The 288,358-nt window shown below is 45.5% G+C and overlaps 1 protein-coding gene across 2 annotated transcripts; it reads right to left on the reverse strand.

Annotated features, from left to right (window-relative positions):
• Positions 1 to 6,406: 6,406 nt before the first annotated feature.
• On the reverse strand, positions 6,407 to 237,733 carry CFAP46 (cilia and flagella associated protein 46). 2 transcript variants are annotated; one of them, XM_073685200.1, is made up of 60 exons: positions 237,632 to 237,733; positions 236,172 to 236,298; positions 233,851 to 233,975; positions 232,671 to 232,802; positions 229,193 to 229,257; positions 220,223 to 220,387; positions 219,880 to 220,003; positions 215,996 to 216,090; positions 205,499 to 205,612; positions 204,310 to 204,409; positions 200,784 to 200,882; positions 199,046 to 199,236; positions 197,744 to 197,972; positions 196,013 to 196,133; positions 191,199 to 191,325; positions 189,681 to 189,808; positions 186,131 to 186,273; positions 184,040 to 184,173; positions 171,429 to 171,641; positions 170,086 to 170,299; positions 168,518 to 168,667; positions 163,676 to 163,783; positions 160,535 to 160,698; positions 156,496 to 156,627; positions 152,401 to 152,566; positions 150,457 to 150,544; positions 141,258 to 141,417; positions 133,375 to 133,558; positions 130,094 to 130,247; positions 129,751 to 130,019; positions 128,465 to 128,581; positions 126,669 to 126,815; positions 121,076 to 121,224; positions 119,651 to 119,749; positions 111,296 to 111,392; positions 108,578 to 108,721; positions 106,285 to 106,485; positions 101,874 to 101,980; positions 98,584 to 98,766; positions 95,882 to 96,014; positions 93,211 to 93,408; positions 88,495 to 88,683; positions 86,482 to 86,598; positions 74,715 to 74,894; positions 59,722 to 59,889; positions 53,349 to 53,446; positions 52,324 to 52,403; positions 52,057 to 52,214; positions 50,131 to 50,255; positions 48,049 to 48,131; positions 44,847 to 45,011; positions 37,156 to 37,235; positions 32,761 to 32,821; positions 31,450 to 31,485; positions 31,028 to 31,130; positions 28,433 to 28,545; positions 11,448 to 11,529; positions 9,989 to 10,125; positions 8,334 to 8,417; positions 6,407 to 6,748 (listed from the first exon to the last, which is right to left on the reverse strand). In XM_073685200.1, exons 2-60 carry the CDS (start codon positions 236,218 to 236,220, stop codon positions 6,624 to 6,626), a joined length of 7,902 nt encoding a protein of 2,633 aa, XP_073541301.1. In that variant the 5' UTR covers positions 236,221 to 236,298; positions 237,632 to 237,733; the 3' UTR covers positions 6,407 to 6,623. The 2 variants fall into 2 exon arrangements, with proteins under 2 accessions (XP_073541301.1, XP_073541302.1); XM_073685201.1 differs by lacking the exon at positions 59,722 to 59,889.
• Positions 237,734 to 288,358: the final 50,625 nt, after the last annotated feature.

Genomic DNA, 288,358 nt, shown 5'->3' on the forward strand with positions numbered 1-288,358 from the left:
CAATTAAATATTAATGGCAAGTGACAGGTCTTATTTTAAGGGGTTTTACCATGATAATAGGTTAACCCCTTTGCATAGGACAAGGGATGGCTTACTGGTTGCTGGGGGTCCAACCACTTAGGATAGACAACTATTCTAAGAACGAGGTTCTGAATGGCATGGAGGTCAAGGTGATAATTTAGTATCCTGGGAAAACCCAGCTCTTTGGTGTCATGCCACCTCCATAATGATAACATACAGTACAGACCAAAAGTTTGGACACACCTTCTCATTTAAAGATTTTTCTGTATTTTCATGACTATGAAAATTGTACATTCACACTGAAGGCATCAAAACTATGAATTAACACATGTGGAATTATATACTTAACAAAAAAGTGTGAAACAACTGAAAATATGTCTTATATTCTAGGTTCTTCAAAGTAGCCAACTTTTGCTTTGATGACTGCTTTGCACATTCTTGGCATTCTCTTGATGAGCTTCAAGAAGTAGTCACCGGAAATGGTCTAACAACAATCTTGAAGGAGTTCCCAGAGATGCTTAGCACTTGTTGGCCCTTTTGCCTTCACTCTGCGGTCCAGCTCACCCCAAACCATCTCAATTGGGTTCAGGTCTGGTGACTGTGGAGGCCAGGTCAACTGGCGTAGCACCCCATCACTCTCCTTCTTGGTCAAATAGCCCTTACACAGCCTGGAGGTGTTTGGGGTCATTGTCCTGTTGAAAAATAAATGATGGTCCAACTAAACGCAAATCGGATGGAATAGCATGCCGCTGCAAGATGCTGTGGAAGCCATGCTGGTTCAGTATGTCTTCAATTTTGAATAAATCCCCAACAGTGTCACCAGCAAAGCACCCCCACACCATCACACCTCCTCCTGCATGCTTCACGGTGGGAACCAGGCATGTAGAGTCCATCCATTCACCTTTTCTGCGTCGCACAAAGACACAGTGGTTGGAACCAAAGATCTCAAATTTGGACTCATCAGACCAAAGCACAGATTTCCACTGGTCTAATGTCCATTCCTTGTGTTCTTTAGCCCAAACAAGTCTCTTCTGCTTGTTGCCTGTCCTTAGCAGTGGTTTCCTAGCAGCTATTTTACCATGAAGGCCTGCTGCACAAAGTCTCCTCTTAACAGTTGTTGAAGAGATGTGTCTGCTGCTAGAACTCTGTGTGGCATTGACCTGGTCTCTAATCTGAGCTGCTGTTAGCCTGCGATTTCTGAGGCTGGTGACTCGGATAAACTTATCCTCAGAAGCAGAGGTGACTCTTGGTCTTCCTTTCCTGGGGCAGTCCTCATGTGAGCCAGTTTCTTTGTAGCGCTTGATGGTGTTTGCAACTGCACTTGGGGACACTTTCAAAGTTTTCCCAATTTTTCGCACTGACTGACCTTCATTTCTTCAAGTAATGATGGCCACTCGTTTTACTTTACTTAGCTGCTTTTTTCTTGCGATAATACAAATTCTAACAGTCTATTTAGTAGGACTATCAGCTGTGTATCCACCAGACTTCTGCACAACACAACTGATGGTCCCAACCCCATTTATAAAGCAAGAAATCCCACTTATTGAACCTGACAGGGCACACCTGTGAAGTGAAAACCATTTCTGGTGACTACCTCTTGAAGCTCATCAAGAGAATGCCAAGAGTGTGCAAAGCAGTCATCAAAGCAAAAGGTGGCTATTTTGAAGAACCTAGAATATAAGACATATTTTCAGTTGTTTCACACATTTTTGCTAAGTATATAATTCCACATGTGTTAATTCATAGCTTTGATGCCTTCAGTGTGAATGTACAATTTTCATAGTCATGAAAAAACAGAAAAACCTTTAAATGAGGTGTGTCCAAACTTTTGGTCTGTACTGTATGTGCTTGAATTCTGATTGGTGTTCACCCGTAAGGCTTATCTACTTGCTGGATTATATTCTCCAGAAGCAGTGCAAAAGAAAATTGCTCCATAATATGGCATCTCTATGTAATTCGACATTTGTATAGAACTGGAGATATTTGGAGGCAAATAGCTACTGAACCCTACTGAAATCTGCATTGCTCTTTCATGTCATCTGTAATGCTCTGCTGCTATTCATTGGTATATATATATTTCCTTCAGCTACGTTGTTTAATCTATGATACTTTAAGGTCACCACACTTACTTTAACAGTTTATGATCCAGATGTGCCAGTCTGTTTTTGTTTCTGCAGTTTTGTCTCCTGCTGTCTTAACCTAGCTGATTGATTGCTAACGAGTTAAATCTGTGTTATATCTAAGCACATACTTCTCTATATATTGAGACATAGCTAAGGGGCAGCATTTATGTGGGGTGCCTTTATGCATATTTTATCCAAGTCCCATATTTTTTTCAAAGTGCCTCGGCAGTTAGATATGGCAGTTGGTCAGGGCAGGAGACAGGTAAGACATGCAAGACAATTAAACAAACTTGCTTCCAGGTCATCCGATCTGCAAACAGTGTTCAGTTCACCATTTGTATTTCTGCCATTTACGTTCTGGCTGCTACAATCATCCACATTTACCGTTCTCCCACAAACTCTGCACATTTCATCCTTATTAACCCCGCTCTCCTCCTATGTACAGCTCTCATGCTCTCTTCACAATGTTATACTGCACAGACCCATTCATTCTCACCATACAATACAAGAAACGCTCTCACAAATCACTCAACCATCTGCTCACTCTCTATACCCTCCTTCTCTTAGTCGCAAGTGATATTTCTCCTAATCCAGGACCTTCTTGTAATAATAAGTCTAACCCTTTCCCTGCTATACTTAGAAACCATGCTAATCTCATTAATTTTTCCTGCATGCCTTCTGTCTCTTTCAATTGTGCCCTTTGGAATGTGAGCTCAGCATGTAATAAACTCTCTTACATCCATGACTTTGTCCTCTCAAATTCCCTCAACCTTCTGACTCTCACCGAAACATGGATCCAGCAGTCGGACACCACCACCGCTGCTGATCTCTCATATGGTGGCCTACACATCTCTCATACCCTGAGACCTGACAACAGATCAGATGGAGGTGTTGGTCTGCTCCTTTCAACAAAATGTACATTTCAGGTTATCCCCCCAGTACCCTCCCATATCTTCCCTTCTTTTGAGGCCCACACAGTCAGACTCTACCGGCCCTTCTCCCTGCGACTGGCAGTGGTGTATTGTACTCGGGGCCCCTCCTGTCAGTTCCTGGATCACTTTGCCGCCTGGCTTCCAAACTTTCTATCCTGCGACATCCCCATTCTCATCATGGGGGACTTTAACATCCAAATTGGCGATCCTCTTTCCCCATCTGCCACGCATCTTTTATCGCTTACTTCCTCCTTCAGCCTTTCACAAATTACTAATTCTCCTACACATGAGGACGGGAACACACTGGACCTGATCTTCTCCCGGCTCAGCTCAGTACATGACTTTACTAACTCTCCTCTTCCGCTCTCTGACCACAACCTTCTTTTATTCTCTGTCAAGAACTTACCACACTTATAGAAATATAAATGCCATTAACACCCAGAAATGTATGAAAATGTTGCAATCATCATTGGCCCCAATCTCCTCCCTCTCATGTCGCGACTCTGCATTGAAGCATTATAACGAAACATTGCAATGCGCCCTGGATGAAGCTGCATCTCCTACAGAAAGAACAACTCGGCATAGACGGCGACAACCTTGGCACACGCCTCAAACATGTTTTCTCCAACGGTGTTCCAGGTGTGCCGAACGGCTGTGGAGAAAATCTAATCTGCCCGAAGATTTCATCCATTATGTATTTATGCTTAAAACATAACTCTGCCCTTCACCTCTCCAAACAAATCTACTTTAACAACCTCATCATCTCACTGTCCAATAATCATAAACGTCTCTTTGACAGTTTTCACTCTCTCCTTAATCAAACAGCACAGGCCCCAACCACCGACCTCAGCGCTGACGATCTAGCTAATTATTTCAAAGAAAAAATTGACCATATTCGACAGGAAATTTTCTCCCAATCCCCAAATGTTATTCATGCTCCTCCCTCCCACATTGTATCCTGCTCACTTTCTGACTGTGAACCAGTCACGGAAGATGAAGTGATCAGGCTCCTTGCATCTTCTCGCCCTACCACCAGCACTAGTGACCCCATTCCCTCACATCTCCGTCAGTCCCTTTCTCCAGGCTGTCACCTAACTAAAATATTCAACCTCTTCCTCTCATCTGATATTTTTCCCTCCTCTTTTAAACACGCCAGCATACATTCATTACTTAAAAAACATCCCTTGACCAGAACTGCACTGCTAACTACAGACCTGTTTCCAATCTTCCCTTTATCTCTAAACTCCTGGAACACTTGGTCCACTCCCGTCTGATCCGCTATCTCTCAGATAACTCCCTTCTTGACCCTTTACAATCTGGTTACTGCTCTTTATATTCTACTTAAACTGCAGTCACTAAAGTCTCTAATGATCTACTAACAGCTAAATCTAATGGTCACTACTCCCTGCTGATTCTCCTGGATCTCTCTGCAGCATCTGACACTGTGGATCACCAGCTCCTGCTCACTATGCTCCGCTCTATTGGCCTCAAGGACACTGTTCTCCTCCTACCTCTCTGACAGCTCCTTCACTGTGTCTTTTGCCGACTCCTCTTCCTCTCCCCTTCCCCTTATTGTCGGGGTTCCTCAAGGATCAGTCATAGACCCCCTTCTTTTCTCCTTATACACCGCTCCTATTGGACAAACAATCAGCAGATTCGGTTTTCAGTACCATCTCTATGCTGATGACACCTAATTTTACACCCCTTCTCCGGACGTCACCCCTGCATTACTACAAAAGACCAGTGATTGTCTTTCTGCTGTGTCTAACATTATGTCCTCCCTCTACCTAAAACTGAATCTGTCAAAAACTGAACTACTCATATTTCCTTCCCCCACTAATCTACCTATGCCTAATATTGCCATCTCCATGTGTGGCTCCACCATACTAGATTCAGATCTTTCCTCCACTCCTCACATCAAATCACTCACTCGCTCGTGTCATCTACACCTCAAAAACATCTCTAGAATCAGAACTTTTCTTACCTTTGACTCAGCAAAAACTCTTATTGTAGCTCTTATTCATTCTCGTCTGGACTATTGCAACTCTCTACTTATCGGACTCCCTCTTACTAAACTCTCCCCTCTCAAATCCGTCCTGAACGCAGCAGCCCACATCATATTCCTCGCCAACCGCTACACCGATGCCTCTTCCCTGTGCCAGTCATTACACTGGTTGCCCATCCAATACAGAGTTCAATATAAACTTATCACTCTTACCCACGAACCACTCCATACTTCAGCACGCCCCTACATCTCCTTCCTCATCTCAGTCTACCACCCTATTTGTGACCTCCGTTCTGCTAATGACTTAAAACTAAAATCCTCCATAATCCGAACTTCCCACTCCCGTCTCCAAGATTTCTCACGTGCTGCGCCAATTCTTTGGAATGCACTACCCAGGACAATTTGATTAACTCCCAATACCCACAGTTTTAAACGTGCCCTAAAGACCCATTTCTTTAGACTGGCCTATCGCCTTAACATACTTATATAACTGGCCTAGTTTGGGCCATATTAAAATTTTCTTCAAAATCATATTCATACCATCCATGCACTTAATAGCCTCTGTTTGTACCGTACACATACTGGCTGGCGACCAGTTCATGTAGTGTTATATACAGACCCTATTTAGTATATTATGGCTGTATTATACAACATATGTACATGTTACCTTTTGTGTCCCCCCTATTTCCTCATAGACTGTAAGCTTGCGAGAAGGGCCCTCACTCCTTTTGATATCTGAGTTATGCTTATTCTGTAATGTCTGTGTTGTCCGTATAAGTCCCCCCTAAAATTGTACAGTGCTGCGGAATATGTTGGCGCTATAAAAATAAAAATTATTATTATATTATTACTACCTCATAGTCTCCCTTTGTGTCCTATCATAACGAAAGGCTCAATACACAAAAGCAACACAATTCCAAAATGCTAATTGACCACTGAAAGGGTTATTCCCATCAGAGAATTTTATGGAAAATCCATTTTTAAAAAGTAAATCTAGAAATCCATGCATTCTCAAAATAGGCGCAGGTCACAGAGGTGGGATGTGCCGCTAAGGTCTCAGATGGCTTTTCTGTAGTCCATTTAGGGCAGAAGCTCTTACACCAAGTACCAGAATACATGAAAGGGAAAGGGTTAACGTCCCATGCTTGTGAATTAATGACTGTGAATATTATGTAATGATGATATTATCCATTTGGCCATTTTTCTTTTCCCCTGCATACACACGTTGTGCAGTTTGTGGTCAATGTTTCTTCGACACTTGGGCGCAGAACACAGCATTCTGCTTCCATTATATCCCATACATGGTACTGAAGCAGCAAAAACAATTTATATTGCAGATGAATTTATTTGTTTGTTTTTTTCTATGCCCAATTTAGTACACTGCTATAAATAAAAGCAAATGTGCTAAGTGAATATTAAATTATTGGGTTAGAACTGCAGGAGTTCAGAGCAGCCCTGGGCTCATGGAATTCTCACACGGAATGTTCATTCACAAAAGTGATGACCTCTGACCCCAACAAAATATATCTCCGTGTGCAGACCTCACAGCACAATCATATTGGGTAGGCCGTACAATACATAGCTATAAGACCATGGGTCTTCCGAAAGAAGCCTTGAGACATTGGGGTTCTGTGCAGCTTCATCGTGTGTGTCCACAGAGACGTCTTCTAAAATAGAAAAGGTTACAACACATGAGATCATTTACTGAAACACAAAAACTGCCCCCTGATGGCCATGGAGAACAATTACAGTGAGGCTTTCATTGTTCCACAGCAGTTTAAGACATGAAAGCTTAGCTCTGATTGGGTGATATGAGCAGTGAGATCTTATTTGTGTAATCCTCATTTATTAAAGGGAATCTGTCAGTGGGTTTGTGCTATGTAATCTGAGGAGGTAGGGGTTTAAAACACTGTATTCAGAGATGTGTCACGTATCAGGCTGTGTGCTGTTGTTTACTTACAATGAAGGTTGTATCATCAGGAAATTATCGCTGCCGGACTAGGTCTCATGACTGCTAGTCTGACTCCGCCCCCTCCTCTGATAAGCAGCTCACTGTCTATAGACAGTGTACAAAGAAAGCGTGGCGTGGACAGGTCAGCTTTCTGAGCTCTGTCTAAATGATACATCTAAGAACTTGTGATTGTGTCACAACTGCTGCACACAGTAAACTAAGTGATACTTCATTGAAATCAGGGTCTCTTTTCATCATGCTGCCCTGGGATGAGGTAGCAAAAACCGGGTGTCAGATTCCCTTTAACAAAAGTGGACCATGTTGCCCATAAAACCCAATGAGAGCTCAAGTAGATGATGTTGATAAATGAGGTCTGTAGAAAAGCAATATAAATGCAGCGCTGATTTCTATATTGTGATTGGTTAACATATTTATTTCCTGAGTGTCTACGTGCCCCATAAAAAATTCCCTCCATATTACAACATTCACAGCAGTGAGGTCCTGGGTGGATATGCCCTAAGGTTATACGCACACAACATCTTTTTCAGGTTGATTTAGCCTGGAATTTGTCTGAAAAACCGCCACAAAAAAGAACCTCGTCTTTTGTTACTTCTTTTAACCACTTTAGGGTTCCGAAACCTTGAAGCGGTTAAAGCAGCACTCCAGGGTTTCTTTTTCCAGCGCTGGAGTGTCGCTTTAAACGTAAGTCCCCTGTCCCCATTCTTATACTCCCCTTCTGGTGGCTTCACCTTTTACTGATGCTGCTCTGGTCTCACGGCGCCATCTTGTGCCCGTAACATCTGACGTCCAGCCAGTCACAAGAGCTCAATGCAAGTCTATGAGAGCCAGAACAAGGCTGTCATAGAGGTGTATGGTAAAGTGACCTCCGGTTCGCTCCATGAAACACTGGACCGACTGGTGCGACGCTGGAAAAGGATGAAGGCGGCAGATGAGTATAAGACAGGGGGCAGAGGACTTACATTTAAAGTACCACTCCAGAGGTCTAATAAAAAAAAAAACATGGAGTGGTGCTTTAAAGAAGTAACACGTTCATTCTTTGGGCTGCTTTGTTTGGAAGCCGCCCGCTCTAGACAATTGAAAGTACAGAGCAAAGACTAAGGCAAAACCGCTGGCAAAGCAATTTCAGGAAAAAGACTGTCGGCTTTTTCTTTGCCTTGGGAAACTTGATGTGCTCTGGCATCTTAAAGAAACACCAAAAATCAGTAATGAAAAACCCACCACATTGATTTGAACAGACAGTGAGTTATTCAATAATCCTGTGCCGCAGCGGTTATACGTACCCCTCATTTTCAGGTCAGTGCTGCTCCCTAGTTTTCGTTGGTTATGTACTGTTTGTCCTGTTGTTTTGCCAAGAGCAAGCAGATCTGGGGAAGTGAATAAGTAACATTAACAGCAACAATAATCACATATACAGTACAGACCAAAAGTTTGGACACACATTCTCATTTAAAGATTTTTCTGCATTTTCATGACTTTGAAAATTGTACATTCACACTGAAGGCATCAAAACTATGAATTAACACATGTGGAATTATATACTTAACAAAAAAGTGTGAAACAACTGAAAATATGTCTTATATTCTAGGTTCTTCAAAGTAGCCACCTTTTGCTTTGATGACTGCTTTGCACACTCTTGGCATTCTCTTGATGAGCTTCAAGAGGTAGTCACCGGAAATGGTCTTCCAACAATCTTGAAGGAGTTCCCAGAGATGCTTAGCACTTGTTGGCCCTTTTGCCATGCTGGTTCAGTATGCCTTCAATTTTGAATAAATCCCCAACAGTGTCACCAGCAAAGCACCCCCACACCATCACACCTCGTCCTCCATGCTTCACGGTGGGAACCAGGCATGTAGAGTCCATCCGTTCACCTTTTCTGCGTCGCACAGACACGGTGGTTGGAACCAAAGATCTCAAATTTGGACTCATCGGACCAAAGCACAGATTTCCACTGGTCTAATGTCCATTCCTTGTGTTCTTTAGCCCAAACAAGTCTCTTCTGCTTGTTGCCTGTCCTTAGCAGTGGTTTCCTAGCAGCTATTTTGCCATGAAGGCCTGCTGCACAAAATCTCCTCTTAACAGTTGTTGAAGAGATGTGTCTGCTGCTAGAACTCTGTGTGGCATTGACCTGGTCTCTAATCTGAGCTGCTGTTAACCTGCGATTTCTGAGGCTGGTGACTCGGATAAACTTATCCTCAGAAGCAGAGGTGACTCTCGGTCTTCCTTTCCTGGGGCGGTCCTCATGTGAGCCAGTTTCTTTATAGTGCTTGATGGTTTTTGCAACTGCACTTGGGGACACTTTCAAAGTTTGCCCAATTTTTCGGACTGACTGACCTTCATTTCTTAAAGTAATGATGGCCACTCGTTTTTCTTTACTATGCTGCTTTTTTCTTGCCATAATACAAATTCTAACAGTCTATTCAGTAGGACTATCAGCTGTGTATCCACCAGACTTCTGCACACAACTGATGGTCCCAACCCCATTTATAAGGCAAGAAATCCCACTTATTAAACCTGACAGGGCACACCTGTGAAGTGAAAAACATTTCTGGTGACTACCTCTTGAAGCTCATCAAGAAAATGCCAAGAGTGTGCAAAGCAGTCATCAAAGCAAAAGGTGGCTACTTTGAAGATCCTAGAATATAAGACATATTTTCAGTTGTTTCACTCTTTTTTGTTAAGTATATAGTTCCACATGTGTTAATTCATAGTTTTGATGTCTTCAGTATGAATGTACAATTTTCAAAGTCATGAAAATACAGAAAAATCTTTAAATGAGAAGGTGTGTCCAAACTTTTGGTCTGTCCTGTATATATATATATATATATATATATATATATATATATATATATATATATATATATATATATATATATATATATATACACATATATATATATATACAGTGAAGGAGGTGGATATCTATACGATCACTTACATTCTGAAAGGAAGGACAGTCTTTTGGCATTGTGCTCTGGAGGTGTATGCCACTGGTTCAGCATCATGGAACGTACGCCCGCCACGCTTAGCATCACAGCTGTCTCTACAGGTCGCTCCAACAACAAGCGAGATTCGCTGGGCAACAGAATATTCGTTACTCACAAGAGTTCCATGGTTTTAAGGTTGGAAATAGACACAAGTCCATAATCTAATATATTGATCCAGATGGAAAGGCAAAAACCCCATGAAACAGATACTAATTATCCCATATTAGGGGAAAAATTCCTTCCCGATTACACATACGGCATCAGACTAATTTCCTCAATGTCCCATCACACAGTTTAGTACCCATAGCTAGTATTAAATTTATCATGAAAAACTTAAACTTGTTTAGTGAATTGACCATGACAACATCATGTGGCAGAGGGTTCCATAATCTCACTGCTTGTACAGTAAAGAATCCATAGTCTCACTGCTTGTACAGTAAAGAACTCCTAGTCTCACTGCTTGTACAGTAAAGAATCCATAGTATCACTGCTTGTACAGTAAAGAATCCATAGTCTCACTGCTTGTACGGGAAAGAACTCATAGTCTCACTGCTTGTACAGTAAAGAATCCATAGTCTCACTGCTTGTACAGTAAAGAATCCATAGTCTCACTGCTTGTACAGTAAAGAATCCATAGTCTCACTGTGTCTTACAGTAAAGAACCCATAGTCTCACTGCTCTTACAGTAAAGAACCCATAGTCTCACTGCTTGTACAGTAAAGAATCCATAGTCTCACTGCTCTTACAGTAAAGAATCCAGTCTCACTCCTTGTACAGTAAAGAACCCATAGTCTCACTGCTTGTACAGTAAAGAACCCATAGTCTCACTGCTCTTACAGTAAAGAACTCAGTCTCACTGCTTGTACAGTAAAGAATTCATAGTCTCACTGCTCTTACAGTAAAGAATCCAGTCTCACTCCTTGTACAGTAAAGAACCCATAGTCTCACTGTATGTACAGTAAAGAACCCATAGTCTCACTGCTCTTACAGTAAAGAACTCAGTCTCACTGCTTGTACAGTAAAGAATCCATAGTCTCACTGCTCTTACAGTAAAGAATCCATAGTCTCACTCCTTGTACAGTAAAGAACCCATAGTCTCACTGCTTGTACAGTAAAGAACCCATAGTCTCACTGCTTGTACAGTAAAGAACCAATAGTCTCACTGCTCTTACAGTAAAGAATCCATAGTCTCACTGCTTGTACAGTAAAGAACCCATAGTCTCACTGCTTGTACAGTAAAGAACCCATAGTCTCACTGCTCTTACAGTAAAGAACCCATAGTCTCACTGCTTGTACAGTAAAGAATCACAGTCTGTGATGATGATTAAAAGGGTCTTCTCATAAAAGAAAGTTAGGAAAATACATTCATGTAAAATCATGTTTATTATTTTTAATATATAATATTGTTACCTTTTCTGCACATCGAGCATTGATTGCCTTGAAAAGCTGTGACTTGTTCTCACTTGATCCAGAAGAATCATTAGCTGACAATCTAGAAAAGATAAGTCGCATCTTAATATTCAGTAAATCTAATCCCACAATGAGATGCTGAGCTCCTACAAGCAAGATGGTTGACATTTTATTACGGGGGACCATAGAACCTCCATACCGCACCACTATCTAATATATACTTACCTTGCAATGTCTTCACATCCTGTTCCGTCCAGATGTGTCCGGATCCCAGAATTCCAAGCGGCGGAAGTTCGCCGACCGCCGTATTGGGACACCCAAATGATGGGTGTCTCAATATGGAAACCGCTGGTGGTACCATCCTCTTGCGCGGTACCACCAGCGAAACACCGCCGCTTACACGCCGCTGCCGGGATCAGCCGAAAATTCACTGACCACCGTATCTAATGTCAGGGATTCCTCAGGCAGAATTGCAGCAGACAACCTTTGCACTATAAGATCTATGAGACAGGAGGATTCCCTGTCGTCTTATGCAGTAACGTCACAGAACCAAATGACAAACTCAGCTCTGCACCTGTACAATTCAGAGCTTACTACCGCACCAGATCCTGATACAACACAGCCTCATTATACTGAATGATGGGTCTGAGAAGACGTGATACAGGAACAGGGAAAAGGAGCAGGGCAGAGCGGTGTCAAAGCGCGGCATGAGCAGGCAGAGAACGGCATGAGCAGGCAGGGTGCGGTATCAGCAGGCAGAGCACGATATGAGCAGGCAGAGCGCGGTATGAGCAGGCAGAGCGTGGCATGAGCAAGCAGAGCGCAGCGTGAGCAGGCAGAGCACGGGAGAGCAGGCAGAGCGTGGCTTGAGCAGGCAGAGCACGGGAGAGCGCAGCGTGAGCAGGAAGAGCACGGGAGAGCGTGGCGTGAGCAGGCAGAGAGCGGCACCGCGGCGTGAGCAGGCAGAGTGCGGCGTGAGCAGGCAGAGCGTGGCTTGAGCAGGCAGAGCACGGGAGAGCGCAGCGTGAGCAGGAAGAGCACGGGAGAGCGTGGCGTGAGCAGGCAGAGAGCGGCACCGCGGCGTGAGCAGGCAGAGCGCAATAGCGCAGCGTGAGCAGGCAGAGCGCAGCAGCACGGTGTGACATTACCGTCCTCCCAATGCAATAGCATCGGGCCTCCATCTAGCGGCATGAATAAATGACTACGGCATTTCTACCTTCTTTGCATAATAATGGTAATAATATGGACACCATCGGGGGCATTTTTACTCAAATGCATGAATTTTGGGCTAAAAATAAATTTTGCAATTGGGCTTCATTAAAAATTTTGCACTGTTTTCTATAGCCTCTGTCTGGCATACTGCAGAATGAGTTAACTGAAAATCTGTTAGTGAGCTCGTTCAGACGGGAAGTTTACAACTTGTTTATCTGTCTTTTAGTCCAGATTCCTGAGGTCCATATATACAGACTGTGCTCAGATCACACCTGCTGCCAGGTTACCCAACCTGAGCCAACCGCATCATATATGCCCAAGTCGCAAGACCCGGTGATCAGGCTTAGTATATCAATGTAAGAAAGATCAGCGTTTCCACAGATGTACGAAACCGTCCTTACTGAGCTCCTCTCAGCCAATTCATCATCTCGTGAAAGCTCAGCTATCCTTTGATGTGGTCTGCGGTCATAAATCAGCTGAGAGGAGCTCAGTAAAAGACAGATAAGAGTAACAAACTCCCTATCAAACGAGTTCACTGACGGATTCATTGTTAATATCATTCCACAGCCAGCAATGAGCAGGAAATAAAGAGCCTTAGAAGCCAAACGATGCTAAATGTTTAATGAAACCCACTTGAGAAAATTGTATTTAAGTAGAAAAAAAATTGCCCCTGAAGGTGTCCATGTCCTTTAAGTTACTGGATGATCAATGACTATTTGGAGTTTTTTTTTAACCTCTTACAGATTATACTGTATAAATGTTTGTTTTTTATTGGCAGATCGCAAATATTTCTAATATTTTCATCCCTTTGATTGTAAATGGGTTCCATGGATTAAACACTCCCTACGAGTAAGAAGTGCTGCTTGACAATTCGCTAAATACAAACACTTCCCCTGCCGGGCCCCCCAGCGATCAGCTGTCACTTATGGGGAAAAAATGGTAGTAAGTTTTCAATTTTCCTGCAGTACCACCACAGGGATTATTCCCCAAATATTTATGACCACATCCGTCTACTAGGACCTAGACCGGTCATGAGAGTTTTGAGCCAGTGTGAAATGCAAGGGTTTCCACTATGCTTGTCTTAGGATAGGTCATCAATATAAGATTGGTAATGGTCTGACATATGGCACCCCCACGGATCAGCTGTTATCAGTTTTGGAAGACTGGATGTAAACGGTGCACAGAGCAGAACTCCACATCTCCGTACACTACACTCTCCGTGCCTGCTCCAGTGTCTTGCCGATTAGTCAGAGGTGGAAACAGCTGATTGATGAGGGTGCCGGGTATCGGACAAAGGATAGGTCATCAATATCATCATAGTGGAATTTGGATAATCCCTTTACTTTGTATGAGTTTGGGTGAGTGGTAGAACACCACTGCTCCCATAAAGAATTGAGTGATGGTCATCCATGAGTATTACCACTCCAATCATATGGGGGAAGCAGGACCCTCGCTCTCGGGATTAGTGGGGGTTCACCAATCAAATCTCAACTATCATACCTGTGGTTTGGTGCTCAATATTATTTGTGGGATAACCCCTTTACCAATTACACAGCGTCCATTCAATTCATTAGGCTGCCAGTGTAATGCAGGTCAGGACAGGTCCACCAGAGCGAGAGCTGCTCTTTGTAACCTCTCTCCACCAAGGCCAAGAGATGAGAATCTCTCTCTATTACCCCTTTAATATATACTACTATATATGAAGGATTTTGTTTTACACTGTGAAATGTGAATGATCAATGGAGAAAGTCTGATACAGCGATTCCTTCAGCTGCTGCATTGTGACTGAACGTCCAATCCAGGCTAATGGATCCCACCTCGCTGTTCGGTAAGGTCAGCTCATCCGAGATCAGGATAATACATCACTTTAATTCATCTTGAGTGTAATCGCTATCACACAGAAGTGTCTGGATATATGGATGCTACACAGGAACGTGTACAACATACTGTAAACAGCTGGCAGAACAGAAGTGGATTGAAATGAGCGCACTACCTGAGATACATTGCCAATCTCATCCTTGCCGACTACATAGGACCAGTATTAAAGGCACTAACACCCCTGGGTCCTTGTGATTCATTGTCCATGTATTGGTATTAATATAAGCTCTTTCTGTATAGCAACAATATATTACTCCTGGAATCAATGAAACCACTACAAATATATATATTAGAGTACAGACCAAAAGTTTGGACACACCTTCTCATTTAAAGATTTTTCTGTATTTTCATGATTATGAAAATTGTACATTCACACTGAAGGCATCAAAACTATGAATTAACACATGTGGAATTATATACTTAACAAAAAAGTGTGAAACAACTGAAAATATGTCTAATATTCTAGGCTCTTCAAAGTAGCCACCTTTTGCTTTGATGACTGCTTTGCACACTCTTGGCATTCTATTGATGAGCTTCAAGAGGTAGTCACCGGAAATGGTTTTCACTTCACAGGTGTGCCCTGTCAAGTTTAATAAGTGGGATTTCTTGCCTTATAAATGGGGTTGGGACCATCATTTGTGTTGTGCAGAAGTCAGGTGGATACACAGCTGATAGTCCTACTGAATAGACTGTTAGAATTTGTATTATGGCAGGAAAAAAGCAGCGAAGTAAAGAAAAACGAGTGGCCATCATTACTTTAAGAAATGAAGGTCAGTCAGTCCGAAAAATTGGGCAAACTTTGAATGTGTCCCCAAGTGCAGTTGCAAAAACTATCAAGCGCTACAAAGAAACTGGCTCACATGAGGACCGCCCCAGGAAAGGAAGACCAAGAGTCACCTCTGCTTCTGAGGATAAGTTTATCCGAGTCACCTGCCTCAGAAATCGCAGGTTAACAGCAGCTCAGATTAGAGACCAGGTCAATGCCACACAGAGTTCTAGCAGCAGACACATCTCTACAACAACTGTTAAGAGGAGACTTTGTGCAGCAGGCCTTCATGGTAAAATAGCTGCTAGGAAACCACTGCTAAGGACAGGCAACAAGCAGAAGAGACTTGTTTGGGCTAAAGAACACAAGGAATGGACATTAGACCAGTGGAAATCTGTGCTTTGGTCTGATGAGTCCAAATTTGAGATCTTTAGTTCCAACCACCGTGTCTTTGTGCGACGCAGAAAAGGTGAACGGATGGACTCTACATGGCTGGTTCCCACCGTGAAGCATGGAGGAGGAGGTGTGATGGTGTGGGGGTGCTGACACTGTTGGGGATTTATTCAAAATTGAAGGCATACTGGACCAGCATGGCTACCACAGCATCTTGCAGCGGCATGCTATTCCATCCGGTTTGCGTTTAGTTGGACCATCATTTATTTTTCAACAGGACAATGACCCCAAACACACCTCCAGGCTGTGTAAGGGCTATTTGACCAAGAAGGAGAGTGATGGGGTGCTACGCCTGATGACCTGGCCTCCACAGTCACCAGACCTTAACCCAATCGAGATGGTTTGGGGTGAGCTGGACCGCAGAGTGACGGCAAAAGGGCCAACAAGTGCTAAGCATCTCTGGGAACTCCTTCAAGATTGTTGGAAGACCATTTCCGGTGACTACCTCTTGAAGCTCATCAAGAGAATGCCAGGAGTGTGCAAAGCAGTCATCAAAGCAAAAGGTGGCTACTTTGAAGAACCTAGAATATAAGACATATAAGAAAAATCTTTAAATGAGAAGGCGTGTCCAAACTTTTGGTCTGTATCGTGTATATAGCTACACTCCCTGACAGAAGTTATGTCGCTTATCCATGTTATGTAAATAAAAGCTTATAACCTGACGTTAAATTCATCCATTGGTTTTATAAATTACTCTTTTGAAAGCTGAAACCCTCCCAAATTTGGTTTAGGTTAAGAAAATAATTTGGCATCAATGCTGAAATATTGATCATTTAATGAACACAGAATGGTCAGATTTTGGCAAGACAAAAGTTTTGTCGCCCACAGAAAGTAATGTGATATTCAAACAAATAATTATCTTAAAATACAAATATATGTTGCATAACATTGGTGAATTAAGTTGTGGTGCTATTAGAGTCATATTTAATATTTTGTGTGACTTCCATGAGCTTGAAGGACTGCATCCATGTGGTTAAACAATGATTCATACAATTTATTAATGAAGTCATCAGGAATAGCAGAGAATGCAGTCTTACAGGCCTCCCAGAGTTCATCTAGATTCTTTGGTTTTGTCTTCCAAGCTTCCTCTTTCATCCTACCCCAAACCTGCTCAATGATGTTCATGTCTGGTGACTGGGCCGGCCAGTCCTTGAGCACCTTGATCTTTTTTGCCTGGAGGAACTTTGTTGTAGAGATGGATGTATGAGATGGAGCACCATCCTGCTGCAGAATTCGACCCCTTTTATGATTTGGAATGTAAGAGGTAGCTAATACTTCTTGATATTTTATGCTATTGATATTGCCTTCCACCTTGCAAATGTTTCGCACACACCCCATACTGAATGTAACCCCAGACCATGATCTTTCCACCACCAAATGTAACTGTTTTCTGGGTGTATTTTGGATCCATAAGGGCTCCAGTAGGTCTCCTGCAGTATTTGTGGCGGCTGTGGTGTAATTCTACTGAAGATTCAACAGAGAAATCCACCTTCTGCCACTTTTCCAGCGTCCATCTGTTTAGCAGGCTGTGGGACTTTGCAAATGCCACACGGTTTTATATTTGCTGTTATGCACACGCCCGGGCTAAGCGGCGTGTGCGTGTGATTGGTAGTGATTCCACTGGACCGTGCCGGAGAGTGAATGCCTGGAGGGGCGTGACTAGGTATTCACCCGATCCGACCAGGGTCGCACGACGGCATACGACGCCAGTGCACCAAGGAGGAACCGAGCAGAGGGACCAGGTGCTACTCCAGGACAGACCCCGGACACGGCTGTTGACCCACACAGGGGAATACAGGAACAGGCTGGTAGGCTGGCACACAGACTGGTGGGTAAAGGCAGGCACGACTGGTATGCAGGCAGGCGGGTATGCAGGCAGGGGGGTAAAGGCAAGCACAGCTAGAGTGCAGACAGGGAGGCACTAGCAGGTAGGAACACAGGCGGGATAGGACCCAGTACACACCGGGACACAGGAACAATACAGGCAAAGGGGTACAGGCAAGCACGGCTAGAGTGCAGACAAGGCTGAGCAGGGAGGACAGGGCTCTGTTCACACGGAACAGACAGGAAGGGAAAGGCAGAGCCAGACACCCACAGGGTACTTGCAGTGAAGTAGCGAGTGGACCACAAACTCACAAACGGGAGTACAGAGACAACTGGCAGGAGTTAGGTACGAGTTCAGACTCTGCAGAAAAAGGAAGGGAACGGACATAGAGGCAAAAACAGGTAAAGGATAGGAGAGAGTTCAGACTGGAACTGAGTGTACGGAGGAGACCGACACTGCAGGGGGATACAGGAGCGGGTCTGGGAATACGGCCCCCAGAGAGGCAGGACGAACAGGCAAGGAGCGTGTTCAGACAGGACAGACAAGATACAGGAGCGGGTCTAGGTAATCGGCCCCTAGAAGGCGGGAGGAACAGGCTAGGAGCGTGTTCAGACAGGACAGACAAGAGAACACAGAAAGGACTCAGTTCAGACACGGGAACTAATACCGAAAAGCAGGAGACATACAGGACTCAGTTCAGACACGGGAGCTGAAACCGCAAAGCAGGAGACATACAGGACTCAGTTCAGACACGGGAGCTGATACCGCAAAGCAGGAGACATACAGGACTCAGTTCAGACACGGGAGCTGATACCGCAAAGCAGGAGACATACAGGACACAGTTCAGACACGGGAACTGATACAAAAAGCAGGAGACAAGAGACGGGACCTGGCACCTTCAGAGTGCAAGCACACACTGAAGGAAACACTATGCTCAGGCAGGGATAGAAGGGAGCTGCTGAGCTATATACCAAGTGACAGACAGCAATAGGCTGAGGACGCACAAGGGGTGTGACCCACAGCAGGTACAAAAGGCAGGAAGTGATCGGGCGCCGCCCTTAAGCAGCAGAAACAGACACAAACAGACAGCATGGAGGGAAGCCAGAGAGACATTCTGGACAGGAGATCAAGTGCGCCCTCTTGCACAGTGGGAGATGGACCACCATGCAAGGACGCCGCCAGGTATGTTACAGTACCTCCCCCCTTACGCCCCCTCTTCTTCAGGCCTGCCAGAATCTTCCGCAGGGAATTCGAGGACCAGTCGTTCACTGGGTTGGAGGGGGACAGAGACTTAAGGGTAATCTCTGCTTCGAGGTACATCTTGTCAAGCTCACAGGAAGAAATAGACGGGTTATCAGGTACATAATGAGGAAAAGTCACTGTCTCTTTGTTATCTGGTGGTATCCCGGAGGATTCAGGAAACAACTGGAGGTCCTCCGCCGGGTCAGAAGAGTGCAGAGGCTCAGAGAAAACAACTGCTTCAGAGTACACTAGGTCGGACTCACTGGAGGAAGCAGGCGAGGTATCGGGTACCGAGTATAGGAAAGTCTCTGTCCATTCACCACCAGGTGGCACCCCGAAGGGTTCTGGAGACAGCTGGCGGTCCTCCGCCTGGTCAGAGGGGTGTAGAGACTCACGGGTAACCTCTGCTTCAGAGTACACTAGGTCGGACTCACTGGAGGAAGCAGGCGAGGTATCGGGTACCGAGTATAGGAAAGTCTCTGTCCATTCACCACCAGGTGGCACCCCGAAGGGTTCTGGAGACAGCTGGCGGTCCTCCGCCTGGTCAGAGGGGTGTAGAGACTCACGGGTAACCTCTGCTTCAGAGTACTCTAGGTCGGACTCACTGGACGAAGCAAGCGAGGTATCAGATCCAGGATATAGGAAAGTCTCTGTCCATTCACCACCAGGTGGCACCCCGAAGGATTCTGAACACAACTGGAGGTCCTCCGCCTGGTCGGAGGGGTGTAGAGACTCAGGAGTAACCTCTGCTTCGGAGTACACTAGGTTGGACTCACTGGACGAAGCGAGCGAGGTATCAGGTACAGAGTATAGGAGAGTCTCTGTCCTTTCGCTACCAGGTAGCACCCCGAAGGGTTCAGGAGACAACTGGAGATCCTCCGCCTGGTCGGAGGGGTGTAGAGACTCGGAGGTAACTACCACTTTGGGGTACCCATTGTCAGGCTCACAGGACGAAGCAGACAAAGTATTGAGTACCGGGTGTAGAGAAGTCTCTCTCCATTTGTCATCGAGTGGTATCCCGGAGGGTTCAGGAGGCAACAGGGGATCCTCCGCCAGGTAGTAGAGGTGCACAGACTCTGAGGTAACCACAGCTTTGGAGCATCCTTGGACATGCACACCGGTTAAAGAGAAAGAAGCATCTGATGCCGGGTGCAGGAAGTTCTCCTGTGTGGAGTCTGGATGGGCAGAAGTCTCTTCAGCCAGGAGAACTGGTGCACTACCCACGCACATTACCCATTGGGGTTTCTCCGGGATACAGGGAGATGAAGCTTCAGTAGGGACTTCAAGGTTGGGGTCAGGAGGTCTCAGGGAGGACAGACCCTGGCGTGACGGCTTGCCTCTAAGTCTAGCACGTCTGGACTGCCTCTTGAGGTTGAGAGAAGTATTCCGGAAAGCGTAGTCACCCTGTGAGGATTCTGGGTGGGCAGTAGTCTCATTGGGCTGGAGGACTATTGCGCTACCCACACACATTACCCGTCGGGGCTGCTCCGGGATATTGGGGAGTGAAGCTTCAGCAGGGGCTTCAGAGTTAGGGTCCTCGAAGACCATATGAAAGGCCACCAGGAAGGCCTGCAGGTCAAGGATGACAGGATCCCATGCTTCCCATAGGGGGGTGACCCATTTCAAGGCATCACCCGCTAGGTAGTCAATCATAAAGGCCACTTTAGCCCAATCGGAAGGAAAATAGAGAGGGTAGGCCTTAAACTGTAGCATGCATTGCTCCACAAATGCACGACACTGTCTTGGATCCCCATAGTAACGTGGCGGATCCGCAGGAACGAGAGCTGATAGATCCATCTGGACGGGTGCGTAATTCGCCTGGAACTCAGCTAAAGGGGGGGAAAAAATTTATTTATTTATTTTAATGCATGTATTCGCTGGAAAAACTTCTCAAAGAGCGAAGGCCGTGGGGCTCAACGGGAACCATGGCCTGAGCATGCTGTTATGCACACGCCCGGGCTAAGCGGCGTGTGCGTGTGATTGGTAGTGATTCCACTGGACCGTGCCGGAGAGTGAATGCCTGGAGGGGCGTGACTAGGTATTCACCCGATCCGACCAGGGTCGCACGACGGCATACGACGCCAGTGCACCAAGGAGGAACCGAGCAGAGGGACCAGGTGCTACTCCAGGACAGACCCCGGACACGGCTGTTGACCCACACAGGGGAATACAGGAACAGGCTGGTAGGCTGGCACACAGACTGGTGGGTAAAGGCAGGCACGACTGGTATGCAGGCAGGCGGGTATGCAGGCAGGGGGGTAAAGGCAAGCACAGCTAGAGTGCAGACAGGGAGGCACTAGCAGGTAGGAACACAGGCGGGATAGGACCCAGTACACACCGGGACACAGGAACAATACAGGCAAAGGGGTACAGGCAAGCACGGCTAGAGTGCAGACAAGGCTGAGCAGGGAGGACAGGGCTCTGTTCACACGGAACAGACAGGAAGGGAAAGGCAGAGCCAGACACCCACAGGGTACTTGCAGTGAAGTAGCGAGTGGACCACAAACTCACAAACGGGAGTACAGAGACAACTGGCAGGAGTTAGGTACGAGTTCAGACTCTGCAGAAAAAGGAAGGGAACGGACATAGAGGCAAAAACAGGTAAAGGATAGGAGAGAGTTCAGACTGGAACTGAGTGTACGGAGGAGACCGACACTGCAGGGGGATACAGGAGCGGGTCTGGGAATACGGCCCCCAGAGAGGCAGGACGAACAGGCAAGGAGCGTGTTCAGACAGGACAGACAAGATACAGGAGCGGGTCTAGGTAATCGGCCCCTAGAAGGCGGGAGGAACAGGCTAGGAGCGTGTTCAGACAGGACAGACAAGAGAACACAGAAAGGACTCAGTTCAGACACGGGAACTAATACCGAAAAGCAGGAGACATACAGGACTCAGTTCAGACACAGGAGCTGAAACCGCAAAGCAGGAGACATACAGGACTCAGTTCAGACACGGGAGCTGATACCGCAAAGCAGGAGACATACAGGACTCAGTTCAGACACGGGAGCTGATACCGCAAAGCAGGAGACATACAGGACACAGTTCAGACACGGGAACTGATACAAAAAGCAGGAGACAAGAGACGGGACCTGGCACCTTCAGAGTGCAAGCACACACTGAAGGAAACACTATGCTCAGGCAGGGATAGAAGGGAGCTGCTGAGCTATATACCAAGTGACAGACAGCAATAGGCTGAGGACGCACAAGGGGTGTGACCCACAGCAGGTACAAAAGGCAGGAAGTGATCGGGCGCCGCCCTTAAGCAGCAGAAACAGACACAAACAGACAGCATGGAGGGAAGCCAGAGAGACATTCTGGACAGGAGATCAAGTGCGCCCTCTTGCACAGTGGGAGATGGACCACCATGCAAGGACGCCGCCAGGTATGTTACATTTGCCTTTTGTTTAGTGCTGGCTTCTGGGCACTGATTCAACCATGGAGGCCATTTCGAGACAGAATCCTACAAACTGTTCTAGTTGACACAGGGACTTGAGGTGACCAGGCCTGTTGGAGCTCTGCTGCAGTGGAAGATGGGCTTGCTTTGGATTTTCTAACCAACAAACGTTCCTCCTGAGCAGTTGTCTTGCGGGGTCTGCCGGACTTGGGCTTGTCAAACACATCTCCAGTCTCTTCAAATCTTTTTTTAATTCTTTGTACTCAACGCTGAGACGCTGTGTCTACATTAAAGGTACCAGCCACCTCTGCAGTGGATCTGGTCTTCAGCCTCTTGATAACCAAGGCTTTGGTCGCAGGGTGGATGTTTGGCATGTTGTCAGAGCTCAAGTTGCAGTTCAAGTGAAGGTCTGGGGTGCTGGGTTTCTTTTTATACACACCCACTAATTAACCAATCATTTACTGAGCACTGGTCAGGATGTAAACTAGGATTGGGTGCATTATATATTATATTATTAAAACTTTTGTCTTGCCAAAATCTGACCATTCTGTGTTCATTAAATGATCAATATTTCAGCATTGATGCCAATTTATTTTCTTTACCTAAACCAAATTTGGGAGGGTTTCAGCTTTCAAAAGAGTAATTTATGAAAACAATGGATGAATTTAACGTCAGGTTATAAGCTTTTATTTACATAACATGGATAAGCGACATAACTTCTGTCAGGGACTGTATATATATATATATATATATATATATATATATATATATATATATATATATATATATTTTTTTTTTTCTTCATTTTTTTTTGTCAGAAAGCATGCAGTAAGGTCCAGGTCAGTCAAGATGGTAGGTATGTGTCAGTAATGTAAGCTGTACCAGTAACACTAGGTTACTGAGAGGGTTTGATGTGACTGGATTTTGGGTCCGAATTTTTGAAGTAACCAAAAGAACCTAGCTGGGAAAAGTCGATCCTATGATCCAGTCCGGGGTTTACAGGCCTATAAGCAGCAGCTGGTTTGGCTCAGCAGTGTGGAGTGTGTTGAGACTGGAGAAAAGAAGAGCTGTTGGTTAGACTGTTCTTCAAAGAGAGGTGCTTGTTTGGTGAACACATTTAATACAAGTGTGAGCTGCTGCTGGGAATACCGAGGTTGGTGAGGCGGTTACATTTATGTGATTTCATTCCGACTGAAGAAAAGGACTATTTATGATATCCATTGATACTGAAAGAAGGCAGTTTTTCATTTTGAAGCTGTAAAGTTTGCGGTGGACAATAAACTACATTCCGTTTTGGTATAAAACCCTGTGCCACGTGTATCCAAGCTGCTGCCAGAGAGCTGAAACATATATAATACATTAACCGAATAACGCTATTACACACTGACCGTAAAACCACCACATTGTAGCATCGGAGTGTCTGCCTCCTGCTGGGCAGAGACGCCGTTCCCCTCACCGCCGCGGTCCTGGTCCGGCGTCTTCCTGCTCCCCTGCTGCTGTGGCGCGCACCGCGCGCAGCCTACCGTGCACTGTGCCTAGAGCGCGCGTGCAGGTTCCCTCCCTTCTTAAAGGGGCCGCGCGCGCTCTCCTATAGAGTCCCCAGCCAATGGCCAGAGGACTTCTCCTATATAAGGCACCGCCTCCAAAATGGAGGTGCCTGTGCAAGGTTGTTGTTCCGTGTGCTAACACTTGCTTCAGCCCTCAGGTCCTGCTGCCTGTCAGTCCTGCCCGCCAGTCTGTCTAACAGTCCAGCCCACCAGTCTGTCTAACAGTCCAGCCCGCCAACCTACCTGTAACCTGTCGTGCCTGCCAGCCAGCCTACCTGGAGCACCTGTCTGTTACCTGTCGTGCCCGCCAGCCAGCCTACCCGGAGCACCTGCCTGTAACCTGTCGTGCCCGCCAGCCTGCCAACCCGGACCACCCGTCTGCCTTCCTGCCGTGCTCATCCGTTCCTGTCATCTGACCTGTGGGAGTCACCTGCTCTCACACAAGGTCGGTCCCAGAGTGGCACCTGGTCCACCTGCCCGGTCCCTCCCTGGTTCATGGAGTCGACTAAGCCGCCGTGTGACCTTGGTCAGGCCGAGTAGGCACTTAGTTACGCCCCTTTGGTCCCTCCTTGCACCGAAGCACAGAGCTTCCACCACCCGGACCCGTAACACACATGACTGACTGAATAATACTGTCATACGGTGACGGAATTAAAAATCACCTTACAGAATCAAAATAATAACCTATATAGTCAGAAGATTGGAGCAGCGTGATCCATAAGAGGATGCAGTTGCATGGGGCAGCCCATGGTCCTATTTGCGGTCCTAGTTATGTCAATGGTTTAAAAAAATACAGATGCTGTAAATTGACCACAATGCTGTAGACAAAACTGTTGCAAAATAAGAATCGAGCAGTCGATCACAGCAACCAGATCAGATTCCAGATCTCAACATTCCAGAGATTGTTTACTTAGGTTGCTACGGGCAACAACTCCACTTTTACTTGGCAAAAGTTGTCATAAACTTTGAATATGTTGTGCTATCAGGATGTGATTTATAGTGTGTGGGGAAATGTACTTTATTAACTTAACGCTGTAAATTATAATGATGCACAAAAGGAAAAGTAGAGTGACAAATTCATTATGACTACAAATGAACGCCTCAGATAATTTACAGTCAGTTTTTGTTACTTGCTGGACCAATTTTCAGCGTTCTGCTCGTCACCGATTCTCTCTATACAAACATTTATGACAAGCCATAATATCTCATTCTGCAAAATATTGATCCTTGAACTGCAATAACTCAGAAATGAAGCTGTGCTTAGAGACAACATGTTGCCTTGTTTCATCAAAGCTGAGAGGTCTCTGTGGTCTCTTCTAAAAAAATAAGTGTCCCCCCGCACTTCATCAATAATAAACCGTCTCTTTCCATCTCAGGTTAAAAAAAAAAAAAAAAAATACGAATAGTCGGAATAGCAAGACTTACAATTCCATAATATATAACAATATTTGCAAATGGTCAATCTAAGAATGAGGCAATCCAGATTCAGGAAAAAGTACTTTCCTGCTGCCAGATGAGATGATGATCAGATTGCCATTGCTAGGGAATGGTGCCATAAAAGAACCCCCTCCTTACAGCACATAGAGCAATCAGTATTAAATACTCCCCCACCACCCTGGAAGTTTTCAGACTATAAGGCTAAGGCCTCATTCAGACGTTTGAAGTTCTTGCATGAGTGCTACCCGTGGTTTTCAGGGATGGCACTCGCACCTGTGATAGTCTATGGGGCCATTCATATGTATGATGAAGGAGTGGCGGATCAAAATCGGCAATACAAGTCTATGGGGCCGTGAAAAAATTGGACCACACGCCTATGACATCCAAATGTGGTCATATTTTCATGGACTGTCCGAATGGATAAGGGGGAGAAACTTTTTTTTTTTCTTCACGTACGAGAAAAACTGATGACACTCGGACCACATTCTGATCAGCTCTGATCAAAATAATTGGACTGCTTGTCTTGTATGTGGAAAATACCGACGCAACGTGTGGATGTAGTCTCGTGTATAAATCAATGATGTATACCTCAATTTTCTCCTATGAGAAAATTGGTCCGAATTTCATCAGTGTGTCATCAGAATTTCATAAATTTTTCTCTGATAAGGAAAAAAAATAGGTTTCTCCGCCTTCTCCTATCCATCAGTCAGTGAAAACCGAAAAGCACTTGGATGGCATCTAAGTGCGGTTCGATTTTTTCATAGACCCATAAACTTTCACTGCCGAGTGTGGTCTGACAATAGGATCGACATTGGACAACCATTAAATAATGAAAAAAATAATGTGCATACAAACTGAACATGAAAAAAACATTAAAAAACATTAGCTGGTCGTTGGGCAGTGAGAAAACAAAACAACAGCAAAAATATATAATATTCTGCAAGTAGTAAATAGCTGTATATAAGGATCTACAAATTTACCCGATTTAGTGTTTAACCCTGAGCTGAAAATGCAAAATGTTTTCATGCAAACTGCGTGCAGTGTAGGGAGCAAGTGGTTTAAGTGCAATTATAGGGTGACTGTAACCTTATAATTAATTTTTTATCCTCTTGAATTTGTTGGTGTGCTTGTTAGTTCAGGACTTTTCTTGTTCCTATTTTCTTCTAACTTCCCTGAAAACCTTGGTGCACTCAGTGATGAGCAAGGTGAAGAGTTGAAGGTCATGGAAGGACGGTATCAGGGTAGAATGGATGCAGTCCCGGATTGGCAATCTGCCAAATCGGGCAAATGCCCGCTGGGCTGCAGCATTAAACTAAAAATTGGGCCGGCGGCCCTTTAAATCTTCTACATACTCTCACTGTGGCCCTTTAAATCTTCTTAACACTCTCACTGCGCTGCACACAGTTCTGTCACTATGTCTGACGCATCATCACGTCTATGTATAATAGCACAGGCGATCGGAGAATCAAACCTTCAAGTCTCCTAAAGGGACTATTAAATAAAGTAAAGAAAAAACAAACAGTTTTTAAAAATATGAAAACAATAAAATAAAACAGAAAAGTTTAAATCACTCCCGATTTCCCCATTGAAAACAAAACAATTAAAAAAATAAAAATACACATATTTGGTATCGCTGTGTTCAGAAACGTCTGATCTATCAAAGTAAAAAATAAATTAATCAGGTCGCTAAACAGTATAACGAGAGAAAAATCAAAAAGCCAGAATTACGATTTATTAGCCGCTGCAACATTGCAATAAAATGCAGTTAAATAATAAAAAAAAATAAATAAAAAAAAACACGTTTGGTATCTGCGTACTCATACTGACCTGGAGAATCACATTGCCAGGTCAGTTTTACAATATAGTGAACATGGTAAATAAAAATCCCCAAAAACTATTTCACCGCACTTGGATTTTTTCCCCCTGTTTTCCAGTACACTATGTGGCCAAATCAATGGTGTCATTCAAAAGTACAACTCGTTCTGCAAAAAACAAGACCTCCTACGGCTATACTGACGGCAAAAAAAAAAAAAAAAGTTATTGCTCTTGTAAGAAGGGGAGGAAAAAACAAAACAAACAAGAAAAGGCCTGGGAGTGAAGGGGTTAATGGGCCCAGGGAGCGGAAGACACAGTGTGTCCTCTGTTCAGACGAAATGTGAAGACTGCAACCATTCAGCGCTCTCTCCACCATCAGATGCTGGTTCCAGATGACCGGCGGTAGACGCAAAATTTTGTACGGTGGAGCGGTGAATCTCTGGGAGGAGATAATCAATTTTTTAACATTTTTGTTCACCTCACTATGCCCATTAATAGGGGGTTGTACTGCAGTACAGGATATTTTTACAGGATGTTTTTTATGAGATCAAGTCCAGGATTATCTTCTTTTAATTAGGACATATCAGCACTTCTGTAAATGGCACACTTGCTGGAGGGGCCTTGGTATGAATTTAGGTTGGAGACCCAGGTGCTTCAGGCTATGCCTCTGGCAACAACGCTAATAATCAAGCCATTTAGTTAATAGGATAGATGGACCAAACAGTTGATGGGTTAAATTCTCCTAATCTTCTAAGTGTTATAAATGGGTTAGCCATTTTGGACAATCCCTTTTTATTCGAATCTAGCAGCAAGTGTTTAAAGGGGCATTCCCATCTCCAAGATCCGATCCAAATATGTAGTAGGTGTAATAATTACATTAGCAAATACCTACAATTAGAAATGTAGTATAGTTCTTCTCATTCGCTATGTCACTTACCCCATGTGCAGGGCATTGCAGTAGATTAGGTATCCATGGTTACGACCACTTATAGTGACAGTTAGTTAGTTGTTAATGGTAGTAACCATGGATATATAAGCTAATACAATGACCTGCACATGGGGTAAGCGACATAGTGTATCAGAAGAACTACAATACATTTCTAATTGGAGGTATTTGCTAATATTATTATTATTACACCTACTACATATTGGGATAGGATCTTTGGGATAGGATCTTGGAGATGGGAATACCCCTAAAAGTCTGCAGTAACCCCATGTCAAGAGAGGTGGAGTATTGGACAATCAGTGGGCTGTCTATGTTTTGGGTGGGTATTATGGGACCTCCACTGTTAAAGAACGCACTTCTTCAAAACTATACACATGCATACGATGGTCAGGCTATATGACAAGTCCCCATGGAGCCGCCATGGCTGGCAGCTCTGAACATACAGGACGAGAAGAATATTTCATCCTCACCTGTAAAATCCATTGCCAGAAACTTATCCAGTAAAACATGGGCTAAAAGCCTCTCTGTCCCATAGAAGATAAAAGCTCTGCAGCTCGTCATCAGGCTTTCCCACTCCGCATGGCTGAAAGACAAAGAATAAGAGGTAACGTGTGACATTCTCCTTGAGAACACATTTATAGGGATGGATTCCCAGTCCATATCAAAATTGCAACTCATCAAATGAAAGCAGAAAAAAACTTTTCCCTACAAATGGTCTGGTGAATAAAGGCTGTACAGGTCAATCTGCAGGTGAGTGCCCGATATGGCATAGTATTAGGAATATGGTGGGGACCGTCATGTAATCATTGAGTCCTTTAGGCTCCATATAACAGCATTATTACAAGTGTTGTCTCTGCTAGGACTATCTGAAGAAGGCGTCACAGCGGCTGCCGATACCAACGTCCACCAGAAGCTTTTTTCTTATTATTTTTGTATAGGTTGAAACAGGCGTTGCAATGTATACATTCTGTCTATACTGCTGTTATTTTCTTTTTTTTTTTGCACAGGATTATGGGGGCGGCCTGAGAAATGCTTTGCAACATGCAAACCTATACACATGTGAGCACTGAATACATGACGGCTATAGAGACTGTACTTATAGATAAACTTCTTGCACAGTTTGGCCAAATTGTGTGTGCCCATCTGCCAAAGACGAGACGATCTCTGCAGATCTGATTGTAGATGAGAACCTATGCTATCAGTCTATATTGGCATTGGCACATACAATTTGGCCAAACTGTGCACTTCGTGTCGAAATGTTATAAATATGGTGTATACAGGAGTAATTGAATATTCATGTATTCAATGGTGGTCACATAAACCATAGCTATGATATAGCAATGCAGGCACAGCAGCTGCGCCTGTACATTTATTTCCTTTTGTTGGTGGTGCTTTTCAGTTTTGTTCTGTTTTGGCGTATTCTTTACAGCAGCCACATAAACCAAAGCAAATATGAGAGACCCGGAGCAGTTTGCGAAAGATTGGTCCAAAATTCCAGTTGAGCGGTGTAAGAAACTTGTTGATGGTTATAGGAAGCAAATGATTATTCCAAAGGGTGTGCAACCAATAAGATGAGGGTGTCAACGGTGTCCGGCCCATGTTGGGGGGGGGGGTTTGTGTGAAATAATGTCCACGTTGCCTTTTTTCACTCGTTTTTTTTTTTTGTGTTGTTCCAATAAATACAAAGGAAATAAGCATGTGTATAACAAACCGTGTCATTGCAATAATTTTCTGGGAGAAATACTTCATTTTCTGGAACAATTTCAAGGGTGCCAACACTTTTGGCCATGACTGTATTTCACCATAATTAAGACCGTGCATAGCATTTGAAACGTGTTGGTGATCAGTATCCACTCATCACTCTTCTATGGATTTTAAATTTCTGAAATAAAGTGCTAATTTTACCCCATTTGGATTAAGCTGGGCAAACTCGCCACTTTTTTTCAATAGCCATATAGTGCCATCAGTCGCCCTTTAGCCTGTGTCTTGGCATGGCATAGCACCCACAGAAAAAAAAAAGTTTACTAATACAAACCACTCAAATGGAGGCAAAAAATACACTCCCTTGATCTCTGCTGAGTGAATGGAGACTTATAGGTAGGTTTGGTGCACAAGGCAAAAAGACACCGCAAAACGCAGTGAGAAAACGCCCATAATCATGTCACTGTGTCGACAGCTGCTGGTTTTAAAATTGGTAAGGATGCCCACCATGCTACTGGGACACACACCAACCTGTGGCTTAACCTGTATTATCTGACTACAGACGGCATTATGTGGTTGGCTGGTAATGCCCAGGCAATAATTATTACACATGCTGCATTAGGGACGTCTGCCATAAAAGGTTTGAGCCCACTGGTGATGTCAAAATTAACTGACGATGTCATAATTAACTGATGATGTCATAATTTACTGATGATGTCATAAATGGGTTGATGATGTCAATTAACTGATGATGTCATAATTACCTGATGATGTCATAAATGGGTTGACAATGTCATCATTATTTGATTATGTCATCATAATTCTTTGAGGATGTCATAATTATTTGATGATGTCATAATTAACTGATATATTAAAGTTTTCATGGCTGGAAAAAAACTGTGGCATGCTCCATATGACACAATAATATGGAGGTATTTTATAGCAATGCACAGTAATGCAATGCTATATGGTAGCCCAGAGCGTACGCCGCCATATAGCGTCCATATATATGACCTTAAATACAGGAGCTTTCCGGGCTGTTAACTGGAATGAGTGCGGCTGTTTATGGGCTTTCTGCCCGATATTGTACATTAGTTGGGCCGTCCACAATACTCCCAAATTCAGTCAAAACTAGTTTCTATAAGCTAACATTTTTGGAAAATATTCTGAAAGTTAAAATTGAAATAAACTCTCCTGTGACTTTTAATGTACCCTTACATTGAACATTGAGGTGCAAAATATCGACGGCTCAGATGTCAATAAAACAGTAGCCTAAAATCAATTAAAATCTAACAATAAACCGCATTGACTCTCTTGTATTGACACTAAAAAGCCAATTTTGGTATCCTCAGCTTAGCGCCGACCTGGGCACATGTGAACTGCCTGTAATTCCTTCCCAATTAGCGGCAAATTGCTGGCTGTATTTTACAAGGAGCTCATTCATTCTATAGACCGGGCTCAGCATTTCTGAAAAGAGACAAAAGGGAATAGAAAATTGAGTTTTTGAGCTCCTGGATACCAACCTCTTCATTCTGAATGGTCTAGCAGGCATAAAGTAAAATAGGGATCAGGGGTCTTATGTATTTACCAACATTAGGCGGTAATAAATCCATACGTAAATCAATGCAAGGAAATGTATAATTTTCTGGGCTTTTCAATGGGAGAGAGAAAGGCATTGTCTATAAAGCCGTCATTACTGCACAAACACACAAAGTATATAGACAAAGAAATATTACTCTATAAATATACTGGGCATAATGTTATAATGTTATTATATATCCCTCACCCGGTTCTCTTATGTCATTGTAAGGATCCACAATATCTAATAATTAAAGTTAAAGAAGAACGGTTCTAAAGAACAATACGGAGAGTTACATTCTTCTACAGGCTAAACCTGCCATTTATAAATATTATATGTACATCTACGAAGAGTCACCAAGCAAAAAAGTAACATGTATAGATTGAGGATCACAAATCCCGAAAATAAACAAAATGAGTTACTTTATTATAGAAAAAGATAACAAAGACCTGACAAATATTTAAAAAGACAGTATACATATGTGATACCAACAAACCCTCCCCAACATCATGGAAACTACCCATACCCTAACTCAAAAAGATGAATGCCAAAACCCAGGAGAATAATATAGATTCTGATAGAGCATCAACAATGGTCATCTCTCAAGAAAAACAATGATATCACATAAGATAAAATATCAAAGAGGAGAGCTGACAATTTACAGAAAATACAGAAGTGGAATAAATATAATGAACAATATGGCAGCTAAGCAGAAAGTGACCAGAAAACACATCAGGTCGTTTGCTCCCCAGGACACATCAGGTCGTTTGCTCCCCAGGACACATCAGGTCGTTTTCTCCCCAGGACACATCAGCTCGTTTTCTCCCTAGGACCCATCAGGTCGTTTTCTCCCCAGGACACATCAGGTCGTTTGCTCCCCAGGACACATCAGGTCGTTTGCTCCCCAGGACACATCAGGTCGTTTTCTCCCCAGGACACATCAGGTCATTTGCTCCCCAGGACACATCAGGTCGTTTGCTCCCCAGGACACATCAGGTCGTTTTCTCCCCAGGACACATCAGGTCATTTGCTCCCCAGGACACATCAGGTCGTTTGCTCCCCAGGACACATCAGGTCGTTTTCTCCCCAGGACACATCAGGTCGTTTTCTCCCCAGGACACATCAGGTCGTTTGCTCCCCAGGACCCATCAGGTTGTTTGCTCCCCAGGACACATCAGGTCGTTTGCTCCCCAGGACTCATCAGGTCGTTTGCTCCCCAGGACACATCAGGTAGTTTGCTCCCCAGGACACATCAGGTCGTTTGCTCCCCAGGACACATCAGGTCATTTGCTCCCCACGACACATAAGGTGTCATCTTCATTAGTACATTATAGAAAAAGACAACAAAGTAACTTATTGTGTTTATTTTCGGGATGTGCGGTCCTCCTTCTATGTACATTACTCTTTTTCCTTGATGGCTGTTATATTAGTGACTCTTTGCTTTGTTTATTGCCCCTTTGTTACTTGGTGACAGGAACTTGAACAGGACGCTGGGAAAAACTTCTTGCTAAAGGATACATTTAAAGCCATGAGTATCCACTGGCATACAGTTCACTGGTAGAACACGATTAATGGGCACCTACAAAATATGAGAAAAGATGGGTCACTGTTACTTAACACACACTTATAGGAAATCTGTCAGTAGGATAAACACTCCTAAGAAGTCTACATGGACACGAAGGTCATAGGAAGCTAAATAAAATGATACCTTGATATCTGTGATCCAATGTCATAATCTCAAGATATCCACCTTTTTCTTGTATGTAAATGAGCTGTTCCAGGCTATGGGAGGTACAAAGATCTCCCTGAGACTCTGCCTCCAGATCTTATTTTACATAAAGGGGGAGATACCAGTGTGATGTATAATGGCCACTCTCAGCTTTCCTGATCTCACTGCAGAGCTGTGTGTGGTTATAACTGACACATATGCAGGCTCCTATCAGCTTCAGCCAGTGCAGCAATATTGTTACAATACAGCAGAGCTGTGAGATCTGCAGCAAATGTGTTTGAAAGGAGACAAAGTTCAGTTCTACTGTTCTGTGTTAGTTACTTGTCTCACACTAGTAATGTCCGCTTTCATTTAAATAATCTCTGGAGGCAGATTCTCAGGGAGATCTATGTCCGGCCCATAGATCTTAACGGCTCATTTACTTAATAAGAAAAACATGGATTTCTCTGGAATAAGACATCGGATCACAGATATCAAAGTATCATTTTATTCAACCTTCTACACTGTGTGCAGAATTATTAGGCAAATGAGTATTTTGATCACATGATACTTTTTATACATGTTGTCCTACTCCAAGCTGCATAGGCTTGAGAGCCAACTACCAATTAAGTAAATCTGGGGATGTGCATCTCTGTAATGAGGAGGGGTGTTGTCTAATGACATCAACACCCTATATAAGGTGTGCTTAATTATTAGGCAACTTCCTTTCCTTTGGCAAAATGGGTCAGAAGAGAGATTTGACGGGCTCTGAAAAGTCCAAAATTGTGAGATGTCTTGCAGAGGGATGCAGCAGTCTTGAAATTTCCAAACTTTTGAAGCGTGATCACCGAACAATGAAGTGTTTCATGGCAAATGGCCAACAGGGTCGCAAGAAGCGTGTTGGCCAAAAAAGGCGCAAAATAACTGCCCATGAATTGAGGAAAATCAAGCGTGAAGCTGCCAAGATGCCATTCGCCACCAGTTTTGCCATATGTCAGAGCTGCAACGTTACTGGAGTATCAAAAAGAACAAGGTGTGCGATACTCAGGGGCATGGCCATGGTAAGGAAGGCTGAAAAACGACCACCTTTGAACAAGAAACATAAGATAAAACGTCAAGAATGGGCCAAGAAATATCTTAAGACTGATTTTTAAAAGGTTTTATGGACTGAGGAAATGAGAGTGACTCTTGATGGGCCAGATGGATGGGCCAGAGGCTGGATCAGTAAAGGGTAGAGAGCTCCACTCCGATGCCAGCAAGGTGGAGGTGGGGTACTGGTATGGGCTGGTATCATCAAAGATGAACTTGTGGGACCTTTTCGGGTTGAGGATGGAGTGAAGCTCAACTCCCAGACCCACTGCCAGTTTCTCGAAGACAACTTCTTCAAGCAGTGGTACAGGAAGAAGTCGGTATCGTTCAAGAAAAACATGATTTTCATGCAGGACAATGCTCCATCACATGCATCCAACTACTCCACAGCGTGGCTGGCCAGTAAAGGTCTTAAAGAAGAAAAAATAATGACATGGCCCCCTTGTTCACCTGATCTGAACCCCATAGAGAACCTGTCCATCATAAAATGTGTGATCTACAGGGAGGGAAAACAGTACACCTCTAGGAACAGTGTCTGGGAGGCTGTGGTGGCTGCTGCACGCAATGTTGATCGAAAACAGATCAAGCAACTGACAGAATCTATGGATGGAAGGCTGCTGAGTGTCATCATAAAGAAAGGTGGGTATATTGATCATCTATTTTTTTGTTTTTGCATGTCAGAAATGTTTATTTCTAAATTTTGTGCACTGATATTGGTTTACCTGGTGAAAATGAACAAGTCAGATGGGATTATATTTGGTTTTTATTAAGTTGCCTAATAATTCTGCACAGTAATAGTTTCGTGCACAAACAGATATCCTCCTAAGATAGCCAAATCTAAAAAAACCCCACTCCAACTTCCAAAAATATTAAGCTCGGATATTTATGAGTCTTTTGGGTTGATTGAGAACTTAGTTGTTGATCAATAATAAAAATAATCCTCTAAAATACAACTTGCCTAATAATTCTGCACACAGTGTATGATCTGCATGCTCGTATACACGGCTTAGGAGGGTTGATCCTACTGACAGATGACATTTAAAGGTACCAAAATACTATCATTTCTTTCTTACAATTGGCTTTCATTGTTCATAATTTTAGCTACCAGTGTGCATTTGGGCTGTGATAAGGTCCTACCTCAGTGTACCAATGCATGCCCCTGATGTACTAACCCAGACAAGACACTAACAAGACTGTCAAGTACACCCTGTGATCGGGGCGACCAGAGTCAGTAACAATGGCTGAACATTTCAGTTGTAGTAGAAAGAACAGCTCTAGATAAGCAACTGAAGCTTGGCCGTGTGTTGGCATGGGACTTATCTGATATGGAAAAGCTGTGGATTTCGTGAACATATTTCACCCTTATCACTGCAAACACTGAAATCTGCAGTATATATAGAGATACTATGGTTTTCCAAGCGAACATCATTCATGCTGCCGATTGTGACACTTGTCACTACTCAATGTGACGCTAGTCACTACTCATGGCCTTGCTGTGAGGCAGGATAGTCAGGAGGTCCAGGGTCAGTACCAAGAGGGCTCGGAATAGACAAAGGGAAAAGACAAAAGCGTAGTCAGGTCACAGTCCGAGGTCAGAGTATCAGGAAGGTAGCGGATCAAGACAAAGGGGTAAGTCAAACAGATGGTCAATGGTAAATCCAAGGTTGGCAACAGAGATCAGAATGCAACTCAGAGCACAGAGCAAACACACAACACTTGAGCAAAGCTACAATTGGCAATGGTCTGACCATTGTCAGAGTGCTAAATAGCCCTGTAATCACCCAGAATGGATGATACCTGGAGGAGACCCCACAGACCCAGCCAGATAGGATGGTTGAGCTGTCACTTAAAATCCTGACAGCTCAGCAAGCACTCGATCCCACAGGGCGGCAGATCTATCATTCACAGCATCCAAAGGACACCGTGAGTGCTGGAATCGAGACACCGATTTTCTCTGCAGCACATGGATAACAGTTCATAAAATCCACTGTAGTGGATCTATAATAAACAGTATATGGAAAATCTGTGGCAGATGCACTCCGTGTGCATATATCCTAAAGGGGGTTTCTCCATCTTATAAAGATATTATCAATCAGATATTATATTACTTTATGATCGTGGGGGGAAGTCTGATCTTTGGAAACCCCACCAACAGTGATAGTTTTCCCTTGGCACAACAGCACATTTGACCATGTGTGGGAGCTATGCTGGTCCCCGCACTTGTGTTCTCTGCACAATTTTTGCAATACTGACTGTTTAGGGATTATGTAGAAATTGCTGCAGACTAAGAAACACTGAGGACAATGACATGTCTTACTTGTGTAGTCTCATGTTCATCTTCAGAAACACACCGCTCCCTGACCCCCAGCTTACTGCTTGCCGGGGGGCGGTTTTCTCCACCCCCCGGCAGCATTAGGACAATGAAAATGGAAAGATCCAGTCAATTTCAGAGCAGTACTTACAAACTCTAATGGAAGGCAATTGCAAGCACTGCTCCTTTAATACTGCATATCCAAATGGCCTCTTCCCAAAAGAAGAGATTAGGGTCTCTGATGCCATCTATCTTAGAAATAGCGAACCGGAGTAACTGGCCATTATTCAGGCGTTTTGCACTCTGAAGACGCTCTAAACTTTATAACAGGAAGGATCAATAGACAATTGAGAATCTGTTTGAGCGTTTTTGTTTCGGCCTGAAAAGACGTTGTGTGCACACATCCTAAGATCCATTAATGTCATAACAAGCGGCATTAGGTGCAAATATGCCTTGAACGATCTCTACAGTACTTCCAATGATTTTCTTTAGGCATTTTTTTGACAATATTTCTGGTCATGCTTCCTTGCTACAATCTACTAGATGAAAAATGCTGCGAAGATGAAGATGAAGTTGGGTTACGTAAGTGAGCTAGTACTACACTCGACAGGACTAAAGCAGTAATCTGGGAAATGCTATAGTGGGTATTTATTAATGCACGGGGAGCCTCATCGCCGCTGAACATCCTAAACTCTATCAGGCAGGAACAAAGGCCGCGGATTCTCCATCAATCACTTTGGGGTCAGTTGTCAGCGGTTCTCACATCCACTACACTGTACACAATCATAGAAGGAGGTGCGCTCACAGTTTTCATGTTCTTCTTCTGATCCCCTCTCTGTTTGGATTCTTTTGCGCTCTTCACTTCTCTCTTTCCTTCTGCATCTTCTAAAGACGATTAACACAGAGAATAAGTCAGAAAATGGTTTCTTTATGTCAACACGTCAAATTTAGTCATTAATTGTTAATATCCATAGGAGAAATCATACAAACAAGCCTAAGCTGGCGAATAAAAGGATTGATCCGACACCGCTGTGCTTTTATCATGGAGACGCAACAACCTCCTATGTAGCTATACATGCCGGCTCCAATCAATACATCCGGTGTCAACTTACTGTGCTGTCATTAAAGATTTACAGCTACAGATACAAAGCAAATTCGTTCCCTATTGTGTCAAAATATGTCATGACGGACATATAGAGTCTAGTGACCGTCTAATAACAAACATAACTACTTAAAGAAGCGCTGCCACAAAACTTTTTATTATCTATACCTGTGTAAATGTATATGTAGTTTAGTGTAAGAGTGGGATTATACTCACCGATCACAGTCTTCCAGCACTCGGCGATGGTGATGAGCGTTGACATCACTACCCGGCGTCTGTGAATAGCAGTCACTTTACTGCTGATCACAGGCGCCAGAGCCGGATTCGAGGAATGTGGACCACGAGGAAGCTTCGTGGGAACATTTTTACAGATAAATTGGTGAACGAGGGAGTGTCTCTTGTTTTTATTTCTCTCGTTTTATGTTTTTCAGGTATCCATTTCTGGACTACATCGGATTAGGTGGATTACTGCGGACCTGCATGTGTTTTTTTTTTTTTTTTTCAATAAAGTGGTGAACCAGAGAAAGTGTGAGGGAGTCTTTAGTCAAATAAAATATTTTTTGTGTATTTGCTTTTATTTTTTATTACCGGTTTAGTAATGGGGGTGTCTGATAGACACCTCTCCATGACACATCACAGCTGTCATCAAACCCAACTACCAGTAACCCGATTGCCCTGCTGCGGTGGCAATCAGGGAAGAGTGAGGCAAAGCGCCTTAACTGGCGCATCTAATATGATGCACCAATTCTGGGACGGCTGCAGGCTTGTATTTTAAGGCTGGGAAGAGCCCAATAACCAGGGACCTTCCCAGCCTGATAATATCAGCCTACAGCTGTCTGCTTTACCTTTTCTGGTTATCAAAAATAGGGGGGACCTCACGTCGTTTTTTTCATTCATTTATTTATTAGCTAAATGCAAGTACAGTAGACTACACACGCACGGCACTAATTATATATCTCACGGATATCTTTCTATCTATCTACCTACCCCATATCTATCTATCTATCACCTAAACATCTGTCATTTCTATTCTGAATTATATTCCAGTGTCACACGGATGGCACACTTAAAGTCAGTCTGGAAACTGGAGAATATGGCGATGGTTGAGTACATTAGTGCACTTAATCTACACAACATATACGCTACATATACATTTACACAGGTACCGGCAATAAAAAGTTTAGTGGATGTGCTTCTTTAATGAGAAATTGTTGATAATCTGAATATATTTTCTCTTGCAAATCAGGATTACACTGTGGAAATCTAGTGCCATTCCACACATTTTATCTTTTGGATTGCAACGGGTGAAATCAGCAATGTAAGTTAACAAACATACAAACACTCTGCAATGCTTGAATACATGAATTCCATTATTGTTACACATATAAAAACAAGAGGTGCTTAGTTAACATTTTTTTTAACAGAAAACGTAAAAGCCATGCACCAATGACATCATTAGATGGCCACTAACTCTTTTGACTTGTTCTCTATTGATTCAATAGGTCTCAAATGAACTGGGGGAAACCAGGATCCAAGGTTTTGCTACCATTAAAACCTGTGTGGGAAAGATGGATGGATAAGAGTGCACAGCCCTAGGGGCGGCCACACCACAATGCAAAATAATATAGAACAAGGCCAGCACCCCTATAGTGTTAAATTAATGTGTTACTTTTTTCATGTGTGTAGTAATAGTGGAATTCATGTATTCATTAATTGCAGTGTGTGGTTACATAGTGTATGTCTATACGTCCGTATATTGCCCAAGTATACTTTAGTGTAATATGCAGTGAATTTTCTGTTCTGCAGGGGAAAATCTACATAGAAGGCACTTTAGATCGTAACCTTAAAGGGGTTGTCAAGGACTAAATTATTTTTTTTACTATGAGTCAAAAAACTAACTGGCAGGTAGTTAGCAGCAACTCTTTTTTTTTCCTGGCTGCTCTGTTGATGGGGCGTGACTGCTGATGTCATGGTGTTTGAAAATTGGCTTCCCGCAATAAGGCAGCGGGGAGCCGGCTATGAATCAGTATGACGTTGGCAGAGCAGAAGAGAAGCCGCTGCTGTGGACGTGACGTCAGTGGAACCCGCAGAATTGATGGCAGGAGTGGTCAGTGACCGAACTGTGCCGGCAGAGATCTGCGCTGGGCAGAACAAGCAGGTAGTAAGCAACGACTTCTTAGGCCCACAGTAAAAAATGAATATAGTACTGTAAAACCCCTTTAAAGTGCATCATTAACCTTCTTCTCACACTAGTAACGGTAAGATTAGTGTAGAAGGGGGAGCTAAAAGAGTGACTACCTTCTCTTGGCTCAATTTTACGGTACTAAAATGGACAGTTCGTTCCCTTTCTAAAAAAAAATCCCGCAACATCACCAAGGATGAGAATTTGTTAGTCAGAGGTTTGCAGAATTACATTATGGTACAAATTCTAACCCCGAATTTACAAGCATAACCAAAGCAGTTTTATTAGGTTTTAATTGTCACTCGATAAATGGGACACTCAAAGATAAATTCTGTAATAATAAATGACTTACACAGCAAATTTGAAGCTTTCCCCAAGATGAGCTGATCACAAGTCAGTGAGCAGCTCTTATCTATAGAGGAACCCAGTACCAAGTGGTCAATTCCTCAGCAGCACCCCCGAAGGAGAAATCAAGAATAACACTGAAATCAAAGTACTTTCAGTGTAACACACAGACATACTGGGATCTTCAGAATGATAGACGCTTGGTAGCCATTCTCAGCGCTCATCCTATTAAATCTGAACTCACTATTGGGTACTTGAAAGTTTAGAATGGACAACCCATTTAGGTGTGCTGCTACAAAAGTCCCAAAACACATGCCGCAAAATGATGTCCTTCTGAAAATCTATCAGTAAAGATAAATATAATCTGCTTCCTATAAGTACGGGAAGTGTCTCTAATGACTAAGGTCCTTGACTTATTTGTGGACCTTTCTATATATGATGCAGAAGAACCAAAGAGGCGCTGACTGTAACGCACAGAAGGGGGAAGGTTAAACCATCATGAATATCTATTGCTTTCAGAAACCTATGGAAGAGATGACGTAGAATACATTACACATGTATTGATCTTTGGAATGTTACGGATTGTACACTTCATTATTGGACAATGTCTCCATCTGCTTTCCTGAAAACTCGCACTGAGATACTGGTTTTATGTAGATAAGGTTCATTGTGTACTTTGAAAGCTTACGCAGTACAAGCAAAGCATGACCATAGCCCCCTAGTACCCGGCATATGCCACAAAGGTGTCCCTCCATTGGCATAGGAAGCTGTATATACTAAGTTTCACTAGGCAGAGGGGCACATTAAAGAAAACTGTGTATGGTGAATATGGTCACAATGGGATATAATGATGGATGTGGGCCTATACAGTGACATTTGCCGGTGATACACTGCATTTGGGAGGTAGACTGTGATATATACCTAAAACAGAAGCAAAGATGATGTGAATGGTGCCCAAGTCTGACATCATTGTGTTTATAAATCTACTCTGACTGTGACATCACTGTTTATTATCCCTTTGCTGTGATGTCACTTTTTGCATGATAATAGAGTATTTATGTGCATTATTTCAGTAGTGACATCACTGTATTCATTGTCTCATAATTCTGACATCATTGTGTGTATGATTACACTGCTGTGACACCACTGTAAGCATTATCTCCTCATTGTGACATCAATGTGTGTATTACCGTATAGCTGTGACACCACTGATGAGACGCCACTCTGGTTATCCCTGTATTGTGACAGAACCATGTGCACTATCGTTGCCTTGTGATATCATTACAGGAATTTTCTCTAAAGTATGACATCACTGTGTGTATTATCCCTATTTTGTGACATCACTGTGTGCACCATTCTTCCATTGTGATATAATTACACGCATTTTCTCTGTACTATGACATTATTGTGTTTTATCCCTTTATATTGTGGCATCACTGTGTATTACCCTTCTATATTGTGATATCAATATGTCTGCTATCCTTCAATGGTGATATGATTACAGTGTTTTCACTTTGTAATGACATCACTGTGTGCACTATTATTACTCCATATTATCTGTCTTCGCCTACAAACTCCTTGAACAGCATGTCCACACTGAACTTTCCTCCCACTTCTCATCTAACTCACTCTTTGACAACCTACAATCCGGCTTCTGTCTCCACCATTCCTCCAAAACTGCCCTGACCAAATTTAATAATGACTCAGAGCCAAAGCTAACAGATAATTCTCCGTACTCCTCCTTCTAGACCTGTCCTCTGCCTTCGACACAGTCGACCCCTCCTTCCTACTACAAATCCTCTCTTCCCTTGGCGTCAAAGACCTCGCCCTCTCCTGGATATCCTCTTACCTTTCCAACCACACATTTAGCGTCTCCCACTCCCACACTACCTCCTCATCCTGCCCTCTATGTCGGTGGCCCTCAAGGGTCTCTGTCCTGGGACCCCTACTCTTCTCCTGGGACCCCTCTTTGGCCTGGGGCAACTCAAAGTCCCATGGGCTTCCAGTACCATGTATACGCTGATGACACTCAGATCTACCTCTCCGGCCCGGACGTCATTTCTTTGCATCTAAAATCCCAGAGTGTCTATCAGCCATATCCTCCTCTCGCTTCCTAAAATGCAATGTGGACAAAACTGAACCCCATCATCTTTCCTCCATCTCAGCTAACCCCCTTCCATCTGATCTAACCATCACATTAAATAACAACACATGATTTCCCTGTACCATAAGTCCGCTGCTTCGGAGTGCCCATCGACTCTGCCTTGTCCTTCAAACCTCACACCCAAGCTCTCGCCACCTCTTGCCGACTCCTACTCAATAATATTTCCAGAATCCGTCCTTTCCTCAACCCTCAATCTACCAAACTGTTAGTGCACGCCCTCATCATCTCCCACCTCGACGACTGCAATATCCTCCTCTGTGGCCTCCCTGCTAACACTGTTGCCCGACTAATCCACCTCTCTCCTCTATTCTCTCCTCTGCAAATCCCTTCATTGGCTCACAATTCCCCAAGGTATACAGTTCAAACTACTACCATCCATAATCTGTTAATCTGTTTCCTCTGTATATCTCTGAACTAATCTCCCGATCTCTTCCAACACGAAATCTCTGGTCCTCCCAACATCTCCTTCTCTCTCTCCTGCACACTCATATGTTCCTCACCCAATGGCCTCCAATACTTCTCCCAAGTTTGCCCCAGCAAGTCCGATTATCCACCACATTCAGAACTTTCAGACGGAAATTGAAAATGCATCTCTTCAAGAAATCTTACAGCGCTGCCTCCTCCCTACCACCGGAGCTGCTGCCTCTCCACCACCGGAGCTGCTGCCTCCCTACCACCAGAGCTGCTGCCTCCCTACCACCAGAGCTGCTGCCTCCCTACCACCAGAGCTGCTGCCTCCTCACCACCGGAGCTGCTGCCTCCCCACCACCAGAGCTGCTGCCTCTCCACCACCGTAGCTGCTTCCTCCCCACCACCAGAGCTGCTGCCTCCCCACCACGGTAGCTGCTGCCTCCCCACCACTGGAGCTGCTGCAACCTCCCAACCTACTGTATCCCTCCCCATTATTCTGTAGAATGTAGGCCTAAAAGGCAGGGACCTCTCTTTTCTGCACCAGCCTGTCATTGTTAGTTTCTTGACTGTCATTTATATATGTATCTTTTATGTAACCCCTTCTCATGTATAGCACCATGGAATCAATAGTGCTCTAAAAATAAATAATAATTACTTGTATTTTCTCTGTACTGTGACATCCTGGTGTATTACCCTGCATTGTGACATCACTGTGTGCACTACCTTTCCACTATGTGATCATTATGTGGATTTTCTCAGCACTATGACATCACTCTGTGTATTACCCTGAACTATGGATTTCCTTTCAGTGGTTGCATGGACACATAGACTGACAACACTGCTGTGAAATCACCATTCGATTGTTACCTGTCGACACATAGATGGACAACACTACTATGACATCACCATTCCATTGTTACCTGTCGACAGACACATAGACTGACAACACTGCTGTGACATCACCATTCCATTGTTACCTGTCGACACATAGACTGACAACACTGCAGTGACATCACCATTCCATTGTTACCTGTCGACAGATACACAGACTGACAACACTGCTGTGACATCACCATTCCATTGTTACCTGTAGACAGACACATAGACTGACAACACTGCAGTGACATCACCATTTCATTGTTACCTGTCGAAAGACACATAGACTGACAACACTGCAGTGACATCACCATTCCATTGTTACCTGTCGACACATAGACTGACAACACTGCAGTGACATCACCATTTCATTGTTACCTGTCGAAAGACACATAGACTGACAACACTGCTGTAACATCACCATTCCATTGTTACCTGTCGACACATAGACTGACAACACTGCAGTGACATCACCATTTCATTATTATCTGTCGAAAGACACATAGACTGACAACACTGCTGTGACATCACCATTTCATTTTTACCTGTCGAAAGACACATAGACTGACAACACTGCAGTGACATCACCATTCCATTGTTACCTGTCGAAAGACACAGACTGACAACACTGCTGTGACATCACCATTTCATTGTTACCTGTCGAAAGACACATAGACTGACAACACTGCTGTAACATCACCATTCCATTGTTACCTGTCGACACATAGACTGACAACACTGCAGTGACATCACCATTTCATTATTATCTGTCGAAAGACACATAGACTGACAACACTGCAGTGACATCACCATTTCATTGTTACCTGTCGAAAGACACATAGACTGACAACACTGCAGTGACATCACCATTTCATTGTTATCTGTCGACACGTAGACTGACAACACTGCAGTGACATCACCATTTCATTGTTATCTGTCGACACATAGACTGACAACACTGCAGTGACATCACCATTTCATTGTTACCTGTCGACAGACACATAGACTGACAACACTGCTGTGACATCACCATTCCATTGTTACCTGTCGACACATAGACTGACAACACTGCAGTGACATCACCATTTCATTGTTACCTGTCGACACATAGACTGACAACACTGCAGTGACATCACCATTTCATTGTTACCTGTCGACACAGACTGACAACACTGCTGTGACATCACCATTCCAATGTTACCTGTCGAAAGACACACAGACTGACAACACTGCTGTGACATCACCATTCCATTGTTACCTGTCGACACGGGACTGACAGCACTGCTGTGACATCACCATTCCATGGTTATCTGTCGACACGTAGACTGACAACTCTGCAGTGACATCACCATTTCATTGTTACCTGTCGACACATAGACTGAAAACTCTGCTGTGACATCACCATTCCATTGTTACCTGTGTGATCTCTATGAATCCTGTTGTACAATAATTGAAGTGAAAAGTCTCTTGACACAGAGTTGATCCAGTCGTCCATGAAAACGCCTAGAGCCTCTAATGGGAACTGCTGAAGTGATTTATCAGCCAGCAAAATAATACAATCTCCTCCATCCACTGATGCACCTACAAGAATTGAAAGAACAGTATTACAGTGGAAAAATGAGAATCTCAGCAGGTTCTTAAGACAGGCCATGGAATAAAGAAGAGTTTTTTTCCTGTAATGATCCCTTAAAAAAAACTAATCTATATAGGAGAAGAAGGACGAGGCCCGAAACTATAGTCAATCCGAAGAAAGAAATATATCGAGATTGATGTTATGATTTGCTTCTAGTATACTGCAACATGAAAATAAATTATATGAAATTATGCATCATAAATCCAATAGATAAGAATGTAATCATAGTACAGCACTGTGCACACACTAATCATCATCATTAAAGGGGTTGTCCAGGCTTGTGGCACTATGTGACTGCAGACTTGTGAATCCTGCAGGTGTGCGCAGTGCACGCTGTCAGGATCCTCTGGCGATGGGTCATGTGGCCGCAAGCATGAGATTTACAAACTCCAGGCCACATTATAGCTACAAGTATTCAGCCTCACTCAATTCACTTGTATTGATTAAGGCCGTGCACGTCTAGTCGGCATGTGACCGCATTTATGCAAATCGCATACTTGCGGTCACGTGCCCTCCCGCTCCCGGAGAATCCTGACAGGAGGCACACTGCGAGCTATCAGGCTTTAAAAGTCTGCAGTCACATACAGTTTCCCGAGCCTGGACAACCCCTTTAAGGCTGGGGATGCATCGCTATTTTGGCTGGGTTTTAATTGGGTTCTTAAAGAGTAAGGACCCGATTCATCGTTGCATTTCCGCCGGTTTCTATGACTTTTTGATTTGCAACAAATTCATAAAACAAAATTTGCGCCTGATTTTTTCAAGTTGTCATTTGTGAATTAGACTGATTAGACTGATTCAAAAAATGCAACTTTTTTTAAAAAAAATTTGCAGCAACTCTACTCCAGTCCCCAATCCCCACATTTTGGTGTTTTTTTTTGCAACAATTTTTGTGCAAAAACTGTCACAAAAAAAAAACAGAAAGAAAGGAAAATTTGGGTTTTACGCAAAAATCATTAATCGAGTGCTCCATTTTTATGAATTTGGTTCAAAAAAAGTCAACGAAAATCACAAGTCAAAATAGAAAAGTGATTTAAAAAAAAAACAGCAATGATGAATTGGGCTTTATTTATTTTTTTGCCATTTCAGGGCAGATGTGAAAATTACAAAGGCAACCGCTTCTCTTGGTCAGCACTGATCGGGGTGCAGAAAGGATGAAATGGCTGGGATAGGAGTTTTCTCCCATCCTTTCTGTTAATGACAAAGCATGCATACATGGTACATGCATAGTGAATTGCAGGATGGGGAAGGTTTATTGAGAATGACCCAGTCTGGGAGGGGAGATTGTTTTTTATCTTTAGCCACCCTGGGCCTATTAAGCATAAAATCCTAAATTGAAAAAGTAGGTGACAACCCCTTTAAGTGGTGACAGACAATGCAGATGTCAGTGGTCTGATACTTACAGATGCTGGCGGCACTACACTATTTGCACAGCGTGGACGTATTAATGTAAAGTACATTACCAGCCACTCTACATAAATACGGTATCTGTACCAAACTACCACCACAGCACAATCTCTCTTATGTCTCCATTTTCCATTTCTTTCTGTCTTCTCGCCTTGATAGTGAGGCAGGTAGGAATGTAATTAAACCAGTATTAATTAAAGCCGTTAGATCTAATTGACCGTAATTAGATCCAATTAGGTTAAGTAGGTCCGTTACTTTCTGCTGACGTCCGTTTTAATTTCTTCGGTGTGAAGTTTCTCTCTCCATCATTGTGAAGAATGATCCGATGGGGATTTTATTAGGTTATTTAATATCATTTGAGGCTGTAAATTACAGATAATTGAATTCAACTAGGCCAAGTAGATTTGCAGGGGTAAGTAAATATTTTTTTGGCTGCAAAATTTTCCAACAGCATTAAATGTTCTAGAACAAAAAAAGTACACCTATTCTTTCCTCAGCCGAACCAGCGCTGATGCTTCATGGTCCTACTGGTCTTAGTTTGCAAGTGGTCGACTTGTGACCAATGCAGCCAAGCAGTGGCCTTAGAGGGTCTGTCGACAGATTTTTGCTACCTCATTTGAGAGCAGCATTAGGTAGGAGCAGAGACCCTGATTCCAGTGATGTGTCACTTACTGCGCTGCTTGCTGCAGTTTTGATAAAAATCACAGTTTTATCAGCAGTTCTCTGAATGCTGAGCTCTGTATAACCCCGCCCCCACCACTGATTGGTAGATTTATGTGTTCACTGTGCATAGGCAGAAAGTTGCCAATCAGTGGTAGGTGCAGGGTTATATAAAGCACATTAGTATAGAGGACTACATGGCAGCAGGTGTACTAGTCCTCTAGTGATACTCACAGTAAGCAGCTGTTATGTCTGCACAAGCACATACACACGGGTAACGTACAACCCAGGGAGACTAATTCCTAAACCTGACAGATCCCTTTTCAGACTGGTAAAAGCTCTACTCTGACCCTGGTCTGTCTCTACCTGACCGCAGAGGTTGTCACCCTAAGATAACATATGACGGCGGCTCACTCTGAATGTCCTTAACAGCTCCTTGTATCGCTAGAGTAGCAGTTCCCTAAGGAAAAAAGGAAACGCACACAACACAGCTGCAACCAACAAAAATTACAGCAGAGTGACAGAATCCAAAAGAGACTATCACCAGCAGGAAACACTAGCAAGGAAATGGTATATAAAGTCGCACCTGAAAGGCGATAGGGCAGACAAACAAAGTAAATGAAAAACATCTGTTACCCAAAACCAACCGAAGACCCAAAACACTCAAAGAAAAGGTGTATCTGTGGCTCGGAGCAAAGAGAAGCCAACCACAGAGCACAGATCAAGGGTTCGAATCCAGGCGCAAGACAGCAGCCCAGGAAGTGACACATTGCTGGAATTAGGTGGCAAAAACATGGTAACAGATTCTCTTCAATGGTCACTTGCCAAACTAATGGCACCATGCTGCAGCCATGAGTATTGACGGCAGAAAAAGATGGCGAAGGAAAGGTTTAAGAATAGTGAATGCCAAACAATACATACTTGAAGTGGTTGCAGCTTTGTCATCTTTCTCTCTAGACTTTGCTCGTAGTGATTCTGTTACTGAAAGAGGAGGTGATGGCTGTCTGCAAAGCAAAAATAAGTTGTAAACCTGATATGTTCACCTTACACATAAACACCACTATGACCACCTCGTTTGTAGATATTAGTCCGCAAACGTTTCTCTACTTTGTATTATAGATAAGGCTTCTGCTGCAGTCAGTTGTCTTACAGCCAGACAAAGGACAGTGAGGAAGCGGAGGAAGGAGACATGGCTGATCACCTAAGACCCAGGGAAGATTGTTATATATGTTTCTCACGTTGTAATTATAATGCGAGACAAAATAGAGTCAAAAGAAAAAAAAAAACAGATTAAAAGAAGGTTGAATTGTATATTGTTTTCTCATTTTCTATGTATAGTGACAGTAGCCCGTGGTACAAGCAGCATGAATCAGACACTGGCTGCGTTATTGCAGCCGTGTATGTTTTACTTTGAAACTCTTCAGCACTTCAGAGAAACCATAGTCTGAAAAGCCGTCTGGGGACCAGAAGTCTTAGATGACTGGTACGAGGCCGGTCCCAGGTGGTTTCTTGCTGCCCCGCTCCCCTAGACTGACAGGTCTTTCCGTATGGGTGTGCATATTGAGAGATCTATCAGACAAGAGGAGTGGGCAAGCAGAAGCCACCACGGACTTGCCTCGTAGTACTCATTCAAGATATATAGGGGCTGATTTATCAAAGCTTTTATGGATGGGCAGAACTGGGGAGGAGCCGGGGTGGGAAGTGGCACGGTCAGGCTGTCAAATTAATCAAAAGTGCCACGTTTTATACGCCAGAAATGCTATTGGAGTAGCATTTCAGGAGCGGCGCATGGAGGCGCGTGCCGCAGAGGATATGCTCTGTATTCGGTGCTGTGTACCTCAGAAACATTCAGAGTACACTATGCCAGTATTGATGAATCGGCCCCATAATCCCTGGATGGCTTTTCAAAGTATGTTTTCTCTGAAACAGCGCAGCACTTCAGACTAAAACGTAGCTGCACTATAACAGCTGGCGTCCGATTCATGCTGCCTGTGGTTCAAGCAGCATGAATCTCCTATCAAGATCCCTTTAAAGGGGTATTCCCATCTCCAAGATGCTATCCCAATATGTAGCAAGTGAAAGAGTAATAATAACATTAGCAAATACCTCCAATTAGAAATGTAGTATAGTTCTTCTGATTCGCTATGTCGCTTTCCCTATGCAGGGCATTGCAGTAGCTTAGGTATCCATGGTAACGACCACTAACAACTAACTCTAACTAACTGTCAATATATGAGTGGTTGTGGCCATAGATACCTAAACTACTGCAATGCCCTGCACATGGGGTAAGTGATATAGCAAATCAGAAGAACTATACTACATTTCTAATTGGAGGTATTTGCTAATATTATTATTACACTTGCTACATATTGGGATAGGATCTTGGGTCCTTTTATACAATGTAAAATTAAATGGGAATCACTATGATTTCTTATCAAGAGTAAATGGAAAATAAAAAAAAAAAAATAACCCTAACGGGAAAACTAATTACATACATAGAGAAATAAATCAGACCTGAAGTGAAACAAAAGATGCACAAATTAATGTCACGCTTTAGCAAGTGCGAACAGCAGAGCAGAATGTGAACATTACACTGGGTGACTGTATCAGATTCCTGGTATAATGTAGGAGTAGCATTCATGAAGATATGGCCTCCAAAACAAGTTTATGCCAGATACCCATTAGTCAATCAAAAGTTAGATCAGCGGCCAGATATGCATCTTCTATGCTGCAATCAGCGTTGACTACAGAATCACGGCCATCTCCCACCCCGGGCTCTTAGAGCATGATGACAGCTGTATAATACAGCCAGCACCTACAAGTGATGGTGCGGCACATCTCCTTTCTCCAGTAATTGAACGTCATGGGGCAGAAAAAGTTTTCAACAAGTTTTTCAATTATGTAAATATGTATTACTTGTCACATAAGGTGAATGCAGCTGCACGATCTGTCTACACCTATGACCTAACAAAGTATAAGCAACACACAAATTATAGCAAGTACCTGAATGGAGAAAAGTCCAGCTGAAGCATCACAGGGCTCAGATAGGTCTCCAGGACTTCTACTATCTCATGAAAGTCTTCGGTGAGTTTTCTTTGCCTTTCATCGTCTTCGGTGTTCGGATCATTCTGAGTAACGACAGCTTATTATACGGAATTTAATGCCTTTCCATTCATTCTTAGCTGTATTATGACACTTCTATGATTTCTATGTATCTATGTTTCAGTACATAAACAGTAAAGCTTAGATTATAGTAATTTATCTGTTTTGGAAGTGTTCGTTTTGAAAAGTCAAGTGTGGAATATGGGGCTGATTCATGAAAGATTGCAGGTCAGAAAGCTGGCGAAAAAGCTTTGAAAAGTCACAATGTTTTGTTACACAAAAATGTTGCCATTTTTAAGCTAACTTGAATCAAGTCCGCTGAAACGGACAGAGCTGGGACAGAACCGGGACGGGGTGTGCATGCGCGCGCCCACCCATCCGATTCATCAAAAGTGCTGGCGTCTTGTAAGCAGGGCTGTGGAGTCGGAGAGTTGGTGTCCATTTTGGTGGAGTCGGAGTCGAAATCGGAGTCGCTATAAAATGGACCGACTGCAACTCCTAAAATATATAATAAATTGGGTACAGTAGTTCAATGCAGTTTGTGGGGAATATTTTTTTCATAATAATTTGGGAAACTTATGAAATGTCCTATAAATGTCTGTCCTATTCCTGATCTAAGGGTCTAGACTTTTAGCTGAGATTAATCTGTGCTACAGTAAATTTATCACATGAGTCATGTATGAGGGAGTCGGAGTCAGTAGTTTGGCTTACCGACTCCACAGCCCTGCTTGTAAGACAGAATTGTTACTCCAGTCCCTGACTGGAGTAGCATTTTTTTAGCTCGATGCACGCCACTTAAAATATGCTCCAAATTCATTAAGTGTTCGGCGCCTTTCACTCCAGAAAGCCTGGCACAGTGTGAGTGTGCACTCCGTCAGTCTTGATGAATCGGCCCTGATGTGTTTCGGATGATTAGTCCGAGGCAGGTGCAAGCTCCGATCGCCTAAAAAGACAGGTCTCATCTATACACATACACAGGGAGTGACCTGTCAGTCTAGTGGACTGGGTCAGGGAGAAGCTGCTGGGTGTCAATCATCCAAGTCACACAGTCCCCAGCTGCCTTTTCAAAGTATTTTCTTGAAAACATTGCAGTGTTTTTGAGTAAAAGATGAACGTCTGCTGGAACGCAGGCAACGTGTGATTCATGCTGCTCGTGGTTAGGGAAACGTGACTCTCCTGACAGCATGTGGGTGCCGGTGAGGATGCTTAGTCAAGGAGCAATGTCACCGCCATCTTCTCCCCAAGTGACTCTCCATAGCTGACAGGTTTCTCCCGCTTTGTGTATTGGGAAGACCTGTCAATCTAGAAGAGCATGGTGGGAAGAAGCCGGAAGGGACTGACCTCATGAGAGTCCTACTAATCACCTGGATCCATGCACCTATTGCAAAGTATTTTTTTTCTAACAATGAAGCATTTCAGAGTGAAACCTACATACGTGCAATAACCGAGTTTCCGATTCATGGTGCCTGTGGCTTGTACATCACGAATCATCTGACAGGTTCCTTTTTTTTTTGTTAATTCGTGGACAGCCTAAATTCTTCAAAGTGAAAGACTCTATAAGTAAATTCTATAGAATTTTCTTAAAGGGGATTTTTTTTGTCTTTTTCAGGAAGTTTTTCAATAGCACAAACCCAACCAAAGCTAAGAAAAGCCCATATCAGTAGGATACAGATCCACACAGAATTATTCTGTAAGTAATAGCAAAGGATATCTACAACTAGAGTTGGTAGAAATGTCCATACAGAAGATTCACAAGACACAGTCATACACGTCAGGGGTATACATCTTAATGATTGAAGAAGACATATTTCCAGACGCAGAAGCTACCATTGCTGGGCCCTTGCTGATTTTCCGTCTCGTGAAGCTTTCTTGATGTTCCCTTTTGAGGTTGCTCTGCATCGTATCTTGTTTGAACAGCTCCATTTTTTCCAACAAGCTTTTAAACATTTGACGATCCACAGAACATCGGGCAACTTTTACCCGCCCTGACGAAGTGAAGAAGATATTTGGTTTGGTACGGGACAAGAAAGGAAAAAAAAAAGAAAGAGATTTCTAAAAACAAACATTTCCAGCATATATTCCGCCGTCACTTACAGCTTTTTTGCTGCTGACTTGATTTTCCCTTTTGTGAGACTGGCTTTGGTTTTTCAAGAAGAGCTCCGTACAGGAGTGATCTATGGAAAAAATAAAGCCACGAAAGTAAAGACGTACGACCAGTTTCTGGAATATCCCCCCACTTTGCTTTTTTTCTTAATCCGGTGTCTGCAATATTGCTTGTGTAACTTTTTTTCTGTTAGCAGAGCGGAAAGGAAGTGTGACTTCGGAGAGGCAGTCTGTTGTATGGGAGAAAGAACTGCGCTAAAGGTGTAAAAACCCCAACATGAATTCTCTGCTTCATCACGTTCCTTGACATAAGAAGGCTAGTTGCGTTTGTAAAACTTTTTGACGCGTCTTGATAGTATTTTTGATGCCTTCCACCACTGACTATGGCAAGCGTATACCTTACCCATTTATTTATTTATTACTACTTATATATCTGCTATCACCTTACTTAATTTGTCCTTCCTTAATCCAACATATCCTGAGATATATGTTAAAGAAACATGAAAAAAATGTAGAAGTTTGACAGATACCATCTATTGGCTATCCATTACCCATAGACTCCAATGATAAAAAAACAAAAGAAAACATATACTTTTACTGGCTGGCTGTGAGGGATGCCTTTTACACAAGCCATCCGCCAGCCATTGGTCACGCATAGACAGTTGCTATCTACGGCCTTCTCAGAGAGGGATTCTGGCCCCGTCTCGCCCTTCAGCTCCAAGACACATCCAGTTTGGTCAGTTTCTCTGAGCTGACTGACTAAGGAGAAACAGCTAGCCTGGTTGCATGCAGGGCTAGCCAGGTGATCTAATCAGAACCTGTAGAGCTAGGATTTAACCCTAGCCTACCTGGCGTTGCTACAACTGTTCTGAGAGAAATTGTATTGAATTGGTATCATTCATATTCATTAATATATTTCTGAAACCTTGCAGTGCACAGGAAAATATTTTAAGTTAACATTAAAAAATAATTATTTGAAAAAAAAACAAAAACTAATATTATGGTTTAGAAAGTACCTGTCTTCTGAATGCTGCAAAACTACAAGATTAAAATTTGGTGGCAGCTCATTGAATATGCTGAAGTATTGCATGGTGACTTGAAGATTTCCCCACACCTAAAATGATCGAAAAATACAGTTATAACTACAATTAATGACATTTAATAAAATATAAAAAAACAGAAATATTTCAAAATTATCCTCTAATATAAGGTTATTAGGCTAGGTTCACACTTGTGGTGGTGTCTGTATTATTGTTGGTGGGGGTCACCTGGCGCCATTTGTGTCTGTCACACAACATAGCCATTTCTTACAGAACTTATGTTTTTTTGTTCCTATAACTGAACAAAAAAAACCTGAACTCCAAACGGTGGTGTGAATCCAGCCTTATATGTGTTCTAAGAGGAATATTTTTTGCCTCCCTCTCCAGGACGTTGCATAAAACGAAAGACCACTATACACATTATGCCTATAAATTATTCTTAAAACAAAAAATATAGTGGACAATAACCATATACAAATATATAAACTGTATTAAATAAATAATAATAATAAAAAACAACAACAACATGCAATTACAAAAGACATGTAAAAACACCCTAAAAAGGCAATGTGATCAATGTAAGTCCGACAATTGCATAATACAGTATCAATTAAGGAAGTGTAAAATATACCAATAAAGAAATAGGGGTACAATAGAAAGGGTCAATTTAAGCAAACATGATGCAAAAATTAAGAAATCCATGATTGTGATGTAAATAGATTAATGCCTCGAATCAAAATACCAAACCATAATATCAAATAGACCCACTTGTATGGAACTACGCCAGAGCAAAAAAAGGACAATTATAGCACCGACTGTACGCCATAGCTTGTAGATCATATGACTCAATACTCAGTACCCTGACACAAGTTTCACATAAAGCTTCATCAGGGGGTCAACATAACTATTGTTTGGCTGACAGCTATCTAATATGTAAGGTAGCCTTTATTCTTTGTCGGGAGGCAGCTTGCCTCCCTGACAGCTTTATGAGAAGCTAGGAAGGGAAAGCCACACTCCTTGGTTCCCGGATGAACTGGAGGGGATTTGTAGAAATATGGCACCCGTTTACTAAGCTGTGGGTGACTGTCTGGATAAAAAGTGACATACATTAAAGGCAGATTTCATAATCTATTTTTTTTTTCATTTCCAGGTCTAGCTGTTCTTTAAGCTATACAATTTCTCTGCTGCTTAGGACAAAAGAATAAAGAACAGCATTACCATGGGTGTCAAACGGGCACTTTTTATACTAAGCCATCGCTAATTTCCATTTGCGCTATTATCACTGCTAAAAGCAACATTCAAAATACTCAAAATGTGATTTAATTCATGTGACAGTAGTAACAGCGGTATAATGGATTCCCAAGTCAGGAGTCCTGTACATTGCCCACATACATTGCCTGTGGTTTCACCCGGGGAAGGGACTCACGCCTGACAACGGATGCAGCGCTGACGTGCAGCCAAAATGTCCCTACCTATCGCTAATGTACATGATAACTACATTAAGGCACAATTCTATAGGAGAGGACATTCTAATAGCTGCACCTGTCAAATGTTACCGATGTCTATTCATTAGAGAATAATGGGCCGCTGAGTCAGATTTCCTTTCTTGTCCATTTCAAGCAAACTTGGCAGCTTAAAATGAAACAGCGGGAGAAACATTAGAGAGAAGACAGTCAGATAATCACTGATTATACCCCAATGACGTGTATGTACAGTACAGACCAAAAGTTTGGACACACCTTCTCATTTAAAGATTTTCCTGTATTTTCATGACTATGAAAATTGTACATTCACACTGAAGGCATCAAAACTATGAATTAACACATGTGGAATTATATACTTAACAAAAAAGTGTGAAACAACTGAAAATATGTCTTATATTCTAGGTTCTTCAAAGTAGCCACCTTTTGCTTTGATGACTGCTTTGCACACTCTTGGCATTCTCTTGATGAGCTTCAAGAGGTAGTCACCGGGAATGGTTTTCACTTCACAGGTGTGCCCTGTCAGGTTTAATAAGTGGGATTTCTTGTCTTATAAATGGGGTTGGGACCATCAGTTGTGTTGTGCAGAAGTCTGGTGGATACACAGCTGATAGTTCTACTGAATAGACTGCTAGAATTTGTATTATGGCAAGAAAAAAGCAGCTAAGTAAAGAAAAATGAGTGGCCATCATTACTTTAAGAAATGAAGGTCAGTCAGTGTGAAAAATTGGTCAAACTTTGAAAGTGTCCCCAAGTGCAGTTGCAAAAACCATCAAGCGCTACAAAGAAACGGTCTCACATGAGTACCGCCCCAGGAAAGGAAGACCAAGAGTCACCTCTGCTTCTGAGAATAAGTTTATCCGAGTCACCAGCCTCAGAAATCGCAGGTTAACAGCAGCTCAGATTAGAGACCAGGTCAATGCCACACAGAGTTCTAGCAGCAGACACATCTCTACAACAACTGTTAAGAGGAGACTTTGTGCAGCAGGCCTTCATGGTAAAATAGCTGCTAGGAAACCACTGCTAAGGACAGGCAACAAGCAGAAGAGACTTGTTTGGGCTAAAGAACACAAGGAATGGACATTAGACCAGTGGAAATCTGTGCTTTGGTCTGATGAGTCCAAATTTGAGATCTTTGGTTCCAACCACCGTGTCTTTGTGCGACGCAGAAAAGGTGAACGGATGGACTCTACATGCCTGGTTCCCACCGTGAAGCATGGAGGAGGAGGTGTGATGGTGTGAGGGTGCTTTGCTGGTGACACTGTTGGGGATTTCTTCAAAATTGAAGGCATGCTGAACCAGCATGGCTACCACAGCATCTTGCAGCGGCATGCTATTCCATCCCGTTTGCGTTTAGTTGGACCATCATTTATTTTTCAACAGGACAATGACCCCAAACACACCTCCAGGCTGTGTAAGGGCTATTTGACCAAGAAGGAGAGTGATGGGGTGCTATGCCAGATGACCTGGCCTCCACAGTCACCAGACCTGAACCCAATCGAGATGGTTTGGGGTGAGCTGGACCGCAGAGTGAAGGCAGAAGGGCCAACAAGTGCTAAGCTTCTCTGGGAACTCCTTCAAGATTGTTGGAAGACCATTTCCGGTGACTACCTCTTGAAGCTCATCAAGAGAATGCCAAGAGTGTGCAAAGCAGTCATCAAAGCAAAAGGTGGCTACTTTGAAGAGCCTAGAATATAAGACATATTTTCAGTTGTTTCACACTTTTTTGTTAAGTATATAATTCCACGTGTTGATTCATAGTTTTGATGCCTTCAGTGTGAATGTACAATTTTCATAGTCATGAAAAATCTTTAAATGAGTTGTGTCCAAACTTTTGGTCTGTACTGTATGTGAATATTCACAACTGTAAAAATGAGTTTATATTAGGTGATCAGCTACGTAAAATGAACACCGATTGGTACAACAAAATAACAATGACCAATAGCACCTTGAATGTAATAAGGAGCATACCACTAAACATTATATGAACCAGAGAGACCATAGGTATTTTCAAAACCCAAAAGTAACATAATCAAAACACCATATGTTAAACTAAAAAAGATCAATGCTTTATTTATATATATATTTTTTTTAAAAAGATAACACATAGGTATAAATAACATGTGTGAAAGGACATAACATGGGCATGTGAGGCAGCAGGGGGTGGATGAAGACACAGCTGGTATCCAATTCACATTGGACCTATAATAGGTCACATAGTCCAACCCATACAATCCATAAGTCACAAAAAATGTGTGCAGAAAAAGTTATAGAAAAAGTTATAATGACATAGATCAAGTGACCTGTAACAAGTCACAGTATAGACAACCATCAAAAGTTTTTTCAGCAACACATAAAGTACAAGCATCACATGGAAAGGGTTAAGTAAGGCATACTTAGTGAAAGTAAACAGATAACCAGCCTCCCCTGACACTGCTGGTTATCTGTTTACTTTCACTAAGTATGTCTTACTTAACCCTTTCCATGTGATGCTTGTACTTTTTATGTGTTGCTGAAAAAACTTCTGATGGTTGTTTATACTGTGACTTGTTACAGGTCACTTGATCTATGTCATTATAACTCTTTCTATAACTTTCTCTGCACACATTGTTTGTGACTTATGGATTGTATGGGTTGGACTATGTGACCTATTATAGATCCAATGTGAATTGGATATCAGCTGTGTCTTTATCTACCCCCTGCTGCCTCACATGCCCATGTTATGTCCTTTCACACATGTTATTTATACCTATGTGTTATCTTTTTTTAAAAAATATATAAATAAAGCATTGATCTTTTTTAGTCTAACATATGGTGTTTTGATTATGTTACTTTGGGGTTTTGAAAATACCTATGGTCTCTCTGGTTCATAGAACACCGATTGGTGCGTATTAGGCCAAACAGCAGTCGTTTAGTAAACAGGCAGACCATATGTAATATGCGCATAGAACGATCAGAAATAGATAGTTCAATGCATGTAGGTTGCCATTATTTTAGGCAGCACATGTCCTGCTTACATATGACAATGAGCTGCCGAGGATGATGACCTTTTAGACAAGGCAAAAGATAATTTTACCTGATGAATGAGAGTTTTGCTTATTTATTGGGTGATCAAAACCCTGTTTATACTGCCCGATTATTAGAAAAAAAGAGAGTTCCTAGGAATGTTCGGTCACAATAATGGTGCGGTGTAGGGGTCATGATAACAGGGCACTGATCTGTGACGACTGCATTTGGTGCAAGTGAGATTAAAACAGATATTTGTTGATCAGGGGCGGTAATAGTGGGAGACTTGTGTTATTTTGTCATGTGATTTAAAAAGCATCGGGTACTATAACCAGGTGCCACGGGGCCAGGCTTTCCTAGGAAGGGCACAGCTAAGCGGCTACCTTGTTTTCACTGGAGTTCCTGATGGTGGAGTCAGACTTGTGCTGCAGGTAGCCGCCAGGTACCATTCCTAGGCAGTCCCTGGCACAGCAGCTGCCGACCCTAGGGGTCAGGTACGCAGACACGGAAAGGACTCTGGGTCGGTTCAGACAACTAGGTTCTGAATCCTCTATAGAACTGTTACCAACACGGAGAGACAGGACTGATTCGGAAACTGATAGACCAGTCCAGATACACAGAATACTCGGATAGGCACACGTTCAGATGGGATTTCTGGTTCAGGACTGGCCGCACAAGGAACAGGGACTATGGGTTCAGGACTGGCTACATAAGGACCAGGGATTTCAGGTTCAGGACACTGTCTACACCGGGACCAGGGGTTCGGGTTCAGGACAATGGCCACACCAGGACCAGGGGATCTCACAACTCATTAGTAGAGTACACACTACCTAATGATGCTTTGTTGCTTGGCACCTCCCTATTGGGGAGGTTGCCTTTTAAACAAGATTACTCCCAGCTATTGGTTGGGAGCCATCTTGCGGGTGCCCTCTTATACTAAATGCCTCCCAGCTATTGGCTGGGGGCATTTTACTATGTGCATCCGCTGTCCCTTTAAGAGCACGGGAGAGTGCGCGCACTAGGGGCACCGACGGGAAATGAGGCGTGCACAACACATGGAGACAGCACACCAGGGTCCATGCCGCGCGGCCGATCAGTATGCAATTGTCACCGCTTGGAGGGGGAAGGGAAAGCATGCAGGGACACCTGCAAATGGTGTTACAAAATGTCACAAAACTTTTGTACAACTCCATCTGACGTTATTGCGCCACTCCCAGTTAGCCTCACCTACTTTTTGAAAAGTGAGCGGAGCTCAGTGTGGATTGGGGTGTGGTAGAGAACGCGCAACAAATTCATCATCTATCGTTAATTACGATAGAAATGTATGCCAGTCCCTGACCAGCGTACATTCTTGTGGCGGTGCACAGTAGCCTCATTCATTAAGAGATGCACGATTCTTAATGAATTTGCCACATCTTACTCTAGCTCACGCTTCATCAAGACTGGCGTACAAAGGCTAGTCTTGATGAATCGGGGCCTCAGAGTGTGGAAACTGGAGCAACTGGAGAAAGCCCATACATCCACTGAGAACACATACAAACCTCATTATCACACTGAAAATTAGATCTAATTTTGCTGTGACTTTTTGATATTTTGCTGCCCCTGTAGATATTGGTATCAGTGCAGACACAGAATAAATAATCAACATCTAAATGATTATTTGTGATAGATTCATTGGTTTAATCTGTAGATGGGATTATCTTCTGCTGGCCTTTAGAGGTCCTGTGGGATTAGGGACTCATTATTGCTCCACTAGAGGATCTTCTTGTAATCTACTAGACCAGTATGTTCCTTTCACCCTTGTACCATGCACTGCCATAAAGACACATGTCAAATATATTACAATTCTAGAAATTCCTTACTTTTGAAGTGGCCCCCAGTCTCTGTTCGGCTTGTTTCCTCAAAGGACCCTCGTCTCCTTTCCCTTTTAGGTATTGCAGGAGATGCATCAAGGCGGCAAACTGTGAGTTGCTGGTATTAAGTGTCGCTGTAAGAACCAAGTCTTCTGTTGTCAGACTGGACACACAGCTCTGAGGAAGGAAAACCCATGGATAGATAAGTCTCCGTGTACATGATGGATATGCATTATAAACGAGACTGGTTTACTGCACGGTATGACCTATTATGGTCTACTAGACTTGGCTTTCTCACTTTTAGGCCTGTTTCACAAGTCTACGAAATACTGACCATTCTCAGATCTCAATACCGAGCCCGGGTCTACTGACCCAAGCTTACTGTCTTGCAGGCATATATGGGGCAGGGTCAGAAGACCCCATGGTCAGGCTGAGCAATGTGATCTGAGCACAGTCTGTGCGTCTCCGGCCTTTCTCAGTCTTATATACAGACTATGGCCCCGATTCATCATTTGTGTTTTTTTTTAAGTCACTTTCTATTCTTGCCTTGTGATATTCTTTGTCCTTTTTTACGCCAAATTCTAGAAAATGGTGAATTTTGAACAAAGTCAAAAATGGTCTTTCTTTCTTGAACTGTAATTGTGATTTTTTTTTTTAGCGCAAAAAGCCTCAAAAATTTCGCAAAAATTGTGGTACTCAAAAACACACTAAGGGGGACTGGAGTGGAGTTTGGTCAAATTTTGCGACTTTTTACAAAGTCGCACATAAAGAATCAGGCAAAAACTTTTGGAAGGAGTAGCTAAACTCAGCCTACAAAGTGGAAAAAAAAGATGAACACATATAGAATAGGCTTTAAAATGGTGTAAATAGAATAAAAAATGGGGTGCAGACAAAAAAAGGCGCAAACATACAAAACTAGACAAAAAAAAATAGGCACAAAGGCAATGATGAATTGGGGGGGTCTATGTCTTTAGTAAAGGACTTGGGCTCGAGTCCAATCAAAAATGATACACAAGCAATCATGAAACACGAGTGACGTCACCGACCTGTCAAAGCATGATAGGGACAAGGACATTCGTACCGGCCCTCAATAGCAGGGTCGACTATGTGAATGTAAGCACCAAAATAGCCCACCACTGGGAGCCCAAAGACCACTAAAATGGGCGCTCTAAGCTCTTCGTTCCTCCTCACTCTATACCCCACGAAGCTTTAATTGAATGTTGGTCAGGTATGTGCCGTGCCAGACCATCTAGATGATGGAAGCAGCCAAGTGCTGTACCTGGCTGTCCCTGTCAATCCCATTGACTATAAATGGATCCACTTGGGACCCCCATTCTAATGCAACAGGGGTCCCAGTGATCAGACATTCATCATCTATCCTGTGGCTATGCTATTTATGTCAGTTGTGGGGAAAACCCTCTTATAAATGTATTTGTTACATTCCTACCCAAACCTGCTTCAGCAATGTCTGGTGCCACCATAATTAGTCTGTGGGTGACACTGGTGATAGAGGAGACATAATAATCAATACCATTGGATGGCAAAGGTGCTGTCCAAGCCACAGATACTGGTGTGGTTGGGACCTGTGGTTCCCCCCAGCCAGACAGAATAGGTGTGTGCTGTTCCGCAGCTCATTTGTGTGCTTAGTTCCTTGCTGTGGCCGGTGGGGCAGCACCACACCTTACTTACACTCCCTTCATACTGCCCAGAGTAGCCAGTTATTGTGCTTGGTTACTCCCTCTATTCTGGTGCTATTTTTTTGTTGTTGTGCTCTTCTTGGTTTTAACCTTACTTGTGACTCTGACCAGTCGTGTCTCTGTTACCCCCCTGACTTGACCTTAGCTTGTCTGACTTCACATCCTGGTATCCGACCAGCCATTTTCCAGATTACAGAATAAAGTATTGCCTTCTGATTCTGAACTTGGTTTTGTTCCTCCACATACTATCTAAATTGACTATCCTTGCCTCAGGCTCACTGCACCAGCCAGCAGCTACTCTGTGGACGCAACCCAGGGGGCCCTGATGAAAGTCAAGATCCTTGTACAAGGAGTTAAAAGGTGAAGGCCAAGGTTCCTCTAGGATCTGCTAGATCAGGGGTCTCAAACTCGGCTGGGTATATGGGCCGCACATGGAAAAAATTTGAATTTGGGGGGCCGCATTCTTTGTTCAATGTGACATTTTTAGTGATACCATTTTTTTTGTATACACCTTTTGAACATTTTTGCCGTGTTTATTTTTTTATGGCTTGGGTCGTTATGGATGTGGCGATAATAAACGTGCACTTTTTTGTGTTTACTTTAGTTTACATATAAAACAGCATTTTTAGTGCCCAATATTTTTTCATGCTTTATTTTATTTTTTATTTTTTTTACAATTTTATTTCCCCCAATTGGCCACATACAGTAATATTGTCTTAAAATTAGCATCATATAGTAATAATGGAAAACATCTTGTAGTAATGTTCCCCATCCAAGTCCCCATCTTGTACTAATGTGCCCCATCCAGGTCCCCATCCTGTGGCTATGTGCCCCATCCAGGTCCCCATCCTGTGGCAACGTTCCCCATCCTGGCGCCCATCTTGTACTAATGTGCCTCATCCAGGTCCCCATCTTGGGGCTATGTGCCCCATCCAGGTCCCCATCCTGTGGCAATGTTCCCCATCCAGGTCCCCATCTTGTGGCTCTGGTCCCCATCTTGTGGCTCTGTGCCCCATCCAGGTCCACATCTTGAGGCTATGTGCCCCATCCAGGTCCACATCTTGAGGCTATGTGCCCCATCCAGGTCCACATCTTGAGGCTATGTGCCCCATCCAGGTCCACATCTTGTGGCTCTGTGCCCCATCCAGGTCCACATCTTGAGGCTATGTGCCCCATCCAGGTCCACATCTTGAGGCTATGTGCCCCATCCAGGTCCCCATCCTGTGGCAACGTTCCCCATCCTGGCGCCCATCTTGTACTAATGTGCCTCATCCAGGTCCCCATCCTGTGGCAATGTTCCCCATCCAGGTCCCCATCTTGTGGCTCTGGTCCCCATCTTGTGGCTCTGTGCCCCATCCAGGTCCACATCTTGAGGCTCTGTGCCCCATCCAGGTCCCCATCCTGTGGCTATGTGCCCCATCCAGGTCCACATCTTGAGGCTATGTGCCCCATCCAGGTCCACATCTTGAGGCTCTGTGCCCCATCCAGGTCCCCTCTTGTGGCTATGTGCCCCATCCAGGTCCCCTCTTGTGGCTATGTGCCCCATCCAGGTCCCCATCTTGTGGCTATGTGCCCCATCCAGGTCCCCTCTTGTGGCTATGTGCCCCATCCAGGTCCCCTCTTGTGGCTATGTGCCCCATCCAGGTCCCCTCTTGTGGCTCTGTGCCCCATCCCGGTCCCCATGTTGTGGCTCTGTGCCCCCTGTGCTGTTCTTCACACACATAAAATAGAAAAAAAAAAAGATGATTCTCACCTGTCCTCCGTTCCCTCGGCGTCCTTCCTGCAGATGTGGCCCGCAGGCACCACAGAGTCCGACCCCTTGACGATCCCGACCTGGTCCAGGAGGAGCCGCCGACAGCAGCGCTGCATTGCCGCACAGAGACTGTCTCCCAGCACAGCATTTTCAATGTCAGCCGCCGGCCAATCAGAGGCCAGCAGCTGACATCTGCATATGGCAATGACCTCATACTCGCTGCGCCGACACGCAGATATCAGCTGCTGGCCTCTGACTGGCCAGCGGCTGGCATTGGAAATGCAGTGCTGGGAAACAGTCTCTGTGTGGCAATTCAGCGCTGCTGTCGGCGGCTCCTCCTGGACCAGGTCGGGATCGTCAAGGGGTCTGTGCCTGCGGGCCGCATAAAGCAGCCTCAGGGGCCGCATGCGGCCCGCGGGCTGCGTGTTTGAGACCCCTGTGCTAGATGGAGTGGCTTGAACCAAGTTGAACCAAGGCCACGTTCAGTATTTGGTGTAGCGCCGGCGTCCCTGCCCTCTGCTAGGCAGGGACGCTGTTCCCCTCACCTCCCTGCTCCGTGCCCGGCGTCCTCCTCCCGCTCTGCTGGCAGCGCGCGCTCCTTCCCGGCCACTGTGCTTAGGGCGCGCGCGCGCTCTCCCTCCCTCTTAAAGGGGCCGCGCGCGCCGTCCTGCCTGATATTCCGCTACCTGCCTGCTTGCCTGAGGTCCGACGGTCTGCCTTCCAACTCCTGTCAGTCTGTCTATGGACCAGCTTGCCCGCTCACCTGGGAGCGCACATCTGCTACCTGTCTGCTAGCCTACCTGGAGGCTCCGCCGTCACGTGCTGTGACCACCTGCCTGTCCAGTGACTCCTGTCCGCTCACCTGAGAGCGCTCATCTGCTGCCTGTCCGTTAGCCTACCTGGAGGCTCTGCTGTCACGTGCTGTGACCACCCGCTTATCCAGAGACTCTCGCCCGCTCATCTGGGAGCGCTCTTCTGCCGCCTGTCTGTTGGTCTTCCTGGAGGCTCCGCCGTCACATGCTGTGACCACCCGTTTATCCAGAGACTCTCGCCTGCTCACCTGGGAGCTCAAGTCTACCATCAGCCGCTACAGGTCGTACCAACCCTTTACCCAGAGACTGCCCCGGTCACTTGCCGTGACCATCTGCCCGTTCTTCCAGAGACTGTCCCGGTCACTTGCCGTGACCATCTGCCCGTTCACCCAGAGACTGCCCCGGTCACTTGCCGTGACCATCTGCCCGTTCACCCAGAGACTGCCCCAGTCACTTGCCGTGATCTCCTGCCCGTTCTTCCAGAGACTGTCCCGGTCACTTGCCGTGACCATCTGCCCGTTCACCCAGAGACTGCCCCAGTCACTTGTCGTGATCTCCTGCCCGTTCTTCCAGAGACTGTCCCGGTCACCTGCTGTGACTGCCTGCCTGGTCGCCACCCGCTCCCTTACAAGGACCGCCCCCTTGTATAGTAGCTCAGAGGTTCCGCCTACCAGACCCGTTACAGTTTGCTCGGCCATGGAACCCGGTGGCACCCAAGCTCCCTCGCTCTCGGACCTCTGTCATGAACTGTCCCGTCAGAGGTCCCAACAGGAGTCCATCCTGGGTCACCTGCGGAATGTCAATTCTCGCCTGGACACTCTGACTGCTCCACCAGCAACCACCGCCAGTGCCATGACTCGCAACCCGGCAGCTCCGCTGCCCACCAATACCATGATATCTTACCCCGGACCCCGGCTTTCTGCACCTCCTCGCTTCGGAGGCGACTCCGCCCAAGCTCGGGGCTTCATTAATCAGTGCACCCTGCACTTTGAACTATTCTCCCACCAGTTTAACTCCGACCGGGCCAAAATTGCCTTCATCATGTCCCATCTCACCGGGGAGGCCCTGGCCTGGCTAAATCCTCTATGGGAGAGAGGAGACCCCCTGGTGTCCGACTTGCCTGCCTTCCTCACGGCTTTCCGGAAAGTCTTCGACGAACCCGGACGGAAGACCTCATCCGCATCATCTCTGCTACGCCTCCGTCAGGGAAGTCTCACCGTGGGCCAATATGCCATACGGTTCCGTACCCTTGCCTCGGAGCTGGCCTGGGATAACGACGCTCTGGTATCCGTCTTCTGGGAGGGTCTGTCCGGCCGTATTAAAGATGAACTTGCCGGTCGGGACGTTCCTACCACTCTCGATGACCTAATATCTCTTGCCACCCGGATTGACCTACGGTTCCAGGAGCGTGCCAAAGAGGTCAGCCGTGAGAGGAGGTTTCCACGTCTAGCTCCTACTTTTCAGAAACCCGTCACTCCCTCCATCTCTCCCCAGGTACACTCTACTGAGCCTATGCAGGTCGACCAGACCAAGATGGTCAAAACCCGTCAGGACTTACGCCGTGCCGAGGGGAGCTGCTTCTACTGTGGCAGTAAGGAGCACCGGATCCGTGCCTGCCCAGAGAGGTCGGGAAACGCCTGTGTCTAGGTTCGCTCAGAGAGGTCGACCTAGACAAGAATAAATCCTCTCCATCTCTGCTGCTGTCAGTTTCAATCGTCTGCGGGGAGAACCGTTATTTCGAACTAGCCCAACTGGACTCTGGAGCAGCCGGGAATCTTATTTCACAGTCCCTGGTAGAGAAATACCGCATCCCCACCAAACCTCTGGCTGTACCCTTGTCTGTTGCTGCCGTGGATGGGGGCCTCTTACCACGCCCCATCCAACTCATCACCGAATCCATTACTCTGCAGGTGGGAATGCTGCATTCTGAGAGTATCTCCTTTCATGTTCTGCCTGGACTCTCTCATGCCCTCTTGCTAGGTCTACCTTGGCTCCAGAGACATGCACCCGTGCTTGACTGGCAGACCGGAGAAGTCCTTCGCTGGGGACAGGACTGCCATAAGACCTGTCTGGTTCCCGTCCATCCCGTCCGTCCTTCTCCTACCCCAGCTAATCTACCTGGACTTCCGATTCCTTATTGGTCTTATGCTGATGTCTTTAATAAAAAGGAAGCAGAGACACTACCCCCTCATAGACCATACGACTGCCCTATCGACTTGTTACCCGGTACTACTCCTCCCCGTGGGCGTATTTATCCATTATCCGCTGCTGAGACCCGGTCGATGTCCGAATATATTGAGGAGAATCTGGCCAGGGGATTCATCCGGAAATCTACCTCCCCGGCGGGAGCAGGCTTCTTCTTCGTAAAAAAGAAGGACGGCTCTCTCCGTCCCTGTATAGACTATAGAGGCCTTAACCAGATCACGGTGAAGAATAAGTACCCCCTTCCGCTCATTCCGGAGTTATTTGATCGTCTGAGAGGGGCTAGAATCTTCACCAAACTGGACCTCCGTGGGGCGTACAACCTGGTTCGTATCCGTCAGGGGGATGAATGGAAGACGGCATTCAACACCCGGGACGGCCACTATGAATATCTGGTAATGCCCTTTGGTCTCTGTAACGCTCCTGCTGTCTTTCAAGAGTTGGTCAATGACATCTTCCGGGACCTTCTCTACTCCTGCGTAGTGGTGTACCTGGACGACATCTTGGTCTTCTCTCCGGATCTCCAGACTCACCGGAGGGACGTTCGTCAGGTCCTGCTCAGGCTCAGGCAGAATCTCCTCTTCGCTAAATACGAGAAGTGCCTCTTTGAGCAGACCTCGCTTCCGTTTTTGGGCTACATTATTTCTCAGACCGGCCTACGAATGGATCCAGAGAAACTGTCTGCCATCGAGAAATGGCCTCGACCGGAGGGGTTGAAGGCCATTCAGCGGTTCCTGGGCTTCGCCAACTACTACCGCCTCTTCATACCACACTTCTCTTCCCGGACTGCCCCAATTTCCGCGCTCACCCGTAAAGGTACTAATCCCAAAGAGTGGCCGCCCGAAGCAGAGGAGGCCTTTCTTTCCTTAAAACAGGCCTTCTCTTCCGCCCCGGTGCTGCATCGCCCGGACGGCAACAAGCAGTTCTTCCTGGAAGTTGACGCCTCCTCCTCTGGAGCCGGAGCGGTACTTACTCAAAAATCATCTTCCGGGAGAATGGTAACTTGCGGCTTCTTCTCTAAACTCTTCTCCTCCTCAGAGCGCAATTATTCCATAGGAGACCGAGAGTTATTGGCCATCAAACTGGCATTGGAGGAGTGGCGTTACCTGCTCGAGGGGGCTCTTCACCCGGTAATAATTTACACTGACCACAAGAACTTGGCTTACCTCCAGCATGCCCAGAGACTTAACCCGCGCCAAGCCCGGTGGTCCTTGCTTTTTGCTCGCTTTGATTTTGTTCTTCATTTTCGCCCGGCTGACAAAAACGTCAAGGCGGACGCCCTGTCTCGATCCTTTCTGGTGTCTGATCTCGAGGAAGATCCGAAACACATCATCGATCCCGCCAGAGTAATGCAGGTGGCTCCCGTGAGTCTAAATCGTCTCCCTCCCGGAAAGACGTTCGTATCAGTACCTGATCGGGAGAAGATCCTTCACTGGGGTCACTCGTCTAAACTGGCTGGCCATGCCGGTCAGAAAAAGACCCTCCAGCTTATTACCCGGCACTACTGGTGGCCTACCCTGCACAAGGACGTAATAGACTTTGTTTCTGCCTGTGTGTCCTGCGCCCGCAACAAGGTTCCGAGACATCTGCCAGCCGGTCGCCTCCTTCCGCTCCCAGTACCTGCTGCCCCCTGGCAGCATATAGCAATGGACTTTATAACTGACCTCCCAGTCTCTGCCGGTTGTACGGTCATTTGGGTGGTCGCTGACCGCTTCTCCAAGATGGCTCATTTCGTTCCCCTGCCAGGCCTCCCGTCTGCACCCGAGCTAGCTAAAGACTTTATTCATCACATCTTTCGTCTTCATGGCCTGCCCCTCCACATCGTGTCGGATCGTGGGGTACAGTTCACCTCACGCTTCTGGAGAGCCACTTGTAAACTGCTAGATGTCACCCTGGACTTCTCTTCCGCTTACCACCCACAGTCCAATGGTCAAGTGGAGCGGATCAATCAGAACCTGACCAGTTACCTCCGGCACTTCGTTAATGCCCATCATTCAGACTGGGTGGATCTCCTACCATGGGCCGAGTTCTCTTATAACAATCACGAGAGCGAATCCTCCTCCAAATCCCCGTTTTTTGTAGTCTTCGGTCAGCATCCTCGGATTCCTTTTCCTGTCTCCACCTCTGTGGACAACCCGGCTGCGGAATCTCTCGTTAGCAAATTTTCCTCCATTTGGGAGAGTACCCGATCCGCACTCCTTCAGTCGTCCGAACGGATGAAAAGACACGCTGACAAAAAACGCCTGGATCCTCCACAATTTCGTCCTGGAGATAAAGTCTGGCTCTCATCTAAATATGTCCGACTCAAGATACCTTCTTACAAGTTAGGGCCTCGGTTCATCGGCCCCCTGGAGGTCATCAGTCAGATCAACCCGGTGGCCTATAAATTGAAACTCCCGGCCAACTTACGGATCCCTAACTCCTTCCATGTATCTCTCCTCAAACCTGTGGTACTTAACTCTTTTTCCAAGTCTACAGGTACGCCTCCTGCTCCGGTTTCTGCTGAGGACGAGTTTGAGGTAGAGAACATTCTTGCCACCAAAAGGGTAAGAGGAAAGACCTTTTTTCTAGTAGATTGGAAGGGGTTTGGTCCTGAGGAGAGAACGTGGGAGCCCCGGGAGAACATCCATGCCCCTCTTATCCTTGCTAAATTTCTGTCTGGCCTAAAAAAGGGGGGGCCTAAAGGGGGGGGTACTGTAGCGCCGGCGTCCCTGCCCTCTGCTCGGCAGGGACGCTGTTCCCCTCACCTCCCTGCTCCGTGCCCGGCGTCCTCCTCCCGCTCTGCTGGCAGCGCGCGCTCCTTCCCGGCCACTGTGCTTAGGGCGCGCGCGCGCGCTCTCCCTCCCTCTTAAAGGGGCCGCGCGCGCCGTCCTAAGGAGTCCCCGGCCAATGGCCGGAGGACTTCACCATATATAAGGCACCTCCTCCAAAATGGAGGTGCCCGAGCAATGTTGTTGCACTGTTCACTACTCTGCTTCAGCCCTCAGGTCCCGTTGCCAGTTACCTGCCAGATTCCTGCCAGCTTGCTGTCTTATTCCTGCCTGATATTCCGCTACCTGCCTGCTAGCCTGAGGTCCGACGGTCTGCCTTACAACTCCTGTCAGTCTGTCTAAGGACCAGCTTGCCCGCTCACCTGGGAGCGCACTTCAGCTACCTGCCTGCTTGCCTGAGGTCCGACGGTCTGCCTTCCAACTCCTGTCAGTCTGTCTATGGACCAGCTTGCCCGCTCACCTGGGAGCGCACATCTGCTACCTGTCTGCTAGCCTACCTGGAGGCTCCGCCGTCACGTGCTGTGACCACCTGCCTGTCCAGTGACTCCTGTCCGCTCACCTGAGAGCGCTCATCTGCTGCCTGTCCGTTAGCCTACCTGGAGGCTCTGCTGTCACGTGCTGTGACCACCCGCTTATCCAGAGACTCTCGCCCGCTCATCTGGGAGCGCTCTTCTGCCGCCTGTCTGTTGGTCTTCCTGGAGGCTCCGCCGTCACATGCTGTGACCACCCGTTTATCCAGAGACTCTCGCCTGCTCACCTGGGAGCTCAAGTCTACCATCAGCCGCCACAGGTCGTACCAACCCTTTACCCAGAGACTGCCCCGGTCACTTGCCGTGACCATCTGCCCGTTCTTCCAGAGACTGTCCCGGTCACTTGCCGTGATCATCTGCCCGTTCACCCAGAGACTGCCCCGGTCACTTGCCGTGACCATCTGCCCGTTCACCCAGAGACTGCCCCGGTCACTTGCCGTGACCATCTGCCCGTTCACCCAGAGACTGCCCCAGTCACTTGCCGTGATCTCCTGCCCGTTCTTCCAGAGACTGTCCCGGTCACTTGCCGTGACCATCTGCCCGTTCACCCAGAGACTGCCCCAGTCACTTGTCGTGATCTCCTGCCCGTTCTTCCAGAGACTGTCCCGGTCACCTGCTGTGACTGCCTGCCTGGTCGCCACCCGCTCCCTTACAAGGACCGCCCCCTTGTATAGTAGCTCAGAGGTTCCGCCTCCCAGACCCGTTACATTTGGTCAGTATTTTACATCAGTATTTGTAAGCCAAAACCAGGAATGGGGGAGAATTACAGAAGTGGTGACGTGTGTCTATTATACTTTTCCTCTGATTGCTCCACTCTTGGCTTACAAATACTGATGTAAAATACTAACCAAATACTGAACGTGTGAATGTGGCCTAAGGTTGCTTTTTTTACAGCTAAAAACTTGCATCTCAGTGGTATCACATCTGTAAGGTAGCCTTCCCCCAGCCATACATAATGATTGACAGCTTCTTATCTGTCGCATACTGTCCTCAGACATTGCTGCGTGTCCCAGGTCTGCCAACCAATAACACAAAATGGTTAATCACTGTACGTCCTTTTGTTTTAAACTAAATAGGTCCAAAATTCAGTGTGAATTATTTTCTTTATATACGGTACATTGTAAAAATTAATATGTATTATAACGTTGCAAAAACTTTAAAATTGTAAAAATAAACTTTATATGTATTGTAAAATTATTTTCTTTATATATATATTGTGCAATTATTTTCTTATATATATATATATATATATATATATATATATATATATATATATATATATATATATTGTAATAGCTTAAACTGTGTTTAATGACACGAAGCTCCAAATACTCAGCATATTTCATTAAATGCTAAAAATAAGGGCAGCTTAGTAGCTGACTCAATGCCATTAATAGAGCAGCATGCTCCCCCTGGTGGCTGCAAGCTGCAATTTGTTTTATATCTAAAGGGAACTGTCAAATCCAGAAACATTATTTAGCTGCAGATAAAGGGTTAATCCTACTTGGCTGCCTTTCTGGCATAGCGGCTACAGGGAGAGTTTTATTCTCCCTGCAGTCGTTCGCTTCCAGTCATTGGGGCGGTGCAGGGAGCCATTACAGTCACCGTTCACTACACAGCGAGGGCGGCAGTAATCACTCCTCTGATTTTGATTGACAGCCTGCTCTGCATAGACGCCGCACACACAAGCTGAAGAGCGGGTTGTCAATCAAAGTCAGGAGAGTGATTACAGCCGCACTGTGTAGTGAGCGGGGACTGTAATGGCTCCCTGCACCGCCCTGATGACTGCCAACGAGCGGCTTCAGGGAGGATATAAGTTAATTTTTCCTGCAGCCCCAGAGCCAATAAGGCAGACAGGCATGTTTTAAATTATTTTTACCAGCATATTAACCCTATATCAACAGATAAATAGTGTATCTAACAGGACAGGTTCCTTCTTTTTTACAAAAACCTACAGAAAACATGGCCTTGCTCTGCCACACCTCCACACCTTCCCCCCACAACAAGTTAAAACTGATTTTGGTGCACATACAAGTATAATATGTTCAGAATTGTCTTATGCTATTCTTATGCTCCGTAACGAACCTGCGTGACTCCTGTCTCCTCCCCATGGCAAGGACGCTGAATGCCTCACCGCCCTGGCCCTCGCTTGCTCCTGCGGTTTCCCAGGGTCTGCGCACGTCTGGCGCACCCTCTCCTAATGGCTGGGAGACACTTATTATTTAAGGCACCTCCATGTTTTGGGAGGTGCCTGAGCAATGTACTCTGTCAGTTTTCTGCATGCTTGCTAGTTTTGAGGTCAGCTGTTCTTGTATACGTGCTTGCTCCTACCTGTACCCGCCAGGACCTACTGTGCCCGCCTATATACCAGCCAGCACCTGCCATGCCTTCCTGTATACCAGCCGTACCAGCCTACACCTGTCGTGTCTTCCTGTATTACAGACATGCCCGCTGCCAGCACCTGCCATGAGTTCTTCTGTACCTGCCGTGCCTTCCTGTATAGCAGCCGTACCTGCTAGCACCTGCTGTGCCTTTCTGTATATGGGCCGTACCTGCCTTGCCCACCCATTCCTGGCGGTTCCAGCTTCCTACCCCTTTGGGGGTCAGCTGCCGTGTGTCCGAGGTCCGCCCTGGAGTAGCACCTGGCGTCCATCTGGAGCCAAGTCTAACCACACCATCAGGGGCCCTAGCGAATAGTACGGTTTTTGCCTTGTTACGCCCCTCCAGGCTCTCCTCGGTCCACGGCACAGTGGTTTCACCACTCTTTTTAAGTGGGGCTTTCCTGTTCACCAACATTTTGCCAGCACAGTAGGTTCCAGAACTTCCTTTAACCCATTTCCCAGCATGCACTATACCGGCATTGTTCTATGGCTTGCTTATTCCAAAAATCTGGCTTCTCTGTTATACTTATATGCAGTCTGATAGACAGGAGGGTGGGAGCTGAGCGTCATAGACCCCCCATTTCAAGCAACCTGTCTCATCGTTTCTATTGCTAGAGGCGGCTTCCACTTGACAGCAGACAGTATACAGCAAATAAGACAGAAGAGGGACCCCCCTAGTGAATGGCATTTTCAGGGAGACCTGATCACAGGAGAAGTGGGAATAATATCATTTGATTTTTTATGAGCTGTGGCTCCTTGGTAAAACTGCTGCCTGAAAACATGGAGACGCGAGTTTGATTCCTGGGGAGATTCGATCACAAGTGAAGAAGTGTGAATATATATATATATATATATATATATATATATATATATATATATATATATAGATATATATACATATACAGCACAGACCAAAAGTTTGGACACATCTTATCATTTAATGATTTTTCTGTATTTTCATGACTATGTAAACTGTACATTAACACTAAAGGCATCAAAACTATGAATTAACACATGTGGAATTATATACTTAACAAAAAAGTGTGAAACAACTGAAAATATGTCTTATATTCTAGGTTCTTCAAAGTAGCCACCTTTTGCTTTGATGACTGCTTTGCACACTTTTGGCATTCTCTTGATGAGCTTCAAGAGGTAGTCACCGGAAATGGTCTTCCAACAATCTTGAAGGAGTTCCCAGAGATGCTTAGCACTTGTTGGCCCTTTTGCCTTCACTCTGCGGTCCAGCTCACCCCAAACCATCTCGATTGGGTTCAGGTCTGGTAACTGTGGAGGCCAGGTCACCTGGCGTAGCACCCCATCACTCTCCCTCTTGGTCAAATAGCCCTTACACAGCCTGGAGGTGTGTTTGGGGTCATTGTCCTGTTGAAAAATAAATGATGGTCCAACTAAACGCAAACCGGATGGAATAGCATGCCGCTGCAAGATGCTGTGGTAGCCATGCTGGTTCAGTATGCCTTCAATTTTGAGTAAATCCCAAACAGTGTCACCAGCAAAGCACCCCCACACCATCACACCTCCTCCTCCATGCTTCACGGTGGGAACCAGGCATGTAGAGTCCATCCGTTCACCTTTTCTGCGTCGCACAAAGACACGGTGGTTGGAATCAAAGATCTCAAATTTGGACTCATCAGACCAAAGCACAGATTTCCACTGGTCTAATGTCCATTCCTTGTGTTCTTTAGCCCAAACAAGTCTCTTCTGCTTGTTGCCTGTCCTTAGCAGTGGTTTCCTAGCAGCTATTTTACCATGAAGGCCTGCTGCACAAAGTCTCCTCTTAACAGTTGTTGTAGAGATGTGTCTGCTGCTAGAACGCTGTGTGGCATTGACCTGGTCTCTAATCTGAGCTGCTGTTAACCTGCGATTTCTGAGGCTGGTGACTCGGATAAACTTATCCTCAGAAGCAGAGGTGACTCTTGGTCTTCCTTTCCTGGGGCGGTCCTCATGTGAGCCAGTTTCTTTGTAGTGCTTGATGGTTTTTGCAACTGCACTTGGGGACACTTTCAAAGTTTGCCCAATTTTTCGCACAGACTGACCTTCATTTCTTAAAGTAATGATGGCCACTCATTTTTCTTTACTTAGCTGCTTTTTTCTTGCCATAATACAAATTCTAACAGTCTATTCAGTAGGTCTATCAGCTGTGTATCCACCAGACTTCTGCACAACACAACTGATGGTCCCAACCCCATTTATAAGGCAAGAAATCCCACTTATTAAACTTGACCTGTGAAGTGAAGACCATTTCCGGTGACTACCTCTTGAAGCTCATCAGGAGAATGCCAAGAGTGTGCAAAGCAGTCATCAAAGCAAAAGGTGGCTACTTTGAAGAACCTAGAATATAAGACATATTTTCAGTTGTTTCACACTTTTTTGTTAAGTATATAATTCCACATGTGTTAATTCATAGTTTTGATGCCTTCAGTGTGAATGTACAATTTTCAAAGTCATGACAATACAGAAAAACCTTTAAATGAGAAGGTGTGTCCAAACTTTTGGTCTGTACTGTATATATATATATATATATATATATATATATATATATATATATATATATATATATATATATATATATGTATATTTATATATACATATATATATATATATATATATATATATGTATATGTATAGTTATATCCTATAGGTGGGCTTAAAACGAACATGGTGGTAAATGGTGACCATTCATTTTAATCAAACAAAAAAGTTCAGAAAACCTCTTGAGATGCGAGGACTTTGGGCAATGGCTCCCATCAAATACCGACTAGTGTAGTGAATCCTGACTTTAATAAAATTAAATAAAGGTACAAAAAGTCTGAAAAAGATCATTAAAACTGTCCAAACCTGATGGAGCGCCAGGAACATTGCAGCTGTGAAAGGGTCAAATTGTCCAAGGCATGCACAGATCTCAAGGCTCGCAGATGACACTATATCCATCAAGCTGTTGTTTATTGCCACATTGATGGTTTGTAGTAAAATCTCAGTGGACTGTGCAAGATACATCTGTGCCAGTTTCCTCCCGGTCTGAAAAAAAAGCCGGAGATTTAAATTCATTACACAGTACAGCACACAAGACCTTCAGTTCTTTACGATGGAGCTGTGATTCATCAGCGATCTAATGGGAAAAGAGATTAGTAATGATAATGTAGTGACGCCTACAAAACCATTGCTCAAAAAAGTCTATAGCTCCGATTCATCGTGATTTTTTAAAATTATTTTTCTCTCTCGTCTATCTGTCTTTGGTGGACTTTGCTCCAAATTCAGAAAAATGGTGCACAGTGTTTGAACAATTTGGCACAATTTTTTTTTTCTTTTTTTGTACCTTTTTTTAGTAAATGCAGCACAATCCTTTCAATAAGCTTTAAAGAGAACATGTCATGCTGCCCAAATTGCGGGCACCATTTATCAGAACCTGGCTGCATCACTTCAGTCCGGTATATTTTTTTTCTGAAATGCCAAAAATATACACTGCTCAAAAATATAAAGAGAACACTCAAATAACACATCCTAGATCTGAATGAATGAAATATTCTCATTGAATACTTTGTTCTGTACAAAGTTGAATGTGCTGACAACAAAATCACACAAAAATCATCAATGGAAATCACATTTATTAACCAATGGAGGCCTGGATTTGGAGTCACCCCAAAAATTAAAGTGGAAAAACACACTACAGGCTGATCCAACTTTGATGTAATGTCCTTAAAACAAGTCAAAATGAGGCTCAGTATTGTGTGTGGCCTCCACGTGCCTGTATGGCCTCCCTACAATGCCTGGGCATGCTCCTGATGAGGTTGCGGATTGTCTCCTGTGGGATCTCCTCCCAGACCTGGACTAAAGCATCCGCCAACTCCTGGACAGTCTGTGGTGCAACGTGACGTTGGTGGATGGAGCGAGACATGATGTCACAGATGTGCTCAATCGGATTCAGGTCTGGGGAACGGGCGGGCCAGTCCATAGCTTCAATGCCTTCATCTTGCAGGAACTGCTGACACACTCCAGCCACATGAGGTCTGGCATTGTCCTGCATTAGGAGGAACCCAGGGCCAACCGCACCAGCATATGGTCTCACAAGGGGTCTGAGGATCTCATCTTGGTACCTAATGGCAGTCAGGCTACCTCTGGCGAGCACATGTAGGGCTGTGCGGCCCTCCAAAGAAATGCCAACCCACACCATTACTGACCCACTGCCAAACTGGTCATGCTGAAGGATGTTGCAGGCAGCAGATCACTCTCCACGACGTCTCCAGACTGTCACGTCTGTCACATGTGCTCAATGTGAACCTGCTTTCATCTGTGAAAAGCACAGGGCGCCAGTGGCCACTTTGCCAATCCTGGTGCTCTGGGGCAAATGTCAAGCGTCCTGCATGGTGTTGGGCTGTGAGCACAACCCCCATCTGTTGACGTCGGGCCCTCATACCACCCTCATGGAGTCGGTTTCTAACCGTTTGTGCAGACATATGCACATTTGTGGCCTGCTGGAGGTCATTTTGCAGGGCTCTGGCAGTGCTCCTCCTGTTCCTCCTTGCACAAAGACGGAGGTAGCGGTCCTGCTGCTGGGTTGTTGCCCTCCTACGACCCCCTCCACGTCTCCTGGTGTACTGGCCTGTCTCCTGGTAGAGCCTCCAGCCTCTGGACACTACGCTGACAGACACAGCAAACCTTCTTGCGACAGCTCGCACTGATGTGCCATCCTGGATGAGCTGCACTACCTGAGCAACTTCTGTCGGTCGTAGAGTCCGTCTCATGCTACCACGAGTGTGAAAGCACAACCAACATACAAAAGTGACCAAAACATCAGCCAGAAAGCATTGGTACTGAGATGTGGTCTGTGGTCCCCACCTGCAGAACCACTCCTTTATTGAGGGTGTCTTGATAATTGCCAATAATTTCCATCTATTGTCTATTCCATTTGCACAACAGCATGTGAAATTGATTGTCAATCAGTGTTGCTTCCTAAGTGGACAGTTTGATTTCACAGAAGTTTGATTTACTTGGAGTTATATTCTGTTGTTTAAGTGTTCCCTTTATTTTTTTGAGCAGTGTACTTTTAGAGGTAAGGCCGGGGACCATATCCAGAGACGAGACTAGTCCTGCTCTGCTTGCGGCCGGCTCTTCTTAGCACCGCTTTAGGTGATGGACAGGTCTCTTGCTATAGCTGGGCGAATATGCAACCAACTGTTCACATGTCGTCACACATGGCGGTCATTTTTGTAGTACCGGTTATTCAGGTGATTTTTCAGAATAAACTGTCCTGTGTCTACTCGCAGAACAGCACTATATCTGGCCATTAAATGACTTATATCCTGCATTTTTATCAGTTTTATCCTCTGCAGGTTCTCGTTCTCTGAGCTAGTGGGTAAAGAATAGCTGCTATGTCTCTCATACACAAAAGACCCAGTTATGAGGGACTCCTGTCTTTATTTAGCCCATGTTAAAAATCAGTAGCAGCATACAATATACCGCAGTGCTGAGGAGTGTAGCTGTGAATCCAGATTTGAGCTGCATTTCATAGTGAATGAGGAGTTCAGGAGGCATGGGGGGAGAAGAACTGTATCATAAGTGGAGAAAGAAGGGATTTCTCTGTTAATATATATTACAATGTTTCTTATATTTGCTTGTACCATTGATTTATGCAAAATTTGTGGAAAGGACAGTTCCTAGTTAAATGGATGGCCTGAGTCTACAGGTTTAGGCCAGATTCACACATCCGCTGTCACAACTATGTTGTCGGATTACCCGGGGCCAGGGGCTCCTTCCCTGTCAGTAATGCTAGGGTCGCCCTAGCTATCCCGGCTTCCCGGATTACTTCTGATGGTGAAGACGCCGGGGCCACTTATCTTGCGGAACTCCTGAATCAGCACTATATTTGTCCCTCTCCCCCACCCAGGGAAGTGGGGAGTAATAGTTGGGTTTGTGTATATACCTACACTAACAAGGGAGGGCGTACAGGGATAAATGAAAATACCAATCATACTAATAAGCACTCACCATCAACAGAGTAGAACACCGGGGAGAAAAGGAACGAAAACTAAATTTGAGTGGATAAGGATTTGCACACAGCCGAAACACCTAGCAACAGTCACACACTCCAAACACATCTACCAACAACCGACTCCTCAACTCCATACCAGGCAGTGTAAGACTAAGACTGGCAATCCGGATTGCCAGAGACGAGTATATATAGGAGAGGTGAGTGGCCAATACTGAACAGCTGAAATCATCCAAGCAAAAAAGCTTCAGAGACTCCATGCTGATCAGTTTAATCCCTACACTGCTATCAGAAACCTGCACCGTTTAGTATTAAGAAGTGCTTCTGATCAGTGCAAGAGTACGTGAATTGACCCCTCTGGCCCCTCTCTGTTGCGGTAAACCTGTGATATCTGCATTTCGCAGTCCAAGTATGGATCGCGATGCCTAGACCATTGGTGGATCTCCTAACCTGAACAACGTCATACATACAGGGGCGCACATAAGTAGAGGAATACCACTGGGAAAGAACTGTATATGGGCCCTTTGCAGACCAAGAGTTTATCATAATGCACTTCTTTATGTGACCGTGACAGAAGGTGCTTGCAGCTTTGGAGGTGAAAGCGGACACCCTTGCCTCTTGGGCCTCTGTGTGGTTGTACCAAAAGGGATGTCGGCCCCTGCATTGATATATATACGGCTGTCGAGTTTGGGTCAGGAGACCTGCGGCCCATCAGTACATTGTGGTCCGTTGTCACACTTCGAAACGTGGATGTGTGAATCCAGCCTACGAGTTAATGCCTGATTGCAGCTTTCCACTTTGGCTCTTTTCGGCAGGGTGTCCTCTCTGCGACGTCCATACACCTTTAATACTGCAGGTCATGTTTCACATTCATACATTTTTCATAATGTAACAACAACTGGTAGAAGAAGACGTCTGAATGGATCTGCACAGGCAGTTTTTCTGAAAGCGACTGGCACATTGTCAAGCTCACACCTATGTAATTCATGACACTATTAGCTATTCAGACAGTAATACAGCAGCAATGCATTTCTCTAGGCAAATAATTACAGGTTACAGAGCGATTTGTGCCCTCGACTGAGACACGGATGCAGCTCTGAATGCGCTATACATTATAATGTGCTTTTAGCGGCAGTCTACATTATAATGAGATTTCAACTGTTCCGTGCAGTCTAATTACGTCTATGGCAGACGGCGGCGTGAACTCTAAATGGATGCTGAATAATAATAGGTGAAAAAATGTTGTAAAATCTCTCATTCTGTAATATATAATTATATTTTCTCGCATTAACCTCTTCCTTTACCAACCAAAAACTCAAGCCCCATCCTTGATTAGTGCCTAATGGAATCATGGAGACTGATGGAAGACCATGGGCCCATCAGCCACGTAGCAGCAGCTCTGAAGTTTTGTTATTTCAAAGGTGTTATCCCGGCAGAGTCCTGGACAAGTGTAGGAAATGTGATAGTAGTAAGTACTAAAAACAACCATTACTGACCTACTCAAACCTCCCCTCCGCTGGTCCTAAACATTCAGCACTGATGTGGATGCTGCAGCCAATCACTGGGCTCAGCGGTTATACTTGCATGCACAAACTCATTTTGGGGAGATCATACGTTTACAGAAGCAGTGATACCAAATGTTTTTTTATTTTTTACCTCCTTTGTTTTCTGACTGGAAAAAGGGAGGTGATTATTATTATTATTTTACTATTTTTGAAAAATATTTTTCACTTATTTTTCCTTGAACCTGTGATTGTTTGATAGCTTGTAATATACAGTATACTGCAATGATACAATAGTATACCCAAAAGACCAAAGCGGAATGGAGTAAACAAAGACCACCAACCAAGGCAATAAATAAAAGCACATTTTTAATAGCTATATAAAAAATCAATTACTGTATTTTTCGGACTATAAAATTATATTTTCTTCCAAAATTTTGGAGGAAAGTGGGGGGTGCGTCTTATAGTCCAGATAATACATTCCAGCTGTGGAGGGTGGTGGGGGAAAGCGGCGGAGGAGCGCTGCACAGGCAGTAGCCGGCTGCTGCAGCTACCACGTGTGCCCGCTACTAAAGAGAATGAATATTCACTCCTCTCCACGCCCATGGGAGTGGAGAGGAGTGAATATTAATTCTTCTTAATAGCGCACACTGCCAGTCGCAGACGCGGCTCGGCAATCCTGTGTGCTCGCTATTAGAGTGTATGAATATTCACTCCTCCCCACTCCCATGGGAATGGAGAGGAATGAATATTCACGTTCTATAGTAGCAGGCACACGTGATAGATGAGCCGCATCTGCGATTGGTAGTGTGCGCTATTAAAGAAAATGAATATTCACTCCTCTCCACTCCCATAGTCCGAGTGTGGAAAGGAGTAAATATCCCGGCAGCTGATACCACAGTGTTAGGGCGCATGGCAGTGACATCATGCGCTGCTTGCACGCTGAGATCAGCTGCTGGCAGCAAAACAGGATGCAGCGCTCAAGCAGAGGGAAGAATGGTGAGTAGAATTGTTTATTATTTTTCATGTGTGCAGTGATGGGGGGGCCTTGAATACCAGGATGGGGATGAGAGGGCCAGACATACCATAATGGGTATGAGGGGGGCAGGCATACCAGGATGGGGATGAAGGGGCCATGCATACCAGGATGGGGATGAGGGGGCCAGGTATACTAAGATGGGGATGAGGGGATGAGGGGGCCATGCATACCAGGATTGGTGATGAAGGGGTCATGCATAACAGGATAGGTATGGGGAGCCATGTATACCAGTATACCAGGATGGGGGCCATTGTTACCAGGATCGGGATGAGGAGCCATGGATACCAGGATGGGGATGGGGGGCCATGCGTGGTAAGAAAGCATTACGCGAAACGCGCAACGGGGCAGCTTGGTGGGCTCATGGGAGTACAAAGATGGCAATGATGGGGGCCTTTAGTAGGACGCTGGCTGCTGTGGCAAACCATCAGCACCCTGTGGTACATAATGTAATAGATTAAATAATAGATGTAATAGAAGAGATGGAACTGCAGGGGTGAAAGGAAACCTGTTAGGTCAGAATTTCCTATCTAAGTTAAGGCAGCGTAGTCAAGGGCTTGTAATTACCTTACAAATGATATCAGTGTCATAAGTATCAACCAGAAAGCAGAAATAACACCATAATCCCGCTGCACCTTCTCCAATCATCTGGACGGGGCCAATTACTGAGCAGTTCTGGCTGTACTCCCACTCTTCACATTAACAAACTTAAGGGGCGCCAAACAAGTGAATTACAGGCTTTATAGGGAGCATACCTGTGACTTCTCAGAACAGCGGGCCATCCAGATGACCGGAACAGAGAAACGCAGCGGCAGCGGGATTTGCTATTTCTGCTTTCACCGCTGACCAGATACCTATGACATGATTTGCAAGGTAATTATAAGCCCTATATTGCTCTATTTTTACTTAGGGAATTCTCACCTCGTGGGCTCTTTAGAATTTTAGCTTAATTAGAAAATGTTACGTCTGTCCCTTCAGATCTGCGCAGAGCACCTTAATTAATCGGATAAAATAGATTATTAATAAGGCAGCATTTTAGCCTCATATTGGCCCATTGCCATACAGAACTTAGGTCTGAATTTGAGTTTGATGCAGGGGTAATATTTGTATGTTTTCTCTGTTTTTGCTGTTTTTTTTGCCACAAAACAAATTAGTCCCATGTCTAGTTCTAGAGTTTTGCTTGATATGGGAAAAGGGACTTTAATAAATAATATGATATGGAATAATTTACTACCAAACAAGCTGTGAAAATACAAGAAATTGTCTACTATTTATACATTTTCTTAAAATTTAAAAAAAGTCTGATACATTTTTAGGATGATTCAAAAGCTATTGATTGACCATATTCTGCTATTTTTAATGCATTTGTGCAGCTTACCCAAAAATAATTTTTCATCTGGTCAGAGAAATAGCATGTTCATGTGAACTTGCCTTTAGGACTCATACAGATGTTCGTGGCAATCAGTCAAAGCACGGACTGGCTGCTGCTGTCCTGACCAGAGAGTGACAGCGTCTTAGAAGTGTTGGAAACCTCGAAATTGTTGCATAAAATGAAGTACCGTATTTCTCCCAGAGAATTATTGCAATTACAGGTTTTATTATACATGTGTTTCTTTCCTTTCTGTGAATTGGAACAACACAAAAAAAACTGAGAAAAAAAGGCAAGTTGGACATAATTTCACACAAAACCTCAAAAATGGGTTGGACAACATTGTTGGCACTTTTCCAAAATTGTGGGTAAACAACTTTGCTTAAAGCATGTGATGCTCATTCAAACTCACCTGTGGCAAGTAACAGGTGTGGGCAATATGAAAATCACACCAGAGATCAGATAAAAAGGGGAGAAGTTGACTCAATCTTTGCATTGTGTGTCTGTGTGTGCCACACTGAGCATGGAGAACAGAAAGAGAAGAAGAGAACTGTCTGAGGACTGGAGAACCAAAATTGTTGAACAATATTAACAATCTCAAGCTTACAAGTCCATCTCCAGAGATCTTGATGTTCCTTTGACCCAGGTGTGCAACATATTCAAGACGTTGGCACTATAGCTAATCTCCCTGGACGTGGACGTGTATAACAAAACATATGTGATTGCAATAATTTTCTGGGAGAAATACTTGATTTTCTGGAACAATTTCAAGGGTGCCAACATCTTCGGCCATGACTGTATTTCTGTAACCTGTTATGCTCGGGTTGGGAGACCCGAGGCCAGTCTGTGCATTGCGGTCCGATCTTGGACCAACTTGCATGGATATCTCAATTAGCTCTTAGACACATTTACAGAATATAATGCAAGGTTGCAAAAAAAACGGTAAATGAGAAAAAAAGAAGTTGAACTTTTACTTCACACAGATCCTAGCATGGGAAAACTGCATTAGTTTTGGCCAGTGTTAATGGCAGTGATCTATGGCATCAGGTAGAGCACTTGCCATCACAAATCTGTTAGAGCATGTGTCAATGTATTTGCCAACCTTTATCTCAGACAGACTTTTGATCAATGTGGCCATTGGTCGCCATTAGTGATGAGCGAGTATACTCGCAAGTACTCAGTACTCGCCCGAGCATCTCAGTACTCGAGATGCTCGGAGTTCGCCAAGTACTTGCGAGATGCTCAGGCGGATGCTCGGGTCCCCTCCCGGCATGTTTGGTGCTCTTTAGAGCGCCAATCAACATGCAGGGATTGCCTGCTACTCAATGTAATGCCGCAGCCATGTTGGTTGTGGGCATTACAGTGATTGGCTGGGCACACAGCGTCATCAGGTGTATATCAGACCTGGCGCCGCCATGCTCGTCAGTCTACTCCGCAATCAGACAGTGTAGGGAGGGCTGCTGCTGTGTCAGGGAGAGATTTGCTTGTGTATTAGGTAGTGTACGGAGAAAATAAGTACATTACACATATCCATCTTAACAAACAGTCCTTCTGAGGACTAATCCATCTGCAGAGATATCAGGCAGGCAGTGTATATAGGCAGGCAGTGTATATAGCAGACTGCAGTGCATATAACACAAGAGGCTCCATTCCAGTTCTGCCTTCTGCTGCTGTTAGATATTTCTATACAAAGGCCCAGGACTCAGGGGCCAGGAATACTTTTCTTTGGATCTTAATCCTCATTATTTGCTTAAAAAGCAAGCCAGAGAACACCGTTTTTCTGCGCCATTTGCTTGTTGGCACTGCAGAATACAGCCAGGTCCTTTCCATATTACAGCGCTAAAAATCCAGCTATTTAAAACTGTGGTATGTCCGTCATACGGATCACATATAATTGCGCTGAAAATGCTGCCATTTTTGGCCTCCATTCAAATTTTTTTTCAGTGTGTCAGCGAAGTTTTTGACACCGATTTGCTGTTCAAAATAGTTGCCTACAGGCCAGGTATTTAAAACTGTGGTTTCTCCGTCACACGGATCACACATAAATTCGCTCCAAATTCAGCCATTTGTAGTGAGCGTGGAAGATACTGTCCTCCATTTAAAATGGGCAAGGCGTGTGGCAAGGAACGGGGAACTGGACGTGATGGTGCATGCAGAGGCCGAGGACAAGGCCATGGGCGAGCTGAAATTGTGCCACAACAAACACCTACATCTTCTCGCCCGACCTTCCTGTCCCAATTTCTAGGGGACCGCAGCACACCACTACTGAACCCAGAGCAGTGTCAAAAGGTTGTTGGTTGGATAGCAGATAATGCTTCCAGTCACTTAGCCACCACCACCACCCTGTCTTCCACACGGTCAAGTCTCAGTAGCCGTGAGTCTGGACAGCATGTTCCTCACCCTGATCCTCCTTCCTCCCACCATGCCGAGTGCCCGGAGACAACTGATCCCACACTTGGACACTCTGAAGAGCTGTTCACTTTCCCATTTATAGATTTGGGCCTCTCGCCCGGTCCACTTGAAGCGGGGCAAGAGGAGATCGCATGTAGCGATGCCCAAATATTTGAGCAGCCATGGTCATATGAAGACGACGGTGGGAAAGTGTCACAAGAGGTAGACGATGATGAGACACAATTGCTGGAAAGTCAGGAGGAGGACCAGGGTGCGGAAGTGGGAGACGAGGTGGTGGATGATATAGTAACTGACCCAACCTGGCAGGAGGACATGCAGAGCGAGGACAGCAGCACACAGGGGGAGGGAGGCAGAGCACCCCAACAGGCAGGAAAAAGCAGTGTGGTGGCCGCAGACAGAAGGCAGGCAACCGTTCCCCATAAGACCAACACAAAGGAAGTTGCCAGTACAACTGTTGAGTCTTCCCGAGTCTGGTTGTTTTTGAAAGACTCTGCCGATAACCCCAAAAAGGCCATTTACATCACCTGCCAGGCCAGCATCAGCAGGGGTGGCAAAAGGACCATCCTGACCACCACCAGCATGATCAGGCATATGGCAGAAAAGCACCCGACTTTGTGGGCCGAACTCCAGGGTCCAGCAACAGTGTCTGCGGGTGGCACCATTGCTTCTTCTGCTGTTGAACATGCAAGCCAATCCCCTGTCCATGGTGCATGCGAAGATGCCTCCTGCCCTGCAACTGTCGTTGCACACTCTCAAGTAGCAGCATCAGGAAGCACGACCACGTCCTTGTCCCCACGCAATGTTCAATTGTCCATACCCCAGTCCTTGGAATGCAAGCGCAAATACGCAGCCAACGCCCCACAGGCCACACTACTAAATTCCCACATTTCACGACTGCTTGCGCTCGAAATGTTGCCCTTTAGGCTCGCGGAGATGGAAGCATTCCGCAAACTGATGGCGGCGGCCGTCCCTCGGTACTCGGTCCCCAGCCACCACTATTTCTCCAGGTGTGCATTACACAAGCACGTGTCCCAAAACATTAGCCGTGCCCTCAACAACTCAGTTACCGGGAAAGTCCACCTAACCACGGACACGTGGACAAGTGCTTGTGGGCTGTGATGGTACATCTTGCTGACGGCACACTGCGTTAACATAGTGGAAGCCGGGACCCAGTTGGACCTTGGGACGGAACACGTCCTCCCGACGCCAAGGATTACAGGTCCTAAGTCAATCAGGGTTGCCCCCCACAGTCTACATCGCCTGCACCTCATCCTCCTCAGCCTCCATCTCCGAAATGACCACATCAGTCACAAGTTGGAAGCACTGCAGCACTGCCTCGGCCAAGCGGCAACAGGCTGTGCTGAAGCTAATATGCTTAGGTGAAAAACCGCACAATGCTGAAGAGTTGTGCACAGCTCTGAACGAGCAGGCAGATCTGTGGCTCACACCGCTGAACCTACAGCCAGGCATGGTCGTGTTTAACAATGGCTGGACCTGGTGGCGGCTCTGAGGCGAGGCGAGATCACACACGTACCATGCCTGGCCCATGTGCTTAACCTCGTGGTTCAGCGGTTTCTCAAATCCTACCCGGAGCTGCCAGATCTGCTTGTTAAAGTACGCCGCCTGTGTGCCCATTTAAGAAAGTCACCTACAGCTTCCGCCGCCCTTGCCGTGTTTCAGCAGCATTTGCAGCTTCTGGCTCACAGACTGGTGTGTGATGTCCCCACGCGTTGCAGATATTGGGAAGGATTTTTGAGCAGAAGAGGGCAGTTGTTGAGTACCAGCATCAAAAAGGCCGTCGGTATTTGGTTCAGACTCCACACATAAGACCTCAGGAGTGGACATGGATGTCAGACATATTTACCATCCTCCAAAACTTTGAGGACTCCACCAAGATGGTGAGCGGCGATGACGCCATAATTGACGTCACCATCCCGCTCACAATCAAAGAGGATGCATTGCAGGCGCAGCACGATGAGATGGAGCAAGGGAGTCAGAAATGCTTCCAGGGGTCTTCCCCATGCTGTCCCCATGTCATTTGAGGACTGTTCCCATCGATTTGGGCAATTTTTAGGCCCTCTGCAGACCGCTGGGTTGAGCCGTCTGAAAAATGCTCGAGTTTCCCATAGACATACATTGGGCTCGTTGCTCGGGTCGAGCATCTGAGTATTCCAATGTGCTCGAACCGAGCATCGAGCACCCGAGCATTTTAGTGCTCGCTCATCACTACATTACTCATTACAAAGGTTCGCTACTGGCCATTATTACTTATCCATAGTCTGCCGATTTCTTCTACTTACCTTTAATGTAGCCGTTTTCTTCACGTGCTGATTTAGCTGCTTACTATTTGGCTGCACGTTGGCATCGTGCCACCCTGTGTCATTATCTCCGCTGGTTTCAGAAGTCTTTATTTCATCCTGGAAAAACAACAAGTATAAAACTGCAATGAACAATTTAAAGTGTAAAGTTGTTTTAAGTCTGCCTGGAAGGATTAGCTTGCAGCGATATATTATATTAGAGAAAATTGGGAACCATAGATGTATACAGTATTTATCAGTAGGCAACAGGAGTGCAGTGCCAGTAGCATCTACAAACGCTGCTTTCCAATGGGCTTTGCGGTTTTACATAAATAAAGCTTAAATGTCGTACAAAAAGAAATATGCATTTTTCTAATAGTCGGTGTTCCAGCATCGAACCTTTTGAAAGATGTCTGCTTACTGTCAGCGAATGGGAACATTATGGTTTACAACAGCAATACACTTGTTTTGGTAGAGCAAATTGAGGAGAATTGTATCTTCTGTCACATACAGATATTAGGAAACCCTTATTCACATTGAGGTCATTTTTGACACAAGGTGAGATTTTAATATTAGAGATAGTATGAGACCGTCCCAATTTGGGTACACCCTGTCGCGGTGGGATGGCTTTACGCTTTTTTTTAAATCAAAAACAGTGTTTACTAAGTACCCTATGGAAAGAGGGGAAAGTATCTAAAGTTTTATGGAGGGCAGAGAAAACAGGCTTTAGACAAAGAAGAAAGCAGATATTTTGGCAAAAAAGGTGTAATTTGACACCTAACTTGATAACGCCAATGGCTTGTATAATGTTATAGGGAAAATACACACTTCACATGAAAAATATGGTTTTTCAGTAATGCATATAATAACAATAAGAGGCCTGATTGTTATTATATGACGTGTTAGTCTCCTGATGTGTTAGTTGTAGTAAGTAATACATTCCTCATAAAATAAGGATTTGGAAACTTCTTTTCATTGTGCCTTTCCTCTGTTATTACTCCTGGAAATGCATGAATAAAGCAGCAATTTGGAGATCAGAAACATTCTCAGGCTAAGCGCTCACTACTTTTGTGTATGTGACCAGCAGTATCCGTCAGGAGCTTTTCCCCACATGTATTTTAAGTTTCTCACATGCTCCCATTTAGTTAAACAGCCAAAATTTGTGGGTGATACATGTTATCCTCACTGAGGTCTGTGTGTATCCGGGCTGTCTTCACTTGCTTTCATGGGTCAGTACAGCTCCAATGGTGTACTTTTTTGACCTTGTGCTTTCTTCCTTTCTTTAGCCTTTTTTCTATGCCCTCCAAGATAATTTAAAGGCTATGTACACCTTCATACAGATTGTTTTTGTTGTTGCTCATTTGCTTCTTAAAGCAAAGTTAAGAAACTTTCTAAATAGTCTTCATTGAGAATGTTCTAACATTTTGCTTTTGCAGAACATCAGTAAGTTCTTTATCTAAGCTAAGTGATCTGTAAAAAAGCTTCAAATCCATTAAAGCTCCTTCCCCTGATGAATCTCCCTGCTTCCCTCTCCCTTCAGTGTTAGAGATAGAAATAGGGAGGAGGTTATGCACAGAACTGCAATGGATAGGGGGGAAAGCATCTAAACTTTTATAGAGTGCAGAGAAAACAGGCTATAGACAAAGAAGAAAGCAGATAAAGAGGATTAAGTGCAGGATACAAGTTGTGGCGATACATAAAATCAAGTAAATACTGCAGCATCCTGGATACACCGAGAAATCACATCCAGCCTTTATTACTGGGAGAGATGCTCCCACAAGAAATAAAATCTGAAACTTGGATTAGGCTGCAAAATGTATATGGGTGGGAGGGGGAGGAGAGGTGACTGAAGAGTGCTGACTGAAACGTAGTGCAATTTTATTAACTAAAGGTGACATGTAAAATTCACCTTATTTAATACTGTCAATTTCATGGATGAGTTTCATAAAATGTTTATGTGAAGAGCACAAAAAAAGAAAAAAAATTGAACTCATAAATCAAAACCAATAAACCCACCAGATAACGGTTGTTCCAATACATGCTGGGATGAAGCGGATCCATCCTGAAAGAAAGCAAACGGAGGCATTTCCCAGCCGTGTACAAAGCCTTGGCCTTCAGATCATTACAGCCGCCGGATAGTGACAAAGCATTGACCAACTGAGATAGGGCAGCAGGGGCCACGGTGCGACCCAGTGTTTTCCACTCCTAAAAAAATAAAAAGAACAAAATATCTAAAACACTTAGGCTTAGAATATGTGTCATTCCCATCTCAGCCATGTATAGCCAATATAGAAATACCTGCCTATACGCAGCGACCAGAAGTGGCTGTATTTTTTTATAGACAGTACAATATCTTCAGAAATAAATGGAAATGTACCAAAGTTATATCCTCAGGATTTTTTAATTAACACCTCCATGTTGCAATTTCAAAGAAGAAACAGAATAAACAGCATATGCAGCAATAAAGACTCCCCTAATTAATACTTGGTTGCACACCCTTTGGCATTGCTGACAGCCTCCAAATGTCTCTTCTAGACATCTATAAGCTTTAGGTACGTCTCAGCTGGATTTTTCTCACACTCTTCCTTTGCAGTTTGTTCGAGCTCTTGAATGTTTGCAGGGTTCTTTTTCCCAATGGCAAATTTCAGCTCACCCCAAAGATTTTCAATGGGATTGAGGTCAGGGCTCATTGCTGTCCATGTTAAAACAGTCCATTTTTTCTTTTTCAACCATTCCTTTGTACTTTTGAATGTGCATTGGGTCATTGTCTTGCTGGAAGACCCATGATCTTCGACTCAAACCAAATTTTCTTACACTGGGTAGGACATTTCGATTTAAAATCTCTTGATAACTCTCTGATTTCATGATTTCTGTGATACAGTCAAGGCCTCCAGTACCGGATGCGGCAAAGAAACCCTACAGCATTATGGATCCTCCACCATGCTTAACTATTTGGTAAGGTGTTCTTTTCCTTATAAGCTTCATTGCGCCGTCTGCAAACAAACTGTTACTTTGCATTGCCAAAAAGATCTATTTTTGTTCCATCTGTCCACAGAACATTTTCCCAGAAGGATTGTGGTTTGCCAAGGTAGTCTTTGGCAACGATCAGTCGTTCCTTTTTATGTCTTTTCTTCAGCAATGGTTTCTTCCTTGGCCTTCACCCATAAAGCTCTGTTTGGTTTAGTGTGCGGCGTATGGTACTTGTTGAAACCATGACCCAACTGTTCCAGGTTGGCCTTCAGGTCTTTAGATGTTTCACGTGGTGTTTTTCCCACCATTCACACCAACCATCGAAGACATCTCTTGTCAATTTTACTCTTTCCTCCACATCTTCGTTCTTCAAGGTTCCATGCTTGGCAACTTCTTAATAACATTGCGCACTGTTGAAACTGGGATACCAAGGTCTTTGGAGATGGCCTTATTCTCTTTGAAAGTCTTGTGTTTGCTAATAATAGCAGTTCTGATGTCCTCAGACAGCTCCTTTGTCTTCACCATTGTGACAAAGGAACAGGGCCTACCATGTGGCATTTTAAAACACTGGCTAATTCATGTCACATGGACGCCGACAATTAATCACAGGAGAATCTCTTTAGTGATTTACCACAAGGGAGTCAAAATGTGTTTCCATACTAAATTAATGTAAATGGTGCCAATACCAGTGTCACAGCAAGCTTTAGGTTTTTCTATTTTTACCTCCCATTGTTTTTTTCTTTAAATTATTGTTTATCATTTGCTCTTTTGTATTTAACACGAGTGCTCTATACAAAAAAAATCTGTTTCATTTGATTAATTTTTTTTCAGGAGATATTCCACATTATGTACTTAAACTTCATGGGTGCCAATAACAATGACCAGGGTTGTAACTATCCAAAAATAAAAATCCTGAAATCTAGCAGTTTTCATTTGAGTCTTCTAATAGGCTGATACTTCCTATTTTGTAGTTATCACTTCTCAGCAGTCTCATTGTCTTCACAGCCAGGATTACAACGAAAGGTACCTATATATTGATAACACGGAATCCTTTATTCACAACAGATGATGGCTAACAGCTCTCTACTCCCTCTCCATGCACAAAGATCCCTGCACAGATCAAAGAGCATGCCTAGAAAACTCAATAAACATTTCCAAATCATTGATTTCTCTGTCATGAACATAAATTTATGGTTTTAACGCAGTGCCTCTGTAAATTTTCGGAGTGTGGTTAAAGCTCCTGCAGTGCACAGATGTCAGACACATCCGAAGATCCTGGGGAGAAGACAGAAGCGGTTTATCAACGATTCTGTCTTCAGTTCCGCCAGCTACACAGTGCTCAGTAAGGGCACTGCTGATGAGTCTGTAGGAACTGGCGATCACATAACCCCTGGATGTCTGCTAGCATGGCAGAGCTGTTTGGTCCTAGTAAACCCAGATCAAGTTTGCCAGCGACTTGTGACACCCCAGTGAGCTTTTTTCCCCTGTAACTGATGTTCCAATGGATGCTCCAGTTACAATGTAAGAAAAGATCAGTAAAGAAAAAAAAAAGAAAAAAAAAAGCTTTTTTCTTTATATTTGAGTCCTAAAAAAATAAATAAATTGCACGGTAACTAAAATAAACCCCAAAACAAATCTAAAAAAATAATAGAAAATGTTTCATATAATAACAAAAACTAAAAAAAAAAATTGGCCAGTCTTTAAAGGCCTTTCTGGCCTGGAAATTAAAGGTGGTAAAGGGGATGTCAAGTGCCCAAAATGCTTTTACAAATGTCCATTCTAATATATATTTTATCTATTTGCAGCCTTCCTATCCGTCTTCTTACTCTCACTTATGAGCAGGGTTGGACTGAGGTGCCAAGGGCCCACCAGTAACCAACTCCAGGGCCACACTTTTCAGCCTCAATCACAAATTCATATAACAATGAACTGGGTAGATTGTTAAATGAGTAAGATGCTGCCTTTGTCTGTACATAGTGATTCAGGTATATTGTGTCAAGTACTGCTCATATAAGAGGGTGGTGGGGCCCACCGGAGGATTCTCCTGTTCTCCTGTCGGCCAGTCCAAGTCTGCTTACAAGCCTTGCAGTTTCTGTGGACTACATTTCCCATCAGTTGTAGTGCTCGCTCCCCAAACCGGTGATCGCTCCACACGTCTAAGTATTCTATTTTTATTAAATCCGACCCCTACTCCTGCCATGCACAATGTGCCGCTGCGCATGCACAACAGGGGAAGGAACTCCGTCTACGTGGGAGGAGCAGTCTGCTCAAAATGTTGCCAGTAACCTAAAAGTCGGCGCTCTGTGTATGCAACGTCACATGAAGTTGAAAGAATAGTGAAGAAGGTGTTGCCACATCGCTAATGGAAAGTAATTGGAAATCAACTTTTTTTACTACAATAAAAGCCCGCCAGTGATTTTTGCATAATCCCTTTAACAAAAGAAAAAAATCAAGCAAGTCCCAAATGTACAGAAAACAAAGTAAAAAAAAATCTACAATCGAGAAATAAAAAAAAGACTAGAAATAAAGAACATGTTTCACTTTCCTAATTTAATTATTTAAAATATATTATAGGTGATACATTCTCTTTAAAAAGACAGTTCTTTTGGGTTTTAAGGTAGATTTATATTCATTTATAATAATATGTGTTCATTCATCATCCCGGTATGCAGAGAAGCCGTGGGCCGTGTGCCTCAATGGAAGCTGTAGACAGCTCTTGCCGCCAGCATCCACATGCCTCAGATGAAGGACGTTTGACAGGAGGACAGAGCAGAAAGTGTGAATTGGGTCCAGACCCTGTCCAAGGAGCACATTTCTCTACCAAAGAAGGATACGGTTTCCTGACCCTCAGAAAAATTCTCTGGATCAAATTAATTCTCTTCCATCATCTTGTGATAACATTAGTTATTACATAAAAATGTAGCCATTTTTTATTTATGCTCAGATTTTCCTGCCTGTATCAATTAACTTTAAGATGAAGCAGTACAAGGGATTTATAGATCGGCACTATTATATTCAGATGAAACATTTTGATCTCTTTTATGCACAATTGCATGTTATTTGCAGCAGCTGACTGGCATTGAGTGACGTTCCTTAGCTCATCACTAGGCCTCATTCAGATGTACGAGAAAAACAGACAAATTATTTTGATCAGAGTGTGATCCGAGTGTCATCAGTTTTTCACGTACAAGGAGAAAAAACACAACTTTCTCCACCTTCTCCTTTATGACCGTCTGTAAAAAAATTTTCACTAACCCATAGATTTTCTTTGCAGAGTTTGATCCGATCCTCGGATCAAAATCCAACCCGGAGGAACTGAGCCTGCTCCATACATGGTGTGTGCCAGCTGCATTATACAGCCGACGCCTGCCTCTAAAACCAGACGCTGGAGTTAGAATTCATCACTTTTGAAATGCTGTGGGTGTCCATTTGAGCATCCATCGGTCCCCCCCCCACAAGGCAACTGCGCTGTGCCATCTTGGTACTCCTCTGCAGAGCCCCGTTCTTGAATCGATGGCGTCTGGACCCCCAACGATCAGTTATACCCTATCATTTGAAGATAACTTACAGTATATACTCTTCTGCAAAGCCGTAGAAGTACAGCAAAAAGTAGACTTGACTCCAAAAAAAGTTATTCCATACATTATCCATACCCTGACATGGTGCCCTTTAAATAATAATGTTGCCATTACACCCCTTTAAATTAATCATGTTCAGTAGATCCTGAATGCAAATGTATGGATGATAGACGAATATAAGTACCTGCTCAACAGAGTTATAATCAGGGGTCGCTCTCACAAATTCCTCCACGATGACACGGAGTTCTCCTTTGCGTTTTTCCTCTTCCAATTTCTCTTCCTCCTCCGCGATGACGAGCTGGATGATTTCCAATGACAGTTCAGCAAATTCAAGCTTCATTTTTACAAGTTTCGTCTGGACTGGTAAACTAATACCCCCTGCCTGCAAAGCAAATTAAATTATGATGCTGTGTATCCCACGAAGTCTAAAGAAGGATTAATGTTTCCAGAAATGAAAAAGGGGAAGAAAAAAAAAAAGCTTAAAATATTTAGGATGGTACATGAAACGAATGGCACGGATGTGTGTGATGGTTAATTAAATCTTATTACCGCTTGTAGTAAAGAATTATTTCAAATGGGATCTGAAGCCTTAGGACTGGCTCGTACAGCGCTCCATCTCTGACTAATCTCCGCTCTGGTCATTAATTGTTCTGAATGATATAATAAAAGGGAAATGCAATGTCTGGGAGGCTCCCGGAGAAAGGGGACACCTTCCAGGCTGTCATATAAGTTGCTAAGGCTCCTAGAAAACATCTGAAAACTCCTGGAAATCACTGATTTTGGAAAGCACAACAGATAGTTATGAGCACCTCTCTGCAGGGAATACTGAGAAGAGGCTGCAGCGCTCAACCAAATTGGTGGTGGTCCTCCTAGTTGGACCACCTTTGATCAGAAATTGAAAGTACTAGCGACGGAAGACAGAGATCGTCACCAGGTTTATTCTTCCCAATTTGAGACGTAGGCACTAAGACACCGATTCCAGCTATGTGTAACTTACTAAGCTGCTTGCTGTAGTTTTGATAAATTATTTTATCGGCTGCATCTCTGCTACTCTTCTAGGAAATAAGCTCCTGCTATACAGTCCTTGATATTCATGAGCTTAGACTATCCCTGTCCACCACAGCAAAGGTATCCAGTCGTTGAGATGTCATCAATTTATTAGTAGAGCTTAAAAGATTCCAGGTACATTAAAAATGTTGCATTAAGGCAAAAACCAATGCGTTTCGGACTTAGAACTGTCCTTAGTCATGGTATGAATACGGTGCTACAGATAAGATTTAAACAGAGATGCACTCAGGTGATGCTTTTTTCATGTTTCATTCAACAGTTTCATATTCTTCCTGGTTTTCGTTTTCACCCGATCATTTGTGCTTTGCTTTAGCTGGTTTCTCTATTTAAATCTTGTCTGTATCACTGTATTCATACCATGTCTAAGGACAGTTTTATGTCCGAAATGCGTCGGTTTTTGCCATGATGCAATATTTTTAATGTACCTGGAACCTTTTAAACTGTAATGATAAATTGGCGACGCTTTATATCCAAATAGCTTGATACCTTTGTTTGCTTTGTCTGGATCTCAAGCCAAGCAGGGCTTTTATTTTCTATCCTGAGGATGCCACAATTCCACCCCTCAGTGTGTCTGGGATGTAGTTTCTGACAGCTCAGTCATCCAGACTGGTGCAGGGCCGTGATGAGCTGTCAGCGTTTTGATTGACAGCTCGGCGATCCAATCTGAGAGTACTGGGAGGTGCTGGGCTTCCTTCAGGTGTTCCCTGTCCTATGTGATTGCCCAGCTACTTAGCTGGGCTGTCAGTCCCAGATCTCTGCCAGATGTAGATTCAGCTCTGTGTGGTTTGTCTCTCTGTGCCTTGAGCTTTGCCTGTGGGCTTTTTTGTTGCCTGACCTTGGACCTCATTCTTACTATACGTTTGTTTAATCTCTTTGCTCTGATCCGCTATCCTTTATCTGCTATTTCTCATATCTTGGAGGGTTCATCTTACTGCTATGAATGCTGTGAAGGGGAAAGACAAGCGTTCTGGCTACCTCAAGATGACCCCATCCAGTTAACTGTGCAGCAGTTAAAGGAGTACTTCAGGAATATAAACCTACTACTATCAGGGTCTGATGATTTTGAGGCAGCGTGTGACTGGTATTACAGCTTTCACCCACTAAAGTTAATAGGACTGAGGTGCAGCACCAGGCACAGCCATTGTCATTATAACGGCGCTGTGCCTATAAAATCAATGAAGGAGATTTGAATTTTACTGGCGGCAGGCAGCGATTGATGTATGAGGACCCAATTTGGACCCCGACTAACATTAAAGGGTTTTTACGGGTATAAGTTATTGGTTTCTACTTAGCTAAAATATTAACTTCAGTTGTTATTCACACTCCCAAAGTCCACTACTGGTCCGGTCTTTGTTGAAATGTCTACAAGACTATTAGGTCGCAGTCAGACGGCCGTATTACTCGTGCGGGGATCACATCGCAATCCTGGGACTGGCCGTCAGCTTTCCTGACCTGAGCGTGACAGCCTATATTTCTATGCAGCTGTCACGCTCAGGTCAGAAGGTCCAACGGCCAGTCCGAGGATTGCAATGCAATCCTCGCATGAGTAATACAGACACCTGACTGTGCCCTTACTGTGTGACCGCTGCAGCCAATCACTGAGCTTAGCAGTTCGAGCCATCTACATTGGCAGCCAGTGAGTCCAGTGATGAGCACATGCACTATAGTCATGTCACTGCTGTAGTCAGCAAAGTCCAGAGCAAAAAAAAACACAAAACAAGTTATCTCCTATTTTTATGCATAACCATTTAATAAAAATACCAAAATAGGTTTACTTTGCTACCGACCTCAAGGACAGCAGAGCTTTGGATGTTGCACAATATTTGCTCCACTGTAGCGATGGCTTGCTCGGACATAACGTATGCATCCAGATAGTATCTGTGTTTCTGTTTCGCGTCTTCTACAATGCTGGCCAGGATCCTGACAAGGGATGATGAAAAGAATGAGAAAGACAAAATAAAAGAAACAGAATTCATGAATGTATGAGGGAGATGAATAAACCATTTCCAGTATTGTAGCATCTCCTACATATGTATAGACCTTCCACAGCTCGGTCATTAGCTTTACCAAACTAGTCAGGAAAATGCAGATCTATCTACGGCTGTAACTAGAAGAAAACTAGTGCTGGGAATAGAACAAAAAATATAATAAATTAATTCATAACATCAATTCTAATAATAAATCATGAAGACTGACCCCCTATATAATCAGAGGATAGGTCAATGACATGACGATATAAAATAAGAGTGGTGACTGCTTCTATGGTCTCACCTACCACAGCGCGACACCCCAGCAATCCGCACCATTCTGATGAAGGTCCGGATTCAGGGCCGAAACATTAATATTCTGGATTTATTGAATTGCATGAATAAATATTTTCTTTGTTTCCCTTCATCCTATTGAGGTGCTGAGTTTTTATCTACCTAATATTACAGATAGAACCCTACTCAGGCACAAACTCATCGATAAGGAGTAACGTACAGTGGGGAAATTAAGTACACTGCTGATTTTGCAAGTTTTCCCACCTACAAAGAATGGAGAGGTCTGTAATTTTTATCGTAGGTATACTTCAATTCTGAGAGACATCTTAAACTAAAATCTATAAAATCACATACTATGATTTTTACATAATTAATTTGCATTTTAATGTATGAAATAAGTAATTGATACAATAGAAAAACAGAACTTAATATTTGGTACAGAATCTTTGTTTGCCATTACAGAGGTCAGACGTTTCCTGTAGTTCTTGACCAAGTTTGCACAAACTGCAGCAGGGATTTTGGCCCCCTCCTCCATACAGATCTTCTCCAGATCTTTCAGGTTTCGGGGCTGTCGCTGGGCAACATTGAGTTTTGGCTCCCTCCAAAGATTTTCTATTGGGTTCAGGTCTGGAGACTGGCTAGGCCACTCCAGGACCTTGAAATGCTTCTTACGGAGCCACTCCTTAGTTGCCCTGGCTGTGTGTTTTGGGTCATTGTCATGCTGGAAGACCCAGCCACCCCCCATCTTCAATGTTCGTACTGAGGGAAGGAGGTTGTTGTCCAAAATCTTGCGATACATGACCCCATCCACCCTCCCTTCAATACGGTGCAGTCGTCCCGTCCTTTGCAGAAAAGTACCCCCAAAGTATGATGTTTCCCCCATCATGCTTCACGGTTGGGATGGTGTTCTTGGGGTTGTACTCATCCTTCTTCTTCCTCCAAACACAGCGAGTGGACTTGATACCAAAAAGTTCTATTTTGGCCTACTCTGACCACATGACCTTCTCCTATGCCTCCTCTGAATCATCAAGATGGTCATTGGCAAACTTCAAACAAGCCTAGACATGTGTTATAGTGAGTAGGGAGACCTTGCAGGATTTTAATCCATGACGACGCAGTTTGTTACTAACAGTAATGTTTGAGACTGTGGTCCCAGCTCGCTTCAGGTCATTGAACAGGTCCTCCCGTGTAGTTCAGAGCTGATTCCTGACCTCGTTCAGAATCATCCTTACCCCATGGGCGAGATCTTGCATGGAGCCCCAGACCGAGGAAGATTGATAGTTATTTTTTGTTTCTTCCATTTTCTAATAATTGTCCCAAGAGATGTTTCCTTCTCACCATACAGGTAACTAGTTCAAACAGGTACAATTAATAAAGGTAATGAGTGCAGAGTAGGAGGGCTTCTTAAAGAAAAACTAACAGGTCTGTGAGAGCCAGAATTCTTGCTGGTTGGTAGGTGATCAAATACTTATTTCATGCAATAAAATGCAATTTAATTATTTAAAAATCATACAATGTGATCTCTTTGTTTTATTTTTAGATTCTGTCTCTCACAGGTGAAGTGTATCTACGATAAAAATTACAGACCTCTCCATTCTATGTAGGTGGGAAAACTTGCAAAATCGTCAGTGTATCAAATACTTCTTATCTCCACTGTATTTCATCACCAGCTTCTATAGAAGTCACACCACTCCGAGGTGACTTTTGTTATTCTTCATGGGATTCAAATATCAATTTATCATTGTATTTTAATTACGTGATGAGAGCCATTCTATTGCATTCTTGGAGAACCCATTTAAGCTGACCGCCATCTCTCTCGACTCCTCCATATACAGGAGCACTCAGTTTGACCAAGTGATCCATTGTTCTCTGTGAGAGCGCAGCTGCACAGCACTTTATCTTCCCGCCGATAAAAAGTATCAGGAGACTGATTTAAAAAAATACTCTGTTGGGAAAAATTTGGAAATTTCTAAATTAAAGAGCGATAACGACTTTTATCTGATGTGCACAGGGTCCTTAATGGTCACACTTTGCCTTTATGGCTCTACCATTCAACCCCCCTGCACTAATAGTCCTTGTAAAGTCATGCAATAACTTTGGATTCTCTTTTTTTTAATGAGCTTATATGAGATTAGAAAACAAAGTCTGCTTTCAGAAATAGCACCACCCTAGTTCATGGGTAGTGTCTGGTATTGCAGTTGTGGCCAATTTAAGGGAAAACAGAATACCTGAGAATATTGGCATGTTTCATCATAAATTTGGCTCTGTACTCCTTGTGCCCATGGCGGAGGAGATCGGCTTCAGATTGACTCATCTTGTCACACATATCCAGCAAGGCCACAATTACCTGCGATGGTGCCCCACCTTTATACATCAAATCCTGGGCATTTTTTAAAAGAATAGTAAATTTCCTAAAAGTAAATAAAGATTTAAAAGATTTCACTATAACTAAAAATCACCTGTCAAATGTGGAAAAAAAATCTAATTTTTCACAAATAGTTTTTTAAATTATTTTACTTTTATTTTTCTATTGTCAAGAGACATCAAAATTAAACTGTTATAAGACTAATTAATTAATCAAATGGGCATTAACAAAGTAAAAACAAAAATGAAAACTGAGCCCTATAGACTTATTTTTGGCTATAAACATCATTGGGATGAGGTCAAAGAAGCTTCCGGGTCTAAAGAAAGAAAATGGGATGGAAGAATAGGGAAAAGCGGCATAGAATTTGGAAGCTAAAGAAAGAAGCCTTCCAGTAAAAATGGAAACCTACTGAAGGTATCAAACGCCCATGGGGCATCTGCTTCACATTTTGGCAGAAACAGAAGTCGTACTGTATATAACCGGGTGCTTATTTAAAGGGCATACTAAGAGCCATATGGGTGGTGCTGGAGTAGTAAAGAGTCACGCACGATCGTGTAGCAACTCACTCAGGAATATAGGTAACACACTAAAAACTGCAACTGACCCTGCCGATTCCTGTACAGACTAGAGTTCCTGACTCCGCAGTACCAAGTGGTTCCTGCATGAGCTGAGATAGCCCTACCCACAAACTAGAATATGGGCCACAACTCAAACCTATGCTGCCTGAAAGGCCATCGAGCACTCCACGCTACTCCTAAAGAACAGCAGGGCAGGAGCAGGGTGCAAATTACCTACAGAAGGCAAAGTGTGCCGAAATAGAAAGAGATCCCAGAGTGAGTAAAACAAACCACAAGATACAAAAATAAAGCATTAAGTACGTACTGTTAGAGTATATGCCGCCTATTTCTTAAAAAGAAACAGAAGATAGGTGCAGAGTAAAGAACATAAACAGCAGGGAGATAAACCCTTGCTGGTCTTTCACTGACTGGCTAAAACTGCAGTATGACTGGGCATCCAAATAAGACTGTCACTAGCAGGTAATACCAGTCAGGGCTCTGGAGTCAGTAAGCCAAACCACCGACTTCTCAATTTCCATGACACCGACTCCAACTCCGACTCCGAGACTCCCTCATACATGGCTCACGTTTAAGTGATAAATTTACTGTAGCACAGATTCAGCTCAGCTAAAAGTCTAGACCCTTAGATCAGGAATAGGACAGACATTTATAGGGACATTTCATAAGTTTCCCAAATTCTTATGAAAAAAATATTTCCCACAAACTGCATTGAACTACTGTACCCAATTTATTATATATTTTAGGAGATGGAATCGGTCCATTTTATACCGAATCCAATTCCGACTCCACCAAAATGGACACCGACTCCGGCTCTATGACTCCAACTCTACAGCCCTGATACCAGCAGATGGAAAGTATATAAAGCCACATCCGAAAAGTGATAAGGCAGACAAATGAGTAAATGAAAACACCTGTTACCCTTAAAAGACTGAAGCAAGTATAACAGAAACTAAACACCTAGAGAAAAGATGCATATGCTGTGGCTTGGAGGACAGAGATGTTGACCACAAAGCACAGGCTCAAGGGTTCGAACCCAGACGCATGACAGATAGCTCTTGACATGCTTCTTTCTCCTTCATTAACCTCCTCCTTTGAGTTTGATAATTGACATGTGACAATCAAGTTGCTGGGGTTGAGCTCCTTCTATAAAAAGGCTGAAGCTGTAAATCAGTGCATCCTTAGTGGGCATTTGGAATTAATGCTAGCTTTTTTGAAATCCCATCCAAAGGGGGGTGTCAACCAAGGAGAAATGACTGTGAAAAGAGACATGGCTCCATGACTCTTTTCCACTGCAGCCCCGCCCCCATGACTCCTGGTAAGTTCTTTACATATAACAGACACTGATTTCAAACTTCTTTATTTCTCAAAGGATGAATCAGACAATTTTAACAGAGACATGTTTGAAAAGCTTGTAACAATGTCATGACAACCTCAGTATTTTCAATTTTCTTCTGTGCCTACTGATGACAATTCAACCTCAAGGTGATCATGCATTCGTATTGTCAGATCTGTCCTCACTCGATCATGCACTCGTATTGTCAGATCTGTCCTCACTCGATCGTGCACTCGTATTGTCAGATCTGTCCTCACTCGATCGTGCACTCGTATTGGCAGATCTGTCCTCACTCGATCATGCACTCGTATTGTCAGATCTGTCCTCACTCGATCATGCACTCGTATTGTCAGATCTGTCCTCACTCGATCATGCACTCGTATTGTCAGATCTGTCCTCACTCGATCGTGCACTCGTATTGTCAGATCTGTCCTCACTCGATCGTGCACTCGTATTGGCAGATCTGTCCTCACTCGATCATGCACTCGTATTGTCAGATCTGTCCTCACTCGATCATGCACTCGTATTGTTAGATCTGTCCTCACTCGATCATGCACTCGTATTGTCAGATCTGTCCTTATTCGATCATGCACTCGTATTGTTAGATCTGTCCTCACTCGATCATGCACTCGTATTGGCAGATCTGTCCTCACTCGATCATGCACTCGTATTGTCAGATCTGTCCTCACTCGATCATGCACTCGTATTGTCAGATCTGTCCTCACTCGATCGTGCACTCGTATTGTCAGATCTGTCCTCACTCGATCATGCACTCGTATTGTCAGATCTGTCCTCACTCGATCATGCACTCGTATTGTCAGATCTGTCCTCACTCGATCATGCACTCGTATTGTCAGATCTGTCCTTATTCGATCATGCACTCGTATTGTTAGATCTGTCCTCACTCGATCATGCACTCGTATTGTCAGATCTGTCCTCACTCGATCATGCACTCGTATTGTCAGATCTGTCCTCACTCGATCATGCACTCGTATTGTTAGATCTGTCCTCACTCGATCGTGCACTTGTATTGTAAGATCTGTCCTCATGTGGAGGATGCAACACAACCCAATCATGTCATACTGTATGTACCAATAAAGTATTGTGGGATCGAGAAAGCACAAATACAAAAAAAAAGAATCTGTCTCATCTGTAGGGAGTCAAGTTCTGAATATACTGTATATACAGCAATGTAGCGTTACAAGCTGACAACTCAGAATAGGGGCAGTGTTTAGGACCTACCTGGCATTTAACTTCGCTATAAGACACCAATATTCAGGTTCTCTGTTCGTTTCTTTTTGCATCATCGCTTTAAAGACATCTATAGTGGTCTCCAAAAGCTTTAAGGCCTGAAAACAAAAACAGAAATAGCAAGTAAATTAATTCTGCTGCAACAAAATACGGTACTTTAAAATAAGTTCTCTGCTCTAATAATGTTATAAAACTAATCTGAGCACAAGAAAAAAGACCTGCAAAAATTGTTACAAATGTCGAACTAAAAGTCCCATTAAGGCTACTTTCCCACTATGAGCTTTCGGGGAGTTTTTGATGTTGCAGGTTTTCTACAGTGTTTCTGCACCTACCGTATTTTTCGGACTATAAGACGCACTTTTTTTCTCCAAAATTTTGGAGAAAAGTGTGGGGGTGCTTCTCAAAGTCCAAATGTATACCCATGGGAGTGGTGAATATTCATCAACTTTAATAATCGGGTAAGCTGACCGCAGGCTGCTGCAGGAGCCGCGCAGTGGTACAGCGTGTCGGCTATTAGAGAATCAATGGTCACTGCTCCCCACGCACACAGTCCAGGTGTGGGGAGCAGTGACTCTGCCGGCACAGTATCTCTGTGTCAGAGCGCATGGCGTCATCGCCATGCGAGGCTCACGCTGAGATCAGTGCTGGCTGCAGAGGAGTACACAGCGCTGGAACAGAGGGAAGAAAGGTGAGTAGAACTATTGTTTTATTTTTTTTGTGTGCAGCAGGGGATGAGGGGATCATACATACCAGGAAGAGGGGTAAGGGTGACCATACATACCAGGAAAAGGGATCAGGATGGCCATGCATACCAGGAAGAGGGATCAGGATGGCCATGCATACCAGGAAGAGGGATCAGGATGGCCATGCATACCAGGAAGAGGGATCAGGATGGCCATGCATACCAGGAAGAGGGATCAGGATGGTCATGCATACCACGAAGAGGGATCAGGATGGCCATGCATACCAGGAAGAGGGATCAGGATGGCCATGCATACCAGGAAGAGGGATCAGGATGGCCATGCATACCAGGAAGAGGGATCAGGATGGCCATGCATACCAGGAAGAGGGATCAGGATGGCCATGCATACCACGAAGAGGGATCAGGATGGCCATGCATACCACGAAGAGGGATCAGGATGGCCATGCATACCAGGAAGAGGGATCAGGATGGCCATACATACCAGGAAGAGGGATCAGGATGGCCATGCATACCAGGAAGAGGGATGAGAGATGAAGAGTGCTATGCATACCAGGATGGGGATGAGGGGTGCCATGCATACCAGGATGGGGATGAGGGGTGCCATGCATACCAGGATGGGGATGAGGGGTGCCATGCATACCAGGATGGGGATGAGGGGTGCCATGCATACCAGGATGGGGATGAGGGGTGCCATGCATACCAGGATGGGGATGAGGGGTGCTATGCATACCAGGATGGGGATGAGGGGTGCCATGCATACCAGGATGGGGATGAGGGGTGCCATGCCTACCGGGATGGGGATGAGGCGTGCCATGCATACCAGGATGGGGATCAGGGGGTGCCATGCATACCGGGATGGTGGATTGGGGTGCCATGCATACCAGGATGGTGATGAGGGCCATGTATACCAAGAAGGAAGGGCCATATATACTAAGATGGAGAATATTAACAGAATTGGGGAGCATTACCCCTATACCAGTGTTAGCAGCAGACCCCCTCCCCTATAACAGTTCATCATGACCACATTTTTTGCTTCAATTTTTTTTCTATTTTCCTCCTCTAAAACCTAGGTGCGTCTTATGGTCTGGTGTGTTTTATAGTCCGAAAAATACGGTATTTATTAAAGTAGGTTACTTGCAGTTTTTTACATGCATTTTATCGTGTTTTGGAAGCTGTACATTTTGTCTCTACTTGTTTTAAATAAAGCTGCTTTGTTTTACATACTTCCTGGCACTTGATACAGTCATGTGTGGATTACATGGATTTTTTAACCTACGGACTTTTCGCATCTAGTGCCAGTCTACAGGAAAAATCTGCACATAAAACTCAGCGTACCCGCAAGAGAAAATGTCGTTTTGCGGATTTGAAACTCGCACCCGCAGGTCAGTTTATGCTGAGTAAAATAAAAAAGCACAGTGGGCGGGAAATCTCTATAAATCCCATCCACTTTGCTGGAAATGTGAGACGCTGCGTTTTTGACGCAGCAAAAATACACAGTGTCAAAAACTCACCGTGGGCACACAGTCTTAAATGTTCCCAAAATATTGCACACACAAAGTTTCTACATCAATGTTTAGTGACTCTGGTCCTACATTTGAGCAGAAAGTCCACAAAGAACTCTGCAAAATAAATAAAAAAGGAAAATTGGAGGCGCTCGACACTTTCAGTCTGAATGGTGTCAGAAAAATGGACCGCCGGCTGTCTGAAAATCCTTATGTAAAAAGGCTGAATAAGTTAGCGTGTTCCCACGTTGCACAAATCAACTGAGTTTTACAGTTCCATCCATGTGGCTGATATTCTGAGAAATCTCATGTACCCTGCGAAAAATATTGGCAACGTAAAATGACAGGAGTCTGCAGGACGTTTATATTCTGCAGCAGTCACGGTGCATTTCAACCTCTGCAATCCAGCTGGTGAAATGTGCGGCTTCATGACAATATTGGCAGTGGTAAATACCGATGCATATATTGCTGCTGAGACATGGGAATATTTAACGCACATTAATTGAATATTGGCCTAACCTGACGATATCTGTGGGACCCGCCGACAAGCCGATGTGTAGGGAGGTGTCCACCCTTTCCACCGAGGGCAGGTGTCAGGGGAAAGTAAAGACCTGACATTGTCCATCATCACCTATCTTAATAGATCTCCCTAGCATGACTTTATGTTATGCACACGCCCGGGCTAAGCGGCGTGTGCGTGTGATTGGTAGTGATTCCACTGGACCGTGCCGGAGAGTGAATGCCTGGAGGGGCGTGACTAAGTATTCACCCGATCCGACCAGGGTCGCACGACGGCATACGACGCCAGTGCACCAAGGAGGAACCGAGCAGAGGGACCAGGTGCTACTCCAGGACAGACCCCGGACACGGCTGTTGACCCACACAGGGGAATACAGGAACAGGCTGGCACACAGACTGGTGGGTATAGGCAGGCACGACTGGTATGCAGGCAGGCGGGTATGCAGGCAGGGGGGTAAAGGCAAGCACAGCTAGAGTGCAGACAGGGAGGCACTAGCAGGTAGGAACACAGGCGGGATAGGACCCAGTACACACCGGGACACAGGAACAATACAGGCAAAGGGGTACAGGCAAGCACGGCTAGAGTGCAGACAAGGCTGAGCAGGGAGGACAGGGCTCTGTACACACGGAACAGACAGGAAGGGAAAGGCAGAGCCAGACACCCACAGGGTACTTACAGTGAAGTAGCGAGTGGACCACAAACTCACAAACGGGAGTACAGAGACAACTGGCAGGAGTTAGGTACGAGTTCAGACTCTGCAGAAAAAGGAAGGGAACGGACATAGAGGCAAAAACAGGTAAAGGATAGGAGAGAGTTCAGACTGGAACTGAGTGTACGGAGGAGACCGACACTGCAGCGGGATACAGGAGCGGGTCTGGGAATACTGCCCCCAGAGAGGCGGGACGAACAGGCTAGGAGCGTGTTCAGACAGGACAGACAAGATACAGGAGCGGGTCTAGGTAATCGGCCCCTAGAAGGCAGGAGGAACAGGCTAGGAGCGTGTTCAGACAGGACAGACACGGGAGCTGATACCGCAAAGCAGAAGACATACAGGACTCAGTTCAGACAAGCCTGGAAATACAGCCTCCAGGAAAGGCAGACAAGGAAACAAAGAACGGGACCTGGCACCTTCAGAGTGCAAGCACACACTGAAGGAAACACTATGCTCAGGCAGGGATAGAAGGGAGCTGCTGAGCTATATACCAAGTGACAGACAGCAATAGGCTGAGGACGCACAAGGGGTGTGACCCACAGCAGGTACAAAAGGCAGGAAGTGATCGGGCGCCGCCCTTAAGCAGCAGAAACAGACACAAACAGACAGCATGGAGGGAAGCCAGAGAGACATTCTGGACAGGAGATCAAGTGCGCCCTCTTGCACAGTGGGAGATGGACCACCATGCAAGGACGCCGCCAGGTATGTTACACTTTATTACATGGGCTATTCCAATAACAAGGGTCATGTGTCCCTGGCCCAAAAACAATGGATCGTATGGCAAAACTATGAGAAACTTGTAGGTACGCTCCCTTATAGTCTATGGGCAGTTATGGAAACACTTGGCTGTTTCATAGACTACAATGGAGAGTGCAACCTTTGCGTCTCCTCCCAACAAAAATCCAAGATCGCTCCATTACTAATATGAGTACCCAATGATGTCTGATGCCATCTTGAAGTCTTACCTTCTTTTCCCCACCTTCATTTCTTGCACCTAGAACTGCCTCAGTCAGCATCATGGTGGTTTTACACCACATTTCGGCATCTCTTTGTAGATCTTTGACTTCCAGTAGCAAGGACTTTGCTTGCCCATAATTCTTCTCACCCACGGCCAACACTGATAACAGGTAGATGCACTTTAGTAAGTAGTGCTCATCACCAATATCCTGTGAAGAAGGTAAAATAGGAGGACACAAAACGATGAATCAAATAAAAGAAGAACTATTTTATGGAGAGGGGACTTGCAGGGTGATTCCTAAATACATATGCTGATTTTTTATTAAAAGAAGAACTCACGATTTCACCCCTCAATGTGTCTGGGATGCAGTTACGGACAGCTCAGCCGTCCAATCCGGGGCAGGGGCATGTTGAGCTGTCAGTGTTTTGATTGACAGCTTGGCCGGCCAATCTGAGACTGGGAGGTTCTGGGCTGCCTTCAGGTGTGCCCTGTCCCAGGTGATTGCCCAGCTACACAGCTGGGCTGTCAGTCCCAGATCTCTGCCAGACGCAGATTCAGCTCTGTGTGGTTTGTCTCTCTGTGCCTTGTGTTCTGCTTTTGGATCTTTTTCCTGCCTGACCTTGGACCATCCGTTTTGCCTAGCCCCTTTGCTCTGATCCGCTATCCTCCTGGTCTTCAGACTTCGGACCGTTACCTGACTATGCTTTTGTCTCTTCTCTCTGTTTATGAAGTACCCTCCTGGCTCTTGACCTCAGACTCCTTGACTATCCTGACTCATGGCTTGTCCGCGAGAAGTAGAAAAAAGAGAGGGGTCGCTCACTGGTCTATTCGGGTGCTCTGAAGAAAAGAGTAATCTCAATAGCAAAAAGAACTTCGGCACTCCATACATGAAAATATAAGAAATATTATATCTAGACTAATGTCACTTTGAAAAATGAAGGTTTTTTGCGCATAATTTGGCCAATTTATGTGTGCCCATCAACCACGACAAGGTCACCTTCGTATGATGGGAAACTACGCTATGCTACCACTGGATATGCCACTCTTGGGCTGTAAGCCTGTATGGACAATATGTCTCTGCTTGGGCTTTTAACCTACAATGTATGGGCTGGTAGAGCTAGTTAAAACCACCTGTGACTGAATGGGAGGGACACATGGTCAGAAAAAAGGCTGTCAAACTTCTAATAGTGTGAACACGTACCTGCTGCAATGCTCCAGGAGCGGGATCCCAAAAATGATTAATAGAAAAAAGAGAGGGGTCGCTCCGAAGTTCTTTTTGCTATTGAGATTACGCTTTTCTTCAGAGCACCCGAATAGACCAGTGAGCACATATTGTCCATACAGGCTTACAGCCCAAGAGTGGCATATCCAGTGGTAGCATAGCGTAGTTTCCCATCATACGAAGGTGACCTTGTCGTGGTTGATGGGCACACATAAATTGGCCAAATTATGCGCAAAAAACCTTCATTTTTCAAAGTGACATTAGTCTAGATATAATATTTCTTATATTTTCATGTATGGAGTGCCGAAGTTCTTTTTGCTATTGAGATTACTCTTTTCTTCAGAGCACCCGAATAGACCAGTGAGCGACCCCTCTCTTTTTTCTATTAATCATTTTTGGGATCCCGCTCCTGGAGCATTGCAGCAGGTACGTGTTCACACTATTAGAAGTTTGACAGCCTTTTTTCTGACCATGTGTCCCTCCCATTCAGTCACAGGTGGTTTTAACTAGCTCTACCAGCCCATACATTGTAGGTTAAAAGCCCAAGCATAGACATATTGTCCATACAGGCTTACAGCCCAAGAGTGGCATATCCAGTGGTAGCGTAGCGTAGTTTCCCATCATACGAAGGTGACCTTGTCGTGGTTGATGGGCACACATAAATTGGCCAAATTATGCGCAAAAAACCTTCATTTTTCAAAGTGACATTAGTCTAGATATAATATTTCTTATATTTTCATGTATGGAGTGCCGAAGTTCTTTTTGTCCGCGAGAAGTGACTCAGCATCACACACTCCAGACAAAAATGTTATCCCCGAAACTTTTTTAAATATGTATGTATTCTCCATTATGTATGTTATGTCCATTATGCTCCCATGTAGTAATGACTGATTCCCTCTAATGACTTTGCTTCCCTAGACACCATATTGGCAAATTTGTGATGTATTGCTACAGTCCATACAGATTTAATTATAACATTTTCTTCATCCCGAAATATGACAAATTGTATTTTCTTTCTTTCTTTCATATTTGGTAATTCTATCTACAGCATTTCAGAGGCTCAGTTATTCGGTCTCACCTGGAGAGATTTATACGCTTGTGTTAAAAGAACCCGAGCTGGTTGAAAAAACCCGATATCTATCAGTATATCGGCCTTCTCCAGCCACAGATATGGAAGAGAGAGTCCGCTCAATCCTTTTCCTTCTGAGTGTATGTTCAGCAACTGTAGAGAAAACACAACAGGATCTATGTGAAACATTGTAAAGATAAAGTGACAGAAAAGGACCTATCAATGTCTGGGAATATTCATGAGGCAAAAGGAAACCAAAATGTAACCCTTTCTCAAATATTTCTAATAAGGAAACATAAGAAATGTCCTCACTTTAGTAATAAAAGTTCTGGTCCTTTAAAAGAGGGAGGTTGGCTCTCCACTTTCTCACGATCTTAACAGCAGTGTGAGACTTCCTGCCTCGGGAACTGGGAAATACTACTGTGTGGTAAGAGATTTTGTGTAAACAGAAGGGAGATCTGTGCTAGGCTAAAAAGTTAAAGTCTGTCACAGTTTCTTCTCAATCTGCTGTGAGTTCTTTTTAAATGCAATATGATACTCAGGTAAACCCTTTAGAACAGGGTTCCCCAACTCCAGTCCTCAAGGCCCACCAACAGGTCATGTTTTCAGGATTTCCTTACTATTACACAGGTGGTGGAATTATCACCTGAGCAATACTAAGGAAATCCTGAAAACATGACCTGTTGGTGGGCCTTGAGGACTGGAGTTGGGGAACCCTGCTTTAGAAGCAGCTATGTCTCCCTGAAGCAGAGCAACCACTTAGAACAGGGAAGTCAAATTCAAACGCAAAGATGGCCAAAAAGAAAAACTTGGACAAAGTCGTGGGCCAACCAGTATACAGTGTAATGGGACCCATACAGTCCTCCATACAGTATTATGGGCCCCACATAGTCCTTCATACAGTATTATGGCCACCACATAGTTCTCCATACAGAATAATGGCCCCATATAGGGTTGGTGGTTCTGGTGTCTTGGTTCAAATAAAACCACCCTGCGGGCCAGAGTTTGTCATGTAAGTTTACAAGCAGCCATGTCCTCCGCTTTCAGAATAAACCCTTTAGAAGCAGCTATGTCTCCCTGAAGTAGAAAAACCGTTTAGAAGCAGCCATGTTCGCTGGTTTATGATTAAACCTTTAGAAGCAACTGTATCCTCCTACTTCATCTAAGCTGTATAATTAACAGGGACATTTTATTACATGGCTGATAATTAACAATATTTTGTACACAGTTCAGACATCTAGTAAGAAGTAAGGTTAATTATTGCCTGATTAGCATTTTGAAGATTCACTGCCCATTAGGATGCACCAGTGAATTAATATACTACATCTGTACTTTGATTATGGCTAATTTATAGGCAATCTGATTCTCCCATTGTATTCCATTGACTAGGGAGCCAACAAAAAGTAAAAACAGGCCAAATTCTGTAAAATCTGAGCCCTATTTTACATTTACTATCCAGATGTTGTGTTAATTTAGCCCCTCCAACTCCCATTAGTATCTCTCAGTGAAGAAATTTTGTGCTCACTCTGGTAAGATGAATGCACAACCTGGGTCCTTGTAATATTGAGGGAAATCCTTTGATTTATTAATGACATATATTTGAGAAAAGTCTTTTAATTTAATCTGCTGTCATTTTTTATGTTTTTCTCAGAAGCGGTAAATCCTTTTTAAATAATTAATGTCTCCTTTTGATAGCATTATGTGATATGTCTAAGAGGAAAACATGCAACTCTTGTCTACATCTAAATTAGATATAGAGATGACGGTAAAGCACGTCATGGATTTTATTTACACAAAATTCCAATTTGCCTCATGTCACCATTTCTCAATAAATTCTGGAATTTTTGTAGAAGTTGTAAAGCAAAAATGTTTGAATGACACTGAAACGCAGGTGAAGAAAACATTTCAACATTTCATAATATAAAACTTAGACATTTCCTGTGTTTAGACTAAAATGTTTCCAAATGTAAAGTACAAGTCAGAAATGTGAGCTAGACATAATGAATAACGAAACTTGCAAGATAAGAAATCAGTGCATGTTTTTTTGGGGGGGATTCTTGCCTCTTTTTGTCTCCCTACGCCAACTTGGTGCTCTCCACGAGGAGACCCTCTGTCAAAGGCCTGCCACCTAGCCATACTGTTCTCCTGCTTTTCACTGATGAGTGGAAAAAATCCATTCATAAAACATGTCTGCAAAAGGAGCTTTAGGGTCACGTGGCGAGGGTCTTTAAAAAGTCGATATTAACTTTTAGTATCGCTACTAGCTAGAGTTCTAGTTCTCTTACTCTATTAAGAGGCTATTTGAATATTTAATTTTTCAGGGGAGCGTTACATGGCCTACGCCAACCACAAGGAGAAACTTTACATCTTAGACCCTCAACATAGACATATATACTGTATGTTCTCTTGTAAACATTAGCCAACTTAACGGAATTTTCACACCATAGAAAGTGAGGAAACATTTTCTTATGGATGTCAGGGTCGGGGAACTATTTTTGTTAAAAACTTTTGCCAAAAGTTTATAAAAAAATCAAATTCTCAATAATAATAATAATAACAAAAAAAAAAAGTACAGTAAGTGTTCTTTATATTTCTATAACCTGCAGAACCTTAAGGATTTGGGCATGACTATTTGTTTCTTGTAACTTTGGGCTAAGTGGCATGAAACAAAAACATACAACACTACGGCGTTAAACTGAGCAAAATGCCGCATATGAGACCACTTACCTTTTGTTTACAGCTCACTGAAGGGTTAACTCGGCTTCCAGTCACATTACTGTCATCTTGCTTTTCGTTTTTGAGCATAGATATTTCTTGTCTACAGCTATAAGGCATCATCAGATATACAAGTCAAAAGACAAAAATTGGGAAGAATTATAGATACGGTATATTTACCTTTATAGAAACAGAGCTTTATACTAAACATCCCCAACTACAGTGATAATTACCTGTGTTGTCCCACAATAGTCTAAGGGCACACATGTCAAACTCTGGCCCACAGGGTGATTTTATTTGGCCAGCAACGACTTTCAACTGTATCAGCTCAGCATACTGGATACTCTATTATACTCTATGGAGGATGATGTGGGGCCCATTATATTGTATGGAGGACTATGTGGGGTCCTTATACTGTATGGAGGACTATGTGGGGTCCGTTATACTGTATGGAGGACTATGTGGGGCCCATTATACTGTATGGAGAACTATGTGGGGTCCTTATACTGTATGGAGGACTATGTGGGGCCCATTATACTGTATGGAGGACTATGTGGGGCCCATTATATTGTATGGAGGACTATGTGGGGTCCGTTATTCTGTATGGAGGACTATGTGGGGCCCATTATACTGTATGGAGGACTATGTGGGGTCCGTTATACTGTAAGGATGACTATGTGGGGTCCATTATTCTGTTTGGAGGACTATGTGGGGTCCATTATACTGTATGGAGGACTATGTGGGGCGCATCATACTGTATGAAGGACTATGTGGGGTCCATTATGTTATGCTCACGCCCGGACAGACTGGCGTGAGCGTGATTAGTGATCCCACTGGACCATGAACCAAGGAGTGCCTGGAGGGCTGTAACTAAGTATCAACCTGGTCCGACCAAGGTCGCACGGCGGCTCAGTCGACTCCGTGAACCACGGAGGAACCGAGCAGAGGGACCAGGTGCTACTCCAGGTCAGACCCCGGTCACAGTTGTTGACCCACACCGGGGATTGCAGGAACAGGCAGGTTAGCTGGTATGCAGACAGGTGGGCACTGGCAGGCACGGCTGGTATGACGGCAGGTGGGTACTTAGCAAGCACGGCTGGTATGAAGGCAGATGGCTACTGGCAGGCATGGCTGGTATGCAGACAGGCGGGTACTGACAGGCACGGCTGGAATGCAGACAGGCAGATACTGGCAGGTATGAACGCAGGCTGGATAGGGACCAGTACAGACTGGGATACAGGAACAGAGCCGCAGGTGCGGTGGACTAGTAGAGTAAAACCGCAGGAGCGGTGAACAAGCAGAGCGGAGCAAAACCGCAGGTGCGGTGAACAAGCAAAGCGGAGCAAAACCGCAGGTGCGGTGAACAAGCAGAGCGGAGCAAAACCGCAGGTGTGGTGAACAAACAGAGCAGAGCAAAACCGCAGGTGCGGTGAATAAGCAGAGAGGAGCAAAACCGCAGGTGGGTGAACAAGCAGAGCGGAGCAAAACCGCAGGTGCGGTGAACAAGCAGAGCGGAGCGGAACCGCCGGAGCGGTGAACAAGCAGAGCAGAAGAGAACTGCAGGTGCGGTAAACAAGCGGAGCAGAGCGGAACCGCCGGAGCGGTGAACAAGCAGAGCAGAACATAACAGAACCGCAGGTGCGGTAAACAAGCAGAGTTGAACCGCCGGAGTGGTGAACAAGCGGAGCAGAACAGAACCGCAGGTGCGGTAAACAAGCGGGAAGAGCGGAACCGGCGGAGAGGTGAACAAGCAGAGCAGACAAGAGCAGAAGGTGAAGGCAGACAGGACAGGGCTCTGTTCACATGGAACAGACTGGAAAATACAGAAAGATGGTTAGAACACAGGAGGTAGATACGGAGGCAGGGAAAGGGGACAAGCAGAACCAGATACACACAAGGTACTTACAATGAAGTAGCCAGTGGACACAAAACTCACGAACAGAAGTACAGAGACAACGAGTTGGAGTTAGGTGCAGGTTCAGACACTGCAGGAAAAGGGAAGGTATGGACATAGAGAGAAGCAAGTAACGGGCTAGGACACTGTTCAGACAGGAACTGAACCGGGAACAAGATACAGGAACGAGCCTGGGAACTCAGCCCTCAGGGTGGCGGAAACAGACTAGAAGTCATAGATACAGGTAGCGGCCCTGGGTACTCAGCCCCCAGGGTGGCGGGAACAGACTAGATACAGGACAGGACCTGGCAACTCAGTTGCAAGGACAAACTGAGTGAAAGTGTTGCTCAGGCACCTCCTACTGGGTGGAGGGGGTTTAAGTATCCAGTGACTCACAGCAATAGGCTGGGGACGCATTAGGACTGTGCACACAGTAGCTATAAGAAACAAGCAGAAAGCCGCGCCGACGCCCTAAGCATTCAGACAAGAGACATGGACACAGCAGGTACAGGAGCAAAGAGTGTAGCATGGACTGACAGGTAAGATTGCGGTCTTGCATGGTGGGAGGTGGTGCACCATGCAAGCACACCGCCAGGGATGTTACACATTATACTGCATGGAGGACTATGTGGGGCGCATTATACTGTATGGAGGACTATGTGGGGCGCATTATACTGTATGGAGGACTATGTAGGGTCCGTTATACTGTATGGAGGACTATGTGGGGCGTATTATACAGTATGAAGGACTATGTGGGGTGCAATATACTGTATGGAGGACTATGTGGGGCCTGTTATTCTGTATGGAGGAATATGGGGGGCCCATTATACTGTATGGAGGACTAGGTGGGGCCCATATATTTTAATAAATATCAAGGTTGGCCCGCAACTTTATCCAAGTTTTTAGTTTTGTCCCTCTGTGTATTTGAGTTTGACATCCCTGTAGTAGGGCAAGAGACAGCACTCCAAATGTGGTAGTGTAGAAACTAGGGCACTTTATATATCCACATCAATGCAATGGTTCCGCTCTTAAAGGGAATCTGTCAGCAGGTTTTTGCTATCTTATCTGAGAGCAGCATAATGTAGGCAACGAGGCCCTGAATCCAACAATGTATCACTTAGTTTACTGGGTGCAGCAGTTCTGACACAATCAGAGCTTTTAGATTCAGCAATGCAGCAGAGCTGAGGAAGCTAACCCCGCCCACACCAGGCTCTGTATGCACATAGTCTATAAACAGTGAGCTGCTTATCACATGAGGGGGCGGAGTCGGCCTAGCATGCACACGCTCCTGTAGTACAGGCAATGATAATCACCAGGTAATAAACCATTCACTGTAAGTTAACCACAGCACACAGCCTGACATGTGACATATTGTTGAAATCTGTGTTTTAACCCGTCCTCAGATTACGTAGCAAAAACCTGCTGACAGATTTCCTTTAACAGTGAGGGACCGACTGGTTGAATGACTAATTGAAGTGCGAATATTTTTGACTCATGACTTGCGTGCTTGCATATACACATACTAATGTAATACTTATTCATACTCACCTATAAGTATATTATACTATCTTTTATTATAATATAATGCATATTAATAGATGCCTTTTACATGAGACACTTATTACATTGTATTACATCTGTAATACCCCAAGGACAGGAGATCCATCTCACAAGAGACTATGAGCTTACGCTCATCCTCTACAGTAATAATCTGGAGGCAGAGGGCACAGTGAAGACAGATTCCTACAGATCTCAGCCCAATGAGAAATAAGGCTCTGATGCCTGGGGTAATACATTAGGAAGTTAATAAGTGTGACATGGAAACCCATTAAATTAAATGGCAATTAAGGTATAGTTACAGAGGACCTGTGGCCACTCCAGATAAGTCTGTATAGTAAGTGCTGTGCAATATCCATGACATTGTGAGATATTAATCCTCCTACAAAGACGCTTTGTAATCTCCCAGGATATGTCTGTTACAGTGAATACTTGTATTCCCGTTAAAATCACAATTCATACACATAAGGGCCGGCTCACCCCACTGTATTTTTTGTCCGAGTGCAATCCGACAAAACATCAGATCGAACTCGCACCAATGTTATTCTATGGGGCCGTGCACAAGTCTGATTTTTTTCACCAGAACGAGTCTGTTCAAGGTAAAAAATCGCAGCATGCATGATTGTAAATCGGTAAATCGGATCGCACTCGGCCATGCAAGTCAATAAGTCTGTCAAAAAAAAATCGGACCACACTCGGATGACATTCGATTTTCAGATTGACAGATGGAGACATTTTTTTTTACATCTTCTCCGCACCTGAGAAAATTGAATAAAACCCTGGCCAAACTCCGGCCAGAGTGTGCTTAGCATAATTAGACCGATTTTCTTGGATGAGAATACAGACGTGTGATCCTAACCTTAGACTGCTGGTTGAAACCACTCATATAGTCGGGTTCGGACACCTTTAGACCAGTGTATATGGGGGCCCTGACTCAAAGTGGACCCGCCAGATTTGCTTGTTGTAGCAAATACTTGTGTCCCCATGAGTTGAATTTTCTGGAGCATCTTTTCTAAGAACTCTGCTATTCCTCCTAGAAAGGTGGAAACAGACTGACAACTGGGTGTTACCAGATGGGGGCGTGACCCTAAAAAATCTGACAGTTGCAAGGTGCAGAGACACACTCCTTTGACAAAAACTTTGAAAAGTTCTAAGAAAAGATGCTCCAGAAAATTCAAGACATGGGGAACATAAGTATTTACTAGAACAAGCAAATGGGCAGATCTGAGGGGTCCTGTTACAGTCAGGGACCTCATACACATTCGTCTAAAGTCGGCTGAACCTGTCGATATCGGCAGGACCGGCCAGCAGTCTAATGTGTATGGGGGTCTCCCGCCTCTTCCCCAGGAGAAGGATCCATACCGAGAAATGTAATTGGCAGAACCTTTTTATTTTAGGAGAGATAAGTTGCTGTCAGTATCTGGCAGTGGATCTCTCAGAGAAGAGGTGAATGTATGGGGGAGTCGGGAAAGATGGTGAATGTATGGGGGAGTCGGGAAAGATGGTGAATGTATGGGGGAGTCGGGAAAGATGGTGAATGTATGGGGGAGTCGGGAAAGATGGTGAATGTGTGGGGGAGTCGGGAAAGATGGTGAATGTGTGGGGGAGTCGGGAAAGATGGTGAATGTGTGGGGGAGTCGGGAAAGATGGTGAATGTGTGGGGGAGTCGGGAAAGATGGTGAATGTGTGGGGGAGTCGGGAAAGATGGTGAATGTATGGGGGAGTCGGGAAAGATGGTGAATGTATGGGGGAGTCGGGAAAGATGGTGAATGTATGGGGGAGTCGGGAAAGATGGTGAATGTATGGGGGAGTCGGGAAAGATGGTGAATGTATGGGGGAGTCGGGAAAGATGGTGAATGTGTGGGGGAGTCGGGAAAGATGGTGAATGTGTGGGGGAGTCGGGAAAGATGGTGAATGTATGGGGAGGTCGGGAAAGATGGTGAATGTATGGGGGAGTAGGGAAAGATGGTGAATGTATGGGGGAGTCGGGAAAGATGGTGAATGTATGGGGGACTCGGGAAAGATGGTGAATGTATGGGGGAGTCGGGAAAGATGGTGAATGTATGGGGGAGTCGGGAAAGATGGTGAATGTGTGGGGGAGTCGGGAAAGATGGTGAATGTGTGGGGGAGTAGGGAAAGATGGTGAATGTATGGGGAGGTCGGGAAAGATGGTGAATGTATGGGGGAGTCGGGAAAGATGGTGAATGTATGGGGGAGTCGGGAAAGATGGTGAATGTGTGGGGGAGTCGGGAAAGATGGTGAATGTGTGGGGGAGTCGGGAAAGATGGTGAATGTGTGGGGGAGTAGGGAAAGATGGTGAATGTATGGGGAGGTCGGGAAAGATAGTGAATGTGTGGGGGAGTCGGGAAAGATGGTGAATGTGTGGGGGAGTCGGGAAAGATGGTGAATGTGTGGGGGAGTCGGGAAAGATGGTGAATGTGTGGGGGAGTCGGGAAAGATGGTGAATGTGTGGGGGAGTCGGGAAAGATGGTGAATGTGTGGGGGAGTCGGGAAAGATGGTGAATGTGTGGGGGAGTCGGGAAAGATGGTGAATGTGTGGGGGAGTCGGGAAAGATGGTGAATGTGTGGGGGAGTCGGGAAAGATGGTGAATGTGTGGGGGAGTCGGGAAAGATGGTGAATGTGTGGGGGAGTCGGGAAAGATGGTGAATGTGTGGGGGAGTCGGGAAAGATGGTGAATGTGTGGGGGAGTCGGGAAAGATGGTGAATGTGTGGGGGAGTCGGGAAAGATGGTGAATGTGTGGGGGAGTCGGGAAAGATGGTGAATGTGTGGGGGAGTCGGGAAAGATGGTGAATGTGTGGGGGAGTCGGGAAAGATGGTGAATGTATGGGGGAGTCGGGAAAGATGGTGAATGTGTGGGGGAGTCGGGAAAGATGGTGAATGTGTGGGGGAGTCGGGAAAGATGGTGAATGTGTGGGGGAGTCGGGAAAGATGGTGAATGGGTGGGGGAGTCGGGAAAGATGGTGAATGTGTGGGGGAGTCGGGAAAGATGGTGAATGTGTGGGGGAGTCGGGAAAGATGGTGAATGTGTGGGGGAGTCGGGAAAGATGGTGAATGTATGGGGAGGTCGGGAAAGATGGTGAATGTATGGGGGAGTAGGGAAAGATGGTGAATGTATGGGGAGGTCGGGAAAGATGGTGAATGTGTGGGGGAGTAGGGAAAGATGGTGAATGTATGGGGAGGTCGGGAAAGATGGTGAATGTATGGGGGAGTCGGGAAAGATGGTGAATGTATGGGGGAGTCGGGAAAGATGGTGAATGTATGGGGGAGTCGGGAAAGATGGTGAATGTATGGGGGAGTCGGGAAAGATGGTGAATGTATGGGGGAGTAGGGAAAGATGGTGAATGTATGGGGGAGTAGGGAAAGATGGTGAATGTTTGGGGGAGTCGGGAAAGATGGTGAATGTATGGGGGAGTCGGGAAAGATGGTGAATGTATGAGGGAGTCGGGAAAGATGGTGAATGTATGGGGGAGTCGGGAAAGATCGCCGCCGGCAAAACAAACGTTCAGCTGACTCTTATCTAATGTGTATGGGGCCATTCGCAGTGCCAGCAGATGTTGCTTGATTCCTTGCAGCAGCCAAAAATGCAACATCATTGGCTTAAAGCTGAGCAGAATGCCCATAGAAACAATTGGAGGGAGCAGCGCATGTGTCATCCTTCCGTTCACAGCAGCTTGAGGTGGGGTATAGTCCTCAAGTCGGATGTGAATCTCAAAGATCGGACTTGCATTAATTAGACATGTAAGTCCTAATCGGTGGATATGCCATAAATGTCCAAGATTGCGGGCTGCATGAGTCTCAGTCTGGCTGCACGATTGCAGCCAGGTATATTTTTCTCTAAAAGGCTCATGCGTTTCAGAGAAAACATTCTTTAAAGATTCGGCTGGTGATCGTAGTCGGAGACCAGATTAGTCTGGTGCCGCCCCTGGCCGGCTACTCCCAGCACTGCTGCAGGTGATTGACAAGTCTCTCCCATAGCGAGAGACCAGACAATCACCTCTGGCAGCACTGGGAAGAGCCGGCTGGGAGCAGAGCCGGACTAGTCTTGTCTATTGTCATGGACCTTGGCCGGATCTTTAAAGAAGCATTTCAGATAGAAATCTACTTGGATGCAGATTCCTGTTTCAGTAATTTGGGCAGCATGAATCGAGTTCCAGGTCCCCTTTATAGAGAAGTGAATACCTCTGCGGGGGTAAAGAGGACATCTTACTTGCCCCAATAATCATGTGAGCTGATTGGAAGAGACTTCTTTCACCTTAAAGGGGTTTTTCACCTTCAAAAATTATGGCTCCAAATGCAAATGCTTGTCTACATATAAATCCACAAACACTAGATTCTCAACCTTGCTGGGTCTAGCGTTGGCTCTCCGCTGCTGCAGCTGCTCCTGTCTCTGTATATTGGCTGCAAAAGTGACATCACGACTGCAAAACACATCACCGCTGCAGCCAATCACTGAGCTAAGCGGTTCGTGGAGTCCGTATCGGCAGAGCCACTGAGATAAGTGATTGGCTGCAGCGGTGAAGTGTGCTGTAGTCGGTTAAATCACCGCTGCAGCACGTAAACAGAGACAGGAGCAGCCAAAGAGAGATGCTGCTAGAACAGGGGAGGGAGAGTACCTGCCATGTTTATTTAATATGAACCCAAATGTTTGGGGCCATATATTTCTCCTTTAACCTCAAACACCCTGCCATTCACCCAGTAAATCCTTGTTTCCTAAGACATCCCATCCTGCATCTTTACACTGAGGGCCACTGCGGTGGGAAAATGTGAGAGAATTACCAGTACTTTTCTTTCTTCTGATGTCTTTCTGTAACGCTCGCATCCTAACTAAGTAAAAAATGAAGGATTTTAAGTCACATTGAAAACAAGAAAATCTGTAAAAATGTTACGATTTACCTTATCTGCTCGTATTCACTAATGATCACATCCCCGGCTGCTCTCTGGTGATAGCGGACGGCGTGGTATAATTTTAGGTTGGTACACACTTGAGAAAGTCTATTAAAGAAGGACGGAAAAAAGTACAGAAATTATTCTCATTTTACATGAAGTGACCGACATGTCTATATGCAAGTAATATCCCTGGACGAGAGAAACACGTTCCATAAAAGATCCATCCATGTAAAGATGTAGGAAAGTTGTAGCGTGGCCGCTCATTAAAGGGGTATTCTCATCTCCAAAATCCTATCACAATATGTAGTTGGTGTAATAATAATAATATTAGCAAATACCTCCAATTAGAAATGCAGCATGATTCTTCTGATTAGCTATGTTGCTTACCCCACATGCAGGCCATAGCAGAAGCTTAGGTATCCATAGTTACGATCACTCATATTGTGACAGTTAGCTAGCTGAGAGTAGTGGTAACTATTGATAAATAAGCTACTGCAATACCATGCACATGGGGTAAACGACATGGCGAATCAGAAGAACTATACTACATTTCTAATTGGAGGTATTTGCTAACATTATTTATTGTGCTTATTATTTTATTTTTATTATTTTTTATTTTATGTTTTTATTTTTTAAACATTTTTTTATTTGACCTTTTTTTACTCCCAATTCCATGTTGCTGTGTAAGTCTTTGTATGGCGAGTTGTACGTAAGTGCCATGTTTTGATAAATTTCCAATTGCATTCAATTTACATTATGGCAAAAATGCATAAAAAAAAAGCAATTCTGCTAAAGTTTTTATTTTTTTTGATCAGAGATCGTTATAAATAATGCGATACATTTATCATACAGGTTGCTACAGACGTGACAATATCAAATTGATGTATATCATCTTATGTGTTATGACTCATGTTTAAAGGGTTTTTTCGCTTTAAGAAATAGCACATACTCACCATCCTCAGACCCGCTGGTCATATTCCCCATTGGTTTCCTCTTCTTTTTCACTAGCGATTGTCAGCTAAAGCCAATTATTGCTACTACTGATTAGCTGCAGTGGACACGTGCCGACCACCCCTTCCGAGATTATTTGAAATGAAAGGAGGTGTTACCAGTGTGAGACATGTAATGACTGACAGTCTGCTCTCCTGATCTACATGTCACACACTGGTAACGCCCCTTTTTATTTAAAACAAGCTCTGGAGGCAGATTCTCAGGGAGATTTGTGCCTCGCCCATAGATCTTAAAGGATCATTTACATATTAAGCAAAAATATAGATTTCTCTGGAATAAAACATCAGATCACAAATATCAAGGCATCATTTTATTCAGCTTCCTATGACCTACATGCCCATATAGACGGCTCAGGAGGCTTGATGCTACTGATAGATTCTCTTTAAGTACTAAATATATATGTGAACAGATCGTACTGACCTCAGGTGATAGAGATCTGAGAGGCTTTTACTCTGCACAACGTCATGCGCAATCACTTCTTCAAGCTGGAGAACAGGGAGGCTCAGGTGAGTGAATGAGATGTCCTGCAACTCCTTTACTAGCAAATCCAGGTAGTAAAGACTGTACGTCTGTAATACAAGGCATATTACACATAGTCATAGTGATTAAAGCCCAGGAGTCTTCATGATTAACTGCGTGTTCTAATGCGGTCATAACTATGACTGTAACATAAATCTGGAGGAAGCTGCGGAAATCCAAGCACAGGCTGCCGAAACATCCGCATTCAGATGAATGAGACTGAAGTACAATCCCAGATACAGCGTCTCTGCAACAAATCTGCTGCATGTGAATACGTCCTCACGCTCGTGTACATGTACAGGTTTTTATTAAGTGTTAGAATGCTGTTTATTCAGACAGAACTAGGAGGCACAGCACAGACCTGCACAGGGGCACAGCACAGACCTGCACAGGGGCACAGCACAGACCTGCACAGGGGCACAGCACAGACCTGCACAGGGGCACAGCACAGACCTGCACAGGAACACAGCACAGACCTGCACAGGAACACAGCACAGACCTGCACAGGGGCACAGCACAGACCTGCACAGGGGCACAGCACAGACCTGCACAGGGGCACAGCACAGACCTGCACAGGGGCACAGCACAGACCTGCACAGGGGCACAGCACAGACCTGCACAGAGGCACAGCACAGACCTGCACAGGCATACAGCACAGCATAGACCTGCTCAGGCGCTCAGCACAGACCTGCCCAGGCGCTCAGCACAGACCTGCCCAGGCGCACAGCACAGACCTGCCCAGGCGCACAGCACAGACCTGCCCAGGCGCACAGCACAGTCCAGACCAGACCTGCACAGGCGCTCAGCACAGACCTGCCCAGGCGCACAGCACAGACCTGCCCAGGCGCACAGCACAGACCTGCCCAGGCGCACAGCACAGTCCAGACCAGACCTGCACAGGCACACAGCGCAGACCAGACCAGACCTGCACAGGCGCTCTTGCCCTGCTGAGGGCACTCTAATGCGCATGTGCCACTTACAAGACTCTTAGAAGGGCAGCAGAGCAATGCACGCCCGCAAAGGAGCTAGATTGGTGGTGCTGTGCTGATGACATAGGAAAAAGTCATACACATCAAGCAAGGCAGGGCGATGGCGATTGGGTGACCGTCGGATCGGATCAGATCGCGGCATATTGGGGATTATAAAACATATTTTTTTGGATATGCAGAGGAAGTTGGTGGCTTATACACAGGTTGCTGAATTGTGTTAAAAAATACATTAAAGGTGGTGGCTTTAGTTTAAATTAGGAATACCTGTTCACATGTTTCCTTTAAAGTCATGTGAAAAAATGCTATTAACCTGGAGATTTGGGGTTAATCTGCAGGTTAATAGCATTCTGAACCTGTCTGGAGCCCGAACTTAGAGCGAGAGGCAATGAATTTTATTCCCCCTGGTAGCGTTTGGGTTGCAGTCATGGGTGCGGCGCTGGTTCAATCACTGCTCTGTGTATAGAGAGCGGTGGCTGTAACCGTGCCCCCACACTGACTGACAGCAGCATCAGCATTAGGGCCGGCTGTCAGTCAGTGCTGGGGGTGCAGTTACAGCCGCCGCTCTCTATACACGCGCCTCCCCCGTAACTGCAACCCAAACGTTGCTGGGAGGAATAAAGTTCATTACCTCTCGTCAGTGGGTCTCTAAGTGCGGGCGGCGGACAGGTTCAGAACGCTACTAACCTGCAGATTAACCCCATATTCTTATTACTGGTTTGATTTACTTAATCCATGTGACATCTTTAAATCGCTGTATTTTCTCATGCATTAACTTCTTCAATTTGTATATATGTACAGTACAGACCAAAAGTTTGGACACACCTTCTCATTTAAAAATATTTTTGTATTTTCATAACTATGAAAATTGTACATTCACACTGAAGGCATCAAAACTATGAATTAACACATGTGGAATTATATACTTAACAAAAAAGTGTGAAACAACTGAAAATATGTCTTATATTCTAGGTTCTTCAAAGTAGCCACCTTTTGCTTTGATGACTGCTTTGCACACTCCTGGCATTCTCTTGATGAGCTTCAAGAGGTAGTCACCGAAAATGGTCTTCCAACAATCTTGAAGGAGTTCCCAGAGACGCTTAGCACTTGTTGGCCCTTTTGCCTTCACTCTGCGGTCCAGCTCACCCCAAACCATCTCGATTGGGTTCAGGTCTGGTGACTGTGGAGGCCAGGTCATCTGGTGTAGCACCCAATCACTCTCCTTCTTGGTCAAATAGCCCTTACACAGCCTGGAGGTGTTTGGGGTCATTGCCCTGTTGAAAAATAAATGATGGTCCAACTAAACGCAAACCGGATGGAATAGCATGCCGCTGCGAGATGCTGTGGTAGCCATGCTGGTTCAGTATGCCTTCAATTTTGAATAAATCCCCAACAGTGTCACCAGCAAAGCACCCCCACACCATCACACCTCCTCCTCCATGCTTCACGGTGGGAACCAGGCATGTAGAGTCCATCCGTTCACCTTTTCTGCGTCGCACAAAGACACGGTGGTTGGATCTCAAATTTGGACTCATCAGACCAAAGCACAGATTTCCACTGGTCTAATGTCCATTCCTTGTGTTCTTTGGCCCAAACAAGTCTCTTCTGCTTGTTGCCTGTCCTTAGCAGTGGTTTCCTAGCAGCTATTTTACCATGAAGGCCTGCTGCACAAAGTCTCCTCTTAACAGTTGTTGTACAGATGTGTCTGCTGCTAGAACTCTGTGTGGCATTGACCTGGTCTCTAATCTGAGCTGCTGTTAACCTGCGATTTCTGAGGCTGGTGACTCGGATAAACTTATCCTCAGAAGCAGAGGTGACTCTTGGTCTTCCTTTCCTGGGGCAGTCCTCATGTGAGCCAGTTTCTTTGTAGCGCTTGATGGTTTTTGCAACTGCACTTGGGGACACTTTCAAAGTTTGCCCAATTTTTCGCACTGACTGACCTTCATTTCTTAAAGTAATGATGGCCACTCGTTTTTCTTTACTTAGCTGCTTTTTTCTTGCCATAATACAAATTCTAACAGTCTATTCAGTAGGACTATCAGCTGTGTATCCATCAGACTTCTGCACAACACAACTGATGGTCCCAACCCCATTTATAAGGCAAGAAATCCCACTTATTAAACCTGACAGGGCACACCTGTGAAGTGAAAACCATTTCCGGTGACTACCTCTTGAAGCTCATCCAGAGAATGCCAAGAGTGTGCAAAGCAGTCATCAAAGCAAAAGGTGGCTACTTTGAAGAACCTAGAATATAAGACATATTTTCAGTTGTTTCACACTTTTTTGTTAAGTATATAATTCCACATGTGTTAATTCATAGTTTTGATGCCTTCAGTGTGAATGTACAATTTTCATAGTTATGAAAATACAAAAATATTTTTAAATGAGAAGGTGTGTCCAAACTTTTGGTCTGTACTGTATATATAACCTTGGTTTGTATTGTTTATCATGACACTGATGACGTGTCTATTTCTCTTTTCCCTAAAGTAATTTTGTGATAAAGTGATAAAATTAAGAAACTATGTCGCTATGTCTCTGCACCTTTAAAGTCTGAACACGCCTTTTATATGCCTTCACATGGAAATAAAACTCTTGCATTGTTGAAATAAGAGTGTGCGGCAAATTCCTCTCTTCCTGACATGACTTGAGTCTGCCGAAGTAAAGATAAAACTTAGAGAAGGTATGAAATGATGAACAAGTAGATGTAGATAGATGCCTGGTGACGGACGACCCAGGAAGCCCCTACAGCTTGAGAAAAGTTTGCCCTTATGCAGAAAGGGGGAGAACTGGCCTTCACCATATATGCTTCGATAATAGCTGACCAAATCCAGCAAGCAATGGTGACCTTAGTGGCGGCCAGGCCGTTGTGCGGGCCTACCGGAATGATCAACAAGGAATCTGAAAGTCTGAATGGAGCGGTGGGTGACAAGTAGCACCGCATGGCTCTAAAGACACTCACATTACTCCCTAAAACCGCCTCACACCCTCCGGATTGGCGGAAAAAGTGCCCCCTTGATCCTGTGGCAAGGTGTCAGGAAATCCGGCCTCCACCTTCCTCGTAAACTCACGCGCTATGGTGGGCAGGCAGAAGTCAAAAAGTCAATGATGCGCCTGAGAAATGCTCATTTTAATATCAGGATTCCACAACCGTTCTAACACAGTAATCTCAGGTCAGTTTATTTATGAATGAAGTTTGTGTTGTGAAATCTGGGGGCAGATCTGCTTTAAAGGTCGACATTGACTTTATTAGAGAAAACCGAGAACGGAAATTTCAGTAAAAGCTCAAAAACAAACAAAACAAAAATCCACAAAAATAAGAAATGTCTGCATTGTGTGAGAAGTTCCTGACAGCAGGGCTGTGCTTTAAAGGCCGAAAATCTGGAATCTCTGCTGTTCAATACCAAAGAACAAAAACACACATTCCCTAATGAATTACCAATTACCTTTCTGAAGCAATGTAAGCAATGTAAGCAATGCCTCTTCACACATCACAAGAACTCTTAAAACTGCAATTTATTACATTTGACTCTATAATATTACTTCACTTCCAGGATGTTCTGCAGTATTTTACCCTAGAAGAATCTGGACTGGGGTCTAAAGGGTAATGTTTCTCCTTGTAGAGAGTGACAAGCCAAGCCTTGCATGTCAGAGTGAGGAGACTTATATGCCATGCAGGCTCCTATTGAGATTCTGGTTTGGCTTTTATTCTAAGTCATATTGCAAGGCTCGTTAAAGAGTCGACATTGATTTTTAGGATCGCTGTTTTCAATAGGTGGCGCTAGAGTTCTAATCCTCTTCCTATTTGAAGAGCAATTTGTATATTTCCCAGAGGAGCATGCATGGCCTATAAGTCTCCTCACTCTGACATGCCAGGCTTGACTTGTCACTCTCCATAAGGAGAAACGTTACCCTTTAGACCCCAGTCTAGAGCCTCTCACCTAACCAAATCAGATCTCATACTTTGCACTAATGAGGGCCAACACCGTGTCTGTAAATTAAGATTCCGCTTTGGCTTTTATCCTAAGTCATATTGCAAGGCTTGCTAAAAAGTCGATTTTGACTTCTAGGATCGCTACTTTCAATAGCTGGAGCTAGAATTCTTGTCCTCTTCCTCTCTAAAGAGACAATTTGCCCTAAAGGAATGTAACATTACTGCTACTGGCTCATATTAAGGAGACCAATGCTCACTGGGAGCCACATATGCAAATGAGCTCTCTGCCAAAGGAAAAAAAAAATGATTACTAATGCCACCTGTTGACGGTAGCTACCCTATAAGTCAATATCCAACCCTTGCGAGCATGACTTTATTAGCTAAGCCGAACATTCTGACTGAGACACCCTTTACATGCAATGCCCCATTGGAAAAATATGCAAATGTAATTAATTATATGAAACGACAATAAAATGTGGGGTCAAAAAACCCAAAGCCGCAAACCAACCAAAGTCCCACAAAGAGGACTTATTAATAACGACATACTGGTATGTACTGGTACTAATGCCTTACTTACTGGTTTTACAATTGTGCTCCGGTTTATGATCTGGTAAGATGTATCTTGTCTAAAAGCATCTCGGACTTCATCAGGACACTCAAAGCCGGCCCATTCCTCCGCAGTAGAAGGTAAGGCGTCTATATGGGCTTTTCTCCTGGGCTTTTCCTTGATTGTAATTAAAAAAATTAAATAAAGAGTTGAAATGACAAAAACTGTAAAATATAATGATATATTGAATTTATCGTTTACTTTGCATCCATATTGAGAGCCTCGAGCTATCCCCGCCACCCAGTGCATTGTGCAGATCTTTAGTGAGCAGCAGTTGAAAGCAGCTTGTAAAGGAGCATGAACTGGGCACTGGATCAGCACTGCAGCATAGTGTTTAGGAGAGAAGGAAGAAAATACTTTTGTACCTACAAAAACCAGTGACTCTATCTCGTCCAAAAACCAAAAGTGCGGACCTGAACACTGGTCAGCACCCCGGTATATCTCCAGCATACACCACATCCAGATCCCATGTTCTACTCCTGTACCTACTAAAACCAGCACCTTTGCCTCCTCGGTCAACCAAAGATAAATTGTGTCCTAGCTGTCAGTAAGGACCTGCTCCACTTGTTAGCATCCTGGTATATATTAGGCCTCCACCTAAGCCAGATCCTGCATCATCTGTCAGAATCCAAAAGAAAGATCCTGCATTTTTGTTGCCCAGCTAATAAAGATTTTACCCACTGACCAAAGCTTCTATCCACTCCACCATTCACAATCAGAATCTGGGCTTATTGTCTCCTCTATCAGCCAAAGTTAGTTCATAATAAGTCCAACTCTTGTAGCTATGAAAGTCTCAGACATTTCCTTCCCGGAGATTTTGCCCACAAGGTCACGGCCCCACTATCAGTATTTGGTCAGTATTCGGTCAGTATTTTTTCTCAGGAGTGGGAGCCAAAACCAGAAGTGGGTGATAAATGCAGAATTGGTGACTTGTTTCTATTATACCTTTTCTCTGATTGTTCCTCACCTGGTTTTGGCTCCCACTCCTGAGAAAAAATACTGACTGAATACTGACCAAATACTGATAGTGAGGCCGTGGCCTTAGTCAGAGCCTTAATATTTTCCACCAATTAAAGCCAGATCCTGTGCACTTCCCCTACACCTGAAGTCACCACGAGAGACTTTGTTCCACATGCCCACCTTGTAAGAGTCCATCATTCAGAGCTTGTATCCAACTCCTGTATCAGCCACAGTCAGAGTCAGAAACAACTCCATGATCAATCAGTCAGTCATGTCCATCCCAATGTCTTACTAATTATCCTATCATCCAGCAGAGAAGTTTCTGCCCTCAATAATGTTCATTCATTGCAGAATATACTGGAGAATATACTTCTACTACTAAAAACTAAATATATAGTTAAATAAGTTGAAAAAGAGACCTAGGTCCATCAAGTTCAACCTTTCTCCACCAATTACATCATAGAAGGCCAAGAAAATACGCGCCAGGCCTTTAAAGCACCCAGTAAACTAATGACAGTAATCAGGCTCTGCACTCCCTGCTATAGAGCTGTATCTTACTAGTAGGACAATCTTATATATTATCAGTCTCAATTCTGGAAAGACAAAAAAAAATACTTTGCAGGTGAACGTCCAAGATAAAGCTCATAATCTGAATAAAGGATGGACCCAATATTCCTGCCCTACAGGCGATACAGCTGTAAGACTCGGACAATGTGGAGTACATTAATAAATGGATACTGTATGTGTTTACTATTTTTACGCTTCAGATGCGACCATCCGCTATTTCCTCGCCGGAGTTTCTTTACCTCGTTCCCTTCCTTCTTCCGTTTTTCCTTTTGGCTCGATGCAGATTGCGGATTTTGCGCAGGCGCTGGGTATTTTTGTAATGATTTAATAAAGATTCCTGCTGCAGGCATTGACACCTATTGTAAAAAGACACATCGGATGTCCTTACCAAATGAATATGGGGCAGTATGACATTTTCCCATAAATCAAACTGTAGCCTTTATCCCTCTTCACATATTATAAGGGCGAGATCTGCCCAATTTTGAAAATGTTAAAGAGTAACTCAACTTTTTTTTAAATTTAATTATTTTCCAGGCATTGCAAAGTTATGAACGTTTGTGATATACTTCATTATTTTCTCCCTCACCATATGCTGCAGTGCTATTTCCCAATTCATGCTCCTTTAGAAGCTGCTTTTAACTGCTGCTCAGCAAAGATCTCTGCATAGTATTCAAACAATCTGTATATGTGAATTCCCCTGTCTGAGTACAGGGGAAGGGAGCGGAGAGGCTCAGATAGGGAAAATCCCCTACACAAAATGTAATCAATCTGTGTACTGGATTCTCCCTTTCTGAGCCTCTTTACTCCCCACCCAGGAGGCAGACAGGGGAATTCACATGCTCTGATAGAATAAAGTGTGCAGATCTTTACTGAGCAGCAGTTAAAAGTAGCTTCTAAAGGGACATGAACTGGGTACTGAAAAAGCAGCATGGTGTGTGGGAAAGAAGGAAGAAAAATAAGGTAATAATGTATATTATACAAATTCATAACTTTATAATACTTGGAAAATACTTAAATAAGAAAAAAAAGTAAAATTACTTTATAAGGAATACAGGAGACAATTCAGCCAGAAACAGATTTAAAGGGTTATTCCTAAAAAAAAACCGAACAAGTTATCAATAGGTTAAGGGATAACTTGCTCTTTTTTGCTAGTGGTCCAACTTTTAAGACCCCCAGCGATCGAGAGATTGCGATGTTTACAACCAATAGCAATGAGCTAATTACCTAACTAAATGTCACAATGAGTGGTCGTAACCATGGATACCTAAGCTACTGCAATGCCCTGCACATGAGGTAAGTGACATTACAAATCAGGAGAACTATACCACATTTCTACTTGGAGGTATTTGCTAATGTTATTGTTATTACAACTACTATATATTGGGAAAGGATCTTGGAGATGGGAATACTCCTTTAAACTCCTAGAATTACAGTCTTAAAAAATATAAGGCTTTCATGGTCATCATCCATCTCTGTAAATATGCACGATGCAATTTGTGGTGGACATGCAAAAGAAAATCCATACCTGCCAGATACGCATGACGCATGCATATGCCATCAGACAGTGCTGCTCCCGTGAACCCCGGCCACTGATCACAGCCATTAACAGGAATGCTCGGGATAAGGCCTCCAGCTGTCTCACATTCCTCAAGTCTTCCAATGAGTTGTAAGAAACTTCTGCATTGTCCCCAATCCCTGGATTACCACTTTCTACATTCAGATCTTCATCTTGTGCCGGATCTTTACTCTGGGAAGGTTTCTTCTTACTTTTTGGTTTAACCTTTTGGCTTTTCCCTTGATTAACAATATAAAGTAATGACAGGGGTTGCATAATGTAAACTATAGCTTAGAAAAAAAAAATCACTCACCTTCCTCTGAACAACTCGTGAACTTCATACGGAGTAATATATCCACTGCACGGTCCAGCAGGTGAACAGCGTCGCTCACAGGAAACTGCCTGCAGTACAACCACTCGGACAGCTCCAGTAAGTACTCCACTTTCTGCCAATCATTTTCTGGTTTCTACAAAGGAAATGAAAAGAACATGCCGGAATAAATTTAATTTATGAAGATCTTATAATCCACCACCGAATCTGCGGAGCGAAAATCGGAGACGTTGGGTCAGAGTCGGACTTAAAGGGGTATTCCCATCTCCAAGATCCTATCCCAATATGCAGTAGGTGTAATAATAATAATATTAGCAAATACCTCCAATTAGAAATGTAGTATAGTTCTTCTGATTAGCTATGTTGCTTACCCCATGTGCAGGGCATTGCAGTACTTCGGTATCCATGGTTATGACGACTCATATAGTAACAGTTCGTTGTTAGTGGTCGTAACCATGGATATCTAAGCTACTGCAATGCCCTGCACAATGGGGAATCGGGAGAACTATACTACATTTCTAATTGGAGGTATTTGCTAATACTATTATTACATATACTATACATATTGGGATAGGATCGTGGAGATGGGAATACCCCTTTAATTTTGGGTGGAGTTGGAGTCAGTAGAAATATAACAGACTCCATCTTTAGAAAAATTATATTATATGTTCTTAATGTTATATACCTAATTTAATAACTTTCATTGAATGTAAAAAAAAAATGAGAAACTCTCTCTAGTTTACTACCAGTGCTGTGTGCTCTTATCTCTGCTCCCCCCACATAACGCAGTCTCATAGACATGGAGAAAAGAGACTGCAGCTGCAGCTCCCTCCTCCCCTCTTCCTATAAGCAGTATTTCAGTGACATCACCCTGTGCATTATTCCTATATTTATTCAGAAAGCAGAAAGAACAATTTAAAAATACAAAAAGGACAAGTTCAGCTCTGCTGGATCTGTATCATTATGACGTTAAAGGGATCCTGTCGTGGTGTACCTGCATTTCGATCTGTGGACAGAAAGGTATAGAGCAGACGGATATATTGTATTGTTGGAAAAGATTCAGTATAACGTGTATTTTATTGATTGAAATCCCTGGTCCAGGGGGCGGTCCTATTCAATCGTGGAACCGCCCACTTGACTCATACACATGTTTGAATAAAATGCAAATTTAACTGAACCTTTTCCCGCAAAATTGTATATCAATCTGCTCAGCTCCTCCTGCTCGATACCACCCCGCCCGCAGATCAGGGACCATTTTCAACACGACAGGTTCCCTTTAAACCTTGCAATTCATTTTCAATATACACAGTCTCATATGGAGGTCAATGGACTTCTGACTTAATAAAAACTAGAAGTGCCCTTGATTTTACAGAGGCTGGTGGATTTCCTGCAGGATATGGCGATTCCATCTTTTTACAGCTTGGAGGAAATGCTGCTAATGTCTCAGCTATTCGACATGATTCATTTTAGTTTTCCGATTTTTTTTGTAAAAATGTGTCCGTCATTAATTTTTGCCTAAATCGTCCAGGGAAGTAAAAAAAAATAAATGCAGGAGGCTGGTAAATCTGTGATGCTGAAGGTGTCTGCAGACAGAAAGCATTTACCAGCAGTGACATCTATAGGCCGACACAAGGTATAACACTTAAAGGGAAAGTTCAACTCTCAGTATCTAAACAGCCAAGTAAAAATTGTCAGAAGATGTCACCAGTAGGAGTCCGGCACGGATCTCTACGACAAAGGCATTTCCGAGGAGTTGGAAATCTATCATTCAATATATAGGAACCATGATGCACATTTAAAAATCACTCTCATTGCAGTGAATAGGAGATTTTTGACTACAGAATTGTCTTAAAGGGTCATTCCCACCTTAAATGTTATCACCTTTCCAAAGTCTGCAGATCAGTGGGGGTCTCACCACTTGTATTCCTACCGATCCGAAAAAAAAAAGGCAATGGAATTTTGGTAGTGGCCATGCGTGTGCACCACTATTCTCTATTGGCTGCGGAGTACAGAGATCTGCCTTTTCCGTCAGTCCCATACAAAAAGACATAGAGCAATGGTGCACATCTGTGCCTACTGCTTTATTACGATGGGCTGTGTGACCCTTAGGGCTCATTCACACGTCTGATTTTTCCACATAAGAGAAAAACAGACGGATTATTCTGATCAGAGTTTGATCCGAGTGTGGTAGGGGTGTCATCCGTTTTTCTTGTATGTGGACAAATAAAAGAATAAAAATTCTCCAGTTTCTCCATTTTGACAGTGTGAAAATTCGGACTGCACTCTGATGTCATCCGAGTGCGGTCCGTTTTTTTCACAGACCCATTGACTGGCATTGTCGATTTTGATTCGACCCTCAGATCAAAGTCAGACATGTCTCTGCAATTTTTCTGCGGACCTGTGGGTCCAAAAAAAAAAAAAATCACAGATGTGTGAATGGATCCATACGCTATCACAGGTACAAGTGCTATCTGTGAATACCACGGATAGCACTTGTACGTGAATATCACAGATCTGAACAAGCTCTAACCGATAGCAAGTTATCAATTTTTCCCTGATTACTAATGCAGAGTAATAGGCTGCATCTACATTTAGGTTCTAAGATTAAGGCAATATTGTCCCTTAAAGAGGTATTCCCATCTCAGCCATTCATGTGGCAAAGCGGTCTCAGCGTTTCTGGTAATCCCTGCCAGCTATGGCCGCTGCATATACATATATGTATCTCTGGCATGAATGGCAGATGAGAATACATCATTAAAGGGGTATTCCCATCTCCAAGATCCTATCCCAATATGTAGTAGGTGTAATAATAAGAATATTAGCAAATACCTCCACCTAGAAATGTAGTAGAGTTCTTCTGATTAGCTACGTCGCTTGCCCAATGTGTAGGGCATTACACTAGCTTAGGTATCCATGGTTACGACCGCTAAGCGCTTTCTGTCACTATATGAGTGGTCATAACCATGGATACCTAAGCTACTGCAATGCCCTGTACAAGGAGTAAGAGAAAAAGCGAATCTGGAGAACTATACTAAATTTATAATTGGAGGTATTTGCTAATATTATTATTACACCTACTACATATTGGGATAGATGGGAATCTATAACACCCTATTTATCTATCTTGCAAAATAAGCTTATTATTAGAAGCATCCTTTGGTGAAGATTATCTCATTTGCACAAATGAAAAATATGTTAAGGAAAAATGTAGTGTTGCGTTAAAATTTCCCATAAGACGTCTCCAGGAGTCCTGACACACGTACCTGCAAGGCATCGACTGCATTGATATAACAGGCCAGCTGATCGGGGACGGTCCTGCAGGTGAGAGCCACGTGATGCCAAATATACGACACATAGTCTTCACTCTCATCCTTAAACTTCTGAATGTCCATGAAGAAGTGATGACCCAGACGCGCCTTCACCAGAACACGATGCTTAAAAAGTGCGCTGGAAATAAGAAACATGGCAGCGGATAAAGGTAAAAACTAAAAGGGAACCGTTCAGAAGACATCAGCAGGGGTTACCAGCCCTCACTGGTCCGTAGTGTAGCGACACTAGTGATTTCCGATGTCATTATTATTCGAATTTCTCAATTGCCCTACATAGATTCAATGGGTGTAAAAGATGAAATCCCGAGCTTAATAAAAAGTCTGCTGCGTGCCTTATCTATGAGGAGGCCCACTGCTCTTCAGCATCTCTTGCAGTCTGCGTGCTCATGGCTGGCGGAGATTTGAGTCCTATCATTTATGACGTTTTCTGGTGCACGCGATAGTAAATTTTTGGAACGGGTGATCAATCATATTTACATAAACTCCACCTAATTTTTTAGAAAAGTGGCGCGAGCAGAGGAAAAAGGAAAAAAAAGGAGATTTTTGTGTACTCACCGTAAAATCTCTTTTTCTTAGCCTCTAATTGGGGGACACAGGACCATGGGTGTTATGCTGCTGTCCACTAGGAGGCGACACTATGCATAATCTGAAAAAGATTAAGCGTGGCTCCTCCTCTGCAGTATACACCCCTGGACGGCGTCAGCCTTCTCCAGTTTTGTGCAAAAGCATTAGGAGGAACGCAACATGGATAACATAACCATGCCTATAGGAAGGCAACTATGTACGAGCTCAAGAAAAGACAATATGAGAACTCAACATAACAACGGCCCGGGACGGGCAACAGGGTGGGAGCTGTGTCCCCCAATTAGAGGCTAAGAGAAAGAGATTTTACGGTGAGTACACAAAAATCTCCTTTACTCTGTCGCCTCATTGGGGGACGCAGGACCATTGGACGTCCCAAAGCAGTCCCTGGGTGGGAAGCAATGGACGAATATTGTGTAGACGGGTCCCTACAATTGGGGCACCGCCGCCTGCAGAACACGTCTGCCCAGGCTCGCGTCTGCTGAGGACTGGGTATGAACCCTGTAGTGTTTGGTAAACGTGTGTAGGCTAGTCCAGGTGGCTGCCTTACACACTTGTTGTGCCGAAGCCTGGTGCCGAATGGCCCAGGAGGCCCCTACCGCACGTGGTAGAGTGTGCCGTAATACCGGCTGGAAGAGGAGAATTTTTGAGACAGTAGGGCTCTTGTATGGTGGATTTGATCCACCTGGCAAGGGTAGCTTTGGAAGCTGGCAGACCCTTGCGGCCACCTTCCAGAAGAAGGAAAAGAGAATCAGACTTCCGGAAGGGTACAGTCCTAGACACATAGATAAGCAATGCCCTGACAAGGTCAAGCGTATGCAGAGCCTTCTGCACTCTATGAACCGGGGCCAGACAGAGGAATGGCAGTGAAATTTCCTCATTGAGGTGGAAGTTGGACACAACCTTCAGAAGGAAGGATGGGACCTACAGAGAACTACCTTGTCTTGGTAAAAAAAAAACCCAGGAAGGGCCGTCTACAGGAGAGTGCTGTCAGTTCAGACACCCTGCGTAGCGAGGTGATTGCCACCAGGAAAACCACTTTCTGGGATAGAAGCAGAGTGGGACTTCACTAAGGGGTTCAAAGGTGTTTCCTGCAATGCTGTCAGCACCAGGCTGAGGTCCCACGTTTTTAGTGGTCGTCTGTAGGGGGGAACCAATCGGGAAACCCCCTGAAGAAATGTCCTTACTTGCGGCTTGTTAGCAATGCACTTCTGAAAAAGCACTGAGAGAGCTGACACCTGGCTCTTAAGGGAGGCCAGGGACAGTCTGGCTTCCAGACCCGACTGGAGAAACCCAAGTACCCTGGGGAGGGAATAAGGGAATGGGGTCTGGCCACGAGATTCGCACCAAGTAAAGAAGGCTTTCCAGGTACGGTAATAAATCTTAGCAGAGGTTGGCTTCCGTGCCCTGATCATGGTTGCAATGACTTGCGGCGAGAAACCTGACTGGGTTAGAACCCAGGTCTCAATGGCCACGCCGTCAAATTGAGGGCCCCTGAGTTATGGTGGTAGAACGGGCCTTGTGACAGAAGATCCGGGCTGTCGGGGAGACGCCAGAGGACGTCTGCTATGAGCAGTACGATGTCGGCGTACCATGTACGTCTGGGCCAGTCTGGTGCGATTAAGATGGTGGGAACTCCCTCTTGCTTGATCTTCCTCACCACTCTGGATATCCGGGGGAGAGGTGGAAAAAATGTACAGGAGCTGGAACTGGGTCCAGTCCTGAACCAGGGCGTCCGCTCCTAGCGCCCGCGGGTCGTGTGTTCTGGCCATGAAGTTGGAGACCTTGGTATTGAAGTGGGATGCCATTAGGTCCACATCCGGAGTCCCCCAGAGATGGCAGATCTGGCGAAAAACTTCGGGATGGAGAGACCACTCTCCCGAGTCCATTCCTTGCCGGCTGAGGAAGTCTGCTTCCCAGTTGTCCACACCCGGAATGTGGACCGCAGAGAGAACCGAACCTGTGTCTTCCGCCCAGTGGAGAATGTGTGTCACTTCTCGCATCGCCTGGGCACTGCGGGTCCCCCCATGGTGATTCACATATGCCACAGCCGTGGCATTGTCCGACTGTACTCTGATGTGAGAGGCTGCCAGTAAGTGGCTCTCAACGCCAGGAGGATGGCATGAATTTCCAAGATGTTGATGGGCATGGTCGCTTCTGCTGGGGACCACTTGCCCTGTGCTCTGTGGTGTAAGTGCACCACACCCCAACCCCTCAGGCTCGCGTCGGTGGTCAGAACCTTCCATTGACCCATGAGAAAGGATTTCCCCTTTGTTAGTGAGGTTGGCTTGAGCCACCAGTGCAGGGACTTCCTGGTTGACGACGTCAGCTGGAACTCCCTGTCGAGAGAAAAAGGGGTTCCTGTCCCATGACTTGAGGATGGGTAGTTGGAGAGACCTGAGGTGAAGCTGGGCAAATGGGACCGCTTCTATTGCCGCCATCATCCTGTCGAGGACTCTCATGACAAACTGGAGAGATCGAGGGGGTTTGCTGAGGAGGGTGCGAACTCCTCGACGGAGAATGAGTGCCTTGTCCTTGGGAAGGAGCACTAGACCCCTGAAGGTGTTGAATAGCATTCCCAGGAAGGTCAGAGACTGATTCGGGGTTGGTGATGACTTTTGTAGGTTGACTAACCTGCCCAGGCGACTCAGAGTGTTGATTGTGATTGAGACGCTGAGTTCATAGTCCTTGAAAGTAGGAGCCTTGATAAGGAGATCATCCAGGTATGGAACGACTACTATGCCTCTGGACTGCAGGACGTCCATGGTGGCTGCCATGACTTTGGTAAACCCTCTGGGAGCCGCGGCGAGTCCGAACGGGAGAGCCACTAACAGGTAGTGGTCCTGGTCGATTGCGAACCTGAGAAATCTCAGATGGACGGGTGCAATTGGTATATGCAGGTATGCGTCTTGTATGTCTATGGAGGCGAGAAATTCTCCCTTCTCCATGGACGCAATGATGGACCGAAGGGACTCCATGCGGAAGTGACGTACCCGTACATATTTGTTGAGCTGTTTTAGGTCCAGTATGGGCCGTACGCCGCCTCCTTTCTTGGGGACTACGAATAGATTGGAGTAGAACCCTCGGAAGCGCTTGGCCGCGGAGACCGGTACTATGACTCCTGCTTGCAGAAGCGAGGAGACCGCTTGGCGGAAGGCATGAGCCTTGGCTGGCGGCCTTGGGGGAACAGAAAGAAAGAGTCTGTTTGGTGGGTTGGAAGTGAACTCTATCTTGTATGCCGAAGACACTAGTTCCCTGACCCACCTGTCTTCTGTAATAGGCAGCCAGACTTGATGAAAGAGCAAAAGTCGGCAGCCTACGGGTGGGGTGTCTTCCGGAGTCCGTGAGTCATGATGAGGAGGAAATCTGAGATTTTCCTCCTTTGGACTTTGACTGGCCTGCTTTTGACTGCCAGGTCTTGTCCAACTTTTGCGTCAACCGCGAGTTGTCCCTGCGTTGGGAGCGGTTGCTATTTTGTGCTGGGCGCGAGACGGACCAGCCCGAAGAGTTCCGAAAGGATCGGAATCGAGTTTGGTTAAGTTTCCCATATGGGTTTCGGTTGGGGGAGAGAGGTACTCATACCCCCGGTGGCGTTGGATATTATCATGTCCAACTGTTCGCTAAAAAGTCGACCACTGAGGTACGGGAGGTGCGTGAGGGACTTCCTTGAGGCTGCGTCTGTTTCCATTCCCGGCAGCCAGAGGATACGCCGAATTGTGATGGCGTTTGATGCTATCCCCGCTGCACCCCTTGCAGAATGCAGAGCTGCATGAAGCATGTAATCTGCTACAACTGCTATTTGAACCGCTTGGTCCGACAGCTCAGGAGCAGATGCTTGGAGGCCAGCTTGTAAATTTTTGGGGCTAAGCCAGGATGGCCTTGGCAGCCCAAACTGAAGCGAACGCGGGAGCTAGGGAGGCCCCTGCGGCCTCGAAAATTGGACGAGCCTTGCGTTCCACCTGCCGGTCTGCTGCATCCCTGAGGGTTGAGCTATCTGGCAGTGAAAGGAGTGATTGTGGTGCCAGCCGGGAGACTGGGGGATCCACTTTGGGTGGATCTGTCCATTCCTTGGTGACCTCCTATGGGAAGAGGTACCGCGCCTCCAGATATTTGCGATTTAAGGATCGATTTAAACTCTGGGTGGTCAGAGAGATCTTAGGCGGCTTCAGAGCTCCTTCAAAGGAAATGTTCTGGTGCCTCCGGGGGCGAATCAGAAATGTCCAGCACCCGATGGATGGACGAGATTACGTCCTCAACTAGCGCTGTATTGCTAGGGGGGATTGGGATCAGGGACCCTTCAGTTTCCTTGTCAGAGTCGGAATCACAGATGTCTTCCGAATCCTGTGCATCGCTAAGGCGTCTCCTTGCTGGTGGGGCGGAGGCCTTCTCTGGTCGGGGATCGCTGCGGAGATCTGCATTGTTTGTCCCTGGTAGGGGACGGTCTAAATGACCTGGAATTACGGTGTCTCTCCCTAGAAGGGGATGACCGTGTGCTATGGGATGACGCAGATGAGCGTGACCTATGGGTCCGCTTGCGTCCTGACCTAGCCGTGGATGTGCCCGGGTCATCATGTCCCTGAGTCGAGCTCTCCCTTTGCTGGGTAGCCTGAGTCGAGCTCTCCCTCTGCTGGGTAGCGTTCATAGCCGAGGCATGACGCTGCAGAGCTTGAAGCAATGTGGAGGTTAGGCTATCTAGACTGCGTCATAGATTGCGACATCTGAGTGACCCATTCCTGCGTGGCATTAGACCCGAAGAATTGGCAGGGGCTTCTTGGGGCTCTGGCACAGTAGTCTGGATGCAGTCCTGGTAGTGCAGGTACGTGCTGCCACTGGGGAGAGTATTACTGCAGGCTGTACAGAGTGCATAATAGCAGTCCTGCCTGGTTCTCTTGGACCTTGAGTCCTGCATAGTGCACAGGGGTGGCTATGCAGAGTGCAGAGGAGCTTATAAGAAATAATGGATTCACAGCCGAGGAGGAACATCAGCTGTGATCTTACCCCACCAGTGTGCCTCTAGGTCCAGCGCCAAAGATCCACAGTCCTGTGCCTCCCCAGAGACTGGCAGGCCTGGTCTGTATCTGTCGACCGGTAGCTGCAGGGTTAATCTTTTTCCTGCAGCAGATAATGGCCGCCGGAGTAAATGTTTGAGGAAGAAGGGGGGCGGAGAGCTGAAAAGGGCGGCAATTTGCTGTGAAATCGCGCCCTTTCAGTCTGGATCTGCCCCTTCTATATCACTGTAGAGTGTCATATTTGTCATTCGGGGGCGGAGAGGGGGTGGCGGCTTCGGCTAGGCCGGAGCCGCGGTCTAAATTAGAAGCCTGATGCCCAAAGGGGCTCCAGGCCGGCGCGGAAGTCCGGGAGGGGGCCGGATCTGAACTGGACCCCCCCCGGATTTGAAGGCAGGATAGCGGTGGGGGTATAAGCGGAAGGGGGGCCCTGTGAGGAGTCCCCCTGAGGCACCATAGAGCTGATGCTGCCGCGGAGACAGGGCGCAGGGAGGCCTGTGCCTGTGTTGTGCCATGCCTGCCTGCACTCCCCCCGGCCCCGACAGGAGCCCGCAGCAGGGCTGGGGTCCCTGGATTCAGCTGCAGTGTGCTAGCTACTGGGAGCTGCAGAGTGCAGCCTGTACAGGCCCTACCTGAGGCGTCTCAATCTAATGCCCCCAGAGGGGGATTAGGGAGGGTGCTGCTGTCACCATCAGGGGGCTTTATCCTCGCCTCGACCTCAACCCAGAAACCAAAAGGAATTGGGGAAGGAGGGGGGTCTCGACTTCGAACCAGCACCCGAGGGGCTGGGGAAGGAGCGACATGGGGAATAGCCATCTCAACTTCAACTGTGCACCCCGTAATAGGGGGCAGAGGAAGGAGCCATGCCGGGAGTCTTGCAGGAGACCCGCTTTTCTTCATCTGTAATTCCGTCGGAGAAAACGGAGTAAAAGTTTTAGGTGTGCCTCCTATGCGACACTAAGCAAAAACTGGAGAAGGCTGACGCCATCCAGGGGTGTACACTGCAGAGGAGGAGCCACGGTTAATCTTTTTCAGATTATGCATAGTGTCGCCTCCTAGTGGACAGCAGCATAACACCCATGGTCCTGTGTCCCCCAATGAGGCGACAGAGTAAGATGTAACCTATTCAGTAAACAGGATGTGCACCATAATTTGCTATTTTTTTACACCAGAAAACTAACATAAGTCAAGTAACCCAAATATAGAAAAGTTGTATTCCAGAGATATATTTTCGCAAATACTCAGACTAGAGATTCGCGGCATCCAGTTCTGACCTTAGATCCAACAGTTCCTTCGGATGTATGTGATATGTCCGGAGTCAGGGAGTGTGAAGCTAGTGCTGCTTGGCCACAGGAATTGCATGACATAATGTCATGTGATCTCTGGGAGAGCAGGTGCCAACACTACTGGAAGAGGTGAGTATAGGTGTTATTATTTTACAAGGGGGGAATATAAGGTTTCAGAAGGGGTTATCCGAGTAGTGGACAATCCCTTTAATTTAGCTTTCCCTTCATTTCTTTGTTCTATTGCTACTTTTATGTATTTTGCACTTGACTCTAAGGTTATGTGCCCACGATGCAGAAATGCTGCGGATTTCGGATTTTTCCTGAGCGTTTCTGCATCTCCCTGGCAGAAAAAACACATGCGGATTTTACATGCGTTTTTTCTGCCAGGTACAAACATTATACTCATCTTCCGATGGCCCCCGGTCTCCTTCTCCGGTGTGTCCAGTGTCTTCGGCTGCTCGCGGTGGTGTAGAAGGATCTTCCATGACGTGATTTAGTTATGTGACCTGTCACATGACAAAATTATGTCATGGAAGGTACTTTTACCACCGCGAGCAGCTGATGAGCCAGCAGCGCCGCCGAGAGCAGACAGGGGGCCATCAGAAGGTAAGTATATGTATGCATGCGGATGTTATGCGGCTCAATGATAATCTATGGCGGCTAAAATGCCGCAATTCCGCAAAATTAATGGACATGCAGCGGATTTTTCTGCATTGATAATAAGCAGTGGAAATTTCCGCAGCATGTGCACAGCACATGCGGATTATCATTGGGGACCATTGCAGACCTATTACCAAGCGTTTTTTAAGCGTTTCCGTGGCGGAAATTACACTGCAGAAACGCTTAAAAAACGCATAGTGGGCAAGCAGCCTAACAGTGAACATGTTGAGGCTACTGTCCCTTTAAGATCATAGCAGAGAAAAGAGAAAGGGATTACACTTACAGTCTGTGTCTGGTGCGAGGCAGAATGCCAATGGCTTCATCCAGCACTTTCAGGCCTGACTGCCAGTCATTCTTATCTGCATAAATGTTGAAGAGCAACTCATAAAGTGCAGCTTTCAAGCAGAGCTTCTGATTATAAGGATCCGATTCACTGGAAACACCTGCAATGAACGCAGATGCCTGGTATTACTTGCAATAACAATTTCTAAAACCGGAAGGCATAAAGGAAAATTGATGCAAGAAGCTTTACTGAAACATTGCTCATCTCACCTGTTAGAAGTTTTTTTTTAACCGATCTTTAAAGGGAATCTGTCACCGTGTTATTGCTACTTCATCTGAGAGCAGAATTCTGATTCCAGTGATTTGTCACTTACTGGGCTGCTGTTTTCACTGCTGCAGATCTAGCAGTTCTCTGAATGTTGAGCTCTGTATAACCCTGCCCCACACCACTGATTGGCTGCTTTCCATGTACATGTATAGGCCAATCAGTGCTGGGGGCGGGGTTGGACTACCTGGGAGCAGAGATACTAGTCCTCTAGTGATAATATCCTGCTGATAAAACAGTGATTTTATAAAAATTACAATAAGCAGCCCAGTAAGTGACACATCGCTGGAATCAGTGTCTCTTTCTCTACATTATGCTGCTCTTTGATTAAGTAGTTAAACCCTGGTGACAGATTCCCTTTAAGGAATGCCCCTAAAACATTATGAAAACTGCAGGATAGGCAGAACTTTTCTATATTCTCAAGTCTTTACCCTATGTCTGGTGTCACTTTATTTAGTGTACTATTACATATTACAAAAGTATCGAAATTGAGTAAATTATAGCATGATAGGGGTGAATACTACTGGTGGATAACATGTTTGACCAGTTCAGGGGGGGAGACATCTGGCATCCCAACCAATCAGCGTAATGAAGGACTGACCCATCTCTCTGGTACATGCTCTGCATAATTTCCCTGCTCCTATGTATGCTGTCATCTAATGCTCTGCTGACCCATCTCTCTGGTACATGCTCTGCATAATTTCTCTGCTTCATCTGTCCCACTCCAATCAATATTCACATATGTTTGTCCCTTCTCCACTACATACCTTATCTGATTTTTAGAGGTGCTAAACTGCAGAGACTAGAGTCCTAGCTCTGTCTTTGATCACCCAGCCATCTCCTGTTGAAATGACCAGCTGTTAATTTATCCACAAGCCGTTCCCACAATGCCCTTCACCTGATATAGTTTAATGTGGCCTATATATTTAGACTCTCTGTAAGGGGTGCACGCGTGCTGGGGTGTGCACGCGTCTTCTTGTACTAAGTGGCTTCGGAGAGAAGTGGCAGTTATTTCAGAGGCAGTTAGTCAGGGCAGGAGTCAGGTAACCAACACTTTGACCACTTAGTCTCTTTTAACTATGTTTCTGTTAGCTCTCACTTTTTCCTCTATAGTCCTCCACTTTCTAATAACCCCTCAAATCCCTACACCTAGTAAGTAACTCTTCATCTCTCCCTCTATCCTCCCAATTCACCTCACCTCCTCCTCCAAATTATTCCTCAACATTCAATCCTGGATCTCCAAACACAGACAGCCACCTCATGCTCTCTCTTGCTCCCACCTGCTAACACTTTCTCTGCTCCTCCTCACTGCTGGAGATATCACTCCAAATCCTGGTCCTCCTCGCCATATCCCCACAGTCACTTCTACCTCCTATCCACGACCTTCCTCAAACTGTCGCAACCCTTCTAACCTCATACCCATCCAACTAATACCTACCTCCTCAGCTATACTAACAGGAGCTCTATGGAACGCTCGCTCTGTCTGCAACAAACTTTCCTTCATCCACGATCTTTTCATTACAAACAAACTCTCCTTCCTCGCCATCACCGAAACATGGCTCACCCCCTCTGACACAGCCTCCCCAGCTGCCCTTTCAAATGGCGGATTCCACCTTTCCCACACCCCCCGCCCCAATGGCAAACATGGTGGAGGCGTAGGTTTCCTCCTATCAGAACTCTGCGCTTTCACCAAAATCCCACTGCCACCCTCCGTTACACTCCCCTCTTTTGAGGTGCACTGTGTGCGCATCTATTCCCCCTCCAACCTCCAACTGGCCGTCGTTTACCAACCCCCAGGGCAAGCCACCACCTTCTTAGACTATTTCACCACCTGGCTGCTTCACTTCCTTTCCACTGACATCCCCACTATCATAATGGGTGACTTCAACGTCCCCATTGACACTCCCCACTCGTCTGTCTCTAAGCTCCTATCCCTCACTTCCTCCTTTGGACTCACTCAATGGTCTTCAACACCCACCCACAAAGATGGCCACACACTGGACCTCATCTTCACCCGCCTCTGTTCCCTATCTAACCTCTCTAACTCACCACTCCCTTCTCTGACCATAACCTCCTCACATTCTCTACCCTCTCCTCTCCGGGTGCACAATCCCCACTCCACAAACTCACACACCCTCGCAGAAATCTCAAACACCTTGACCTACACTCTCTCTCTGAATCCCTCCTTCCTCTCACAGACATAAATTCCTTACACGATGCAAACGTTGCTGCTGCTTTATATAACACCACAATAGCTTCAGCTCTAGACTCGATCGCCCCTCTCACACACACCACACATCGCACATTCAACAGGCAACCCTGGCACACTAAACTTACCAAAGAACTGCGCCGGGCCTCCAGGGTTGTGGAGCGGAGATGGAAAAGGTCTCACTCCATCGAGCACTTCATGGCATTCAAGCAATCCCTCACTAATTTCAAGTCCGCACTCACTACAGCAAAACAAACCTACTTCTCATCTCTCATATCCTCCCTATCTCACAACCCTAAACAGCTATTTAACACTTTCAACTCTCTCCTTCGTCCCCCAGCACCTCCTCCCTCTTCTCTCATCTCAGCCGACGACTGTGCCTCATTCTTCAAACAGAAGATTGACACCATCAGACAAAACTTTTGCCTAAAGTCCACACAACCCCTCCTCATATCTACTCAACCCTCCTCCTCCAAACTCCACTTCTCCACCATTACAGAAGGTCAAGTCTCCTCTTTACTCTCCAAATCACACCTCACCACCTGCGAACTTGACCCAATCCCATCCCACCTCATCACTAACCTCACCACAGTCTTCATCCCAACCCTAACCCACCTCTTCAATCTGTCACTAACAACCGGAGTCTTCCCCTCATGTTTCAAACATGCCGCAATCACACCCATCCTCAAAAAGCCCTCCCTTGACCCTTCCTCTCTGACTAGCTACCGCCCCATATCACTCCTCCCCTTTGCCTCAAAACTTCTAGAACAACATGTCCACCTTGAACTGTCCTCCCACCTCTCCTCCTGCTCCCTCTTCGACCGTCTACAATCTGGCTTCCGACCGCATCACTCGACTGAAACTGCCCTGACCAAAGTCACCAACGACCTACTAAATGCCAAATCCAAGCAACACTACTCCATCCTCCTCCTTCTGGACCTGTCATCTGCCTTTGACACAGTGGACCATTCCCTCATCTCTCGGCATCACAGACTTGGCTCTATCTTGGATCTCCTCATACTTAACAGACAGGACATTCAGCGTCTCCCACTCACGCACCACCTCCTCATCTCGCCCCCTATCTGTCGGTGTCCCCCAAGGTTGAGTTCTAGGACCTCTGCTCTTCTCCATCTACACCTTCGGCCTGGGATAGCTCATAGAGTCTCACGGTTTTCAGTATCACCTCTATGCTGACGACAGACAGATCTACCTCTCTGGACCCGATATCTCCTCCCTACTAACCAGAATCCCACAATGTCTGTCTGCCATCTCATCCTTCTTCTCCGACAGATTTCTAAAACTCAACATGGATAAAACAGAGTTCATCATCTTTCCACCCTCTCATTCACATCCCCCATCCGACCTATCCATCAACATCAATGGCTGTTCACTCTCCCCAGTCCCACAAGCTCGCTGCCTTGGGGTAACCCTGGACTCTGATCTCTCCTTCAAGCCACATATCCAAGCCCTTTCCACCTCCTGCCGACTCCAACTCAAAAACATCTCCCGGATCCGTGCATTCCTCAGCAAAGACTCTGCAAAAACACTAGTGCATGCCCTCATCATATCCCGCCTCGACTACTGCAACCTCCTGCTCTGTGGCCTCCCTTTTAACACTCTCGCACCCCTCCAATCTATCCTAAACTCTGCTGCTCGACTAATCCACCTGTCCCCCCGCTATTCCCCGGCCTCTCCTCTCTGTCAATCTCTTCACTGGCTCCCCATTGCCCAGAGAATTCAGTTCAAAACCCTAACCATGGCATACAAAGCCATCCACAACCTGTCTCCCCCATACATCTGTGACCTAGTCTCCCGGTACTTACCTGCACGCAACCTCCGATCCTCACAAGATCTCCTTCTCTACTCCCCTCTTATCTCCTCCTCCCACAATCGTATACAAGATTTCTCCCGTGCTTCCCCCCTACTCTGGAACTCTCTACCCCAACATATCAGACTCTCGCCGACTGTGGAAACCTTCAAAAGGAACCTGAAGACCCACCTCTTCCGACAAGCCTACAACCTGCAGTAAACACCACTGCACGACCAGCTCTACCCTCACCTACTGTATCCTCACCCATCCCTTGTAGATTGTGAGCCCTCGCGGGCAGGGTCCTCGCTCCTCCTGTACCAGTCGCTGACTCGTTTTGTTAAGATTATGTAAATGCTTTTGTTATGTATATCCCTATCACATGTAAAGCGCCATGGAATAAATGGCGCTATAACAATAAATAATAATAATAATAATAATAATTAAAAGGGACAGAGTTGAAATAGAGATATGCACCGATAAGTGGAGGGCAATAAGTCTAGTTTTCACCATACATTGATGGCCTGTCATATGAACATATTGAAACCCCTTTAGAGAGAAGCTGCCAGTATCACTGATGTGTCTGGTTTAGCAAATACTTCTCATTGTAAGATCTCTACAACTGTATTAGTGATCTGATTTTGAAAATGTTCCTTAAAAGGGATGTCCAAGACTATGAGGCTATGTGCCCACGATGCAGATTTGATACAGAGCGTTTTTGCCTCTCTGGCAGAAAAAAACGCATGCAGATTTACATGTGTTTTTTCTGCCAGAGAGAAGCGTTTTTTCAGCATTTTTATATGCGTTTTTTCAAGCACTTTTCCAAGCGATTTTGAGCATCACTTGGAAAAGTGCTTGACAAGTTGGTCACACTATATAAATCCATGCAACCGGCATATATAGTGTGACCAACTTAGATGCTTTAAATGCTGCATCTATAGTAAAAAAATAAATAAATAAATAATTAAAAAGTTAAAAAAAAAAAAAAAAACTGTATACTCACCTCTCGTGTGCTCCCGGCGGTGTCCTCTCTCCTCAGCGTCCTGCGGTGTACTGGCAGGACCTGCGATGACATCATTTAGTCAGCTGATGGTCACGCGACCATCACCTGCTCGCTAACGTCAGCGGTCGCGTGACCATCAGCTGACTAAATAACGTCATCGCAGGTCCTGCCAGTACACCGCAGGACGCTGAGGAGAGAGGACACCGCCGGGAGCACACAAGAGAGGTGAGTATACAGGTTTTTTTTTATTTTTAACTTTTTTATTTCTTTTTTTCACCGCGTGGTAGCCGGGGTGAAGAGGAGTTGGTGTCTCCTCTTCATCCCGGGTACCACAAGCACCGCGATTACGCTGCAAATTTGCGGCCATTGAATTTAATTGAAACGCAGCAAATCCACATATACCTGCGGGTTTGCTGCGTTTCAATGTTCCTCAATGGCCGCAAATTTGCAGCGTAATCGCGGTAGAAATGGTCATGCTGCGTTTTGCAACACAATGCGAATTCGGCGCGCTAATTAGCGCATCATGTGCACAGCACATCCAAATTCACATTGCTTCGCATGGCAGACGGTTTTACAAGCGTTTTCGCGGCTGTAAAAACGCTGCAAAAACGCTACGTGAGCACATGGCCTGATATTGTTCATCTGTCTCTCAGAAAGGTCATTGATAAAAGACCGGCAAGGGTCCAACAGCCGGCACCCCCACAATCTGCCGATATCTGGAATTACATAGTATGAGGAGCCAGGACTGCATAGCTCTGTAGTGCCTGTAGTGGCCATTCACAGGTACTGCAGCTCAGCTTCTATTGCAGTGAATGAGAGCAGAGCCCCAGCACCCAGGAATGGCCACTACACAGTGCTTTTAAGGCTCCTTACACTATGTACTTCTAGCAGCCGTGGGACCAGATATCAGCAGGCAGGTGGTGACGCCAGGAGTTGAATCCTTACCAATCTTTTGCTGATGCTCTATGTTAAAGGGGTTTTATCACTATTTTAACCAATAGATCTTGGAATGATAATAATTTCCACAATTGGATGTGTTTAAATAAAATGATCCTGTGCTGAGATAATCTTATAGATGTGCCCCTGCTGTGTACTGTGTAATGGCTGTGTCTGACCGTGCAGGAACATGGTCTGATCATATCACAGCTCCTGGGCAGGAGAGGAAAGTAAAAGAGTATACAGACATCACAGCAGGGGATCACAAATGATTCTTTCTTTGAAGTAAAACATTGTTTAAAAACAGGCAGGGAAATGTTTTACCTCACAAAAAAAATCATCTGCGTTCTCTGGTTGTAATGTCTGTATACTCTTTTTCTTCCTCCTCTGCCCAGGAGCTGTGGTATGATCAGACCATGTTCCTGTACAGTCAGATACAGCCATTACACAGTACACAGCAGGGCACATTTATAAGATTATCTCAGCACAGGAACATTTTTTTTATTATTATTCTAAGATCTATTGATTAAAATGACAATTTGTTCCTGGGAAAAACCCTTTAAGTTTAGGTCATCAATATCGTAGTCTTGGATAACCTCTTTACTGAAAGGATCCATTCCTGGACATAAAGCAATGACTAATAAATGCACAGGAAATGAGACATGTGGCACACAGTGGGGGAAAAAAAGTATTTAGTCAGCCACCAATTGTGCAAGTTCTCCCACTTACAAAGATGAGAGAGGCCTGTCATTGACATCATAGGTAGACCTCAACAATGAGAGACAAAATGACAAAACAAATCCTGAAAATCACATTGTCTAATTTGGAAACAATTTTCTTTCAAATTTTGTAAATAGAATAGCACGGCACTCAAATGAGTTGATGTGAAATTTAATAGTAAAAGGTCAAACAATTATTCTGTACAGGTAGAAAAGCCAGCGATTGGGCTCGTAGACCCTGATCACAGCCTAAAAGAAATATATACATGTACAAAAATCAACAAAAATGTACTTAAAAAATCCTCTTACATAAGTACAGACACATGATTGCACAAAAGAAATGTATATACAGTTGTGCTCAAAAGTTTACATACCCCGGCAGAATTTTTCCTTTCTTGGCCTTGTTTCAGAGAATATGAATGATAACAAAAAAACTTTTTCTCCACTTATGGTTATTGGTTGGGTGAAGCCATTTATTGTCAAACTACTGTGTTTTCTCTTTTTAAATCTTAATGACAACCAAAAACATCCAAATTCCTGGGCTGTCCAGCATGAACTGAGCTTGAGATCTCCCCAGAGTGGCTCAATGATATTGAGGTCAGGAGACTGAGATGGCCACTCCAGAACTTTCACTTTGTCCTGCTGTAGCCAATGACAGGTCGATTTGGCCTTGTGTTTTGGATTGTTGTCATGTTGGAACGTCCAAGTACGTCCCATGCGCAGCTTCCGGGCTGATGAGTGCAAATTTGGCTCCAGTATTTGCGGATAACGTGCTGCATTCATCTTTCCTTCAACTTTTACCAAGTTTCCTGTGCCTTTGTAGCTCACACATCCCCAAAACATCAGCGATCCACCTCCATGCTTTACTGTAGGAATGGTGTTCCTTTCATCATCGGCCTTGTTGACCTCTCCAAATGTAACGTTTACGGTTGTGGCCAAAAAGTAAAATTTTGGTCTCATCACTCCAAATTACCTTGTTCCAGAAGTTTTGAGGCTTGTCTCTGTGCTATTTGGCATACTGTAGGCGAGATACTTTGTGGCATTTGCGCAGTAATGGCTTTCTTCTGGCGACTCGACCATGCAGTCCATTTTTCTTCAAGTGCCTCCTTATTGTGCATCTTGAAACAGCCACACCGCTAGTTTTCAGAGAGTCCTGAATTTCAGCTGATTTATTTGTGGGTTTTTCTTTGCATCCCGAACAATTTTCCTGGCAGTTGTGGCCAAAATTTTTGTTGGTCTACCTGATCGTGGTTTGGTTTTACAGAGCCCCTGATTTTCCATTTGTTAATCACAGTTTGAACGCTGCTGACTGGCATTATCAATTCCTTGGATATTTTTTTGTATCCCTTTCCTGAGTTATACAGTTCAACTACCTTTTCCCATAGATCCGTTTACAATTCTTTTGCTTTCCCCACGACTCACAATCCAGAAACATCAGTGGCTGGATGAAAGATGCAAGAGTCTGTCTGGATCCCAGAAACTCACTCAGCTTTTATGCACACACACTGATTACAAGCAAACAGGTCACAGGTGACGATGTTACCTTTAGTAGCCATTCAAACCCATTTGTGTCAAATGCTGTGTATGTTATCAGGCCAAAATCACCAGGGTATGTGAACTTTTGATCAGGGTCATTTGGATGTTTTTGGTTGTCATTAAGATTTAAAAAGAGAAAACACAGTAGTTTGACAATAAATGGCTTCACCCAACCAATAACCATAAGTGGAGAAAAAGTTGCTTTGTTTTCATTCATATTCTCTGAAACAAGGCCAAGAAAGGAAAAATTCTGCCGGGGTATGTAAAATTTTGAGCACAACTGTATATACATTTCTTTTGTGCAATCATGTGTCTGTACTTATGTAAGAGGATTTTTTAAGTACATTTTTGTTGATTTTTGTACATGTATATATTTCTTTTAGGCTGTGATCAGTGTCTACGAGCCGAATCGCTGGCTTTTCTACCTGTACAGAATAATTTTTTGACCTTTTACTATTAAATTTCACATCAACTCATTTGAGTGCCGTGCTATTCTATGATTTACGCTACTCTAAATAGAAACAACATCTATGTATTAAAAAGAGAACTAGTCGTGTGCGGGAAGTTATCCGAGGGCGTTTAATAAAGATTCTGCATCAGACAGGTTTTACTGTGTATGACAGATCTCTCTATCTTTTTAATAGTTTTACTAATTTATGACTTACCTTCGAGATTTTCTTGCTCGTGAACTGTACGGCTTTGAACATCCATGGAAGGCCACAGGTGAAATAACATGGTGTCATCTTCTGACCCCTGGCAAAGGCAAAAAATGTAATATTAATGCAGTGAACGTTTGAGCGCCCGATAGGCATACCCGCAGGGTAATCAGCTCGTTATCTTTTATCTTGCTTTATTTGTGAACAGAACCATTGACAGGACCGTGATCTGTGAAGGAGCCAGAATTCCCACGAGGGTTGCTCGTTTTCTAATTTAATGCACTGAATGTAATAATTTGATGTGTAGGAATATCAATGTTCTGTACAATTATATGAAATCAGTGGGTTACGTTATTAACACTGTGCATTTATTAATGTATGACCGCTGGGTACCCCACTAATCACTTGAATGGGGGTCTCTCTTCACTGTACACATGCATTGAGAAGGTGCTTTAATTTAGCGTTAGTCATGGAGCGTCCTCCTACTCTACTCAGTATCTACAGGGCTGATTATACGAGACGTGTCCCTCCTTGATTCCAGAGTATAGGAGAAATTATTTATGGGACTGCCAGAGATACAGTAGCCGAATACAGTGCTTAAAACACTGAATTCAATGATGTCTCATTTATTAAGCTGTGTGCTGTTCTTTACTTACAGTGAAGGTTTTAACACCAGGATATTATCACTGTTAGGTCTGATGTGCACACAATTTAGTCTGACTCCGCCTCCTCCTGTGATAAGTAGCTCACTGTCAATAGACTAAGTACATAGAGAGCCTGGTGTGGGAGGGAGCAGCTTTCTCAGCTCTGCTGCATTTTACATCTAAAAACTCTAGATTGTGTCACAACTGCTGCTTAGTAAACTAAGTGATACTTTTTTTGGTTCAGGGTATCTTTGCCTACATTATGCTGCTCTCAGATGAGGTAGCCAAAACCTGCTGACAGATTCCCTTTAATACTGTCTTCTCATTATAACACTGGTATAACACTTCTCATTATAACACGGGGCCGGGCATACCCTGGAGGGGCGTGACTAAGTGTCTACCGGGACCTCACTAGAGAATAGGCTGGGCCACCAGTACACTCCAGGCACCACTCCATCTGACTCACAGGACAGAGCAGGTATGCGAGGTACAGAGGGTCCCTGTGATCATAGAATGACGCGCCCCTCTGCCAACGCTCTGTAAATGCCGCTGTCACAGATTGACAGCAGCATTTGACAGGTTAACATCTGCGGGTGGAGCTGGTTATCACAGCCATCATCTGTTGGCAAAGATGCGGGCTCGTCTTGCAAACCGCATCAAAGTCAGGGAGACGGCATAGGACAAATGCTGTACGTCAAGTCATTGAGGGGTTAAATCAAGTTTTTATGGTATTTTTTTTAATTATCTTATTTACATTTTCCATATCGTCATCTATTTTAAATCAAAGTAAAAAAAATCATGAAAATTTCACACTTGGCCACTGTCTTATACTATGCTCACATTTTGTTCTCTATGGATGACTTTTCAGCATTCTCATTATCATTACAGACAGGGTTATGAAGACAGAGTAACTAACACAGAATTCACCATTCACAGTAGGCGGTCACCGCTCGCTTCCTCCTACTTCTATACAAACAGATAAGGTCATTAGGAATCTAATATTAGGCCTAGTTTCCAGTGTGAAACCTGCTAGGCCAAGGATCTCCTGGACCTGGTTAGCAAAGTGGCTTGTGGAAGCCCTAGTAAGAGTCGCCATCCTTCCTCGGCACCATTTATGGTGGATGGAGTAATCAGAAGGGCAGGAGTAATGTCTGTGACGCCATATGATCAGCTCCTTGCTTTCTATGTTCACAGAATACAGGTACTGTAAGTGGCGCTGGTCTTCTCCTAAAGCTACACTGAGAAGTTTTCCCTTTTTAAGTCTGGTATAGATATAGATCCGGAAACAGTATAACATTGCAGTCTGTACCTTTCTACGTCTGACTTCGGCCTCTGCCAGGGATTCGAGAACACAAACCACCGAATCCTTTAGGGGTTCCCGTTCTTTGGCAGACTTTATCAGTGGGGAACAAGCATGCCAGAAATGTTTAGCTGCCTGTACTGTCAAAGAAGGGTTCCCAGCTTCACCAGCAAACCTAAATACAGAGAAGAACAAAGGGAATGACTGACCATCGCACGCCATTATCCGCAATACATGCAATGAATAAATCCATTACAGATGCATTTTTGCTGATTAAAGGCTTTTCAAAGCATAACCATTTTTTTTAATGCTCTAAAGCGTATAGAATGAAAAAGGAAGCAACTTTGCAGATAATCTTCAAAAAAAAATTCCTACCATGTGAATGTATGCAGACTTATGTATCTCCATGGTAACAGACAACAAACCCTTTGTGTCATGCTCCTGGGTTGGAACCCTTGAGCCTGTGTTTTGTGGTCAGCTTCGCTGGCTGCCGAGCCACAGCAGATAAACCTTTTCTCCATGTGTTTAGGTTCTGCTACTCTGGCTGCAGTCTGTTTAGCTTAAGGCTATGTGCCCACGTAGCAGATTTACATGCGTTTTTTCTGCCAGAGAGAAGCATTTTTTCAGCGTTTTTACATGCGTTTTTTTCAAGCACTTTTCCAAGCGATTTTGAGAATCGCTTGGAAAAGTGACATCATTTAGTCAGCTGATGGTCACGCGACCATCACCTGACCGCTGATGTCAGTGGTCGCGTGACCATCAGCTGACTAAATGACGTCACCGCAGGTCCTGCCAGTACACCGCGGGACGCCAAGGAGAGAGGATGCCGCCGGGAGCAGACCGGAGAGGTGAGTATACAGTTTTTTTTTTATTTTTAACTTTATTTCTTTTTTTCACCGCGTGGTAGCCGGGATGAAGAGGAGTTGTAGTCTCCTCTTCATCCTGGGTACCACACACACCGCGATTACGCTGCAAATTCGCGGCCATTGAATTTAATTGAAACGCAGCAAATCCACATATACCTGTGTGTTTGCTGCGTTTCAATGTTCCACAATGGCCGCGAATTTGCAGCGTAATTGCGGTAGAAATGGTCATGCTGCGCTTTGCAACGCAATGCGAATTTGGCACTCAAATTAGCGCATCATGTGCACAGCACATCCGAATTCACATTGCTTTCCATGGCAGACGGTTTTACAAGCGTTTTCGCGGCCGTAAAAATGCCGCAAAAACGCTACGTGGGCACATGGCCTAACACAGGAGTGTTCATTTGTCTGCCCTATCGCCTTTTGGGTGCGGCTTTATATTCTGTCCCCCTGCTGGCATTTCCTGCTGGTGATAGTTTCTTGTGGATGCTCAGCCATTCTAATATAGCTTAAAGCCAGTCAGTGAAATTCCAGCTAGGGTTTATCTCCTTGCTGTTTCTGTACTTTACTCTGCACCTTTCTTCTGTTTCTTTTTAGGAAGTAGGCGGCATATAACCTAGTACTACATACTTTATTTTGTATTTCGTGGTTAACTTTACTCACTCTGGGATCTCTTTCTATTTCAGCACAATTTCCCTTTTGTAGGTAATTCACACTCTGCTCTGCCCTCCAGTTCTTTAGATCTCAACGGACTTTCAGGCAGTTTAGGTCCTGTTACGCTCGCTCCCGGACTGACTGGCGTGAGCATGATCCCACTGTACCATGAACCAAGGAGTGCCTGGAGGGGCGTAACTAAGTATCAACCCGATCCGACCAAGGTCGCATGGCGGCTTAGTCGACTCCGTGGACCAAGGAGGAACCGAGCAGAGGGACCAGGTGCGACTCCAGGTCAGACCCCGGTCACAGTTGTTGACCCACACTGGGGAATGCAGGAACAGGCAGGTTAGACTGGCATACAGGCAGGTGGGTATTGGCAAGTACGGCTGGTATGCAGACAGGTGGGTACTGGCAAGTACGGCTGGTATGCAGACAGGTGGGCACTGGCAAGCACGGCTGGTATGCAGACAGATGGGCACTGGCAAGCACGGCTGGTATGCAGACAGGGAGATACTGGCAAGCACGGCAGGAGTGCAGACAAGGAGGTACTAGCAGGTTGGAGCGCAGGCTGGATAGGGTCCAGTACAGACTGGGAGACAGGTACAGAGCCGCAGATGCGGTAGACAAGCAGAGTAAAGCGAAACCGCCGGAGCGGTGGACAAGGCAGAGCAGAGAGAAACTGCAGGTGCGGTGGACAAGACAGAGCAGAGAGAAGCCGCCGGAGCGGTGGGCAAGGCAGAGCAGAGAGAAGCCGCTGGTGCGGTGAGCAAGGCAGAGCAGAGAGAAGCCGCCGGAGCGGTGGGCAAGTCAGAGCAGAGAGAAGCCGCCGGAGCGGTGGGTAAGGCAGAGCAGAAAGAAGCCGCCGGAGCGGTGGGCAAGTCAGAGCAGAGAGAAACCGCCGAAGCGGTGGGTAAGGCAGAGCAGACGGAAGCCGCCGGAGCGGTGGGCAAGTCAGAGCAGAGAGAAATCGCCAGAGCGGTGGGCAAGACAGAGCGGAGCGAAACCGCAGGTGCGGTGGACAAGGCAGAGAGGACAGGGCTCTGTTCACATGGAACAGACTGGAAAATACAGGAAGATGGCTAGAACACAGGAGGAAGATACAGAGGAAGGGAAAAGGGACAAGCAGAACCAGATACACAAGGTACTTCACATGAAGTAGCGAGTGGACACAAAACTCACAAACAGAAGTACAGAGACAACGAGTTGGAGTAGGTGCAGGTTCAGATACTGCAGGAAAAGGGAAGGTACGGACATAGAGACAAACAGGTAACAGGCTAGGATACAGTTCAGACAGGAACTGCTACTGCAATGAGATACAAGAACGAGCCTGGATATACAGCCCCCAGAGTAGCGGAACAGACCAGAAGTCACAGGTAACAGGCCTGGGAATGCAGCCCCCAGAATGGCGGAAACAGACTAGAAACAGGACAGGACCTGGCAATTCAGTAGCAAAGACTAACTGAGTGAAGGTGTTGCTCAGGCCCCTCCTACTGGGTGGAGGGGGTTTAAATATCCAGTGACTCACAGCAATAGGCTGGAGACGCATTAGGGGTGCGCCCACAGCAGCTATAAGAATCAGGAAGTAACCGGGCCGCCGCCCTAAGCAGTCAGTCAAGAGACATGCACACATGAACTGGAGCAAGATTTGCAGGCTGGACTGACAGGTAAGATTGCGGTCTTGCATAGTGGGAGGTGGTGCACTATGCAAGCACGCCGCCAGGGATGTTACAGGTCCAAGCTGCCATCTTCAAGTCTATGGTTAGGGCTGTCTCTGCTCCCGCAGGAACCACTAAGGAGTGTGGGGTCAGGATCTCTAGCCTGTACAGGAACCGGCAGGGTCAGTTGCAGTTTTTAGTTTGTTACCTTTTTTCCTGAGTGAGTTACTACCCTAGCATAACTTTTTTCAGTTGGATTCTGCAGTTATTCTCCATTTCACTTGTCATCTATTTCTTCCTAAACATACTGGTGGCACATTAGCAGAAATTAGGGGAAGATACAAAGGAACTTGACTTCCACACCAGACTATAGAGTTTGTTTGCTGTCTCTTACCAAGGAGATCTGCCTTGCAGAAGTAGACACAAAATTTGGTTTCTTAGGTGGACATAGTCTTTTAATAACTTTAAGCTTTAGTATTCTAGATTTTTATTGTACATAAGCAGAAATCTCATAGATCACTGATGTTTATATGGGAGATTTATTAGGAATTGTGTATTATAAAGCAGTCTAATGCTGATGTGCAATGGAGTAGGATGTTCCAAATTTTTTAAGAGGTGTGCACCCCTTAAACGAATCTGGCAAATCTTTAGCTACACAATGTGCAGTGCTGCGCCTGGCAAACAATGGGGAAGCGGCAGCGCTCGCCGGGACTATACGGCTCCTTCAATCAGATGATACGTGGGGGAACTGAGAGTCTGACCCCTACTGATCTGACATTTGTGATTTAGGCTAGAAATCATTTTTAATGTCCCGGAAGGGACCTTTAATATAACACATTTCATAATTAGGTTTTTCCTCAAATCAATTAATACATTGAAAAAAAAAAACAGAACAAAAAAAACAACAACATCATTCCGTAAAAACGTACCTTGAGCTCATTTCAAAGGCTTTGATGGCAGAAAGACGAAAGTGTTTTTTCCCGGCCAAACTATCCATTATGCTTTGGCCTTGAATACAGGCGGAGACGCTCAACAATTCATACGCCAATGGAGAGCTGCGGCTGCAAGAGTCACAAGCAATTTCCTAATTACTTATTGAATAAGAGCCATTACAGTATTTACATGCCCACATAATCGTCATCTGGAGAATTATCCTTTTAGAAACAGCTATAAAATGTCAATATGCGGCTACTCAATTACTAATCTGCTCCACTGGCCTGAAATGCAAAACAGCTAATGAATGTGTCCGAATTCTTACTGTCAATGATTACTGCTATCACTATAGTACATCAAAATGGCACCAGTCTTGTTACATTAAGAGAAACCGAACATGAATGTTAATAGTAATGATGGCTGTGAGCATGTGCAGTAAGAAGCTCTGCTGCTGTCACCTGGAGATAACCTATATCAGAGAGATTGACAGTGTGTGGTATAGGTTGTCTACAGGTCACAGGAGTCACTCGGCTTCCAAAAAAAACAGGGTGAACAGCAGTGTGAGCAGCCATTTTTTTTACCTCAGCAACTTTGGTATTTCTAGTGTTAGATCAAATAGACAGCAGTGTGAGCAGCCTCTTCTTACCTTAGCACCCCTGGTATTTCCAGTATTAGATCTGTATGACAGCAGTGTGAGCAGCCTCCTCTTACCTCAGCCCCCACAGTATTAGATCAGACAGACAGGGTGGGCAGTAGTGTGAGCAGCCTCTTCTTACCTCAGTTCCCACAGTATCTCCAGTATTAGATCAGACAGAGTGGACAGCAGTATGAGCAGCCTACTCTTACCTCAGCACCCATGATATCTCCAGTATTAGATCAAATAGGGAGGGTGGACAGCAGTGTGAGAAGCTTCCTCTTACCCAAACTCCCACAGTATCTGCAGTATGAGATCAGACAGACAGGGTGGATAGCAGTGTAAGCAGCCTCTTCTTACCTTAGCACCCATGGTACCTCCAATATTAGATCGGATAGCGAGGGTGAACAGCAGGGGAGCAGCCTCGTCTTACCACAGCACTACTGGTAACTCCAGTATTAGATCAGAAAGACAGTGCGGAAGGCAGTGTGAGCAGTTTATTTACGCCTCAGCACCACTGGTATCTCCAGTATTATATCAGATAGATAGGGTGTGCAGCAGTGTGACCGGCCTATTCTTACCTCAGCATCCTGGTATCTCCAGTATTCGATCAGATACACAAGATGGACAGCAGTGTGAGCAGTCTCTTCTTACCTCAGCAACCCTGGTATCTCCAGTATTAGATCAGATAGACAGGGTGGACAGCAGTGTGAGCAGTTTTGTTTACGCCTCAGCACCACTGGTATCTCCAGTATTATATCAGATAGACAGGGTGGACAGCAGTGTGAGCAGTTTATTCTCACCTCAGCACCACTGGTATCTCCAATATTAGATCAAATAGACAGGATGGACAGCAGTGTGAGCAGTCTCTTCTTACCTCAGCTCTCCCGGTATCTCCAGTATTAGATCAGAAAGACAGCGAGGACAGGAGTGTGAGCAGCCTCTTCTTACCTCAGCACCCCTCGTATTTCCGGTATTAGATCAGATAGACAGGGTGGACAGCAGTGTTAGAAGCTTCTTCTTACCTCAGCTCCACTGGTGTATTAGATCAGATAGACATGGTGGACAGCAGTGTGAGTGGTCTCTTCTTACCTCAGCACTCCTAGTATCCCCAGTATTAGATAAGATACACAAGGTGGACAGCAGTGTGAGCGGCCTCTTCTTACCTTAGCAGCACTGGTATCTCCAGTATTAGATCACATAGACAAGGTGGACAGCAGTGTGAGAAGCCTCTGCTTACCTCAGCACCACTGGTATCTCCAGTAATTTATTAGACAGACTGAGTGAACATCAGTGTGAGCAGCCCAATTGTTATCTCACCACCCCTGGTATCTCCAGTATTAGATCAGATAGACAGGGTGGACAGCAGAGTGAATATCCTCTTGTTATCTCACCACCCCTGGTATCTCCAACATTAGATCAGATAGACAGGGTGGATAGCAGTGTAAATATCCTCTTGTTATCTCACCACCCCTGGTATCTCCAGCATTAGATCAGATAGACAGGGTGGATAGCAGTGTGAGCAGCCTCTTCTCACCTCAGTATCTTGGTATCTCCAGTATTAGATCAGAAAAATAGGGTGGACAGCGGTATATTGACTTAAGGTATGGATTTACAAATCTGCACAATGTCAATTTATGCTGTCTGTGGCATCTGCAGCATTTTTGCATATAAACAAGCAGCAAATACTGCACGACTTGGTGCGTATTTTGCCAATGAAATTGTTGCTACAGATTTTCCATTGCGTAAAATCCACAGTGTATCAGTACTGTGTGGTCATATCATTAGGGTACATTCAGAACAATTTGTTGCTGTGGAAAGTCCTGAACAGACTAGTCCCACATGGATGTAACCTTAGGCTCAGTTCACACTACATAATGGTTAAGATGGTTTGATTATATTACACCCTATATGACGTGGTACGTAATAGTAAGCACCACATCATAACCCCCGGTTCAGCGCAGGATCCTTACAGCTGACATGTACCTGCAACAGCGGCGGGTGGAATCGTGATCCACCCACGGCTGTTAACTAGGTAAATGCCGCTGTCAATCTTTGACAACGGCATTTAACTTGCGCAAACCGGATGAGCGCCACTTACCCCGCCCATCGGTGACCCCGTCACATGATCGTGGGTCACCGATGGGTTGGCATGACAACCCGGGGTCTGCAGCAGACCCCTATGGATGTCATAGCCAGATTGCTATGAGCGCCGTCCAGTGGTCGGCGGTCATAGCAAGTGAGCAAATCTGCTACTTTCGGGCGGTCTGCTCATCCCCTGTATGTAGCAGAGCCGATCAGGTAATTGCTGCTTCTAGTCTCCCATGGAGACTATTGAAGCATGCAAAAAGTAAAAAAAAATGTTTTTTAAAAAATAAAAAATATATAAAAGTTTAAATCACCCCCCTTTCGCCCCATTTAAAATAAAATAATAATAATAAAAAAAAAAAACTACATACATATATTTGGTATCGCCGCGTTCAGAATCGCCCAATGTATCAATAAAAAAAAAAGAATTAATCCAATCGGTAAACATCGTAGTGAGAAAAAAATTCTAAACACCAGAATTACCTTTTTTTTGGTCACTGCAACATTGCAATAAAATGCAATAATGGGCGAACAAAACACTGTATCTACCACAAAATGGTATCAATAAAAACGTCAGCTCGGCGCGCAAAAAATAAGTCCTTACCTGGCCCCAGATCTCGAAAAATGGAGACACTACGGGTCTCGGAAAATGGTGCTATTTTTATTTATTTATTTACAAAACTTTGGATTTTTTTTTCATTACTTAAATAAAAAAGAACCTATACATGTTTGGTATCTATGAACTCGGAATGACCTGGAGAATCATAATGGCAGGTCAGTTTTAGCATTCAATGAACGTGGTAAAAAAAATAACCAAAAAAACTTTCTACTTCCCCCCTGACTGTTCTACAACAGGACAAATTTATTCCAAAAGTATTCAATCCTTCATCATTAAAAAAAATAAAAAAAATAATTAATTAATAAAATAACAAACGCTGACACTTATCCACATGGATGCAACTAAATCAATAAAATTGATCTGTTCACAATTAAAATTAAAAAAAAACCTTGTGAACTTCCTGCACATTACTGATCAACATGAAGCTGTAATATTACAACCAGTCAGCAGGGGGCAATGTTGTCTCAGTTTGTTCATCCTGTAACATTGCGGCGATACAAATCTCACTTTACCGCAGACTCACGTAGTGATCGCTGGCAATTTATTTTACTAGCACTTGAAATAATGCACTAATTATATAAAAATGGCATGAATATATGAAGAAAGGCAGAAAGTGAAAAAACAGAGACAAACAAGTAATATTGTGTTTGAAACTGTACAATTGCAAGATATATATATATATAAATATACATACACGTCTTGCTTTCTTATCTTTTCCTCAAATGTCAGCGCTCTCGGAGTACAAGATGAGGCTAATTCTAGGTCGTGGGCATTGTAGGCGAAGTTCGCCAGCCTGGTAAATGCCTGCAGTTCTACAAGGGGATCTGACCAGTCACACTCCAAAGCCATCTTCAATACCTGGTTACATGAGGAGTTAAATTAATGAGATGCATTAACCACGAATATATATTATACATGTGTCCACAATTTTCTTAGCTCAAATATATTTAAAGGGGTATTCCCATCTCCAAGATTCTATCCAAATGAGTAGTAGGTGTAATTATAATAATATTAGCAAATACTTCCAATTAGAGATGTAGCATAGTTCTTCTGATTAGCTATGTTGTTTACCCCATGAGCAGGGCAGCACAGTGGCTTAGGTATCCATGGTGACAACCACTGTCCCTTTATGAGTGGTCGTAACCCTGGATACCTAAGCTACTGCAATGGCCTGCACATGGGGTAAGCGACATAGCGAATCAGAAGAACTATACTAAATTTCTAATTGGAGGTGTTTGCTAATATTATTATTATTACTACACAATAGGATAGGAACTTGGAGATGGGAATACTCCTTTAAGGATTCCAATTTCTCTAGATACAAGTTCAATACAGTATCGAAATGTGCTAGAAAAACTCTCTAAAGGCGTCAATTCACATCCACTGGGGGACAATGAATAGATACTTAAAGTATAAACATTTCTTGGCAGAGTATCACAAAATGCTTGTTATATTACAATACACTCCTATGAGGCCATGTTCTCAGTAGAGAAAATTCTACATTGTTTTTCAGAAATTGTTTGCACCAAAACAAGCAATGGCAATATGCGTTTTGTTGCTTTTTTATGCATTTTCCCATGCAGATTTGATAAAATGCTCTTTAATACGTTTTTTTTTCTTTTTAATGTGGAAGCGCTACACTTAAAAACGCAATTATATTTAAAAAACTGTTTTAAAAACTATCCACTGAAGTCAATGGGGAAAAGTGTCCCATAAAATTGTGCAGTCCAGCAGTGACTTTAAAGGCGCAGGGTACACGAGTCTTCAAGTCATTTACTTTGCTTAAAATGTTAAATATGGTTGATTTTCCGCACCAGAAAACGGAGAAGAAAATGTTCACTAGCTTAGGTATCCACTGTTACGATCACTCGTATAGTGACAGTTAGTTAGTTTTCTAGCTGTTAGTGGTCGTAACCATAGATACCTAAGCTACTGCAATGCCCTGCACATGAGGTAAGCAACATAGCTAATCAGAAGAACTATACTACATTTCTAATTGAAGGCATTTGATAATATTATTATTACATATTGGGACAGGATCTTGAAAATGGGAATACCCTTTTAAGGAAGAGTCAGATTGCCATACAACTTGAACGGGAATCGTTCGAATTGGCCGGCGGCACTCCCGACCTGAGCGTGACAGCGTGTATTTTTATTCAGCTGTCAAGTTCGGGTCGTGAGAGCTACCGGCCAGTCTGAGCATTGCAATCCTCGTCCGAGTTATACAGCCGCCTGACTCTGCCTTTACTGACGGACACGACATCCTTGGCTATCTACTAATTTAGTTGTCTATTGCGGAGCCGGAGCAATTTCCTAATTTGAAATCAGATAAATAAGGGTTAAGTTTAAATTATTAACCCCTTGCCTGTTATTTTATTTTTCTCCCGGCAAGAGGGCTTGATTTTTTTGCAGGTTGATTAGTAATAATTTCAAGTGCGGTGAAATGTTGGAAAAAAAAACCTATAAATTTTGTGGTTGTTTTTACGACGTTTAATGTGTGATAAAAATGTCCTGGTAATGTTTTTTTGCTCCTTTTCTTGCTCTTTCACCTATGCACAGGTAAGAGATGTTAGGCATACACTGTATGTTTGACACAAGATGAACCCAAAACTGAGAGTTTCATTGTCAGCGTTCCAAAAATCAGGAAGAAACAATTGATCCTCTTCACTTTGCTACATGTTTGACGTCACTGGCCTGCTATGCCGCAGGTATATGACACAATGCTCAATTATTCTATCGCTATACTCTTTGAAGAATCAAATAAAAAGATGTGATATAAAAAATGACCCGGCAGAGAGATTCTTCACATTACGGTTTGTATCACTTTTTTCTGACACCGGAACGATTTTTATTTTTTGATGGAGCTGTGGGAGGGCTTGTTATTTTCCCTTGTAGCGAGATGATGATTTTATTGAAACCATTTTGAAACACACATGATATTTTGTTCGCTTTATATTGCATGGATTTGGGGAGGTGCATTGACTAAAAAACACTAATACTGGTGATTTTTTTTTTTTTAACTATCTCTTTATTTCTTGATTAATAAAGTGTAAAAGGTGCCTTGTATTTTTACTTTTAGATTTCTAAAAACTTTTTCTTTTACTTATATTTTTTTAGTTCCCTTTTTTAGGGAATACATCCAATTAGAAATGTAGTTTAGTTCTTCTGATTCGCTATGTAGCTTACCCCATGTCTAGGGCATTGCAGTAACTTAGGTATGCATGGTTATAACCAACCACTAACAGCTAACTGACTATGAGTGGTCGTAACCATGGATACTTAAACTACTGCAATGACCTGCACATGGGGTAAGTGACATAGTGAATCAGTAGAACTATACTACATTTCCAATTGGTTATATTTGCTAATATTATCATTATTACACCTACTACATATTGAGATAGAGTCTTGGAGATGGGAATACCCCTTTAGATACCACTGGCGGCATTTACGGGGGTAAATATTTTTGGTTGCTGTGGTTAGAGGCAGATGCCAGCTGTATAACACAGCTGGATATTGGCTCCTGAGCCCATTCCACACAACGGGACCCCTACTTGTGACTTATGAGCTGTACATACATTTTCAGGAAGGAGATAATATTATATGTGTCATTATATATTATATTAAATGTATCAAGATTATTGTACTTGTTTGTGCTATGTATACCCCTTTTTCACATGTAAAGCGTGATGGGATAAATGGCGTTATAATAATAAATAATAATAAATAAAAAATATGTGGTTGTAAAAAGCTCCGAAAAATGCAAAGGCATCGGTTCCAATATGTTCTGATACACATTGATGATGTGCAGTGTAATTTCTCCTACACGACGTACCTGTGAGAGGCTCGGCACGGTGAAGTCCATCAGTCCCAACCCATTACAGGAGTGCATCTCTAGAGCTACAATCACTTTGGTCATTGGGTTTTGTCCTTCATTGTTTTCCTGAAAAATACAGACAACTGGATGAACCGAGCACAATTTACTGTCAGTATAACATAATGTAAAAGTTCTTTTGGTTTACTGATTTACTCAACATAGTCTTAAAAAATAAAGAATGTCAATTTCATCGCTTGTCATCGTTTTAAAGTGGTTTTATCAGTTCGGAGAAAAACACAAAAAGTGACAGTAGATGAAATTCTAAGACTTTTCTCAAATACAATTCAGTAGTAAATCAGATGATTTCCCGCAGTATTACAGGTCAGCAGGTTTTACTTTTACTTTACAAGGTTGAGCGGAGAATTTGGTGACATTCCACCAAACTTTTTAATATTTCCACCAATGTGGCCGTATGAGGGTTTGTATTTTGCAGGACGCGTTGTACTTTTGAATGACACCACGGATTTTACCATGTAGCACACTGTAAAACGGGAAAAAAATTCCAAGTACAGTGAAATTGCAAAAAAAGTGCAATTCCACAATTGTTTTTTTGGATTTTTATTTAACATCTTCGCTATATGGTAAAACTGACCTGGCAAGATGATTCCCTAGCTCAGTACGAGTGTGCAGATACCAAACATGTATAGTTTATTTTTATTTAAGTGGTGAAAAAAAATTCCAAAATTTGTATGAAAAAAAGTTTTTGCATTTGTCACCATTTTCCGAGACCCGTAACGTTCTAATTTTTCGGGATCTGGGGCAGTGTGATGGCTTATTTTTGCACCCACAGCTGATGTTTTTATTGATGCCATTTTGATCGCATCTTATTGCAAGGTTGCGGCAGCCTCAGGGTCAGCCAACTACGGCAAGCCTGTTAGACCATGCCAGGACATGTGACATGGCGTCTGTTCTCGATTCCAGCCAATTTTGCGCTCCAAAAGTCAAATGGTGCTCCTTCCCTTCCAAGACCTGTCGTGGCCCAAAATGTCCATCAGACATGGGGTATCGGCATGCCCATGAAAAATTGCACAACAAATTTTGGGGTCCATTTTCTCCTGTTACCCTTGTGAAAATAAAAAAAATTTTGTGAGAAAAATTATTTTTTTTATTTTCACAGCTCAACGTTATAAAATTCTGTGAAGCACCTGCGGGTTCTAGGTGCTCACCACACCTCTACATAAGTTACTTGAAGGGTGTAGTTTCCAAAATGGGGTCACTTGTGAGGGGGTTTCTACTGTTTAGGCACAACAGGGGCTCTCGCACGGCAGGGTTTGAAAGGGAAGGAGAGCCATTTGACTTTTTGAATGTAACGTAGAGCAGTGAAAATAAAAAAATCTAACTTTTTCCACAAAAATTATCTTTTAGCCCCAAATTTTTTATTTTCACAAGGGTAAGAGGACAAAATGGACCCCAAAAACTGTTGTGCAATTTCTCCTGAGTATGCCGATACCCCATATGTGGGGAAAATACACTGGGCGCACGGCAGGGTTCCAGAACGCAAAATTGGCTGGAATCGAGAGCGGACGTCATGTCTCGTTTGGAGAGCCCCCTGATGCACCTAATCAGTGGAAACCCCGCACAAGTGACCCCATTTTGGAAACTATACCCCTCAAGGATTTTATCAAGGGTTATAGTGAACATTTTTAACCAAGAAGTATGACACAGAATTTGATAACAGTAGGTCGCTGCTTGAGTTTGCATCGGGTACTTGGGTATGCGCCAAGTATCGCGGGTGCTCAAGTGACACCCCACATGTTTAACGCTTGTTAGACACCCAAAAAAAAACATGCAGGAATCGCTCGTGCATGGCAGGCAATCCCCGCAAGTTTTTTTTGGCTGTATAACAGCTGCAAAACATATGGGTCTAGACTCGAGCATGTCACTCCAGCACCCAATGCAAACTCAAGTAGTGAGCACTTGCGCTCAACACTAGTCGCCATATCGTCATCATTTTTTTTCCTTTACTTTTGAAAAAATCCCAACCCTAACCCTAACACCAACCCTAATACAACCCTAACCCTAGAGTTTATTTTTTACCCCGTTCCTCATGCGGTATAAGTGATTAGACGACTTTATTCTTCAGGTCGGTGCGATTACAGCGATACTAGATTCATATCAGGTTTTTATGTTTGGCAGCTGTCACACACTAAAAGATGCTTTTTTTGCAAAGACTAGTTTTTGCAATAATTTTTCCATATTTCGGCCGACAGAGCCATGTGAAGGCTTGTTTTTTGCGAGACAAGTTGACATTTTTATTGGTACCATTTTCGGGAAAATGACATTTTTTTTGATTCAGGAATTGCTTTTTTTTATGCCGTTCCGTGTGTGGTAAAATTGATAAGGCAGTTTTATTCTTCGGGTCAGTACATTTACAGAGATACTACATTTATATAGTTTTTTATATGTTTTGGCACTTTTACACAAAAACTATTTTATAGAAAAAATATTTTTTTTTGCATCGCTTTATTCTGAGAGCTATAACTGTTTTATTTTTTGGCTGATGGCGGCTTGTTTTTTGCGGGACAAGATGACGTTTTCAGCGGTACCATTTTTATTTACATTCGTGTATTTGATCGCGTTTTATTCCATTTTTTGGTTAGTGGTATGATGATAAAGCATTGTTTTTTGCTTAGATTTTTATTTTTTACCGTGTTCACTAAAGGGGTTAACTAGTGGGATACTTTTATAGGTCAGGTCGTTCCGGACGTGGCAATATCATATATGTGTACGTTTATTGTTTTTTTATTTATTTTCATAATATAATTTATTTATGGGTGCAGTATTTTTTTTTTTTTTTATATTTTTTTGGATTATTTTTACATTTTTTTAAAAAAATATTTTTACAATTTTTTTTTCACTTTCGGACACGGTCTTTCACTTTTATACTTTGTCCCACTATGGGACTTTCATTTTTTGCAAGTTGATCTCTTGTATAGCATAGAGATGCAGCAGCAGCCTTATGCTATGCAGGCTGTCAGCTCTGCACTGGCACAAGTTAGATAGATCGCACTGCGCATGGTCTAACTAACTTCCTAATGCCTGGTGACCTCGATGTCGTCATGACAACATCGGGTCACCATGGCAATGATCGGGACCCCGCGCAGACAGCGCAGGGTCTCCGATCAAAGGTAAGAGGGGCGCACTTACTCCTGCCTGCTCCCGCAATGCTGCAATCGACTTCGATCGGTTAATGTGGCGGGAGCGGTGCGGCACCGCTCCTGGCACATAGTACCAGGTGTCAGCTGTTAGAATCAGCTGACACCTGGCAGCGATCATGCCCGGGGCGTGACCGAGGAGACGTAATAATACGTGCCTGGTCAAAAAGGCCCAGGTCACAGGTATGTATTATTATGCCCCAAGTCAGAAAGAGGTTAAAGCGTTCAAGAGTGATTGCCAAATAAAGTGACACTGGTCAGAATTGAAAAAATTGGACTGGTCATTAAGGTGAAAACAGGTTAAATGCATGTAATAGGGGCTAAAAAGTTTTGCAATTGGGTTTCATTAAAAAAATTCCAGTCTCTGTGATGCACTGTCTACTGCTGGCTATACAATGAGTTAACCAAGAATCTGTCAGGCGGCCCGCCATGACAGTCTGATGGTGAGCTAGTAATTCTTTTGTCTGTAGTTTTCTAAGATCCTCTCAGCAGATTTATGACCACAGACCACATCAAAGTTGAATGTGCAGGGAAACAAAGTCTGTAAAACCCAAAGGGTGAAAAATATTTAATGCTCCTCAATTGCAAAAATTATTTTTCGGCTCTAACACATGCATTTAATAACAATGCCGCACGGAGGTCAGCGGCAATGCAGCTCGCAGCAGAAGGACCCCGACCGGCTGCGCCGCTAACCTCCATGCGGCTACCGTCGGAAGATCAGCGGCCCGCTGATCTCCCGACGGCAAGTGTGAAGGGAGGACCGGGGAGCGGCGCCGCCGGTTGGGATACTTCTGCTGCGAGCAGCCGGTTATCTCCCGGCTGCTCGCAGCGGAAGCACCTGCACAGGCAGCGCCGCTCCCCGGTCCTCACTAATAAGATTCCGGCGGCCGTGACCAATCAGTGATCTTGGCGTTAATTTAAACACCGCTGTGCTGATTGGTCGCAACCAATCAGCGACTTAGGCGCCAAATTTAAACACGCTCTCCGGTCCTCACGAACAAGGTTCGCTGATTGGTCGCGGCCGGCGGCCGCGACCAATCAGCGATTTGGGCGCCAAATTTAAACACCGCTCTGCTGATTGGTCGCGGTCGCGACCAATCAGCATTATTGGCGCCAAATTTAAACCCCGCTCTGCACAGAGGTCAGCGGCGATGCAGCTGGGAGATGACCGGCTAGCGCCGGTATCCCGACCGGCGGCACCGCTGACCTCCATGCGGCTACCGTCAGGAGATCAGCGGCTAGGGCCGCTGATCTCCCAACAGCAAGAGAGAAGGGAGGACCGCGGAGCGGCACCGCCGGTCAGAATACTTCTGCTGCGAGCAGCCGGTCATCTCCCGCATCGCCGATCCCCGGTCCTCACCAATACGATTCGCTGATTGGTCGTGGCCGCCGGCCGCGACCAATCGGCGATATTGGCACCAAATTTAAACACCGCTTTGCTGATTGGTCGCGGTCGGCGATTGCGACTAATCAGCAATATTGCCGCCAAATTTAAACACCGCTCTGCTGATTGCGTCCGGTCGGCCGCATACATATTCTAGAATACCCGATATGTTAGAATCGTGCCACCATCTAGTAATAATATAAAATGGATACAGTCCTAGGTAAAACACCCCTGAAGAATAGGATCTACTTGTAGTCACACCTCATCATCTGTCCCGAGTTTGGCTCCGATTTGCTGCTGCAGCAGCTGTTTTGCCTTCACCCATGTAGAAAGGAGTTGTTGTCTGGTGGCGATGGGTACTACCTCGGCCTGGGAACTCCCATTGGTAACATCTAAGGCGTAGTCACATACCTAAAAGATTAACGGACAGAACATCAGATAAAAGACATGATGATGCACCTTAGGCTATATTTGGAGATGGTTGCAGTTGATGTCCAATTGACCTTCCATATTACACCTGTAATTTATGGACCTCCTGTATCTCCTTGAACCTTACTTAAAAGGGTATTCCCATTTCCAAGATCATATCTCAATATGTAGCAGGTGTAATAATAATAATAATATCAGCAAATACCTCCAATTAGAAATGTAGTATAGTTCTTCTGATTCGCTATGTTGCTCATCACATGTGCGCTGCATTGCAGTAGCTTAGGTATCCACTTTTACGACCACTCATATAGTGACAGTTATTTAGATCCTATCCCAATACGTAGTAAGTGTAATAATAATAATAATATTAGCAAATACCTTCAATTAGAAATGTAGTACAGTTCTTCTGATTCGCAATGTAGATTACGCCATGTGAAGGGCATTGCAGTAGCTTAGGTATCTACTGTTATGACCACTCATATAGTGACAGTTAGTTAGTTGTTAGTGGTCATAACTATGGATATCTTAGCTACTGCAATGCGAATCAGAAGAACTATACTACTTTTCTAATTGGAGATAATTGCTAATATTATTATTATTACACGTACTACATATTGGGATAGGATCTAACTAACTAACTGTTACTATATGAGTGGTCATAAAATCGGATACCTAAGCTACTGCAATGCCCTGCACATGGGGTAAGCAACACAGTGAATAAGAAGAACTATACTACATTTCTAATTGGAGGTATTTGCTGATATTATTATTATTACAACTACTACATATTGGGATAGGATCTTGGAGATGGGAATACCCCTTTTTGTCATTATTAGACTAGGCTATTATAAGTCCGATCAAGCCGGGTGTTGTAGCCTTAATACAAAAGGATAAAATGGATGAAAGTGACTTAAGAGAAGAAAAGTTCTTTTTTCTATAGATACAGCTGTGATGTAGATGTATAAACTCAGCGGCAATGACAAATGACGACGTTACAGCCAGAATCCGCCGATGACAATTGGAACAATTGGATGTCTCATTTAAATGTCCTCCGGAATTTTTTTGAGAAAAAGGAACTAATTAAATTTTCATGATTCCGAAATCTCCTGAGAATCAAAGCACAATATGCTCGGGAGTCGGAGGCCTTATGCTAACCTGCAGGCTAAAGTGTTATGTCAATGTCATTCCTGCCTGGCTTCAGAAATGCAGTCGGTTTCAAATAAGCATCTGTTTAAGGATCTATGGGGAGCAGAGACGAAGGCAATTATCTATAAAGTAACCTTTCCATAGAGGAGACGTCGTGCCAGCAGCTCCGTCCAATTTACACAAATAGTCAAAGTGTTAAAGTATAAAAACCGCCATCATTTATCCATAGATATCCCTGTAAAGTGGATGCGTACCTCCAGGGCGAGTCTCACATCAGGAAGGCCACTTGGATCAATTGATAAAACATGTGCTACATTAGATTTCTCAGGTCCCTTCCCTGCAGCCTTCTTGCCTTTCTCTGTACGCAGACTTGTATCGGGTCTTTTATTATCATCTGACACAGGTATCCAGCGAAGAATTAAGCCTTTGGCTAAGGCATTGGACAGAACAACCAACAGTGCCGGGTTCCTAAATGGCATGTACAAGACAAAATGGGGCTTAGTGCTGGGCAGAAGAGGAAATGTACAAAAAGGCACAATTGGGGGCTATTTCTGGGTCTAACAGTTACACTATTTTCCACTGAGGATTTTACTGTGTTACCCGCATGTCGTATTTGTTATGCTAGTGTACCAACTCGCTCGGGATAATAGGCAAAGCTAAAAAACTGCAACTGATCTTTCTTGTTCCTATACATACTAGAGATCCTGACCCCGCAGTCCCTCGTGGTTCCTGGGTGAGCTGAGATAGCCCTAACCACAGACTAGAAGATGGCAACTCGGACCAATACTGCTTGAAAGACCATCGAGTGCTTCAATTTCCTCCAAAAGAACCGACGGAAAGAGCAGAGTGTGAATTACCTACAAAATGGAAAGTGGAATTTCACTGACTGGCTTTAAACAACAACAGAATGTCTGAACATCCACATGAAACTATCACCAGCAGGAAATGCCAGTAGGGGCAAAGAATGTAAATCCGCACCCGAAATATGATAGGACAGACAAATGAACACTCCTGTGTTATGTTAAGCAGACTGCAGCCAGAGTAGCAGAACCTAAACACCCGGAGAAAAGTTGTGTCTGTCGTGGCTCGGTGGAAAGAGAAGCCAACCACAAAATATAAGCTCAAGGGTTTGAACCAAGGACCATGACAGTATTAAAGATTTCACCTGGCTAAGGGTCCATCTACACTGCACAATTCACACTGGTAAACAACTGCTGACTTGCAACGTTTGCTGGTTGACCACCGTTTAATAACCTGTATACACAGGCATCAGAATCTATCGCACAGACGATCTGTTATACATCGCTCAGTGCACAGTAACATGCACGTAGAACCAGAGCAGGATGAACATAGCGAGTCTCTGTACATTGTGTGTGGGCCATTGAAACACATGACCACTGCAGCCAACTACTGGCTGTAGCGGTCACAAGCCCGTTAGTCGCAGGGAAAGGAAACACTGAGACCGACGTGAACATGGAAAGTATTATAAAAAGGAATAGTGTGGAATCAGGACGTTTATACCGATTTTTTTTTAAATTTTTTAGACTAGATTTTTAAAAGCAGTTTCCAGCATCTACATGAGAGCACAAGAACTTACCCACAATGCCCAGTTTTCTTAAGTGCTACAAGGAGTTTCTTTAGTGCTTCCAAAAGCAGTGTTAGCCTTCCAGATGCGAGGATATGCTTGTTGTGGTTCAGGACATAGACGATGGCATTGTGCGTTATCCAGGCCTCCTGCAGCTCCACACCCAAGTCTGCGGCCTGCAGAAAGTTCTCTGTAGCGTATCCCGAGAGCTGAAATATCCAATCCCTATCCAGAAAGAAAGAAGATTGTTAAATGGCTTTGACTATCCTTTAATATATAGTTACATTTGTGACCTTCACATGCCATAGGAGAAAGAAATCCTGCAATTTTTCCACTGCCCACCAGGGCTTTTTTTTAACTCATACTTCCTGTCTTTTCAGGAAGAGTTTTCAGGAGTCTCCTTATCGTAACAGTCAGGATTACAATGACTGATCCACCAAGCATAGCTGACCAAAATTCCCATCCTTTCACAATGACCTTTCACTCAGACTCTATGGGCCGCATTCACCAAAGCTTTTATACCATTATTCTGGAGTAAACAGTTTTGAAAAGTCACAAAAGTTTGGCGCAACGCAAGACTGTGCTAAAATTTTGCAACTTTTGTCGGTTTTACGACATTTTTGAAAAATAGGCTGAGCAGGTTGTGCGTCTCTTAAGAAATGAGCGTGAGCGGTCTATTGCTGCTCGTGTACATGTGCATATCCGGAAAAAAAAGGAAATTAGAATCTAAGAAAAGCTCCAATGGCCAGTGTGAAAATGGCAAGAGTTTTCATTTTTGTGACAGGCTAATCTGTTGCAGTTTTTGCGTGTCCGGCAGCATTCCGAGTGTCCGGCAGCATTCCGTGTTCCGGCAGCATTCCGTGTTCCGGCAGCATTCCGTGTTCCCTGTGTTCTGGCAGCATTCCGTGTTCCGGCAGCATTCCGAGTGTCCGGGCAGCATTCCGTGTTCGGGCAGCATTCCGTGTTCGGGCAGCATTCCGTGTTCCCTGTGTTCCGGAGGCATTCTGTGTTCAGGCAGCATTCCGTGTTCTGGCAGCATTCCGTATTCCCTGTGTTCCGGAGGCATTCTGTGTTCAGGCAGCATTCCGTGTTCCCTGTGTTCCGGCAGCATTCCGTGTTCCCTGTGTTCTGGCAGCATTCCGTATTCTGGCAGCATTCTGTATTCCCTGTGTTCCGGAGGCATTCCGTGTTCCAGCAGCATTCAGTGTTTCCTGTGTTCTGGCAGCATTCTGTATTCCGGCAGCATTCCGTATTCCCCGTGTTCTGGCGGTATTCCGTGTTCAGGCAGCGTTCCGTGTTCTGGCAGCGTTTCGTGTTCCCTGTGCTCCGGCGGCATTCCATGTTCAGGCAGAGTTCCGTGTTCTAACAGCGTTCCGTGTTCTGGCAGCGTTCTGTGTTCTGGCAGCGTTCCGTGTTCTGGCAGCGTTCCGTTTTCTGGCAGAGTTCTGTGTTCTGGCAGCGTTCCGTGTTCCGGCAGCGTTTCGTGTTCCGGCAGCGGTCCGTGTTCCGGCAGCGGTCCGTGTTCTGGCAGCGTTCCGTGTTCTGGCAGCGTTCCGTGTTCTGGCAGCGTTCCGTGTTCTGGCAGCGTTCCGTGTTCTGGCAGCGTTTTGTGTTCCGGCAGCGTTTCGTGTTCCGGCAGCATTCTGTGTTCCGGCTGCCGCCGGTAACAGCTGATAGGTGGTGGAACAGTGTGTCGTACGGCCACCGATCAGCTATTGATGGAATATTCCTTGGATAAATAAGCAGAGACCAAACCCTTTAAATTTGGAGGTGCATTTGTAGCCCTATTCTCTGAGATCTCCATAAGCAGATGAACGGCCACTTTAACAGACAGTATTTTGGCTGATGGATAAGTTCAGATCCCATCGGTTACACATTTATGGCATATCCAAAGTATATGCAGTAAATGGTTAAGATGGGAATACCCCTTTAGGTTACAAAGCCCCCAAATGCAAAAGCTTTATGACCAGGTAAAAGCTTATGTCATGCATGCCGATGTATCATACTACACCATGACCTGAGAAAATACCCTATAAAACACGACTTGGCTCTCTTCTGCTCTCCTATGATGTAAGATGGATTTTAGGGCTGTAACATAACTGCATCCTCTACAAGCCCCGCTCTCCTGATATACTTGTGTCTACGTAACATGAAAAGTAAAAACTTCTGGAGGAGTTTTGTGTCCAATTAACATCGGATCGGGCCTTACGTTGGATTGTTACTCTTGTTAATTTCTTTCTTCTTCATTGATTATGACAGCATCCCTGAAGTACATGTAAGAGCAATGAACCAGAACCTACCGGGAACCAGAGACGCAGAACTGCGAGCAGCTCCAGGCCGCGGATTCACAGACAGGAATCAACAATGTCATATCACATGCATCAACTCCCGACCGCAAACCCTGCCTGCGCCACAGCCAACTACGCTACCAAAGAATAAGAGTTGTAGTCTCGGCACGATACAATTTACTTCTAGGACGACATTAAATTAATTCTCCCCATCAGCACAAATTTTTAAAAAAAACTGTAAGAAAAGGGTGATTTATAATAATTACACAGAAAGAGTCAAACTTTTATATAGCATTATAACATAGAGCTCCGCCTAAAGGATCGCTTGTTACAAGGCATAAAGAAATGTACTATGTATTAACGTTAGGAAACCAAAAGAAAACAATGATCAGAAGACCATGCATGATATAAAAATATAGATCTTTATTAGGCAAAATTCATACTACTCAGGGAAAAGGGGAAAAAAACAGTGCAGAAGTGCTAATACTTGTGTGCACAAGGGCGCCCAACGAAAGAGCCACATGAAATAGATTGTAATATATAAGTACAAATCAATGACTCACATTATTAAGTATCTCCCAGTGCATATGTATGTATATTATACCAAAGCCATTTGGAAAAAACACATAATATAAAATATGCTTTTAATTATAAATATATACTTGGGATGCAGAGCAGAGTGTATGGAGGGCTCTGTGTCAGTGCGCCCGCCCCAACGCGCGTTTCAGTGTTAACCTTCGTCAGGTCCATGCACAATAGGGTCTTTTCTAGTGGAGAAATTGGTATAGGTGATAGGTAATGGAATTGCTCACCTTTGGTGGTTGTTTAACCCACAACTGGGGAATCAAGGTATGTCAGCTGCTGCATTACTCTCAAGTCGGGAAATGCCACTGTGTAGCAGTGTGGTGGAGGATAGGAGTAGCAGTCTGCGCTGCCGTGCTAGATTCAAGGAATCCGGAGGACATGATGAGGGATTAGATCATGCGGTTTATTCTCAACGCGTTTTGAAGTTGAACCAATGTTTTTTAACATTGTGGTTCTCCTGATGAAGAAGTCGGTTCAACTTCAAACGCATTAAGAATAAGCCTCATGATGTAATCCGTCATCATCCCCTCCGGATTCCTTGAATCTAGCACAGCAGCGCAGACTACTACTCCAGGTAGTTCACATTTCTCTCTCTATGAAACATACCGGTCAATCACCTGGAGCGGCGCTGGGTAAAGCCAGTTGGGTTCACTGCTGGAAAGGTCTTGTTTCTAACTATGGTCCTTGGCTGGTTCTTCAAACTACATTTTTTCTTTTCGAAACGCCAGGGCGTTCAGAGAAAATACCTGGCTGCAATCATGGAGCCAGGCTCTGATTCATGCTGCCTCTGGTTTGGGCTGCAAGAATGTAGTGACGGGTTCCCTTTAATATGGGGTTTTCCATTAGCAATCCCATAAAGGTTCAAAACACATGCGGAATTAACGGGTGTGGGCTGACACAAAGCCAGCTGATTCTAAACCCACAGAAAGCAGATTGAGAATAGACTATCGGTCATAATATAATTCAAAATGTGGCTGGAATCAGTAGAGGGGCCATGGCCTATTGTCAGGAGAAAAATTTACTATAAATAGTTGAAATCTATTCAATCTGGTTGGCTTACAATTAATTATCTTGAACATGTACAGCCCAAAAAAATCCACTAAATTACTCGAGAACCTGATAAAAGGGAATCTGTTAGCAGGTTTTGCTGAGTAATTGGAGAGCAGTATGATGGAGGGGCTGAGAGCCTGATTCCTGGGATGTGTCACTTACTGCACTGTATGTTGCTGTTTCAATAAAATCAGTGTTTTTTCAACAGGCAATTATCACTACAGGACTAGGAGGCAATTATCTCATGCCTCCTAGTCCTCCTGCTCTGTATAACCCCGCCCCCACCAACATGCACAGTGCACACACATAAAGCTGCTAATCAGAGGTGTGGGCGGGGTTATACAGAGCTCAGCATTCAGAGAACTGCTAGATCTGCAGCAGATAAATCAGGGATTGTATGAAAATGACGGCACGCAGACTAGAAAGTGACACATCGCTGGAATCAGGTTTTCAGCCCCTACATCATGCTGCTCTCAGATTACACAAAACAAATCTGGTGAAAGATTCCCTTTGAAGTAAATTGTGCTGCCAAAGGTATTAGTAGTTTGTAGGTTCAAGATTGGCAAATAAAATGCTCATTAATCTAATTCTAATTTTGGAAAGTTAGAATTTACGGAGACAACTTTCCTGCCATCCTCCAAGTGTGCCTGACCTTTCTTTTATTAAATCTTTACAATAAACTTTTCCCTATCAGATGTAAATAGAGGGTTTTTGCAGGAACCCTTCACTTTGGGGTAATTTCCTCTGCTCATGTCGAGCGTTCTGTAAGTTCTTCATTCAAGTGATTGCACATATTTTGTCGGCTCCTTTTGTAATCTTTGCGTTTATTCAACACTGCATTTTGCTCATCATTGAGGAGAACTCTTCACTGCACCTTGCAGCTTCCAGCCGTGACGTTTTACATGATTGTTATATCTGCTTGTTCCAATTCAGGTTATCGAATAAATCTGAACTGGAGGAGATGATACGACAACGTCCCGCACATGTCATCACAATTCTATCGGATCCTCATCTGAATAATCTGAATATGGTTTTCGGTTAATAGTGTGGTTTAACTCTTCACTGCAAATGATGAGAACAGACTATAGTCCCACAATCCCAGTGACTGAGATCTTGAAGATCTGCATCTTATCCACATCCATATCTTTGTCATTCATCTACTACGTGTTATCTATTCTGAAAACTGAATTGTACCTCCATGCTTCTTGCAATGCTCTGCAGCCTATCATTGGTATATCTTTGTCATTCATCTACGTTGTTTAATCCATGACTTTAAGGTCATCACACTTACTTTCACAGATAATGATCCATGTAGAGTTGCCAGTCTGTTTTTTTTCTGCAGTTTATGGTCTCCTGTTGTCTTAAACTAGCTGATTGATTGCTAACGAGTTAAATCTGTGTAGATCTAAGCAGATATGTCCCTATATATTGAGACATAGTCAAGGGGCAGCATTTATGCGGGGGCATTTATGCATATAGCATTTATGCATACTTTATCGAAGTGCCATAATTTATCAAAGTGTCTCGGCAGTTAGATATGGCAGTTGGACAGGGCAGGAGACAGGTAAGACATGCAAGACAGTTAAACAAACTTGCTTCCAGGTCATCAGTTTTGCAAACAGTACTCAGCATTGGTATTTGTGCCATTTACGTTCTAGCTGCTACAATCATCCACATTCACCGTTCTCCCACAAATTCAGCACACTTCATCCATATTAACCCCTCACTCTTCTCTTCTCCTATGTACAGCTGTCATGCTCTATTCACAATGTTATACCACGCAGATCCATTCATTCCCACCATACAACACAGGAAACGCTCTCACAAATCACTCAACCATCTGCTCACTCTCTGTATCTTCCTTCTCTTAGTCGCAGGTGATATTTCTCCTAATCCAGGACCCTCCAGTAATAATAACACTAACTCTTTCCCTGTTACATTCAGAAACCCTGCTAATCTCATTAATATTCCCTGCATATCTTCTGTCTCATTCAACTGTGCCCTTTGGAATGCGCGCTCAGCATGTAATAAACTCTCTTACATCCATGACTTTTTCCTCTCTAATTCCCTCAACCTTCTGGCTCTCACTGAAACCTGGATTCAGCAGTCGGACACCACCGCCGCTGCAGCTCTCTCCTATGGTGGCCTACACTTCTCTCATACTCCGAGACCAGACAACAGATCAGGCAGAGGGGTTGGTCTGCTTCTTTCAACAAAATGTACTTTTCAGGTTATCCCCCCAGTACCCTCCCTTATCTTCCCTTCTTTTGAGGCCCACACAGTCAGACTCTACCGGCCCTTCTCCCTGCGAGTGGCGGTTGTCTATCGCCCTCCAGGTCCCTCCCGTCAGTTCTTGGATCACTTTTCTGCCTGGCTTCCAAATTTTCTATCCTGCGAAATCCCCACGATAATCATGGGAGATTAAAACATCCCAATCGGCGATTCTCATTCACCATCTGCCGCTCACCTTTTATCACTAACCTCCTCCTTTGGCCTTTCACAGCTTGCTAATTCTCCTACACATGAGGACGGGAACACATTGGACCCGATTTTCTCCCGGCTTTGCTCAGTACATGACTTTACTAACTCTCCCCTTCCACTCTCTGACCATAATCTTCTTTCATTCTCTGTCAAGAACTGTGACTCTACTCAAGACACCGCCACTTTCCACACTTATAGAAATATACGCGCCATTAACACCCAGAAATTTATGAAAAAGGTTGCAATCATCATTGGCCCCAATCTCCTCCCTCTCATGTCCCGACTCTGCATTGAAGCATTATAACGAAATAATGCTATGCGCCCTGGGTGAAGCCGCACCTCCTACACAAAGAAAAATTCGGCATAGACGGTGACTACCCTGGCACACGCCACAAACATGTCTTCTCCAGCGGTGTTCCAGGTGTGCTGAAAGGCTGTGGAGAAAATCTAATCTGCCCGAAGATTTCCTCCATTATAAATTTATGCTGAAAACATATAACTCTGCGCTTCACCTCTCAAAACAAACCTACTTTAACAACCTTATCATCTCATTATCCAATAATCCTAAACGACTCTTTGACACGTTTCATTCTCTCCTCAAGCAAACAACACAGGCCCCGACCAGCGACCTCAGCGCAGACGATCTGGCCAATTATTTCAAAGAAAAAATTGACCATATCCGACAGGAAATTTTCTCCCAATCCCCAAACGTTATGCATGCTCTCCCCCGCCACATTGTATCTTGCTCACTTTCGGACTTCGAACCAGTCACGGAAGATGAAGTGATCAGGCTCCTTGCATCTTCTTGCCCTACCACCTGAACCAGTGACCCTATTCCCTCACATCTCCTTCAGTCCCTTGCTCCAGCTGTCACCACTCACCTAACTAAAATTTTCAACCTCTCCCTCTCATCTGGTATCTTTCCCTCTTCTTTTAAACACACCAGCATACATCCATTACTTAAAAAACCATCCTTGACCAGAACTGCATGGCCAACTACAGACCTGTTTCCAATCTTCCCTTTATCTCTAAACTCCTGGAACGCCTGGTCCATTCCCGTCTAATCCGCTATCTCTCAGACAACTCTCTTCTTGACCCTTTACAATCTGGTTTCCGCTCTTTACATTCTACTGAAACTGCCCTCACTAAAGTCTCTAATGATCTACTAACAGCTAAATCTAATGGTCACTACTCCCTGCTGATTCTCCTGGATCTCTCTGCAGCATTCGACACTGTGGATCATCAGCTCCTCCTCACTATGCTCCGCACTATAGGCCTCAAGGACACTGTTCTCTCCTGGTTCTCCTCCTATCTCTCTGACCGCTCCCTCTCTGTGTCTTTCGAAGGCTCCTCCTCCTCTCTCCTTCCCCTTACTGTCGCGGTTCCTCAAGGATCAGTCCTAGGCCCCCTTCTTTTCTCCTTATACACCGCTCCCATTGGACAAACAATCAGCAGATTCGGTTTTCAGTACCATCTCTATGCTGATGACACCCAATTATACACCTCAGCTCCGGACATCACCCCTGCATTATTACAAAAGACCAGTGATTGTCTTTCTGCTGTGTCTAACATTATGTCCTCCCTCTACCTAAAACTGAATCTGTCAAAAACAGAACTACTCGTATTTCCCCCTCCACTAACTTACCTGTGCCTGATATTGCCATTTCCGTTTGTGGCTCAACCATTACTCCCCAGCAACAAGCCCGCTATCTTGGGGTCATTTTTGATTCAGATCTTTCTTTTACTCCTCACATCAAATCACTCGCTCGTGTCATCTACACCTCAAAAACATCTCAAGAATCAGGACTTTTCTCACCTTTGACTCGGCAAAAACTCTTATTGTAGCTCTTATTCATTCCCGTCTGGACTACTGCAACTCTCTACTTATCGGGCTCCCTCTTACTAAACTCTCCCCTCTCCAATCCGTCCTTAATACAGCAGCCAGGATCATATTCCTCGCCAACCGCTACACCGATGCCTCTTCCCTGTGCCAGTCATTGCATTGGTTACCCATCCAATATAGAGTTCGTTTTAAACTTATCACGCTTATCCACAAAGCGCTCCATGCTTCAGGACCCCCCTACATCTCCTGCCTTGTCTCAGTCTACCACCCTACACGTGCCCTCCGTTCTGCCAGTGACTTAAAACTAAAATCCTCCATAATCCGAACTTCCCACTCCCGTCTCCAAGATTTCTCGCATGCTGCGCCAATTCTTTGGAATGCATTACCCAGGACAGTTCGATTAATTCCCAATACCCACAGTTTCAAGCGGACCCTAAAAACCCATTTCTTTAGACTGGCGTATCGCCTCCACACACTACCTGTCCATCCCAGTTGTCCGTCCCAGTTTTCCCCCATATTAAAATCTTCTTCAATTTCAGGTTCATACCAACCATGTACTTAATAGCCTCTGTCAGGACTGTACACATACTGGCAGGCGACCAGTCCATGTATTATTTATCCAATTTAGTATATTAAGGCTGCATTATACAATATATGTATTCTACCTTTTGTGTCTCCCCCATTTCATCATAGACTGTAAGCTTGCGAGCAGGGCCCTCACTCCTTTCGATATGAGATATGCTTATTTTGTATTGTCTGTATAAGTCCCCCTTAAAATTTGTAAAGTGCTGTGGAATATGTTGGCGCTATAAAAATAAACATTATTATTATTATCCATAATGCAGGAACAAGAACATTAGGCAGCAATTTGTGACAATTACAGCAATTAGAGAGCAACAGGTAGCAAACTATTATTCTCCGCGTAGGAGGACTACATAGGCACTTATTTTTGCAAGTTTCACTTATCTCAAGAATTGGGTTTTTGGACCTCATTCTTGGCCATTGATGTACATCATGAAGAGGTTGCATGGAATCGATCACTTGGCTTTGTTGCGTCTGTCTTTGTAAGACTTTTGTCACGATTCCTCAGCTCAGTATGTCTTGGACGTGGTGACTGACAGCTCAGTCGTCCAATCAGGTGCAGGGGCGTGCTGAGCTGTTGGAGTTTTGACTGACAGCTCAGCCATCCAATCTGAGTCTAGGAGGTGCTGAGCTTCTTTCGGGTGTTCCCTGTTCAAGGTGATTACCCAGCTACTTAACTAAGTTTTCAGTCCCAGACCTCTGCCAGACGTAGCATCTGCTCAGTGGTTTCCCTTGTATTCCTGTGCTGTTTATTGATCTATTGCTGCCTGACCTTGGACCTCGTTCTGACCATCCATTTGCCTAGCCCCTTTGCTCTGATCCGCTATCTTCCTGGTATTCTGACCTTGGACTGTGCCCTGACTTTGCCTTTTGTCTTTTCCCTTTAGTTTACGTGTTCTCTTGGTATTTGACCCCGGAACAATTGACCACCCTGCCTCACGGCCTGTCCGTGAGTAGTGACTAGAGTCACAATTTTTATGTCAATGAAACCTTGTACGTGCAGACACTTCTCCATAGGAATACAGACCAGGCATGGGATTATAGAAGGGATGACTTCCACCAATCAGATTATTTATAGATAACCTAGTGTATTAGGGGCAGCTTAGTCTCCAAAAATGAAAATCTATAAAGCAGTACTGAATCTGTAGCAAGACAGACATAAGAGATGATCGACGGACCGATTTGTGGGTCTTTCATTTTGAAAACTATGGAATTTGTCCTGGAGGCATCTACCAAAACCTAATGTAATGAAAGCCTTATACTACTGATAAGAGTTCAGAATAAGACGATGTTCACATATCTATGTGACATGTCCAAGTGCTGGCACATATCTTATCGGACAGCCCTTGGATTCATAGAGTAGAATGGATCTATTTACACATCAGTTTAAATCACAGATCCGAAAGCGAGATCCATATGACTTAGAGCAGGTCCTATTCTGATTCGATTTTGCAAATCAAAATCAATAATTAAAGAGGATAACCTTAGGATAGGTCATCAATGTCTGATCGGTCGGCTTCGACATCCAGCACCCCTGCTGATCAGCTGTTCTCGGTGTCGGCAGCAGTGGCCACAAATGCTCAGTTGCGGAGCTGCTCCGTCTTCTTATACAGTAGTGGCTATGGCAGGGTACTGCACATCAGCCTCCTATTGATTTGAATAGGAGGAAGATGTGCAGTACCCTGCCGATGCCACTATCAGAACATAGAGCAGCTCCGCAATTGAGCAGTTCCAGCCAGTGCCGGCCATCACCAAGAACAGCTGATCGGCCGGGGTGTCGGACTCAGACATTGATGACTTATCCTAAGGATAGGTTATCAATGATAAAGGAGTGGACAACCTCTTTAAAGTCTATGGGTGTCTGTGAAAGACAGATGCAAATTGGAATGCTTCCGATTTGCTTTCGTCTTGCATTTGCATCTCACGAATCTGTTGCTTAGCTTTACATTTGATTAAAAAAATATGACCTTTCAAGGTTCTTTTTTTGGGGGGTTGGATTTAAGCACTTTCTTCAGTGGAACAGAGAAAAAGGACTAGGATAACAGCTGAGAAAAAAAAATCAGTCCATTTCTCTGGCAGAGTAACACTCACATGGATTTGTGAATGCAGCCTTGAGAATATATTCTCACACTTCAGTCACAGCTGATCTCCTGGGGTGGCAACACCGACCCAGGGGGACAGCAGTATTATACAGCGCCCATTAAATTAACCTCACACCAGTTAGTAAATGGTTGTGCTGAGTCAACCTGAGCAAGATCCAGACTTTTACATCAGTTCTCCATCTTGGAGAATAGGAAGAGTCCAGAGTGGGCAAGACAAGTGTATGTACTCTTGTGAGACACATCTGAAGTCGGCCCAGCAAGGATCAACTTTCTATTACATCCATATTCTCTAAATGGGACAGATTCTTCAGAATTTGAAGAATAAAAAACCTAAGTTAAAATGAAGGTCTTGAGACTTCTGTTGCTACATATACAGTATGCATACAGTACAGGGTGGGCCATTTATATGGATACACCTAAATTAAATGGGAATGGTTGGTGATATCAACTTCCTGTTTGTGGCACATTAGTATATGGGAGGGGGAAAACTTTTCCAGATGGGTGGTGACCATGGCGGCCATTTGGAAGTCAGCCATTTTGGATCCAACTTTATTTTTTTTCAATGGGAAGAGGGTCATGTGACACATCAAACTTATTGAGAATTTCATAAGAAAAACAATGGTGTGCTTGGTTTTAACATAACTTTATTCTTTCATGAGTTTTTTACAAGTTTATGACCACTTATAAAATGTGTTCAAAGTGCCGCCCATTGTGTTGGATTGTCAATGCAACCCTCTTCTCCCACTCTTGACACACTGATAGCAACACTGCAGAAGAAATGCTAGCACAGGCTTCCAGTATCTGTTGTTTCAGATGCTGCACATCTCGTATCTTGATGATATTTTGTGGTATATGGGGTACAAAGATAGTGGGGCCATTCTTCATCAATGGAAACCTCAATGCCACTGGATATCTGAAATTTCTACATGATGATGTGTTGCCCTCTTTATGCACTGAAGATGGCACGTTCCCTGAGTTTTTCCAACAAGATGGTGCACCACCACATTATGGGTGTCACGTCCGAGCATTCCTACATGAACAGTTTCCTGGAAAGTGGATTGGTCGTCGTGGACCAGTTGAATGGCCACCAAGGTCTCCCGATCTGACCCCCTTAGACTTTTATCTTTGGGGTCATCTGAAGGCAATTGTCTATGCTGTGAAGATATGAGATGTGCAGCATCTGAAACAACAGATACTGGAAGCCTGTGCTAGCATTTCTTCTGCGGTGTTGCTATCAGTGTGTCAAGAGTGGGACAAGAGGGTTGCATTGACAATCCAACACAATGGGCAGCACTTTGAACACATTTTATAAGTGGTCATAAACTTTTAAAAAACTCATGAAAGAATAAAGCTATGTTAAAACCAAGCACACCATTGTTTTTCTTATGAAATTCTCAATAAGTTTGATGTGTCACATGACCCTCTTCCCATTGAAAAAAATAAAGTTGGATCCAAAATGGCCGACTTCAAAATGGCCGCCATGGTCACCACCCATCTGGAAAAGTTTTCCCCCTCCCATTTACTAATGTGCCACAAACAGGAAGCTGATATCACCAACCATTCCCATTTAATTTAGGTGTATCCATATAAATGGCCCACCCTGTATATAGATAGATAGATATATGGATAGATGGATACATAGATAGATAGATAGATAGATAGATATATGGATAATATTTTAAGTCTGGGTACCTATACAGGATCCAGTCTGAATCTTCATCCAGGTTTGCAGGAATGTAAGATGATGGACGCATACTAGTATCTTCAGGTGGGACTGGACTCTCATTTAGTTTGCATCCTTCAGACTTCAAAAAGTGTATTGTTGCCTGCAAGAAAAAGATTAAGTTTTACCACACTGTAGAAATCGTATATTCACAGTCGATATTACTTGATAACAGTCTTTGGAAAAAGCCTCATTGATCTTATAATTCAGCAGTTTCTTTCCCACAACAAGTTTTTACTTTTCTCACATATCCAGTGTTGGCGGCACTTCTATTGGATATTGGAGGTGTTGCAGCTGAGAGGCGTCCTGTATGACCTGCTAAATTCACATGAAGGGGGTTGTTGTGGATCAAAAATCCAAAGTGATATTACAATGCAACTCTAGTCAGAAAGTAGCATTTCTGGCGAGGTGAACGGATGCATAGGCCACGGAGACGATGCACCGAATTCACTGTACTCCAGAGAGCTCTTCATTAAGATTGGCGTGCGCAACATCAGTCTTAATTAATCAGCCTTTAAGATCCTAGACCAAAGGCGATTGGATGGCTCTATTCTAAAAAGAACTTGTTAACCATTTTCAGAATAAGAACTAACTAAAGAAAAGGACAAACCCTTTAAGTATCAGCATTCAGAAAGCCTTATAATAAAGATTTTCACATTTAGAGAGAATCTGTCACCAGATGTATGCTGGAAATGAAGAAGCAACTTTGCCTGTGTACTTAGAATCATAGAATGGTAGAGTTGGAAGGGACCTCCTGGGTCATCTGGTCCAACCCCCTGCTCAAAGCAGGATTCACTAGATCATCTCAGACAGATGTCTGTCCAGCCTCTGTTTGAAGACGTCCATTGAAGGGGAACTCACCACCTCTCGTGGCAGCCTGTTCCACTCATTGATCACCCTCACTGCCAAAAAGTTCTTTCTAATATCTAATCTGTGTCTCCTCCCATTTAGTTTCATCCCATTGCTTCTAGTCTTTCCTTGTGCAAATGAGAATAAAGATGATCCTTCTACAATGTGACAGCCCTTGACATATTTGTAGACAGCTATTAAGTCTCCTCTCAGTCTTCTTTTTTGCAAGCTAAACATTCCCAAATCCTGTAACCGTCCCTCGCAGGACATGGTTTGCAGACCAGTCACCATTCTGGTCGCTCTTCTCTGAACTTGCTCCAGTTTGTCTGTCTTTTTTAAAATGTGGTGCCCAAAACTGTACACAGTATTCCAGATGAGGTCTGACCAAAGAGGAGTAAAGTCCGATAATGACTTCACGTGATCTAGACTGTATGCTTCTGTTAATACATCCCAGAATTGTATTTGCCTTTTTTGCTGCTGCATCACACTGTTGACTCATGTTCAGTCTATGATCTATTAGTATACCTAAGTCTTTTTCACATGTACTGTTGCTTAGCTCTATTCCTCCCATTCTGTATATGCTTTTTTCATTTTTATTGCCCAGATGTAGTGCTTTGCATTTTTCCCTGTTAAAAACCATTCTGTTGGTTGCTGCCCACTGCTCCAGTTTATTTAGGTCTTTTTGAATCCTCTCTCTTCTCTAGTATTAGCTATCCCTCCTAGCTTTGTGTCATCAGCAAATTTAATCAGTTTACCCTCAATTCCTTCATCTAAATCATTGATAAAGATGTTGAAAAATACAGGTCCCAGGACGGAGCCCTGTGGTACCCCACTTGAGACATTCATCCAGCTGGATGTGAAGCCATTTACAACCACCCTTTGAGTCCGATCACTAAGCCAGTTATGAATCCACCTAACAGTTGCCTGGTCCATTGCATACTTGGTCATTTTTTCAATAAGGATGGTGTGAGATACTTTGTCAAATGCTTTGCTGAAGTCAAGATATACTATATCTACAGCATTTCCCTGATCCACCCAGTCAGTGATTCTGTCATAGAAGGAAATTAAGTTAGTCTGACATGACTTGTTAGTTACAAACCCATGATAAGACATATTCTAATATGTACACAGCTCCCCTGCAGACGTATGCACTATTATTAGTCATGTGATGTATAACCAGCATGGCACTTGGTGCACGTCTTCATACTGACCTCTGCGTTGATAAATCGGATTTCTGCAAGCATTCGTAATAAGCCCTTCTCCTCGCTGAATAATTCTGCTTTAGGCTTTGCAGATTCCAGCTCTGAATTCCTTCCTTCCTCCGCCGTGCTGGGGACAGGACTTTTATTTTGTGCTAAATAAAATATACAATAAAACATAAAACAGTTAATTTGTCTTCTAAGACTGAACCCAAGCAATCCAGGTAAGAAAGGGCAAATTTAAGGGTAAAAGCCAGATGGTGCGGCGGTCATGCGCCTGAAACTCCAGGGTGGGCCGAACTATCTGGCCCGACCCTAATAGTATCATTACCTGATCTACTGTACTTTTTAAAGAGCACTTTCACTTAAGAGCGACATTATGCCAAGATGTCAAAACAGAACTGGTCACTAAAGTCTTTCTTCATGGTCTTCAGACTGATAGACGATTGCTCCTTCGGTATTTTAAAACTGTTTTAAGGCTCCGTTCACACTTATGTTTGAAGAACAATGGTGCTGTGTAAATGTGAACGTATGCCTTTAGGGTTGAATATCACTCACTCCAATCATATTATAAGGTACAGATGTCTCCACCCTTACCTCTTCTTCAATGAACTTTTGGGCACTCAACAAGCATCAGTGTTGGTCACGCCGCGGTTACTGATACTTGCTGGGACACGTGTGCATTCGTCAGGTATCACGCCTCCATCCGATTCTAATGAACGGCTGATATATGATAATGGCCGATCACACACATGTAGCATATATTAGTAGACGTGGCTCCGCTCACCTATCACTGAAAGATTAACGTGTACGAGCGCCCTTAAAAATGCCCACTTCACAATAATTTTTCTGTGTAAACACAATCACTTGATGAACGAGAAAAAAACTCGTTCACTGGTGAAACAATCTTTTGTGCAGTACAAAAGATCATCGTTTTCGGCAGCACACCGTCCTGTGCAAAATGGACTCGCGCTTCCGAGAACAATGGCAGCCTGTGTGCACTGATCAAATACAGATCGCTCAGTGCGCGTCGTTTACTTTGGTCTGTCCGTGTAAACAGGTCATTAAACAACCACCAATTAAAAGTTTACCGATCGGCGATCACATCGTGTAAACAGAAGATGATCTTTTCAATCCAAGTTGCTGTGAAGTCAACCTGATTTGCATTTTGAAAGTTGTTCACACCTAGTTTCTAAAAGGTTAAGTCACCTACCTTCCCTTTCTCTCTACACAGGACTCCTATAATGAAGCTGCATAACTCACCACAATACACACAAGCAACTGAGTTAATATTTTTAGCATTTTTTTTTTTTACCAAGGTTGCATTTTATTTAAACAGAGATTAAAGGGGTTTCCCAAGAACAAAAGTTAATTTTAAACAATAATTGGTTGTGTGTAAATAAAATTGTGAAGACCCGGGGTCTTCCGAGGGCGTAATACCACTCAGACAACACAGGGTGAGGGTAAAACAGTGCGCCAATACTTTATTGAGCCGCCAAACAGACAATAGCCATATAGAACAGTCCCAGCAAATACCCACAATGGTGCAAATTTACACAGTCTCACCCATCCGCTGGCCCGCCGGGAATAGAGCAGCTGCGACATTGGGACTTCCAGGGCCAATTGCCTCAACCAGTGGCACCCCGCTTTGGGTGGACACACACAGAGAGGAGGTAGCGGCAAGCTTAGGAAGCTGACAGTCCATTGAGATACGTGGCCAAGAGACCCGAGGGTCCCAACTTGGCTTTCTCCAAGTGTATTTCTCCTGGCCTACTTAATTTAAATGTATGGATAATTAAGATTAAAAGCTGTGTCATCCCAAAAATGTCCCTGTGCTGAGATAATCTTATAAATGTGCCCCTGCTGTGTACAGTGTAATGGTTGTGTCTGACCATGCGGCAACATGGTCTGATCATACCACAGCTCCTGGGCAGGAGAGGAAGCAAGAGAGTATACAGACATTACAGCAGGGGATCACAGCTGATTCTTTATGTGAGGTAAAACATTTCACTGCCTGTTTTTAAACAATGTTTTACTTCAAAGAAAGAATCAGCTGTGATCCCCTGCTGTGATGTCTGTATACTCTTTTTCTTTCCTCCCCTGCCCAGGAGCTGTGGTATGATCAGACCATGTTCCTGTACGGTCAGACACAGCCATTACACAGTACACAGCAGGGGCACATTTATAAGATTATCTCAGCACAGGAACATTTTATTTAAAGGGGTTGTCCAGTACTTTATATTACCCCCCAATGTATCCCCCAGGGGCCCCTAAGGATTTTTGTAATTACCTTACGTTGCAGATAATGCCTGTGAGTGGGGCTATCACTGGCCGCTCACAGGCATCACGTGACCCCCGGCTGCAGCCGGCGCTGACATCCGATGACGTCACGACAAGTGCTGGCAGCAGCTGGGGGTCTTTGTCTTCCACGTTCCAGGTGGATGCCAGGCTGTGGGCGGGGTTACTCCCCCCCCCCCCCCCCCGAGTCACGCCCGGCATGCTGGGTTGTGGGCGGGGTTACCCCGGCATGCTGGGTGTGACGTGGGGGGTAACCCCGCCCACAACCCAGCAGCCATCGCGGGGGGCCCCAGCGCTGAGTAACGCCTCACTTGTCGTGACGTCAGCGTGGGGTCACGTGATGCCTGTGGGCGGCCATCGATAGGGCCGCTCACAGGCAGAAACAGCAACGTAAGGTAATTACAAAAAGTCTAAGGGGCCCTGGGGGGATACAGTGGGGGGGTAATATAAAGTACTGTACAACTTCTTTAAATACATCGAATTGTGGAAGTTATTATTATTCCAAGATCTATTGATTAAAATCAACTTTTGTTCATGGGAAAACCCCTTTAAATATTTCTTTTAAAATCTATGGGTATTTAAAAAAAAAAGGAGACACAAAGAGGCTGTAGAGGGGGTGCTAAAAGGAAACACCTGTTTGTCACCCAGTCAGCCATGGTATGAGAGTAAATGTCCCAGAAAGTCAACATAGCAGCTACAGAAAAGGCTGGAAGAAAATAAAAAAAGGTGAGCACAAGCAGGACACAAAGTTTCAGGTGACTTCAAAGAAAGCCTTTCTGTATTTTAAACAAACTTTGCTTAAATCAATAGTATAAGTGAATCCAAAAAAAATATTCTTCTTTCTCCACTTAGAAACCCCTTCTCCGCTGCCTCCTGCTTGTTCTGAGAAGTGTGAGATCTCAGCAGAAGGGAGCGGGGACACTGAGGAGCTGTCAATCAGGCTAGGTTGGTGGAGATTAAGTAAAGGATTATACAGCCATTTTGACTTGGATTTTCAATGTAAGTACACCAGATTCATCAAGTCTAAGATATCTATTTAATTGTGTATGTAGTTTGAGATTTACTTTGATAATCAAAGTCTATAACACAGAGCCTTCGCTTAATGTACTGGCTGTCGACAAAAAAAGAAAAGGCTTTTAAAACTGCATTGCTGTCCATTACAGCCATAAATGACTTTGACCCAATCTTCCTTTTGAGCAAAGCAGTAATAATGCTACTGATCACACCCAAATCTGTAAATGAACAATAGTAACATTATACTTACAGACATCAAGCTTTGACACGCTCCACCGGCCGTCATCATACAGAAGGCAGAAACGGCAAGCTGCCCTACACACATCCCACACCTCTTGCTTCCGAGCAACCTTGGCCAAATCTGCCCACATCCTAACCCTAAAAATGAGAACAATAGTTATGGGACACATTTAACCCTTTATAATAGTATTATTCTGTAATACCTGCCCTAAAGGAAATCTGTCAGTAGGGTTTTTTCATAATCTGATAGCAGGGGCAGAGACCCTGAATCCAATGATGTGTCACTTACTCGGCTGTTTTAATAAAATCAGTGTTTTATCAGTAGGAGATTATCCCTACAGGACAAAGTGCCTCGTGACTCCTAGTCCAACCCCGCCCCCACCACTGATTGGTAGCTTTCAGTCAATACACAGAAAGCTGCCAATCAGTGGTGTGGGTGGGGCTATACACAGCTCAGCATTCTGAGCTCTGCTGGATCTGCAGCAGAGAAAACGGAGCATATCACAACGTCTGAACCAGGTAAACTAAGTGATACATGGCTGGAATTAGGCTCTCTTGCCCTACATCATGCTGTTGTCGGATTACATAGCAAAAAATCTGCTGACAGATTCCTTTTAATTCTATGAGCCACTACTATCCTAATTTCACCAGTAGATTAACCATTACATCCCAACTCGGGACCACGGGTCGTTCTCTGGTTTTCGATATGTGCTTCCCAATCTAGTGATGTTAGAGCAGAGCTGAAACATGACAAGATCAAAATCAATCGTTAACAGAAGGCCATAAATCAGCCCCCAAGCCCTTTCCCACCATAGCCACTTTTTTTTTACGTGATTTCATTTTTTCCTTCCCTTCTTTTTTTTTTCACTGTTTCATTAACATGACCCTTGTAGCTGTCGTTCTGAATGACATTAATTTCACCATATAATGAATTGAAAAATGGGAAAACAGTGGGGTGAAATGGTGAAAAAAAAATGTCACCATTGTGTTTTTGAGTTTTGTTTTCATGACTCTTACAGGGATACCAAACATTCAGTATTTTGTAATTTTTTTACTATGTGCCTAAGAACTAATAGGCAGGTAGATGATAACTATCTGCCTATAGTGCCTGGTGCCAGTCACGGACCGCTCCTGGCAGCAATTATGTGACTTCTGCTGACGTCATGTCGACAGAGCAGCGGCTTCTCTTCCCCTCTGCTCTGTTGCTGGGCTTGAATGACAATGTCCTACGGACTGACAGCCGGCTCCTCGCTGCCTAACTGCAGGGAGCCAGCCGTCAATCAGCATGACGCCGACAATCACGCCCCAGTCGACAGAGCAGCCCGGAAGAGGAAGAGCTGCTCTGTTGACGTGAAGCCAGCTCTGAGCCAGATAGAACAGGGAGGTAGTTAGTAACTACCTGCCTGTTACTTTTTAGTCCCATAGTGTCCTCGATAACCCCTCTAATAATTACGGCGCTGTATGTGATATGTCAGATGTGTCACAGGACAGGTGGGAGGTGGCCGCACACCCTGTGGGTGGTACTCACCGCTCCGCGTCATTAGTATTCTCCATGCGCTGTAGATGGCCATCAGTCTTCTGGACGCATTTCGAATGATGCTGCGCTTTCATGCATAAATGGCTTATACGTCCCTTGTTACTTTTACCTGTGGAGACTGACAGCGGACAAGAAGCCAGGGATATAAATCTTACATCTGAAGACATGTAAGTGTCATCGCCACAATCTTAACCTCTAGTCGGATGACGCAGAGTACAGATTTACAGCTCTTCTTCTTTCATGATTGCAGTTATAATGGGAAGGAAGAAAGGAACCATTTATTTCAGATAATACTTTATCACATGTCTAGTTGGACCATCAAACCTGTCATTTTCATGCAGGGATATATTTCCCTAGGGGTGTGTTCACATTGTGTCTTTTTCCGCATTCCATTTTTCAAGTAGACGACGCTTCAGAAAAAAAGTCTCCTTTTCTCTGTAACTAAAGTGTCTTTTTTTCTCTTAGTTTGGTAATTTTTTGTTGCTACCAGCTTTTTTTAGCGTTTTTTGAACACTTTTTCAGCATTTTTTGGATGTTTTTTGAACTCCATAATGAAAATGCTAGCGTTTATTTAAAGATTTTGCTTCAAAGCTTTCTCTTGTATTTTAAGTATTTGTCATGTATAGGAAATCCATCAGCAGGGTTCTGCTATGTAATCTGAGAGCACCATGATGTAGGCGAACTTACCCAGATTCAAGTCATGTGTCACTTACTGGCCAGTATGTTGCTGTTTCTATAAAATCAGTGTTTTATCAGCAAGAGATTATCACTACAGGACTAGCTTCCTCATGTATCCTAGACCTCCTGTTCTGTGTAACCCCACCTCCACCACTCATTGGCAGCTTTCTGCCTATGCACAGAGTACACAAAAAGCTGCCAATCAGTGGTGTGGGCGGGGTCATACAGATCTAGTAGATCTGCAGCAGAGAAAACTTGTATCAAAACGATGTCAAGCAGACAAACAAATGAGACATTGCAGGAATCAGGGTCTCAGCCTCTACATCATGCTGCACTTTGATTACATAGCAAAAACCTTATGACAAACTCCCTTTAAAAGAAGCTCATAAACCTGAACATATGTAAAAATGAGTTGTTTTTGTTTAGAAATGAATATGTTCATTCTTTTAAGTTTTTTTTTTTTTTATCATTTTTTGTAGCATTTTCAGTGCAAAAAATGCAGTGTAAATATAATCCCTGTAAATCTTTACATTTAGGAGCTTTAGAAACTAATCTGCACTAGTGACATTATGCATTTCATAGCACTACAAGGACTCGGTACCAGTCATATCGTTGGCAGGTGACTGTCCATTCCAGAGGTCAAAAAGTTAGGAAGTCAGTGCCTTATTTACCTGCTATATATTTATTTTCTCAGATCATAATGGCAGTTTCTTAGGACAGAGCTGTAATCTACGGCAACAGGTACAGCGCCTCTACAGGTAGTCTGAGACACGCCCACTGTCTCGTCATTGGTTCATGCTGCTGCTTTCTCCTCCCCCCAGCAGCTCTGCCTCCTCAGATTGGCCCACCATAAAATCAGTGCACAGAGCTGATAGCACAGTAAGGGGAGAATAATGATAAAGTTCAGGTTACTAAACCACCAGGAAAGAAAGGAGATAATCTGGTAATTCCCATGCTCAACCTCCGCTCTATTCCAACAGGGCCCTGCAGAGCTCCTTTCTTGGCACTGGTTATAGGGGATATCTTATATTCTTGGTACAACCAATTCCAAGCCTTTGTGCAACCATTTTTATCTAGACACAAAATAAGATGTAGCAATTTTGTCTTTTAGATGCACTGACGCCATTACAACATTCTAGGGCCTTATAGACATTGGCTGAAACCACTAATGTCATTGGGTTCGGCCGACAGTCTAATATGTATAAGGGGACTCTCAACAGTCCTCAGATGATGATGATGATGACGCAGGAGATAAGTCCAATTTCAAATGGCCGATCCTTATGTTCTCTAAGAGATAAGCAGCCGCCAAAAATGTCTGGCAGCGGCTCCTTCATAAAGAATACAGGAGCGCTTGACCGAATAAGCGATCTTCTGCAAAGGCAAGTCTGGCAAGACAGCCGCCGGCCGAACGATCATCTGAACCATAATTCATCCAACAGCTACTGTATCTAAAGTGAATGGGGGTCTTTATAGCAGCTGGTTTTAGACCAGGATTAGGATATTCTTGAACACTGGCACTAAAAGATTATACTTCACCAGAATAATTCGTCTAATGGGTCTGTCAGTTAGTTTAATGGTTGCTTTCACTCTCTGACTTGTATTGCTCTTCTTGTGTTGCCTGCTAAATCCTACGAACACCAAAGATCACAGACATCAGTACTAACCATGGTACCAGTCATCAATAAAACATATCTTTAGGCCATTTTCACAAGGCAGTATTCTGATCATTTGTAAGCTAAAAACTAGGAGAATCCACACTGATGGGCAAGAGTTGGGGTATCGGACACAAATATACAATATGGCGTGGTTCTACATGGGGAAGAGTTGGGGTATCAGACACAAATATACAATATGGCGTGGTTCTACATGGGGAAGAGTTGGGGTATCAGACACAAATATACAATATGGCGTGGTTCTACATGGGAAAGAGTTGGGGTATCAGACACAAATATACAATATGGCGTGGTTCTACATGGGAAAGAGTTGGGGTATCAGACACAAATATACAATATGGCGTGGTTCTACATGGGGAAGAGTTGGGGTATCAGACACAAATATACAATATGGCGTGGTTCTACATGGGGAAGAGTTGGGGTATCACACACAAATATACAGTATGGCGTCGCTCTACATGGGGAAGAGTTGGGGTATCAGACACAAATATACAATATGGCGTGGTTCTACATGGGGAAGAGTTGGGGTATCAGACACAAATATACAATATGGCGTGGTTCTACATGGGGAAGAGTTGGGGTATCAGACACAAATATACAATATGGCGTGGTTCTACATGGGGAAGAGTTGGGGTATCGGACACAAATATACAATATGGCGTGGTTCTACATGGGGAAGAGTTGGGGTATCAGACACAAATATACAATATGGCGTGGTTCTACATGGGGAAGAGTTGGGGTATCAGACACAAATATACAATATGGCGTGGTTCTACATGGGAAAGAGTTGGGGTATCAGACACAAATATACAATATGGCGTGGTTCTACATGGGGAAGAGTTGGGGTATCAGACACAAATATACAATATGGCGTGGTTCTACATGGGGAAGAGTTGGGGTATCACACACAAATATACAGTATGGCGTCGCTCTACATGGGGAAGAGTTGGGGTATCAGACACAAATATACAATATGGCGTGGTTCTACATGGGGAAGAGTTGGGGTATCAGACACAAATATACAATATGGCGTGGTTCTACATGGGGAAGAGTTGGGGTATCAGACACAAATATACAATATGGCGTGGTTCTACATGGGGAAGAGTTGGGGTATCAGACACAAATATACAATATGGCGTGGTTCTACATGGGAAAGAGTTGGGGTATCAGACACAAATATACAATATGGCGTGGTTCTACATGGGGAAGAGTTGGGGTATCACACACAAATATACAGTATGGCGTCGCTCTACATGGGGAAGAGTTGGGGTATCAGACACAAATATACAATATGGCGTGGTTCTACATGGGGAAGAGTTGGGGTATCAGACACAAATATACAATATGGCGTGGTTCTACATGGGGAAGAGTTGGGGTATCAGACACAAATATACAATATGGCGTGGTTCTACATGGGGAAGAGTTGGGGTATCAGACACAAATATACAATATGGCGTGGTTCTACATGGGAAAGAGTTGGGGTATCAGACACAAATATACAATATGGCGTGGTTCTACATGGGGAAGAGTTGGGGTATCACACACAAATATACAGTATGGCGTGGTTCTATATGGGGAAGAGTTGGGGTATCAGACACAAATATACAATATGGCGTGGTTCTACATGGGAAAGAGTTGGGATATCAGACACAAATATACAATATGGCGTCGTTCTACATGGGGAAGAGTTGGGGTATCAGACACAAATATACAATATGGCGTGGTTCTACATGGGGAAGAGTTGGGGCATCAGACACAGATATACAGTATGGTGTGGTTCTACATGGGGAAGAGTTGTGGTATCAGACACAAATATACAATATGGCGTGGTTCTACATAAGGAAGAGTTGGGGTATCAGACACAAATATACAATATGGCGTGGTTCTACATGGGAAAGAGTTGTGGTATCAGACACAAATATACAATATGGCGTGGTTCTACATGGGGAAGAGTTGTGGTATCAGACACAAATATACAATATGGCGTGGTTCTACATGGGGAAGAGTTGGGGCATCAGACACAAATATACAATATGGCATGGTTCTACATGGGGAAGAGTTGGGGCATCAGACACAAATATACAATATGGCGTGGTTCTACATGGGGAAGAGTTGGGGCATCAGACACAAATATACAATATGGCGTGGTTCTACAAGGGGAAGAGTTGGGGTATCAGACACAGATGTACAATATGGCGTGGTTCTACATGGGGAAGAGTTGTGGTATCAGACACAGATGTACAATATGGCGTGGTTCTACATGGGGAAGAGTTGTGGTATCAGACACAGATGTACAATATGGCGTGGTTCTATATAGCAGATTATTAAAGAGGCCACAAGTGCACTGAGTGACTTTATGGAAATAAAGTACAAATCTTTCAAAACTTGAGCTCAAAATGCTGATCTGCAGATTTGATATAAATTAATATAATTAGGAATGACAGGATGGGTTACCTTTAGCTTCGTTCTCGCTATCAAGCACCATTTGAAAAACATCAGGAGCCAAGCAGAGGCCCGCATTGACAAGCAGCGGCCGCTTCTTCCGTACGGAGTCCTTTGCATTGCTTTGTTTTGCCTATAATAAAGAAAAACAATGAAGAATTACATCTCATCTCAGAAGGCAGTGAACTACAACTCCCAAGAGAATTAAAGGGTTTACTTTTGTGTCACCGCCATCTGCAAAACTGTCAGGAAAGATGATTTCAGCTCGCCAAAGACATAACACAACTGTAGGTTAAAAGGTGTTTGGCCAGCGGGTATAACCTGAAATCTTCAATAACATACAGTCATGGCCAAAAGTGTTGGCACCTTTGAAATTGTTCCAGAAAATGAAGTATTTCTCTTAGAAAATTATTGTAATTACACATGTTTTGTTATACACATTACTTTCCTTTGTGCGTATTGGAACAACACAAAAACAACACAGGAAAAAAATGCAAATTGGACATCATTTCATACAAAACCCCAAATATGGGCCAGACAAAATTGTTGGCACTTTTCCAAAATTGTGGGTAAACAACTTTGTATCGAGGATGTGATGCTCGTTCAAACTCACCTGTGGGAAGTAACAGGTATGGACAATATGAAAATCACACCTGACACCAGATAAAAGGGGAGAAGTTGACTCAATCTTTGCATTGTGTGTCTGTGTGTGCCACACTAAGCATGGAGAACAGAAAGAGGAGAAGAGAACTATCTGAGGACTTGAGAAACACAATTTTGGAAAGGGTGGAAAATGCTTAAAAGGAAATCTGACAACTGATTCACGCTGCCTGAAAAACACGAGTAGTAATAAGCAGCAGTAATAATTCAGCTTTATTGCCCAGTCAGGGACCATACTCCTAGAATGACTAGTCCAAGAGGCCGGTCCCAGGTTCCTTCTTCCCTCCCTGCTCTCCAAGACTGACAGGTCTCTTCCTATAGATACGCATAGGGAAAAGCTTGTCAGTCTAGAACAGCGGAGTGGGGAGAACTTGCCTCAGACTAGTCATCCAAGAAGAATGGTCCTTGAAGTTGGCCAGCTAAGTATATTTTCTCTGAAATGGCGCAGAGGTTCAAAGTACAACATACTCATCTCCAATAACGCAACCAATGCCTGGTTCATGCTGCCCATTGCCCATTTCCCACAGTGCACTTGAACCTGAGATATTTTTATTGTACTTGTACTATTACTATAAGCTGCAAAAATCCACAGACTTCAAAATGGTAGCAACGGGGACTTTCAGGAGGCCACTAGCCGACATGGAAAACCAACAGGGTGTACAGAGGAAGATTGGCATCTGAATGTGTGCCCTAGAAGGATATCACCGCTTACATGTCCTGTCAGCGATTGACAATGGCCTTTAAGCGAATAAACAGAAGCTATCTCCAATCGCAGCTGTTAGAGGCAGGTGCTGGCTGTATAACCCAGTGGGCACCAGCCCATCTTCTGCACACAGTCCACTCACCTGCATCCATTCCAGGACGGATATACTGTATACATCATGGAGAGATAAAATCATATTGGAAAACTTATTTCACAGAATCAAAGTACAATCATAAGAGTATTGAATTATTGGATTTTTGCAAATTGGATAACTCTATTGTGTTAATGGCAGCACAAGTCATATTCCCAGCTGTCAAAACCTCACCAAAAGCTGTAATATGTAAGATGCTGCTGGATGACAGATCCGGCCTGAACATTACCTGCTCGATGATCATTGCGGCCTGATCTTCTGCGCGGTCTGGCTTCGTGTACAGCGCAGTTCGTAGCTGGAGACGATGGAGGTAGCCTCGCAGGTGGTGCTGATACTGTCCATTGCCATCTAGAGCCAATGCTTTCTCAAGGTGTTTAATTGCAACCTCAATTCGATCGTCCTCTTCTTCAATCTGAGCAATTTCCAAATGAATCTGGCAGCGCATTACAATCATTAAACTGAAAAGTAAGGACAAAATTATATAGATGTGCAGCGTCGGGCAGTATATAATCAGTATTTCCAATCTACATGAGGGAATAGATCCCATCCATAGTTATTTAGTATTCTGTAACCAATCTAGGAGAACAGGACATCATCACATAGGACTGTGACGTCCGCAAGGACATTTCCGATTCATCCCCTCTACGTTCAGTAAACAGTTACAGTTCTTCCGTCTCCCGTCTCAGTAATCATGTGATCACTGGGTGCCAGGATGGTGCAGGAGCTGCTGGGTTTTAGCAGACCTATATAAGCTTCACTGTGCAGCCAGGAAAATTAATATTCCCTGTAACTGGGGTTAATATGCTATCCTCGGTAACAGGGGAAATCAGCAATAAAATATATATTTCCATTCCATTATTTTTGCTTTACTTTTATTAATTATTATTTTTTAAATTATTGATTTCACATATTTTGCCCCTTCCCTATAAGATCATACATCATGCATTTCAAAATTACCATATAATAAAGATATATATATAATATATATATATGGTAATTTTGAAATGCCCACTAAACATCATGTATGATCTTATGGGGGCAAAATGTGTGAAATCAATAAAAAAATAAATCTAAAAAATCAATAATAATTAAAATAATAATAATAATAATAATAATAAAAATAATAAAAATAGCAATAATAATAATTAAAAAAAATAGTAATAATAATAAAAAATAATAATAATGAAATAATAAAGAAAAAATAAAAATAATTATACCTCACACGCAAAAAAAAATTGTAATGGAAAAGAGAAACCAAATACAAAGTAAATTAAGTGACAATGTGTGCAATTAAATAATATAATAAAAACAAAGGTGAAAAGTATATTTTCTTTTTTCTCATTACATTTTCACCAGACAAAGACAAATTTAAAATATAAATATAAAAATGAGTAAAAAAAAGTAATGAAAGAGAAAAAAAAAACTCTTAGAGCTTCATGTACAAAAAAGAAAACAAATACGAAAAGGAGCCTGGACATGAACGGAGGTAAAATGACCCGGTATTGAACTGGTTAAACATTAGGCCACTTGCCTTTCTATGTTTTCTAGTGAATCGGCTATAGAAAGTAATGGCTTCTTTAAGTATTTGCGCAGGTTGTGCTGTAGTAAGGGCAGGCCTAGATTCCATAATGTCGTGCACACGTCCTGGATGGTGTCGGGATCCCCGAGACGGACGGCGTTCTGCAGCGTTGTCTCCAGCCTGTATATAACACACAGCTGTGCCTGTATAGAAGGACACATACATTACATGGGTGACTATAGGACCGGCAATGCCCGTTTGCCTACATTCTTTATGACACATCTTGCTTTGTTAAAGGGTTTAGGGATTTTAGAGTCAGTGCCCCTGGGTAAGTAAAGGCAAAGGACCAGTAAGAAAGGAAAACCATACATCGGCTCAATCCTTGGAGAAAGCAGGAATATTTGAGAATATTATAAGTACAGATTTAGCAGCTGCCGGCGAGATGTCTGCGGCACATTATGGCAATAGCAAAGCGTGCCTGTACTACTGATGATGTGCACTGCTCGCAGCGAGGATCTATGCGAGTCAAAGATAAATTAAATATAGTTGTATAGATAGTCATGTAATGGGATGTTATTGCATATGTCATAATTCCGCCAAGGGCCGACTTCAATACTTCTCGGATGAATCTTGCGCCCAAGTTAAAAGATTTAATATTCTTTTTAAACATGAGTTGAAGAACATCTATGGGTACTTTACAATGGTATGTTCATGTGGGACAGATACGAGGAAGATATTCTATGCGAGTGTATAATCGACAGCATAACCATTGCAGACGCCTTCTTGACCTTTTCATCTCTGTAGTGTAGTGGTATCCTTCTCCCTCTATGACCAAGCAGTGACTTCCACATTCTGCTGCTAATTAACACACCATTGCTGGATGTTTAAATACCTTCAGTCTCTCCAGAGAGTCGCTGGTGATAGCTCTATGTTCCTCTGTCCAGGCTTGAAGTACTAGTAGTCGGCTAGTGTCTTCTTGGAGTTCCCTTGGAGGATAGTTGGCAGGATCTCTCAGGTGTCTTCTCAAGCCAAGTGTTTCCCTTGTTTGTTTACCTGTTTGTCCTTAGTTACAATGGGGGCTGACTTGTGCTCACCCTGTCCCCTCCCTACCTAGGGCCTAGCTCTGGGGACATTCAGGGATAGGTTTCCTGCACTTTGATAGGTGCGAAACCTATTTAGGGACAATAGGGGAGTCAGGGTGACTGTCAGATCTGCCTAGGGGTCTCCACTCCCCCTTTCCCTAGTGTTTCCCTCCCCGCCTTCCCATCATTGTGCACTTAGTCTTTCACTCATTTTGCGTGACAGAAATATGGTGCAGTAAAAAAATCAGCATGGGAACTGATCCATGGCGAGGATTTTGAATTTTGCAGAATGCCAAACTGCAATGTATTGGGTAAAATTGCATATAAAACTTTCAGATTTTGAAGGGAATTCATAGTGAAATGGTGTGGTCAGCAATCTGTCTGATGAAGGTCTATGTTTGAGACAGAAACGTTACTTAAGTTAGGATTGCTATTGCTAAATAAATCATACATTCAACTTTCAAGAGTGCCAGATTCTTTTTACTACAATACTCAAGTCAGGAGAGTGGACAGGTTGTCTTTACTTCCTAGGGGCGGTGTATGTTACACTCCCACATTACGGTCAGCACTTGTAGATATTGTAGTGTGAGCTACTGTATAATTCAGAAAAGGACATTTTTTTAACCAAATGAAAACAATTAAGATCTCAGCAAGAAACCAGTGCATACCTCAACAGCACTTTTAGTGTAGCTATCAACCTGTTGGCCAAGGTTAAGGACTTGAAGGTCACTCTGAAGACATTCTAGGGTTATGAGGGTTTTTGGATCCTAAAACAAAGCAGACAGAGATATATTAACAAAGAACACTGCTAAAATAAATCTCCAGTGATCAGCTGTAATCTTCCGAGGAACCCAGCAGCAAGTCTTCAGTACCCTGCAACATCACCACAAGAGTTAACGCCAAGCATACACAGTACGTCAGCTGAGCCCGCCGATATTGACAGGTTTGGCCGACCATGTATGAGGACGCCAGCCAACTGATCGTCAGGAGAGATGTCTACCAGGAACGTCTGATTCTGGACCGCCGATTGCATTGTTCTCCCTCAGAGTAGCCGCATTCTCATAGAGAGAACAGGAGCGCTCGGCCAAGAAAGCGCCTCTGTGTATGGGAGAGTCGGCTGAGACGGATATCGGTCAAACGATCAGCCGTAGCATCATTCAGCTGACACCCATCATGTGTGGCTGCTTTAACCGTAGTTTTATTTTTTATTGTTTCCATAAATCAATAGTATACATGAAAACAAGGTGTTTTGTAATATAAGGAAATTTTCTCCTTTAGGACTGATCTTTCACTCTCAGTTCCCAGGTAAAATTCTGTCCTCAGTGAACACAGACTTTCCAATTACTGAACTAGAAGATGACGATTGGTGTTCATAAACTTCTCTGGATAGGGGAGGAGCTAGAGGCTGACACAGACATTCTGCTGCAAGTTCTCCTGAAATAACAGCTACACTTTAAACTGTCGTTTCAGGAGAACTTGCAGCAGAATGTCTTTGTCTGCTTTTAGCTCCTCCCCCTTCATAAAATCTTATAAGCACCAACTGTCATCTCCTATCTCAGTAATGGGAATATCTGTCTTCACTGAATACAGATTTTACCCTTGAATTGATAGTGAAAGATCAGTCCAGGAGGAAAAAATATATATATTACAAAGTTTCTCATTTTCATGTGTACTATTGATTTATGGAATAAAAATTATAACAGTTATTCTTTAAGCATTACATGTCATATTGTACATGTATTACCAATGGATGGAGGTCTCAAATTAGGCACTATTTAGCTGTTAGACAAATCTTACTAGCCCCTTTCAAAAGTCACCCATTGATTTTAATGAATGGTGGTGGGCTTCCTGAACCAAAAGCCAAAATACACATCATGCATATGCAAACCAAGATGGAGGGGCGACCTATTATCAGCTAGATCTAAAAGCATGGCGGTCCACAATGGACATTTACTGTATTACCCATCAATAGGATGGATGATAAAAGTATGGTCAAGAGACCCCCAAGGAGCCCATAAAATAGGGTCCTAAGCCCCCATTTCTCATCAATGAAAGACTGCATTAAAGGGGTTGTCCACTACTTGGACAACCCCTTCTTGATCTAAATGTTCGGCCCCGATAAGATAAAAAAGCCTAAACTCACCTCTCGTACCAGCGCCGTTCCAGTGGTGTCAACGCTTGCAGTCCCGGGGCTCCAGCGCTGTTGTTGTGACACCTGACACTGGCGCCCAATCAGTGCTGGCGTCACGGTCTCCGACTTCGGACAAATTGAACATGAAGAGGAAGTCCGTGCTGCGGCTGATCTCTGGCTTCCCCTTCATGCTCAATTCGACAGGAGGTGGGGACAGTTACACCAGCGCTGACTGAACGCCGGCGTCACTTATCACAACAGAAAGTGAGCCCCGGGAGAGCGAATGCCTACACCGCGGGATCGGGGATAGCACGGGAGGTGAGTATAAGCTTTTTTATTTTATCGGGGCCAAGCGTGGGGTATGACAAGGAGTTGTCCAAGTAGTGGATGACTTCTTTAAGGATAACTTTCATTCGACCATGCGCCTTTAAATGCTGATCAGTGTCTATGTCTATGCGCCAGTTAAATCGCGTGGGTGTTACCTTCAGACTTTGAATGAAGAAGTTGGGCGCATTTGTGACCACACCTTCTCAGAGGTGCAGCCTACTGGCAATCATATGTTTATAAACCTATCCTGTGCCTTTAGAAGAAGGTTTGAAAGATTACAAGTTGTAGGCTGCTGAATTCAGAATGCAGCTCTGGGTGACAACATGCTAGAAGATAAATGTTAAAGGGTCACTACTGACTTTTAGGATTGCTACTTCCTGTAGGTGGCACTAAAGTTATGGTACTTTTCCTCTCTGAGGAGACAATTTGCATATTTCCCAGAAGAGCATTGCAGCTTTAAAAGTCTCCTCACAGTGACATGCTTAACATGTCGCTCTCACAAGGAGAAATATTACCCCTTAGATACGGTCTGACGCTTCTCACTCAGCCAAACCAGAACTTGTACTTTGCACTGACGAGGGGCAGTATCCCGAAACACAGTGTCTGCAAACTGAGTTTCTGGTTCTGGCTTATATCCTAAGTCATGTAATAAGGCTCGTTAAAGGGTTACTATTAACTAGGTGGCACTAGATTTCTAGTCCTCTTCCTCTCTGAAGAGACAATTTGCAGAAGATATATTGTGACTGGAGATCAGTGTAATATACGTAACACAAAGCATTGGCTTTTACTTATCCCGAGAGATCTATTACATATGCCATTTTTTATAAGAAACACAAGTAGGGATCGGTGTACGGTAGAGACGGGCGACCTGCTGCTCTCCGGGAATTACACATCTACGTCAGCGGTGGACGCACAGGTCAGGAGCACATACACAGTGTATACCAGAAAGATCTCCACAGCTCCACGGATCTCATCTGTATGCAAGTCAGTGTCTGGAGGAACACGGAAGACAACAACACCCTGCAGACTTATTCATCTTTCCTTTTGTGCTTTTTACCAGCGATTGTATCTTGTCTGCACTCAGTCAACAAAGTTCACATTTTGTGCACTTGGAAAACGCAAAACGAAAAAAAAACAACACAGGACATAGGAAAGGGCTGAACTTCATGAGACGACGCCTTTAAAGGGGTTCTCCGGTTTTAATTTTTCTATGCTGTAAAATGAACATGCTTACATGTCTGCTACTTAACATGGTCTTTGTTCTTATAATGGTGAAGTCACGACTACAGGATGTGACCGCTGAGCTCAGTATTCTCGTTCTGTCTACACAGCTATCATTAATGAGCCCTGTGATTGGCTGCAGCGGTCATGTTTTGTTGTTGTGACCTTACTGTTGAAGTTGTATCAATGCCCAGGTGCAGTAGCAGAGAGCTGGACCTGGTGACTGGAGTAAGAATGAAGGATAAGTATGGAGTCAGGTCCAAACATTGGTTTCAGCCCTCTTCTGCAATGGTGGATGTATATTTCGCTGCTTCATCACGTGGCAGGAAATAAGTGCAGGTCATAGAGGTGGGGTCCACAACCATCAGACATGTACACCGGCGCAGAAGCAGAGCACCAGCTTTAAAATCACTACATTAATTAATATATTTTTGGAAATAAAACCCAATAAATGAGAAAGACATAGTAAGAGAGCAGTTCACAGCGTGTGATAGGCACAGAGCCTGGAAACGTACCGCGATCTCGGAAGTCCTCAGATCATTGATGCAGGCGGCAGCGAGTTGATTGCATTTTAAATCCGTCGAGAGACGAGCGAGTTCAATCAGCAGAGGAGTTCTGTAAATGAACAGGACAATTGTGCAGAAATCATTAAGGCTGGAATCTGTATAAATGAAAGAGATACAGCGTATTACGTCCAGCTGTGGATTTACTACAGATCAGGAGACTGGATCCTATACTCACAGACACCACACACTAAACAGCGTTCTCATGACATTACTGTATTAGAGGGCAGTGGAAAAACGTCCCCTCTAAATGCTTTCATCTGCTACGCTATCGCCTATGTCTGCACCAATGTCAGGAATTTTCGGCTACAAATTTGCTCCCATCACTGTAGACATACATTTTTGCAAATAAAGCCCAATAAATCATCCATCCGGATTGTTACTTTTAAATCTTTTGTTTAGACCTTCCATTGTCTGAAGGTTTCAACAATCCAGAAGGATCTGTGCGGGTTTAAGGCTATATGCCCACGTTAAGTATTTGGTGCAGAAATTTTGGAATCTTCAAAGCACGATCCACGCACTGTCAGGATTCTCCGATGCCATCGGCAAAATTGGGCAGTCCTGTGACAGCAAGAATATGATATGCATTCTCCCGGCCACATTCCAACTAGACATGTGTGGCCTCGCAGTGAAATGAGCAAGTCTAGTCGGAATGTGACAGGGAGAATGCATATTGAATACTTGCGTTTACATGACCGCCCACTCTCACCACCAGCACCGAATAATCCAGACAATGTGTGGTGTGTACTTTGTGTATGCGTTTTTAGGATTCCGAAACAAACTGACTGCAGATTTTCATCACAAACCTAGACAGCCCCTTTAAGTTTAGATGTAGAGTCTGGGAGCATAATTGAGCATGGTTCAGTTCAAACTTTTACTGAGGTCACACAGGGACCCCAGTTTAGTAATAGATGGGGGTCCCGGCGGTGGGGCCCCTATTAATCAGACATTTATCACCTATCCTGTAAATAGGTGATACCTGTGTGAAAACCCCTTTAAGTAATACAATAAAATACCTGTGTACTGCAGCCCAGAAGATGCACATTTGGTAGAAACACTATATCAGACAATAGTTTATTGTGTTGAATACAAATTTAATGTCCCGGCGCAAATAATAAATCATAAGAATAAATTAACTTACTTTTCCGAAGTGGATAAATGCAGAGCCGGCTCGTTGTCCACAGTAGCTAAGAGTTTATAAATTTCATTGAGGTTTGTAAAAATGTCCTTAGCTGTAAAGGAGCCATCCATTTGCCTGAAAATAAAGAAGAAATAATAAGAAATAATAGCGGGTATATTTGTAACAATACAATGTACAGAGCTGCAAATTATTCCGCAGGCAGCGGTAGGAACGCTCGGGTTATTTTTCAATGTTTGTAGCGCTGCCTACTTAGAATATTTAAAGGTGTAACCGCCTTCAGCAAAAAAAAGATGTCCCTGTGTATGATACTAAAAAGGAAAATGGACTGGTTTTCCTGATCTGCTGGAAGTCCCACAGGAAGGGTCCCGGGTTAAAGCAATGCGGTTTTAATACTGACGCGTTTCAAAGTTATCTAACTTCTTCCTCAGGTGGTTGTATCCCGAGGAAGAAGTTAGATAACTTCAAAACGCGTCAGTATTAAAACCGCATTGCTTCAACCCTTGTGTATCCTAGATCCTTCCTGTGGGACTCAACCAGCAGCACAGAAAAAAACACTTAATTTTCCTTTTCAATATTCTTCTGGTTTTACAACCTGTGGTTTTGCAGCGGCTGATTTACCAAAGCTGTAAATTGTTATGGACTACACAACTCCATCAGGTGAGCAAACTCTCCCTACTAACATATTTGTTGCTATCGGTTAAGACGCTATTGCGCTTTTTTTTTTATCCCCTTCTCACGTTGGTACCTTTGTATTATACAATCCAGCTAAAGAAGGAGGACACAGCTGTTTCTAAATGGTTATTCTGCCAGAGGAGGAAATAGCTGCTTATAAAGGGTTAATTTGCAGAAGAGTGAATCAGTTGACTGTAATGGATTGATCTGAGTCTTTAAATACACACAATATATTGGAGAAAGGTTTCATATTTTTCTCCTTTTACTTCATGAATAGTGTTGAGCATTCCGATACTGAAATATCGGGTATCGGCCGATATTCACTGTATCGGAATTCCGATACTTAATTCCGATACTTTTATAATATCGAATACCGGAATCGGAAGTTCCCATAATGCCTGCGCTCTGCAGTGTCTGTGAAGGATGACAAGCTGGATGGCAGCGCTCAGCTGCGATCCAGCTTGTCATCAGAATGCCATCCCAGCGTGGGAGAATTCTCCTGATTGTTTAAAAGCCGGCGCGCGGTAAAAAGCCGCCGGCTTTTAAACAATCACGCAGCCCCATACTGCTTCCCCGCAGCCTCCCACCCCGATCCTCCGCTCCCCTCGCCACCTCCAATCCCAATCGTAAATTAGGACCGGGCGGGGAGCGCAGCACCAAGGAGCGAAGGACCCGGGCGGGGAAGCCGGCAGTGAAAAGACTTCACCGCCGGCTTTCCCGTTCTGTGCTGTGCTTTCCCGCCGGTTATTTCAAATGAACAGCTGAGGTATCAGGTGATGCCGATCAGCTGTTCATTTGAAGTAGCCGCGGTGCCCTCAGAGGGTTCATGTGAGTTCATGCTTGACTGCATGAACTCACATCAACTTTCCCACGGCCGCACAGGTCAGCCTCACCTCCCAGACCCGTCATGATTAGTGTGTGCGGGGTGTGTGTGCGGGGTGTGTGTGTGTGCGGGTGTGTGTGTGCGGGTGTGTGTGCGGGGTGTGTGTGCGTGCAGGCAGACATAGGCCGATGTGACACTACTACTCCCATCGGCCTATGTCTGTCCCCCGTCCACTCCTGCCAGCAGGATCAGCTCGATGGGAGCAGTAGTTCCCATCAGCCTGATCCTGCTATTTAAATTGCCCTACTGTGTCCCCAATAAATTTTAAATACATGTCATTGGTGGCCAGTGGTTACCTAAAAGAAATTAGTTCATACATTACCTGTCCCCGCCGATCGCCACCTAAAATAAAGTAAAAAATAAAAAACTACACCTATACTCACCTAGACACCTAATTCCCCGAAGCCATCGATCTCCTGTAATAAAATATAAAATAATAAACCACAACCTTATCCTTACCCCTCCGTAGTAGTCCACGAGTGTCCCACGAAGATCTCCAGTTCAGAGCAGCCACATAGAATGTGACCGCTCTGAACCGCTGCCGCCGCTAGAATCACGGGGCCGTAAGGGTTCACCGGAGTTCAGGCAGCGCTGCTCCGGTTAGCTCCTTTACGGCACTGCTGTATCGTGAGAAATTCCCACGGTACAGCACTGCCGTAAAGGAGGTCTCCGGAGCTGCGCTGCCTGAATGCACTCCGGTGACCTCAGTCAGTGGCTCCCGCTGCCGGGAGCGGACGTGTTCCCGGCAGCGTGAGCTTACAGCAGCCATGCACAGCTGTCACCATCTCCAGATGTGACAGCTGTGCATGGGAGATCAGCGCAGGAACGTGGACAGGTAACTATTTTTTTTTTAGTAAACTAAGAATTAAATAAAATGGTGTTTTAGTTCAAATAAATTATTTTTTTCTGGGTGTAGTGTGTTTTTTCTTTTTAACACTTTGTAGGTTAGTAATGGGGGTGTCATATAGACGGCCATCATTACTAACCTGGGCTTCATGGCAGCTGGCGCTGACATGAACCCCACCACTATTACCCCCTGCCACCGCACCAGGGCAGCGTGGAAGAGCGAGGCTAAGTGCCAGAATTGGCGCATCCTATGGATGCGCCATTTCTGGGGCGGCTGACGGCTGGTGTTTCTAGCCTGGGAGGGGGCCAATATTCATGGCACCCTTCCTGAGCTATTAATATCAGTCCCCAGCTGTCTGCCTAGCCTTTGCTAGCTATTAAAATAGGGGGGACCCCACGTCATTTTTTTTGGGGGGGTCCCCCATTTTAATAGCTAGTAAAGGCTAGGTATTCAGCTGGGGGCTGATATTAGTAGCCTGGGAAGCTCCGTGGGTTTTACCCCCTTCCCAGGCTTCAAACATCTGCCCCAGCCGTCTGCTTAACCTCCGCTAGAGACTAAAATTATGGGGGATCCCACGCCATTTTTTTTTAAAATAAATCCTTTATTTTAACACTAAATGACATTTGAGGACTTAATAAAGATGCAGTCCCTAAATTATTATTTATTTTTTAATAAATTTTTCCCAAAACTTTTGACGTGGGCTTCGCCATATTTTTGTATGCCAGCCAGGTACAGCATCCAGCTTCTATGAACGCGCCATTTTCCGGGGCGGCCGCGGACTGCAATTTTCAGCGGGGGGGCAGAAAGCTTGGGCCTCCCTGCGCTGCAGATTCCATCCCCCAGCTGCCTAGTTGTACCTGGCTGGACACAAAAATAGGGAGAAGCTCCACGTTTTTTTTTTTTTAATTATTTCATGAAATTCATGGAATAATTAAGAAAAAAAGGGCTTCCCTATATTGTTGTGTCCGGCCAGGTACAAATAGGCAGCTGGTGGTTGGGGGCAGCCCGTTCCTGCCTGCTGTACCTGGCTGGACACAAATATAGTGCGAAGCCCCACTTCAATTTTTTTTAAATATTTCATGAAATTCATGAAATAATTAAGAAAAAAAGGCCTTCCCTATATTGTTGTGTCCGGCCAGGTACAAATAGGCAGCTGGTGGTTGGGGGCAGCCCGTTCCTGCCTGCTGTACCTGGCTGGACACAAATATAGTGTGAAGCCCCACGTCAATTTTTTTTTAATTATTTCAGGAAATTCATGAAATAATTAAAAAAAAATTATGTGGGGCTTCGCCCTATATTTGTGTCCAGCCAGGTACAGCAGGCAGGAACGGGCTGCCCCCAACCACCAGCTGCCTATTTGTACCTGGTTGGACACAACAATATAGGGAAGCCCTTTTTTTCTTAATTATTCCATGAATTTCATGAAATAATTTAAAAAAAAAAATACGTGAAGCTTCTCCCTATTTTTGTGTCCAGCCAGGTACAACTAGGCAGCTGGGGGCTGGAATCTGCAGCGCAGGGAGGCCCAAGCTTTCTGGGCCCCACCCGCTGCAAATTGCAGTCCGCAGCCGCCCCGGAAAATGGCGCTTTCATAGAAGCTGGATGCTGTACCTGGCTGGCATACAAAAATATGGCGAAGCCCACGTCAAAAGTTTTGGGAAAAATGAATTAAAAAATAAATAATAATTTAGGGACTGCATCTTTATTAACTCCTCAAATGTCATTTAGTGTTAAAATAAAGGATTTATTTAAAAAAAAATTGACGTGGGGCTTCGCCCTATATTTGTGTCCAGCCAGGTACAGCAGGCAGGAACAGGCTGCCCCCAACCACCAGCTGCCTATTTGTACCTGGCCGGACACAACAATATAGGGAAGCCCTTTTTTTCTTAATTATTCCATGAATTTCATGAAATAATTTAAAAAAAAAAAAAATGCGTGGGGCTTCGCCCTATTTTTGTGCCCAGCCAGATACAACTAGGCAGCTGGGGGCTGGAATCCGCAGCGCAGGGAGGCCCAAGCTTTCTGGGCCACCCCCGCTGCAAATTGCAATCCGCAGCCGCCCCAGAAAATGGCGCGTTCATAGAAGCGCCATCTTCTGGCGCTGTACCCAACTCATCCAGGGCCCTGGTGCGGTGGCTCACTGGGTAATAAAGGGGTTAAGGCCAGCTTGGCATTATCAGCTGGCCCTAAGCCCGAAATTCATGGGGTCACGCCAATATTAGACATGACCACCATGAATTTCTAGTAAAGTATTTAAAAAAACACAACACCCAGAAAAAAGTCCTTTAATTGAAATAAACACACAATTCTTTATTGTTCTAAATTAAACCATACTTACCATCATGCCCATTCCAGCTGAAGCCAACGATCTCCTGCAATAAAAGTAAAATAATAAAGCAACATCATCCTTACCTTTCCATGGCTCCCACGACAGCTTCAGCTCTGCTACATCGAGATGACAGGCTGGACCGCAGCAGAACGCTGCCATCCATCCTGTCATCCCGCAGACACTGAGAAGCGCAGGCATACTTCCACTCCTCAGTGTCTGGCTGTGACGGCATCCAGATGAGCCGAGGTCATGTCCAATGAACTCAGCTCACCTCATGTACGTCACTGACAGCGTGGGAAAATTCTCCTGCACTCAGCGCTTCAGCGTGAGAATTTTCCCACGCTGTCAGTGACGTGCATGAGGTGAGCTGAGTTCATTGGACATGACCTCACCTCATGTATGTCACTGACAGCGTGGGAGAATTCTCACGCTGAAGCGCTGAGTGCAGGAGAATTTTCCCACGCTGTCAGTGACGTGCATGAGGTGAGCTGAGTTCATTGGACATGAACTCGGCTCATCTGGATGACGTCACAGAGAGACACTGAGGAGCGCAAGCATGCCTGCGCTTCTCAGTGTCTGCGGGATGACAGGCTGGATGGCAGCGTTCTGCTGCGGTCCAGCCTGTCATCTCGATGTAGCAGAGCTGAAGCTGTCGTGGGAACCATGGAAAGGTAAGGATGAGGTTGCTTTATTATTTTACTTTTATTGCAGGAGATCGTTGGCTTCAGCTGGAATGGGCGTGATGGTAAGTATGGTTTAATTTAGAACAATAAAGAATTGTGTCTTTATTTCAATTAAAGGACTTTATTCTGGGTGTTTGTGTTTTCTTTTAACTTTGACTATGGGGTTAGTAATGGGGGTGTCTTATAGACGCCTCTCCATTACTAACCTGGGCTTGATGTCAGCTGGCATTATAAGCTGACATCAACCCCAACCCTATTACCCCCTGCCACCGCACCAGGGCAGCGTGGAAGAGCGAGGCTAAGTGCCAGAATTGGCGCATCCTATGGATGCGCCATTTCTGGGGCGGCTGACGGCTGGTGTTTCTAGCCTGGGAGGGGGCCAATATTCATGGCACCCTTCCTGGGCTATTAATATCAGCCCCCAGCTGTCTGCCTAGCCTGTGCTAGCTATTAAATTAGGGGGGACCCCACGTTATTTTTTTTGGGGGGGTTCCCCCATTTTAATAGCTAGTAAAGGCTAGGTATTCAGCTGGGGGCTGATATTAGTAGCCTGGGAAGCTCCGTGGGTATTACCCCCTTCCCAGGCTTCAAACATTTGCCCCAGCTGTCTGCTTAACCTCCGCTAGAGCCTAAAATTAAGGGGAACCCCACGCCAATTTTTTTTTAAATAAATCCTTTATTTTAACACTAAATGACAAGTACAGTAATCAACACTGTCACTGTACTTCATATATATGTGACTGACATGTTTCTATCTATCTAATCTATGTGTGATCCTCTATTCTTTCTGTTATAAATTGTCGGGTACAGATGCTGAATTGCCGGCCGGCTTTCTTAAAGAGACGGTGCATGAAAACACTATTATTTTTTTAAATAAATCCTTTACACTAAATGACAAGTACAGTAAGCAACACTGTCACTGTACTTCATATATATGTGACTGACATGTTTCTATCTATCTAATCTATGTGTGAAGCTCTATTCTGTCTGTTATAAATTGTCGGGTACAGATGCTGAATTGCCGGCCGGCTTTTTTAAAGAGACGGTGCACGAAAACACTAATATTTTTTTTAATAAATCCTTTACACTAAATGACAAGTACAGTAAGCAACACTGTCACTGTACTTCATATATATGTGACTGACATGTTTCTATCTATCTAATCTATGTGTGATTCTCTATTCCTTCTATTCTAAATTGTCGGGTACAGATGCTGAATTGCCGGCCGGCTTTTTTAAAGAGACGCTGCATGAAAACACTATTATTTTTTTAAATAAATCCTTTACACTAAATGACAAGTACAGTAAGCAACACTGTCACTGTACTTCTTATATATGTGGCTGACATGTTTCTATCTATCTAATCTATGTGTGAAGCTCTATTCTGTCTGTTATAAATTGTCGGGTACCGCTGCTGAATTGCCGGCCGGCTTTTTTAAAGAGACGCTGCACGAAAACACTAATATTTTTTTTAATAAATCCTTTACACTAAATGACAAGTACAGTAAGCAACACTGTCACTGTACTTCATATATATGTGACTGACATGTTTCTATCTATCTAATCTATGTGTGAAGCTCTATTCTTTCTGTTGTAAATTGTCGGGTACCGGTGTATGCCGCTGATGAATTGCCGGCTTTTCATGTCATTCTACATTATTCTTAGTTGTTTTCCTTCATGTAGAATTAACCTACAAGGAAAGAAAGGGTTTATTTTCATTCCGATATTTGTGTCCCATAGACTTGCATTGGTTTCCGGTATCGGAATCGGCGATATCCGATACTTTTTGGGTATCGGCCCGATCCAATCCGATACGATATTTCCTGATATCGGAAGGTATCGCTCAACACTATTCATGAGGCTTTCCAGGAGGTGATCAAGCTATTTGTTTTGTTGAGTCATCACATTCTATGAGATATAACCTTTATATTTTTTTTCTTTGATGTAACTACAGTAGATGAAAAACTGTATTACTGTGATGAGATGTAGTTTATAATTGCACTATTTGGGGTGCATACGGTATAATGAATGAATTAGTTTTATTTTTACTCTTCTTGGGGGATGGGTATGCAGAAAAAAAAAACAAATTCTTGTTCTTTTGTATTTTTTTTTCTTTTATAAAGTTATTTTTATTGTACGGCTCAGGACAAATATGTTAATAACAAATATGCAGTTTTTTATGGTTTAGCACTTTTACACAATAAAAACATGTTGTATGGTTAAAAAAACAAATGGTGCAAATGTGAAACTATATTCCACAGAATTCTATAAAAATAGCATAACTGTATGAAATGTCGCTAAATTTTTGTAGTTAAGCAAAAACATTTGCGACTTTTCGCATTTTTACGCCGTTCTTAGGCCAGCTCCCACCAATGTTTTGAAAAGTTGGAGAAGCTTAGAAGAAAAGGAGACTGTCAGAGAGCGAACAGCAAAATCATCATAATTTACTAGCGTAAATTGTTGTACTCCAGTCTCGGACTGTAGTACATTTTTTGAACAGGTGCATGCCAGCTGAAAGATGCAGCAAATTCATTACTTTAGCACAATCTTGAATGAATTGGAGCCATAGTTTTCAAAGCATTATTGTCTATCAGTGTTACATGGCTGTGGCATGGTCTTATAGGCAGATCTGTATAGCAGACCTAAGGGCCTATGTTGGGCAGGTTACCATTGGTAACCCATCTGCGGAGCCGCACATGCTCAAAGTACTCTTCATTCATTGTCTATGGAACTAGTGGAGAAAGCCAAGTACAGAACTCATCTATTTCCAGCAGTCCTATAGACAATTAATGGAGTGGAGGCCGAGCATGCACACCTCAGCTCCAATAAAGATGGGGCCCTGCAGAGCCAAATTCTCAGGAAACAGCGGGTCGACCCCAAGCAATCAAAATTCTCCCCTATCCTACGGAGAGGGTGTAACTTTCAATTGTGCGAATGACCCTTTAATTATTTGAACTGAAAATCAATGGGTTCTTATTGTAATTCATGGATATGTTCAGTCCTCCATGGTGAGAGACAGCCTTTTTAGCCTCTCTATGTCTGATAGACAGCCTTTTTAGCCCCTCTATGTCTAAGAGACAGCCTTTTTAGCCCCTCTATGTCAGAGAGACAGCCTTTTTAGCCCCTCTATTTCTAAGAGACAGCCTTTTTAGCCCTTCTGTCTGAGAGACAGCCTTTTTAGCCCCTCTATTTCCAAGAGACAGCCTTTTTAGCCCCTCTATGTCTGAGAGGCAGCCTTTTTAGCCCCTCTATGTCTAAGAGCTTGCCTTTTTAGCCCTTCTATGTCTGAAAGCCAGCCTTTTTAGCCCCTCTATGTCTACGAGCTTGCATTTTTAGTCCTTCTATGTCTGAGAGCCAGCCTTTTTAGCCCCTCTATGTCTAAGAGCCTGCCTTTTTAGCCCCTCCATTTCTGAGAGCCAGCCTTTTTAGCCCTTCTATGTCTGAAAGCCAGCCTTTTTAGCCCTTCGATGTCTAAGAGCCTGCCTTTTTAGGCCCTCTATGTCTGAGAGACTGCCTTTTTAGCCCCTCTATGTCTAAGAGCCTGCCTTTTTAGCCCCTCCATTTCTGAGAGCCAGCCTTTTTAGCCCTTCTATGTCTGAAAGCCAGCCTTTTTAGCCCTTCGATGTCTAAGAGCCTGCCTTTTTAGGCCCTCTATGTCTGAGAGACTGCCTTTTTAGGCCCTCTATGTCTTGGCTAAAGAGATTGTGAACATAGGAACCCCTCAGTTAACACAAATTCCTTTAAAGCACCACTTCAGCGTTTTTTTTTTTATTGCAGCGCTACTAATCTAAGTTTCCTATAGAACGAGATGCCTAAGCAAAGGAAACCACGAATATATAGCCAATGTAGTAGGAAAATAGAAAATTACTTTATTAGAAAAATTTATATAGGAAAAATACTTCAAGTCGTACAGGACTATAGTGACAAAATCACATATAGAAAATTAAAACATAATTAAAAACAAACAACAGGTGTCACCATAGGGTGCAGATTCCAAATCCATCATATAACATTATCCTTCATTGCCTTTCCCTCACATAAAAAAAACAAAAAAAGAGAGAGAGGGGAGTGGGTTGCATATATGTATATGTATATATGGGCGAGGAAGAAAGATATCATAATACGGTATACATGGCCACAAATAAGGCCTCACACATCATAACCTACACTTCCATCAACTCCCTAACATCAATATTATCAACCCCAACAAAAGAGAGACATATTACAGGCAAAGAAAAAGAAACATGATTCACCTTGTGGGATGAAGAAGCTGCACGCCGTGTGGCTCCCCGACGCGCGTTTCGTGGCTCCTGCCTTTTTCAAGGGGATGACTGAGACTGGATATGTGTAGCCTAAGAGCCTGCCTTTTTAGCCCCTCCATTTCTGAGAGCCAGCCTTTTTAGCCCTTCTATGTCTGAAAGCCAGCCTTTTTAGCCCTTCGATGTCTAAGAGCCTGCCTTTTTAGGCCCTCTATGTCTGAGAGACTGCCTTTTTAGGCCCTCTATGTCTTGGCTAAAGAGATTGTGAACATAGGAACCCCTCAGTTAACACAAATTCCTTTAAAGCACCACTTCAGCGTTTTTTTTTTTTATTGCAGCGCTACTAATCTAAGTTTCCTGTCCCTAGTCTTATACGCCCCAGCCGACGTCTTCAGCTCTTCCCAGCGCCACTCCGGTCTATCTCCATCAGTTTGTGAGCTGGAGATTGCTCCAGTATTTGTTGGAGTGATCTGGAAGTCACTACTCAATGTAAGTTTATGAGAATCTGAACAAAGTTCTTACAGATTTACATTGAGAGCTTGCGTTGGTTACCTCTGACTTCCGGTCAGTCAAAAGTTGCGATCACAAGATGGCGGTGCAGGACCGCAGTGGCGCCGAGAAGAGCAGAAGACGGCGGCTGGTAAGTATAAGGCACAGGGAACTTAGATTAGTAGAACATATTTTTTATTGCAACTCTGGAGTGGTGAAGATAAAAATGAGTTTTGTAGCCCTGAGGAATCCCGGTTCTAAGTTAAATCTACGACAGTCCCTGCATTTTTGTCTAAAAATCACCGATCCATCTAGAACGAACAAGCTCCTACTTACGATCTCAGCTTCTGAATTTTATAGATGACTGACAAAGTCGCTGAGCTCCTGGCTTCTTTAGCAGCTTTAGCAGAATCAATTAATTTGTGATGCACCTTAATGTAAGATAACAATTCATTATTCATTGCAGGCAGAAAACAAACATTAAATGCACTTTGCATGTATAGATCTAATTGACTAGTCACAGGGATAGAGGCGATTTACATAAATGATTAGAGAGAGGCCACATTTCATCGAGAAATCAAATTTCATTAAACGTCCTGAAAGCCGCATTCGCGTTAGCTGACAAAGTCTAAATGCTCTTTACATGAGACTGGAGGAAATACAATATGACCTATTTTATGCAGATAGTGTTCATTTAGCAAACCCAAACCTCAGTATAGTCTGCAAGTCAGAGCAAGACCGGCCAGAGATTCACAGGTTATCTGCCCAATCCACAGTGTTACAAAAACACTCCCACGCAGAGTGGGGAAAAAAAGAGAAATAATCTCTGAGATGTCGTTTTCCGTGGCTGATGATGGCCCCGATTCATCATCACTTTCTCCACTTAGTTTGCTCCTTTTCAGTAGCTTTAGTATTGGGACCTTATTCTCTGTACGTTTTGAGCCACTTAGTGCAAATGAGCAAGATGTTGAGGACCGATAGAAGCGAATAAGAAATAGGGCTGCATGATCTGACTATATAGGCATAGATGTCAGAAAATGTGAGGCAGGGGCATCTCCAAGATCATATCCCAATATGTAGTAGGAGTAATAATTATAATATTAGTAAATACCTCCAACTAGGAATGTAGTATAGTTCTTCTGATTCGCTATGTTGCTTACCCCGTGTGCAGGGCACTGCAGTAGCTTAGGTATCCATGGTTACGACCACTCATATAGTGACAGTTAGTTAGCTGTTAGTGGTCGTAACTATGGATAGCTAAGCCACTGCAATGACCTGCACTCTAATTGGAGTCATTTGCTAATATTATTATTATTACACCTACTACATATTGGGATTGGATCTTAGAGATGGGAATACCCCTTTAAATATCTGATAACATCTGGATGGAAAAGAATAGTGTAGTGGTCATGCATGTCCAAACTTTTCAGGAGTGACTAAAACAGCGGAGCAAGCATGCATGGCCGCTGCTCCGTTCATTCCCAGAGCCTAGCACCAACCCCTTGGTCTATAACAGTCCAATGCTATCCTCTTATAACTGAGCCGGTCTGTGCAACTGTGCAAAATAATAGAGCACCCCAAAGTGATAAAGAAAAGAGAGAGCTGGAAATAGCACACTATGTCTGCTGAGGAGCACACAGTACATGGAGCTTCTCCGCCATTTAGGGTTTGTGAGACGCGTTCCAGGAGGTATTAACAAAAATGAATATTTCATGCCGTGCACTATTTTAAAGGGACTTTATCAGCAGGTTGTTGCTATGCAATCTAAGAACAGCATAATGTAGGGACAGAGACCCTGATTCAAGAAATGTGTCACTTACTGGGCTGCTTGGTGCAGTTTTGCTAGAATCCCTGTTTTCTCTGTTGTAGATGTAGCAGTGCTCAGATTGCTAACCTGTGTATAACCACCCACACCACTAATTGGCAGCTTGTTCACAATACACAGTGAACAGCCACTCAGTGGTGGGGACGGGGTTACACAGATTAGCCTGACTACTGCGCACGTGATACCTAGTCCGGCAGTGATAATCTCCTGCTGATAAAACACTGAATGAGTTGAAACCACAGAACACAGCCTAGTGACACATCGCTGTAATCAGGCTCTCTTGGCATATACTATGCTGCTCTCAGATAAAATAGCAGATTCTCTTTAATACACAGTTTGGAGGGGTACATAATGTCCCCATAAGTTAAAGAGAGCATGGGTACTTCTATATAGGAAGGATATGCCAGGGATTCATAGGTACTTCTACATAGGATGGATATGCGGGGATTCATGGGTACTTCTACATAGGACGGATATGCCTGTGATTCATGGGTACTTCTACATAGGACTGATATGCCGGGGATTCATGGGTACTTCTACATAGGACGGATATGCCGGGGATTCATGGGTACTTCTACATAGGACGGATATGCCGGGGATTCATGGGTACTTCTACATAGGACTGATACACCAGGGATTCATGGGTACTTCTACATAGGACTGATACGCCGGGGACTCATGGGTACTTCTACATAGGACTGATATGCCTGTGATTCATGGGTACTTCTACATAGGACTGATATGCCTGTGATTCATGGGTACTTCTACATAGGACTGATATGCCGGTGATTCATGGGTACTTCTACATAGGACGGATATGCCGGGGACTCATGGGTACTTCTACATAGGACTGATACACCAGGGATTCATGGGTACTTCTACATAGGACTGATACACCAGGGACTCATGGGTACTTCTACATAGGACTGATACGCCGGGGACTCATGGGTACTTCTATATAGGACTGATATGCCTGTGATTCATGGGTACTTCTACATAGGACGGATACGCCGGGGATTCATGGGTACTTCTACATAGGACTGATACACCAGGGACTCATGGGTACTTCTACATAGGACTGATACACCAGGGACTCATGGGTACTTCTACATAGGACTGATACGCCGGGGACTCATGGGTACTTCTATATAGGACTGATATGCCTGTGATTCATGGGTACTTCTACATAGGACGGATATGCCGGTGATTCATGGGTACTTCTACATAGGACGGATATGCCGGGGATTCATGGGTATTTCTACATAGGACGGATACGCCGGGGATTCATGGGTACTGCTACATAGGACTGATACACCAGTGATTCATGGGTACTTCTACATAGGACTGATACGCCGGGGACTCATGGGTACTTCTACATAGGACTGATACGCCGGGGACTCATGGGTACTTCTACATAGGACTGATACGCCGGGGACTCATGGGTACTTCTACATAGGACTGATACGCCGGGGACTCATGGGTACTTCTACATAGGACTGATACGCTGGGGACTCATGGGTACTTCTACATAGGACTGATATGCCGGGGATTTTCTACTTCATATTTGTGAGTGGAAAATCAACTGCATATTAAAGATACCAGCAAAACAGATTGGATGTTAATTAATCTCATCCATATGCTTCAGAGAAAATCCACACTGGAAACTGACATGCGCTGTGGATTTACAATCTGCAAGATGTCAATTTATACTGTGGATTTTCACAAGTTAAAATCTGCAGAATTTCCCCAGCAAAATCTTAAGTGCTTTTTGCAGACTTGCAGTGAATCAGTCCCGTGAGGACAAGGCTATGTTCACACCTTCTTTTCGGACATTCCCTTTGTGCGTTCCGCTTTTATGAAAAGACAAATGAAAATAATTTCCAAAATGGAAACGGCTGCATGAATGATGCAAAAGGTTGCCAAGGGACCACCCATCGATTATTATGGGGTCTTTCTGAGATACGTCATTAGAAGGGAAAAAGCTCTGCATGATGCAGCTTTTCTTCCTTTTTAAAAACCGACACATAACATAACCCTGACAGATCTCAGAATAATCAGAGGGGTCCCTCTGCTTTTGTTTGCATCAGTTATGTAATAGATCTATATTGGACATTTACAGTTGTCAGAACAGAGGTGTGAACAGAGCCCAACACTCTCTCTTAGGGCTCTCTGAACATGGACCGCAATGCAGGGACTGGCCACGCTCTCCCAACCCGAGCCACTGACAAATATGAAGCTCTGATGGTCGGGTTGGTAAAGCCGCGGCCGCCGCCAGCCCATGCATTGTGGTCCGTGCTCGGACCGATACGCACGGATGTGTGCATGAGCTCTTAGGGTGTCACATTTCGAAATCATTTTGTGTACACAATGTAAAATACAGGGATCATGCACTTACCATTTTGGCAAAGAGAACAGGGTATTTCTGGGGGGCATGGACTTTAATGAATTCACTAGCCATAATGGCACAGTCAGAAGCTTCCATCATTTTTTGGGCATCCAAATAACTGTCCAGCAATTCACTAAATAAAAAAATAATACAAAACTGTAAAAATCTACAAATTCCCAAAGAGAACAAGACCCTCCAATGCCCGGAGCCGGATCCACTGTCTCTACAGAGATGTGACTATAATGCATTTCATAGAGCTAAGAAAGGCAATTCGGGTGGTGTGGAAAACATAAGATGGAGTTTACAAAGGTCGAGTCACAGAGAGGAGACAATCTGGTATAAGGAGACTCACAGCATCAGATCTGCTCTCCAGGTCTTATCGGCATCATCGATTTCACCCAATGACTTAACAATATTAACCAGGCTGGGGATAAGGAGATGACGACTTCCAGGCTTCAGCAGAGGCCGCACCGTTTGCAGGTACAAGACAGAGGCGTTATACACAAGGAAGTGATACCTGTATGTGCAAAAAATAAGAATATCCTGATTAATATAAGATAACTAGCTCAGAAATTATATACCACAAGAAAGCTCTTGCCTTCCTGTTTGGAAGGGGTTATCCCACCAATAAGATTTCATTTATCACCTAGCTCACAAGAAAGCGGTGCTACGTGTGAGTAGAGCGGTAATACACTTGTGTGACCACTGCTCCATTCACTTCTATGGGAGCGGTAATGTGCATGTGTGACCACTGCTCCATTCACTTCTATGGGAACGGTAATGTGCATGTGTGACCACCGCTCCATTCACTTCTATGGGAGCGGTAATGTGCATGTGTGACCACTGCTCCATTCACTTCTATGGGAGCGGTAATGTGCATGTGTGACCACTGCTCCATTCACTTCTATGGGAACGGTAATGTGCATGTGTGACCACCGCTCCATTCACTTCTATGGGAACGGTAATGTGCATGTGTGACCACCGCTCCATTCACTTCTATGGGAGCGGTAATGTGCATGTGTGACCACCGCTCCATTCACTTCTATGGGAGCGGTAATGTGCATGTGTGACCACTGCTCCATTCACTTCTATGGGAACGGTAATGTGCATGTATGTCCTCCGCTCCATTCACTTCTATGTGAACAGGAATGTGCATGTGTGTCCACCGCTCCATTCACTTCTATGGGAGCGGGAATGTGCATGTGTGACCACTGCTCCATTCACTTCTATGGGAGTGGTAATGTGCATGTGTGACCACTGCTCCATTCACTTCTATGGGAATGGTAATGTGCATGTGTCCACCGCTCCATTCACTTCTATGAGAATGGTAATGTGCATGTGTGTCCACCGCTCCATTCACTTCTATGGGAGCGGGAATGTGCATGTGTGACCACTGCTCCATTCACTTCTATGGGAGTGGTAATGTGCATGTGTGACCACTGCTCCATTCACTTCTATGAGAATGGTAATGTGCATGTGTGACCACCGCTCCATTCACTTCTATGGGAGGGGTAATGTGCATGTGTGACCACCGCTCCATTCACTTCTATGGGAGGGGTAATGTGCATGTGTGACCACTGCTCCCAGATGATACTTTTACCTCTTGTGAACAGGTGAGTAGTTTTTTATGGTATAATGTCATTAACGCGGTGACAGCTGCTCCTCCTGAAAAGTCAAAAGTTGTTACAAGTCCTACAGAGGGATGCAGCACTCTTGAAATTGCTAAGATCTTGGGGTGCGATCACAGAACCATCAAAAGTTTTGTTGCAAAAATTCACCAAGGTCCCAAAAACATGTTGAGAAAAAAAGACACCCATTAACTGCCAAAGATGTGAGAAGAATCAGACGTGAAGCGACCAGGAGCCATTATCCTCTAGTGATGTATTACAGAACTGCAGCCTCCATGGAGGCCCAGAAGTACAAGGTGTTCAGTGCTCAAAGACCCGGCCAAGGTGAGGAGGCTGAACTCCGGCCACCACTGAGCAAGACACAGAAGACAAATGTCAAGACTGGACCAAGAAATATCAGAAGACTGATTTATCAAAGGTTTTATGGACTGATGAGATGAAAGAGACTCTTGACGGACCAGATGGATGGGTCCGAGGCTGGATCAGTAACGGGCACAGACTTCCACTCCGACTCAGACGCCAGCAAGGTGGAGGTGGGGTCCTGCTATGGGCTGGTGTTATTAAAGAGGACCTAGTTGGACTTTTTCAGGTTGAAGATGGACACAAAATCAACATCCAAACCTACTCCCAGAAGACACTTTCTTCAAGCAGAGATACAAGAAAAGTCTGCATCTTTCAAGAAAACCAGGATGTTTCTGCTGAACAAAGCTCCATCACACCAACGAAGTCTCCACTAGTCGGCTGCCAGTAACGGCCTTAAAGATGAAAGAATAATGACACGGCCCCTTCCTCACCTGACCTAAACCCTATAGAGAACTTGTGGGTCCTTCATAACTGGGAGATTTATGGTGAAGGAGAACAATCACCTTTCTGATCAGTGTCTGGAGGCCGTGGCTGGTGCGGCCCAAAAAGGTGGTCGTCAACAGATTAAGAAACTGACGGACTCCATGGATGGAAGGGTTATGACTTAATGAAAAGAAATGGGCTATAATGGTCACTGATATTTTTATGGAAATGTCAGACATGTATTTTTGCACATTTTGGGGTGTTTGGTTATTAACAGATGAAAATTATCAAGATGGGAAAATTTTAATTTTTCATTCAGTTGCCCAATGATTCTGCACACATCGATATTCTCATAAGAAAGACAAAGCCTCACTTTTACTGTCTTAAATATTCAGGTGTATTACCCTGTTGGATTGACCGACAGCTCCGTAGTTGGTTCAATAACAAAATTAATCATCAAAAATACTAATTGCCTAATAATCTTGCACACGGAGCGGTGTCTCATGACTTACTGCCACTTTCGTAGCTATTCACTGCCAGGTTGTTGTTTTGCTTTTTTTTAACACAATTAATGAGATATCGTTTTTGTTTCGCCATATTCAAAGAGCAATAACTTTTTTTTTGCAGGACGAAATAACATTTTAGTTGGTATAACTTTTGTGCTCATGACTCTGATTTATTTTTATTCAATATTTTCAAGGCGAAAAAATAGCAATTCTGGTCTTTTTATTTAGCGGCATTCATTGAGAGAGAGAGAGAGAAGTGGCAAGTTCATTTTATAGTTAGAGAAGTAGACATGCCAAATACGTGGTTTATTTTCAATAATAAAGGACTTAAAAGAAAAAATAAGAGCTATTTACATTATTATTATTTTTTTATTGGTCTAAACATTTTTTTAACTTTGCCAACTGTACCTATGCCCAAAATCAGGGAGGGTGCTGTGTCCCCCAATGAAGGCTCCAAGAAAGAGATTTTAAGGTGAGTACCAAAAATCCCTCTTTCTTTATCGCTTCATTGGGGGACACAGGACCATGGGACGTCCAAAAGCAGTCCCTAGGGTGGGAGAACAAAAGATAGCCACAGACTAGGTCTGACCGCGGGCCTGCAGAACCTTCCGTCCAAGACTGGAATCAGCCAAGGAATAAGTGTGGACCTTGTAAAACCTTGAAAAGGTGTGGAGTGAAGACCATGTTGCAGCCTTACAGATCGGAGAAGCTGAAGCCTGATGGCGAACAGGCCAAGAGGCCCCCACCGCCCGGGTGGAGTGAGCCCTTACCCCTGGAGGGTGAGGTTTGTCCGAGACGCGATATGCCTCCAAAATGGTCGAACGTATCCAACGGGCGATGGTTGACTTGGAAGCAGGAAGACCCTTGCGACGCCCCTCAGGGATGACAAACAGGGCATCCGAACGCCGAAGGGAAGCCGTTCTAGAAAGGTACACACGTAAAGCTCTGACCAGATCCAGTTTGTGCAGGGATTTCTCCCATGGGTGCACTGGGGCCGGGCAGAAGGAAGGCAAAACAATGTCCTCATTGATGTGGAAAGAGGAGACTACTTTTGGCAAAAAAGAAGGCATTGGTCTGAGCACTACCTTGTCTTGATGGAAGACAAGAAAGGGCGACCAACAAGAGAGGGCTGCGAGCTCTGCAACCCTCCGGATAGAGGTAATAGCCACCAGAAAAGCCACCTTCCAGGAGAGAAGAGAGGCTGAGATGTCCTGAATGGGTTCAAAAGGGGGCTGTTGAAGGACGCTCAGGACCATATTAAGGTCCCATGGATCCACTGGGGGGCGATAAGGCGGCGCCAGGTGAGCCACCCCTTGTAGAAACATCTTGACCTGAGGACGGAAAGCCAAGTTACGTTGGAATAGAATGGACAAGGCCGAAACTTGGCCTTTGAGAGTGCTTAGAGAGAGTCCCGCTTCCAGGCCAGACTGAAGGAAGGCCAAAATGACCGGTAGCGAAAAGGACATGGGATCTAGCTGATCCTTCTCGCAGTGACGAAAAAAGGCTTTCCAGGTTCTATGGTATATGCGTGAGGTTGCGGGTTTCCTGGCACTAATTAGGGTCTGGATGACGTTGTCCGCAAAACCGCCTTCTTCAACACTGCGGTCTCAACGGCCATGCCATTAAAATCAGAGAACGAGAACTCTGATGAAGAATAGGCCCCTGAGAGAGGAGGTCCGGACAGACTAGTAGTCTCCAGGGGGAGTCGACGAGCAGGTTTACTAGATCTGCGTACCAGACGCGTCTGGGCCAATCCGGGGCTACTAGAATTACCGGTACTCCTTCTGTCTTGATCTTTTTGACGACCCGAGGGATCAATGGTAGAGGGGGAAAAAGATAGGGCAGCTGGAACTGAGACCATGAAATGACTAGCGCGTCTTGAGCGATCGCAAGGGGATCGCGGGACCGGGCTACAAAGGATGGAACCTTGTGGTTTAACCGAGACGCCATGAGGTCGACGTCCGGCGTGCCCCATCGTAAGCAAATCTGATGGAACACCTCGGGATGGAGAGACCATTCTCCTGAGGCAAGGCCCTGCCGACTGAGGAAGTCGGCCACCCAACTGTCGACCCCGGAATGTGGACTGCTGAGATTGCCGGAACTGTATTCTCGGCCCAAACTAGCACTCTTGCCACCTCTTTCAGGACGGACTTGCTGCGCGTTCCTCCCTGACGGTTTATGTACGCCACAGCCGTGGTGTTGTCCGATTGTACGCGGACTGGGAACCCTGCAAGAATATCCTGCCAGTGACGCAACGCCAGGTAGATCGCCCTTATCTCCAATATATTGATCGGTAGGGAGACTTCGTGGGGACTCCAACGGCCCTGCACCGTGTGGTGAAGGAAGACTGCCTCCCAACCGATGAGGCTGGCATCTGTCGTGACCACCTGCCAGCGAAGCGGCAGGAATGACCTCCCGGGTCTGAAGGAAGAAGTGCAAGTCCACCATATTAATTACCTTCTCACATGAAGAGGTAACCTGATGCATCGATCTAGAGACGACGGGTTCTTGTCCCATGCCAACAGAAGGGCCAGTTGAAGAGGCCGGGTATGGAACTGGGCAAACGGCACTGCTTCCATAGCTGCCACCATTTTTCCCAAGACACTCATGCACAGGCGAAGACAGCGTGGACTTGGGTCGGAGAGAAGGTGAATCCCCCGACGGAGAGAGTTTATCTTTTCCCTCGGGAGAAGGACCTGCGCAGATTGGGATATGAAGATACGCATCCTGAATGTCCACTGAACATAGATATTCCCCGGCCTCCATCGAGACAATTACCGACCTGAGGGATTCCATTCTGAAGTGCCGTACGCGTACCTGTCGGTTTAGTTGTTTGAGGTCTAGGATCGGACGTAGTGAGCCGTCCTTTTTTGGAACAACGAAAAGATTGGAGTAAAAACCGGAAAACCTTTCCTGAAGGGGGACTGGAACTATGACTCCTGAGAGCAGAATGGAGGCAATGGCCTGAAGTAAACCGGGAAGCAGAGATGGATGCGGGGGGCGGGACCCGAGAAATCGTGTTCCTGGTATGGCGTTGAACTCGATCTTGTAGCCGGAGGTCACAATCTCCTTGACCCAGGCATCCTCTATTGCCAAGACCCAAGGGTCTCGTAACAGAAGTAGACGGCCGCCCACCCTGGGAGAAATCCCAGGTGGGAGTGACCCGTCATGCTGAGGAAAATCTGTTGGATCGTGATCGGGATCCAGAGGGCTTGGAAGAGCGACCCTTTGCGCGCCAGTGGAGAGTGGGCCTAAAGGTAGGTTTACGTCTCTCTTGCTATGCTGGGGTGCGGTCCTGCTGAGAGGAGGGTCCCGGTGTCTGTGTTGATCAGCCAGCCCAACCGTGAGCGAACCAAGGAAAGTACCGGAACTGAAGGGAACGTCTCCTAGGAAAGGGGCGATTAGGTCTCGGCTGGGGAAGGGAAGTGCTCTTGCCCCCAGTGGCATCAGAGATGATCTGGTCTAACTTAGACCCAAACAGCCTGGAGCTCTGAAACGGGAGATTTGTTAGTGATTTTTTGGAGGCCGGGTCGGCGTTCCAAGCCTTCAGCCAAAGAATTCTACGCATAGCGATGATATTGCTAGAGACGCGGGCTGAACAGGTAGCGGCGTCAAGGGACGCGGTGAGCAGATATTTCCCTGCGTGCGCGATCTGATCAGCTAGGTCAGCCAGATCATCTGGGGAAGCCCCTGTTAGGATGCCCTGCCTAAGCTGTTTGGCCCATGCGGAGACTGCTTTTGATAACCAAGTTGAGGCGAAGGGAGGTGCCAGCAGCCTCGAAGGCCGACTTAGCCAAGGCCTCAACCTGTCTATCCGTAGTGTCCTTGAGGGAGGAACCATCTGGAAGAGACAGCACCGTCTTAGCCGAGAGACGAGAGACAGGAGGATCCACAGCAGGGGACTCCGTCCATCTGCTGAAGAGGTCGTGGTTAAAGAAGTATAGCATGTCTAACTGTTTCTTTCCAGTGAAGCGCTTTTCTGGATGCTCCCAGTGTTTCTGAAAGACACCATCAAATTCTGAAAGGTTAGAAAAGGTGCGTGCCGGGCGCTTGATTCTCTTGAAGGAAACGGAGTAGTCCTGAGAAGGGCTCTCGTCCTCTTTAACATGCATAGTCTGATTGACGGCCGATATAAGGCTGTCAACCATGTCCTGGATTCTAGAATATTGGTCCGTGTCGGATCCAAAGTCAGATTCTGATGCCGTGTCTGATCCCAGAGCGACCTCTGGGGAAGAGGTGTGAGGTGCAGAGAGCAATTTGGAGTCTGGAGAGCTGGAAGATGAACTTGTGTGAGTCCGTTTCTGAGACCGTGCCCTCGGTCTGCCCTTAGGAGGAGCGGGCAGGGGTGCCTGTGAATCGTCCGTGGATAGCATGGGCAAGCATTCTAGGACCTGCACCAGAGATTGAGATACCTTGGTGATGTCAGAGACAGACTGGGACATAGCAACAGCCCACTCCGGAGGAGGGAGAGTTACTTCGTCCTGGGCGGCAGGGGGATCTTGGGGTGCCAGCATGGTGGGAGGCTTGCAGGTCGAGCAGAAAGCCGTTGTCAGACCCGCGGGCCACTTAGTACTGCAAAGAGCACAGGCGTAGTATGTGACTGTATGAGCGGGACGGACAGAAAGCTCCCTGGATTTGGGCATATGTGCCTGACCAGGAATACTGCAGAGGAGGGAGCCTGTGGACAGGAAAGGGTGTGTGTAGGTGCCAGAGCACGGCCTACCCGGTCTGGAATGTCCATGGTCCCGTATCCCCCGTCGGAAACTCCGGAGCTGCGGAGACAGGAGCAGGGCTGCGGTGATGAGGCAGTCAGACAGAGTGATGCTGCCGGAGCCAGAACAGAGAGCAGCGTAGAGGGGCGGGGCCGGAGCGGAGCGTGCTGCCCTGAGTAACCTAGGGGAGCCGAGGCTCTGATAGGCAGAAGGAATGGGGGCGAGCTTAAGAAACCAGCCGCTGATAGGTTCCCGGGAGAACTGTGGGCGTGGCGGAAGCGACACATTGCTCCTCGGTCCTGATTGACCAATTGCCGGAGGGGGTGTATACCCGCCGGTAAGAGGAACACCCCACCCGAGACGCCCCCCAACGGAGAAAGCGCAGGCAGATTTGCCGCGCAAAAAAGAAAAAGAAGGGGGGAGGGGGTTTGTGGGGGACGCCATGCTGCGGGAGATGGCAAGAAGATGCGAGGAGAGGGGTCGTGGCCAGGGAAGCGCTGCTGTAAGTGAGCGTCGGTGGAGATGTGATGCCCCCATTAATAATCCACGGGATTTACAGGACCCGCTGGCAGGCAACTCTGTGCCATATCCAGTGCTCTGAGGGACATGGGGGGCTGAGGTTGTAAGGCAGCAGGAGTGGGAGGAGTTACCTTTGTTAGAGGTCCCGATGCCTCTTCTTCCTCTCCCCTTCTGAGGATGGTCACAGGAGGTCCTCTGTGGATAGGGGGGATCCTGGCTCTTCCTCCTTCCCGCACTGACCGGTCCTGGACAGCGCAGGAGACAGTGTCGACCCCAGAATCTGGGGGAAGGTCACCGCAGTGACCACCGTCTCCCTCCCAGGCCGCTCCGAGGAGGGGGCTGAAGTGGGGAATAGGCAAGGACTGGCCACCGGGAATCACCCTGAGACACCTGGAGGTGACAGGGGATAAGTCCTGCCCAGTTGGTCCGAGAGTGGGCGATGTGGGAAATGCCACACTGCTCTCGGTCGCTTGAGAATGGGGATAACAGGGGACGCAGTATTCCCTGTTAACCCTGAAGAGCTGCTGTATCTGAAAAATAAAGAACAAAGATTAATAAAACACAACAGGGTTGGATCAGTAGGATCCAGGTCTACCTCCTACAGACACTAAGCTTAAACTGGTGAGCTTGGTACCTGTAGGCGGGTGTATACTGCGGAGGAGGAGCTATTTCGTTTTTTGCCTAGTGTCAACCTCCTAGCGACAACAGCATACACCCCATGGTCCTGTGTCCCCCAATGAAGCGATAAAGAAATGGAATTTAGTAGCCAGGATATATCTCATACGTCCTTGGCTACTGAGTTGCCACCCAGCAAAGGCGTATGAGATACATCCCTGACAGTCATAACATCAAGAAAGTCAATGTTAGGGTGCAGTCAGGCAGCAGTATTAATCGGATCAGGATAGAAACGCAATGATCGGACTGGCATGGCGGATCTCCCCACCAGAGCAAGACAGCTTCATATATTTCTGTAACGCTGTCACGTCCGGGTTGGGAGAGCCGCCGGCCAGTCCGAGCACTATGTTCCAATCTCGCTCTGATTTATAAGGCCGTCTGACTGTGCCTTTATCCTAATTTGTCAAAGATGCAATCGAGAAGAAAACATTGGTGACTTACACGGTGTCAGAATTACCGTGCTTTATAAACGATCACAATCCCGCTCTGCTCTTACCTCTGCTGCGGTTTCCCAAAATCGATTGTTTTGAGATAATACGCCACCGACTTTTCTAGTTCTCCCTAGAAAAAAAGAAAAAATGGCACTACACATAGCGGTGATCAGAAACGGCTTAATAAATATGTGGTGATAGAATACAATAATATATGATGGATAATACAGTAGAATGATGTACAAACAACACAGACAGAAGTAGCAGAGCTGAGAATCTCAGTGCAGTATTGTTCAGCTTGATACTCTGCAATTAACGTCTTATTTCTTATAAGATATCAAGGTGTCAATGGTTTTACATATCAACGACCGGCATGCCATGCGCCCACCGTCATGACTCCTCTGTATAGCCTGTGCAGATGGGCCAACTGGACTCGGCTATTGAGAGAAGTGCAGAAGGATCTAGTTGCGGTCACGTGCCGACAATAGAAATACATACATGTGGAGAATACATGAGAGTCATGATAGTGTGTGCATTGCACACTGTCAAGATTTAGCAGTCTGCAGTCTCAGAGAGTGATTGCAGACTTTTCTTCTCAGTCCATCAAACCCCTTTAATACATACACTGAGGTTGTCATTAGACTTGTGACACGACAGTCTTAATGGAAAGCTCCGTGGAATAGGTGCACTCCACTTAATGAATTCTGAGCGGTGTGCACCTCCATGCACTGCGAAAGAACTGTTACTTCGGTCAGGGGCTGAAGTAGCACTTCCAGCGTACAAAGTGCCAGCATTAATTAATTTTACAAGCAGGCGTGGCTATGCCCTGTCCTGACTCCTCCCCAGTTCTTTCCATTTTAATGGAGCTGATTCAAACTGGAGTGAAAAAGCCAAAAATCGCTAAGTTTTCAAAAGTTTTACGACAGTTTTCTGGTACAAAAGCTTTGATCAATCTGAGTTATATATCAAAGGCTATATTATTATTGCCTATTGTGTATTTTACAGTTTTTCTACTTTTTTATGTGATCTAGCAGTGCTGCTATGTGCTTCATAGCATCTATGTGATACCTATATACTGATACCTATATTTTGATAGATTATACATACATACATATATATATATATATATATATATATATATATATACACACAGTTATATGAAAAAGTTTGGGCACCCCTATTAATCTTAAGTTTAATGTTTTATAAAAATTGGTGTTTTTGCAACAGCTATTTCAGTTTGATATATGTAATAACTGTTGGACACAGTAATGTTTCTGCCTTGAAATGAGGTTTATTGTACTAACAGAAAATGTGCAATCTGCATTCAAACAAAATTTGACAGGTGCATAAGTATGGGCACCCTTATCATTTTCTTGTTTTAAATACTCCTACCTACTTTTTGCTGACTTACTAAAGCACTTTTTTTGGTTTTGTAACCTCATTGAGTTTTGAACTTCATAGCCAGGTGTATGCAATCAGAAGAAAAGCTACTTAAAATGGCCACTTGCAAGTTGTTCTCCTGTTTGAATCTCCTCTGAAGAGTGGCATCATGGGCTCCTCAAAACAACTGTCAACTGATCTGAAAACAAAGATTATTCAACATAGTTGTTCAGGGGAAGAATACAAAAAGCTGTCTCAGAGATTTAACCTGTCAGTTTCCACTGTGAGGAACATAGTAAGGAAATGGAAGAACACAGGGACAGTTCTTGTTAAGGCCAGAAGTGGCAGGCCAAGAAAAACATCAGAAAGGCAGAGAAGAAGAATGATGAGATCAGTCAAGGACAATCCTCCGACCACCTCCAGAGAGCTGCAGCATCAACTTGCTGCAGATGGTGTCACTGTGCATTGGTCAACTATACAACGCACTTTGCACAAGGAGAAGCTGTATGAGAGAGTGATGCAAAAGAAGCCGTTTCTGCAAGCACGCCACAAACAGAGTCGGCTGAGGTATGCAAAAGCACATTTGGAGAAGCCAATTTCTTTTTGGAAGAAGGTCCTGTGGACTGATGAAACCAAGATTGAGTTGTTTGGTCATACAAAAAGGCGTTATGCATGGTGGCAAAAAAACACAGCATTCCAAGAAAAACACTTGCTTTCCACAGTAAAATTTGGTGGAGGTTCCATCATGCTTTGGGGCTGTGTGGCCAATGCCGGCACCGGGAATCTTGTTAAAGTTAAGGGACGCATGGATTCTACTCAGTATCAGCAGATTCTTGACAATAATGTTCAAGAATCAGTGACAAAGTTGAAGTTATGCAGGGGATGGATCTGTCAGCAAGACAATGATCCAAAACACCGCTCCAAATCAGGCATTCATGCAGAGGAACAATTACAATGTTCTGGAATGGCCATCCCAGTCCCCAGACCTGAATATCATTGAACATCTGTGGGATCATTTGAAGAGGGCTGTCCATGCTCGGCGACCATCAAGCTTAACTGAACTGGAATTGTTTTGTAAAAAGGAATGGTCAAAAATACCTTCATCCAGGAAATCTTTAAAAGCTACAGGAAGCGACTAGAGGCTGTTATTTTTGCAAAAGGAGGATCTACTAAATATTAATGTCACTTTTCTGGTGAGGTGCCCATACTTATGCACCTGTCAAATTTTGTTTGAATGCAGATTGCACATTTTCTGTTAGTACAATAAACCTCATTTCATGGCAGAAACATTACTGTGTCCAACAGTTATTACATATATCAAACTGAAATAGCTGTTGCAAAAACACCAATTTTTATAAAACATTAAGCTTAAGATTAATAGGGGTGCCCAAACTTTTTCATATAACTGTATATATATATATATATATATATATATATAGCTCAGTATCGTGGCCTCTCTTTGTGCATATATTTAGCAGATCCGCCTTCTCCATCCTCTAGTTCCACTCCCGTGTTGCGTGATTCTTTTTTTTAACCTGTCTAGTTAATACTTGTACTTTTATAATATAATATTTTGGTTTCATTTTTTGTTGTTGGATTTTTTTACCTTTTTTTTTCACTTTCTGGACATTTTTCAAAAGTTTTATAAAGAGGGCATTTTCAAAAGTGTGGAAGATTATTTATGATGTGTTATTATTATTATTATGCATTGCTTGTATAGCAGTATCATATTCTGCAGGCACTTTACACACCTCATCATCAGTCCCCATTGGGGCTCACAATCTACATTTCCTATCAGTATGTCTTTGGAGTGTGGGAGGAAACCCACGCAATCACGGGGAGAACATACAAACTCCTTGCAGATGTTGTCCTTGGTGGGATTTGAACCCAGGCCCCCAGTGCTGTAAAGCCACAGTGCTAACCACGGGCCACCATGGGTGCCTAATTTTGACATATAATAATATAAGTCAACTAAGAGGTGGTGAAACTTACGGAAAAGTGTCTTACATGACTATTACGATGTCCCAAACCTAATACACAACGTGAATCGCTGTGGAAAATTTGCCGCATCTTTCTCCTTTTTGTCTTAGATTAATAAATCTGCCCCAAAGTTGTGTGATTCCATTAGACATTGCTGCAGACAGAGCACAATGGACTATATACCTCATCATTAGGAGACGTCACGCGGTGTAATTGAGCTTGGCATAGGAATGCCCGTCCTAAAAATTGGTTTGGAGGAGGCTGACTCTTGAAATACATCTGAATACAGGCTCTGCTCACTGCTGGACGTCCAAGCTGTCAAGTCAAGTAAGAAAACAAAAATTGTTATTTTACAGTTTTTTAACACGGGGAGCAATTATTTTACAGCAAAAATACAGATTGTGCAAAAAAAATACCCAGCCTGTGGACAAATGAGGAGGAGTGAGGGGGCGCGATCCTAATATCAGACAGGGCAGGATCGATATCAGAGACGGCAGGCGCAGCAAAAGTCGGAAAAAAGGTCATTATATGAAATTATTACTTTCAGTAACAAAATAAAAGAAGCAACAAAAAAGTGCAAAAATCTCCTACATAACATTTGATAATAATAGACATGAATCACTAATTGTACCAATGCTAAACTGTGTCACTGGTACTAAAAGAAGTAATCCCATTCCATAAGAGAGCTTTCACATTGCGTCTAAGCACCCCTTCAGTGGTCCCGTCGGGATTTACATCCGAACGCCCCGCAAATCGGGATTCAGACGTATGCGCCGATGGGGCTATAGACTGTAATGGTGACGGCAGAGCCATCGTGCTCTTGATGTGAATTATTTTTGGAGTGTACTGGAATCAGACACTCAGACATAGTAAACTCCCGAAAATGGTGCACGTGAGAGCACATCACAATTATAGTCTATGGCCCCATCGGCGCATACGACCGAATCCCGTTTTGCGGGGGGGGGGTTCGGATGTAAACCCCAACGAAGCCCCTGAACGGGTGCATAGACGCAATGAGAAAGCAACATCAAGCGCTGGCATAATACTACGATATGACCCCCATAGATTCCGAGAATAAGGCTATGTTCGCACTTTGCGTTTTTGCAGAAAACAATACGCACGTTTTTGTTGTGTTTTTACTTGCATTTTTTGCAGCGTTTTTACCTATTTATTTGAATGGGTGAAAAGTGCTGAAGGAATTGACTTGCTGCTTCTTGACGAAAAGATGAAGCAGGGCTCAAAACGAATGAAGAAGCACCATGATCCATGACTCATAACTGACTAATACAATCATGATGAATGCCATCATCACCGTACCTTATAATTACCCATATGCCATGATTGTAAGTCAGATGCCACTTACTTGTAGGGCTTGTTCGGCACACAGGATATATAAGTCAGAGCTGAACTTTTCTGGTCCATCTTGAGCGGCTGCGTCCCTGTTTGCTGCTTTAATTAAGGTGTAAGCCTTGAGCAGGGCATCGGCATCTTGAGAGGTGAGAGAACAGAGCGGAGCATATGTCACTGTACACAATTAGCAGCAATGATTCCCCTCCGATCCTGCTCACAGACAGACACTGGGGCATTGTCAGCTCATTACATCGAAGATTAAGGGGTAGAAAAATCTGTTCTGCAATTAAGGTCCGCAGTTACGTAATTGTGCTATTTGCTTAAAGGGGTTGTCCGGTCCAAATCGATAAGTCTGCAGTCACTCGGAACGGAGGGAATGTATGAGTGTCAGCTCAGAATCAGCAATACAAGTCTATGGGTCCATAAAAAAAAAAATCGGACAGAACTCGGATGGCATCCGAGTGCAATTTTCACGAACTGTCAGACAGGAAAAGCTGGAGAAACTTTTTTCTTTGTTTTCTCCACTGATGATACTCGGACCACACTCTGATCAAAATCGGCCTGTTTTCCCTGCTGTAGGTGAATTAAGCATTAGTGGATTTTCTTGCCTATTGCAGCTATTCACTGGGACTACAGGCAGTAAGACGCCATCCCTAAAAGGGACTGTCCATGTAGAGCACATGGATAACACATGGAGGGGATGTCATTACTTCTTATGTTTGCAGGGACCAATGGACAGTTGATGCTGAAAGATTCAAGGTTTAAGTATTGCTTATTTCTTTATTTAGTAAAATCCTCTACTACTAAATTTAGTAAAATCCCCTACTACTAAAAAAAAAAATCCAGAAAAAAATAAAACGGCATACATTATTAATCAGATCTCTTGTACCTGATGAGACTGGTATATTTACTTTGAAAATCGTTATCAGAATGGCTGTAAAATCCTGGTATTACAATAAGCATTTTATTAGCTGTACTAGAGCTGGATAAAATGCTTATTTTACTTATCAGGTTGAGAAACAAAGAAAAATGATTTTACAATTATTCTATACACCGACCTCATCACGTCTAAGAGGTCTATGTAATAATGAGTGCAGTTTGCATTGTGAAACCTGGCGATAGATCCGCTTTAAAGGGGTATTCCCATCTCCAAGCTCCTATCCCAATATATAGTAGGTGTAATAATGATAATATTACCAAATACCTCCTATTTGGTGTAGTATAGTTCTTCTGATTCGCTATGTTGCTTACCACATGTGCAGGGCATTGCAGGAGCTTAGGTATCCATGGTTATGACCACTAGCAACTAATTAACTGTCACTATATGAGTGGTCGTAACCATGGATACCTAAGCTGCTGCAATGCCCTGCACATGGGGAAATTAACATAGCTAATCAGAAGAACTATATTACATTTCTAAGTGGAGTTATCTGCTAATATTATTATTACACCTACTACATATTGGAATAGGATCTTGGAGATGGGAATCCCCCTCTATAGCGTCTAAAAAGAGCTGCTGGTATCCATTGTGCTCAATCCACACATATTTGTGTGGAATTTCCACAGCAAAACCAAAGGGCCCAATATCTGCAGTAAATTCTATAGATATCATTGCGGTTTATCATTGTGAATATCAGTAGTATAAAGTGGGGTGTAATAACCCTACAATGCCTTGGGGGTGTCAGACTGGGGAGACGCTCCATAGTTATGCGGCAAACTATCGCAAAATCAGGTGTGGGGCGAGCCAAACACTTCTAGGGTGCAGAGTCCTTGAATGGGGCTTCCCTTGCTTTCATTCAGCTTTCAGTCTATTACTGTGCATAGGCAGAAAGGTGTCAATCAGGTGCAGGAGGGCTGGAGTAATAATAAGTATGACCCCATTCTGACAAGTAAGTAAGTGGTGCCCTTCACTATATTATGCTACAATCATCATGTTTTGTAGGCTGAGCATGACGTCAGAGTTGTGGTATCGCAGGGCTCCCAACCAGCAGGCACAGAATACTGACATGGCCACTGGACCAAGGTCCTGCGAATTGATGTGCTCATTACATGTGGAAGCCCTAACGCTCCAATGTCGTCTCTGCACTGCCCCCACTGGTCTTTGTCTACAAGGCTGATGTCCTGTCTACGTCATGAGACTGCTGCAGTCAATCACTGGCCTCAGCAGTCAGGTCGAGTTAGTCAGCTCGTTACCGCTGCAACCTTGGAAAAAAATGTCTGGACAGGGCAGCAGCATTGGCACGTTAAGGGCTTCCACCGATGACTGAAGCTACTCTGGTTATTGTAAAGCCTCCTCCATATCTTATTTCAGCCATGTAGAATGTAAGCAGTTACCTTTCTGATTTTCGGATGCAGAGAGGTGCTGTCTTATAATTAAATCCATAGTAGTCCGGAACCTCCAGGATAAATACAGGAACCACGGGATGAATGTTCAGAAGCTGCGGTGGTGACCAGTAGACACCTACATAGGACAGCAGAGAGGAGACTGAGCGAGATAACATCAGCACTAGAGATGATCAGAGATCTGTAGGACCCTGGTCCGGAGTCCTCGTCGGTAGTCCCTGGCTGCCAGACCACCGCCCTTAGGACCTCCTCCTTCCTGATGGAATCGTGCATGCATAGCACCTAATCTGAAGAGGCGCCGGGAATTCTGGCAGGTAGGAGACACTTCACCACATAATCCAGACACGGCGGCCGGACCAGGATTCTGATAACACTTTTCTCTGTGCTTACACCTCATTGCCTATGAGACCAACCACCGCCGCTGTCTAGCTCGTAAGCTCTGTGCTGAAGCTAGGTAACAACGCTCCAGCTTCAAAACAGTGCTTACAAGCTCAAAAAAAAGCCTGTAAGCACTGTGCATGTTCAGCCACTGCTGGTGAACACTAGTGCTGGTCGGTCACCAAGGCAAGAACTGTAATCAAAAGAAAAGTGTTAATATCTCAAAAACGGCGGAAAATCCTAATAAACAGGAAGTTGCAAAAGTGTTTAAATTTACCAGCAATATCCATCTATGAAGAGGGGAATAACATTTTTCTTCACAGACCGCGAAAACGGAGGCCGCAAAGTTCCCTGTGTGAACAGAGCGTTAGTATGTGTCCGCTGCTCCACACACTTCTATGGGACTAATACAAAATCGCTGAACGCGTTCATCAGTCCCAGAGGAATGAAATGGAGCACTAACCCGCTGTTCACACTGGGTAATGTGTGCCCCCCATTCTTGTATATTGTGGGGGAGTGCATATTCCATATAAGTCTATCAGAAATATATCCGGGTACAGAGCACCCCATCCGGCGACAGCACCAATGGAGGAGGCTGCATTGTACGAGGGCACTTGGAGGACCAACAGGTCGTTCATACACCCCAGAGCCGCCCGCGGGGTCAGCGCACAACTGGTTATGTGCTTTGTGCTGGCGGATGACCTCCGGCTGCAGCGCCTCCGCAGGGGGAAGGAGACATTGCACTGTTTCTATGTAATGTCCTGCAATGTGCTGTTTGCAGTTGCTGGGGAGACTACAACTCCCACCATGAGTTGTAGTTTCCTCACAGCGGTAGACTACTACCCTGCACAGATATGGCAGTGGTGACTACAACGTGTCTGGTCAGGCTGAGGGCACATTACCAGCTCAGCCCAATAACGTCCTGCCAGCAGAGAGACAAAGGCCCAGTGTACCCGGATGTGAAGAGCCGCAGGGCGCGCTGGGACTTTAGGTCCGCAGCCCGTCAGTGACCTGTGTATATATATATATATACCGACAGTGGGGGGCTCAGTATAATATCGCACTGCACTCACCTCTACAAGCGCCGCCACTACAACAAGACTTCCAACCCTGTAACCTAGCAACAAGACGCGCAGAACGACCGTCAGCTACGGAAGCTGCACTGGCCCGAAACTAGTGAATAGGCGATCTCTAGCTATTGCAGCATAAAGGAAAAGGTGATAGATCTCTGTTCAGACCTAAAAAGCTTTTCCTGCTGAAAAAAATACTTATACCCCCTCACCCCCGCAGCTGCATGTGAAAAAAGACAGGAAAAAGGCCATAATTACAACTGGTGCACTCATCACAGTTGGTTTAACACAGACCTGTAGTGCCCATCACACATATGGGCGCAGGTGGCGCAGCTATAGGGGCGTAGGGCGCAGCTATAGGGGCTCAGGTGACGCAGCTATAGGGGCTCAGGTGGCTCAGCTATGGGGGCACAGGTGACACAGCTATAGGGGCTCATGTGACGCAGCTATAGGGGCACAGGTGGCTCAGCTATGGGGGCACAGGTGAGGCAGCTATAGGGGTTCAGGTGACACAGCTATAGGGGCTCAGGTGGCTCAGCTATAGGGCCTCAGGTGACGCAGCTATAGGGGCTCAGGTGGCACAGCTATAGGGGCTCAGGTGGCACAGCTATAGGGGCACAGGTGGCTCAGTTATGGGGGCACAGGTGGGGCAGCTATAGGGGCTCAGGTGGCACAGCTATAGGGGCTCAGGTGACGCAGTTATAGGAGCTCAGGTGGCACAGCTATAGGGGCTCAGGTGGCACAGCTATAGGGGCACAGGTGGCTCAGTTATGGGGGCAGCTATAGGGGCACAGGTGGCTCAGCTATAGGGCCTCAGGTGACGCAGCTATAGGGGCTCAGGTGGCACAGCTATAGGGGCTCAGGTGACGCAGCTATAGGGGCTCAGGTGGCACAGCTATAGGGGCTCAGGTGACGCAGTTATAGGAGCTCAGGTGGCACAGCTATAGGGCCTCAGGTGACGCAGCTATAGGGGCTCAGGTGGCACAGCTATAGGGGCTCAGGTGGCACAGCTATAGGGCCTCAGGTGACGCAGCTATAGGGGCTCAGGTGGCACATCTATAGGGGCTCAGGTGACGCAGTTATAAGAGCTCAGGTGGCACAGCTATAGGGCCTCAGGTGACGCAGCTATAGGGGCTCAGGTGGCACAGCTATAGGGGCTCAGGTGGCACAGCTATAGGGCCTCAGGTGACGCAGCTATAGGGGCTCAGGTGGCACAGCTATAGGGGCTCAGGTGACACAGCTATAGGGGCTCAGGTGGCACAGCTATAGGGCCTCAGGTGACGCAGCTATAGGGGCTCAGGTGGCACAGCTATAGGGGCTCAGGTGACGCAGCTATAGGGGCTCAGGTGGCACAGCTATAGGGGCTCAGGTGACGCAGTTATAGGAGCTCAGGTGGCACAGCTATAGGGGCTCAGGTGGCACAGCTATAGGGGCTCAGGTGGCACAGCTATAGGGGCACAGGTGGCTCAGTTATGGGGGCACAGGTGGGGCAGCTATAGGGGTTCAGGTGACGCAGCTATAGGGGCACAGGTGGCTCAGCTATAGGGGCTCAGGTGGCGCAGCTATAGGGGCACAGGTGGGGCAGCTATAGAGGCACAGGTGGCTCAGCTATGGGGGCACAGGTGGGGCAGCTATAGGCAGGGCTGTGGAGTCGGTAAGCCAAACCTCCGACTCCTCAATTTTCACGACTCCGACCCCCTCATACATGGCTCATGTTTAAGTGATAAATTTACTGTAGCACAGATTCATCTCAGCTAAAAGTCTAGACCCTTAGATCAGGAACAGGACAGACATTTATAGGATATTTCATAACTTTCCCAAATTCTTATGAAAAAACATTCCGCACAAACTGCATTGAACTACTGTACCCAATTTATTATATATCTTAGGAGTCGGAGTTGGTCCATTTTATATTGACTCCGACTCCACCCAAATGGACTCTGACTCCAACTCCACAGTCCTGGCTATAGGGGCACAGGTGGCTAAGCTATAAGAGTACAGGTGACACAGCTATAGGGGTACAGGTGATACAGCTATAGGGGTACAGATGATGCAGCTATAGGGGTACAGGTGACGCAGCTATAGGGGCTCAGGTGGCTCAGCTATGGGGGCACAGGTGACACAGCTATAGGGGCTCAGGTGGCACAGCTATAGGGGCTCATGTGACGCAGCTATAGGGGCACAGGTGGCTCAGCTATGGGGGCACAGGTGAGGCAGCTATAGGGGTTCAGGTGACACAGCTATAGGGGCTCAGGTGGCACAGCTATAGGGCCTCAGGTGACGCAGCTATAGGGGCTCAGGTGGCACAGCTATAGGGGCTCAGGTGGCACAGCTATAGGGGCTCAGGTGACGCAGCTATAGGGGCACAGGTGGCTCAGCTATGGGGGCACAGGTGAGGCAGCTATAGGGGCTCAGGTGGCACAGCTATAGGGGCTCAGGTGATGCAGTTATAGGAGCTCAGGTGGCACAGCTATAGGGGCTCAGGTTGCACAGCTATAGGGGCTCAGGTGGCACAGCTATAGGGGCTCAGGTGACGCAGTTATAGGAGCTCAGGTGGCACAGCTATAGGGGCTCAGGTGGCACAGCTATAGGGGCACAGGTGGCTCAGTTATGGGGGCACAGGTGGGGCAGCTATAGGGGTTCAGGTGACGCAGCTATAGGGGCTCAGGTGACACAGCTATAGGGGCACAGGTGGGGCAGCTATAGAGGCAAAGGTGGCTCAGCTATGGGGGCACAGGTGGGGCAGCTATAGGCAGGGCTGTGGAGTCGGTAAGCCAAACCTCCGACTCCTCAATTTTCACGACTCCGACCACCTCATACATGGCTCATGTTTAAGTGATAAATTTACTGTAGCACAGATTCATCTCACCTAAAAGTCTAGACCCTTAGATCAGGAACAGGACAGACATTTATAGGATATTTCATAACTTTCCCAAATTCTTATGAAAAAACATTCCGCACAAACTGCATTGAACTACTATACCCAATTTATTATATATCTTAGGAGTCGGAGTCGGTCCATTTTATATCGACTCCGACTCCACCAAAATGGACTCCGACTCCAACTCCACAGCCCTGGCTATAGGGGCACAGGTGGCTAAGCTATAGGAGTACAGGTGACACAGCTATAGGGGTACAGGTGATACAGCTATAGGGGTACAGATGATGCAGCTATAGGGGTACAGGTGACGCAGCTATAGGGATACAGGTGGTACAGCTATAGGGCACAGGTGGCACAGCTATAGGGGCACAGGGGGCACAGCTATAGGGGCTTGGGTGACGCTGCTATAGGGGTTCAGGTGACAGCTATAGGGGCACAGGTGGCTCAGCTATGAGGGCACAGGTGGGGCAGCTCTAGGGATTCAGGTGACACAGCTATAGGGACTCAGGTGGCACAGCTATAGGGGCTCCCGTGACGCAGCAATAGGGGCTCAGGTGGCACAGCTATAGGGGCTCAGGTGGCACAGCTATAGGGGCACAGGTAGAACAGCTATAGGGGTGCAAGTGACGCAGCTATAGGGACACAGGTGGCACAGCTATAGGGGCTCAGGTGGCACAGCTATAGGGGCTCAGGTGGCACAGCTATAGGGGCACAGGTGGCTCAGTTATGGGGGCACAGGTGGGGCAGCTATAGGGGTGCAGGTGACGCCGCTATAGGGGCACAGGTGGCTCAGCTATAGGGGCTCAGGTGACGCAGCTATACTGGCACAGGTGGGGCAGCTATAGATGCACAGGTGGCTCAGCTATGGGGCACAGGTGGGGCAGCTATAGGCAGGGCTGTGGAGTCGGTAAGCCAAACCTCCGACTCCTCAATTTCCACGACTCATGTTTAAGTGATAAATTTACTGTAGCACAGATTCATCTCAGCTAAAAGTCTAGACCCTTAGATCAGGAATAGGACAGACATTTATAGGACATTTCATAACTTTCCCAAATTCTTATGAAAAAACATTCCGCACAAACTGCATTCAATTACTGTACTCAATTTATTATATATCTTAGGAGTCGGAGTCGGTCCATTTTATACCGACTCCGACTCCACCAAAATGGGCTCCGACTCCAACTCCACACCCCTGGCTATAGGGGCACAGGTGGCTCAGCTATAGGAGTACAGGTGACACAGCTATAGGGGTACAGGTGATACAGCTATAGGGGAACAGATGGCGCAGGTGGCGAAGCTATAGGGGTACAGGTGACACAGCTTTAGGGGCACAGGTGATGCAGCTATAGGGGTACAGGTGGCGCAGCCATTGGGGCGCAGCTATAGGGGAACAGATGGCGCAGCTATAGGGGCACAGGTGGTCACACCCTGTGCCGGTTTCCCGAGGGGCTTAAATATTCGTCTGACAAATGTGAAATGTGTTCACGTTAAACCCCTTTCAGACTTGTTACCTTACATAGCTGCAAAAACTTCTTCGAAAAAAACCCTATACTTAATAGATTTGTGCACACCAATAGATTTGTTTTTACCAAGCAGACGAAATCCAACGAGGTTTTCATGAGAAAACCACTTCAGAACGCTGGTGTTTCCCGAAGGGGTTTCTAGGCGTTTTCTTTAGCCTCTTTTCAGGGTCTTTCTTTGAGTGTTTGTTGTTGTTTGTTTTAGCGTTTTTGGGGCATTTTGTGGGTGTTTTTGAAGTCCATTAAGCAATTCGTAAAATGAAAAAAAAAATTAGGCGGAAATGCTCCACAAGACCCTCAGGAGTCTTCCAAGTGTCTTTTGAGCCTTTCCATTGACATCCATTGTAAGGTATGGAGCGTCTTCTGATCAGGACACTTCTTCGGAATCTTTTGACATCACTTAGAGGTTCATTCCCATCTACATATATAAATATCGTCAGATAGCGCTTGTAAGAACAAGCCCTTTTTGTAATTTACTGATTAGAGAAATTTGCAACTGTTCTTGAGATATTAACACTTTTGTTTACAGCTCGTTGCCTAGGAGACCGACCACTGCTGCTGTCTAGCTTGTAAGCACTGCATTGAAGCTGGTCAGGATTAGGAGGTTACTGAGCGATCCTGGCCAGCTTCAAAGCAGCACTTACATGCTCAATAGAAAACAGCATACAAGCACTGTGCAAGTTTTGCTGTCTAAAAGTGGTGGTCGGTTTCCAAGGCAATGAGCTGTAAACAGAAGAAAAAAGAGTCAAGCACAGAAAAACTGAAAATTTTAATTAGCAGCAAATTGCTTCATTTTACACATATCCACATCTTAAAATTGGCTGTAACCCTGACATGATTGTGGGGGATCCAATTTGTGGGACACCCACCGATTCTGAAAATCAAGGTGCCGCTGCGCACAAGGGGTGTTTCCCACTAAATGTTGTTCAGTCACATGTTCGCTCTGTCGGCACAATTATAGTCTATGGCCCTGTCGGCGCATACGCCCCAATCCCGTTTTGCGGGTGTTTTCTAACGTAAGCCCTGATGTGACCAACCAACGGGTGCCAGAACGCAGTGTGAAAGCTCCCTAACTCACCTCTCCAGACAATCCCCTGCGGCATCAATTCCTTCCTCATGTGGGTACTTTGTAAATGAAGCAGGTGACATGCTGATGTCATCATGCCACGCACGCCTGAGTCATAGAGAAAGCACCCAGGCAGGAAACTGAGGACGGTTTTATTTTCTGCGGCTCCACTGTTATTTATCACTGTAGGCAGCAGAGCTGCAGAATCACTCCCTGTCGCTAAGGGCACGTTCACACATTCAGTATTTGATCAGTATTTCACATCATCATTTGTAAGGCAAAACAAGGAATGGGTGAGAAATACAAAAGTGGTGACGTGTTTCTATTATAATTTTCCTCTGATTGTTCCACTCCTGGTTTTGGCTTACGCATACACATAACCTATACAGTAGAGAATGAGTGCAAGGCAACAATAAACTCAATAAAATATAACTTTTGTTAAATATAATTAAAAGAGGACCCAAGATAACCCCTTGACGAAGCTAGATTCGAAACGCGCGTCGGGTGCGGGTATTTATTTTACAAATATAGATAAAAAATACTGACCAAATACTGAACGTGTGAAGGAGGCCTAATGAGGAGGGAAATCTGACTTTAAGCCCCCCCCGGAGCCTCAAACTCCGAGCGACAGGCCAGAAAGTCCTCATAAGCCACCCTGCACTGCTGGCGTGGGCCCCCCTTCACCTCTGGGCCCCTGTGCAGCTTCACAACGTTATGTCCGCCCCTGAATTACATCTAACAAGAGCTGATTGGTGGGTAGCATCAATTGTCGGACCTAAGGATAATGATAGTTCATCAATATTAAACCCCTTTAACTAAAATTAATAAACCTTATACATTTATAAAAAATAAGGCAACGAGATTAGCAAAGTTTAATTTTTGATTTGTATTCCTTTCCAGAATTCATTTTGGACTCTATGGTTCATTGCTGGGATGGTGAGTGTCAGGAATTGTAGAATACTCTACAGATGAATGACTGTTTGGTGGATTATCTCCATACTAAGCCTTTTTAATACTTTTCGTGCATTTCTGACAGATACACATCAGCCGTGGAGATAAATATGCAATGTTGAAAGGCAGGAGGTACTGAGGCTTTGGGTAATGAGTGTTCTCTTCCTCTGAATGTGTAATGAAGCTCCGCTTTATCAAGATTTAATTTGCAGCCACCACTGCATACAAGACATGGTGACCTAAAAAGCTTGCAGATAAGATAATTATCCTATGAGACAGGGTCTGAGGACTTGGGAGGGAAGAGGTGTTCTAGCCTGTGAAGGGTGCACCTAATTATCAAGCGAAGTGGCATGACTCATACTATGCCAGGTTATTAGATGGCAAGGGGAATCCGGATCGGCTTTATTTTCATCTTTCATACACTGGCGGTTAGGTGCGATACCTTTAAAGAATGAACTTTCTAATGACCAATTATACATTACTTGCAAGAGACTGATAACATGGGTGTATGTCTCAATGACGTGCAGAGAGAACGGCCTGTGCTCCGAGCATAAACTGAAGCAGTGCGTAGAAAAAGAAGCAGACCGGGTACATCATTAGCATATTATTTAAAGTCACTTTTCATTTTTTTATGTCTTGTATTTATTAACTTGTTTTGGTGCCATATCTTTTTTTAAAATGGCGCACGTGGTTCATGAATTTTGCACAAAATCCAAAATTGTCTCTGTTTTTGTCTTTTTGGGACTTAAAAGGAACCTGTCACCAGGTTTTCCCAATATAAATTAGGGCCACCAGCCTCTTTTAGGCTATGTTCACACGATGCATTTTTTTATCCAGATTTATGCAAATTGAAAGCTGCATTTTACAGTACCAGCAAATGCTGTCTGATTTCAGAAATCTCATGTGCACACATTGTTTTTTTTCCTGACTGAATTGGAAAACTGCTGCCTTTTTTGAAAGTTTTTTCAACGTTTTTTGCAGCGCTTTTTCACCCATAGAAAGCAGTGAGTAAGGGCAAAAATGCAGCAAAAAATGCAGGTATTTATTTTTGTTCTTTTCCCAAGTTTAAACCATAATGTCTAATTAAATTAGTGATATGTGTAAAGTAAATATTGGCTGACCAAGGTGTGAAATTGAACAATACCTGAGCATCTCAATGGCTGACCAAAGTGTTAAAGTAAACAGTGTCCTACAAACTCAATGCTCTGCCAATGTCTTAGGTAAACTATTCCTGACCAATTCACCTCCCCTGCTGTTAGATTTGTAATTGTGTATTTTTTCACAAACTCATATGAACTTTTTTGTTCAGAATAGTCACTATTTTTCAGACTTAAAAATCGTTTTCCACTAAATAATGTGAAAGCAAAGCAAATTTGAAAGCAAAGCCGAACTTTGGGATCCTGAAAAACGCAGCAAAAATGAACCAAAACCTGCTTTTTGCAAACAGCATCTTTACTGCCTAAAGAGCTGGTTTTGCCTGCAGAAAAAAACATGGAAAAAGCGCAACGTGTGAACATAGCCTTACAGTATTCTTGCAAGATGTACATAAGCATTTTATAATCCGCCCCATACAGCACGATCCGGTCCAATGGCCATCGCTGGTTTTACTTTGACACCTCTCTGGTCACAAGCGCCATCCTCCTTCCCTGCTTCGTCTGGATAATGTGTCCTACGTTATCCACTGTGTCCCTCAATCATGCTTCTGCACAGGTCTCTCTGCTCTGTTCTCTTTGGCCTCTCCCGGTGTATGCACATTACAGTACTTTACTCTGCCCTTAAGAGCATGATGGGAGACACTGTGGATGACCTGCCATACACATGAATCAGTGAAGGAGGACAGTGATTGTGACAAGAGAGGAGGTGCTGAAGCAAAACCAATGATGCCCATCGGAGGGGACCGCATATGAATGCAAACGCTGATTTCTCAATAACAAAGAAACGGATTGGCCATGTAAAGGTATTGTTGAACTTGTCTTTGAAAAAACTACAAATGCATATAAATAGTTTTGGGAGGTTAAATCCTGCTGACAGATTCCTTTTAAATGTCTCCAAAACTCTTAAAGACATCAGTAGAGACAACCAGCTCTGCTGCATGCCATCCAGATGGAGTTGGGGTTGCAGAACGAAGATGGAATTCCCTACCAAACTTTTTTCCTCTACGGATTTTTGGCATACTGTCCATTGACTTTTATGGACTCACAATTGCTATGTGCCAATGTGCATATTTGGCATCTCTGTTCTGTTTAATTAGCCAATAATCACTGGCCAATAATGAATTGGAGGGTAGGGGTGGAGATGGATGCTATTGACGCGCCCCTGGACTTACTTGGTGTAGCGTTGCGCACGCGGGGACTACCCGGAGCCGGGCCTGTTGGGGGTAGTAGTCTCGTGGCGGTGACCCGGTCCGTGCCCAGGGAGTCAAACTGTGTGGCTGAGTATTAGCAGTAGATGTTGGACGACTACGCCACCCGTTGAATGCAGCTATGGAGCTGCCGCTGCAGGGCAGACCACTGAGGCCGGTGATACGATTGTGCAGCGTAGATGGTATAACCCCCAACGGGAGGGGTATGGCCTCAGGGCAGCCGACGTGGATGATGGGGGTAGCAGGAATCACTCAGAGACGATGCGGTGTAGTTCAGGGTCTTTACTGGTGATAAAGATAGACCCTCCCGGAGTACTGGCTAGCGATCGGGGCCTGGTCAGTCTTTGAGCAGATGGGATTTCCCCTGGCCAGGCGGAGTTGTAGGCCTCCCCAACTAATTGTACTCTTCTGGCTACCTTGCTAGAGGCGGGTAAAAGTAGCCCACGTCCCTGAGTGTACCGTGTGGTGCTCACCCGTATGGCCGGTGACTCGGGGCCTTCTAGTGGCTTCCGCTCCACGACGGCGGTGCTGGTCCCACGCGTGTGACCGTGCCTTCGGGTTTCTTGGCCAGAGGACCTGAAATCCCCTGCCGGTCTGTTTCTGCTGCTGGGTAAGGATTAGTCCCCACAGCCTCGGACTCCGGGTCCGGTGGTAACTCTTCAATCAGGGCGAGCTCTTCAGCTGCCAGCCCCTGATTCCTTGTAGCACTGCTCCCACTGAGCTCCTGATCTTTCTTTCCTATAGCTGCTTCTCCTCTTCTCTCTGTACTCTTTCTCCCTAACCCTGCCTCAGCCCCAGTTTTATATAGGGGAAGTTCTTCCCCTCCCAGGACTGGGCAGGAGGTGTGGCATGCATAGGATTCCTGACCAGGAGACCTCCCACCTGCTCTCAGACGTAATATCTCTATTACTGTGGCAACCAGACCCCTGGGGTGTCACACTATCAGGGATTTATAATTAATTATGGGGTGGCGGAGGATGCCATAAGGGACTTAGTATGAATTTGGGGTGGAGGAGGATGGTAACAGAGACTTAAAATTAATTGGGGGGGGGGATGCTATATAGAGACTTAGAATTAATTAGCTGGTGGGGGAGGATGCTATACATGGACTTATAATAAATTGGGGGTATGCTAACAGGGACGTCCAATGTATTGGGGAACGAAGGAGGATGCTATACAGGGACTTACAGTTGTGCTCAAAAGTTTACCCCGGCAGAATTGCTAACAAAAAAACTTTTTCTCCACTCATGGTTATTTGTTGGGTGAAGCCATTTATTGTCAAACTACTGTGTTTTCTCTTTTTAAATCTTAATGACAACCAAAAACATCCAAATGATCAAAAGTTTACATACCCTGGTGATTTTGGCCTGATAACATGCACAGAATTTGACACAAATGGGTTTGAATGGCTACTACACTGTGTGCAGAATTATTAGGCAAATGAGTATTTTGATCACATGATACTTTTTATACATGCTGTCCCACTCCAAGCTGCATAGGCTTGAGAGCCGGCAACTACCAATTAAGTAAATCTGGTGATGTGCATCTCTGTAATGAGGAGGGGTGTTGTCTAATGACATCAACACTCTATATAAGGTGTGCTTAATTATTAGGTAACTTCCTTTCCTTTGGCAAAATGGGTCAGAAGAGAGATTTGACGGGCTCTGAAAAGTCCAAAATTGTGAGATGTCTTGCAGAGGGATGCAGCAGTCTTGAAATTTCCAAACTTTTGAAGCGTGATCACCCAACAATCAAGCGTTTCATGGCAAATAGCCAACAGGGTCACAAGAAGCGTGTTGGCCAAAAAAGGCGCAAAATAACTGCCCATGAATTGCGGAAAATCAAGCGTGAAGCTGCCAAGATGCCATTCTCCACCAGTTTTGCCATATATCAGAGCTGCAACGTTACTGGAGTATCTAAAAGCACAAGGTGTGCAATACTCAGGGACATGGCCAAGGTAAGGAAGGATGAAAAACGACCACCTTTTGTCACGCTGTCTCTGTATACTGGAGGTAGGGGGCCTAAGCTGACCCTAAGCTGGGGCCCTGACTAATCCCTCAACCTGGAGGTACTGTTAAAGGTACAGAGGTCCAGGCCGCCAGCGTAACCCCTACCTCCTGAAGATCCCTGCACCTCAGTAATCTAGTCCTGAGAAGGACCCCGATCACAACCAAAGGGAACAAGAAATAATATGCCCAAACACAGTATTTAGACGAACGAGACAGTACAAGGGAAAAACCAAAACCACCTTGCATATAAACAACTTCTCAACTACAACAGAGGGAAAACCAATGGGAAAGGAGATAAATGATAAAGCGAGGAAAGGGAAAAACCACTTCCAAATACACTTATCTCAGCAACTCCAAACACCACGATCCGCTCTGTCAGTCTGAATGAAATGCTTTCACCGACACCTCCCAAACAGACCAGCAGGTATATGAAGGAGTCTCACTACAGAAGTATTGATTGCAGCTGGGCGAGGCTGGACCTCATCTAGCCCAGAGAGAGAGAGAGAATTAACTCCCTCACTGCCGAGAAACACAAAGCACCAACAAGTCAGCTGCGAGAAGTCAGGCTGTGTACTCGTGACGATCTTCGTGGCAACACACCCGTGACAGTACCCCCCCTTCTACGAGGGGCCTCCGGACCCTCAGGGCCAGGTTTATCCGGGTGAGTCGTGTGGAAGGCCCGAACTAATCGGTCTGCGTTAATATCCGACGCAGGAACCCACATCCTCTCCTCAGGACCATACCCCTTCCAATGAACCAGGTACTGAAGGGACCGGCGATTAAAGCGTGAATCAATGACCCTCGATACCTGGAACTCCAAGTTACCATTGACAACCACTGGAGGGGGAGGTAAAGGTGACGGTACCACCGGCGCCACATACCTCTTAAGCAATGATCTGTGAAACACGTTGTGAATTTTAAACGTAGGGGGGAGGTCAAGACGGAATGCCACCGGATTAATAATAGAACTGATTCTGTACGGCCCGATGAACCTGGGACCCAGTTTCCAGGAGGGAACCTTAAGTTTTATATTCCTGGTAGACAACCATACCCGATCGTTCACACTTAGGTCCGGACCAGACACTCTCCTCCTATCAGCCATACGTTTGTATCGGTTCCCCATAGTATTCAGATTCTTCAGCACCCCTCTCCATACTGAAGCGAGTGATGAGGAAAATCGTTCCTCCTCAGGAACCCCCGAAGAGCCCCCCCCACTGAAAGTACAAAACTGGGGGTGAAAACCATATGCCCCAAAAAACGGGGACTTACCAGTGGACTCGCTCCGCCTATTATTAAGAGCAAACTCTGCCAGAGGTAAGAAAGAAGGCCAGTCCTCCTGGTTCTCTGACACAAAACACCGGAGATATGTCTCCAAGCTCTGGTTCATACGTTCCGTCTGACCATTGGTCTGAGGATGAAAAGCCGATGAGAATGACAACTGCATCCCCCGCCGTGCACAAAACGCCTTCCAGAACTTAGACACAAACTGAGACCCCCGATCAGACACCACCTCGGAGGGTACCCCGTGAAGCCTCACAATCTCCCCAATGAACACCTGCGCAAGAGTTTTAGCATTAGGGAGAGCCGGAAGAGCGATAAAATGTGCCATCTTGCTGAACCTGTCCTCTACAACGAGTATGACCGTTTTACCCGAAGACGGAGGGAGGTCCGTAATAAAGTCCATAGACAGATGAGTCCAAGGACGCTCCGGGATCTTCAAAGGTAAGAGGGCCCCAGACGGACGGGTATGTGAGGTCTTAGAGCGCGCACAAACCCCACAGGACGCGACAAAAGTTACCACCTCCTTATGTAAATTAGGCCACCAAAACCGACGCGAGAGGAGATCCACAGTTGCTTTACTCCCCGGGTGTCCTGCAAAAACTGAGTTATGGTGTGCCTCGATCACCTTTTGTCGCAACTGATCTGGAACAAACAATCTCCCTGGAGGTCCAACAGGGGCGTCCCCCTGAGCCTCCAATACCTCCTCCTCCAGCTCAGAGCATACTGCCGAAACCACCACCCCCTCCTGAAGGATAGGAATCGGGTCGTCCGTATTCCCGGCCCCCGGGAAACTACGAGATAAGGCATCCGCCTTTACATTTTTTGACCCAGGACGATATGTAACGACAAAATTAAACCTGGTAAAAAACAATGACCACCTAGCTTGTCTGGGATTCAGACGTTTCGCGGACTCCAGATATAGCAGGTTCTTGTGATCGGTGATGACGGTGACCGGATGAACTGCCCCCTCCAGAAAATGGCGCCACTCCTCAAAAGCTAACTTAATGGCCAAGAGTTCCCTATTGCCGACATCGTAATTCCTCTCAGCGGAGGACAATTTTTTAGAGAAAAAGGCGCACGGATGCCACTTACCAGGGGACGAACCCTGTGACAATACTGCTCCCACCCCTACCTCGGAAGCGTCTACCTTTACAATGAATGGCTGAGACGCATCAGGTTGAATGAGTATGAGCGCCGAGGCAAAACATTTTTTCAAAGAGGAGAATGCTTGACAAGCCTTGTCAGACCACCTAGAAAAATCCGTCTCCTTTTTAGTCATGTCAGTGAGAGGCTTAACCATGGACGAGAAATTACGAATGAACTTTCGGTAATAATTAGCAAACCCCAGGAAACGTTGTAATGCCTTAAGATTCTCTGGCCGATCCCACTCAAGAACTGCCCGCACTTTCCCAGGGTCCATACGAAAACCGGACGCTGAAACCAGGAAGCCTAAAAACTGGAGTTCCTGTACGGCGAACACACACTTTTCCCACTTGGCATACAGTTTATTATCCCGCAAGATCTGTAACACCTGCCTAACGTGCTCCTGATGAGACACCAGATCCGGCGAGTAAATTAGGATATCATCCAGATATATGACAACAAACTGTCCCACCAAGCGGCGAAAAATGTCATTAACAAAGTGTTGGAACACCGCCGGGGCATTAGTCAGACCGAATGGCATGACAAGGTTCTCATAATGCCCCTCCGGAGTGTTAAACGCCGTCTTCCACTCATCCCCCTCCTTCATCCTAATCAGATTGTACGCCCCCCTGAGATCCAACTTAGAAAACCATTTGGCGCCCACGATCTGATTAAAGAGATCGGGAATAAGTGGGAGCGGATACGGATCTCGGACCGTAATCCGATTAAGTTCACGGAAATCCAGGCAAGGGCGTAGGCCTCCATCTTTCTTCTTAACAAAGAAGAACCCCGCAGCCACCGGTGAAGATGAAGGTCTAATATGCCCCTTAGCCAGACTTTCTGAGATATAATCCTTCATGGCCTGCCTCTCAGGACCAGAAAGGTTATACAACCTAGCTTTAGGTAACTTGGCCTCAGGGAGCAGTTTAACAGAACAGTCATACACGCGATGAGGAGGTAGTTCCTGACACCCTTTCTCCGAGAATACATCCTCAAAGTCCGCCAGAAATGGAGGTAAGACCCAAGGAGTAACCGCACCAATGACCGTGTTCATGCAGTTTTTATTACAGAATTTACTCCATTGGCTTATCTCCCTGGTTTGCCAATTAATAACCGGGTTATGCTTAGCTAACCAAGGAAGGCCCAACACAATAGGAGTGGGAAGACCCTTCAACACGTAGCAAGACAACAGTTCTTTATGTATTGCCCCCACTTGAAGTTTTACGTCATGCACAACTTGCAAAAAACTTCCCTGCCCGAGAGGCCTGGCATCGATCGAGAATATGGGGATGGGTTTAGCCAACTCACTCAACCGCATACCTTGAACCCGGGCAAACCGAGCATCAACCAGATTAGCCCCGGCCCCACTATCCAGAAGAACAGATATCCTCTCAGTTCTTGTACCCACCACCACCTCCGCCGGTACGAGAAACTGAGACGAACCTAGGGACGAAATACCTACTCCCAGATTGCCGTCCACCACACAACCTGGGATCAACAGTTTTCCAACGACTCTTCACTCTGCAATTGACGGGATGGACACCCCCCAATAAAATGTCCCTTTCTGCCGCAGAAGAAACACCTTCCTGCCTTATGGCGCACCACCGGTCCCCTCCCCCGAAATGATGTCCCTCCTAATTGCATAGGCTCCTCTGGACTGACCAGGGGAACCACCATATGAGGGGACCTTGTAGGAGGTGGAGTCATCACAGGGGGTAGAGTTATCCCGCACCTCTCCCGAAGCCGTCTGTCCACGCGAATAGCGAGGGCCATAGCGGCTTCCAGAGACACGGGAGAGTCATACTGTGCCAACACATCCTGTAATTTGTCGGATAAACCATGACAAAACTGGCTCCTAAGAGCCGGGTCATTCCACTGGGTGTCCGTGGCCCACCTACGGAACTCCGAACAGAATTCCTCCGCCGGACGATCTCCCTGCTGGATCCTACGTAACTTAGACTCAGCAAGGGAGATCCGATCTGGGTCATCATATACGAGTCCCAGGGCAGCGAAAAACCTATCCACTGACTGGAGAGCCGGGGAACCCGGGGGAAGAGAGAACGCCCAAGATTGTGGGTCCCCTTGTAGGAGCGAGATGACAATTCCCACCCTTTGTTCTTCACTCCCCGATGACCGAGGCCGCAGCCGAAAGTACAATTTACATGCCTCCCGGAAAACAAAAAACTTGTCCCGCCCCCCAGTGAACCTATCAGGGAGAGCTACTTTAGGTTCTGGTCCGGCTTGCTCCTGAGGATGCCAAACCTTGGACCTAACGTCCGCCAGCTCCATGGACAAACTCTGCAATTGCCGAGCTAGACCGGCTACTGGATCCATAGTAGCTGGAGAAAAACTAAGTTGGTCGGTGAAAATGTCACGCTGTCTCTGTATACTGGAGGTAGGGGGCCTAAGCTGACCCTAAGCTGGGGCCCTGACTAATCCCTCAACCTGGAGGTACTGTTAAAGGTACAGAGGTCCAGGCCGCCAGCGTAACCCCTACCTCCTGAAGATCCCTGCACCTCAGTAATCTAGTCCTGAGAAGGACCCCGATCACAACCAAAGGGAACAAGAAATAATATGCCCAAACACAGTATTTAGACGAACGAGACAGTACAAGGGAAAAACCAAAACCACCTTGCATACAAACAACTTCTCAACTACAACAGAGGGAAAACCAACGGGAAAGGAGATAAATGATAAAGCGAGGAAAGGGAAAAACCACTTCCAAATACACTTATCTCAGCAACTCCAAACACCACGATCCGCTCTGTCAGTCTGAATGAAATGCTTTCACCGACACCTCCCAAACAGACCAGCAGGTATATGAAGGAGTCTCACTACAGAAGTATTGATTGCAGCTGGGCGAGGCTGGACCTCATCTAGCCCAGAGAGAGAGAGAGAATTAACTCCCTCACTGCCGAGAAACACAAAGCACCAACAAGTCAGCTGCGAGAAGTCAGGCTGTGTACTCGTGACGATCTTCGTGGCAACACACCCGTGACACCTTTGAACAAGAAACATAAGCTAAAACGTCAAGAATGGGCCAAGAAATATCTTAAGACTGATTTTTCAAAGGTTTTATGGACTGATGAAATGAGAGTGGCTCTTGATGGGCCAGATGGATGGGCCAGAGGCTGGATCAGTAAAGGGCAGAGAGCTCCACTCCAACTCAGACGCCAGCAAGGTGGAGGTGGGGTACTGGTATGGGCTGGTATCATCAAAGATGAACTTGTGGGACCTTTTCGGGTTAAGGATGGAGTGAAGCTCAACTCCCAGACCTACTGCCAGTTTCTGGAAGACAACTTCTTCAAGCAGTGGTACAGGAAGAAGTTGGTATCGTTCAAGAAAAACATGATTTTCATGCAGGACAATGCTCCATCACATGCATCCAACTACTCCACAGCGTGGCTGGCCAGTGAAGGTCTAAAAGAAGAAAAAATAATGACATGGCCCCCTTGTTCACCTGATCTGAACCCCATAGAGAACCTGTGGTCCATCATAAAATGTGAGATCTACAGGGAGGGAAAACAGTACACCTCTCGGAACAGTGTCTGGGAGGCTGTGGTGGCTGCTGCACGCAATGTTGATCGAAAACAGATCAAGCAACTGACAGAATCTATGGATGGAAGGCTGTTGAGTGTCATCATAAAGAAAGGTGGCAATACTGATCACTAATTTTTTTGGTTTTTGTTTTTGCATGTCAGAAATGTTTATTTCTAAATTTTGTGCACTGATATTGGTTTACCTGGTGAAAATGAACAAGTGAGATGGGATTATATTTGGTTTTTATTAAGTTGCCTAATAATTCTGCACAGTAATAGTTACCTGCACAAACAGATATCCTCCTAAGATAGCCAAATCTAAAAAAAAAACACTCCAACTTCCAAAAATATTAAGCTTGGATATTTATGAGTCTTTTCGGTTGATTGAGAACATAGTTGTTGATCAATAATAAAAATAATCCTCTAAAATACAACTTGCCTAATAATTCTGCACACAGTGTAAAGGTGACATCCTCGCCTGTGACCTGTTTGCTTGTAATCAGTGTGTGTGCATAAAAGCTGAGTGAGTTTCTGGATCCAGACAGACTCTTGCATTCTTCATCCAGCCACTTACGTTTCTGGATTGTGAGTCATGGGGAAAGCAAAAGAATTGTCAATGGTTCTACGGGGAAAGGTAGTTGAACTGTATAATACAGGAAAGGGATACAAAAAATATCCAAGGAATTGATAATTGTTATGCTCTGCAACATGTACTAAGGAAAGATAGGGGAAAGCTGTCCCTACAGTAAGACTAAGCTGAATCCCTACGATGTAGCGAGCTGCCTGTTCCTAGTGAACAGACCCGCCTTAGTCCTCGGCTAGTCTGAACGAAGACCTATAGAATTAAGGGAGGGGTCCTTAAAAGAACTAAGGACTGGGACAAAAATGGGACACCTCCTAAACAGAAGTTGTTGCAGAACACAAAAAGACAAACTGACAAAAAGTACTAGAGGTCCCAGAGGACCAAGCGAACTTGACAGAGAAAGGCACAGAAGCACCAGGCTAGAGAAAAGGTCAAACACTGAAGTCCAGCACAGCCAGAAGGGCGGAGCTGGAATATAAAGGCAGATGGTCACGTGACCGCAAACCACAAGATAGAAAAAACAAACAGGAGGGTTCTAACAATAATGCCAGTCAGCAGCGTTCAAACTGTTGTTAAGAAATGGAAAATCAGGGGCTCTGTAAAAACTAAACCACGGTCAGGTAGACCAACAAAAATTTGGGCCACAACTGCCAGGAAAATTGTTCGGGATGCAAAGAAAAACCCACAAATAACATCAGCTGAAATTCAGGACTCTCTGAAAACTAGCGGTGTGGCAGTTTCAAGATGCACAATAAGGAGGCACTTGAAGAAAAATGGGCTGCATGGTCGAGTCGCCAGAAGAAAGCCATTACTGCGCAAATGCCACAAAGTATCTCGCCTACAATATGCCAAACAGCACAGAGACAAGCCTCAAAACTTCTGGTACAATGTAATTTGGAGTGATAAGACTAAAATTGAACTTTTTGGCCACAACCATAAACGTTACATTTGGAGAGAGGTCAACAAGGCCTATGATGAAAGGAACACCATTCCTACAGTAAATCACGGAGGTGGATCGCTGATGTTTTGGGGATGTGTGAGCTACAAAGGCACAGGAAACTTTGTAAAAGTTGAAGCAAAGATGAATGCAGCACATTATCAGCAAATACTGGAGGCAAATTTGCACTCATCAGCCCGGAAGCTGCGCATGGGATGTACTTGGACGTTCCCACATGACAACCATCCAAAACACAAGGCCAAGTCGATCTGTCATTGGCTACAGCAGAACAAAGTGAAGGTTCTGGAGTGGCCATCTCAGTCTCCAGACCTCAATATCATTGAGCAACTCTGGGGAAATCTCAAGCGCGGAGTTCATGCTAGACAGCCCAGGAATTTACAGGAACTGGAGGCTTTTTGCCAAGAAGAATGGGCAGCTTTACCATCTGAGAAAATAAAGAACCTCATCCACAACTACCACAAAAGACATCAAGCTGTCATTGATGTTAGAAGAGGCAATACACGGTATTAAGAACTGGGATATGTGAACTTATGATCAGGCTCATTTGGATGTTTTTGGTTGTCATTAGGATTTAAAAAGAGACAACACAGTAGTTTGACAATAAATGGCTTCATCCAACCAATAACCATGAGTGGAGAAAAAGTTTTTTGTTATCATTCATATTCTCTGAAACAAGGCCAAGAAAGCAAAAATTCTGCCGGGGTATGTAAACTTTTCAGCACAATTGTATAATGAATTTGGGGGGGGGTGACAGGACAGAAACATAATGAATTTGAGGAAGAGAGGACACATAGTGACTTTGAATGAATTGGGGGGATTAAATTGACAAATTACAGTAATTTATTTTTATTAGGCAGCGGAAGTTATAGTTAATGGTGGGCACAGTGCTGGCTTATCAATTTATATTTTGAATGGTGTGTGGCTAATTGTATATCAATAGTGTGGTACATATTTGTATTTAGGGGTGCAATGTGGGGGCTCTTTTACACAGGAGGCAAATGTATACTGTATATACAATATATGCAACCTTCTTATTTTCAGGGCCATGATAATCAGTGCGGTAAGGCGAACTGTGGAAGATGTCAGCATGAAGGTCTGACCAGATGGAGAAGAAACAACAGAAAACATTTCTAATCAGGTGAGATGTCAGCGGTCACTGGATGTAAATATTTATTCTTTATCCATACTGAAAATCACAGATCTGAGGATAAGATCTATGAGACTCAGGACATTTCCTATTCTGATCTGTTTTTGAGGATCATAATAAAACATATTCAATGGGCCGGGGTGCTATCTGAGAAAAAAAATCGGGCAGCACACGGACACTTCACATGGATATGTGAATGTAGCCTTTTTATATAGAGCACTGTCCCTCAGTATATAGTATACTTACATATTAGGTATAGCGCTGTCTCCTAGTATATAGTGTACTTTCTTGTTATGTATAGTGCCGTCCCTTACTACATACTGTAGTTTCTGCTCATATTATGTAAAGCGGTGTCCCTTGTTACATAGCATCCTCTCGCTATGTACAGCATCATTCCTTATTACTCATACTTATTCTCTCTAGTTATGTATGGAGCAGTCCCCTATTACACAGTGTCATCTCTTGTTATGTACAGCGCCATCCCTTATTACATAGTTTCCTCTCTTATTAAGTAAAGCACCATTCCTTATTACATAGCTTCCTCTCTTATTATGTACAGCAACATCTCTTATTATGTAGCATCTTCTTTAGCTATGTATAGTGCCATCGCTTATTACATAGCGTCATCTTTTGTTATGTATAGTGCCTTCCAATTATTATAGTGTCACCTCTTGTTATGTATAGCACCATCCCTTATTAAATAGCATATTCTCTTTTTATTTTTGTTATTCATAGCACCCTCTCTGATGGAGCAGCATCTGACGGGAAGACCAGTCCATCAGACTCCATTAAAAAAGAAGCTTTCCCATGTTCAACCAGTTATTTTAGCTTTTATCTAACAAGAGAGGACACTATGAAATAAAGAAAGGGTACTATAAATAACAAGAGAGGGCGCTATGAAGAACAAGTATAATGAGAATACGCTATGTAATAAGGGACGGTGCTATGCATAATAAGATATTACATCGTGTCCTAAGGGACAGTGTCATAGACAAGAGAGGACCATGTATGTATGGCACTACACAAGGAGAGCAGGAAGAGAGAGACAGACCCCACACTACACATGGAGGACAGGTAGAGAGTGACAGACCCCGCACTACACATGGAGGACAGGTAGAGAGTGACAGACCCCGCACTACACATAGAGGACAGGTAGAGAGTGACAGACCCCACACTACACATGGAGGACAGGTAGAGAGTGACAGACCCCGCACTACACATGGAGGACAGGTAGAGAGTGACAGACCTCACACTACACATGGAGGACAGGTAGAGAGTGACAGACCCCACACTACACATGGCGAACAGGTAGAGAGTGACAGACCCTGCACTACACATGGAGGACAGGTAGAGAGTGACAGACCCTGCACTACACATGGAGGACAGGTAGAGAGTGACAGACCCTGCACTACACATGGAGGACAGGTAGAGAGTGACAGACCCTGCACTACACATGGAGGACAGGTAGAGAGTGACAGACCCTGCACTACACATGGAGGACAGGTAGAGAGTGAGACCCCGCACTACACATGGAGGGCAGGTAGAGAGTGACAGACCCTGCACTATATATGGAGGAAATGTAGAGAGTGACAGACCCCGCACTACACATGGAGGACAGGTAGAGAGTGATAGACCCCACACTACACATGGAGGACAGGTAGAGAGTGACAGACCCCACACTACATATGGAGGACAGGCAGATAGTGACAGACCCCGCACTACACAAGGAGGACAGATAGAGAGTGACAGACCCTGCTCTATATATGGAGGACATGTAGAGAGTGACAGACTCCGTACTACACATGGAGGACAGAAAGAGAGTGACAGACCCCGCACTACACATGGAGGACAGGTAGAGAGTGACAGACCCTGTGCTATACATGGAGGAGAGGTAGAGAGTGACAGACCCCACACTACACATGGAGGACAGGTAGAGAGTGACAGACTCCACACTACACATGGAGGACAGGTAGAGAGTGACAGACCACACACTACACATGGAGGACAGACAGAGAGTGACAGACCCTTCACTATACATGGAGGACAGGTAGAGAGTGACAGACCCTGCACTACACATGGAGGACAGGTAGAGAGTGACAGACCCCGCACTACACATGGAGCACAGGTAGAGAGTGACAGACCCCGCACTACACATGGAGCACAGGAAGAGAGTGACAGACCCCACACTACACATGGAGGACAGGTAAAGAGTGACAGACTCCACACTACACATGGAGGACAGGTAGAGAGTGACAGACCACACACTACACATGGAGGACAGACAGAGAGTGACAGACCCTGCACTACACATGGAGGACATGTAGAGAGTGACAGACTCCGCACTATATATGGAGGACATTTAGAGAGTGACAGACTCCGCACTACACATGGAGGACAGGTAGAGAGTGACAGACCCCACACTACACATGGTGGACAGGTAGAGAGTGACAGACCCCACACTACATATGGAGGACAGGCAGAGAGTGACAGACCCCGCACTACACATGGAGGACAGGCAGAGAGTGACAGACCCTGCACTACACATGGAGGACAGGTAGAGAGTGACAGACCCCGCACTACACATGGAGGACAGGTAGAGAGTGACAGACCCCACACTACACATGGAGGACAGGTAGAGAGTGACAGACCCTGCACTACTCATGGAGGACAGGTAGAGAGTTACAGACCCCACACTACACATGGAGGACAGGTAGAGAGTGATAGACCCCACACTACACATGGAGGACAGGTAGAGAGTGATAGACCCCACACTACACATGGAGGACAGGTAGAGAGTGACAGATCCTGCACTACACATGGAGGATAGGTAGAGAGTGACAAACCTCACACTACACATGGAGGACAGGTAGAGAGTGACAGACCCCACACTAGACATGGAGGACAGGTAGAGAGTGACAGACCCTGCACTATATATGGAGGAAATGTAGAGAGTGACCGACTCCGTACTACACATGGAGGACAGGTAGAGAGTGATAGACACCACACTACACATGGAGGACAGGTAGAGAGTGACAGACCCCACACTACATATGGAGGACAGGCAGAGAGTGACAGAACCCGCACTACACAAGGAGGACAGGTAGAGAGTGACAGACCCCACACTACACATGGAGGACAGGTAGAGAGTGACAGACCCTGTGCTATACATGGAGGAGAGGTAGAGAGTGACAGACCCCACACTACACATGGAGGACAGGTAGAGAGTGACAGACCCCACACTACACATGGAGGACAGACAGGGGGTGACAGACCCTGCACTATACATGGAGGACAGGTAGAGAGTGACAGACCCCACACTACACATGGAGGGCAGGTAAAGAGTGACAGACACCACACTACACATGGAGGACAGGTAGAGAGTGACAGACCCTGCACTACACATGGAGGACAGGTAGAGAGTGACAGACCCCGCACTATACATGGAGGACAGGTAGAGAGTGACAGACCCTGCACTACACATGGAGGACAGGTAAAGAGTGACAGACTCCACACTACACATGGAGGACAGGTAGAGAGTGACAGACCACACACTACACATGGAGGACAGACAGAGAGTGACAGACCCTGCACTACACATGGAGGACAGGAAGAGAGTGACAGACCCCGCACTATACATGGAGGACAGGTAGAGAGTGACAGATCCTGCACTACACATGGAGGACAGGTAGAGAGTAACAGACCCCGCACTACACATGGAGGACAGGTAGAGAGTGACAGACCCCGCACTACACATGGAGGTCAGGTAGAGAGTGACAGACCCCGCACTACACATGGAGGACAGGTAGAGAGTAACAGACCCCGCACTACACATGGAGGACAGGTAGAGAGTGACAGACCCCACACTACATTTGGAGGACAGGTAGAGAGTGACAGACCCCACACTGCACATGGAGGACAGGTAGAGAGTGACAGACCCCATACTACATATGGAGGACAGGCAGAGAGTGACAGACCCCGCACTACACAAGGAGGACAGGTAGAGAGTGACAGACCATGCACTACACATGGAGGACAGGTAGAGAGTGACTGACCCCACACTACATATGGAGGACAGGTAGAGAGTGACAGACCCCGCACTACACATGGAGGACAGGTAGAGAGTGATAGACGCCACACTACACATGGAGGACAGGTAGAGAGTGACAGACCCCACACTACATATGGAGGACAGGCAGATAGTGACAGACCCCGCACTACACAAGGAGGACAGGTAGAGAGTGACAGACCCTGCACTACACATGGAGGACAGGTAGAGAGTGACAGACCCCGCACTACACATGGAGCACAGGTAGAGAGTGACAGACCCCGCACTACACATGGAGCACAGGTAGAGAGTGACAGACCCCACACTACACATGGAGGACAGGTAAAGAGTGACAGACTCCACACTACACATGGAGGACAGGTAGAGAGTGACAGACCACACACTACACATGGAGGACAGACAGAGAGTGACAGACCCTGCACTACACATGGAGGACAGGAAGAGAGTGACAGACCCCACACTACATTTGGAGGACAGGTAGAGAGTGACAGACCCCACACTGCACATGGAGGACAGGTAGAGAGTGACAGACCCCGCACTACACAAGGAGGACAGGTAGAGAGTGACAGACCCTGCACTACACATGGAGGACAGGTAGAGAGTGACTGACCCCACACTACATATGGAGGACAGGTAGAGAGTGACAGACCCCGCACTACACATGGAGGATAGGTAGAGAGTGACAGACCCTGCACTACACATGGAGGACAGGTAGAGAGTGACAGACCCCACACTACACATGGTGGACAGGTAGAGAGTGACAGATCCTGCAATACACATGGAGGACAGATAGAGAGTGACAAACCTCACACTACACATGGAGGACAGGTAGAGAGTGACAGACCCCACACTACACATGGAGGACAGGTAGAGAGTGACTGACCCCACACTACATATGGAGGACAGGTAGAGAGTGACTGACCCCACACTACACATGGAGGACAGGTAGAGAGTGACAGACCCCACACTACATATGGAGGACAGGCAGAGAGTGACAGACCCCGCACTACACATGGAGGGCAGGTAGAGAGTGACAGACCCTGCACTATATATGGAGAAAATGTAGAGAGTGACCGACTCCGTACTACACATGGAGGACACGTAGAGAGTGATAGACCCCACACTACACATGGAGGAAAGGTAGAGAGTGACAGACCCCACACTACATATGGAGGACAGGCAGAGAGTGACAGACCCCGCACTACACAAGGAGGACAGGTAGAGAGTGAAAGACTCCGTACTACACATGGAGGACAGGAAGAGAGAGACAGACCCCGCACTACACATGGAGGACAGGTAGAGAGTGACAGACCCCACACTACACATGGAGGACAGGTAGAGAGTGACAGACCCTGTGCTATACATGGAGGAGAGGTAGAGAGTGACAGACCCCACACTACACATGGAGGACAGGTAGAGAGTGACAGACCCCACACTACACATGGAGGACAGACAGGGGGTGACAGACCCTGCACTATACATGGAGGACAGGTAGAGAGTGACAGACCCCACACTACACATGGAGGGCAGGTAAAGAGTGACAGACACCACACTACACATGGAGGACAGGTAGAGAGTGACAGACCCTGCACTACACATGGAGGACAGGTAGAGAGTGACAGACCCCGCACTATACATGGAGGACAGGTAGAGAGTGACAGACCCTGCACTACACATGGAGGACAGGTAAAGAGTGACAGACTCCACACTACACATGGAGGACAGGTAGAGAGTGACAGATCCTGCAATACACATGGAGGACAGGTAGAGAGTGACAGACCCCACACTACATTTGGAGGACAGGTAGAGAGTGACAGACCCCACACTGCACATGGAGGACAGGTAGAGAGTGACAAACCCCATACTACATATGGAGGACAGGCAGAGAGTGACAGATCCCGCACTACACAAGGAGGACAGGTAGAGAGTGACAGACCCTGCACTACACATGGAGGACAGGTAGAGAGTGACTGACCCCACACTACATATGGAGGACAGGTAGAGAGTGACAGACCCCGCACTACACATGGAGGGCAGGTAGAGAGTGACAGACCCTGCACTACACATGGAGGACAGGTAGAGAGTGATAGACCCCACACTACACATGGAGGACAGGTAGAGAGTGACAGACCCCACACTACATATGGAGGACAGGCAGATAGTGACAGACCCCGCACTACACAAGGAGGACAGGTAGAGAGTGACAGACCCTGCTCTATATATGGAGGACATGTAGAGAGTGACAGACTCCGTACTACACATGGAGGACACGTAGAGAGTGATAGACCCCACACTACATATGGAGGACAGGTAGAGAGTGACTGACCCCACACTACATAGGGAGGACAGGTAGAGAGTGATAGACCCCACACTACACATGGAGGACAGGTAGAGAGTGACAGACCCCACACTACATATGGAGGACAGGCAGAGAGTGACAGACCCCGCACTACACATGGAGGGCAGGTAGAGAGTGACAGACCCTGCACTATATATGGAGGAAATGTAGAGAGTGACCGACTCCGTACTACACATGGAGGACACGTAGAGAGTGATAGACCGCACACTACACATGGAGGAAAGGTAGAGAGTGACAGACCCCACACTACATATGGAGGACAGGCAGAGAGTGACAGACCCCGCACTACACAAGGAGGACAGGTAGAGAGTGACAGACTCCGTACTACACATGGAGGACAGGAAGAGAGAGACAGACCCCGCACTACACATGGAGGACAGGTAGAGAGTGACAGACCCCACACTACACATGGAGGACAGGTAGAGAGTGACAGACCCTGTGCTATACATGGAGGAGAGGTAGAGAGTGACAGACCCCACACTACACATGGAGGACAGGTAGAGAGTGACAGACCCCACACTACACATGGAGGACAGACAGGGGGTGACAGACCCTGCACTATACATGGAGGACAGGTAGAGAGTGACAGACCCCACACTACACATGGAGGGCAGGTAAAGAGTGACAGACACCACACTACACATGGAGGACAGGTAGAGAGTGACAGACCCTGCACTACACATGGAGGACAGGTAGAGAGTGACAGACCCCGCACTATACATGGAGGACAGGTAGAGAGTGACAGACCCTGCACTACACATGGAGGACAGGTAAAGAGTGACAGACTCCACACTACACATGGAGGACAGGTAGAGAGTTACAGACCACAAACTACACATGGAGGACAGACAGAGAGTGACAGACCCTGCACTACACATGGAGGACAGGAAGAGAGTGACAGACCCCGCACTATACATGGAGGACAGGTAGAGAGTGACAGATCCTGCACTACACATGGAGGACAGGTAGAGAGTAACAGACCTCGCACTACACATGGAGGACAGGTAGAGAGTGACAGACCCCGCACTACACATGGAGGTCAGGTAGAGAGTGACAGACCCCGCACTACACATGGAGGACAGGTAGAGAGTGACAGACCCTGTGCTATACATGGAGGAGAGGTAGAGAGTGACAGACCCCACAATACACATGGAGGACAGGTAGAGAGTGACAGACCCCGCACTACACATGGAGGACAGGTAGAGAGTGACAGACCCTGTGCTATACATGGAGGAGAGGTAGAGAGTGACAGACCCCACAATACACATGGAGGACAGGTAGAGAGTGACAGACCCCACACTACACATGGAGGACAGACAGGGGGTGACAGACCCTGCACTATACATGGAGGACAGGTAGAGAGTGACAGACCCCACACTACACATGGAGGGCAGGTAAAGAGTGACAGACACCACACTACACATGGAGGACAGGTAGAGAGTGACAGACCACACACTACACATGGAGGACAGGTAGAGAGTGACAGACCCTGCACTACACAAGGAGGACAGGTAGAGAGTAACAGACCCCACACTACACATGGAGGACAGGTAAAGAGTGACAGACTCCACACTACACATGGAGGACAGGTAGAGAGTGACAGACCACACACTACACATGGAGGACAGACAGAGAGTGACAGACCCTGCACTACACATGGAGGACAGGTAGAGAGTGAGACCCCGCACTACACATGGAGGACAGGCAGAGAGTGACAGACCCCACACTACACATGGAGGACAGGTAGAGAGTGACAGACCCCACACTACACATGGAGGGCAGGTAGAGAGTGACAGACCCCGCACTACATATGGAGGACAGGTAGAGAGTGACAGACCCCGCACTACACATGGAGGACAGGTAGAGAGTGACAGACCCCCGCACTACACATGGAGGACAGGTAGAGAGTGACAGACCCCCGCACTACACATGGAGGACAGGTAAAGAGTGACAGACCCTGCACTACACATGGAGGGCAGGTAGAGAGTGACAGACCCCGCACTACATATGGAGGACAGGTAGAGAGTGACAGACCCCCACTACACATGGACGACAGGTAGAGAGTGACAGACCCTGCACTACACATGGAGGACAGGTAGAGAGTGACAGACCCTGCACTACACATGGAGGACAGGTAGAGAGTGACAAACCTCACACTACACATGGAGGACAGGTTGAGAGTGACAGACCCCACACTACACATGGAGGACAGGTAGAGAGTGACAGACCCCACACTACACATGGAGGACAGGTAGAGAGTGACAGACCCCGCACTACACATGGAGGACAGGTAGAGAGTGACAGACCCCGCACTATACATGGAGGACAGGTAGAGAGTGACAGATCCTGCACTACACATGGAGGACAGGTAGAGAGTAACAGACCCCGCACTACACATGGAGGACAGGTAGAGAGTAACTGACCACACTCTACACATGGAGGACAGACAGAGAGTGACAGACCCTGCACTACACATGGAGGACAGGAAGAGAGTGACAGACCCCGCACTATACATGGAGGACAGGTAGAGAGTGACAGATCCTGCACTACACATGGAGGTCAGGTAGAGAGTGACAGACCCCGCACTACACATGGAGCACAGGTAGAGAGTGACAGACCCCGCACTACACATGGAGCACAGGTAGAGAGTGACAGACCCCACACTACACATGGAGGACAGGTAAAGAGTGACAGACTCCACACTACACATGGAGGACAGGTAGAGAGTGACAGACCACACACTACACATGGAGGACAGACAGAGAGTGACAGACCCTGCACTACACATGGAGGACAGGAAGAGAGTGACAGACCCCACACTACATTTGGAGGACAGGTAGAGAGTGACAGACCCCACACTGCACATGGAGGACAGGTAGAGAGTGACAGACCCCGCACTACACAAGGAGGACAGGTAGAGAGTGACAGACCCTGCACTACACATGGAGGACAGGTAGAGAGTGACTGACCCCACACTACATATGGAGGACAGGTAGAGAGTGACAGACCCCGCACTACACATGGAGGACAGGTAGAGAGTGACAGACCCTGCACTACACATGGAGGACAGGTAGAGAGTGACAGATCCTGCAATACACATGGAGGACAGGTAGAGAGTGACAAACCTCACACTACACATGGAGGACAGGTAGAGAGTGACAGACCCCACACTACACATGGAGGACAGGTAGAGAGTGACTGACCCCACACTACATATGGAGGACAGGTAGAGAGTGACTGACCCCACACTACACATGGAGGACAGGTAGAGAGTGACAGACCCCACACTACATATGGAGGACAGGCAGAGAGTGACAGACCCCGCACTACACATGGAGGGCAGGTAGAGAGTGACAGACCCTGCACTATATATGGAGAAAATGTAGAGAGTGACCGACTCCGTACTACACATGGATTACACGTAGAGAGTGATAGACCCCACACTACACATGGAGGAAAGGTAGAGAGTGACAGACCCCACACTACATATGGAGGACAGGCAGAGAGTGACAGACCCCGCACTACACAAGGAGGACAGGTAGAGAGTGAAAGACTCCGTACTACACATGGAGGACAGGAAGAGAGAGACAGACCCCGCACTACACATGGAGGACAGGTAGAGAGTGACAGACCCCACACTACACATGGAGGACAGGTAGAGAGTGACAGACCCTGTGCTATACATGGAGGAGAGGTAGAGAGTGACAGACCCCACACTACACATGGAGGACAGGTAGAGAGTGACAGACCCCACACTACACATGGAGGACAGACAGGGGGTGACAGACCCTGCACTATACATGGAGGACAGGTAGAGAGTGACAGACCCCACACTACACATGGAGGGCAGGTAAAGAGTGACAGACACCACACTACACATGGAGGACAGGTAGAGAGTGACAGACCCTGCACTACACATGGAGGACAGGTAGAGAGTGACAGACCCCGCACTATACATGGAGGACAGGTAGAGAGTGACAGACCCTGCACTACACATGGAGGACAGGTAAAGAGTGACAGACTCCACACTACACATGGAGGACAGGTAGAGAGTGACAGATCCTGCAATACACATGGAGGAAAGGTAGAGAGTGACAGACCCCACACTACATTTGGAGGACAGGTAGAGAGTGACAGACCCCACACTGCACATGGAGGACAGGTAGAGAGTGACAAACCCCATACTACATATGGAGGACAGGCAGAGAGTGACAGATCCCGCACTACACAAGGAGGACAGGTAGAGAGTGACAGACCCTGCACTACACATGGAGGACAGGTAGAGAGTGACTGACCCCACACTACATATGGAGGACAGGTAGAGAGTGACAGACCCCGCACTACACATGGAGGGCAGGTAGAGAGTGACAGACCCTGCACTACACATGGAGGACAGGTAGAGAGTGATAGACCCCACACTACACATGGAGGACAGGTAGAGAGTGACAGACCCCACACTACATATGGAGGACAGGTAGAGAGTGACAGACCCCGCACTACACATGGAGGGCAGGTAGAGAGTGACAGACCCTGCACTACACATGGAGGACAGGTAGAGAGTGATAGACCCCACACTACACATGGAGGACAGGTAGAGAGTGACAGACCCTGCACTACACATGGAGGACAGGTAAAGAGTGACAGACTCCACACTACACATGGAGGACAGGTAGAGAGTGACAGACCCCACACTACATATGGAGGACAGGTAGAGAGTGACAGACCCCGCACTACACATGGAGGGCAGGTAGAGAGTGACAGACCCTGCACTACACATGGAGGACAGGTAGAGAGTGACAGACCCCGCACTATACATGGAGGACAGGTAGAGAGTGACAGACCCTGCACTACACATGGAGGACAGGTAAAGAGTGACAGACTCCACACTACACATGGAGGACAGGTAGAGAGTGACAGATCCTGCAATACACATGGAGGAAAGGTAGAGAGTGACAGACCCCACACTACATTTGGAGGACAGGTAGAGAGTGACAGACCCCACACTGCACATGGAGGACAGGTAGAGAGTGACAAACCCCATACTACATATGGAGGACAGGCAGAGAGTGACAGATCCCGCACTACACAAGGAGGACAGGTAGAGAGTGACAGACCCTGCACTACACATGGAGGACAGGTAGAGAGTGACTGACCCCACACTACATATGGAGGACAGGTAGAGAGTGACAGACCCCGCACTACACATGGAGGGCAGGTAGAGAGTGACAGACCCTGCACTACACATGGAGGACAGGTAGAGAGTGATAGACCCCACACTACACATGGAGGACAGGTAGAGAGTGACAGACCCCACACTACATATGGAGGACAGGTAGAGAGTGACAGACCCCGCACTACACATGGAGGGCAGGTAGAGAGTGACAGACCCTGCACTACACATGGAGGACAGGTAGAGAGTGATAGACCCCACACTACACATGGAGGACAGGTAGAGAGTGACAGACCCCGCACTACACAAGGAGGACAGGTAGAGAGTGACAGACCCTGCTCTATATATGGAGGACATGTAGAGAGTGACAGACTCCGTACTACACATGGAGGACACGTAGAGAGTGATAGACCCCACTCTACATATGGAGGACAGGTAGAGAGTGACTGACCCCACACTACATAGGGAGGACAGGTAGAGAGTGATAGACCCCACACTACACATGGAGGACAGGTAGAGAGTGACAGACCCCACACTACATATGGAGGACAGGCAGAGAGTGACAGACCCCGCACTACACATGGAGGACAGGTAGAGAGTGACAGACCCTGCACTATATATGGAGGAAATGTAGAGAGTGACCGACTCCGTACTACACATGGAGGACACGTAGAGAGTGATAGACCCCACACTACACATGGAGGAAAGGTAGAGAGTGACAGACCCCACACTACATATGGAGGACAGGCAGAGAGTGACAGACCCCGCACTACACAAGGAGGACAGGTAGAGAGTGACAGACTCCGTACTACACATGGAGGACAGGAAGAGAGAGACAGACCCCGCACTACACATGGAGGACAGGTAGAGAGTGACAGACCCCACACTACACATGGAGGACAGGTAGAGAGTGACAGACCCTGTGCTATACATGGAGGAGAGGTAGAGAGTGACAGACCCCACACTACACATGGAGGACAGGTAGAGAGTGACAGACCCCACACTACACATGGAGGACAGACAGGGGGTGACAGACCCTGCACTATACATGGAGGACAGGAAGAGAGTGACAGACCCCGCACTATACATGGAGGACAGGTAGAGAGTGACAGATCCTGCACTACACATGGAGGACAGGTAGAGAGTAACAGACCTCGCACTACACATGGAGGACAGGTAGAGAGTGACAGACCCCGCACTACACATGGAGGTCAGGTAGAGAGTGACAGACCCCGCACTACACATGGAGGACAGGTAGAGAGTGACAGACCCTGTGCTATACATGGAGGAGAGGTAGAGAGTGACAGACCCCACAATACACATGGAGGACAGGTAGAGAGTGACAGACCCCGCACTACACATGGAGGACAGGTAGAGAGTGACAGACCCTGTGCTATACATGGAGGAGAGGTAGAGAGTGACAGACCCCACAATACACATGGAGGACAGGTAGAGAGTGACAGACCCCACACTACACATGGAGGACAGACAGGGGGTGACAGACCCTGCACTATACATGGAGGACAGGTAGAGAGTGACAGACCCCACACTACACATGGAGGGCAGGTAAAGAGTGACAGACACCACACTACACATGGAGGACAGGTAGAGAGTGACAGACCACACACTACACATGGAGGACAGGTAGAGAGTGACAGACCCTGCACTACACAAGGAGGACAGGTAGAGAGTGACAGACCCCACACTACACATGGAGGACAGGTAAAGAGTGACAGACTCCACACTACACATGGAGGACAGGTAGAGAGTGACAGACCACACACTACACATGGAGGACAGACAGAGAGTGACAGACCCTGCACTACACATGGAGGACAGGTAGAGAGTGAGACCCCGCACTACACATGGAGGACAGGCAGAGAGTGACAGAACCCACACTACACATGGAGGACAGGTAGAGAGTGACAGACCCCACACTACACATGGAGGGCAGGTAGAGAGTGACAGACCCCGCACTACATATGGAGGACAGGTAGAGAGTGACAGACCCCGCACTACACATGGAGGACAGGTAGAGAGTGACAGACCCCCGCACTACACATGGAGGACAGGTAGAGAGTGACAGACCCCCGCACTACACATGGAGGACAGGTAAAGAGTGACAGACCCTGCACTACACATGGAGGGCAGGTAGAGAGTGACAGACCCCGCACTACATATGGAGGACAGGTAGAGAGTGACAGACCCCCACTACACATGGACGACAGGTAGAGAGTGACAGACCCTGCACTACACATGGAGGACAGGTAGAGAGTGACAGACCCTGCACTACACATGGAGGACAGGTAGAGAGTGACAAACCTCACACTACACATGGAGGACAGGTTGAGAGTGACAGACCCCACACTACACATGGAGGACAGGTAGAGAGTGACAGACCCCACACTACACATGGAGGACAGGTAGAGAGTGACAGACCCCGCACTACACATGGAGGACAGGTAGAGAGTGACAGACCCCGCACTATACATGGAGGACAGGTAGAGAGTGACAGATCCTGCACTACACATGGAGGACAGGTAGAGAGTAACAGACCCCGCACTACACATGGAGGACAGGTAGAGAGTAACAGACCACACTCTACACATGGAGGACAGACAGAGAGTGACAGACCCTGCACTACACATGGAGGACAGGAAGAGAGTGACAGACCCCGCACTATACATGGAGGACAGGTAGAGAGTGACAGATCCTGCACTACACATGGAGGTCAGGTAGAGAGTGACAGACCCCGCACTACACTTGGAGGACAGGTAGAGAGTGACAGACCCCGCACTACACATGGAGGACAGGTAGACAGTGACAGACCCCACACTACACATGGAGGACAGGTAGAGAGTGACAGACCCCACACTACACATGGAGGGCAGGTAGAGAGTGACAGACCCCGCACTACATATGGAGGACAGGTAGAGAGTAACAGACCCCGCACTACACATGGAGGACAGGTACAGAGTGACAGACCCCGCACTACACATGGAGGACAGGTAGAGAGTGACAGACCCTGCACTACACATGGAGGACAGGTAGAGAGTGACAGACCCCACACTACACATGGTGGACAGGTAGAGAGTGACAGACCCCCACTACACATGGAGGACAGGTAGAGAGTGACAGACCCTGCACTACACATGGAGGACATGTAGAGAGTGACAGACCCTGCACTACACATGGAGGACAGGTAGAGAGTGACAGACCCCACACTACACATGGAGGACAGGTAGAGAGTGACAGACCCCACACTACAATTGGAGGACAGGTAGAGAGTGACAGACCCCACACTGCACATGGAGGACAGGTAGAGAGTGACAGACCCCACACTACATTTGGAGGACAGGCAGAGAGTGACAGACCCCGCACTACACAAGGAGGACAGGTAGAGAGTGACAGACCCTGCACTACACATGGAGGACAGGTAGACAGTGACCCCACACTACATATGGAGGACAGGTAGAGAGTGACAGACCCCGCACTACACATGGAGGACAGGTAGAGAGTGACTGACTCCACACTACACATGGTGGACAGGTAGAGAGTGACAGACCCCACACTACACATGGAGGACAGGTAGAGAGTGACAGACCCCACACTACATATGGAGGACAGGCAGAGAGTGACAGACTCCGCACTACACATGGAGGACAGGTAGAGAGTGACAGACCCCGCACTACACATGGAGGACAGGTAGAGAGTGACAGACCCCACACTACACATGGAGGATAGGTAGAGAGTGACAGACCCCACACTACATATGGAGGACAGGCAGAGAGTGACAGACCCCGCACTACGCAAGAAGGACAGGTAGAGAGTCACAGACTCCGTACTACACATGGAGGACAGGTAGAGAATGACAGACCCCACACTACACATGGAGGACAGGTAGAGAGTGACAGACCCTGCACTACACATGGAGGACAGGTAGAGAGTGACAGACCCTGCACTACACATGGAGGACAGGCAGAGAGTGACAGACCCCGCACTACACATGGAGGGCAGGTAGAGAGTGACAGACCCTGCACTATATATGGAGGAAATGTAGAGAGTGACCGACTCCGTACTACACATGGAGGACACGTAGAGAGTGATAGACCCCACACTACACATGGAGGACAGGTAGAGAGTGACAGACCCCACACTACATATGGAGGACAGGCAGAGAGTGACAGACTCCGTACTAGACATGGAGGACAGGAAGAGAGAGACAGACCCCGCACTACACATGGAGGACAGGTAGAGAGTAACAGACCCCACACTACACATGGTGGACAGGTAGAGAGTGACAGACCCTGTGCTATACATGGAGGAGAGGTAGAGAGTGACAGACCCCACACTACACATGGAGGACAGGTAGAGAGTGACAGACCCCACACTACACATGGAGTACAGACAGGGGGTGACAGACCCTGCACTATACATGGAGGACAGGTAGAGAGTTACAGACCCCACAATACACATGGAGGGCAGGTAAAGAGTGACAGACACCACACTACACATGGAGGACAGGTAGAGAGTGACAGACCCTGCTCTACACATGGAGGACAGGTAGAGAGTGACAGACCCCGCAGTATACATGGAGGACAGGTAGAGAGTGACAGACCCTGCACTACACATGGAGGACAGGTAAAGAGTGACAGACTCCACACTACACATGGAGGACAGGTAGAGAGTGACAGACCACAAACTACACATGGAGGACAGACAGAGAGTGACAGACCCTGCACTACACATGGAGGACAGGAAGAGAGTGACAGACCCCGCACTATACATGGAGGACAGGTAGAGAGTGACAGATCCTGCACTACACATGGAGGACAGGTAGAGAGTGACAGACCCCGCACTACACATGGAGGACAGGTAGAGAGTGACAGACCCCGCACTACACATGGAGGTCAGGTAGAGATTGACAGACCCCGCACTACACATGGAGGACAGGTAGAGAGTGACAGACCCTGTGCTATACATGGAGGAGAGGTAGAGAGTGACAGACCCCACAATACTCATGGAGGACAGGTAGAGAGTGACAGACCCAACACTACACATGGAGGACAAACAGGGGGTGACAGACCCTGCACTATACATGGAGGACAGGTAGAGAGTGACAGACCCCACACTACACATGGAGGGCAGGTAAAGAGTGACAGACACCACACTACACATGGAGGACAGGTAGAGAGTGACAGACCCTGCACTACACAAGGAGGACAGGTAGAGAGTGACAGACCCTGCACTACTCATGGAGGACAGGTAAAGAGTGACAGACCACACACTACACATGGAGGACAGACAGAGAGTGACAGACCCTGCACTACACATGGAGGACAGGTAGAGAGTGAGACCCGGCACTACACATGGAGGACAGGCAGAGAGTGACAGACCCCACACTACACATGGAGGACAGGTAGAGAGTGACAGACCCCACACTACACATGGAGGGCAGGTAGAGAGTGACAGACCCCGCACTACATATGGAGGACAGGTAGAGAGTGACAGACCCCGCACTACACATGGAGGACAGGTAGAGAGTGACAGACCCCCGCACTACACATGGAGGACAGGTAGAGAGTGACAGACCCCCGCACTACACATGGAGGACAGGTAAAGAGTGACAGACCCTGCACTACACATGGAGGGCAGGTAGAGAGTGACAGACCCCGCACTACATATGGAGGACAGGTAGAGAGTGACAGACCCCCACTACACATGGACGACAGGTAGAGAGTGACAGACCCTGCACTACACATGGAGGACAGGTAGAGAGTGACAGACCCTGCACTACACATGGAGGACAGGTAGAGAGTGACAGACCCCACACTACACATGGAGGACAGGTAGAGAGTGACAGACCCCCGCACTACACATGGAGGACAGGTAGAGAGTGACAGACCCCCGCACTACACATGGAGGACAGGTAAAGAGTGACAGACCCTGCACTACACATGGAGGGCAGGTAGAGAGTGACAGACCCCGCACTACATATGGAGGACAGGTAGAGAGTGACAGACCCCCACTACACATGGACGACAGGTAGAGAGTGACAGACCCTGCACTACACATGGAGGACAGGTAGAGAGTGACAGACCCTGCACTACACATGGAGGACAGGTAGAGAGTGACAGACCCCACACTACACATGGAGGACAGGTAGAGAGTGACAGACCCTGCACTACACATGGAGGACAGGAAGAGAGTGACAGACCCCGCACTATACATGGAGGACAGGTAGAGAGTGACAGATCCTGCACTACACATGGAGGTCAGGTAGAGAGTGACAGATCACGCACTACACTTGGAGGACAGGTAGAGAGTGACAGACCCCGCACTACACATGGAGGACAGGTATAGAGTGACAGACCCCACACTACACATGGAGGACAGGTAGAGAGTGACAGACCCCACACTACACATGGAGGGCAGGTAGAGAGTGACAGACCCCGCACTACATATGGAGGACAGGTAGAGAGTAACAGACCCCACACTACACATGGAGGACAGGTACAGAGTGACAGACCCCGCACTACATATGGAGGACAGGTAGAGAGTAACAGACCCCGCACTACACATGGAGGACAGGTACAGAGTGACAGACCCCGCACTACACATGGTGGACAGGCAGAGAGTGACAGACCCAGCACTACACATGGAGGGCAGGTAGAGAGTGACAGACCCTGCACTATATATGGAGGAAATGTAGAGAGTGACCGACTCCGTACTACACATGGAGGACAGGTAGAGAGTGATAGACCCCACACTACACATGGAGGACAGGTAGAGAGTGACAGACCCCACACTACATATGGAGGACAGGCAGAGAGTGACAGACTCCGTACTAGACATGGAGGACAGGAAGAGAGAGACAGACCCCGCACTACACATGGAGGACAGGTAGAGAGTAACAGACCCCACACTACACATGGTGGACAGGTAGAGAGTGACAGACCCTGTGCTATACATGGAGGAGAGGTAGAGAGTGACAGACCCCACACTACACATGGAGGACAGGTAGAGAGTGACAGACCCCACACTACACATGGAGGACAGACAGGGGGTGACAGACCCTGCACTATACATGGAGGACAGGTAGAGAGTGACAGACCCCACAATACACATGGAGGGCAGGTAAAGAGTGACAGACACCACACTACACATGGAGGACAGGTAGAGAGTGACAGACCCTGCTCTACACATGGAGGACAGGTAGAGAGTGACAGACCCCGCAGTATACATGGAGGACAGGTAGAGAGTGACAGACCCTGCACTACACATGGAGGACAGGTAAAGAGTGACAGACTCCACACTACACATGGAGGACAGGTAGAGAGTGACAGACCACAAACTACACATGGAGGACAGACAGAGAGTGACAGACCCTGCACTACACATGGAGGACAGGAAGAGAGTGACAGACCCCGCACTATACATGGAGGACAGGTAGAGAGTGACAGATCCTGCACTACACATGGAGGACAGGTAGAGAGTGACAGACCCCGCACTACACATGGAGGACAGGTAGAGAGTGACAGACCCCGCACTACACATGGAGGTCAGGTAGAGATTGACAGACCCCGCACTACACATGGAGGACAGGTAGAGAGTGACAGACCCTGTGCTATACATGGAGGAGAGGTAGAGAGTGACAGACCCCACAATACTCATGGAGAACAGGTAGAGAGTGACAGACCCAACACTACACATGGAGGACAGACAGGGGGTGACAGACCCTGCACTATACATGGAGGACAGGTAGAGAGTGACAGACCCCACACTACACATGGAGGGCAGGTAAAGAGTGACAGACACCACACTACACATGGAGGACAGGTAGAGAGTGACAGACCCTGCACTACACAAGGAGGACAGGTAGAGAGTGACAGACCCTGCACTACTCATGGAGGACAGGTAAAGAGTGACAGACCACACACTACACATGGAGGACAGACAGAGAGTGACAGACCCTGCACTACACATGGAGGACAGGTAGAGAGTGAGACCCTGCACTACACATGGAGGACAGGCAGAGAGTGACAGACCCCACACTACACATGGAGGACAGGTAGAGAGTGACAGACCCCACACTACACATGGAGGGCAGGTAGAGAGTGACAGACCCCGCACTACATATGGAGGACAGGTAGAGAGTGACAGACCCCGCACTACACATGGAGGACAGGTAGAGAGTGACAGACCCCCGCACTACACATGGAGGACAGGTAGAGAGTGACAGACCCCCGCACTACACATGGAGGACAGGTAAAGAGTGACAGACCCTGCACTACACATGGAGGGCAGGTAGAGAGTGACAGACCCCGCACTACATATGGAGGACAGGTAGAGAGTGACAGACCCCCACTACACATGGACGACAGGTAGAGAGTGACAGACCCTGCACTACACATGGAGGACAGGTAGAGAGTGACAGACCCTGCACTACACATGGAGGACAGGTAGAGAGTGACAGACCCCACACTACACATGGAGGACAGGTAGAGAGTGACAGACCCTGCACTACACATGGAGGACAGGAAGAGAGTGACAGACCCCGCACTATACATGGAGGACAGGTAGAGAGTGACAGATCCTGCACTACACATGGAGGTCAGGTAGAGAGTGACAGATCACGCACTACACTTGGAGGACAGGTAGAGAGTGACAGACCCCGCACTACACATGGAGGACAGGTAGAGAGTGACAGACCCCACACTACACATGGAGGACAGGTAGAGAGTGACAGACCCCACACTACACATGGAGGGCAGGTAGAGAGTGACAGACCCCGCACTACATATGGAGGACAGGTAGAGAGTAACAGACCCCATACTACACATGGAGGACAGGTACAGAGTGACAGACCCCGCACTACATATGGAGGACAGGTAGAGAGTAACAGACCCCGCACTACACATGGAGCACAGGTACAGAGTGACAGACCCCGCACTACACATGGTGGACAGGCAGAGAGTGACAGACCCAGCACTACACATGGAGGGCAGGTAGAGAGTGACAGACCCTGCACTATATATGGAGGAAATGTAGAGAGTGACCGACTCCGTACTACACATGGAGGACAGGTAGAGAGTGATAGACCCCACACTACACATGGAGGACAGGTAGAGAGTGACAGACCCTGTGCTATACATGGAGGAGAGGTAGAGAGTGACAGACCCCACACTACACATGGAGGACAGGTAGAGAGTGACAGACCCCACACTACACATGGAGGACAGACAGGGGGTGACAGACCCTGCACTATACATGGAGGACAGGTAGAGAGTGACAGACCCCACAATACACATGGAGGGCAGGTAAAGAGTGACAGACACCACACTACACATGGAGGACAGGTAGAGAGTGACAGACCCCACACTACATATGGAGGACAGGCAGAGAGTGACAGACCCCGCACTACACAAGGAGGACAGGTAGAGAGTGACAGACCCTGCTCTATATATGGAGGACATGTAGAGAGTGACAGACTCCGTACTACACATGGAGGACAGGAAGAGAGAGACAGACCCCGCACTACACATGGAGGGCAGGTAGAGAGTGACAGACCCCGCACTACATATGGAGGACAGGTAGAGAGTAACAGACCCCGCACTACACATGGAGGACAGGTACAGAGTGACAGACCCCGCACTACACATGGAGGACAGGTAGAGAGTGACAGACCCTGCACTACACATGGAGGACAGGTAGAGAGTGACAGACCCCACACTACACATGGTGGACAGGTAGAGAGTGACAGATCCTGCACTACACATGGAGGACAGGTAGAGAGTGACAAACCTCACACTACACATGGAGGACAGGTAGACAGTGACAGACCCCACACTACACATGGAGGACAGGTAGAGAGTGACTGACCCCACACTACATATGGAGGACAGGTAGAGAGTGACTGACCCCACACTACACATGGAGGACAGGTAGAGAGTGACAGACCCCACACTACATATGGAGGACAGGCAGAGAGTGACAGACCCAGCACTACACATGGAGGGCAGGTAGAGAGTGACAGACCCTGCACTATATATGGAGGAAATGTAGAGAGTGACAGACTCCGTACTACACATGGAGGACAGGAAGAGAGAGACAGACCCCGCACTACACATGGAGGGCAGGTAAAGAGTGACAGACACCACACTACACATGGAGGACAGGTAGAGAGTGACAGACCTCACACTACTTATGGAGGACAGGCAGAGAGTGACAGACCCCGCACTACACAAGGAGGACAGGTAGAGAGTGACAGACCCTGCTCTATATATGGAGGACATGTAGAGAGTGACAGACTCCGTACTACACATGGAGGACAGGAAGAGAGAGACAGACCCCGCACTACACATGGAGGGCAGGTAAAGAGTGACAGAGCCCGCACTATACATGGAGGACAGGTAGAGAGTGACAGACCCTGCACTACACATGGAGGACAGGTAAAGAGTGACAGAGCCCGCACTATACATGGAGGACAGGTAGAGAGTGACAGACCCTGCACTACACATGGAGGACAGGTAAAGAGTGACAGACTCCACACTACACATGGAGGACAGGTAGAGAGTGACAGACCACACACTACACATGGAGGACAGACAGAGAGTGACAGACCCTGCACTACACATGGAGGACAGGAAGAGAGTGACAGACCCCTCACTACACATGGAGGACAGGTAGAGAGTGACAGACCCCGCACTACACATGGAGGTCAGGTAGAGGGTGACAGACCCCGCACTACACATGGAGGACAGGTAGAGAGTGACAGACCCTGTGCTATACATGGACGAGAGGTAGAGAGTGACAGACCCCACAATACACATGGAGGACAGGTAGAGAGTGACAGACCCCACACTACACATGGAGGACAGACAGGGGGTGACAGACCCTGCACTATACATGGGGGACAGGTAGAGAGTGACAGACCCCACACTACACATGGAGGGCAGGTAAAGAGTGACAGACACCACACTACACATGGATGACAGGTAGAGAGTGATAGACCCTGCACTACACATGGAGGACAGGTAGAGAGTAACAGACCACGCACTATACATGGAGGACAGGTAGAGAGTGACAGACCCTGCACTACTCATGGAGGACAGGTAAAGAGTGACAGACTCCACACTACACATGGAGGACAGGTAGAGAGTGACAGACCACACACTACACATGGAGGACAGACAGAGAGTGACAGACCCTGCATTACACATGGAGGACAGGAAGAGAGTGACAGACCCCGCACTATACATGGAGGACAGGTAGAGAGTGACAGATCCTGCACTACACATGGAGGACAGGTAGAGAGTAACAGACCCCGCACTACACATGGAGGACAATTAGAGAGTGACAGACCCCGCACTACACATGGAGGTCAGGTAGAGAGTGACAGACCCCGCACTACACATGGAGAACAGGTAGAGAGTGACAGACCCCGCACTACACATGGAGGACAGGTAGAGAGTGACAGACCCCACACTACATTTGGAGGACAGGTAGAGAGTGACAGATCCCACACTGCACATGGAGGACAGGCAGAGAGTGACAGACCCCACACTACACATGGAGGACAGGTAGAGAGTGACAGACCCTGCACTAAACATGGAGGACAGGTAGAGAGTGACAGACCCCGCACTGCACAAGGAGGACAGGTAGAGAGTGACAGACCCTGCTCTATATATGGAGGACATGTAGAGAGTGACAGACTCCGTACTACACATGGAGGACAGGTAGAGAGTGACAGACCCTATGCTATACATGGAGGAGAGGTAGAGAGTGACAGACCCCACACTACACATTGAGGACAGGTAGAGAGTGACAGACTCCACACTACACATGGAGGACAGGTAGAGAGTGACAGACCACACACTACACATGGAGGACAGACAGAGAGAGACAGACACTTCACTATACATGGAGGACAGGTAGAGAGTGACAGACCCTGCACTACACATGGAGGACAGGTAGAGAGTGACAGACCCCGCTCTACACATGGAGCACAGGTAGAGAGTGACAGACCCCACACTACACATGGAGGACAGGTAAAGAGTGACAGACTCCACACTACACATGGAGGACAGCCAGAGAGTGACAGACCCTGCACTACACATGGAGGACAGGAAGAGAGTGACAGACCCCGCACTATACATGGAGGACAGGTAGAGAGTGTCAGATCCTGCACTACACATGGAGGTCAGGTAGAGAGTTACAGACCCCGCACTACACATGGAGGACAGGTAGAGAGTGACAGACACCGCACTACACATGGAGGACAGGTAGAGAGTGACAGACCCCACACTACACATGGAGGACAGGTAGAGAGTGACAGACCCTGCACTACACATGGAGGACAGGTAGAGAGTGACAGACCCCACACTACACATGGAGGACAGGTAGAGAGTGACAGACCCCGCACTACACATGGAGGACAGGTAGAGAGTGACAGACCCCGCACTATACATGGAGGACAGGTAGAGAGTGACAGATCCTGCACTACACATGGAGGAGAGGTAGAGAGTAACAGACCCCGCACTACACATGGAGGACAGGTAGAGAGTGACAGACCCCGCACTACACATGGAGGTCAGGTAGAGAGTGACAGACCCCCCACTACACATGGAGGACAGGTAGAGAGTGACAGACCCCGCACTACACATGGAGGACAGGTAGAGAGTGACAGACCCCACACTACATTTGGAGGACAGGTAGAGAGTGACAGACCCCACACTGCACATGGAGGACAGGTAGAGAGTGACAGACCCCACACTACATATGGAGGACAGGCAGAGAGTGACAGACCCCGCACTACACAAGGAGGACAGGTAGAGAGTGACAGACCCTGCACTACACATGGAGGACAGGTAGACAGTGACCCCACACTACATATGGAGGACAGGTAGAGAGTGACAGACCCCGCACTACACATGGAGGACAGGTAGAGAGTGACAGACCCCACACTACACATGGAGGACAGGTAGAGAGTGACTGACCCCACACTACACATGGAGGACAGGTAGAGAGTGACAGACCCCACACTACACATGGAGGACAGGTAGAGAGTGACAGACCCCACACTACATATGGAGGACAGGCAGAGAGTGACAGACTCCGCACTACACATGGAGGACAGGTAGAGAGTGACAGACCCCGCACTACACATGGAGGACAGGTAGAGAGTGACAGACCCCACACTACACATGGAGGATAGGTAGAGAGTGACAGACCCCACACTACATATGGAGGACAGGCAGAGAGTGACAGACCCCGCACTACGTAAGAAGGACAGGTACAGAGTGACAGACTCCGTACTACACATGGAGGACAGGTAGAGAATGACAGACCCCACACTACACATGGAGGACAGGTAGAGAGTGACAGACCCTGCACTACACATGGAGGACAGGTAGAGAGTGGCAGACCCTGCACTACACATGGAGGACAGGTAGAGAGTGACAGACCCCACACTACACATGGAGGACAGGTAGAGAGTGACAGACCCCACACTACACAAGGAGGACAAGTAGAGAGTGACAGACCCTGCACTACACATGGAGGTCAGGTAGAGAGTGACAGACCCCACACTACACATAGATTACAGGTAGAGATTGACAGACCCCGCACTACACAAGGAGGAGAGGTAGAGAGTGACAGACCCCGCACTACACAAGCAGGACAGGTAGAGAGTGACAGACCCTGCACTACACATGGAGGACAGGTAGAGAATGACAGACCCCGCACTACACATGGAGGACAGGTAGAGAGAGACAGACCCTGCACTACACATGGAGGACAGGTAGAGAGTGACAGACCCTGCACTATATATGGAGGACATGTAGAGAGTGACAGACTCCGTACTACACATGGAGGACAGAAAGAGAGTGACAGACCCTGTGCTATACATGGAGGAGAGGTAGAGAGTGACAGACCCCACACTACACATGGAGGACAGGTAGAGAGTGACAGACTCCACATTACACATGGAGGACAGGTAGAGAGTGACAGACCACACACTACACATGGAGGACAGACAGAGAGTGACAGACCCTTCACTATACATGGAGGACAGGTAGAGAGTGACAGACCCTGCACTACACATGGAGGACAGGTAGAGAGTGACAGACCCCACACTACACATGGAGGAGAGGTAGAGAGTGACAGACCCCGCACTACACATGGAGGACAGATAGAGAGTGACAGACCCCGCACTACACATGGAGGACAGGTAGAGAGTGACAGACCCCGCACTACACATGGAGCACAGGTAGAGAGTGACAGACCCCACACTACACATGGAGGACAGGTAAAGAGTGACAGACTCCCCACTACACATGGAGGACAGGTAGAGAGTGACAGACCACACACTACACATGGAGGACAGGTAGAGAGTGACAGACCCTGCACTACACATGGAGGACAGGAAGAGAGTGACAGACCCCGCACTATACATGGAGGACAGGTAGAGAGTGACAGATCCTGCACTACACATGGAGGTCAGGTAGAGAGTGACAGACCCCGCACTACACATGGAGGACAGGTAGAGAGTGACAGACCCCGCACTACACATGGAGGACAGGTAGAGAGTGACAGACCCCGCACTACACATGGAGGACAGGTAGAGAGTGACAGACCCCGCACTACACATGGAGGACAGGTAGAGAGTGACAGACCCCGCACTACATATGGAGGACAGGTAGAGAGTGACAGACTCCGCACTACATATGGAGGACAGGTAGAGAGTGACAGACCCCGCACTACACATGGAGGACAGGTAGAGAGTGACAGACCCCGCACTACACATGGAGGTCAGGTAGAGAGTGACAGACCCCGCACTACACATGGAGGACAGGTAGAGAGCGACAGACCCCACACTACACATGGAGGACAGGTAGAGAGTGACAGACCCCACACTACACATGGAGGACAGGTAGAGAGTGACAGACCCCACACTACACATGGAGGACAGGTAGAGAGTGACAGACCCTGCACTACACATGGAGAACAGGTAGAGAGTGACAGACCCCACACTACACATGGAGGACAGGTAGAGAGTGACAGACCCCACACTACACATGGAGGACAGGTAGAGAGTGACAGACCCCGCACTATACATGGAGGACAGGTAGAGAGTGACAGAACCTGCACTACACATGGAGGACAGGTAGAGAGTAATAGACCCCTTACTACACATGGAGGACAGGTAGAGAGTGACAGACCACACACTACACATGGAGGACAGACAGAGAGTGACAGACCCTGCACTACACATGGAGGACAGGAAGAGAGTGACAGACCCCGCACTATACATGGAGGACAGGTAGAGAGTGACAGATCCTGCACTACACATGGAGGTGAGGTAGAGAGTGACAGACCCCGCACTACACATGGAGGACAGGTAGAGAGTGACAGACCCCGCACTACACATGGAGGACAGGTAGAGAGTGACAGACCCCACACTACACATGGAGGACAGGTAGAGAGTGACAGACCCCACACTACACATGGAGGGCAGGTAGAGAGTGACAGACCCCGCACTACATATGGAGGACAGGTAGAGAGTGACAGACCCCGCACTACACATGGAGGACAGGTACAGAGTGACAGACTCCGCACTGCACATGGAGGACAGGTAGAGAGTGACAGACCCTGCACTACACATGGAGGACAGGTAGAGAGTGACAGACCCCACACTACACATGGTGGACAGGTAGAGAGTGACAGATCCTGCACTACACATGGAGGACAGGTAGAGAGTGACAAACCTTACACTACACATGGAGGACAGGTAGAGAGTGACAGACCCCACACTACACATGGAGGACAGGTAGAGAGTGACTGACCCCACACTACATATGGAGGACAGGTAGAGAGTGACTGACCCCACACTACACATGGAGGACAGGTAGAGAGTGACAGACCCCACACTACATATGGAGGACAGGCAGAGAGTGAGAGACCCAGCACTACACATGGAGGGCAGGTAGAGAGTGACAGACCCTGCACTATATATGGAGGAAATGTAGAGAGTGACCGACTCCGTACTACACATGGAGGACAGGTAGAGAGTGACAGACCCCGCACTACACATGGAGGTCAGGTAGAGAGTGACAGACCCCCCACTACACATGGAGGACAGGTAGAGAGTGACAGACCCCGCACTACACATGGAGGACAGGTAGAGAGTGACAGACCCCACACTACATTTGGAGGACAGGTAGAGAGTGACAGACCCCACACTGCACATGGAGGACAGGTAGAGAGTGACAGACCCCACACTACATATGGAGGACAGGCAGAGAGTGACAGACCCCGCACTACACAAGGAGGACAGGTAGAGAGTGACAGACCCTGCACTACACATGGAGGACAGGTAGACAGTGACCCCACACTACATATGGAGGACAGGTAGAGAGTGACAGACCCCGCACTACACATGGAGGACAGGTAGAGAGTGACAGACCCCACACTACACATGGAGGACAGGTAGAGAGTGACTGACCCCACACTACACATGGAGGACAGGTAGAGAGTGACAGACCCCACACTACACATGGAGGACAGGTAGAGAGTGACAGACCCCACACTACATATGGAGGACAGGCAGAGAGTGACAGACTCCGCACTACACATGGAGGACAGGTAGAGAGTGACAGACCCCGCACTACACATGGAGGACAGGTAGAGAGTGACAGACCCCACACTACACATGGAGGATAGGTAGAGAGTGACAGACCCCACACTACATATGGAGGACAGGCAGAGAGTGACAGACCCCGCACTACGTAAGAAGGACAGGTACAGAGTGACAGACTCCGTACTACACATGGAGGACAGGTAGAGAATGACAGACCCCACACTACACATGGAGGACAGGTAGAGAGTGACAGACCCTGCACTACACATGGAGGACAGGTAGAGAGTGGCAGACCCTGCACTACACATGGAGGACAGGTAGAGAGTGACAGACCCCACACTACACATGGAGGACAGGTAGAGAGTGACAGACCCCACACTACACAAGGAGGACAAGTAGAGAGTGACAGACCCTGCACTACACATGGAGGTCAGGTAGAGAGTGACAGACCCCACACTACACATAGATTACAGGTAGAGATTGACAGACCCCGCACTACACAAGGAGGAGAGGTAGAGAGTGACAGACCCCGCACTACACAAGCAGGACAGGTAGAGAGTGACAGACCCTGCACTACACATGGAGGACAGGTAGAGAATGACAGACCCCGCACTACACATGGAGGACAGGTAGAGAGAGACAGACCCTGCACTACACATGGAGGACAGGTAGAGAGTGACAGACCCTGCACTATATATGGAGGACATGTAGAGAGTGACAGACTCCGTACTACACATGGAGGACAGAAAGAGAGTGACAGACCCTGTGCTATACATGGAGGAGAGGTAGAGAGTGACAGACCCCACACTACACATGGAGGACAGGTAGAGAGTGACAGACTCCACATTACACATGGAGGACAGGAAGAGAGTGACAGACCACACACTACACATGGAGGACAGACAGAGAGTGACAGACCCTTCACTATACATGGAGGACAGGTAGAGAGTGACAGACCCTGCACTACACATGGAGGACAGGTAGAGAGTGACAGACCCCACACTACACATGGAGGAGAGGTAGAGAGTGACAGACCCCGCACTACACATGGAGGACAGATAGAGAGTGACAGACCCCGCACTACACATGGAGGACAGGTAGAGAGTGACAGACCCCGCACTACACATGGAGCACAGGTAGAGAGTGACAGACCCCACACTACACATGGAGGACAGGTAAAGAGTGACAGACTCCCCACTACACATGGAGGACAGGTAGAGAGTGACAGACCACACACTACACATGGAGGACAGGTAGAGAGTGACAGACCCTGCACTACACATGGAGGACAGGAAGAGAGTGACAGACCCCGCACTATACATGGAGGACAGGTAGAGAGTGACAGATCCTGCACTACACATGGAGGTCAGGTAGAGAGTGACAGACCCCGCACTACACATGGAGGACAGGTAGAGAGTGACAGACCCCGCACTACACATGGAGGACAGGTAGAGAGTGACAGACCCCGCACTACACATGGAGGACAGGTAGAGAGTGACAGACCCCGCACTACACATGGAGGACAGGTAGAGAGTGACAGACCCCGCACTACATATGGAGGACAGGTAGAGAGTGACAGACTCCGCACTACATATGGAGGACAGGTAGAGAGTGACAGACCCCGCACTACACATGGAGGACAGGTAGAGAGTGACAGACCCCGCACTACACATGGAGGTCAGGTAGAGAGTGACAGACCCCGCACTACACATGGAGGACAGGTAGAGAGCGACAGACCCCACACTACACATGGAGGACAGGTAGAGAGTGACAGACCCCACACTACACATGGAGGACAGGTAGAGAGTGACAGACCCCACACTACACATGGAGGACAGGTAGAGAGTGACAGACCCTGCACTACACATGGAGAACAGGTAGAGAGTGACAGACCCCACACTACACATGGAGGACAGGTAGAGAGTGACAGACCCCACACTACACATGGAGGACAGGTAGAGAGTGACAGACCCCGCACTATACATGGAGGACAGGTAGAGAGTGACAGATCCTGCACTACACATGGAGGACAGGTAGAGAGTAATAGACCCCTTACTACACATGGAGGACAGGTAGAGAGTGACAGACCACACACTACACATGGAGGACAGACAGAGAGTGACAGACCCTGCACTACACATGGAGGACAGGAAGAGAGTGACAGACCCCGCACTATACATGGAGGACAGGTAGAGAGTGACAGATCCTGCACTACACATGGAGGTGAGGTAGAGAGTGACAGACCCCGCACTACACATGGAGGACAGGTAGAGAGTGACAGACCCCACACTACACATGGAGGACAGGTAGAGAGTGACAGACCCCACACTACACATGGAGGGCAGGTAGAGAGTGACAGACCCCGCACTACACATGGAGGACAGGTAGAGAGTGACAGACCCCGCACTACACATGGAGGACAGGTAGAGAGTGACAGACCCCACACTACACATGGAGGACAGGTAGAGAGTGACAGACCCCACACTACACATGGAGGGCAGGTAGAGAGTGACAGACCCCGCACTACATATGGAGGACAGGTAGAGAGTGACAGACCCCGCACTACACATGGAGGACAGGTACAGAGTGACAGACTCCGCACTGCACATGGAGGACAGGTAGAGAGTGACAGACCCTGCACTACACATGGAGGACAGGTAGAGAGTGACAGACCCCACACTACACATGGTGGACAGGTAGAGAGTGACAGATCCTGCACTACACATGGAGGACAGGTAGAGAGTGACAAACCTTACACTACACATGGAGGACAGGTAGAGAGTGACAGACCCCACACTACACATGGAGGACAGGTAGAGAGTGACTGACCCCACACTACATATGGAGGACAGGTAGAGAGTGACTGACCCCACACTACACATGGAGGACAGGTAGAGAGTGACAGACCCCACACTACATATGGAGGACAGGCAGAGAGTGAGAGACCCAGCACTACACATGGAGGGCAGGTAGAGAGTGACAGACCCTGCACTATATATGGAGGAAATGTAGAGAGTGACCGACTCCGTACTACACATGGAGGACAGGTAGAGAGT

This window comes from Phyllobates terribilis, unplaced genomic scaffold (assembly GCF_046119375.1).
Source record: "Phyllobates terribilis strain yellow unplaced genomic scaffold, ASM4611937v1 Scaffold_5__5_contigs__length_657084704, whole genome shotgun sequence".
NCBI classification, from domain to species: domain Eukaryota; kingdom Metazoa; phylum Chordata; class Amphibia; order Anura; family Dendrobatidae; genus Phyllobates; species Phyllobates terribilis.

What these genes read in the sequence shown, in the direction of transcription:
- CFAP46 (XM_073685200.1), bottom strand. Translation starts at nt 236,220, where the DNA reads ATGGATTTAATTATAAGACAGCACCTCTCTGCATCCGAAAATCAGAAA. An exon ending in ACACTAAAAGTGCTGTTGAG is followed by an intron (nt 199,237 to 200,783) that starts GTATGCACTGGT and finishes CCTTCTATACAG; the next exon opens with GCACAGCTGTGTGTTATATA. An exon ending in CCTCGCACCAGACACAGACT is followed by an intron (nt 133,559 to 141,257) that starts GTAAGTGTAATC and finishes TCTTATTTCCAG; the next exon opens with CGCACTTTTTAAGCATCGTG.